At 40.0% G+C, this 288,358-nt stretch overlaps 3 protein-coding genes across 4 annotated transcripts; 2 read left to right on the forward strand and 1 right to left on the reverse strand.

Moving 5' to 3' along the window:
* Positions 1–293: 293 nt before the first annotated feature.
* On the forward strand, positions 294–116,393 carry sos2 (son of sevenless homolog 2 (Drosophila)). 2 transcript variants are annotated; one of them, XM_059958185.1, is made up of 24 exons: positions 294–984; positions 37,054–37,179; positions 41,635–41,766; positions 51,779–51,943; positions 57,618–57,821; positions 60,510–60,653; positions 63,691–63,801; positions 69,834–69,932; positions 80,372–80,499; positions 82,401–83,056; positions 84,551–84,632; positions 85,063–85,185; positions 86,433–86,536; positions 87,144–87,366; positions 88,493–88,612; positions 91,773–91,935; positions 100,289–100,406; positions 100,632–100,804; positions 100,907–101,023; positions 102,584–102,842; positions 103,646–103,699; positions 104,914–104,955; positions 112,064–112,167; positions 114,582–116,393. In XM_059958185.1, exons 1-24 carry the CDS (start codon positions 907–909, stop codon positions 115,062–115,064), a joined length of 4,008 nt encoding a protein of 1,335 aa, XP_059814168.1. In that variant the 5' UTR covers positions 294–906; the 3' UTR covers positions 115,065–116,393. The 2 variants fall into 2 exon arrangements, with proteins under 2 accessions (XP_059814168.1, XP_059814176.1); XM_059958193.1 differs by lacking the exon at positions 103,646–103,699.
* Positions 116,394–121,242: 4,849 nt separating this feature from the next.
* On the forward strand, positions 121,243–137,716 carry vcpkmt (valosin containing protein lysine (K) methyltransferase). Its single transcript, XM_059958200.1, has 5 exons — positions 121,243–121,692; positions 125,282–125,392; positions 131,673–131,745; positions 133,525–133,644; positions 135,511–137,716. The coding sequence occupies exons 1-5, from the start codon at positions 121,448–121,450 to the stop codon at positions 135,619–135,621; spliced, it is 660 nt and encodes a 219-aa protein (XP_059814183.1). The 5' UTR covers positions 121,243–121,447; the 3' UTR covers positions 135,622–137,716.
* A 112,986-nt stretch (positions 137,717–250,702) lies between these two features.
* On the reverse strand, positions 250,703–252,067 carry arf6b (ADP-ribosylation factor 6b). The gene is made up of 2 exons (XM_059958207.1): positions 251,918–252,067; positions 250,703–251,828 (listed from the first exon to the last, which is right to left on the reverse strand). The coding sequence occupies exon 2, from the start codon at positions 251,610–251,612 to the stop codon at positions 251,082–251,084; it is 531 nt and encodes a 176-aa protein (XP_059814190.1). The 5' UTR covers positions 251,613–251,828; positions 251,918–252,067; the 3' UTR covers positions 250,703–251,081.
* Positions 252,068–288,358: the final 36,291 nt, after the last annotated feature.

Consider the following 288,358-nt stretch of genomic DNA (forward strand, 5'->3'; position numbering starts at 1 on the left):
TATTTTATCACCCAACACTTCGAATTGCCTGTAATATTCTGTGACGGCTGGATCTGAGAAAGTAATTGAGTGGATTAACCACTCGGCATTTTTTGGGCTGAAAACATTAGCAAATATACTGTAAGGGATTATTGTTTTAAACATTCGTTGGAAATGCGATATTGGCATTGCAATCACGCTTATAACTCCTGAGCAATAAAATAAATGCGGTAGTGATTGAGTGAAGCGAGGCGGGAGCCCGCTCCTCCACTCTTTCCGCATTTGGCCGGGGTGCGTAAGACGGGGCCGCGCAGAACGCGCGTGCGCGCACGGCCCTCTGCAGTGAACAGAATGCCCCGGGGGCGCGAGTGACGGGTCGTGATTTTATTTGGGTTTTCATGGGGTCGGCAGCTTGTGAGAGAGAATGATGCGGTGCGTGGACAGGACCGGGCCCTGGGATCTCCACTGGCTGCAGCCATAGGAGTCTTTCAGCCCCAGCAGAAGAGTCTTCTGAACAGCACGGGGACCTCTCCGTGAGCTCTTCAATGGGTGATCATGATATGTGCGTAGTTAACATTAATGCTATTGTTTGTCCAACCAAGACTTGGAGTCAACTGGGAGGAGACTAATTCACGGAGCAGAGGAGCGGGGTGAAGTTAGAGCCGTGGCCTGTGGGGAATTACCCGGGGATGTCTGTGAACCGTCGCCACGGCCGACCGATTAATCAACTCTCATTTTCCTGCTGTCCTTCCCGTCTGCGACTACCATGCTAAATCATGCATGAGCTACGAGGACTCGATATGAATGATTATTTCGTGTAAAAAAAAAACAAACCGAAGGGAAGTGTTTCTGTTTTTGTTTTGAGATTCAAGTGTGGTCGCCGTCGTTTGGAACTGAGGCCGATGCTGAGTGTTATGTCCAAAAGCCATGCAGCAGCCTTATGATTTCTTCAGTGAGGAGAACAGTCCGAAATGGCGGGGTCTGTTTGTCCCAGCGTTAGGCAAGGTAATTATATACAATGTACGACTTTACATTTTTAATGTGCAGTGTCGATATTTTAAAAAGGGACCCAAGATAATGGTGGCAAATTGTGGGTTGGAAGTGCAACTTGTTGTACATTGCATGTTCATTCTAGTCGCTGGCCTTAAGTGTATCACGTAATCTAAATTTCCAGCAGGTACACGCGAAATATTTCAATATTGAATTATGTGCACAGATTTTTGACCGCACAAATCAGGTTAACTTTGCATAGTTCTTTATCTTTGTTGCTTGTTCGATTCTTTGCATAATTTCCTTGAAAATGCAAAACTATTTTGTGATTATAGTCTATCTATATCGATAAAATTCTGTCAAAAAATTGAATTGCTCAGTAAACTAGAAGTAAACTATATTTGCCAAGTTGTTGGATTTGACTTGTGGTGTAAGGAAACCTGGTATTTCTAGTTAAAACTATAAATCTGAAGCAATTTAGTAAGCATTATAACAAGTCAATTCTGCTAATCACTGCCATAGTTTCTGGTTTAATTTATTGGATATATTTTGTAAATTGTCATAGGCATGGATAAGTGAACTGTAAAATAGTATTTTCCACAGTAGGAAAGTCCAAAACACTGGGTGTAGAATTAGCATCAGAGGGGAAAGACTTAAGAGACCTGAGGGGCAACATTTTTTATGCAGAGGGTGATGAGGATATGGAACCAGCTGTCAGAGGAAGTGTTTGAGGCAGGTATAACAGGTTCATTTAAGAAGCACTTGGACAAGTACATGGAGGAGCAGGACTTAGGAATATGGGTCAAAAGCAGAAAATTGGGACTAGTTGAGCAGGCACTGTTGTCAACATCGACAGGTTAGATCAAAGGTTATTTACTGTCCTTTCATTCTTTGACATTTACCTATCTTATGGGGTAATTTAGGGGAAACCAATAAAGCCACTTTTGGAATGTGGGAGGAAGTGAGAGTACTGAGGGCAAACAGACATGGTTACAGGGAGAACATGCACCACCCTATGCAGACCACATCTGAGGTGAGCAGACAATGGGTTAAATGGTTTAAATCTGTTCATATGTCTTGTGATCTTATGAAGACTGTGTTGTTATCATTGGGGTAATGAAGTGCGTTAATTCTTTAACAATGAGGATAAAAATGCAGTACTATTTTATCAAAGATATTGTGTTAACAAGTGAAAAGTTAGAAACATACCTGTATGACATATTAAAACTTAAAAAAAAATCACTTTTTGAAAAACACTTTATAATTTCCATTTTAAAGAATACAATACTGCTGAATTACTGAAATGCTCTTCCAGTATATATTGCAGGTTCTGTGAAGTCTTTAAATAAAAAGATTGGAGATTTACTAATGTGCCAAATTGCTGAAAAGATTGATCACACTTTCTTCCTCTCTTCCCCCTCTGAGGGGGTTTATTTGCCTTGTTCAGATTTTCCACTTGTAGTTCAAAGACACATTGCAATGACTTCTGTCTCTGTTTTCTCTGGTAGTCTCAAGCATTCATGCCTTTTCTCTTCCTATTTCTCAGCTATGCACTGTCTGACCCTCAGCCATGATGATCTGAAACTGAATTTGTTTTTGTGTGTTTGCTCAATGTCACCACTCTCATTTTAACTCTTAAAAGTGTTTCCAAATTTTAAACCTGCTTGACTGACATTCTGGGCTATCATGGATTTCCTCCAAATGGTACATTGGGAAAACTGCTTTCCAAAACACTGTTCTCAAACCACTAACCCAATCATTTTCCTTGCAAGAGGTGGTTTTCACTTTAATTCATAATTGATCCAAAGATATGCTTCCGATCACATTTACACTGTTACTACAAAAAACCATTTTGCAACAATGCCTAACCTACTCCTGCCTTAGCGATCCTGTTACTGAAGATTTCAGCAACTCCATTGTGACCTCTTCACATGGCTTTTCAAAGGGATATCTGGCTGATCTTCCATGTTCATGAATCATGCCTGAATAATACCAAGTCCTATTAATTTATTTGGATTAGGCATTGCCATGACTTTAAAATATTGTTATCTAGTCTGAAATTCCCTAATAAGTCACTTATTTTTTTTCTTTACTTCTTTAAGATGATTCCCACACATTGTCTATTTCTCGGAGGTTTTGGTAATCTGCCTCACTGCTTCCTTCCGGTTGGTTGTCAAATTTGGTGGATAATGTTCCTTTGCAGTACCTTTGGGCATTTTACAATAATAAACTGCTTTATCACTACATTATCTGTATTTTGTCAACAGGTGTTTCCCTCTGACATAATTTAAAAGCATTAACTTTAAAAATGCCTTGACATAAGTAACAAGTAGTCATTGTTATTTTTGGTAGCTGATTTTTTTATAGGGTTGTTACTAATTGAGTACTTGATGTGTCAGATGTTAAAAATTTTGGCAGTGATCAATAGCATAATACTATTTCTTGATTGATTTGATAGTGATGACATCAATATAAATAACTGTAGCCATGTTTCATAGTTCAGTGATATTTTCTGTCAAGGAATTAATGTTTGGAATCTATATGTAAATAGTAATGTGTTGAACGGTCATGACTCCTAAACTGGAAGAGATTTATTTTAATAATGGTTCATTATATTCATTTACACTCTTTCAACCACACAAGGAGGCTAAAAAATGGAATGTGATTTGACTCCTTGCAAGCCTTTTGAAATGAACTAGTTAAGTCATCCTATATGTGAAACCTACAACTAAGCTTTATAAGCATGAAATACTATGACAATTTGGCATCAATCAAGGTATTTGATTAGGAGACAAGAATGTCATATGTGGAATTGTCCTTTCTAATACATACCAAAATTAGAGAAGTTGTCTTACAGAATCATGACTTTTCATTTTTTTTGGCACAATTCCTGGATATGCCCTATCTCATTGACATAAGTAGCCTAACAAAACTGGTGGCACAAGGATATTTATTTGGGAGAGAGTGGGCCAGGAAAACCTTAATATTGATGTCAATCTCCATGACGTCATGTGGCATATGGTTGAATATTGGCAAAGAAATTTATTCCAACCTTATGGCATGACTATCGATTTCTCCTTCCGGTGAACAATAATTTTCCCACTTTACCCCCCCATTCCCCCCCCACTCCACACTGTGACCTTTTACATCATCTCACCTGTCTATTACTTCCCCCGGGTCTCCTACCTTTTCCCTTTCTCTTATTGCCTACTCTCCCCTCTGATAAGATTGTTTTTTTCTAGCCTCTTTCCCCTCCCTTCACCTTTTAATTCAGGCATTTTACCCTTTCTCTCTCAGTCCTGAAGAAGGATCTCGCCCAACAGTTTATTCATTTCCAATGATGCTGCCTGACCTGTTGAGTTCCTCCAGCATTTTGTGTGTGTGTTGCTTATTGATTGATTGCTACCTGATGAATTATTTCTGTTCTATATTGAAGTGCACTGGCTGCAACAAAGGTGCAGGAAGAGTTTTAGTGAACAACTTCGGTGGCAAAATGTTTGAGTTTTGTGGAACATAGCTGCCAGACTGGGTGTAGCACAAGTTGTGAGACCAACTCACATTATTGTCATAAAACACAACAGCTCAGATACAAGCCTTCTAGCCCATTTAGTCCATGCCAAACAAATAATATACCCAGTCCCAGTGACCTGCACCTGGATGATAGCCCTCTATTTCCCTCCCATCCATGTACCTACCCAATTTTTTCTTGAATGTTGAAATTGAACTCACGGCTGCCATTTCTGCTGGCAGTTTGTTCCACACTCCCAACATCCACTGAGTGAAGACGTTCCCCTCATGTTCCCTTAACATTTCACCTTTCAACCTTAATCCATGACCTCCAGTGGAAACCCCTCACCCAACCTCAGTGGAAAAAGTCTGCTTGCATTTCCCCTGACTATACCCCTTACAATTTTGTATACCTCTATCAAATCTCCCCTTGTTCTCCAACGCTCTAATGAATGAAGTCCTTGCCTATTCAACCTTCCTCTATAACTTAGGTATTCAAGTCCTGGCAGCATCCTTATTTACATCTTTCCTGTAGGTAGGTGGCCAGAACTGCACATAATACTCCAAATTAGGCTTCACTGATGTTTTACATAATTTCAACATAATATCCCAATTCCTGTACTCAGTACTTTGATTTATGAAGGCCAATGTGTCAAAAGCTCTATTTCCGACCTTATCTACCTGTGACGCCACTTTCAAGGAATTATGGATCGGTATTCTCTCTGTTCTACCGCACTCCTCAGTGCCCTGTTGCTCATCGTGCAAGTCTGGCTTATCCTCCCAAAGTGCAGAAACTCATGTTTGCACACTTTTTCACATTAAACTCCATCTCCTGTTTTTCAGCCCATTTTCCATCTGGTCCAGATCTTGCTACAAGCCAAGTCAGGCACCTTTGCTGTTCACTATGCCCCCATTCTTTGTGTCATCTGCAAATTTGCTGATCCAGTTTACTATATTACCATTCCAATTGTTGATATATATGACAAACAACAACTGATCCAGCACAGATCTCTGACACATTACCAGTTCAGGCGTCCAGTCACAGGGACAACCATCTACTGCTCCTCTCTTGCTAACACCTAATGCAATTTACTACCTCATCCTTAGTGCTAAACAACCTAACTTTCTTGAGCAACCTCCCATGCAGGACCTTGTCAAAGGCTTTGCTAAAATCCATGTAGACAACATCTACTGCCTTGCCTTCATCAATTTTCCTGGTAACTTCCTTAAAGTTATAAGATTGGTTCGACTCAAACTACCACATGCAAAGCAATGTTGCCTTTCCCTAATCAATTCCTATCTATCTGTATATCTGGTCCCTTTGATTAACTTACAATAACTTGACGACTATTGATATTAAGCTCACCATCCTAAAAATTCCCAGCTTATTCTTAGAACTTTTATTCAACAACAGAAGAACATTAGCTATCAGCCAATCCTCTGGAATCTCACCTTCACCTTTTGCTTAGGACATTTTAAATATCTCTGCTAGAACCCCTGCAATTTCTGAATTACCCTCCCACAAGGTCTGAGGAATCACCTTGTCAAGCCCTGGGGATTTATTCATCCTACTTTGCCTCAAGACAGCAAATGCCTCCACCTCTGTAATCTGTGTAGAGTCCATGTCCTCAGTGCTGTTTCAGATCATAAGACCATAAAATGCAGGAGTGGAATAGGCCATTTGGCCCAATGAATCTGCTCCGCCATTTCATCATGACTGATCCATTTTTCCTCTCAGCTGCAATATCCCTTCATATTTCATGACCTTCTCCCCATATCCCTTCATGCTTTGATTATTCAAGAAACTATCAAGCTCTGCCTTAAATATACATGGCCTCCACAGCTGCCTGAAGCAAAGAATTCCACAGATTCTCCACTTTCTGGCTAAAGAAATTCCTCCTCATTTCTGTCCTGAAAAGACACCCCTCTATTCTGAAGCTGTGTCCTCTGGTCTTAGACTCATCCACCACAGGAAACATCCTTTTCAAATCCACTTTATCAAGGCCTTTCACCTTTTGATAGGTTTCATTGAGGTCACCCCTCATTCTGCTGAATTCTAGTCAATACTGGTCCAGAGCCCTCAAATGCTCTTCATATGATAAGCCGTTCAATCCATTTGCCTTGTTTCTATGCAAAAAAAAAACAATTTAAGTTCTCCCATATTTCTTTCAACTTCATGCATCTTCCACAGGATCATTTTTGTCCCTTGCTATCCCTTTGCTCTTAATATATCTGTAGAATCCCTTGGGATTCTCCTTCCTCTTGTCTGCTGGAGCAGCCTTATGCTTTTTTTTAAAGCCCTCTTGATTTCTTCCTTATCAATCCATTTGCTGCAGATACATCTGTCTATCAAAGTATTGATAGTGCCAGTTATATTGAATTTATGGAGCGGAAAAATTGTGTGTGCGTGTGTGTGTGTGCGTGCGTCCATACTCAACCCTGAGGTTCAATTTCTTGCAGCTATTTAAAGGAAAATAAAGAAATATAATAGAGATTGTGTAAAACTGTACATGAGGATGTCAACCAACTTGCAAAAGAAGACAAATTGAGCAATTAAAATACTGAGAACCTGAGCTGTAGAATCCTTGAAAGCAGGTTGTGAAATCAGTTCAGAGTTGAAGTGAGTGAAGCTGTCCAGTCATTCAGCTGGAATTGGGTACCTACGAGATGTGAGCTGTTTGGCCCAATGGGGGAAAAACATCTATAACCATGTATATATTCCTTATAGTATTCCTCACTATAATCAACACTTTCAAGCTTTGCTCTGAGTGTAGAAGAACATTCCAGGAACAGCAGCAAGGGTCCATAACCAACTGTTGAAACTAAACTAGGAGGCTACTTACCTGCAAAATGGTCAAAAAGTATGTGATCACACAATGAACAGAACAGATATTAAGTCCAGCCAATCCATTTGACATACTGACAGAATGGATTTCTTTCCTTGTGGAGGAAGTTCATATGAAGCCATCGATATGCGTTTATTTTGAATTTAATATTCAAATAAGATCTTGGAGTTTAAATCTTTCTTGGAGAGGTAGAAGACTCAGGCTACTGTGTCTGACCTTAAACTATAAAATATGATATGAAACTATGGAACAAATTATTGAACTTTCTTCCTATTTGTTGCTTTATAACCAGAGGTCCACACATAGCCTTTTACACTGCCAATATATTCTAAAATTGGTAGTGAGGACAAGAATGTGGAATTGGTTGAGTAAGATTTTAAAATGTTTTATTTATGTCCTATAAAATGTCTGCAAACCTGATTTGATGATTCTGGACCTAGTTACATTGCACCTTTTGAAAACGAGGGAGCACAAAATTTTATCCATAACTTAGTTACGTGCTAGAATAGGCACTGAACCTTGTTCAAATCTTTGTATTAATGTGCAAGCTAAGATGTATTCATTTATGTAGCATCTTGCTCAATCTATGTTACTTTGAAGTGGTTTCTGATGTGTGAGTTGCGTTATTAAAATATCACAATGTTGAAACTTTCATTATTTGGAGTAGTTTGATTTGTGCTTCAGATTCCAATATCTGCTATTATTTAATTTCTAACGGCGCATGCTGACAGTATGGTCTACGTCACCTATTTTAAAGTTGCTTGTTTCAATCTGTGTTGCTTAAAGTTGGCACTTTTTTTAATTAGAGAAGCTATTCCGGGATTACAAGTGGATGATGAGAATATTTTTTTTTAAATTGTGTCAACTCACAAGACACAATTGAACAAACATTGTCTCCCACTCTTTTTTCTAATTGCTGGGTCTATTAAGTGTATTTAGTTCTAGGAAATAAGTCCTTTTTCTTTTGAGGAAATATTGCTTTGTGCCTTTAACTTACTATTTAGCCTGGGGAACCAAATAAGGTTGTTGTAGGATAGGCATGCCAAATACATTTTATAATATGGTGGAAATCTATTAATGCAAGAGTTCTTATCTATATTATCATAGATTCAAGTTATACAGATGTTTGAACTGTTTTCCATGACTCTAATCTTAAGCACATTGACCTTGATGTGGACATGGCCAGTCAGAGACACTGTTACTGTGATGACGATGCTGAGTACTCTATAGCTAACTGTTTTCTTGGCTAACCTGTTGCAATGCAGCTGTTGCTTAGTGAATGGCCTGTGCATACAGAAGTGGTTCTTCTCTAACTTGGTCCATGCTTGGCCTGTCGGTCTTTATTCATGTGACTTTCCATACTCTCCTGTGAAATAATTTCAGTATTTATGTTCTGCAAATTGCATTGCTCTTTCCTGATTTGGATAAATGTACAGAGTGCATTGTGGCCAAACTTGCTGATGATCCACCAGTAGGTGGTTTTAGAAGGTTCTGAGGAGAACACAAAGACCGTGTAAAGTGAAATGGATGGGTTAGATCAGTAGAGAAGATATTGGTCGATGGAGTATAATGTGCAGAAAATGTGAGATCAATCATTTTGAAAGGATGATGAAACAATTTGCTATGCAAGTGGAGTGAAACTGCAAAATGGTGCATTAGGAAGCCAAGAGGGGTCCAACTGAAAGAAACAAAGAGTTAGCATGCATGCGGAACAAATATTTTGGGCGGCTGGTGATGGGCTTCATTAGAAGGTACAAAATCTTGACAACCAGGATAAACTCTTGTCACCTACAGCTTGCCATCTGCAATGTTGAGAAGCTCATCAACCTGCTTAGTAGGATGACTGCTGTCCTTTGCTGGGTCCTGCCCAACATCCATTCTGGGCTCCTAATGACTGCATGATTACCTATTGAAATGTGAAAAATCAGAACCAAAATGGAGTGAAAGTATTGAGGCCAGGATTGGATCAACTATGAACTTAATCAAAAGCGGAGCAGGCTTAAGGGTAAACTTGTTCAACTTCTATCCCTGTTTCTTGTATTCTTAGTAAAATTTATTTTGTGAACAAATTATTGCTTTGGTTTTTCCTCAAAGACATCACCAATCTGCATGAATGTCATTTGAGGAGAAAAAATGTTGAGTGAGATGAGGAGTTGGCATAACTTGGATTTATTTTACGATCACAAGACATTTCCATAGTGACATCTGTCAATCAGAGTGAAAATGATAAATAACCTGGTATGCAAAATTGCTTTTCAAATGTCAGAACTCTAGAGTGCACTTCCTAATTACGAACCAAGGCTATTGCTTTTGCAAATGACATAGAGCAATATGAAAAATCATGTAACCACTTTTAACTAATGACCACCGAAATAATAATGATAGTATTGTCCGTCATTGGTGTTTTGATTTGTGAATCAATGAAGAAATATGAATAACTATTGCAAATTTGCATCTACCATGTTGATACAATAAAATTGTCAATATATCTGCAATTAAATACTGAAACATAAATAATTTGTCTTAGTTGCCTTAAAATATCAAAATAGAGCTCCCAGGATGAAGTTTTCCTTTTCAGGACATCCTCCTCCCTCAATGAACGGGGTTTCCCTTCCTCTACTAGTCCTGCATTTCTAACATTTCCTGGACATCTGTGCAAACCCCATCTTCCCGCCGCCTTGACAGGGATAGAGTTTCTCTTGTCCTTACCTACCACTCTGTGAGCCTCTGTTTCCACACGTCATTCTCTGCAACCTCAAGGGACCCTACACCAACCAAATCTGTACCTTTCCTTCCCTCTCCCCTTTCTGTAGAAATTGCTCCCTCTGTGATTCCCTTGTCCATTCATCCCTCCATACTAGTCTCCCTCCTGGCACTTGTCCCTGCTAGTGGCAGAATTGCTGCATCTGGCCATTCACCTCCTCCCTCACCTACATTCTGGAACCTAAATGGCTCTTCGTAGGTGAAATGTTACCTCTACTGGAATCTGTTGGGGTTGTATACTGTATCCTCTACCTTGGTGAGACCTGATGATGATTGAGAGACTGCCTTGTCGAGCACATCAGCTCTATTCACAAGAAGTTTATTTTCCCAGTGGCCAACCATTTTAAGATGGCAACACCTCAATCCATCTAAATAACCTCCTATTTGATGGTGTGAACATTGATTTCACCAACTTCTGGTAATGTTTCCCCTACCCCTTCCCCCTTCTTCCATTCCCCACTCAGGTCTCTTACCTCTTCTCCTCTTCTGTGTATACCTCCCTGTTGTGCCCTTCCTCCTTCCCTTTCTCCCATAGTCCACTCTCCTATCCTATTAGAGTCTTCTCTAGCCCTAGATAGGATCTGTGGGCGTTTAGAGAATCATGGTCCGATCAGGGACAGTCAGAATGGCTTTCTGAAGGGCAGATTGTGTCTAAGAAGCCTGATTGAGTTCTTTGAGGAGGTGACCAGGCATATAGATGAGGGCATTGCAGTGGATGTGATCTAAATGGATTTTAGTAAGGCATTTGACAAGGTATAACATGGTAGGATTATTCAGAAAGTCAGAAGGCATGGGATCCTGGGAAGTTTGGCCAGGTGGATTCAGAATTGGCTTGCCTGCAGAAAGCAGAGGGTCGTGATGGAGGGAGTACATTTAGATTGGAGGGTGGTGACTAATGGCGTCCCACAAGGATCAGTTCTGGGACCTCTACTTTTCGTGATTTTAATTAACGAACCAGGATGTGCAGGTAGAAGGGTGGGTTGGCAAGTTTGCAGACGACACCAAGGTTGGTGGTGGTGTGGATAGTGTAGAAGATTGTCGAAGTTTGCAGAAAGACATTGATAGGATGCAGAAGTGGGCTGACAAGTGGCAAATGGAGTTCAACCTGGATAAGTGTGAGGTGGTACACTTTGGAAGGACAAACTCCAAGGCAGAGTACAAAGTAAATGGCAGGATACTTGGGAGTGTGGAGGAGCAGAGGGATCTGGGGGTACATGTCCACAGATCCCTGAAAGTTGCCTCACAGGTAAATAGGGTAGTTAAGAAAGCTTATGGGGTGTTAGCTTTCGTAAGTTGAGGGATAGAATTTAAGAGTCGTGGGGTAATGATGCAGCTCTATAAAACTCTGGTTAGGCCACACTTGGAGTACTGTGTACAGTTTTGGTCGCCTCACTATAGGAAGGATGTGGAAGCATTGGAAAGGGTACAGAGGAGATCTACCAGGATGCTGTCTGGTTTAGAGAGTATGGATTATGATCAGAGATTAAGGGAGCTAGGGCTTTATTCATTGGAGAGAAGCAGGATGAGAGGAGACATGATAGAGGTGTACGAGATATTTAGAGGACAGCCAGGGCACCACTGCTCAATGCAAGAGGACATGGCTTTAAGGTAAGGTGTGGGAAGTTCAAGGGGGATATTAGAGGAAGGTTTTTCACTCAGAGAGTGGTTGGTGCGTGGAGTGCACTGCCTGAGTCAGTGGTGGAGGCAGATGCACTGGTGAAATTTAAGAGACTACTAGACAGGTATATGGAGGAATTTAAGGTGGGGATTATATGGGAGGCAGGGTTTAAGGGTGGGCACAACATTGTGGGCCAAAGGACCTGTGCTGTATTGTTATTTATTCTATGTTTTGTTTACTTTTTCCATCTAACAGTTCCCATCTTGTTTCATTTCCTCCTCCCCCACCCAACTGGCCGTACCTTCTAGTTTGTCCTCTTCCTCTTCCCCCCCCCCCCCCGGCATCATGCTCCTTCCTTTCCAGTTCTGATGAAGGGCCTTGGCCTGAAACATTAACTGTTTTTTCATTTCTATCCATGCTGCCTGACCTGCTGAGTTTCTTCAGCATTTTGTGCTCTTGTTTGCGTTTATGCACCTCCAATGATTTGTACCTTTTTCACTGAGAAATCCAAATAATTATAACCTCACTGAATGCATCCATTGAAGTTCATTGCCTGATGTGAATTGCTGGTTGCATAGTTAATGTAAATTAATTTCTGATAAAATATGTTGTAATGAGTTTTTTATTTTGTGATTTATGGTTTGGGACACTGCTTAACCTTGAATGTCCAGAAGAGAATATTAAAGTAGATTCTCATTCCTTAAAGTTTATTGCTAATGTTTTATGCTATGTCTTCACACTTCTGCATGTCTGAAGGCATTCAGTTTCTGACTGCAGTAGTTTTTCAACACTTATTTTTTATGATTAAAATAAATGTATTTAAAAAAAAATAATGTATATAATTAGAATGGATGGCCTTGGTCAAATAATTTCCAAAACTATCATGCCTTTTGCCCTGTTGGATTCAGATAAATTAGTAAGACAATGTTAATCAACCAACTCTCTCATGATTGTATTTGCTAATATTAGGTTACTTGTTTTCCTTTAACTCTGCTTATTCCATTATTTTCTGTGATCTTGTTAAAGCAGTTTTGCAGTTTCTGATCGTGGAGGTTTAATAGTTAATCTCTTAAAATGATTTAAAATGCATCTTTACCCTTTTGTTGCTCAAAGCAAAGTAAGGACTCTTACATTTTCCAAAGACTTGCTTTTATTTGGCTTCTTTCTCTTAATCCATGTTGGGTTTTTTTCTGCTTGTCTCAAACTTGTTGTTTTCCTCTCTTTAAATTTACTGATTAATAGGTTATTGGATGTGGTGTTCATGAAATGCCCATTTGACACTGTGAATGCAATAAATATCAAGGATCAAGATTCAAGTTTATTTGTCATATGTACATTGAAACATACAGTGAAATGCATTGTTGAGTTAACAACCAGCGCACCGAAGGATCTGCCGGGGGCAGCCCACAAGTGTTGTCACACGTTCCAGCATCAACATAGCATGCCCACAATGCTTGGCAGAATAACACAGAACACCACAAGCAACAAAATGACAACAGCAAAAATAAGTCCTTTTTCTCTGTCCCACCCATGCATATACACAGTCCTTTATCCCCAGAACAAGCCTCCAGCAGACACAGACTCAGTTTGGATTTCCATCAGTTTCATTGCAAATAACATGCACGCCAAAGGAAGGGGTTTAAAAAATGCAATTTGCATTGTTAGCTGGGAGGAAACTCATCAATTACAGTTTAAAATTATTTAGTTTCACTTTCCAGCTATTTTAATCTAATTCTTTTCTTGACCAAGATATCCCATGCTCTCTAATTAAACTTGAAAATGTTTAACTTGTTTGTATCACTGTCCTTCCATTATCCATCCATTTGAAAGAACATTTCAAACAAATTAACATTTGGCTTAATTGCTAAATTCAAGTGGTTGTAGACCTTACTAGCCACTAAATAACAAAGAACTTAATGCTATTTTCAGTGTAATTTTAGCATTTACAAATTAATTGCTTCTAGTTACACAAATTATATTTCACCACAATAGTTCTGTTGTAAGTTTATAATTGATTTCAGTGTGTAAGGTTTGGTCATGAACTTCTGTAATAGAAGATCTATAGCCACTTCGGGGCAGAAAACATCCCAAAAGTGGAATACCATCATAGCCCATTAACCATTGCTGGCAAATCAGCCAATGACTTGCCTTCTATAACTGGAAGTGGCATTTTTGCTTTTAAAAGCAGAAGTACAGAAATTAAACCCACGTATTCAGTTATTCTATTCCATGTTCATAAAAAATTCTTTCTGTTTAGGTGGCATATTTATAGTTTTTTACTAAACATGTGTTTTGTGTTCTTTATTGTGTTTTCATGTACATGAAACAATTGAATGAGGCAATTTTGATCCTTGAATTATTCAGTGAGACCATGAATCTCAGTAGCTTAATGTAATAAAAAAATGTCTATCTCAGATCTGATGCTAAATAATATTAACAAGTAATGTGTTGAACCATTGGCTATTTGTCAGTGTGTTCCAAATTTTTACCATTGTTTATTTGTAGAAATGGCTCTAAACATTCAGTGTATTTTAGTCTCTCTGACTAACAAAATTAGTTTATTCAATCAGCTACCTTATTATCTTAACATCTAATCTTTTAACTTTTATAAGGAAAATGATCTAATTTGAGTATTTTCTCTGTGTGAATACTTGCAATTCAGGGATTAATTTGCATTAACCCATGTTGTACCTCCACCAGGTCAGTCATAGGTGTGGTTCCATAATTATCCAAGGTGGTTTATCTTGAAAATTATAAAGGTGCAGCATGTTTTCCACCCTGTTGTATTCTAGTCCTCCAGATATAAAGGCAAGCATTCCATTTAAATTTATGATAGATTTTCATATGGACCTCCCAAGTCTAGACAAGTATACAAAGTTCCAGTTTTCAAAAACTATTTAAACAAATAGCTGTTTCTCATGTTAAGTCTTTGACTTTGACTGTTAGGTCACCAGCACTGAAGAATCTTAGTCTAATCTAAATCCAAACACAAATTTACTTCATTATTGCTTTAAATTACTTTTTTTCTATGCCAGTTATGTTTGATTTTTCTTCTAAAGGTTATTTCAGTGCATTCTGGAATGCTGCAGTTTTGCATTAGTAAAACAAAAATTAGAGCTATAAAGACGAATATGTCTTTCAAGCACAATAGATCAATAGGAAGTGAAATATTCCTACTCCTCATTCTGTCTTCTTGTCAAGTTCCCATGATACACCATTGCATGCAAACCATGTCCCATGTCCACAGCAGTTGGAAATCCCCATAAGCTAAAATCAAGATGACATTTCCAATTTCAGCCGAGGGTACTGGAGAGAAGACAGGCCTATCTGGGTCAAAAATCATGCATACGTTTGTAAAATTTGTACACTATTATTGAATAGTTCTTTATTGAAACTGAACATTCAGTCTGCTAAATTTCTAATTTTCTCTATTTGCTATCACTTCGCACCTGTTTCTCCTTTTTCTCCCAATTATATTCCTACCAATCCTAGCTGACATGAATACTCTATTTGGTCTGACTCACTGTGCAGTGTTCCAGGGCACTATTACTGTAAAATTTATAATTCTGTAGATGGTGCATTGCTTTTATGATTTGCTCTGTATTGGTTTATCTTTCCCAGTGTGCAACGCTGAGTAATCTGTAAGCATGTTAAGACAGTTTAGACAGCTCTTCATATTGAAGATGTATTTCAGGGTGGAGACTGAATGATGTGTAAAAGAAAACGACAAATAATAGAACTTTTAAGCTAGCCTAATTTTTTTTATGCTAACTTGTAGCTAAAAGCAAGAACTGTATTGCTTTGTTTTGTTCAGTGTTTGCAATTTCCCCATAGCAGCCTTGGCATTTTGCCAGTATAAAGGTAGTGATTGGACAGAAACGAAATGGAAACATTTGTAGTTCTGTGTATAAGCTTCATCTTGTGACCATAGAAAAATATGGTAACAATCTTCAGTGGTGGCCAACCCTATCAATATTTGAGTCAGAAAATGTTTGTACCTGAGTTGCAAGTTTTAAGATCGTTTTTATGTTGCCTTTTTGCTCTTCAGAAAGCAGCAGTTCTGTTCTACAAACATAATGGGATCATTTATGTGAAGGACTGCTGCCAAAAGTGTGTGGAAATCGTGCATCTGCACTTGGCACCAGTGCTTCTAAAACATTTGGAGCAACTTTTTTATGTGACTTATAGAGAGAGTTCTCCACAGTACCAACAATTAAAAATGCAGCCTAGGGCTTAGGCTGCGAGTGTGGAGAGGAAGAAAATACGCATTTCAGACTTGTGTCTTTTCACCAAAACTCAAGAAGCTTGTATACAATTCATGAGACTCAGTGGGAAGGAAAGAACAAAATAAGTGTGTATCAGGAGAAAAATAAAGACTTTCTCACCTTTTGTTCTCAAGGCCTTGTCCTCCCATTAATGTCCAGGTTTAATTCTATAATAAACAACATTCCCGCATTCTGCTTTATGCTAATACTCTTCCAACAGCTTCACCTTTGGCTTCAATGAATCCAGGATTTGTAACTGCTATGACGGCCGTTCTTTATTCAGTCCACTTTAGAGGTTGTAAACTTGAGGGGTCGTGAACTTCAGTCAACATGAGCCTGAGTTTGTCTAAAGTTACCTTTCTTGTTGAAAATGTACTGCAATCATTTGATTTGCAACCATATTGTACAACTTTTGTCACACTCTATCAATCGTCCTTAACCTGGGATACCCAAGCTTGTCAGGGTGCCAAAGATAACAGCAGGCTTGTGAGTCTTCAATTATATTGTTTAGAATTCCGCAGGGTGTTGAGTTGTATAACTGTAACATTGGTTATTCTATGAGGATACATTTTAATGTATTGAATTGACTTTTTGTGATTTAATTCAGCTGTATCTCTTGTGTGTCACAGGCTGGGATAGTTAAAGTGAATTGGTAAAGTTAGCATTTGTATGTAAATTCTATTCCAGGAGGGAATTGAATAATTTAAAAAATGACAAATAATACAATTATAATTGGCCTAGCTTGTTGAATTCCAATGTGTTGCTAAACCCATGGGCAATTCAAATTTCACTGTATTGAGGTAATTTATTGGAAAATTCCTAAAAATAGATACAAGAGTAGATACTTGGCATGCCTCTTTCCCCACATGTAGGAGTTCCAGCAATCTCTGCAAACCTTTAGATAACCCCAAAGAAATGCCTGTAACACAATTCAGTGTTTCTGGGGACGTATATTTTACCAAACAGGAAGAACTGGAGCTTTATTTCAGCAAAAGGGAATTGCAGCTCCATAGCATTGAAGCAGAATAATGTTTAGTTTCCCTTGTGTAGTTGGCAGTGTCAGTTATTAACACAATTAGATCTTTGTTGTTAAATATCTTCCTAAAATAGTACTTCAAATTATCACATTTTGAATGGAATTGGTGGAGTGAAACATCTCAAATAATTCCCTTGAATATGTCTGATCTTAATACATTCAACCTGATTATTTTCTCTCTTTTATTCAGGGTACATTTTTTCCAGGATTGCCTACCTATGTTTCCGAATACTAATGATGAATTGCTGCACTTGGGTAGACCTGAAAATGTTGTTTTGAAAAATAAAAAGGAAGATTAATTTTTATATACTTGTGTGGCTGTGGCTGGACTTGCAGCTGGTTTATTTATATATTAGTAAAGGTTCACCAGGACTAGGCAAGATTCCATGTTTTGGATAAATTTCTTGTTGTGGTTGCTGAAATATCACTTTTTGCATCTTGTTTTTCTTGCAAACTACAGTTGAGAAGTAATTATTTAGCTTTGAAGTGACCTGGGTTTCCTATAGAATGCAGAGTGCATTAGATAAATGAATATTCTGTTTCCATGTGTTTGGTGGAGAGTTCCCCACCACATGACAGGAAGGGAAACTTGTGGGTGAAGAATGATATTCTGTTCGAGAGAGTTGTACATCCTTTAAGAATTTTTTTCGCTATTTCGCAACCGGTGAAGTGTCATTCCTGTAATGATGTAGGAAGTGCCTCTACATTTGGTTTGTGAAAGAAGCTTGTGGCAGCTACTAGATCTGCTAAATCAGTGGTTCTCAGCATGGATCACATGCCCCCCTCCCCCCCCCCCCCAGGGGACATGCTGCATTTCATAGGGCCGCAAATAAATAAACAAGAAACTTGGGGCCCACAGCAGTTTCAGAATGGACCAGGATGAATTTATTGTTTTAATGAAATATTATTAAGATATATAAATAAAAAAAAGGAATCTATGTAATTTAATTGGAACACCAAATGAAATGAATGGGGAAAGTATGCTAGATAATGCAAGTGAGGCAGTAAAACAGCTTAGCGTGTTTGTTGTGTGTGTGTGTGTGTGTGTGTGTGTTGCGGCATGTCATTGGATTTTTCTGCTCTTGCTTGACCACGCATAAATCACCGTCCACACCCAGCAGGATTCCCCACTGAGCCCCCGCTCCACATCCTCCCCCAAGTCACAAGCTGCAGATTGGGCGAGGCTGTCTGCAGCGAAGCCAGTCAGCGAGTATGCAACAGGAGGCTGGTTCTGTTTGCCTTCCACTGGCCTGTGCGTGTTATAGTACTTAGAAAACATGACATGAAGGCTGCAGTTAGCGCAGTGGGGCCATCTACTAGAAACAGCTAAACTGCAGAGAGGTGAGAACATGCGAAGTCTGCCACTGCATCACTATCTACCACTACAACTTCCATTAAATCCCAGATACTTAAAATATTTTTAAAGTAAGTTCAATTCACATTCCTTGGAGAGTACATGTACACACCCCACAGAATTTGCATTCGTAATAGTATTAAAAAGTTTACCTAAAAAAAATTAAATTATTAAAAGAAATGCCTAAAAATCAAGCCCAGTTGTTTATATACAAGAAAAAATCTCCAGATGTTGGAAATCCAAGCAACACACACAAAATGCTGGAGGAACTCAGCAGGCCAGGCAGCATTTATGGAAAAGAGGACAAAAGAAAGTCCCGTTGAAGGGTTTCAGGCCGAAGCATCGACTGTACTCTTTTCCATTGATGCTGCCAGGCCTGCTGAGTTGCGCCAGCATTTTGCTCTTTTTATGTGTGTTATGGAAATATAATGGCTTTTGTAACTGATGGCGCTGCTTTGATGTCTGTCTGTTTATTTATTTGTCTGTCTATTGACCTAACTATCTGCGCACTGAGTTACAGTGCGGAGTTGTCCCTTGCTGCTCTTCGAGCCATGTTCTCCAGCAAGCCTAGATTTAACCATGACCTAATCACGGGACAATTTACAATGACCATTTAACCTGCCCAGTATGTCTTTGGGCTGCGAGAGAAACCAGAGTACCCTGAGGAGATACGTGCATTCCATGGGGAGGATGTACAGACTCCTTACAGATTTGTTTGAACTCCAAACTTTAATACCTTGAGCTATAATAATGTCAAGCTAGTGGTCTGATGGTAGGCAGATGCAGAGGCTTCATTACTCATTTTAGAAACGCTGTGCCCTATGTTTTTTGCAAACGTCGTGTCATCCACTGTCAGCATTTGGTTGCAAACAGTTGGGAGGATGTTTGCATGACACCCTTGCAGCTGTAATATTGGTGGAAAATTTGCGAGGTCAAGTGAAGATTTTGTGCGGCTGCCAATACATACAGAGATCCAATGGTTATCATAAGGTAACCGTTGCTTTGGAATAGTATTGTAGCATTTTTAAGTGATGAGCAGCTTGGAGAGCAAATTGTCGCTGCTGGGTCTGACGTATTTTACCTGTCAGATATATTTGGAAAAATTGAATTTATTAAACAGTTACAAGGGAAAAAAAATCTGCATCTTGTATCATGCAAAGAGGCTATTAACACTTTCCTTGGAAAACTGAAACTTTTCAGCAGCAATATTGGAATTCGTGACTTTTTGTAGTGTTATGAAATCCCGTAACTGGATCACTTACCAACAAAGATAGAGAGGTCTGTTGAAGTCTGATGGTACTATTTTTAAAAGTCTTTATTTATGAAAGGGGCACAAACATAAGATTAATACAAACACTCAAATATACGTAGTCACTACTTAATCTAAAAGCGTGGGTCTAATAATTTAACCATCAATAAGAAACAGCTGGATCGTTTGTCTAGGGGATAATATAGTGTCCGATGGAAATATAAAAGTCACTCAAATTCCTGCAGGCTTCTGGCTCGGGGGGGGGGGGGGGGATCCGCTGAGTTTTCACTTGTTGGAGAGAGAGAGAGAGATTGATGAGAAAAGAAAAACTTGCCCGGGTCTTTATGAAGCAAATCCGTTGAATCAGGGGAGCGGGCTTCCCCGTTGTTAGCTAAAAGCGGTTTTCCGTGATTCCAGCCACAGATTCCAGGCCCGGAATCTAACACACGTGACTTCCTTCAAAATGGCTTCCTGCTACTGCATCGCTAGGGTGTCTTCTGGTGTGTCTGAAGGGGTTGTTCCCCCCAGACCCTCCTTTATACTTCCTCACGGGGTCTCAGGTGTCAATCAGGTTGGGATGATGCAATCTCTCTCTCAACCAGCCCACTTTGCCCGAGGGCTTACACGTGGTCTTCGTGAGACAATGGTCAATGTCGCCTTATTTTGCATCACAGTGGAACACGGTATTCGGCACATCTCTCTCTCTCTCCCATTTCCTGGGTCTACTGACCCCCCCCTCAACGAGTGCTCTTGCGATTCTCACAAAGGAGGGGGCTGCGGACATAACACCTCCCCTCTTAAAGGTTTTTACCAGCGGTAAAAAAAACGGATTCGTACAGAGTCTTACAGGATTTTTGAATCTAACACAATACACAAGCTTTTCTTTTCACAGAGTAATACCGTTATACATTCAAGTCAGTATCTAAACAGTTAACAATTACAGTGTCCCTTTCTTTAAGATCTTAACATCGCGTACCATACTAAAGTCTTGTAGCATCAGGCTTCAATTTAATAACCACCTATTTTTTTTCAGCAACAGAACTGAGGTGTGATCTTAGCTTATGTGCATCTACAAAAGTTTATGCAAATACTAATCGTTTTGGTGTTTTACTTAACTGGCAGGTCTCCAAGGGGCTGTCTTTATTATTCACAGGCTTTGGCGCAATCCCGTACAACCTGCTTTGCTGTTTAAAATGGCATCCCCATTAACCATCGCCTCTTTTCCGGTGAGTGGAATTTGAGTAATTTTGCGTGGTGAACTCCCGCCTGCCTCTTTCATAGGGGTTATTTTATCAACACCGTGCCCCAAACTTAGACCATTTCCACCCAATTCTTTAATTTTACCCAGGTGGCTAGCCCTTTTGTCAGGACCCTTCAGGCTGTTGGTTTTTAATTCGAATGCTTCAAGTAGCATTTCGAATTTGGCCTCTTCACACCCCATCCTGGCATAACAATAGAGTGGGCCCCCCCCCCTCCCCGCTATCTCCTGGCTCACTCTGTGAGCGATCTGCCAGGTTTAAAATTTCTTCATTCGACTTGGGAACTACAGACTTTCTGTTTCCTTCAATAATAATCCTCATCTCCCCATTCTTAAATTCTGCATTAACTTTGAACCCACCTTCGAGTACAAACACCGGGGAACTCACACTTCCCACGGTTACCAAGGTTAACCCTTTTCCCACTGAACCAAGTCTATCTGACCCACAAGGACGGCCGCCCGTTCCACTGGGTCAGATACCTCAGACTTCTTCTGAGCTCCGTTACTAGGTTCAGTACCACGTGCATCCCCATCTTGGACACACTCAAACGGGACATTGGCCTCTTCCAGGCTTTCAATACCCGTACCCTTCTTAAATTCTAAGTTCCCCCGTTTTTCCCGGGTACTCTCTGGGCAACTCCCTTCCAGAGTAAACTCAATCCCGCGGGCTGAAACAATCTCATCTGCCAACCCAGCAGACTTCCTTGAGGTAAGGGCACCCTTTTCGTCTAGGGCTGCCCACATTTCACTATCGGGAACACCTTTAGAAGTTTCAACTTCCTCAAACAGTTCTGCCAAACCAGACAGATCATCTATGTCCAACCCTGGACCTTTTAACCGCTCTATCGGTTCCGCATCTTTATTTTCTGCCTCTAGGACCTTTCTCCTCGCTAAAGGCAGATCTACCTCCACTCCCTTCTCCTCTTTCACTTTACTACTCTTCGTTTTACCACCCTCTAAACCCTTGTGGTACGGGATCGGTAGAAACATCTCGGCCAAATCAAAACTGGCCAGATTTAAACTGCTCTCGTTCTCAGCTGCCTTTCTCGACAGGCTGTGAGTGACCGCACATGTGGGATAGATCTGGGACTACAGGGGCGGGGCCACCGCACTCGCCGGTCGGCATCATGGCTGCCCAAACCTTACCTCCTGCTAAATCGTTATCGAGAAGAACGTCCGCGTCAGTTCTCAGGAACTCGGATGGCCCCCCTATTTCAACGGGTCCAGACACCAGCTCACAATCCATAATGACCTCATGTAAAGCCACCATTTCTATTCTTTTGCTGATCCCCTCTACCTTTACCATGCCCGTTTTTCGACCAAATTCTAGTACCTTACTGCTGATCAACGACAGCTCAGCCCCCGTGTCTCTCCAGATTCGTATGGGAATGGGTGTGTCTCCCTCCCTCACAGCCACGGCTCCGTGTGACAGACAAGTCTCAGACCCTTCTCGTACTCTGTCTACCTGGGGCTCTCTGGTCAATTTACTGATTACCACGGCACACCCGATAGGGACTGCGGCTCTCCCTTTTCCTATCTCTTTCCTCGGCGCAAAGCATCGAGAGGCAACATGCCCTTCCTTCCCACAACTAAAACAGGTCAAGCCCGGAAACCTCTGGCCGTCTTGCCTTCCCCCCCCCCCCCCCCCCCCCCCCAACCTTACTGCTAGCTCCCGGTGGGTCCTCTGCCTCACTCGTTGCACTCGTTGGACTTTCTCGATCGTTCCCACGGTCTCTCTGGGAACTTTTATTCGAGGAAAACTTTGTCTTGTGGGTTAGGGCATATTCATCCGCGAACCTAGCAAATTCTGAAATGGACTTATTCGGCCTCTCATTCAAATACATCCAGATCTCCTCTGGAACGCAACTTTTAAATTCCTCAATCAACATTAACTCCCTGAGATGCCCATAATCCTCGTCCACTCTTTCTGCGGTGTACCAACGGTCCAAGAGCACACCCTTCTCATGGGCCAACTCAGTGTACGTCTGATTCCACCCTTTCCGTAAATTTCTCAACTTTTGTCTATATGCTTCCGGTACTAGCTCGTAACCCCGGAGAATGGCCGCCTTGGTCATATTTCTCTTTCCCTTCCCCCTCCGTGGACAACGCTGCATATGCCCGCTGGGCCTTCCCTCTTAACACATTTTGTAACAACGCCATCCACTGCTCTTTGGGCCACTTCTGATTCCCTGCCACCTTTTCAAAAAGCAAGAGGTAACTATCAACATCCGTCTCCTCAAACGGAGGTATTAACCTCAACTCCCGACTAACATCAAACCGCTCCTCTCGGTCCGACCCCTGACTTCGTTGCTCTAGCTTTAACTTCTCCATCTCCAAGTCACGTCTCCTCTGTCTCTCTGCCTCCTTCTCCTTCTCAGCCCTCTCCTTCTCCCTCTCGGCTGCTTCCAGCTCTTTTAACTTAATTTCATGTTCCCACCTTAATTTTTCCAACTCTAACTGATCTGCCCCACTAGCTGGTACCTTTTCAGGGATATTTTCCAGTACCTCAGCTGTAAACACATTCTTCACAATATAATACTGAGTTATTGCCCTTCGCACCTCCTGCTTTTTCATTGACAACCTCACCTCTGTGAGGTTTAACTCCTTTGCCAATTTTATCAAGTCCGATTTGGAGGCCCCATCGGGCCCCCTCAGAGTCGGGTTTTCTATAAATTCCCTCATGTCCATCTTTGCTGGTTTCCCGTCTGGCTATTCGTGTAACCAGATCCAAGTTTTGGACCTACAAGCCCGATTCACTGGCCCTCCAATTTGGTGTCAAATCCTGAGACGGGAACCCCAACTGTTACGAAATCCCTTAACTGGATCACTTACCAGCAAAGATAGAGAGGTCCATTGAAGTCTGATGGTACTATTTTTAAAAGTCTTTATTTATGAAAGGGGCACAAACGTAAGATTAATACAAACACTCAAATATACGTAGTCACTACTTAATCTATAAGCGCGGGTCTAATAATAATCATCAATAAGAAACAGCTGGATTGTTTGTCTAGGGGATAATATAGTGTCCGATGGAAATATAAAAGTCACTCAAATTCCTGCAGGCTTCTGGCTTTTGTAGGGGGGGGGGGCCGCTGAGTTTTCACTTGTTGGAGAGAGAGAGAGATTGGTGGGAAAAGAAAAACTTGCCCAGGTCTTTATGAAGCAATTCCATTGAATCAGGGGAGCGGGCTTCCCCGTTGTTAGCTAAAAGCGGTTTTCCGTGATTCCAACCACAGATTCCAGGCCCGGAATCTAACGCACGTGGCTTCCTTCAAAATGGCTTCCCGCTACTGCGGGATCACTAAGGTGTCTTCTGGTGCGTCTGAAGGGGTTGTTTCCCCCCCCCCCCCCCCCCAGACTCTCCTTTATACTTCCTCACGGGGTCGCAGGTGTCAATCAGGTTGGGATGATGCAATCTCTCTCTCAACCAGCCCACTTTGCCCGAGGGCTTACACGTGGTCTTCATGAGACAATGGTCAATGTCGCCTTATTTTGCATCATGGTGGATCACGGTATTCGGCACATCTCTCTCTCTCTCTCTCCCCCCCATTTCCTGTGTCTATTCAGCACGTCTCTCTCTCTCTCTCCCATTTCCTGGGTCTACTGACCCCCCCCCCCCCTCAACAAGTGCACTTGCGATTCTCACAAAGGAGGGGGCTGTGGACATAACAGTAGTTTCTGGACATTTTTAAAATACTATTACAAAATGATGATTGTACTGTATACAGTGAATTCATCATTTGAAACCACTGGTACAGAATTTTGGATCAGAGACCTGCTGGAAATGCATATTCTAGATTGGATGTTCGATCCATTTGGGGTGAAAGTGAATGATGTTGACACAATATAAGAATGTCTTATTGAGCTGTGAAATTGTATAACAGCTCAAGCAAAATTCAAACAGAGCAAACAAGATTTCTGGATAATTCATGATACTCAAAATACAGTAAGCTTCCACAGCCCTGGGAGAAAGCAAAGTTTTTAATGGGATTTCCTACCTCTTCTCATTTATCTAATGCACTCTGCATTCTATAGGAAACCCAGGTCACTTCAAAGCTAAATAATTACTTCTCAACTGTAGTTTGCAAGAAAAACAAGATGCAAAAAGTGATATTTCAGCAACCACAACATGAAATTTATCCAAAACATGGAATCTTGCCTAGTCCTGGTGAACCTTTACTAATATATAAATAAACCAGCTGCAAGTCCAGCAACAGCCACACAAGTATATAAAAATTAATCTTCCTTTTTATTTTTCAAAACAACATTTTCAGGTCTACCCAAGTGCAGCAATTCATCATTAGTATTTGGAAACATAGGCAATCCTGGAAAAAATGTACCCTGAATAAAAGAGAGAAAATAATCAGGTTGAATGTTTTAAGATCAGACATATTCAAGGGAATTATTTGAGATGTTTCTCTCTTTACCTCCTGTCAGAAACTCACAACCATCTTGATGTTGTGAAGAGAGGTGATCTTCGATTGCCTTTAACCAAGTTGCAACCAGATATTCAAAAATTCACTAGTTTGTAGCAGTGGCAGGGATCTTATTAAGTGTCCGAAGTAACAATATTAAGTGTTTTTCATTGGTGGTTGGAAGAGTATTATATATTATAATTAAGTACCCTATTCAGAGCTTTGAAAATAGTTTTATTTTAATATACACCTGTAACATTATATTTAACATAATACCTATAACCTGTTAAAACTAATATTAACTGTATATTAGAATAATTGGTACAGTTGACCAGAAAAAGGTTGAGAACCATTATGCTAAGTATACTTGTGGTACTAAAAATCTCTACAAGAAAGCTGTAAATCTGGATTAAGGATGATGTGGACTCCAGAGGTAGTCCTTCACTGCTGAAGTGGCCTCTTTCATTTGGGGTAGTTTCTGCTCTCTCATGTGGGTGTGAAATATACCACAGCTTGGTTAGAATCTTAGAATTGAAGGCAATGATTATCCCTAAGGCAACATAACTTAAAAATAAAGGAAGCATACATTTTGTTGTGGAAATAAGGAGGGTGAGAGGTGCCTTGATACTGGTTTACAGGGTAAGAGGTATAGATCAACTGGAAAGCAGACTCCCTTGTGGGTGAAACTGGCCAATAAGAAGCGTAGATTTAAAGTCCTGATGAAGGGCCTTGGCCCGATGCATTCCATAGATGCTGCCTGACCGGCTGACGTCCTCCAGCATTTTGTGTGTGTGATCATTTTAAGGTGACTGGAGGAACATTTAGGGGACGTGTCAGAGGTAAGGTTTTTTTAACATGAGATTATTGGGTGCATGGAACTCCTTGCCATGGTAGAGCCACGTACATTAGGAGCATTTAAGAAACTCTTAGGCACACAGATGGACAGAAAATCAGAAGGTTGTGTTGGAGAGAAGGGTTAGATTGATCTTGGAGTAGGTTAAAAGCTCAGCACACCTAATGTGCCACAGGGCCTACACTGTGCTGTAATGTTCTGTGTTAATGTGTATCGGCTCTTTCATCCCATTTGATGGTGATTGGATTGGCTTTCTTATTTTCTATACAAATTTTTGACTTGACAGTTAGTGTGAATTGACTTACAATTTATTTAAACACTTGAACCTATTGTTGAGTGGATAAATTTGCCTAACCTTGCAACTATTAGAAGAAAACACTTTCATCAATTATACCTTCTGAATTTGAACAATTCATTCACGTTTGCCTGGTGTACTCAAACCCCTTCTAATTAAAAGGAGTGTTGGATAGGTGTAGGAAGTGATGCTGAAACTGGTGCAGTGATGGGTAGATGCTGTGCAAGCATAGCAGAAAAGCAGAAGTTGTTATGAATCCTAGAGTTGATCTTTAAATACAATGGATTCCAGTTAATTGGGCACATTGGGACCAGTACATTTTGGCCTAATTAAGCAGCTGCTCCAATTAGCCAAAGTTTGATGGAAATAGAAAGGTATAAAAGCGACAAACTACAGTGTAACTGAGTATCAATTTATGTATTTTAATGAAATACGGAACACAATGCAACACTTTCAATACTACTACAGTATTATAAAACTGTATCAGTTCCTAATAGTTATCGGTAAGAATACATCCAAAGTGCACTTGTTTAAATAGATTGTAAATGAGCAAAATCAGCGCAGATGCCTAATGCAGATAATGGACTGCCTTTATATAATGCTATTGACGATTGCATCTCATTTTCATTGCAACGTTCAAGATGATTGTCAATATCTTCAAATTATTCATGGTTCCTAACTTGTTGAAGTAGTGAAATCGTTTCATTTTCACTCTGCCTGTTTCTGGCATCTCCAAGTCTGAATGCTTGAAACCATGGTGATCAAAACAGTTCTGAATTTGTCTTATTGCTTATTTCTCACCAACTATCAGTGACAAAAATAATTAGCTGCTTTTTGAGCACAAACACACAAAACTGAAGGTATTTAAATGCAGTTTGCTTTAAGCATAATGTAGCATCTAAGGGCCACACAAATTTTGAAATAAATAAATACCACTCAGAAGCAAGCCATTCTGTCTATTTGTGGATTGCTTTAATAATCAATTTAAGATTGTTTATTTCAAAGCTATATTTATCCTGTGTGTGTTAGAAAACTTGAGCCAAAGGTCCTGATTAACAAAATGTGTTTATGCAGTTGTTCTCAGTGCTGAATCTCTCATTCCGATGGACTTAATTAAGCTGTTGTCTTTATGATACAAATGTGCTTCAAATTCTACATTTCCTTCAATGTTGATACTTCATCTTCCATTACATAGATTTGAATTGCCCCTAGTGACTTTCTAGTAAAGTGGAGCCATGAGGCAAGTAGGTTTTCAAATTCAGACTCCAAACCACATTTAGTTTTATCCCTTTTGGAAATTTTTGTGTTCATATCCTCTTATCTTCAAGTAATGCTCGTTGATCTGAAATCTATTATATACTTGTTCTGTGAAAATCACTTTCATATTTAGAATCATCACAGTTCCTTGTAGCCTTTCACAGTTTGTGGGTGTTTCTTTAACTTTGTTTAGTTTCTTTACCTTTTCCTTGGAAATAGCTGCTATGATCACTGAGTAATTTGACCTTTTCTAAATATTGCATAAGCTAACATTTAAAAGACAAGAATTTCTGCATATGCAGGAAATCTTGAGTAATGCACACAAAATGTTGGAGGAACTCAGCAAAGCAGGTAGCATCTATGGAGGGGACCTGGATTCTTCACCAGGACTGGAAAGAAAAGAGCAAGATGCCAGAATAAGAAGTTTGGGGATGGAGGAAGGAGTACCGAGGTGATAGTTGAAGCCATGTGCGGGGGTAAAAGATAGATTTCCCAGTGGCCATTCATTTTAATTCCTTTTCCCATTTCCATTGTGACCTATCAGTTCATGGCCACCTCCACGGTCAGGATGAAGAAACTATCAGGTTGGAACAGTATTAAACCTCATATTCTGTCTGGTTAGTCTCCAACCTGATGGCGTAAACATTGATTTCTCTTGAGTAATCTTTTTTCCCATTCCCCATTCTGGCTCCCCACTTGCCCTTCTCTTCTCACCTGCCCATCACCTCCCTCTGGTGCTCCTCCTTCTCTTTCTCCCATGGTTCCCTGTCCCCTTCTATCAGATTCCTTCTTCTTAAGCCCTTTACCCCTTCCAGCAGACACCCCCAGCTTCATACCTCAATCCCCCTTTCCCCCCCCCCCCCCCACCAATCTGCACAACTACCAACTTGTACTCCTTCCCTTTCCCCCACCTGCTTATTCTGGCTTCTTTGCCTAATTCCTTCCAGTACTAATGGAGTGTCTTGGCATGAAATGTTGACTATTTATTCCTCTCCACAGATGCTGCCTAACTTACTCCAACTAGACTAATATGTTCTGTTCTTTTTCACGTTACTACAATTCTTAGCCTACTAAAACAGCCTCTCAGTGACGAATTCAGTTAAAATTTTCTGGCATTCATTGTCTTCTTCCTCATGGATATTTTATTGCCAAAACATGTCATAAGTACAGATAAAACTATTGTGTCAATAATTCTTGCACCCAGATTTCTCCGAATCTGGAATTGTAGCTGGTCCCATTCCTGAGAAATATCCATAAATCAAAAAGAGTCTGTTTTCTGTTGTTACTTTTATCATATTGCTCTACATATTTTGGTTTAATTTTATGTAATTGAATGATCACCCGATCACTAACCATCTTTGCCTTAATGGATCATGTATTGCATCCAATTTTAATTAATAGCATTTATTAACACTAGCTTGAAAAATGCTTCAGAATATGTGGATGAAATTTTGTCAGATTTTTATAGCTCAGGTCATTTGTAATCTGGGGTGCCCCTGTACACTCATTTCTGATTTTTTAAAAATTCTCAGAAGGCTCTAAAATGCTGTCAGTACTTAATTTTTTAAAATATGTTTTAGTCTAAAGTAAGAAACTTTTAGATTAAAAAAAAGACTTTTTAAACTAACGATTTCCTAGGAAGTCTTTATAAAGTTGTGCACTCAGTGATTTCCATTAAGATGGAGAATAGCCTTTCTATCTCCTTTGACCCTGCGTAAATGGTTGTGGCAAGTTTAGCTTAAGTGCCCACTCCCTTCTGAACTCCTAAAGGAGTCCATGATGTGAGTATAACCTGTGACTTGGTGGTGATTACTGAGTGGAACTACTCAATGTTCATGCATGCTAGAGCAAAAATTATAGTTGCTGTCAATTTTACAGGATAATAACAGCAAAAGCTAGCTACCTTTTTGCAACTTCTCTTCGAAATCTAGAAACTGTTCTTGTTTCAACAGTGTTTAGTCTACTTTCATTTAGAGTAGAGGTTCCCAACCTGAGGTCCACATTTTAAAAAAAAGGTTGGAAACCCCTGATTTAAAGTTTGGTAATTTTTGAGATACCACTACCCTTGTAGTTCCTGACATTAAGTTCAGTCTGCTCCTTACTGACCTTTCCCCCCCCCCTCCCCCATGTTTTCCCCCTCAGTACTTTAGCTGTTTAGTTTGTAAAGAACTAATTATATCCCTTTTGCATCATCTGGATCACCTCAGTCAGTTGATGTTAATGGTGAACAAAAATGATGGACCTTTCTTTTGGAACCCACTTTTGTGACTGGCTGCCTTTTGATTCCACTGATCTTACCATTTTTAAAAAAATTGTTATTTTCTGCCCTTGAGTCTAATTTTATAATCTAGCAGTTTCTCTTGGCATGAGTTTTTCTTGAGCACATTTGCACACTTTGACTGTATTTCCTCTATCCCATTTACCTGTTCTCTAGTCAAATTCTCTCTGCTTCATTTGAAACAAATCTGAATTTTTTTCCTAATTCTGTGTTGGCAGGATCTCAAATAGTGTTGCAGCAATCTTGCACTCAATGTCAGCAGGAGTGTGGTACTGTTTGTAGACTTTAGTAAGGGGAAGTTGGGAGAACATACAACAGTTCTCATTGAGAGTTCAGTGGAAAGGCTGGGCAGCTTCAAGTTCTTGGGTGTGGAACATCTCAGAGACTCTATCTTGGATCTGACATATTGCAGAGGGTTGTAGACTCAGCCAGCTCCATGGATATTTCTAAAAGGTGGTGTCTGAAGAAGGTGGCATTAAGGACCCATGCCATCTGGGTCATGCCTTCTTAGTACTACAGTCGGGAGGAGTTACAAGAGCTGGATGACACACACTCTATGTTTTACGAACAGCTTCTTCTTCTCTACCATTAGATTTATGAACGGTCCATGAATTCAACCTTACCATTCCTCCTTTGCACTTATTTATTTATTGTCTTGCACTGTAGTGTTACCACAAAAGCAATATACTTAATGAAATATGTCAATGATAATGAACCTGATTCTGATTATTTTTCCAATTGCAGATGGTAAGTCACTTTGTCAGTACCTTGATTAGACTGTTTTAAGTGAATATCTCATCATTCTGCATTTCTTTAATATCTCTGTCAATATTCTGAAACTGCTAGCCTCAGGATTCCTGGATGTATTTAGTCAATCCCTAATATTTGATTTCATGTAGTGTAAATTTATTTAGAATTTTCCTTTTTATTTTGAAACAGTATGTTGCTGATTTGTCCCAGTCACTCTTGTCTTGGCCCTATTCCAATATTATTTTTGAAGGAACTTAACAAAATTGAATTGTTAGTTTTTAGTTTTAAAATTCTCTTGATGCAGTCTATCTTGTGAAATGAAATGTTAACCTTTTCTCATATTTCTGCACTGTGACCATTTGCAGGTCTTGGCATCCAGTGTGTGCTGCTTCTTAATGATGATATCCATTTTTTAAAAAAAAATGGATACTTCCGGATAAATGGCTTTTAACTCTTCACCATCATCCTGAACTCCATGACTCAGAATTTCCTAATGGTGTACAACTGTCATGTCATCAGTGATGTGTGTATGTGTACATTTGGGAATTGTTTGAGAGAAGAAAATATAGTTTCATAATTTACTCCTTTTACTATGCAGGTGGTTGAGGTGTTTTAAGTTTCCATTCAAAGATGTTGGAAACTTATTTTGGATCTCAAGAGAATTGGGGGGGGGGCGGGTTAAATCAACAGGATCCCGTCCTTTTGATGTGTTTAAAATTCTAGTCTTAATTTTTCCAGTTTATTCAAAACTGGCATAAATTAGGGAAGTTTATATGTGTTATAGTTTTGTACAGGTTCCATGCTGTGTTAATGAATGGCATTTGTTCTGAATTTTTAAAAAAATTAAGATCCAGGGAATTTATTATGTGGTTTAAAAATGAGTAAAGATCTCTTATGAATGAATTTCCCTGATCTTTTGTGCTCTGCCTTTGCTGTTGTGTAAAAGAAACTCTGGATTTCCCATTTATCGTATTCCCATTTACTATTTTACAGTGTAGTTGTATACAATTACCTTGGTTTCTTTGGATTAATGCTGATTATCTATATCAGGATGTGCTTTTCTGAATGTCCACATCACGTTACCAAGGCCATCCAGCTCCTTGTCATTCACCTCAACTACTCTTGCATCTCCAACATTACCTTCTCCAACATTCCAGACTTCCTTTTGCCTAAGTGCTGACTTGTTTAGGTTCCTGTTTGGTGTTATTGCCTCACTTAGAAACACCTCCTCAGCCATGGATGGTTCAGTGTGTTGAGAAGACTATGTTTGGCCCATACCTCTCTACTTTATGTACTTATCCAAAATGCTTCTTAATCTTGTGTCTCAGATACAGATTGAGATACGATTGAGCCACTTCCTCTAGCAGCTCATTTCATGTACTCACCATGCTCTGCATGGGATAAAGTTGCCCCTCGGATCTGTTTTTAGGTCTTTATCCCTCTCGCGCTAAACCAATGCCCCCTAGCATATATCGTGCAGCATCCTCCAAGGAAATCCATCTGCTTTAATGGCATTCACAATGGATTTTGAGCCAGGTGCTTCTCTGGGCTGGAATAAATTATCAACCCTACCATTGCCAGGATGGTTAAAAGCTGCAGGATGTGGCCACTCTAGCCAAGTTGTCAGAAGAGAGGTCTCCTGAGTTTAGCAATAGCTCATTACCACCCACACAATGCCAGTACTGTTTGAGAGCTCATTGCAGAGGCTGCGACAAGAGCTGCTGCCCTTAACTGGATGTAGCATTAAGCCTGATTTATACTTCTACGTTGCATCTACACCATAGGTACTGCGTACCCTACGCTACAGGGTGACGTGCACCTCCCCAAAAAAGTAACTCGTGCATCGCGGTGACGCAGATCACAACAACTGTGATTGGTCTGCTTGGTAGCATCGCATTTCCTCCTACACACTTCCGGTTGCTTCTTCTCCACCATGTCTGTACACCGATGTGAAATAGATGAACCAAATCGCCAAATCCACCTGCTGGCATGCAAAAATATTTGAAAAGCATTTCCTTGTCCATATCTCTCACGAAGAAACTCAACACAGTGGCATAGAAACCCCACCGCCAACTGGCGTTTTGGTGCACACCAACACATGTTCGCTACGGTGTAGAGCGACGCAGAAGTAAAAATCAGGCCTATGGCGTAGGCTACAGTGTAGCTCATTTGCAGAAGTATAAATCAGACTTTATATTGGATGTAACCATCATTAAATGTGAGAAAGGTGACAAAGATGCCCAATTACCTTAAGAAGATGGCTGTTTCATTATATGAAACACACTGACTCACTTCAAGCTGTTGGTGTCTTGTACACTTTTGCAGTGTAATTGTCACATACCAAAAGTGCAGCTGCAATTCATGGTGCACATGACATTGGCAATTTGGCATACAGTTTTATCATGGTTTGAGCACCATTGTTCCACTTTATACTTGATGAGAACTTGAAACTGGTAATTCAACACAGGTGCATAGGATGAAGTCGGTGTTGTCAATGTGACTTGTTAAATAAGTTTTGAATGGAACAAGGCATATACATATCCAACCTTCACTTTTCGTGACTACCAAGTCTTTGGGCAAACTCATGATTTTAATCATTGTCTCTTAAGTTCAGCGTTGCTGCACAAGTGTTGAGGATATTACTGCACACACAACTAACAAATCACATGTTTGATAAGGGTAATTAAAGATATATTAAAAGGATTTCTTCTAGTTATAGATAAAAATACAGTGGTGACTGTTAAATATCTGAACATGCAGATATTGTAGATGTAAAGACAGAAAAATCTACAGATGTTCGAAATCCGAGGCAACACACACAAAGTGCTGGAGGAACTTGGCAGATCAGGCAGCATCGATGGAACAGAGTTAATAGATAATGTTTCAGGCCAAGACCTTTCTTCAGACGTATTGTTCCTTGTTCTGCATTTAAGGGAGAGAAACACACTTGCCCATCAAGCTGAAAGTCAAATGGAGATGTTTTCATTTGCTAATGCTTGATAGTTTTTTTCCACACTGTTTTATCTTTCAAAGATTTCTATTAAAAAAACCAGAAAGGTGCCTTAGATTTATCTTGTGATGTCGTCAAGTGCTGCATGTTGAGGTAATGGGGCTTTGGAATTTGTTTCCTCCCATCCCTGTCCCCCCAATTAAGAAATAAGCATGTGAGATCTGCATGACATTTCTGTTGTCCTGAAATGTCATTTTATGTACAATATAATAGTAGTTTTGGCTGATCATGCTGTGACATTAAATCATGGCATCTGTTAAAGTGGTTCAGAATTCTAGTAAATAAAAGCTAATTATTTTTGTCTTGTTTATTTCTGATATCCATATTTCCATGATTATATTGTACCTGAGTACAGAATTACCATTTTGTGACTCTCTGACACTGTCATATTTTGAAAATAACTGCTTTGAGCTGCCATTTCAGAGCTAATCCAGAATCATTTGGCCCCTATGAAGTATGTATCTGGTTGTTCTAAAAAAGAATTTTGAAGATTTGTTTCTCATCTAGCTGATTCCCCTGCTAAATGTTTGTGTTATTTTGCATATTTTTGGCAATAGTCTTGAATCTTTTCACTCTAGCTAACACAACACAGAAGTTGCTCCATTGGTTTTCCCTTCTGTGAAGATGTTTTGCCGAACATTAATTGTGTAAATTTTTTGTTGGGTTAGAATCTCCATGCACTTTCAGTTGGTTTTTGAAATAGTACTGGGTATCCATAGTCTCTCCACCTGCAGAGCAACAAATAAAAGTTCAAAATTCAAAGAAAATTTATTATCCAACTATGTATGTGTCACCATATTCTATTATGAGATTAATTTTCTTGCAGGGATTCACAGTAGAACAAAGGAATATGGTTTGCTCAATGAAAAACTATACACAAAGACTGACAAGTCAAGCAACAAGTGAACAAAAGAAGGCAGACTGCAATCACTAAATACATACATACACCATGAGTTGCAAAGTCCTTGAAAATGAGTTGACAGGTTGTGGAACCAGTTCCGAATTGAGGTTATACACTCTGGTTTCAGGAGCCTGTTGGTTGAAGGGTACAGGAGCTGGGATTTTACATTGAAGTATTATAAGACATTGATGAGACCTAACTTGGAGTGTTGTCTGCAGTTCCGGTCACCTGTCTACTGGAAAGGTATCAATAAGATTGAAAGAGTATGTAGAAAATTTACAGTAAAGTTGCTGGGGCTTGAGGACCTGAGTTATAGGAAAAGACTGAATAGGTTAGGGCTGTATTTCCTTGAGTGTAAGAGAATGAGGGGAGATTTCATAGAAATATAGAAAATTATGAGGGGTACTAATAGGGTAAATGCAGGCAGGCTTTTTCCACTGAGTGTGGGTAAGACTAGAACTAGAGGTCATGGGTTAAAGGTGATATATTTCGGGGAACCTGAGGAAGAATTTCTGGGTGAGTGTGTGGAATGAACTGCCAACGGAAGTGGTGAATGCAGGTTTGATTTCACCATTCAAGATAAATTAGGATCAGCATGTGGAAGAGAGAAGTATGGAGGGCTGTGGTTTGAGTGTGGGTCAATGGGACTAAGTAGAATAACAGTTCAGCAATGAATAGATGGGCCAAAGGGCCTGTTTCTGCCTGTGGTGCTTCATGACTCTGATTTTGTCTCTTATCGTTGTTCTCAGCTAGTTTCATTAACTCCCTGTCAGCCTCCTCTGCATTACACCGACCCGAGGTTTGTAGCTCTAAGAAATCGTATCAAAAACACCAAACACGTTCTTAATTGCTAAACATAAAACTTGAACGTGTCATCAATATGTAATATCTTGCCTACAGCTGGGAATGAATGACAAACTGATTTGCCAAACACCAGGTTTTGATTTTTTTTTATCAGCAGGTTGTCATTAGTATTTGTACAAAATGCTCAATGAATTAATCACTGTTTTTCAAATTCTAACATATGAAAAGTCATGAACTAAAAGTTGTTCAGAAACATCAAAATTATAGCATTTAAATATAAACTTTGCTGTATAAATACACACTGACAATCAGTGCTTAAAATGACATTTTGGTACTGTTATTTTGTTATTAATTCTCAGTTAAAATTGCTGGCTGAGATGTATATAATATGGCAAGATTAGTTGGAGAGCTAGGTTAGATAACTGTCAGCATTAATTGGCAGCTCTTGTTATTTAAATCCATGTGTCTAAGAAATTATGTGGTGGGTGTGGATTCATGATTTTCCCTTGTTATGAGTTAACAAGTGATAATTTGAAGAGATGTTATTCGTTCTTGTACACTTGGTTAAATCCTCCAAATTGGTTGATTTAAATATTTGCACCTCTAATCTCATGGACATTTCTAAGGTAGTACATTCACATATCTGACTGTGTAGGTGTATAATTATAACTTAATTATGTTTGCTTGTTATTTTCATAATTCAGGCGCTGAAGAGTGATTACATTTCCTGGCTATCCAGGATTAGTTTGTGATAAGAAGTGATGTACTTCTCTTGTCCAGCTACCTGTTAGGGCCAATTAATGAGTTTGATCATTTTTGTGCTTCCGGAAGATTTTAAAAATTGGAGCTTTTATTATTTCCCAGCGTTTGACTGACTTACTGATTCCAGTTTGTGGGCATGCTGAAAACTTGAATTTTATCCCAGTAGCATATTTTTGCCTTCCCCTAAACACCTCTCTCCTACCCCACCTTTTATATAAAAAAAATTAATCACACAGATTTAAATTGAGCAGAGATTTAGTTAGGAAAGATGTTGAGCGATGCAGGTAATTGGGATTTATTTAGACCAGCATCAGGGTTAGTTTGGGTCAGGTGGGACGAAAGGGCTATATGATTCATTAAATCTTGTGGCTTTGTTGTCTTTAGATCTGACGTCGTGTGTTTTAGGAGTCTTGGTTTTAGTAAGGCAGACTAGAGGAAAAGCTAGCTAGATTTTCCTCTGTTTTTATAAGGTTTCTATTTTGAAATTAAGGGTTTTTTTTTGTTTACCAGCCTACCTATAGCAGTTTCCAATGAATACCAGTTTGTTTAGGCCACCCGTGGCATGGATTACTTCCTCCAGTATGTCACTTTCTTTTACTTAAGATTTGCCAAATATAACATGGTTGACAGAGAAATGGATGATTTGCCTTGTGTCAGACTTGTTTGCCTCCCACATCAGCAAGTGGTCTTAATTTGCTAACTAGAAGGGTGGGGGTGGAAACTCTTCCTGTCCTCACGAACAAATGGCTTGAAGGTCCCATGGTAGAGATGAGGATTAAAGTTGTTTTCTCTAAACCTATTATTGGACAAAATATTTAGGATTTATTAATTGAAATGTTTTATAATTTTGTTTCATGGTGCAGGTCCAGAGGCAGGTACATCCAACCCTCTCAGCGAAGGAAGATGCCCTTTATTACATAGAAGAATTGATACTTCAGTTATTAAATATGCTGTGTGTTGCACAACCACGTACTGTTCAAGATGTTGGGGTAAGAGTTAAGTACTAATCATTCAGAGAATAAAAATAAATGATACCTATTAATATGGTTTATGTTCAGCACCATTTAAATTTATCATCAGCATTGATGGTACGTTAGTATAATATGTGCAGTAAATAACAAGGGAACTGTTTTGAGACGAGTGAGAAAACTGATACATGAAACACGTTGAGCTGGGTCTGAAATAGGCCAATAGTTTTCTTATTTACGTCAAGACTTAAATGGCTAAGTTTAAACTTGAGTCTATTGCCATGTAACTGCAAATGTAATATGTAATCCTCTAGTTTCTATATGCTGATAATGACTGCATACCGTTACAATTTGTGAATAGACTAAGGCGATGACAGATAAGACATTGGAGCTGAATTAGGCCATTCAGCCCATTGAGTCTCCTCTACCATTCCATCATGGCTGATTTATTTTCCCTCTCCAGCCTTCTCCCCAAAACTTTTGATGCCCTTTTACTAATCAAGAACTTATCAGCCCCCGCTTTAGGTATACTCAATCACTTGGCCTCCACAACTGCCTGTGGAAATGAATTGCACAGATTCACCACCCTCTGGCTAAAACAATTCTTCCTCATCTCTGTTCAAAATGGACATCCCAGTAGTCTGAGGCTGTGCCCTATGGTCTTAGATTCATCCACTATAGGAAATATCTGCTCCATATCCACCCTATCTAGGTTTTTCAATAGATCCCCCCTCATTCTTCTAAATTCCAATGAGTAGAGGCCCAGGAGCCATCAAACTCTCCTCATAAGTTAACCTTTCCATTCCCAGAATCATTTTTATTAGCCTCCTCTGGATTCTCTCCAACGTCAGGACATCTTTTCTTAGATGAGGGGCCCAGAAATACTCAGTACTCCAAGGTGGTCTGACCAATGCCTTATAGAGCCTCAGCAATATATCCTTGCTTCTATATTTTAGTCCTTTTGAAATGAATGCTGACATTGCATTTGCCTTCCTCACTGACTGGACATGCAAGTTAACCTTTAGGGAATCCTGCACAAGGACTCCCAAATCCCTTTGCACCTCATCCATGCCTTTATTCCTTCTACCAATATGCATGACCATACACATCCCTACACTATATTCCATCTGTAACTTCTTTACCCATTCTCCCAATCTGTCTTAAGTCCGTTTGCAGATTCCCTGCTGCTTCAGCACCATTTGCCTCTCCACCTATCTGCATATCATCTGTAAACTTGGCCACAATGCCATCAATTACATCACACAAATCATTGATATATAAACTGAAAAAAAGCTGTCCCAGCACCGTCCCCTGCTTAACACCACTAGTCACCACCAGCCAACCAGAAAAATCCCCCTTTATTCCTACTCTTTGCCTCCTGCCTGTCAGCCAATCTTTTATCCATTTCTAGTATCTGCAATTGATCATATTTTTGGCTGCCTGTTTGAATTGTCTTATATAAGTAATTCTATGTAACTTGGTCTGCAGAAGTAAGCTTGTACTTATTGATTCTTGTATTGGATTCTCTATATCAGTTTCTGCTCAGCAACTTGGAGACCAAGAGCATGTTCACACCATCAGACTAAACTCTCATTGGACTGTTTGCTCTGAATTGCTTACTCCAATTCCACATTGATATCAGATGTCAATATAGATTTCATTTTGAATTCAGACTAATTTAACATTTTCGAGAACAAGCTCAAATTAACTAATTTGGGAGATTTGAAATTCATTGGTCTAGAAATTCTATTATGGGATGAAACGTATGACCTCTACGAGATTAAACATTTTAAATAGGAAATTAAATAAGGAGCCAGAAACTTGTCCATGTGGATTAGAGATTACAGAGGTTTCCCTGTGGGTCTTTCATTTTTCTGATCTGGTGACACTTTCATTTTGGAGAAATGCAGATTGGCATCCAGGGCATAGCATTTCTGTGGTTTTATCTCACAATAGGGTTTCTCAACCACCACCTGGAAGTCAGCTAATATGATGGGGACGATCTCACATGACTGTCTCAGTCTTGATCACTAGTAATCTGACCCTGAAGGTTTTCAAGGCCCTAAAGTATCAAACTGAAATTTAATCCAGACAAGTGAGACATTTTGGGTTGTCTGATACCGACTGGACGGCAATTTTAGCAATGTTGACAGACAGAGAGACTTGGAGTGCAAGTTTTTGCTCCCTGAAAATAGTGATACAGATGGATAATGCAGTGAAGAAGCTGTGTACTTTGCTTACATGCACAGCCAGGGATATTGAGTACAAGAGCGAGGACATCATGAAAAATTTAAAGGAGACCTGAAGGGTCAATCTTTCACAAAGGTTGCTGGGTATATGTTTTATATATATATGTTACCCGAGGTGTAGAGGCAGGTACAATCACACCACTTATGAAAACAGGAAGTGGACAGTTAGGAAAAGAATAGAGGAATATGGGCCAAATCGGATGAAGATGGATAGACATCTCGGTGGGCATAGATGAATCAGGCTGAAGGACCTGTTTCAGTGTTGTATAACTGACTTTATGGCTATGGAATTTTGCAGTGACACACCCTTTGGGAAAATGCATTGCACATAGCTGAATTAACATGCCTTTCTATTAGCCAAAGAATGTATTGGCTGCTCTATTTTAATGTCTAATTCTTAATGATTCAGCCATACTTCTGTCAATATTCAATTTTTTGATTACCATCGAAGAGTTTTATTTAGCAGAGTTGAACCTATCAGATTTAAAATGCAGAAGACATTTTACATACAAATGTTATTCATTGGAGGGAGGAAATGAAAGTACTTATTTGAGAATACCTTTTGAGAGAAGAAATTCAATCTTGAAGGTGGTTGTGGCATTTCAGAATTAAACAAGAAGTGAACAGGTTAAGAACAGAGTTGAAATTATTTATTTAAAATAGTGACTACAGTTCTAATGTCAAAAGGGATAATTTGGATGTCACAGCTATCTAAAGATGATAAATGTAACATCAGTTATAACGGTGTCAACTAAAACTGAAGAGCATAAAGTGACTGGTGCTTCATTTGATCACTAAAGCATTGTGGCATTTGTATACTGATTTATTCTCTAGCCAATGCTAAGTTAACTGATCATAATTAAGGTAGATACTGCATGATCTTGCTGAAAGTGCTCATCAGGTCAGCCAGAAACATAATCAAAAATAGGATATGAGCCTGGTCTTCATTACAGATGGAAATATAAAAAAAATGACACATTTGTACAGCTCATTTTTGAAAGATGAGGTTCCCCATGGGAGTTAAAGATTTTGCTGTGCTTGGTAGGTTTTGAAATTTGCTACCATCAATTTGTGTATTTATTTTTAACAAATTTTGTTGGCTTGGGAAATGTTAACCAGAATGTTAAGTCAATAACAAAATAAAACTAGCACTTCCACATCTATTTCTATTCTGCATCTACTTTGTCAAAGGAAGTAAATACATTTCAATCCTGTTTATTTGAGTGCTTTTGGCTAAGTAATTATTTGGTTCAAGATTGCATTTGAAGTCACTTTTCTAATAATTCTCCATCACCTTTAACAGAAGCTTTTGGTCAACATAATTAATTTACTCATAAATAGTACCTGAATTTGTTATTGTATTAAATGGGACAGTGTTGAGTGAGAGTTTGATTTTTTTTTTTCTTTGATGAAAGGCATCTTTTGCCAGTGGCTCACAGTGAGGTAGCATCTGTTTTGGAATTCATTTGTGGAAATTACTTTTTTTTTCAGTGTTTGAAAATGGGAAGTTATTTTTTTCCAGGAGTTGAACACTATAAAGATCACTTCTGAGCAGCCTCGCTTCATTTTGAATATTCAGGTGTGATTTCAAGACGTGATTCCCTTTGTTGCTATTTCTACATGAATAGCACATATTTTGATACAATTGCTCGTGCATTGGTCTTTTTGGAGCATCGCAGGGAAATTTGCAGCATGTTGCTCTGGGAACTGGTCAGTCCCTGAATAAATAACATGGTCTTCACAGCTCCAAAACCAACTAGGACATAAACTTTCTAAATTAGTTGTTTAACTTTGTGCTTGATCTTTCCAGGCTGTACATTTGTTCCACTGAGACTTGGCATAAAGAGGAGACAGTGCCCTTCTGCTGTGCTAGAATTTCTTGGCAAGCCAAGCCAAGACATTGTTGTGAAAGTTTGTGACAAAAAACAGAAGCATAGCTGACTGGAGTTTTGATAGTTACTTTAACACATTACTTTCTGTATACTGCAAGCCAAGCATTTATTCCAATGGAATTTGTATTGGAATTCAGTGATGTGCACTAACTTCCAAATGATTCTCAGTTGAATATTCTGGTTAGGGAATATGTGATCTAGTTCTTGACATTGGAAGGTCTTGGAGTTTACTGCAGTAAAAGACATTTTGAAATATGGATGGTGAGTGACGAAACTCAATATTTAATCTGACGTTATATTTAAGATGCATATGTTTATTTATGTCGTTCCTTTAGGAGCGTGTTCAGAAGACTTTCCCACATCCAATTGATAAATGGGCTATCGCTGACGCACAGTCTGCTATTGAGAAACGTAAACGGAGAAATCCTCTTCTTTTACCAGTGGACAAAATACACCCTTTATTAAAGGTGCACAATCTTTTGGTGTTATATTCATTTAATTAGCATTAAATATACCATAAAATCTGATTACACTGCTTAAATGCTTATTTTAATTGTCAAAAAACTGTGGTTGGGAATATTTTATGGACCATGAAGTACTTGGTAATGTGGATATGTGTTTAGTCTTATTAAACATTAATTTTGCAGTCTGACATTCTTCAGCTGCATTAGCTGCTAAATTATTACAAGTGGATTGGTTTTGATTGTGGCAAGTTTCCATGACGTATAAATTCTCTTGATGTTTGGCATTAACATAGTGATCCAAAGAACCTATTTCTGTGCTGCTTGGCTCTTTGGCTCTCTGATAATGTGGCAAAATGAATCTAATGGCATTACTTGGCTTCTCTGTCTGTAGGTTTAATTGAAGCATTTTGTGTTATTTACATTCTGTACTGTCAGGATCAAAGTTCAAAGTAAATTTATTATCAAAGTATATATATGCCACCAAATACAGCCCTGAGATTCATCTTCTTTCAGGTATACTCAATAAATAATAATAATAATAATAATAATAATAATAATAATACCCGTAACAGAATCAACAAAAGACCGCACCAACTTTGGTGTTCAACCAGTGTGAAAAAGACTGCAAATACAAAAGGAAAGTTTTAGTAATAAGTAAATAAATAAGCTATAATTATTGAGAGCATGAGTTGAAGAGCCCTTGAAAGCGAGTCCACTGCTTGTGGGACCATCCCAGTGATGTGGCAAGTGAAGTTATCCCCTTTGTTCGAGACCCTGATGGCTGAGGGATAATAACTGTCTCTGAACCTGGCGGTATGGGTCCTGAGGTTCCTATACCACCTTCATGAAGATAGCAATGAGAAGAGATCATATCCTGGGTGGAGGGGGTCCCTGATGATGGACGCTGCTCTCCTGCAACTGCGTTTCACATAGATGCTGTCTATGGTGGGGAAGACTTTATCTCCTTTTTTTTTGTGTTGCTTTTTCTGTTTAAGGTTATTGGTTTTTCCATACCAGGCTGTGATGCAGCCTGTTAATATACTCTCCACTACACATCTGTAGAAGCTTGCCAAAGTTTGAAATGTCATGCTGAATCTTTGCAAACTCCTAAGGAAGTAGAGGCACTTCTGTGCTTCCTTCTTAATTGCACTTGGGTGCTGGGCCCAGGTCTGATCCTTTAATGAGGACTGGTTCATGGACCTCTGGTTTCCTTCTCCTGAAGTCAATAATCAGCTGACATTGGTGATGCTGACATTGACTGAGAGGCTGTTGTTGTGGCACCACTCAGACAGATTTTCCATCTCCTTCCTAAATGTTGATTTAGCCAACAACAGTGGTGTCATCAGCAAACTTGAATATGGCATTGGAGCTGTGCTTAGCCACACACTCATAAGTGTAAAGCAAGTAGAGCAGGGAATTAAGCACTCAGCCTTGTGGTTCTGATGGAGACTATAGAGGAGATATTGTTGCCAATCTGAACTGTCTGGGGTCTGCAAGTGAGGGGGTCAAGGATCAAATTGCACAGGAAGGTATTAAGGCCAAGGTGTGGGAACTTATTGATTACATTTGAGGGGCTGATAGTATTGAATGCTGATCAGCAATACGAATAAACTTGATTTGCAGATTTGAAATTAATTGCGTACAGTAATACATTACTAATATACATTTAGCAGAGTCTTGCCCTATTTTTTTTTTTAGAAACCAAAGATTGTTTTGTGAGATGGCAGTATTCTGGGGAACTGTAACTGGAAGGGATGCTGAAGCTGTGGTTTGTGTTCTGTGGACGTGATGCTTGTTTGTAATTTTTAATCCTTTCAGATTTATTTGGGTAATCTTTTACACGGGTATGTGTAGTGCCGTTAGCAATTGGCCTTCCTTATCATTTACCTATCTACACACACTCATTGGCTGCTTTGTCCATGATGAAAGCGAGTGGGGGGAAAAACAAAACTGCAGATGTTGGAATCTAAAACAAATTCTGAAAGAACTCAGTCAAGCAGCTTCTGTAAAAAGAGAAACTGGTTAAAAGTTCAGGTCAGTGACCCTTTCTGAGAACTTGGGAGAAGAGTGGTGGGTTTGCAGTTTTCGAAACCGAGCTGGAGAGGACTGGGGTACAAGATAGAAGATGGGCTAAGATGGGTTAGATGTGATCAGAACGTTATTACTGACTCAGGCATTTTAAAGAAAGTGAGTGATAAAGAGATGTAAGCATGGGGGTGGAAACAATAGACTGCAGTTCACCCGAAGTTGAAGAATTCCAAAAGTTGTGAAGTGCCTGGACAAAAGGAAATACGTTGTTCATAAGTGTGAGATTCTGCAGATGCTGGAAATCCAGAGCAACACACAATGGAGGAACTCAGTAAGTCTGGCAGCATCTATAGAAAGGAAGGGGCAAGAATCCAGAACAGAAGAACAATATGTTCTAGTTTGCCTTGGGCCTCACCTGGACAGTGAGGAGACTGCAAGGTAGATGCTCAGGATTGGGAGTGGGTTTGGGAATTGAAGTGGTATGAAACAGGAAGCTGAGGATCTCCCCTACTGATTGAGCGCAAGAGATCTTCAGAGTGATCATCCAATCTGCATTTGGTTTCTCCATTGTACAGGAGACTACATTGTAAATACTGAATGCAGTACACAAGATTAGAAGTGTGAGTGAATCAGTACATCATCCAGATGGTAGGAAGCGAAGAGAATAAATGACAAGTGTTTCATTTCCTCTGGTTGGGTGCTGTGGGATGGGTTGGGAGTTGGGAGTGGAAGAGCAGGACAATAATTAATGAAATAAGCAGCCCCTAGAAAATGAAGAAAGGGAAGGAGAGGGGAAAACGTGTGAGTTGGTTGGATTGTGTTAGTGCTGGCAGAAATCATCAAGGATAATATGGTGAAGGCAGAGGCTGGTGGGGTGGGACTCTAATTTTGTTCTCTCCTGGGGGAGGGATTAAGAGTAGACATGCAGGAAATAGAAGAAATGTGATCAACACCTCCTCACTATAGGAGTTGGAAGCTATGTTTGAGAAAGGAGGACATTTCAACCACGTCAGAGGGGAAGGTATTGGAGTATATGTAACAGAGATGATAGAAAGGGCAGGCACGAGATGGAGGCATATTCACAGCCAGTGTGATGAGTTACAGGGCAATAGAGGCGTGGTGCAGTTAAAATGGAAAGCAACAGATACTGGACTGAGAGTTGTATTTGAGTGCACACAGTATATGAGAAAAATAAAATGGACGATCTTGAATGGAGCTACAGATTGGCAAGTACAGTCGGCCCTCCTTATCCACGGGGGATTGGTTCCGGGACCCCCTGCAGATACCAAAAAACATGGATGCTCAGGTCCCTTATTCAACCTGTCTTAGTGCAATGGTCTTTAGGACCCAGCGGATCCCAGACCTTATTTAACCTGTCTCAGTGCGGTGGACATTAGGATCTGGCAGCGCATCTCTGAATCTGCAGTGTTTCTGTTCATGAAAATAATCAAAATTGAAAATAAAGTGGAAGTAATAAAGTGATCAGAAAGAGGTGAAACGCCATCAGTCATTGAAAAAGTGTTAGGCTACAGTTGGTCAACAATCAGAACAATTTTAATGGACCATGTGAAAGGCCCTACCCTGATGAAAACTAAGCAACGCAGTGGTTTAATTATTGGAAGTACATAAGTTTCTTAAGTGTCTTGTATGCATAGAAAGGTAAAATATATACTATATACTAAGACAAACTTTTGACTAACTGACGCTGAATAATACCCGATGTACCTGTTCCGACTTCAAATCTGACTTAAAGACAGACGCGGAACAGTACTCGTTCATAACCCAGGGACTGCCTGTACTTTTAAATCATCTCTAGATTACTTACAGTACCTAATACATGCTATGTAAATGCTATGTAAATAGTTGTTATACTGTATCGTCCCTCATAACCTCTGCTCCAAATTGTCTCACCTCATTGTGCCACCTGACCTCTGCGATTGGATTTACAGCTTCCTGACCAACAGAAGTCAGCAGGTAAGGATGGGACAGGTCACCTCGGATACTCGAATCACCAACACCGGCGCCCCGCCAGGGGTGTGTTCTCTCTCCACTGCTGTTCTCCCTCTACACCAATGACTGCACCTCCTCCAACCCCTATGTGAAGCTTTTGAAGTTTGCAGATGACATCACTGTCATCGGACTCATCCAGAACAGTGATGAGTCTGCATATCGACAGCGGGTGGACCAACTGGCGTTCTGGTGCAGTCGGAACAATCTGGAGCTGAACACGCTCAAGACAAAGATGATAGTGGATTTCAGGAGACATCCCCCCGTTATGTCCCCCCTCACAGTCCTCAGCAGCCCTGTGTCCACCGTGGAGAACTTCAGGTTCCTGGTAACCACCATCTCTCAGGATCTGAAGTGGGAGCAGAACATCAGCTCCATCCTGAAGAAGGCCCAGCAGCGGATGTACTTCCTGCAGCTCTTGAGGAAATATGGTCTGCCTCAGGAATTGCTGCTGCAGTTCTACACTGCAGTCATTGAGTCTGTCCTGTGCACCTCCATCACTGTGTGGTTTGGAGCCGCCACCAAGCAGGATAGAACCAGACTACAGCGCACAGTGAGGACTGCCGAGCGCATCATTGGAGCCTCCCTGCCCTCTATTGTGGACCTGTTCTCTTCCAGGTTGAAGAAGAGGGCGGAGAACATCATAAAGGACTCCTTCCATCCTGCGCACGGACTGTTTGAACTGCTTCTGTCTGGTAGGCGCTTTAGATCCCTCCAGACTAAGACTAATAGGCACTGGAGAAGTTTTTTCCCTACTGCGGTCACTTTGCTGAACAGTTAACTGCCAGTTAACTGTCGGCTAACTATTACTTGGATTGCACTACTTGTATGTATAATCTATATTTTCATTTATATTTATCATTATTATTGTTATGAGCAGAGAGACAACATCTGCTGGAAGTAAATTCCTTGTATGTGCACAGGGAGATTAAAGTCTGATTCTGATTGTTTAGGGAATAATGACAAGAAAGAATAGACTGTACATGCTCAAAAAAGGAGTTTTGAAGAGAGAACTTCTGGGTTTTCCAGATCCGCGGTTGTTTGAATCTGCACACACAGAACCCACAAATAAGGAGTGCTGACTGTATGACATTGTGGCCATTTCTGAAACTTGGCTAAAGGATGACTTCCATTGGGGGTTGAATGTTCAAGGATATACTATGTGTCAGAAAGATAGGTTAATAGGCAGAGGGGATGGTGTGGCCCTGTGTATAAGAAACAATATGAAATAATTTAAAGGTATGACATAGGATCGAAAGACGTGGAGTCTCTATGGGTTGTGTTAAGAAACATGGGTAAAAGGACCCTAATGGCCGGTATATACAGGCCACTAAATAGCAGCCAGGATGTGGATTACAAATCACAGCAGGAGATAGAAAAGGCATGTCAGATAATCGTTGGGGATTTTAACAAGAAAGTGGATTGGGAAAGCCAGTCCAGTACTGGACCTCGAGAGAGAATTTGTAGAATGTCTAAGGGATGGCTTTTTAGAACAGCTTGTTGTTGAGCCCACTAGCCTGGGTTGGCTGTTGTGCAATGATCCAGAAGTGATAAGAGAACTTAAGGTTAAGGAACTCTTAGGGACCAGTGATCGCAGTAAGATCGAGTTCACTTTGAAATTTGAAAAGGGGAAACTAAATTCCAATGTGTCGGTATTTCAGTGGAATAAAGGAAATTACAATGGCATGAGAGGGGAACTGGCCAAGGTTGACTGGAAAGAGACACTAGCATGAAGCAATGGCTGAAGTTTCTGCAAAAAGAGGGAAGTGCAAGACGGATATAATCTAAATAAGAAATTTTAAAATGGAAGAAGGACATTGCCGTGGCTGACAAGTGAAGTCAGAGCCAAAGTAAAAGCAAAAGAGAGGGCATACAAGGAAGCCAAAGCTAGTGGGAAGATAGAAGATTGGGAAGCTTTTAAAAACTTGCAGAAGGAAACTAAGAAGGTCATTAGGAAGGAAAAGATGAATTATGAGAGGAAGCTGGGGATTAATATTAAAGAAGTTACTAAGAGTTTTTTTAAGTATATCAAGGGTAAGCGAATTGAGGGTAGAGAGAGGACCAATAGAAAGTGATGCTGGGGATATTGTGATGGGAGACGCAAGGATGGCAGAGGAACTGAATACATATTTTGTATCAGTCTTCACAGTGGAAGACATCTGCTATATACCGGACACTCAAGAGAGTCAGGGAAGTGAAGTTTGTGCAGTGAAAACTGCGACTGAGAAGGTGCTCAGGAAGCTTAATAGTCTTGAGGGTGGATAAGTCTCCTGGACCTGATGGAATGCACCCTTGGGTTCTGAAGGAAGTAGCTGGAGAAGATACTATTTAAGAAGTGTGGGAGCCAGCGGGAAGGAAACTAGACCTGTTAGCCTGACATCAGTGGTTGGGAAGTTGTTGGAATCAATTGTTAGGGATGAGATTACAGTGTACCTGGAGGCACATGACAAAATAGGCCAAAGCCAGCATAGTTTCCTGAAAGGAAAATCCTGCCTGACAAACCTACTGCAGTTCTTTGAGGAAATTGCCAGCAGGGTAGACAAAGGGCATGCAGTAAGTGTGGTGTACTTGGATTTTCAGAAGGCCTTTGACAAGGTGCCGCTCATGAGGCTGCTTAGCAAGATAAGATCCCATGGAATTACAGGGAAGTTACTAGCATGGGCAGAGCATTGGCTGGTCGGCAGAAAACAGAGAGTGGGAATAAAGGGAACCTATTCTGGCTGGCTGCCAGTTTCCAGTGGAGTTCCACAGGGACTGTGGCTTTTTATGATGTATGTCAATGATTTGGACTATAGATTTGTGGCTAAATTTTCCAGTGATACAAAGATAGGTGGAGGAGCGGGTAGTGTTGAGGAAACAGAGCCTGCAGAGAGACCTTGATAGTTTAGGGGAATGGGCAAAGAAGAGGCAAATGAAATTCAATGTTGGAAAGTGTATGGTCGTGCACTTTGGTGAAAGAAATAAATAGGCATTATTTAGAGGGAGAGAGAATTCAAAATGCAGAGATGCAAAGGGACTTGGGAGTCTTTGTGCAGGATACCCTAAAGGTTAACCTATAGGTTGAATCAGTGGTGAAGAAGGCCAATGCAATGTTGGCATTCCCTTCTGGAAGTATAGAATATAAGAGCCGGGATGTGATGTTGAGGCTCTATAAGGCACTCATGAGACCACACTTGGAGTATTGTGGGCAATTTTGGGCTCCTTATTTTAGAAGGGATGTACTGACGTTGGAGAGAAGATTCTGGAGAATGATTCCAGGAATGAAAGGGTTACTGTATGAGGAATGTCTGGCAGCTCTTGGGCTGTATTCCCTGGAGTTCAGTAGAATGGGGTGGTGGGGGGGGGGGGGGGGGGAAGATCTCATAGAAACATTCTGAATATTAAAAAGCCTGAACAGATTAGATATGGCAAAGTTATTTCCCATGGTAGAGGAGCTTAGGACAAGCGGGCATGACTTCAGGATTGAAGGACGTCCATTTAGAACAGATGCGGAAAAATTACTTTAATCAGAGGGTGGTAAATCTGTGGAATTTGTTGCCAGGAGTGTCTGTGGAGGTCAGGTCATTGGGTGCATTTATAGCAGAGATAGATATGTTCTTGATTAGCCAGGGCATCAAAGGGTATGGGGAGAAAGCAGGGGAGTGAGGATGACTGGATGAATTGGATCAGCCCATGATTGAATGGCAGAGCAGATTCAATGGGCTGAATGGCCTACTTCTGCTCCTATATCTTATAGTCTAAATAAACTGGGGACAAAGGAATGGTTTCCTTATAGGAGGCAGTTTGCAGGGGTGCCTGGTCAAGGTAGCTGTGGTATCTGTGGGCTTAAAAATGCCAAGCTTTTATAAAGCTGAGCACATCAGCTATAAAAGTGTTAACTATGAAAGTTTCTCTTGAGTTGGAGACAGATCCAGGAAGGGAAGTTTCAGGTGTACCACGGAAATGTGGAAGCAGGTTGGAAATTGGCAGAAAATGTATTTTTAAAAAAAATTCTAGTTCTATATGAATGTAAGATGCAACATCAGTGCAGTTATCAATGCAGTGGAGTTGAGAAAGAGGTCCCAAATAAATTAGGAGGAAGGATTGTTCCTTGTAACTGACAAAAAGACAGTTGTGACTTGTGTAATTATCAGTAAACGTTCCCACTTCTGACCTTATTGGAAGGAAGTCATTGATGGAGCAGCTGAAGATGGCTGGGGCTGAGACACTGCCCTGAGGAACACACACAGTGATGTGTGGTGCTGGGGTGATTAACCTCAACGAGCTCATCCATTTTACCATGAGGTATGATTGCAGCTGTTCAACTGGTTTCCCTGTGATACTCACTGACTTTATCAGGACTCCACGATGCCATACTTGGTCAAATGCTGCCTTGATGTAAAAGCTTGGATGTAATCTTAAGATGAGTGGTAATGGTGAAATCTAGCTAGACATCTTTCAATGAATTGTTGACAGTGTTGTCTGATAGCACTATTAATGATATTCACCATCACTGATCCCTTAAGTGTCGGCATCTTCCATCAGTATGCTGATTTGAAAATTGCATTAAAACAGAATCAGTGTGGATATAATTAAGAAATTGCGATTTCCATTTTTTTCAAGAGCTTGAGATGAGGATTAAATATTCATGTTCTCATTAAAACTATAAGAATTTCTGTTCAAATTTCAAGAATCATTTTAAAACGTATCTGGAAAGGGTGTTGAATTTAAAAAGGCAGTGATTTTGAATACTTGGAAAATTTTGATGTCATGATTATAATTAGAATATAGCGAGCATTTCTGGGCAAACTCATGATATATTTCACACAAATTTTAGCAGGAATGAAATGTTAAGTAGCAGTCAAAGAATTGGGATGTTTTTATAACAAGAGACCAAGGATCAACCTAATTTGGGTTTTAAAGGTAGTTGAAGGGTTTCTGTGGGTATGAAGATCAGTGACAAGCTGAATTTGTTTAATCACTTAACTTTTTAAAAAATTCATAGTTCAAAAATCAACTGATTCTTGAATAGGTACCTGGAGGTAATAAATTTTTCTTTCTTCTCTTTGAGGAGTTGACGGAAGTAAGGGAAAGTTAGTTTAGGAGGGGATTGTAAAACATAAAGAGCAGTATCCATAGTAGTTTTCAGAATGTGAAGATACAAAATGTTTCAGACAAGTTCAAAAGTAGTTTACTCTTTCAGAGACCCATGCAACCGTGTAAATAATTTTGGCAGTTGCTTAGCTTATCTTTCTGTTGATCTGTTAATTTTTTGTTTCAGTGGCTCAAGTAAGACTTATTTTCAACAATTGTTTAAATTGCAGTTTTTCTTCCTCAATTTGGTTGTTTTTTTTTGCCAAAGTCTTGATTTAGTACTGATGTGCTCTCTCTTACCTCTAGCTACTTCGAAATTATGATGAATTGGAATTTGTTCTCTGAGCAGGAACTTCTGCACTCAGTTTACTGCAGTCCTTCCCTTTTTCTGTAAACTCAGATAATGATTTTATGACTGCCATTGACATCGCCATTCTGGCCTTGTTTTTCCTATTACCACTTGCTTTTACTTTTCACTTTCATCCATTTTGTCACTTACACTCTCCAACCTGTCCCGCTTGGTGGCGCAATAATATCAGCACCGGACTCCGGAGCGAAGATTCCCGAGTTCAAATCCAAGTCAGGTTGAGTGTTGAGCTAGCAACTCGGCCTCGTAAAAACAAGAATAGCTTGCTACAGAAACACCGTCAAAAGATGTTGCCCACTGCCGCTGATAACTCCACTGCCGAGTTAACGGCTATTCTTCTTCTTCTTCTCTCCAAACTATTTCTCTTTCCTTCCTTTCCCCCTATCCTTCTTTACATCTTAAAGAGTGTTTTAATTTTTTCTGATTTGAGAGTAATGGCTGTTGACTTGAACCATTCGCTCTTTCTGTCCACAGGTGCTAACCTGACACAACGTATTCCTTCAGTTTCTATCTTCATTATGGTATTTGTTTTGTTTGCAGGATGTGCTGGGTTATAAAGTGGACTATCAGATTTCCCTTTATATAGTGGCTGTGCTGGAGTACATTTCAGCTGACATTCTAAAACTTGCTGGAAACTATGTTGGCAATATTCGACATTATGAAATTTCACAGCAGGACATTAAAGTATCAATGTGTGCAGATAAGGTAAGCATCAGTTCACTGTTTCTGTACTGTAAATTAATATGTAAACTTGTTAATCAGCTACATTATAAACATGAGAAATTGTGCAGGTGCTGGAAATCCAAAGCAATGCACACAGAATTGCTAGAGGAACTCAGCAGGTCAGGCAGCATCAATGAAAAAGAATAAACAGCAGACTATTTCATAGATGCTGCCTGACCTGAGTTCCTTCAGCATTTTGTGTGTTCCTTAATAATCAGCTGTATTGCTGACAAACCATGTATGTAGTTTTATGTGTATTTCTCAATTCATTTTACATTTTTACTGTTACACCTAGTCTATTCAGAAAATAATGTAATATTTTCTTATCAGTATTTAAAACTTCTGAATCCCATTGTGATTGCAGGAGAGTTAATAAATGTATCCATTTTTTTAAATTCAGTGCTTAGAGCATCAGTACATCTAAACTTTAGTGTCCTTGTACTGTGATAGTTAAATAGTAATATTGATTTCTGTTCTTGGTAATGGAGCAATTAAGCTCTTACTACTTTCTCTATAATACAGTTTTTTTTTATAGTACCCTTATAGTAGCACTTCTTCCATTGTTGTACTTTTTTCTCTTGTTGTCAGATTATCTAATGAAGTCAAATTTGCTTTGTATAGTTAATTATGTTGGTGTGGAAATCCAAACCTGTTACCTGCACTTTGCCAAAAATTTTTAGACTGTTCTGAATTTGGACACCTTGGGACAGTGTTTCCCTAGCAATCATACTTGGGAAGAATGGTCTCCCTTCTGTTGAGTGGAGATGAACTGCTGCAAGAAAGTTAGATGACTAATAAATCTCTTTTTAAATGGTTTAATTTAGTTTGGACAATAACTTTTTATTATAAATGTTCTTAATTTTCAGAAGTCTTATTTAACACTTACCTGCTTCTTATCAGATTGCAGCATCAGCAGCACCTTTTATCCACTTTCTGTCTCTACCTCTACCTCCAACCCCACCTTCCATTCCACATGGCTCCATCTGCACCCTTTACTTGCCCCTCATCCGTCTCTACCTATCATCCATCTGCCATTGGCTTTTGACTCTCTCCTTCCTCACCTGCCTCCATCTAATCTTCATTGCCCTTGTCACCTGGGTCCCCCCATTGCCTGCTTACCCCTATCATTCTCCTCTTTATATTGGCTACCTACCCTCTGTGCTCTCAGCCCTGTTAGAGGGCCTCAACTTGAAATATTGGCTAACCTTTGCCTCCCACAGATGCAGCTAGACCAGCTGAGGTTTGCTTTTAAAAGGCCTTTTTTTTTGCTCCAGATTCTAGCATCTGCAGACTCTGCTATCTCTAGGAAGCATACCTTGTATTGTGATCCATTTTGACAGTTGGCTAAATCATGGGAGATTTTCAGATATTGTGCAAGGCCTTGACAGTAGGGATCAGATCTCCTTGGGAGACCATGACAGATCTGAAGAAGGAAAAATTCCTACTTTGGCAAGTAGGTCAACAGTTGGCAGGACTGGCTTACAATTGGCAGGAAATTCAGATGAGAAAGACCTACATGTTGCAAGAGTAAATATTTGGATTTTGATGAATTAGGCAAAGCAGAAGAACTGAGATGTAACTTAGCTGCTGCTTCTATCTGGGAGAAAGGCTGCATCAGCTCATCATTGAAGAGGATTTAAAATAATAGTGGATTTACTTCCAGAGCATTTTATTGCTCCACTCAGTGCATTTCAGAATGAGTGCAGGAGGCTTTCCTCAACCTCCTGAGGGAAGTTTTAGACTTGGACAGCACATTAACACCAGTGGGAATTTGATTTCTCCAATATGTTGGTCTTTTGCAATGCAGCCCTGTGTTCAGCATTTTTAATACTGTGATGAGATCAAATCCCCAAGCAGTAAAGCAAATCAACACCTCCACCCATTAACCCACCCCTTCCAGCACTACTTTATTATTTCTTGTCAGATACCTTAAGTACAGGTGCTCCTGTGGTGCGTAGCATCATTTTATGGACATACAATTAATTTATGTATAGAAAATTTGTTATGTATTTATATTGATTATCTTTTTTTTTATTATTGTGTGTTTTTTTTGTGCTGCATCAGTTCCAGAGTAATAATTACTTCATTCTCCTTTAACTTGTGTACTGGAAATTACATTAGACAATCTTGAATCTTGAGATCTTGGCTATTGAGCAAAACTCCCAACAGCCAAGTACACCACAACCCTATACTTGGCCTGCAGTCAATGCTGTCAGAACTTCTCCATGTGGAGTCTAGTGCTGGAGGACATTTGGATATTTTAAAGATGTGAACTGCTGACTGCTAATTATTGAATTAAATGGAAAACCTTGCAGCTGTAACATAGAAAGCAAACTCATTTGGCTCTTGCTTATCTTTTAGCTTGTGGAAAGGTGAAAGCAACAGATATCATTATACTTGATTCTCAATAGTTTATTAATATCAGAGTAATTATTAATGAGTTATTATGAGGATAGTTTGTTAATATCACAATATTGTCAGTAAAATTTTATCTGAATTGCTTTAATGTAGGGCAAGTCGAATGAGTGAAATTTTCCACAAATATTTTGTACTCCTTGTACCCTACCTCTGCTAAGACTGAGCCTTTTGATGGCATCAATGAAGTTCAAGTTCAAATGCTATTGAGCTATATTCTTGAATACAGCCAAATGATGATAGGACAAGTCTCCCACCACCACCACATTTCTATCCACTTCTTTTTTCATTTGCTAACTAGCTTTTAATTTCATCTGTAATTTGACTTTAAAAAAAATCTTCCCCGTACACTTAGGTATATTTTCTGAATATTTGGGTGCCTTGCATCACAGGTCACTGAAATCCAGGAAGACTCCATACATTATCAGTACACTACAGATGAATGTTGACTGCATTTCCAAAATACAGCTGTTCAGGTTTCCCCTACTATCCGAAGGTAGAGCGTTCCTATGAAATGGTTCGTAAGCCGGAATGTCGTAAAGTGAAAAAGCAATTACCATTTATTTATATGGGAAAAATTTGTGAGCGTTCGCAGACCCAAAAAATATCCTACCAAATCATGCTAAGTAACATATAAAACCTAAAATAACAGTAATATATAGTAAAAGCAGGAATCATCTGATAAATACACAGCCTATATAAAGTAGGAATACTTTTCTGCAATCATTGCAACACTGTCCACCATAGCGAAAATCTCACGCAAGCGCTCTCGGCAGAAGCACTCTGTCCAGTAACCTTTAAGTTATGAAGCTGCCAAATCAAACCAAATAACGCATAAAAATACACAGCCTATATCAAGTAGAAATAATGTACATACAGTGTAGTTTCACTTACAGGAATCGGGAAGACAGTGAGCACACTGATGATGGTGTGTTAGGCTGAGTCGTCGGAGGTTGGGGTGGTGGGAGGTGGAGGAGACTGGGGTGTCATCTCATCGTCGTCTGTTTTCACCAGGGCAGGCAGGTCGCCTTTTTCTATGTCTGCCTGTCTTGATGTTGAAGGTTGAGGTTCATTGTCTGCTGTGGCTGATGTGGAAGGCATGAAAAACGACAGTATGCTTGACTGCTGAGCCTTGCACATTTTTCTGTCGTACAGTTCTTTGTAAGTGCTCAAACCATCCTGCAAATATGCCCTAAACCTACGTATCCTTTCAAAATTAAAGTCATACTTTTCTGCAATCATTGCAGTGAAAATCTCATGCAGTTGCTTCAAGTTTCGTTCCTAGATGACTTCAGTTTTGTCCGTTTGCTACTGCGTTTGGTTTTGATTGTTATTCTTTCCTCTTGCAATTGTATCAGCTCTTCATCTGTCAGTTCTTGGTCACAGGATGCCAAAATCTCTTCAACATCATCTTCGTCAACTTCCACAAACCCAGCCTCCTTAACCAAAGTCACTATTGCCATATTTATTGTTGATGGTTCGAAGCCTTTAAAATCGCTCACTGCTTTGGGACATAGTTTTCTCCAAACGCCATTTCTCCTTGAGACTGTTAGCCTATCGAGAGCATCTCCAATGTTGGCGATTGCCAGTTTTATATTGTACTCTTTCCAGATCTCGCGCAAAGATGCTTCGGAGTTGCTCTGTCTATCAATGGTACTTACAATGAAACGCATCACATTTTGCGTATAGTAAGCCTTAATTGTGGCTATTAGGCCTTGGTCACACGGCTGTAGCAACGATGTTGTATTCGGCGGTAAGAACGCAACACGAATGTTACCGCCATACTCAGTAATGCCAGGTGGATGAGCGGTACTATTATCAACAATCACAAGACACCTTTTATCGAGGTTATCTTCAACAAAAGGAATAACATATCCACTCAGAAAAAAGCACTTGGGTATTCCAGCCACTTGGATGTGAACGGAACACAACGGGAAGTGTTTTCTTATCATCGCCTTTAAGTGCCCTTAGGTTTTCTGAGTGGTACACTAGTAGAGGCTTAAGGACAGCATCACCAGTGGCGTTAATAATAGGCATTAGGTTAAACCTGTCCTTCGATGCCTTGTGCCCCTTAGCCTGCTTTTCTTCTATAGAAATAAATGTCTTGCTCAGCAATTTTTTCCAATAAATTACAGTCTTGTCACAGTTAAACGCTTGCTTATATGAATAACCACCTTTTGTAATTATTTTCTTCAGTTCTGCTGGGAACTTTTCGGCAGCTTCGGTATCAGCCGAAGCACTCTCTCCAGTAAACGTTAAACTATGAAGCTGCCCTCGCCTCAGGAACCGATTAAACCACCCATGACTACCTTTAAATTCCACTTTCGCAACACTTTCATCACCATCATCCAGTGCTACTGTTTCAGCTTATTAAAAAGACTGACTGATTTCTCCTTAAGTATAAAATAACTTAATGGAACACCATGCTTTGTACACTGATCAATCCATTCAAGCAATAAACTTTCTTTTTATCCAATATTGGATGCTGACTAAGAGAGACCACTTTGCTACGAGCAGAACCAATAGTCACATTGGCAGCTTTCAAGATTTTTTCTCTCTGTGTATTAATAGTGTGAATGGTGGATGCAGTGAGGTTCAACGCGTGGACAATGTCCTTACTTCGTTCACCACGATCAAAACGCTTAATTATGTTTAGTTTTATGCTAGGTGTAACACCCATACGAGCTCTTTTAGCCTTTTCCTATGCAGGTACCTTAGAACTCATCTTGCTAACAGATGCATAAAATAAATCGGCATACAGTAGAGCACAGATGCTCACAGGCACGTGTATAAGCAATGGCGGTTAAATGTAGTTCTGGGGGAGGAGCTTGGCTGCTTGGGGCACGCACTGCCTTTTTTTTCATGTGCTGCTTTTTCTCGTAACAGTGAAAACACCTTCTGTTAGAGAGAACAGGTAACTAATGTAGGTTTTTCGTAACAGTGAGGTGTTGAAAAGCGAACGTTTAAAAAACGGGGGACATCTGTATCTGATTTAATGTAGGGTTTATGGTGATGAGTGTCACTGTTATGTCTGCTTCTGTTTGATGTAGTTTTTTTAAAGCATCTTTAATTCTGTTGATATATTAAATTTCTGATGAAACTCCCTGATCTAGAAATAATTTGGAAGAAATTTTTGCTTCTAAATTTTAACTTCTTGTCTTCATTTTAAAATTAAAGATAATGCACTTTTTTCTTTACAGTAAATGTAAAAAAAAAATGTTGACCTCAATTTTCTTTTCAGGTCCTGATGGACATGTTTGACCAGGATGATATTGGTCTATCTTCATTGGGAGATGATGGATCAAGTGTGACCGATGAGCAGAATTACTATGACTTGGTGAAAGCTGAAATTGCAGAGGAAAGGCAGTATCTGCGTGAATTGAATCTTATTATAAAAGTCTTCAGGGAGCCTTTTGCATCCAACAACAAACTGTTTACTGCTCGTGTAAGTTGTTAAATTGCTGATATAATGATTATTATTATTGAAATGTAACTGTGAGCTTTACTTTAATCTTGGAATGTGTTTGAATGTTTCTTTATGAATAAGAATGCTCTGAACTGCTTAATATTTTTGTTGTTTATCTTCATGTGGAAATTTATTTCATGTTATACTTTCCTAATTTGTGCTTCATTATAAATGTAGCAGTATAATTTATTCACTCTGATACTAGCATAAATTTACTCTACTACTTTCTTGACGACCTGGTAAACAGGATAAACCCTAAGGGACTGTAAAGGTTTTGCATCTTTTATTGATGAAGTGTCCAAAATTATTTTAAAGTGATATGGAAGAGTGGGAAATTTGAGGAGAGAGGGAGTCTGTCCACCTAGTTGTGCCAATGTCTCACTGAAAAAAACTGTTAATCAAGTTGCATGTACTCCTTGAAATTTAAAAAAAGACAAACAAAATATACTTGTTTCCTGAGTGATTTTACAATCCATATTAAAACAAAAGATAACTCGGTTTAATTCTAAATTACTGATATGCCAGAAATTTTCTGGAAGTGTACCCTTCAGTTTTGATGACCTCAAGTAGTTTCCTAAAACTTGACCAATTTCTTGATAAAGCATATATATATATATTTTTGTATTATAGTTTGTCTAACATGTCTTTGTATGGGTTTAAGACTACTTTGCCATTTTTTGCTTTGATTTAGAAATACTGTTTTTTTTCAATTGACTTCCCTTTCAAGCTTTTAAGATTTATGAAGGTACTGTATCTGATCTCTGCTCTTCTTGCTTTATTTTACCAATCAGTGTTTACTCTTGCCTTTTCCTCATGTTTCAATTATGTTTTGTGCATTAAACTTACAAATTGCATTAACAAGTTAAATTTGAAAGTTCTTGAGCTCAGCTTTCTCCTTGTTAGAACTCCCCTTTATTTTGTGATGAATTCTATTTAATATCCTTTAGAAATATTAGTGATTATGTCGATCTTTCTTGGTGATGCTTTTATTTTTGCTATGGGATCTAGAAATTTACACATTGTGGTTGTTGAATGTCATGTCTATAATTACTCAGTTTACCCAGTCTTCCTTTCTGTGCAGAGGTGTAACATTGGTATCTCCCTGGTTCTTGGGTGTAACTTCTGTTCAAATGATTTTAGAAATATGCTCATAGTCTCTGCTATTTCCTCTTTGACTTCCTTCAGCATTCTAGGATATAAATCATCAAACTACCATCACTTTTTCCACTGAAATTCCACTAACTTCTGTAGTAATATTTCCTTGTGTACAGCAATTGCTACACTACATCTGCTTGTGTAAACTCTCAGCTCGTTCTTCTCCTTCCTCTGGGTTTGTTTAAAGAATTGCTCCAAATTGTCTCCCTTTATTTATTTATTTATTTATACGTGATTTCCGCACCCCCCCCCCCAGCTGTTCTGATGACTATAGTCTGTTTTCTATTAACAGAATTAAAATGAACACACATTTTCTTCTTGTGCTGAAAATAATAAAACTTATGTGGTATAAAATAATTAAATGTATAGAAAGTATTAAAAGAGGACATGTAATCAATTGACATTAGAAAAATTGAAATTGTAAACCAGGATGAAATGAATTAAATGTGATTGGAGAAATAATTTTGTTAGATATTCTCAACAGAGCAAAGATTTTAATGAATATGTTTTGTTGACATTGGTTGAGGGAAATTGTAAGAGCACCTATCTTGTTAGTACAAGTAGAACTTACTCCGTATCTTCTGCTTACAAAGCTAGCTCTTCTCTCTTGCAAGCTTTGTGTCTGTTTTCATGGCATCTAGATTATTAACTTGTATATTACTAAGAAGTATTTTATTCCAAGCAAAAGTATAATTCGGAATGGTTGCATTTCTCTGAATCTTATATGACCTGTGGTGAAACACCATTCAAGAAATTCTTGTTAAAAGTTAGATACAAAGTATGTGCATGATTAAATTATGGACTGAATAACTTTCTGAAAAGAAATGGCCAAAGCTGGTCAAATTTGAAATTGTTAAATATTCAAATAGTTCTGCACAAGACCATGCCTAGTAGCCAGGATTGTCAGAGACTATTTCAAAATAGATTTATAAAGCAGGGAAAATAGTTAAGGAATCAGTGTTAGGTGAGTTGTTTAAATATTTGACACCTTTCATATTATTTCAATATTTCTGAAATGATTAAGTAGACACATGTTTAAAAAAGCACAAGTATATATCTGCTTTCCCCTGAAAGAATACTGTTTTTGGATTTTACCATCCTTGAGAGAGATTACTTTGAAAATTTACATTGGAATTCAAAAGTAGTTAAGCCAATACCAACAGTAGAATTCTGCAGACTATAAGGCAATATGTTGTGAAATGCATTTCAGTGCCTTTGATTTCCTCCACAAAAGATTTATGATATGTGTTGTGAAAATAGCTTCTGAGTATCAATTATATGCCTTTTCACTGGAAGAAAGAAAAATTGAAGGAGATGCTATTCACAATTGCCATTCAATACTTTCCATTATCTGATTAGAATTATGGCTGAGCTGAGAACTGGGTTGGAAGAATATGATTAATTACTGTGGTATTATCTTACACGCAACCAGTGATATAACCAGTAGAAACCTACCAGACCCAAAGGTTAAATGTGCAAGTGATCTTAAGTTTGTGCATTGTTTCTTAATAGGATGTTGATGTGATCTTCAGTAACATCTTGGATATTCATGAACTGACTGTGAAGCTGTTGGGTTTAATGGAGGATACTGTTGAGATGACGGATGAAAGCAGCCCTCACCCATTAGTTGGAAGCTGCTTTGAAGATCTGGCAGAGGTATAACATGATAAGTGATTTGTATGTGGCCAGATAGTTTTAGACTGTAAGGTCCTCAACCTCAAAGTAAAGCCATTTAGGATTTTTGAAAGTCTTAATTGTTCCCATATGACTTGTATGCTGGTAATCACCCACCATGTTCACAGCTTGTGTGTTTTGCCCTCTCAACATTTCTAAAATTAAAAATCCCTGATCCCATTCTTGGGATTCACCAAGAAGTGACAATATGGTTGCATCAATTCTGCTTCTCCGTTTTTTTTTGTCTTTTGTGAGCCATACTGATAACTTTTCATGGCCTCGTAGTGCATATTGAATAAGTAATTTTCTCTTTGTTGTTTTGTTTGTTTTGATTCAGCAAGTATCTAGTTGATTATTAACTAGTATGTGCTTTATAAGAAAATGTACTTGTTGCATTGCGAATCATTGCAGGAATGAATTAAAATTATGCTCCTCTGTAACTTAAATTGTTTTATAGTGGATCAATAATTTTAAAGCAGAATATTTATAAGATATACATTTTACAGATAACATTTACCTATTGATTTATTTCCATGTGGTAACTTTCAATACATTTGAAATCCTGAACTGAATGGCAATGTCAGATAATGACCATTTCATTAATTATCAAAATCCTGGTGTATATATAGCTTATTAATACTTGCAAAATACAGCCTTTTTTTTGGGGTGTGATTGTTTAAGATGTGGAGGTTTTAACCATGCCATAGTCAGTACTGTAGGGAAATGTAGCTTGAAGTCAAAGGGCCGGAAGTAACAGCTAATCTTTCATTTTAAGTCTTTTGAAAAATTGTGGTAAGTGTTAAAATGTGAATTGTTTCAAGTTTACTTTGTAAGCAAAATGAAGAGAGTAGAGCATTACTTAAATAATAAATTTCGGTATTGGGAAAGAAAGATATTGTAAGTCATAACATATTAACGGTCGACCAGTTGAGCTAAAAAATTGAGCGTGTTCTAGGATATAACATCTGCTGAGCAAATGTACTTCTCCATAATAGGTGACCTGATTAGGAAATAAACTCTACATAACATGTAAATTGAGAACAATTTATAAGATTAATTTGAGACTCTTCTGAGTTAATTTATTGTTGAGCCCTAATATATAGTCAGCCAATATCTGCTTCCTTTTACCCTGAGCTGTCTTTTCAGGATTGTAAACTTTTCTATTATGTGACTCTAATCTGCTTTGACAACAAAACTGAGACTTCTGTTGATTTGTATTTCTTGATTAAGATGCTGGTTCAGTTAAAATGCTGTTAATTAATTTGGGTCAATTTATTAAATTATAAGCCTTCTATCTGTAGAACAAACACAAAGAAAAGAAAAGAATTGAAATTGGATCTTGGGTATAGGTAAATGAAAAAGCACATGGAATATGTATGCTCATCAAAGACTTCTGGTCTGAAGTCAGAATCAATCAGGATCAGGTTTAATATCACTGACGTATGTTGTGAAATTTGTTTTATGGCAGCAGTATGGTGTAATACATAATACAAGGAAACTATGAATTACAATAAAATAAATACAGCGGATTTTAGCTAACTGGGGACACATTGGGACCAGTACAAAAAAAATAGTGAGGAGGTGTTCATAGTTTAACTGTCCATTCAGAAATCTGATGTCAGAGGGGAAGGAGCTGTTCTTAAAATGTAGAGTGTGTGTCTGTCAAGTCCCTTGATGGTACTATTGAGAGGGTACGTCAGAGAGGTGATGAGGGTCCTTCATGATGAAAGCAGCCTTTTGAAGCTGTCCTCGATACTGGGGAGGCTAGTGCCCATGATGGAAATAGCTGAGTGTGTGATTTTTGCAGCTTTTTCTGATCCTGTGCAGTTGTCCCCTCCATACCAGACAGTCATGCAATCAGTTAGAATACTCTCCACGGTGGTGGTTGTCCATTGTGTCCAACAATAACAGGAATCCTGTGTGGGAGAGGTTTTAATATGGAAAAGCTATTGCAGTGGGACTGTTCCACTGTCTTGACCTCAGAAGTCTGGGTTTAGTGCACAAACAAGTGTCACAGACTTGGGTCTTAGTTGCACTGGAAGACCATTCCTGTGCCTTGTCAAGCCCTTCAGTCTCCAAAAAGCGTTTCAGTACTGCCTTCCTGACTATTGGATCTCCCTGGTCCACCGGAGTTGACTTCCCAAGCTTGGACAGACATCTCCCTGTTTCAGCAGAGGTGCTTTCCCTCCGTGGTCATCCCATACAACCCACTGTAGATCTGTAGAAGTATGCTAGTGTTTGTTGGTATACCAAGTTTCCTCAAACTCCTAAAGAAATACAGCTGCTGTCATGCCTTCTTTGTAATTGCATCAATATATTAGGCCCAGGATAGATCCTCAGAGATGTTGATGCTCAGCAACTTGAAACTGCTTACTGCTTTCACTGCTGTTCCCTCAATGAGGACTGGTGACAGTTCTCTCAACTTCCCCTTCCTGAAGTCCACAATCAGTTCCTTGGTCTTACTGACATTGTATGCAAGGTTGTCGTTACAACACCATTCAACCAGCTGATCTACCTCACTCCTGTACACGAATCCTGATGAAGGATCTCAGCCTGAAACATTAACTCTTTATTCCTTTTCATAGATGCTGCCTAACCTTCTGAGTTCCTCCAGCATTTAGTATGTGTTGCTCTGAATTTGCAACATCTGCAGATTCTCTTGTGTTTATGAACCGTACAATCATAATGTTTCTGAGAAATGCCCTATAATTCATTGTATTGTTAGGGTCAAAATGTGGCCGGCAAATGGGTATTTTCTAGAAACATTGGCACTAGTGAATTCCAAGAGCATGGTAATTTTTAACAAACTCTGTGGAAGGATATGACGTTACTAGTTTTTTTTTACTGTTTTGTAGTTGGCTCAGTGAACTTCCATAGGCTTATCAGATCTTGAGGAATTATGACTGTCTTTAGTAACAAAGAGCACGTATACTGCAGTCTCCTTACAACTAAATAGGTAATGAACAAAATCATGTAGTAAGGAAAATGGAAAAAATTAAACTTTTTCTTTTTTGCATAGGAGCAAGTATTTGACCCATATGAAGTGTGTGCACAAGACATTCTTTCACCGCAGTTTCATGAGTACTTCAATAATTTGATGTCCCGGTCACCTGTAGCCTTTTACTTTCAGGTAAGTTTTGTTTTGCTTTTGTTCATCTACAATATACACCTGTTTTCTGTTTTGCAACTACATAATCACTAATTTTGAGAACTGGCTTGAGCTTTGTTCTGACTTGGTTATGTTGTATGTGTAATGAAAACAAATAATGGAAATGTTCATAGGTCAGGCTGCATCAGTGGGCAGAGAAATGGAGTCAATATTTTAGGTCAATGACCTTCCATTAGAACAGTCACTAGAAAGGGTAACAATTAATTCCACTTCTCTCACAACATATGCTACCTGACCTATTAAGTATTTACTCTATATTTGTTTTTTGCTCCAGGTTCCTAGAATCGGCAGTATTTTTGCTAAGGCGCATGTAGATTTTAAAATCCCTTTTGAGAATTGAGTCTATTACACTTCATAATAGTTTGTGCTTCAAGTTCCTGGGCGTCAGGATCTCTGAGGATCTAACCTGGTCCCAACATATCGATATAGTTATCTTCTTCTCTTCGGTTGTCCATCAGAATCCAATGATGACATCCAGTCCTTTAATGGTGAGATCTTTGATGACTATACAGTCCTATCCTGGGACCCACAAGTTCTGTTGCAGGTGGGACATGTGATAGTGGTGGTGGTGGTGTGGCAACCACGGCTGCATTTCTCCTGGCAGTGTTCTGTCTTTTTGTTCTTCCAGAATACGAACTCTGTCCCTGCACGGCTGTTGCCAAGTGTTATGGTCAGCAGCAGCGTCCTCCTGGTCCTTGGGTCTGATCTTGCACTTCCTTAAAGCATTCTTCATCTGATCCTTATAGCACTTCTTCGGCCCTCCAGCTGAGTGTCGACCTTGATGTAGCTGGCCTTATAACACTCTGCAGAGTAGCCGTCATGGGGACATCCTTATCACGTGCCCCAGCCACTGCAACTGACGCTGGGTGATCATGGCCTCAATACTTCTGCAGTTGGTCTTTACAAGTATTTCAGAGTGAGGCACCCGCTCACGCCAAGTAATTCCCGGATGCGCTGAAGGCAGCTTCTGTGGAAGCGCTCCAAGGACTTGATGTGACGGCTGTAGGTTACCCAAGCTTCACAGCCATAAAGGAGGGTGGTGACACAGAACGCTTGGTAAACAGCGATCTTTGTGGAGGGACGAAGGCTCCTGTTCTTAAAGACTCTACACCGAAGTCTCCCAAAGGCAGCTAATGCCTGTTTAATGCAGCTCTGGATGTCGTTGTCAATGCCGCTATCCTCAAAGAGAATGCTCCCCAGATATTTGAAAGATGGCACTACTGACAGCTTTTCATCACCAACAGTGAAGGTAGGGTGGGTGGGACACTGGTACTCCATTGGCAAACCACTTCTGTCTTGGTGGTATTGACGGTCAGCCCCAACCTGCTGTACCCTCTCACCGCCACAGCAAGGACAGTCTGAAGATCCTCTGGAGTATGGGCCACAAGAGCACAGTCATCTGCATACTGCAGCTCCAGGACCCGCTCTCTACGGAGTTTGGTGGTTGTGTGGAGCCTCCTGATTTTAAAAAGGTTGCCATCTAACCTGAAGTCCACTGCCACATCGCTGCTATCCTCAACCTCGTTGTGGAGAAGCTTGGTAACACACAGGAGGAAGACGTTAAAGAGCACTGGCGCTAGCACACACCCCTGCCTCACCCCTGTGCGTACAAGGAAGGGCTCGGACTCATGTCCTCCTATGGTCACCCGAGCAGTCATCCTATCATGGAACTGCCAAAGGATGTTAACAGATTTATTGGGTCAGCCAAACCTGAGGAGAACATCCCATAAGAGCTCTCTTTGCAGAGTGTCGAATGCTTTGAAGAGTTCGACAAAGGCCATAAACAGGTCCTGATGTTGCTCCCGGCACTTTTCCTGAAGCTGCCGGGCTGTGAAGATCATGTCGATCGTACTCCTGTTCTTCCTAAGTCCACATTGCGATTCGGGCAGTATTGACTTGGTGATGTTGCTGATGAGCCTCTGCAACATCACCTTAGCCAGGACCTTTCCAGCAACAGCAAGGAGTGATATGCCCCTACTATTGCTGCAGATGGCCTTGTCACCCTTGTTCTTATAAATGACAACGATGTTTGCATTTCTCCATTGCTGTGGGATGTTCTCGTCAGTCCAGGCCTTGGTGATGTACTGGTAGAGGGTGCGCATACACATGTACCCTCAGCACGGATATTGTCAGTGCCAGGGGACTTATTATTCTTAAGGGAATGGACAGCTGATAGAACCTCCTGGAAGGTTGGTGGTAGACTGAGGTCGTGGTTAGGAGGATGTTCAGACGGTTTGTCCAGGATGGTGGGGTCTGCGTCAGAATCCTGATTAAGCAGGGTGTTAAAATGCTCAGCCCACCTCAGCAGAATGGTATTCTGATTCTCCAGAAGTGTTTGACCATCTGCTGTTTTCAGGGGAGTAACACATCAATTTATTGGGCCGTAGATGGTTTTGACAACATTGTAAAAATTATGCATGTCATTATTATCGGCAAAGGACTGGATTTCACGTGCCTTTTCAGTCCACCACTCATTTTGTGTGGCCTGTATTGCCTTTTGCACTTTCCTCCGCGCTGCCTCCAATGCTGTCTGATGCTGATGGGTGATGCATTATCTACAGTTGCCTGGTGTGCTTTGTGCATGTCCTGAAGCAAGTTGTGGATGGTATCCGAGTTATTGTCAAACCAGTCTTGGAAGGCAAGACAGCAGCTATATTTCATAAGGAGTTTGAAGAGATTTGGCATGTCAACAAATACACTCAAAAACCTCTATAGCTGTATCATGGAGAGCATTCTGACAGGCTACATCACTGTCTGGTATGGAGGGGCCACTGCACAGGACCGAAAGAAGCTGCAGAAGGTTGTAAATCTCGTCTGATCCACCCTGGGCACTAGCCTACAAAGTACCCAGGACATCTTTAGGGAGCGGTGTCTCGGCAAGGCAGCATCCATTATTAAGTACCTCCAGCACCCAGGGCATGCCCTTTTCTCACTGTTACCATCAGGTAGGAGGTACAGAAGCCCAAAGGCACACACTCAGCGATTCAGCGACAGCTTCTTCCCCTCTGCCAACAGATTCCTAAATGGACGTTGAATCTTTGGACACTACCTCACTTTTTTTTCATTACAGTATTTTCTGTTTTTGCACATTTTTAAAAATCTATTCAATATACATAATCGATTTACTTGTTTATTATTATTATTTTATTTATTATTTTTCCTCTGCTAGATTATGTATTACATTGAACTGCTAAGTTAACAAATTTCACGTCACATGCCTGTGATAATAAACCGGATTCTGATTCTGATTTTTAAATAAATTTAGCAGCCTTAAAAACTGCCTCTATAATTTTAAGGTTAAATCCAGGGTCATCTGGTATTAGATATTGAAATGTAATTCACTGTCTATGAATATTTACAGTTAGTAGGAATTCGAAATTAGAGGCTAACTTCTACACATAAATCCCGGTGTTTTAATTAGCAATAAAGTTGATTAGATTAGATGGGTGATTAGAGGCTAACTTCTATACATAAATCCTGGTGTTGTAATTAGCAATAAAGTTGATTAGATTAGATGGGTGATGGAAGTCTGTGTCCATAAGTACTAAATTCTCAGAAGAATGTCCTAGTAAACTGAGAAGGTCTTAATTTAACTTAATATGAATATCTTACTGAGTTGAGCAAAACAAAATGATAAACTCAGGCTATTGAAATGATGCATTACTGAAGGTCATCAAAGAATTAAGAGGAGAGTTATTTACTAAAAATAAAAGGATGCTGAATATTTGAGATGATTTTTGAATTTAGGAGTAGGAGGAATATCCATGGTATTTATTAAATAAATAGTTTTACAATGGGAGGATAAACTAAGGCATGAAACTGAGACCAACAATTAAATTATAAGCTGCTTTTGCATTATGGTGAAATGAGATGAACCTAACAGCACACTTGAATGCACTATTCAATATGTTAATGGACTTAGTTTTTATAAGTAGTTTTGAACCTGGTGATCAGATGTAGTTTCTTGGCATAGAAAGTTTTGGGAAAGAAAGATTCAATGGACTTAATTTTTTATGAGTTCATATATGCCATCGATTCTAAAAGCTGCAAGTCATCAATTTTAAGGAAACTGCTCACTTAGTTATGTTGATCCAGTTGAAAAGAGACAGACTTACATATCGCAAGCTTTGTAAAAATTGGTCAAAGTCAAACAAACATGACTGTGTGCATCAAGTGTGAGGGCACAGTATGGTGCATTAAGAAGGTAACTATTCATTTTTTGTATTTAATTGCCAAGCAATACATTTTTGTTTGCAATATAAACTGAAGAACACAATTTTAAATGGGTACAGAAACAGAGAAAGTTAACAATATACTGTATTGATTGATTAGTTGAAATTGGCAGGAGTGGCTGGGAAAGAAGCTAAGAGTATACAATCTTTGACTTTTATAAATACACTGGTAGGGTTCAAGAGCAAGAAAGTCATGATAAACCTTTTATAAAATACGTTTACCAGAACAGGAACATTGTGTCCATGTCAGGATGCAATAGTTTAGAATGGGTGTGAGAGGCTTATGCAGAAGATGTGCTGAAGATATGTAATATATTGCCTCCAGAGAAGAGAGACTTCAGTTGTGTGGATATTCACCATTGTTGCAGTGCAAAGTCTGGAGATTGTTCTTGGTTGCTAAGGAAATGTCTGATAGAGCAATTTATATTCAGGAAGGGTAATATCAGAAATTCTTACCATTTGAGGATTGGTTAAGAATAAATGTAATTGGAAAAAGACCTTAAGTGACATGAAGAAAAACTTACATTCAGTAAGTATTTGGGATCTGGAATGAACTGCTGCGCTGGATAGTGAGTAGATTTAGTTGTAGCATCCAAAAGGAAACTGGATAAGTATTCTGAAGGAAAACAATTATTAGACTATGCAGAGACAACAGGGAAACAGGACTAGTTAACTTATATTCAGAGTTAATGCTGTGACCTTCTGTGCTACGCGGCCTTCATGATCCCACATGTGCAGTTTCCACTATGCTCTGTAGTCCTATTTGAATTTCTATTCACAGTGGCCAGACTAGACATTAAATTATTTCTACAGAATTTGAAAAAATCCATGTTTCACAATCTAATATTACACAGCTTGACCTTGTACAGCAATGATGTTGGATATCTTGTAACTAGTTGTGGTTCTTTCTGGAATCTGAGTCTGAATTGTTAATTGAACAGCAATCCCTCTTCACTGCTCCAACAATGATCAATACTCGTGATAATTTGTGTCCTGACTTCTGATCTTTGTAGTTGATTTTTTTATTCATAAAAAGATTATTTCCCAGAAGCTTAGATAATCTGAAAAAAAAATCCTTCCTATCAACAAAACCCATCCCCACCTAAAAGCAAAAACAAGAAAATCTGCAAATGCTGGAATCTTCCTAAAAGTAGTCTGGTTACATTGCAGCATGGGCAAAATAACCCTTAAGACCTTTTTTTTGCTTCTGAAGTAAATACTGAATTACCTTTATACTGCAAAGCACTTCTAACTTTCTTTTTAAAAAATCTCCTGCTGTGATCTTGCAGTTAGGAGTGCACACTTTTGCAGCTTTTATTTGTTGGTGATGACCAGAGATCAATATAGTTGCATTTTTAAAGTTGGTTGCTTTAGACTTGCAAGCAAAAGTAATCTATTGATTTCCTGTCCCTTTATAGAAGGTTGACATTATAAATGATGTATTGACTTCATATTTTGCTCCACTTATCTTGCTTTTTTCTTCATGATGATTGACCCTTTTGCAGTGAGATTATCTAAATAACTTTCCATTTTAATAAGCAGCTAAAGGGCATAAAGGTAAAAGGAAGATCTTTAAAATTTAATTGCACTCATTGTAGGTGTATCAGAATCTGCTATCAATCATTACGAAATGATAATTATGGTTCAATTCATAGGTTTAGGCTTATAATGAGGCTTCAAGGTTCTTTATGATGTTTGCAATCTAATCAAGTAATTCATAGAGCAAGCCATTGCTAATAAATTATAAATCTTGCTTTCTAGTCTATTGCTGAAGGATTTAAAGAAGCTGTTCAATATGTACTTCCACAACTACTCTTAGTCCCAATTTATCATTGCTTGCATTACTTCGATCTGTTGCAGGTAAGATGTTTCTGTTGTTAAACTGTGATGAATTACTGCAAAATTGATTCTCTCTTTACTCTCCTTACTCTAATCCTCTCTTTACTAAATTGATCAAGTGGAAAGTAATTTCCTGCCATGTACTGTGATGCATACTTGTAATGTGAAGTTTTGCATTTTCATGAATATTCATTATTTGTGCTTGCTTGAGTTAAAATTACCTCCAAAACTCATTAAGCTGTGCTGCCATCTTGTGACAGGCTACTGAGTTCCTGATGTAACTTGGTTTTTTAAAAATAAAATTTGATAAATTTGGCTGCACAGAACTGATGCACCATCAATAACTCACTCTGTGACGTAAAGGCGAGATATTGGCTTTTATTGACTGGAAGAAGGAACAAGCAGTGAGTGACCACCATACTACATCCTGGAGGCTGAGATGCCGGGCTCAGGCCTCAATCGCCTTTATACAGGCGTCTGTGGGAGGAGCCACAGGAGTAGTCAGCAGGGGGCATGTCCAGACAGGTATATGTAGTTCACCACAAGAACTATACATACCTGACGTCCTTCAGCAGAAGAACTGTAACTCATCATCTGTAATCACTTGGAATAGCATGTCTATGTCCTATGCCATTACTGTCAGACATGGGGAACTAACTCTGCTTCAGGCAGGTGTGTGTAAGAGTATCCCGGGAGCCGCATTAGGTGCAATTAAAAAGGAGGTAACAAGGTGAAACCACAATGCGTGAAAACCAGCAGCAGAAAGAACACAAGAAGAAAATATAATGTGTAACTATTAGCACTTTCACCTTGCAGTATGATTCCTAGTAATGGTTTTAATCTCTCCTCTTTTTCCCTCCTCCCCTTCTTCCTTTCCCTGTATTTTAAAGTTTTTATCTCTGACGTTGCCCTCTTTTGGTAATAACCTATTGAGCTGAAGCATTCACTCATTCTCTTGCTGCAAATTTTGAGCTGCTGAGTATTTATAGAGCAGTTTACTGTTTTTCTGTTCTAATTTTATTTCAAATTTTCAGCATCTGCCATTTTTCCCCACTTTCCTAACAGGAAAGGAGTCATTGTTGATACATTTTACTGCGTTATAACATTCTTATTGTCAGGCTGTGACGACTGTCCCTGGGATGCAAACTTAGATTTTCCCACATAAACCCACAAAGGGGGCCATTTATTTCATATTGTTGACACCAAAATTGAAAGCATGGAAAACCAAGTCAAGTCAACTTTTATTGTCATTTCGACCATAACTGCTGATATAGTGCATAGTAAAAATGAGACTGTTTTTCAGGACCATGGTTTACATGACACAGTACAAAAAACTAGACAGAACTACGTAATAAAACACAGAGAAAGCTACACCAGACTACAGACCTACACTGGACTGCATAAGGTGCACAAAAACAGTGTTGGCATTACAATAAATAATAAACAGGACAATAGGGCAAGGTGTCAGTCCAGGCTTCGGGTATTGAGGAGTCTTGATAGCTTGGGGGAAGAAACTGTTATGTAGACTGGTCGTAAGAGCCCGAATGCTTCGGAGCCTTTTCCTAGACGGCAGGAGGGAGAAGACATTGTATGAGGGGTGCATGGGGTCCTTCATAATGCTGTTTCCTTTGCGGATGCAGTGTGTAGTGTGAATGTCTGTGATGGCAGGAAGAGAGACCCTGATGATCTTCATGCAAAAGTGTTCAAGGATGATACGAAATGTGGGTAAGAGAGAGGCAATCTGTTCTGTGGATGGATTTTACCTTTGGTCTTGCAGGAAGGACTGTGTGGGAGCCGAAACAAAGAATAGCATATGTGAAACTTTTTAAGGAAAAATCAGGCAAGCAAATAGTAGTATACCTTATTAGTTTTCTGTGTGTATGAATGATTGGCCAGTGACTTTAGGGAAAACACAAAATATATATCAATGCCTATGTTACAGTTCAGAGTAAATTTATTATCAAGGAACATGTATACAAATACAACCTTGATGTTCTTTTTCTTGCTGGCATACACAGATCCAAGTGGGACAATAGAATCAATGAAAGATCACACCCAACAAGACAGACCAATGTGCAAAATAAACAACAAACTGTAGAAATACAAAAGAGAATAAATAATAATAATGATAAATAAGCAATAAATTTTGAGAACACGAGGAGAAGAGTCCTTGAGAGTGAATCCATAGGTTGTGGAACAGTTCAGTGACAGGGCAAGTGAAGTTATCTCCTCTGGTTGAGGGGTAATAACTGTTCCTGAACCTCGTAGTTTGGGTCCTGAGGCTCCTGTATGGCAGCAACAAGAAGAGGTCTTTGAAGCTCAAGCAGTTCTTTCCTATTTTCCTAATCGGTGGTAGGCAGATGCAAATCTTCATTGTAAAGCTAAATAAAAAAGCTGCTTTGTTGCAGCTTCTGTGTCTGAACTCTACACAATACCATGTATTTAGACTTGATGGGGGCTTTTTAAGTTGGAGCAGTAAACCTTTGCCCTCTTGTCTCCTCCCTATTCTTTCTCCACACTGTTTATTCTATTTATCTGTTTCCATCTTTGCAAAACTTGAGTTAAGGAGGACTGACCACGTCTGCTTCAGTGGAATGTTGAGGGATTTGTATGCAGTAGAATATTAGCAGGACAGTCCAAGATTCACTAAGCATTCCTGATAGAGGTTACTCAGATGATTCTGATTCTGAAATGCTAACATCACCATGTCAGGAGTAGAATTCCAGTAATCAATGGAATGCACCAATGTGGGGAAACATTAATCTTTGTAATAAATGATGGATTAAGGTTTGATACAAAATTGTTCATCATTATCCATCCCACTTCTGGAAATGGATGTTACTGCTTTTCCAACAGGTGCTCTTGTGACATTGGCTTTTCAGTGCTCTGCATTCTTAGACTCACACAATGCTTAGGAAGATAGAATGTACTGCTGGATGGTAAATTGGAGTTAAAGCTGAGAGTGCCAGGGAAAGGAGAAGAGCTCCAAGAAAACCAGCATTCAACCATCAGGGGAGGAGGAAGTGGAGGGGTGGGCAGGCGAGTCTAAGTGCTTGACTTTACTGGCAGAGCAAGGACTAAAATATGTATTTATTAATGTAGATGGTTGCCAGATCATTATTTATGGAAGCTCAGATCTCTGCACTTTTCGTTTGCCTCTGACTTGTAGTATTTCTAGAAATAATCAGATCGAAATCACACTCAATTTGTATTCCTTATTGTGTTAGAAATTGGGTGCTTTTTTTGGCATCCTTCTACTGGGACAAAAAAAAAACACACTAGTTTAATTTACCTCCAGGAAAAATCTATTTTCTTCTGACTCTATCCGGCAGAGTTTACCTTGATGGCTTGGCTATTGAAAGAGTAATAGCTAATAAGATGTGTGGCTTTTGATGATGGAACCTCAGTAGATACAAAATACAACTCTTGACCAGTTTGCCTTTATTGTAAAAGTCCAGGAGAAAATTAGGTGCACACAGCATATCTGGTCTGCATTTAGTTCTTAAATCCCTCTGCTATACAAGTTTCTCTCAGTTTTATTTTACAATTCTTAGGCCATGAGTGTTTGCTGCCTGATTTGTGTTATACTTTTTAATTGGTATTGTTTTGTAAGGCAACTTACAAATGCAAGAAACTTTGTCAACCACAGATATATTATGGTTGGAGGGAGGATGTTATAGGAGGGGTTGCTGCTTGGCTACATCTCTGTTGTATTGATGTGAGGTTTCCAGTTTGTTTGGAGTGGTGGATTTTCTTCAGATGTAGTTTAATCTTGCAGCATACTAAAGTATGATTCGTATTGCAGTCTGCACCGTGGTATGAGTGGGTAATTAGAACAGAGTTGATGAAAGAGCATCTGGTGATGATCATGTCTAGTTGGTGCCAGTGTTTAGACTATGGATGTTGCCATGAGACCTTGTACTGTGACTTCATCTGAAAGTAGGAGTTAATTACACGCAGGCGATGATAGGAGCAGAACTCCAGGAGATGTTGTCCATTGTCATTTATTTTGCCAATTCCAAAGTGGCCAAGACAAGATGGCCAGGAATCGTTATTGGCTCCCATTCTGGCATTGAGGTCACCAAGGAGAACGAGGTGCTCATCACTGGGAATATTCCTGACAACAGCTTCTAATTTATCGTAGAACATGTCTTTTGCCTCAGAGGTGGAATAGAAGGTTGGGGCATACACACTGACGAGAGATACTGGGCCTTTACTGGTGTATAGGCGGAGAGTAATAAGTCATTCTGATCCACTTTTGGTGGCTCCGCCATTTGCAACGAGGAGTTCCTAATGGCAGAATTCACTCCATGCTCGCGGGGCTCGTCTTGGTTCTTTCCCTGCCAGAAAAATGTGTATTCTCTTTCCTTCAGTGTACCTGAATCCGCCAAACGTGTTTCTTGTAGGGCAGCTGTATCTACCTTGAGCCTTTGTAGCTCATTGTTAATGACCGCTGTTTTTTGTGCATCTTGGATATCCTTGAGGTTTTGGTCAAGTCCAGTCATTGTGCGAATGTTCCAACATCCCAACTTGAGGGGTGTTGTCTTATTCGATTTATTTTCTTTCTTGTCTGGTGCAGTAGTTACAGTCAGCTCTTTGTGAAATAATCCATTATCCCCAGTGCACCCAATGAGGAAGACTGACTGTGGCAGGACAGCACCTTATTGGCTGGGGGCTGCCAAGTGAAACGCAGTGATCTCTCCCACCGTTGTAAGCAACCTCTGGCGCCAGGCTCTACACCGGTCAAGCATTATGACTTATAGCCAGTAACTGCTGCTTCCCGTGTTTGTCCAACGCTATAAAGCGAAGCTGGAGTGACCTCTCCAGGGCGCAAGCCAGGGCAGAGTTGATATAGAGATCCATCTGTTGCCCATGAAGTGGGGCCCCCCCCATGCTGATGACAGGTCCAAAGGAACAATGAAAGTCGATGCAGTTTGGTGCCAGCAACATCGCAGGAGTTGCCGTGCCGAGGCTGGGTACGGCAGTCAGCCGTCTTCGGAACTCCAACTCCAGATTTTTCCTCGGGATTTACTCCCGAAGCTTTTCCCATGAGTGGATATAGCTGCAAGGCAGCAGAGGTTTGAAATCGGAGTTTTGTGGTGACAAAGATATAGATTTCAGCAGTACATGGGTTGGAGCAGGGCTCAAGTTGGATAATGTAAAGAAGCATGGCACCCAACTCTGTTCATTGAAGCTCAGTCGTAAATTCTTTTTACTTCGGTTCAGAGGGAGAGATTGTAATGATGTCAGTGGTGAGGTTACAAAGGATCCATAGAGTCATAGAACACAACAACACAGTAACACCCTTCAGCCCATCTAGTCTGCCAAACTATTAATCTGCCCTCATCAACCCGCACCTGGACTATAGCTCCATTCCCCCCTCATCCATGTAGCTAGCTAAATTTCTCATAAATGTTGAAATCAAACACAAAACCATCACTTCTCTGGCGTCTCATTCCATACTCTCGCCGTCTTCTGAGTGAAGAAGTTCCTTTTAAACAGTTTACTTTGCACCGTTACTCATGACTTCTAGTTCTAGTCTCACCCAACTTCAGTGGAAAAAGCCTGCTTGCATTTACCCTATCTATACTCCTCATAATTTTGCACACCTATGTCAAATCTGTCAGTCTTGTATGCTCCAGGGAATAACGTCCGAACCTACTTACCTTTCCCTGTAATTCAGGTCGTCAAGTCCTGGCAACATCCTTGTAAGTTTTCCCTGCACTCTTTAAATTTTATTGATATCTTTCCAGTAGGTATGTGACCAGAACTACACACAACACTCATCGTCTTGAACAACTTCAGCGTAATGTCCCGACTCCTGTACTCTTTGCTTTGATTTATGAAGGCCAATGTGCCAAAAACTTCCTATGACCCTATCTACATTTTGACACTACTTTCATGGAATTATGAATCTGTATTTCCAGATTCCTCTGTTCTGCCACATTTCTCAGTGGCTGACCCGTCACCTTGCAAGTCCTACCCTGGTTTGTCCTTCCAAAGTGTAACACCTTGTGCTTATCTGTGTGAAATTCCAGCTGGTCCAGGTCCCACTACAAGCTTTGGCCTTCCTCTCTATTTACTACGCTCCCTTGGTGTCATCCACAAATTTGCTGATCCAGTTTACCACATTATCAAAGTTCAAAGTACATTTATTATCACAGTCTACATAAATGATACAACCTTGAAATTCCTAACAGGCAGCCATGAAACAAAGAAACCTCAAAGGACCCAAATTTTAAAAAAAGGACAGTCGAACACCCAATGTGCAGAAAGGGGAAAGAAAAACACATCATTCAAACAGTAGTAGCAAGCAAATAGTGTTCTGAATTTGAGTCTGCAAAGAGAGTACCCTAGTTCAGCGCAGGGCAGCAATCTGAATCGGTCTGTCCCTTGCCTTTGGCCTGACTCCATGACCTTTTCAATCTGGCCTGGTGCCTAAATCATCGTACAAACATTGGGTTCAACTGCCTTTATGCCCTGGGGCCAGGATCCCACCACCTGGATTCGCCTGTAGCTGCCCTTTTTGATTTGGCCCAGCACTTAAATCTCCGTCTAAACATAGAATTCAGTTGCTGCAATCTGCTCTGGTGCCTGGTATTATCATTCAGATCATTGATATAGCTGACAAACATCAATGGACCCAGCACCAACCCCTGTGGCTTCTCCCATGAAGCCAAAGTCCAATACAACGTAATGCCTCACCCTGATTGCCAAGCGACTGAATATTCACTAACTTCCAATGTGGGATCTTACAGATGTCCCACCCTGCAAAAACTCATTTCAGGGAGGTAGCACCCCCGCTCTCCGCAACCCCATATCCCCCCCCCCTGCCCCAGTCAACCTTCAAGGGTGTATGTAATACAGTCGGCCCTCCTTATCTGTGGATTCCGCATGCGCGAATTCAACCAATCGCGAAAACCCGGAAGTGCTCTTCCAGCACTTGTTTGAGCATGTGCAGACTTTTTTTCTTGTCGTTATTCTCTAAACAGTGCAGTATAACAACCATTTTACACAGCATTTACATTGTATTAGGTGTTATAAGTAATCTAGAGATGATTTAAAGTATACGGGAGGATGTGCGTGGGTTATCGTGCATCGGGATTAAAAAAATCAGAAGTTCTCTTACTAAGTAAGTCGGAACAGGTACATCCGGTATTATTCAGCGTCAGTTAGTCAAACGTTTGTCTTAGTATATAGTATATAGTTTACCTTTCTATGCATATAAAACACTTAAGAACGTATGTGCTGTCCATTCGTGCCGAGTTTGATGTGGAGGATCAAAAACCCAATAATTAAACCACTGCGTTGCTTAGTAATAATTGTAGCTTTCATCGGGGCAGAACCTTTCTCCCCTTTATCCTTTTAAATTGTTCAGATCGTTGACTGACGTAGCCTAACGCTTTTCCAGTGACCGATGGCGTTTCACATCTTTCGATTGCTTTATTATTTCCACTTTATTTTCAATCGTGATGGTGATTATTTTCGTGAACAGAAACACTGCTGATTCAGAGCTCTGGCGCCGGGTCCTAATGTCCACCGCACTGAGACTGGTTAAATAAAGTCTGGGGTTCCGCTGGGTCCTAAGGTCCACCAGATTAAGACAGGTTGAATAAGGGACTTGAGCATCTGTGAATTTTGGTATCTGCGAGGGGCCCCAGAACCAATCCCTCACAGATAAGGAGGGCCGACTGTACTTTGTTTAGTGATTTTGTCTAATCTGTAAACCAAGTTGGGTATATGCAGAAAATGTGACATTAAAATATGACTATTTTATCATGGAGTCATTTTTTATTCTATTACATCTTTAAGCAAGTCTACAGGGAGTTTGGTTTCATCACATAGGACATCAATAGAAGCTCCTTAGCAGCTAGCCAGCTAGTTTCAATAACATTAGCTATGCTAATGAACGAATGACAACTGTTAAACTCACCTCAACATGTTGTCACAGCACATGGCACCAGTAGCAATCCCGAGATCACAACTGTGTAGGTCCTGTCCTTTAACTTAGCACCCAACCCTTTGAACTCTCAATGCAGGACCTCATCACCATTCCAGCCCATGTCATTGGTACCAACATGGGCCACGTCCGCTAGCTGCTCACCTTTCCACAAGATAACTTTGGACTTGATCTGAGATGTCCCTGATCCTGGCATTGGGAGTGGGGCAGCATACTATTCAGGAATCTCATTCCTTTGCCTAGAACCCCCTGTTTGTTCCCTTAACCATTGAATCTCCTATCATTACATGTCGCCTCTTCTCTCCCTTTCCATTCTGAGCCGCAGATTGTTCTGGCTTTTTGCTGCTATGCTATTCTCTTCCCCCCCCCCCACCCCCCAAACATTATCCAAAGCAATATACCTGTCATTGAGGGGGATGGCCACAGGGGTACTCTGCACCGGCTGCCTATCCCCTTTCCCCCTCCTGACAGTCACCCGGTTATCTGTGTCCTGCACCTTGGGTGTAACTGCCTTCCTATATGTCCTTGTTGATCACTCCCCAGCCTCCTGAACGATCTGGAGTTCATCCAGTTACTGCTCCAAGACCTTATTTATCATGGTTGGTTAGAAACTGCAGCTTGTGCACTTCTTGCAGGTGTAGTTGTCAGGAACTCTGTATCGAGGATCCGGTTGTGATCTTCCAAGTATGAATTGGAGATTTTTCCCCCCTGGATGGACAAGAAGGAAATGTGATTGGGAGCTGGACATGTTTTGGCTGGTGTTCCAATCAGACCTGGTCCCATCTGTGGTTGAGAAAATGGAAGCCATAAGGTCATGTGAGATGGAGAGGTCAAGGGAATGGTTATGGAATACGGTTTGGCAAGTTTGTGCGAGAGAAAGAAAATAAAGGGAAGTTTGTGAGGAGAGAAAGCAGAACGAATTTGAGAAGGTTGATACTAGTGAAGATGAAAAATCATAAGATATAGATGACAGAAAGCTCTGAGAAAATTATTATATTTTGATGTGCCCTGAAGAATGGGAACTTTTATTGAAGGGTAAGTTGGATAGACAAGATGAGGAGCGTAAAGGAGACTCAAGTGCCAAAGGATTATTGGAATAGGCAGCGTTTATCTTGGTATTTCAGACCACATTGCTCAGTGGTGGTCTGGATTCCACTATAATAGGCTCATGTTAACAATGAAAAGCACCTGTGTTAACACCTACATTAACAGGGTGAGATAGAATACTTTGATTAAGAGGGTCATAAAGTAAAAATTGTACTGGTCATTCATTCTAATAATTTTTGTGTTTTGCTTCCATATTTACTTGTCAGTTTTGAAATTAATTTATAACATGTGCTTTAATTTTGCTTCCCATTCCGGTATCCCATGGCATCCTGAACTGTCACGGTGAGGCCACATTCAGGTTGGAGGAACAACACCTTGTATTCCATCTGGGTAGCCTCCAACTTAATGGCATGAGCATTGATTTCTCTAACTTCTGGTAATGCCCCACCCCCACTCCACTGTTCTCTCACTTTATCTCCTTGCCTGCCCATTGCCTCCCTCTGGTATTCCTCTCCCTTTTTCTTTCTTCCATGGCCTTCTGTCCTCTCTTATCAAACTTCTCCTTCTCCACCCCTGTATCTCTTCCACTAATCAACTTCCCAGCTGTTTACTTCATCCCTCCCCATCCCGGTTTCACCTACCACCTTGTTCTCTCCTCCCCCACCTTCTAAATCTACTCCCCATCTTTTTTTTCAACAGTCCTGCTGAAGGGTCTTGCCTGAAACGTCAGTTGTGCTTTTTTTCATAGATGCTGCCTGGCTTGCTGAGTTTTTCTGGCAATTTCTGTGTTGCTTTCAGTTTTATGCTCTTCTGATTTTGATAAAGAGTTATTATAATTAAGGTCCTCCAAATCAAAGTAGAATTGCACGCATGAGTAAATGTACACACGGGTGTAATTGAAATCTTAGTTGCAGCAGTATCACAAGCAAACAGTTCATTAAAAACATGATTACAAATTGTACACAATTTTAACAGGAAGCAGGAACGCACAATTAAAGAATGCTGTCCCTTTTGTTGTAAAGTGATCATAGTATTGCTAAACTGTAGTGGTGATTAGTGCGAATTGCTTATGGAAATTCCTGTGCAGCGTAGATTAAGGTATAAAATACATTTAAAAAAACAGGAACTGTTATACTAGGGCTGTTCAATATTTGTGAATATCCATTCTGTCCAGTTCTTTCAGCATCTGAACGAATGTGTTTACAAGTGAAGCTGAGACTAGGTTTCACTGACATTATAATGGATTTTCAAGTCTTTTCCTGTCATCCTTTCATACGAATTTATAGTCATCCAAAAGACTTGCCCTTTTTATAGTGAAACAGGTAAAAGTTATGGTATCACTATGTTCCGGTTATGTTCAATTGCCTTAAGAGGAGTATTTCCTTGTTGGTTTTCACCTGAGCTTACTCTTGTGCTAATTGTATATTTTTCTTTAAAATTATAAAAATTACAGCAACTCCAAGAGAAAAGTAAAGATGGAGAAGACAGGGAGTGTTTGAAACAAGCCATTACTACGTTGTTGAATCTCCAATGCAGTATGGAACGTATCTGCAATAAACATCTACCTAAACGCAGGGCGGGGTAAGTAAAAATGTTTTAAAGTTTTCCTTTGTATTGCCATAGGTAGTTGATACCTTTCTTTTACCTTTTGTCAGACTGACCAGAAATCCAAAATAATTTGTTGGCTGGGTAAATACATCTTTATTGTGTGTGCGTGTGTGCGTGTGCGCGTGCGTGTGTAATGGTTGTAAATCACCTGGGAGAATAGCTAAATACTATTGGATGTTGGGTCTGACTAGCTGCTCTCTTGAAATATTTTATCACTCATTATTTGGGGGCAAGGTGAGAAAAGATAATCTACTTTCATGCACTATTTTAAACATTACTATTTGCCTCAGTGTCTTAGAGTATCTTTCTAGCAAATTGAATTGAAATCAGCATGACATTGAATAACAGTTCTTGCACCATAGCTACTAATTAGTTTTTATCTTGTCGGGAAATACCAGTTTTTTGAGTGGAGTACTGAAAAGTAATGGATTGAGGTGAGAGAGGCCTAGTAAGCAAACAGACCGAACACTATTGCAATTAGGATGCTTCTGAGGGCTAAGTGTTCTCTGGCTATTACAGTCAGCCCTCCTTATCCGCAGATTCCGCATGCGCAGATTCAACCAACTGCGAATTGGGAAAACCCGGAAGTTCTTTCTCCAGCACTCGTTGTTTGAGCATGTACAGACTATTTTTTCTTGTCATTATTCCCTAAATAATACAGTATAACAACTATTTACATAGTATTTACATTGTATTGGGTATTATAAGTAATCTAGAGATGATTTTAAAGTGCAAGCAGTCCCCGGGTTATGAACGAGTTCCGTTCCTGAGTCCGTCTTTAAGCCGGATTTGAAGTCGGAACAGGTACATCTGGTATTATTTAGTGTCAGTTAGTCAAACGTTTGTCTTAGTATATAGTATATATTTTACCTTTCTATACATATAAGACACTTAAACATATGTATTTCAGTAATTAAACCACTGCATTGCTTAGTAATAATTGTAGCTTTCATCAGGGCAGGGCCTTTCACATGCTCCATTAAAATTGTTCCAATGGTTGACCGACTGTTGTCTAACGTTTTTCCAATGACCGATGGCATTTCACCTCTTTCTGATCACTTTATTACTTCCACTTTATTTTCAATCGTGATTGTCATTATTTTCATGAACATAAACACTGCAGATTCAGAACTGCACCGCTGGGTTCTAATGTCCACCGCACTGAAACAGGTTAAATAAGGTCCAGGTTCCGCTGGGTCCTAAAGACCACCGCATTGAGACAGGTTAAATAAGGGACATGAGCATCCGCATTTTTTGGTATCTGTGGGGGGAGGGGGGTCTCGGAACCAATCCCCCGCGGATAAGGAGGGCCGACTGTACTTCTACCCAGTTTTAATTATAAAAATTAAAAGGAAGGAATTCTTCTTCAGTGCTCTGATCTGAATGTAGCAAATGTAGTTAGATTTGAGAACCAGCAGTTCTATAAAGTCCGGTTAATTGAGTTTCTGATTATTTAAAGATGCTTGGTACAGGATGCATTCTTAAGTGTGGATTGATAATCACAAGTTGTAAGTAAATCAGTAACTTTGCCAAGATCAAGGAATGATTTATTCTCTTTGAAATAATTTGGTGCTGGAGGGTAAGATTGGTGTAGAATACAATGTGTTTTACTTTGTTTTGGACCATATCTGCTGCTGAGAATGCTTGATAGTTATGTAACCAAGAGACCAGATTCAAGTTAGTGCATACACCTGCAAGTTGAAAGGAAGTTTTGTTGACTGATTTCTTGTAATTTTTAAGCAGCTTATGTAAATTCTCCCACTTTTTTTTTGTGTAAGTAACATTAAACATAAAAAGCATTGTGCCTAACTAAGCATATTATCTTTGTGGTCAAATTGTTGTACACCAAAATCTAATTTTTTTTTGTTTCACAGAGAACGTTTACCTCGCCTCTACAACCATCAGATGAGAAGTAAGCATCTTGCTATCAAGAAAATGAATGAAATTCAAAAGAATATTGATGGATGGGAGGGGAAGGATATCGGACAGTGCTGTAATGAATTTATAATGGAAGGAACACTAACACGAATTGGGGCAAAGCATGAGCGACATATTTTCCTTTTTGATGGCTTAATGATCAGTTGCAAAATCAATCATGGGCAGTCCAGACTACCTGGCTGTAGCAATGTTGAGTACAGACTCAAGGAAAAATTTCTGATGCGAAAAGTGCAAATTATTGATAAAGACGACACTTTTGAATACAAGCATGCATTTGAAATTCTTTCCAAGGATGAGAACAGTATAATATTTGCTGCCAAATCTGCTGAAGACAAAAACAATTGGATGGCAGCTTTGATTTCACTTCAATACCGGAGTACCCTGGAACGCATGTTAGATACAGTTCTTCTGTGCGAGGAGAAGGAACAGCCACTCAGACTGCCAAGTCCAGAAGTTTATAACTTTGCGGAAGAAGATTCTGAAGAGAATATAGTGTTTGAAGAAAACGTCCAAACTAAATCCGGAATACCAGTCATAAAGGGAGGAACGGTATTAAAATTGATTGAGAGACTGACATACCACATGTATGCAGGTAAATGTAGTGGGGTTGATCGTGTTGATGGATTAATGGGATTTTCCATTTTTAAAAAATCCTGGTTAATTAATCCACAGGTGTACCATTCATTTTAGTTCCTGTTCCATATGTAGTCTAACTTGGTGTTCTAACCTTGGGAATTGTACAACAAACTAAATGAACATGAGTTAGAGAAGAATTATGTCTGAGTTCATTATGGGTTGGTGGAAGTAAAGCTGAGTAGTGACGATGGTACGTTGTATCCTGCCTGTGAAATGTATTTCCAGTGAAGCCAGAGATGAGATACAACCTGCTGCTCTTTCATTTGAAGGCATTTTGCATTACTCACCTGGGACGAATTTCTGGGCAAACGTGTGTTCAGTTCCTAAATAAGACATTATAGTTCTCTGATGAGGGAAACCAAACTGGAAATGTTTTTTTCTGTAATAAACTTAGCCATGTGAGTTTTACTTGGGTAATCCTCTTTATCTAAGTTAATGAATATTTTAATCTCTAAGGTGAGTTTTTTTAATATGTTAAATACATCTTGATTCTTGAAAGCATCATTTAAAATATTTTTCAAGTTATGTAAAACTGAAATGGAATCTGCACATCTGTCAAAATAATAGAAGTTTTTTTTCTGTTATAATCTGGAGCAGGTAACAGTATGGTGGGCAAAAGGAGGTATAAGTCAGGAAGTGCAAATAATTCAGGAAAAACACAGGGGGTGGGGAGGAAACTGGGCTAGAGTTTGTGGTCACTGGTAAAAAGACAGTATTTGCCATTGATCCTTCCAGAAAACTTCCATAAGGATCGCTCAGTGTCAATGGCAGGAGCTACTCCTATACGGATGCATGTTATTGTAATGCATGCTTACATTCCTGTTCATCAGCTTTAGCTACATCATCACTCCCTCAATCCCAGTTTGACCCCCTGCTTTTTCTTGCTCAAGTACAAAATGGTCGCCTTGTGTCCTGTAGGATGACAATGTGTGTCAGTGGTCAGCTCTGTGCTGAATGTTACCTGGTGTGGCTCAGGAGCTCCCCTCTGGGAGTTGTAAAATTCATAATATCTTTATCGATAATTAGGTGTAGCTTTGGGTAAATTGAAGTTTTGACTTCAGATGCTGTTTGTAAGTATGCACTGGTTCTTGGAAGAGCACTCCATCTTGGACTGTTGTACTTGTTGATTTTGCAAAATTTTATTAGTGACATGTATTTTGTTCATTTAACTGTCTGAATATGGATTATTATGCTCTCACCTGCAAGGAGCTGACACTCTGCATGCCACCCCCCCCCCCCCACCCCAAACAAAATGGATGTTTACATCCTTGTGTGGAAAGACACTTAAGTTAGGCTTTTAGATCGTTTTGGTACACTTGTATTCTGCTTTCACCAGTTTCTACACTGCAACACCAGGTTCTCTGAAAGTGGCATCTGATTGTAATGAGTCACTATTTTGTTCTGAAACTGAACATTAGAATACTGGTAATTTGATTTTTTTTTCTTACAGATCCTAATTTTGTGCGCACTTTTCTGACGACATATCGTTCATTCTGCAAGCCACAAGAGTTACTGAGCTTGTTAATAGAAAGGTAAACAAGCAAAAGTTTTAACTAAATTCTATAAAAGCATACTTGGAGTATAGGACACTCCAGCACAGAAACAGGCCATTTGGCCCATTTGATCTGTACCGAACTAGTACCGATCTAGTCAGTAATCTGCCTACTCCCATCAACCCGCACCTGGACCGTAGCCCTCCATACTCCTCCCATCCATGTACCTATCCAAACTTATCTTAAATGTTGGAATTGACTCCATATCCATCACTTGCATTGGCAGCTCGTTCCAAACTCTCACAGCCCACTGAATGAAGACGATCCCCCTCGTGTCTTCCTTAAACATTTCACTTTTTATCCTTAACCCATGACCTCTAGTTGTAGTCTCACCCAATCAACTCATTCTGTGTTTTTTTTTTGTATTATATATTTTCTGTTGAACTGTGGAATCTTGACTTTTATACAGGTTTGAAATACCTGACCCAGAGCCCACTGAGGCGGATAGGCTCGCCAGGGAAAAGGGTGAGCAGCCAGTCAGTGCAGAGTTGAAACGGTTTCGTAAGGAGTATATCCAGCCAGTGCAACTCAGGTGTGTTTACACTTTCAAAACAAATTTTTTCAAGTTGACACCATTGTTAGCTGCCCAGTTAGGGTGTTGACTATTGTCGTAACCAATCAAACTTTATTCTGCTAATGTAGTTTGCTACAGACTTTGTTTAAGTTGGCACTTGTAAGGTTAAGGTGAGATATGATTGTTTGTAGCATATGTAAATTTTACCTAAAATTTTCCTGCGACGTTCAAAAGAAAAATTCGTAAAAATTTTATTCCTTGGCAAGCAGTTAGTTGAACCTGGCTGGGAAAATGGGCAGTGTTATTTCAGGTTTTGTACTTGCACGTTTAGCTTTAACAAATAACGTGTTTAATCTCTCACAGTTCTCTAATTTTCATTTAAATCAAAGTCTTTATTGCAGAGAAATGTTCCAGATAAAGTGTACAACGAGCAAGCATTGAAGTGGGGAGAAAAGCCTTTTTTCCCCGTGGAAATATACGAGAGCAAATTGTAAATTGAAAAGCATTTTCAAAATTATTCAGGAGTAATATTTTTAATTCCTCTAAGAGGACCACAGCCTTGTCATAGGGTTTGGAGGCTTGCGAGCCTCAATGACCTGGAGAGCTATGTTGGCTGGAGTCGGGGCCCTGTGCTTTGACTCTTGGTAGGGTCACTCATGCCAGACAGGTCAAAGGGTAGAGGCCAGACTAAGAGTGGTCCACCGGTCCTGCAGGTTTGGGAGTTCAGCTCAGGGCTGCAACCCTGAATGGTCAGAATAGAATTGTTACAGAAACAGCAGTGAAGAATCCTTCTTTCCAGACAGTGATGGAGGACCTTCATTGCTGCCCTAAATGCCAGCAGAGTAACGGGCAGTAAGTAATATTTTAATTACACAATTTTGGTCGTCTGCAGTGATCCCAGTGCATTTTTTCAGAATTCTCTTTATTTTATAATTTACAAGACTTTTAAGGAAAAATATGGTTTTCTAATCTGCAATGAAATTTTATTTATTATTTGTAAATACTTGTGCTCACACAACTTTGACTTTAAAGTATGAAGCAAGTGAATTTTGGAACAGCTACTCCAAAGGGGTGAATCAAGAGGATTCAGCCACTTTAAAAACTGCCCAGAGGTCAATTTTCACTATAAATCTCATTCCCTACGGTTCGCTCAAATTTGATTTGCACTATTGCTGTTGATATGAAACCTGAAAGTTGTAATTGATAAAATTAGACCACAATAAAATGTTCTTGTGCTTTAGTTTTATAAATTCTTTTCTTTTTAGGGTGCTGAATGTTTTTCGACATTGGGTAGAACATCATTTCTATGACTTTGAGAGAGACAACATGCTTCTTAATAGGTTAGAAGCATTTATTTCAAGTGTGCGAGGTATGTAATTTTGCAGAAAATCCAAGTTTGTCAGCTCAGAAGTTGATTACTATTTGCTCAAGTTACAGATTGCACATTTTGAACATTCAATTGAAAATAAGAAATATTGAAACATCCATTTCCTCAAGTTGTGCCAGCTTATCTTTGTTTATCCTGCTAATGTCATTATTTTTAACTTTAGTAATGCAGTTCTTTCATTGTATGCTTCTTCACAAAGTACATGTTTCTGGCTGTTTTATGTGTAGTTATGCCTTCGTTCAAAAATCAAGTCCAGCTGTGGAGTTACAAATTTAGTATTGACTCTATTATTGTGAGAAACTTAATTTGACTCTCATGAGTCAATTCTCTCATGACTCAATTCTATTCATGACTCTCATGAATAAGGTGTTGAATAAGACATTAGCCTGAGATTACAGAAAATGTTGTCTGGATTCCCCCGTTGCTGGTCTGACTTACCAGGACAAGAAACTACATCCTTGACAATTTAAGAATTAATGAATGTTTAAACTTTGTAGATAGTGTTTTAACCATGGCTACGTTGTATAACAGTGAAATTATTTGAAAAGTTCTATGACCTGAGAGTAACACAGCCAATTTATCTTTGTAGGAAAAGCCATGAAGAAGTGGGTAGAATCAATTACAAAAATTATTAATCGCAAGAGACAAACTCAAGTAAATGGGATCAGCCATGCTATCACCTTTGAGAACCCACCGCCTCAAATTGAATGGCATATCAGTCGACCTGGACAGATCGAGATGTTCGATCTCATGACACTTCATCCAATTGAAATAGCACGGCAGCTCACACTCTTAGAATCTGACCTTTACAGGTAAAATTTAGCAAGTTAGTTAGTTAGTTTATTTAGCAAGTGGACTCGGACGTAAGGTTTAACACTTCTCAGCTTTTAAGTTGTTGCAATTAGAAATCCAAAATATGAATACTTCTAATCTGTATCCAAAATCATTTAAAATAATTTGCTCTACAATAATAAATGAGCACATTTTGTTAAAGCTGTATAAAATGTAGTCTACAAGTTACTTTTTTTTTTGGAGATTTTTGAATATGCAGTAAAATTGAGGTGGGGGTGGCCTTCGTGTGATGAGGGGTGACTTCTGCTTTATAACACATCATATGTCTGTGCACTTTGCCAGTCTATGCCTAATCATGTATCTTTTCAGTTCGATCATTAAACTATATTGTTTTTACCAAGACACATAATTACAAATTTTCAAGCTGTGTATCTTCCACCACAATTAACATCAAGATACACAAAATGTAAATGTTTGAATTATAAATACTTCAGTTGAGCACAAAAAGCAGTACTTATTAAAAATATATAGCAGTGGTTGCACTCATCGTGCCAGTCATGGTGCAGCCCCACGTCCCACATCCAGGTGCTGGAACACTGCTTGTTCCAACCTCACGGGCAGCCTCTCCACACTGAGCCAGGGCGATAATTGTTGCTGGTGGAGCATCAGTGGGGATTAGGCCTTCATAGCAGCTTCCTTGGGACCATATCCCCATATGATATCAGAGAGTATAACAGTGAAGGTGGAAGGGATTTGTGCATGTTCAGAATGGGACGCAGGTGAATTTTAATGAATCGGCAGTCAGCAGAGTACCAGTGCAGGTCCACTTACAGTCGAGTAAGTGAGTTGCAACATTTACTGTACACATGTATAATTTGAATTATGAAAATGAGCTAAAATATTAAATAAAAGTTTTTATTCCATGCTGCATTTACAAACATGTTGTAACGATTGCATTTTAGTCGCACATGTTAAGAGCTATTAATAAACATAAGTGCTAATATACAAATTTATTAAGACTATTAATTCTCAAAATGCCAGTGATATAAATCTTAGGAGTTTGGTGTGAACTGTTGAACTCCCTTCAATTCTTTGTTCTTGGGGTATTTGTGGTTTTTTTAAAAAAAAAATCTTGTCACTTTATAGGGCTGTTCAGCCATCTGAACTTGTAGGAAGTGTCTGGACAAAGGAAAACAAAGAGGTGAATTCTCCTAATTTATTGAAAATGATTCGTCACACAACAAATCTTACACTGTGGTTTGAAAAGTAAGTTCTCGTGATATGATTTTGATTAAATATGTAAGTGATGTGGTTGAAAATCTAGGTGCTTTGCCAATGTTAAACACATTCTGGTGGGCTGCAAGACCAGCCTCACTCAAGGCTGATACACCTGGCGACACAATCGGGTGCTACGGTGTCTTGCAGCAAGTGCTGGAAAGTCGGCAGACGAGCATCTACACTCTCCCTCACCTTTAACAGCATAAATGCCGTTAACAGCATTTGTCTGGGAAGGTGTATGTCAAGCCAGACTCTCCACATCAAGACCAGACACCGGGCAGCTAGGCGGGGCACGTCATTGGAAGATGGTGGCAGACTTTGGCCAGAGGTTCTGCTTCCCAACTGAAATTGCGGAAACCAACCTCAGACCAGAACTTGTGCTGTGGTCAGCCTCGCTCCATCTCGTTTACGTCATCGAGCTTCCAGTGCCCTGGGAGGATGCAGTGGAGGAGGACTACGAGCACAAGAAGCTGAGGTACGCTGCGCTTGCAGCCGATGTGCAGCAACATGGCTGGGTGCGACCGGTCGAAGCAGGCTGCAGAGGATTTGTAGCCACATCAACATCAAGGCTACTCCAGGAAAGAGGGCGCCCACTTGATCACCCAGAGGATGCCACCACTCACTTGGCTACCCCGCAGAGTCCAGGCAGCATGTCTCCGGAGTGCAAATGAAGGATATTAACACCCAGTCCTACAGAACATACCTGCAAGTTTAGTCATAGTTGTGGATAGTGAGGAAGATTGTCAAAGGATACAGCAAGATATAAGAGCAATTAGAAGTTTAGGTGGAGAAATGGGGGTGGATTTTAATCTGGATAAGTGTGGTGATGCATTTTGGGAGGTCAAATGCAGGACGAAAATGCAGTAAGTAGTAGCATTACTAGGAGCATTGTTGTAGAGAGGGCTGTGGGGTGCAATTCCACGAGAATGGCAAAACAAGTGGATGTGCTTACAACATCTTAGGAAGCTTATTGTAGAGCTGTATAAAACTTCAGTTGTCCTCATTTGGAGTATTTCTTGCCACACTACAGGAAGAGGGTCAAGACTTCTAGTGGGTGCTGAAAAGTTACACCAGGTTGTTGCCTAGAATGGAATGTATTCGTTATAAGAAGAGGTTAAACATAATTGGGTGGATTTTTCCAGAGTGTCAAAAGCTGAGAGGTGATCTGAAAAAAAGCACATAAAATTATGAGGGGTATAGAGAGGGTATACCAGAGGACATACCTTTGAAGAAACGGGAAAAATTTAAAGGAGACAAGTGAAGCAAAAGTTTTTTTTGAAAACAGGGTGTTATATGCCTGGGCACGAGTTACTGCAGATGCTAGACATCATGAGCAACACACACAAAATACTGGAGTAACTTGGCAGGACAGGCAGCATCTAAGGAGAGGAATAAACAGTCAATGTTTCAGACTGAGACTTTTCATCAGGACTTTAAAAGAAGTTGGCAGGAGTCAGAGTAAGAAGGCTTGGGGAGGGAAAGGTATGCAAGCTGTCAGGTGATAGGTGGGGGGGGTGGTGAATGGTTGGGGGATGGGAGATGAGGTAAGAATCTAGGAGGTGCCCGGGAGATGTTGCCAGGGGATGTGGTTAAAGCAGATATGACAGCACCGTTTAAGTGCATTTAGACAGATGCATGTACAGGTTATTTCCTCCCCCCACAAATATTTCAGAGGGGTTCTCAGAATAAAGATCCTCACCACTCAGGCCATGTTCTTTTCTCACTGCTGCCACCAGGGAGAAGGTACAGGTGCTTTTGGATTCACGCGACCAGGTTCAAGAAGTTACTGCCCCCCAACCCTCAGGCTCTTGAATAAAAGGGGATAACTACCCTCATTCTACTTCTGCTGTTCCCACAATCCATGGTCTCACTTTAAGGACTGTTTATCTTGTTATTTCATGCTCTTGTTACTTGTTGCTATTTATATCTGCAGACTTGCACAGTTTGTTGTTCATTGATCCTGTTTATAATCACAGTTCTATAAATTTGCTAAATATGCCTTCAGAAAAGGTCTCAGGGTTGTATGTGGTGACATGTATGTACTCTGATAATAAATTTCCCCGATGGTTTATCTCTTAATGGTAATGTCCCCACAGTTGTGTGGTCTGTAGGGAGAGGAATTTCGATTATACAGAAGGCAGAAGAAAGGGTCATCATTTTAAAAACCAGAAAGGAGAGTAGAAACCATTTCCTTTTTGGTTTCTGAAGTAAATACCATAGTTTGCTGGTTGGCAGCAGGTGCCTTTTTGTCTTGTCAGTTTCCAAAGCAAATCTCTTTGCACCTGCCAAGGTAACAACAACAGTCGCTGGTTTATGGCCAGGTCTAATCAAGAGATTACCATGTCAGTTAAAAGAGCAGATTTATTATGTGGCCAACAAATGGGTCAGCTGTTTGATTGGTGTGATGTGTACATTTTCAGTTGAGACACAAGTAACTGCAGATGTAATTAAAAAGAAAAACAGGCTAAATTTGTTATTTTGAAATTTTGTATATATTTATTCCCCCACGTCACACATTGTGTTGTGAACAATCTGGTTCATTTCTACACTGTGCCAGTTTAATGGAAGTTGAAGGACATCAATTTGAAGGGATAGTGGCTGAGAAATGAACAAATAACATTGGCTAACAGGAGAGAAGCTGGCAATGGTAGTAAGGTTGTGGAAATGGATGGTAACACACACACACACACACACACACACACACACACACTGTTTTAATGAATATCTTCAAAGTATTATTTATTAACACTGATTTTTTTAAGTGTGCTGGCATCGTACAAATAATTTACCTAGAGTTAACATTGATAATTGATTAATCCTAATTTTACTAAACTAAGATTGAATTGAATACAGAATTAAAATGCTAGATTAGTAAGTATTAAATTTAGAAGAATTGGCTCTTGTGAATGCGAGAATTTTATGTAAAGTGCTTCAGCCAGTGGCTTAATTAGGCTCTTCTGTTTACTTTCATCATAGCATTTGACTTTCTATATTGTGAACATTGTTTGGTGTTGCAAGTGCAGTACCATCAGTGAAGAGAAATAAGGATGAAGCATTTTTGCAGGTCATCTTAAATTTTAAAAGGTTTCCTAATACGTAACAGTTCAGATTCTCCTTGTGACTTGATATTTTCTATTTATTCCCTCAGATGTATAGTGGAGGCAGAAAATTTTGAGGAAAGAGTGGCTGTTTTAAGTCGAGTTATAGAGATCCTGCAAGTTTTCCAAGAGCTCAACAACTTTAATGGAGTGTTGGAGATTGTCAGTACAGTTAACTCTGTGCCAGTTTATAGGCTGGATCATACTTTTGAGGTAAGTAATGCATATTGTTGGCCTTGGCTAGTTTTGTAACTCTTGTTGCTCATTAGTTGGTATAGATCGAACCCTGTACTCCAGTGTTGACAGGCAGTCAAAGTGACTGAATTTAGAATCATAGAAATCTTGCACCGCAATACAGACCCTTCAGCCTACAAAGCTATACCGAACATGTCCGTAACTTAGAAATTACCTAGGGTTACCCATAGCTCTCTATTTTTCTAAGCTCCATGTACCTGTCCAGGAGTCCCTTAAAACACCCTATCATATCCACCTCCACCACTGTCGCCGGCAGCCCATTCCACACACTCATCACTCTCTGCATGTTTAAAAAAGAAACTTACCCCAGACATCTCCTCTGTACCTATTTCCAAGCATCTTAAAACTGTACCCTCTTGTGCTAGCCATTTCAGCTCTGGGAAAAAGCCTCTGACTATCCACACTGAATTTATGTTCAACCAGCTCAGTTGATGCAGATTTCCGAATAGAGCTAAATCTATTTACTCATGTAGGTGCCAGTATGTTTGGGATTATTCACATGGTTGTCTCAAAATGTAGTCATCAGTGGAGCTCAGACTTGTTGTGATACCCTAGATTTAAGTTGAAGACTGGTTCTTGTATCCTGTACCACATAAGATCCACTGCAAAATCCATGACTCCAATCATATTTGTATGGTTGCAAGGCAGAAATGTAAATAGATGGCAAATTCCTATATTTGTTGCATAATTTATATTGTTCTTTAAATCTTCCATTACTTGTCTCTCTTTAATTGCTTTAAATGTTAATTCCCCACTGCATTGGAAATTGGGTGGGAATTGGAGTGAAGGGATTCAAAATAGGATGGATTGCAAAATAGCAAAAATAGCGTGCAGTCAGAATGTCAAGAAGGGCAGGCGGATGATAGGACAAAATTGCAGCCAGCCGGGTGAGTATCAGTACATTAGGGATGCAGAATCAAAAAGAGTAACAAACATAGTACTCAGTGTTATATTTCAATGTACAGAGTATAAGAAATAAGGTGGATAATCTAGTTGCACTATTACAAATTGTCAGGTATGATGATGTGGCCATCACTGTATCATGGCTGAAGGATGGTCTTGGTTGGGAGTTGAATGTCAAAGTTTACACGTGGTATCGGAGGGATAGAAAGGTAGGCAGTGGGGATAGCATGGCTCTGGTGGTCAAGAATGGTATCAAATCAGTAGAAAGATGTGAGATAGGATCAGCAGATGTTCAATCCTTGTGGGTTGAGTTAAGAAACTGCAAGGGTAAAAGGACCCTGATGGCAGTTATATACAGGCCTCCCAACAGTGGCTGGGATGTGGACCACAGATTACAATGGCAAATAGAAAAAGCATGTTAAAAATGCAATGCTAGGATAGTCATGGGAGATTTTAACATGCAGTTCAATTGGGAAGATCAGGTTGGTAATGAATCTCAAGAGACTGAATGCCTGTGAGATGGCTTTTTCGAGCAGTTTGTCGTTTAGCCTATTAAGGGATCAGCTATACTAGTTGGGGTGTTAGGTAATGAACCAGAGGCGATTAGGGAGCTTAAGGTAAAATAACACTTGGGTAAACAGTGATTGCAATATGATTGAGTTCAACTTCAAATTTGATAAAGAGAAAGTAAAGTCTGGCGTAGCAGTTTTTCAGTGGAGTAAAGGAAATTACAGTGGTATGAGAGAGGAGTTGGCCAAAGTAAATTGGATGGAAATGCTGGCAGGGATGGTAACAGAACAGCAATGGCATGAGTTTCTAGGATAAATGAGGAAGGTGCAGGATAGATGTATTCCAAAAACAAAGAAATCTTCAAATGGCAAAATAATACAACCATGACTGACAGGGGAAGTTAAAGCAAAAGAGAGGGCATACAACAAAGCAAAAATTAGGAAGATTGAGGATTGGGAAGCTTTTTAAAACCTACAGAGAGCAACAAAAAGAATCATTAGGAAGGAAAAGATTAAATGTGAAAACAAGCTAGCAAACATTATCAAAGTGAATAATAAAAGCTTTTTCAAGTACGTTAAAAAAATCAAAGATGAGTGCAGGTATAGAATGGCTAGAAAGTTAGGCTGGAGAAATAATAACGGGACAAGGAGATGGCAGATGAACTAAATGAGTATTTTGCACCAGTTTTCATGGTGGAAGACACTAGCGGTGTGCCAGATGTTGAAGGGTGTGAAGGAAGAGAAGTGGATGCAGTTACTATTACAAGGGAGAAGGTGCTCTGAAAGCTGAAAGACCCAAGGGTACATAAGTCACCTGGACCAGATGAACTGAACCCTAGGGTTCTGAAAGAGGTAGCGGTAGAGATTGTGGAAGCATTAGTTTTGATCTTTCAAAACTCATTGGACTCTGGCAAGGTGCCAGAGGACTGGACAATTGCAAATGTCACTCTACTCTTTAAGAAAGGAGGAAGGCAGCAGAAAGGAAATTATAGACCATTTAGCCTGAACTCAGTAGTTGGAAAGATGTTAGTCAATTATTACGGAAGAAGTGATGGAGTACTTGGTAACACACGATATGATAGGACAAAGTCAGCATGGTTTCCCTAGGGGAAAATCTTGCCTGATGAATCTGTTAGAATTCTTTGAGGAGATTACATGTAAGATAGATAAAGGGTATGCAGTGGATGTTGTATATTTGGACTTTCAGAAAGCCTTTGACAAGGTGCCACACATGAGGCTGCTTACCAGGTTAAGAGCCCATGATAATACAAGAAAGTTACTAACATGGTTGGAGCATTGACTGATTGGTAGGAGGCAGTACATTGGAATGAAAAGATCCTTTAAGGTTGGCTGCCAGTGACTAGTGGTGTTCTGCAGAGGTTGGTGTTGGGGCGGCTTCTTTTTATGCTGCATATCAATGATTTAGATGATGGAATAGTTGGCTTTGCTGCCAAGTTTGCAGATGATACGAAGATTGGAGGAGGGGCAGATAGTGTTGAGGAAAGAGGTAGGCTGCAGAAGGACATTAGGAGAATGAGCAAGGAAGTGGCAAATGAAATACAACGTTGGAAAATGCATGGTCATGCACTTTGGTAGTAGAAATAAATATGCAGACTATTTTCTAAACCAGGAGAAAATCCAATAATCTGAGATGCAAAGGCACTTGGAAGTTCTTGTGTAGAATGCCCTAAAGGTTAACTTGCAGGCTGAGTCGGTGGTGAGGAGGGCAAATGCAAAGTTGGCATTCATTTCAATGATCGAGAATATAAGAACAGGGATATGATATTGGTGAGGCCTCACCTTGAGTATTGTGAACAGTTTTGGGCTCCTCATCCAAGAAAAGATGTGCTGGTATTGGAAAGGGTTCAGAGGAGGTTCACAAGGATGATTCCAGGAATGAAAGGGTTATCATATGAGGAATGTTTGATGGTTCTGGGTCTGTACTTGATGGAATTCAGAAGGATGAGGGGAGATCTCTTTGAAACCTTTCAAATGTTGAAAGGCCTAGATAGAGTAGATATGAAAAGGATATTTCCCATGGGTGGGGGAGTCTAGGACAAGGGGGCATAGCCTCAGGATAGAGGGGCATCCATTTAAAGCAGAGATGCACAGAAATTTTTGTAGCCAGAGGGTGGTGAATTTGTGGAATTTGTTACCTTAGGTGGCTGTAGAGGCTAGGTCGTTGGGTGTATTAAAGGCAGAGATTGATAAGACCATGATGGGACACAGCATCTAAGGTTATGGGGAGAAGGCCAAGGAGTGGGGCTGAGGAGGGGATCAGCCATGATTGAATGGTGGAGCAGACTCAATGGGCCAAATGGCCTAATTCTGCTCCTATGCCTCATGGTCTTGTGGTCTTCCATTCCTGTTGCGGATTGGGTGGAGCAAGAACTGCAATGCAGTAGTAAAATTACATTTTTTTTTACTGCGTCATGTCAGTAAAAGTACACGGTGAGCAACTTATAGTGTGGGAGTGATGAACTGAGCCCACCAAGGCACCCACACTGCAAGTTACCCAGCACGTACCATTACAAACATGATTTAGTAAAAGTGTTTAATTTTACGACTCAGTTGTAGTTCTTGCTCCTTGCGTATGTAACAATTCCCACATTTACATGAATCCCTTGGCTTCCCAGGGTGAATCTACACAAACTAGAGGAACAGAATCTCATACTCCAGCAGTATCACCTGACTCATGAGCTGTTTGTCCCACTCCCAGCAGGAGGAGGCTGCGTCGTACACGACAGGACACACCAGACTTGAAAACAGTTACTTTTCCAAAGCAGTCAGGCTGACCAACACCTTCGCCCACTAACCCACCCCACAACACCCTCCACCACCACTGCTTTATTATTTCCTGTCAGGTTCACCTTGTGTGTAGATGCTCCTGTGCCTAGCCTCACTTTATGTACATTATATCAATCTATGTACAGTATTTAAGCTAGGAGCCATGTATTTTCTGTCTGTATGTATTGTATGTTGTGTTGTGTGTCTCTATTGTGGGTTACAGTAATTTTTTACGTTGGTTAGGGGCATGGTAGAAGCAACTGAGTATTGGTGCTTTGTCCTCATTGCTTTAGTTAGAGCCAGGAACTGATATTTTTTGCCCAATCTAGGATTTTTGTTCTGCCACAAGTAAGAAGATATTTTAAAGTCAATAGTATCAAAAAAAGCTTTAGGAATAAAAATTGGTAATGCTTGAAATTAGAATTTAGGTAGTATCATCATCTTAATAGCATTAACTCTACCAACCAATGACAAAGATAGTGGAGGCCACCTAATAGCAAGTTGCTTAATTTGATCAATTAAAGGTAAAAAGTTAACCTTAAATAAATCTTTATGTTTTTTAGTAATTTTAATACCTAGGTAAGTAAAATAATCTGTAACAATTTTATATGGTAAATGTTTATAAATTGGAACTTGCATATTTAATGGAAATAGTTCACTCTTGTTAAAATACAATTTATAACCAGAAAAATTACTAAATTGAGCAAGCAAAGACGAAATAGCAGGGATAGATCTTTCAGGGTCAGATATATATATATAATAACAAATCATCAGCATATAATGATACTTTATACGTCCTCTCCCCACGGGTAATACCCAGAATATTAGGTGATTCATGAATAGCTATAGCCAACGGTTCTAAAGCGATGTCAAATAGTAAAGGACTTAAAGGGCAACCTTGCCTTGTACCACAAAATAGCTGAAAAAAAGGGGATCTTTGATTATTGGTAAAAACCGAAGCTAAAGGTTTATGGTATATTAATTTAATCCATGATATAAATTTTGAACTAAAATTAAATTGTTGCATTGTAGTAAATAAATATGGCCATTCAACTCTATCAAATGCTTTTTCAGCATCTAAAGAAATAACATATTCTGGTATTTTAGATGAAGAAGTATAAATAATATTAATTAATTTTCTAATGTTAAAAGATGAATAGCAATTTTTAATAAATCCAGTCTGATCTTCAGAAATAATTCGAGGTAATATATTTTCTAATCTAATAGCCAAAATTTTACTGAAAATCTTAAAATCCGTATTTAACAAGGATATAGGCCGATAGGATGCACATTCAGTAGGGTCTTTATCTTTTTTAAGAATTAAAGAAATAGAAGCTTCATAAAAAGATTGTGGTAATTTACCTATACTTAATGCACCTTTAAAAATTTTACAAAGCCAAGGAGAAGGTATAGAAGAAAAAGATTTTAAAAATTCTACGGGAAAACCATCTGGACCAGAAGCTTTACCAGAATTTATTGAAAAAATAGCCTTTTCTATTTCAGACTCCGTAATAGGTGTATCTAAAATTACGTTATCCTCAACAGTTACTTTTGGAATATTCAATTTCCTTAAAAATTCATTTATTATAGAAGAGTCCTTAGTGAATTCTGAATATTTACAGAAGCCTAAGAAGGAGGGCGGCTTGGCTTTACCAAACTTAAGATTTTACTATTGGGCAGTTAATATACGGTATTTAATATTCTGGACACAAGAATTGACTATAGCTACTTGCCCACAATGGGTAAATTTGGAATGTAAATCTGTGCAAGATTTTTCACTGATTTCAATCTTAGGATCTTCACTTCCTTTCTCTTTATTCAAATTGAATAAACAGATAACTAATCCTATAGTCAGATATACATTACGAACTTGGTTTCAATTTCGTAAATTTTTTGGTTTGAATAAATTTATTTTATCATGTCCTATAATATCTAATTATTCTTTTCGGCCTTCATCTATGGATCAAGCTTTTCTTTTATGGAAAACAAAAGGTATAACATGTTTTTGTGATCTGTTTCTGGATGATAACATTATGTCCTTTGAACAGCTATCTAATAAATATAATTTACCTGAAACCCATTTTTTTTTAGATATTTGCAAGTTAGAAATTTTTTGTATAATGAGTTAGTCTTTTTTGAAAGAATGTCCATTGGACATTACAGAAAGAATTTTAGCCCTTAATCCTTATCAAAAGGGTTTAGTAGCCATCATTTATAAGATGATCATGAATTTATAGTCAGATGTATCAGAAAAAATTAAGAAGGAATGGCAAGAAGAGTTGCATTGTCCTATATCTACTGAGCAATGGGAAAAAATTTTATTATTGGTAAATTCGTCCTCTATTTGTGCTAAACATGCCCTAATACAATTTAAGGTTGTACATAGAGCTCATATGTCTAAGGATAAACTGGCTCGATTTTATTCTCATCTTAACTCAACCTGCGATAGATGTCATTCTGATGTTGCTTCAGTGACTCATATGTTCTGGTCTTGTCCTTGTTTACAAAATTATTGGAAAGATATTTTCAGTATTATTTCAAGAGTTTTAAATATTAATTTCCAACCGCATCCTCTTACTGCAATTTTCGGTTTACCAATGACGGATAATAACCGTTTATCCGCTTCATCTCAATGAATGATTGCATTTGTTACATTAATGGCTAGAAGATCTATTTTATTGAATTGGAAAGAAATAAATCCTCTAACTGTGTTTCAGTGGTTTTCTCAAACTATTTCTTGTTTGAGTTTAGAAAAAATTAGAAGTGTGGTTTTTAATCCTTCAGTTAAATTTGAAGAAACTTGGAGACCTTTTATTCAACATTTTCACATGAGTTGAATTGTCTTTTCCTAAACCTTACTTATATTATCCTTAATTATTTGGATGGAGGTTCGGAATTATTGGCACTACTGTATATGTACTTAATATTATTCAATGGCCCATGTTGGTTAGTGTTTTTTTTTGTTTTTTTTTCTCTTTTTTTGGGGTTTTTCTTTTTTTTCTCTTTTTACTTCTTTGTTCATCAATGTTCTGAGTTTGAGAGGTTATATATTTTTATTATTATATATCTGAATGTCTATTTAAACTATTATGTACTCTCAAACACTTTGTATTCATGTTTCATTTATGTTTGTTTAAAACTAATAAAAAGATTTAAAAAGGAAGGAACTGATATTTTTTTTGTTTTCTGTTAACTTTGTTAGTATTTTTGATTCTGATATTGCTCATTTACAATCTTTGCTTATTTCACCAATTCCACTAGTTTTCTAATTTTGCTATATTAGATTGTTCATGTTTGCTGCTTTCGTAATAAAGGATCAAATATACTTTCAACTTGGAATTCAGTTATTTGGAAATGTGACATAAAGCGTTAATTCCCTCAATCAGTCTCAACGGTTTTGATTTGTTTTTCAAGTAACTGCTACAATTGTGTTTTTTTAAATTTTTGCTTTCTTTATCTTATGTCTTTTGTGTGCTGCATCAGATCCAAAGTAACAATTATTTTGTTCTCCTTTACACTACAGTACTGGAAATAACATTAAACAATCTTGAATTGAATTCCTGAATCTGCAGCCCTTTGTCACCTCCCAATCTCTATCACAATTTCAACTCTTCCATCCTCCGTATGCCTATCACTTGATCCTGCCTGGATCTACCTATCACTTGACAGAACTTCCTCCATCCCCTCCTTTCGACTCTGTATACTGGCTATCTCCACTCTACCTTTCAGTCTTTCAACCTTGGCTGTCCATTTCCCTCCACTGCTGCTGCCTGGCCCTCCTGAGTTCCTCCAGAACATTGTTTATTGCTTCAATTCTCATTTAATTGTTTAATTCTTCTGTGGATTGAGATGGTGGTTTTGTGCTTTTTGCTTATCCTTGAATCTTCCTTCCAATTAACCCTTTCAGCAGGAATAAAAATCTTACTTATTTTCATCTTCCTATTTGGTAGTTGACTCATGGATGAAAGCATTAGTTGCAGAATTCGTGGTATTTTCAAATTAGTGATGAATATCATTTATTATACAATATTGATTTCCAGGAATTATTTTCGGTCTAGGAGCATGAAATTTGTATTTATTTAAACATTTTTTAAAAATACGTTTCTATGCAGGCATTACCTGAAAGAAAGAAAAAGGTTTTGGAAGAAGCAGTGGACCTAAGTCAAGATCATTTCAAAAAGTACCTAACCAAGCTTAAGTCAATAAACCCACCTTGTGTGCCTTTCTTTGGTAGGCAATTTAACTATTTCTCTCTGTTTCCTTAATTTGATTCAACAATGAATTGTACATCGACTTAGTTTCTCCTGTGTACTTAAATCCATTCAGTTTGTCATGTTAGTTTTTAACCTTAGCCTGTCCTCTCATTTATTTTAAATCCTTAGTTCTTTGATATTTATTAAGCATCTTGTAGTTTTGTTTTAAGTTAAATTTTTTAAAAACCATTTCCATTCAAAGGTATTTATTTGACAAACATTCTGAAGACTGAAGTAGGGAACCCAGATTTCCTCAAAAGATGTGGAAAGGAATTAATAAATTTTAGCAAACGAAGGAAAGTGGCAGAAATCACAGGAGAAATCCAACAGTATCAAAATCAGCCCTACTGCCTACAAGTGGAAATGGATATAAAGGTAGCTCATTGATAACTTTTTCCAAAATTTAAATTTCTATACCCATTGAAAGTTACTTTGGTCACCAAAAATTACCTAATGTCCATCTGTTTCAATGTATAGAAATTTTTTGAAAATCTGAATCCAATGGGAAATATGAATGAAAAGGAGTTTACAGACTATTTGTTCAACAAATCCTTGGAAATTGAACCACGTAATTGTAAACAACCACCACGATTTGTAAGTAATTCTGAAGTTCCATTTAACTTGTATATTTGAGAAGTGAAGTAATTTAAAGTCAGTTTCTGAACAGAATTTTGGAATTTGTGATAAGCAGGAATACAAAGGCTTACCAGTGCTCAAATGTAATAAATAATAAAGGTGATAATAGAAACCATTAGAGGATGTGAAGGGCAGATGGAACTAGACAAAGGACATTTTTTGGTGACTCGGTGATAGTGGATGGATGGAAGCATAAGGGGAGAGGGAGGCAGAAAAAACTGGATGGTGAAGGGGCTTATGGGAAAGGGTAAAAATATGAGGATTGGAGATGATTAGAAAGATGGGGGGGTGGGTGAAAAAGGTACTTGAAATTAGAAAATTCAATGATTTCAGCATTGAAAGAGGTTCTATTTGGCTTAGGTGAAATACGAGATATATATTGGGCCTACCCCTAGCAGTGGAGAGGGTCAACTACAGAGTATGGGAAGTAGGAAGGGGAGCTGAGATAGCATGCAGCTGGGAAATCGGGATGGCCATTTGCAGAAAGAGTGGAAGTGCTTTGGAAATTGGTTGCCTAGTCAGTGCTTGGTCTCAGCGATGTAGATGGTGATGGCCTCATCAGAAGCACTCAATGAAGTTGAAGGAAGTGCACTTTAATCTTTGACTCACTTGGAAGGGCTGCTTAAATTGCTGGATTATCAGCCTCTAAACACAGAAGGCAAACAATCTGTCTATCCTCCACCATCTCCATTGACAGGGTGAGGCACCGTGACAACTGAAAGAACAACACCTGGAGTTCAGCCAGGGTAGTCTATGATCCAATGGTTTGAACATTGAAATTTAGAATTTCAAGTAATCTTTACCTGAAGTGTTCTCTTTCTAAAAATCCTCCTTCCCCAAACATCCAGTCATCCATTTTCATTGCGCTCTCCCATTTAGTTACATCTCTCTTTTGCCTCTATCTTAATAGATCGCATTATTGTCTTCCTTATCAGGTTAAAGTGCTTGGTAGTATTTGTGTCCCTGCTTATCAACCTTACTTCACCTGGCTCTCTATATGCCCTTTTTCCCCATTATTTTTTTTCTTTGCTGCCTTTCCTCAACTTCCTTCCTCTCTCTTTACTTGGCTTCATCTTCCTGTCAGCTTTCATCCTGATCTTGTGACAGCAATGGACTGGGGGATTTGATCATCCTCATGCGGACTTGTGCAAAACTGCCCAAACTAGTTTCTGACAAATCCATGACCTTCTCAAATATTGTCCTTAAATATTGAATTTTGAGGTTAAAGTGATGGTGGCAGAATAATTGAAATGCTGAAATGATGAGCAGTAACATTAACCAGATAGCCTGAACGATATCAGATTTTAACATTAGAAAACACACTCTAAATAAGCACTATTTTATACAGTGAGGATGCAGATTGAAATAACCCTGAATTGTTGTCCAGTGAATTGCATTACATCTTTTCAAGTCATATTGAAATTATTTATTAGATTAATCAGTTACATATTATTATTAAATAAGAATTCAAGTTATTTTTGAGCTGTGATAATAAATAGTCTTGTCTTTTCTCTTCAGCCAAGAAAATCTTCATATTCCTTAAAATCTCCAGGAATAAGACCTAATACTACAAGACATACCTCTACCTCTGGAACCTTAAGGAATCCTATGCCATTAGAACGTGAACCACGCAAGATCAGTTTCAGCAGAATTCCTGAAACTGATAATGAGTCAATAATATCTGTTCCAAACTCTCCAAATACTCCATCAACCCCACCTGTGTCTGCTTCTTCTGATCTCAGTGTCTTTGGTGATGTGGAATTGCCCAGCTCTGGCAGTGAGTGTAATTCTCTATGGAATAATATCCCTGAAATTAAAATTGTTAATATGTGTATACTATTCCTAGGCATTGGTTTTCAAAGTGCATTGTCAACTTGTTTTCTTTTCAAGATTACTGGAATCCTCATGTTTCTTTATGTTAAGCTCCCAGTGGTCAAATCGGTATACCACTGAGTGTTTTAGTGGTAATCTTTAAATTCAGGAGATCATCCAAGGTTAATCAGCAATAAAGCTTCCTGAGTTTGTTCATAATGGTTGAAAGCATAGTCAACATCTTAGAGCTGGAAGAGGAAATTAATTGGGGTGTGCCTCTATGCATACTTAATTGAAGGTAGTTTCAGAATCAGGTATGAAGGTGTTCATAGTTACACTAATTTATTCACAAATGTTTATATTTATGCAAGAGCAATCATAATTTTAATGGAGGATCAGTATGGCTAGAAATTCTTTCCTGGATAGGAGTGCTAAACTTTCTCTATAGTTGCTTCACTACTCCGTACAGTATCTAAAACCGATTTCCATTGAATTCAGTGAAATAAATTTCATCAGCAGAGGATAGCATTCTAATGTAACTATATGCTACATTTAGTGCCTCCGATCAAGAGTAAATTTGTAGGTAGTGGCACCTTGCTAACTGCACATTGAATAGAATTGGTGCTTTGAGTTGTAAACAAGGTCTAATCTTGCATTTTCTAATGTTAATAAATGTTTATACAGATGCATGTTACTGCTGATAAAGACACAATTTGTGACAAATTTGATGGCTGTTTTGCTTACTTGTCACTCCTGTACCTTCTGCAGGCAGTTCAAGTTCAATTTGCTCTACAGTCTTTGTTCCTGTTCACATCTCTGGTGGTATGTCTTTTCATGCTGCGTTTTTCCAGTATTGTGGCTTCCTTATTTAGTTGGCTGGTCTCTTCATAGATAACTTGCATGGGTACTACTAATTTGATGCTTGTGCCTGTCTTTCTTTTCTTTGTGGATTGTCTAAAGAATCTGCTTAACAATGTTTATCTGTTCTTGCTTAGGGTCTATAACATTAATTCATTTTGTTTAGGTCATTCTGATTCTATGATCAAAATTGTAGTTAAATACCACTAAAGTGATTTAGTCCTTAGTTACAATTTTGTTCAAATTCCTAACTACTTTTAAATAGTTTCTATTAATGCATTATCAAAGCAAATTGAATCTTATTGCAGAACATGTATTTCATCAAATCTTGTGTAACCACAAAATACTTCACTAGGTATTAAATCTAATTAAGATGGTTATTGCACATGACATGTGAAATATGTGGAGTGTGCTGTAGGTATAAATAATGTGAGATGGTTTCATGTGTTAAGTGAATCATATTGATTTGCTCAAGTATCATTCGAGATATTGAAAGTGATCTTGTGCAATACTAACGAACATTGTAACTGGTGGAGCACAAATTACAGTTACATCAAGCTTTGCAAATTGATTTCAATCATTTTATTAAGTTCTTAACAATTAATCATTCTTGATTTAAGCATTTCTGATTTCCTTACAAATATTTTTGCAAGAATTATCAAAATAATGAAAAACTTTTACCAAAGATTTTAATTCTAAAATTATAATTTTAGTTACTATTTTCAGCATTATTAAATGGGCAAGTCTTTAATTTTCCTCAGTCTGATAATTAATGAATTAAGAATGAAATTCATTTTCTGTCCAAGCTATGGATGGTGATGTAATATTTCAGACTTGGATCACGTGGGTCCATTACAGCCTTTATGCTGTGTGCTTTTATTATTGTAGGAAGTTGTCCACAATTTTAAAATTTCTTTCTGGTTCGAAAAAACACTTGGCATTCAACATGTTAAATGTGATGTAATTTGCATGTGGAATATACTGGGATATATTTATTGGAGAGTTTTGTTGATTAGAGAAGAAAGAATCCTTAGTTTAACATGTTCGTGTGATATAAATCATTTGTGTTTTGAAATGCATCCAAGGGTTGGTTTGTGCAATTCTCACATCATTGGTTTGTTGTAGTATCTTAATTATGAGGTAATTTTTCTAAACAATTTCTCATTTTTCCTTTATAGGTAGCAACAGTATTTTTGCACCTGTCCTGTTGCCACCATCAAGTAAGTTGAGCCCATTTTCTTCATTTTGAGACAAAAGCAGAAAATACTGAAAATCTTTTTTTTGACCTTCTCCCTCTATTTGCATATCCTCGGAGGAGATTGGTTGCCATTATTAAATCTTCAGTGTACTTTCTCATCTGGCACTAGTCTCTGTTGTCCATTATTTTTTTTAGTCTTCACCGTAACATGGACATTCCTTATTTTCTCCCACCCTTCACTTCAACTTAAATCAGGTCTACTTTCTAAATATTCTGTTCTGATGAAAGGATATCAATATGAAATGTTAACGTTTTCTCTTTGTGCTGTTTTACCCACAGAGATTTTCCAGCATTTTCTATTTTTATTTCAGAAACAGTATCAGGTTTTTTTTTTGCTTTCTTATTGCCTTTCAGTTATTTCAATTTTAGTTAACTTATTGAAAGCTAACAAATAGTAACAGTTGAGTTACCTAAGTGTCATCGTGTATTTCTTTATCATTAAGATTGAAGTTATTTCTGCTGTTTTACGTTTCCTTACCCATTAAACACATTCTGCCTCTGAACTTTCTCTCTTTCCTCAGAAACTTATTTTGTTCATTCAAATCAAGCTGCCATTCCTTGTTAGCCCCTTCTCACTAAATTGCTGACAACCTAAGTTTCATTGTCTGGCTTCAATGCCCGCTGGCATTGCAAATGGGTTCATTCACCATGAGCAAACACAAGGAAATCTGCAGATGCTGGAAATTCAAACAACACAAACAAAATGCTGGTGGAACACAGCAGGCCAGGCAGCATCTATAGGAAGAAGCGCTGTCGACGTTTCGGGCCAAGACCCTTTGTGTGTCATTCACCATGATTGTTTTCCCCTTTTCAAAATAACTGCTGTCAGTCTCTTTTTAAAAACAAATAATTAAATCTCTTCTTACAAACTGTCTTTCCTTCTTTTCCCCCTCGTTTTAATTGTATCCCCGTCTAAATCTGTGGCTACCTTTCCACAACCTTGTGCTTATCTTTCCAATAAGTTTATATTCCTACCACAGAAATAAAATAGGCTATCCAATCCAACGTCACAAATAAATTGTTAACTGTAATGGAAACAAGAGAAAACCTGCTGATGCTGGAAATCAAAGAAATACAAACAAAGTTCTGGAGAAACACAGCAGGTCGGGCAGCATCTATTGAAAAAGAGTGAACAGTCAACGATTTGGGCTCAGACCCTAACGTCGACTATGTGCTCCTTTCAATAGATGCCTAGCCTGCTGAGTTCCTCCGACATTTTGTGTGTGTTAAACTGTAATACATCAGCAGTCTTCAATGATTTTTAGAGCTCTTGTTACAATTGAACAAACAATCATCCTCCATCTTTTTACAAAATGTGATTTTTTTTTTTCCCCCCCCATTTGAATTCACACTACATATCCAACTGTGGCCAAGTTATTTGCAGCATTTTTTTCCTTGCAATCCATGCACCGTTAACTTCAGAGTATCCAAAGAAGTTTCCTTGATGCTATCCTTGTGCTCTTCCTCATATTGAAAGTATAAAATGCAGGCATAAAGATTAGCTTCCATATGTTTATTGATAATACCTTGTAGTGGTTACTTGAAAGCAAACCAAAACGCTAAGAGAGTGAATATGGGAGTTGACGCTGTATGACATGCTTTCAAGTATGAGTTTCAAGTTGAAAAAGTACATCAATCCTTTATTATGAAACCAGCAAAGGCAAATGATCTTGTATAGCAATTTTTTTTTAAAGTAACAAAGCTAAATTAGCAGTATAGCAGAAAAAGTTCAAATTAGCGTAAATAAGTGAAATAACGTAATGTGGTCAACAAAAAAAATCATCGCCGGCACACTATCTCTCCACTAAACTAAAACCAACTATGACAAACCATAGATATGTTGCTATACTTCTACCATGCCGCAATCCACGTGACAAGTTACCCACAATTATCACACAGCACAAAATACAATACAGGCAGACAGTTAATAGCTACATGGCTCCTATATCCCAGCACATAATTATTACACTGTAATAATTACAACTGCAAACTACAAAAAAAAGACTTAAAATTTTCAAGGGTAAACATATTAACATTTATGTAAATATCCTCTTCAAGTGGAGCTATGTAACTCATCGAGAGCAGAGGTTACTAGCACTCAGCCCATTACTATCACTCTGTTAAGTCGAAGTCCTGAGCTACTAGAGCTGTAGCACCTGTGCCTCCTGTAGAAGACAGATCTTATTTGTAGGCCTGTCCAGACAACCGGTCTTATGGCTGATTTACACTTCTGCATAGTAGCCTATGCTGCAGCCTTCGTAAGCGGCCTGCACCGTTGTGAGCATTTATACCTGTACGTTGGTGTGTCTGCATCGCTCTGCAATTCACCGCCAAAAGGCTAGTTTCTATGCCACTGTGTAGAGCTTCTTCGTGTACTTCAAACACTGGCGACTGAGTGCATCATATTGGAGTTGGAGCTAATAAGTGTTGAACAAGGGTTACTTTTATTAAAATTACTGCAAGGCAGAACAGGGAGGAGACATCGGAGGAGATGGTGTGTACGACCATTGAACGGACTGAGGCAGAAGGAGGGTGAATTTTCAATGCTTGTCCAGCCACTGAGAGACATGGACGAGGAAATGCATTTCAAATATTTTCAGATGTCGGCAGGTAGATTTGACGATTTGGTTCATCGTATCCAACCATTTATTTCACAGCAGTGTACACACAGTATGCTTATAGACAGGGGGAAATGCGATGCTACCAAGCAGACCAATCACAGTTGTTGCGGTCTGTGTCGTTGCGATGGGCAGTTACATTTTTGGAGAGATGCGCATCAGGCTCTGGTGTAGGGTACAGCATAGGTTATGCGGTTACGCTGTACCTATGGCGTTCATTTGACACAGAACTGTAAATCAGCCTTTAGCCTTGATGCGCATCTGCCACATAAATCCTTTGTCTGAAAAGACTTGAATGACTTTTCCCATGATACATGAATTGTGTGACACTGAGTTGTCAACTATAAGCAACAGATGGTTTGGTGTTAGTGCTTCCAAGTAATTGGGATCGGTAGATGCCTTAGTATTTGGACAACTATAGATGATGGTCTTCGCAAAGGACTGTGTGGAAACCCTCCTTGTCAAAATTCTGTATCTTCATAGTGGAATTACAGACCTTTCGCATAGAACTGATTAATCTCTCCCATGTTCTTCCATGGTGTGAACCAACCGGGGTGGGTGGTGTTTTTAAAAAATCCACTTCTTCTCTGAAGAAGATCTTCACTGATCTGTGAATGGTTCCACTTCAGTGGCTACTCCCAACTCATGCTCAGCTCCAACTAAGTTTGTTGCATTATCAGAGTGCAGTTCATGAACCTGTCCTAGTTTTGCAATAAAGTGACAAAGTGCATTAACAAAAGGAGTCTGTCCAAAGCATATGCCACTTCAATGTGAACAGCAATAAAATCAGTAAAAGTAATTGTATGGTTGTATCTTTCTTGCTGTTTACAGACCACCATTCTCCATTATTCCCTAAGCATTTAGGGCAATTTCTTTGTTATAGTCGACATATTAGCAGGCATGTCCAGCTCAAGCATGTACAACACTTCTTCCATGGCATTGCAACAGCCTCTAAGAAAAAGACTGGTCTTGGAGATCTTTCACATCTTCAGTTTTAATAGGTAGCCAAGATGGAGCCTTTTGCATGTAGCTGGATGCAATTTTCTGTTCATTTTCAAAAATATTTCTGTAGTAAAGCCTTAGCCTTTACATATCCTTAGGGTTGACATGCTGGCAACTTCTGACAAGTTCTCTAGGGCGACCCCTAGTGTACGGTTCAGGGAAGTAAAGGTGATCACTATGGCAGTCAGTCTAGCCTTCAACACTATTTTCAAGCCCTCATGAATGCATGATACTACAAGGATCTCCATCAAAGATTTGAATCTCTCTTTTAGGCAAAGATAAAATGGGTTGTTGTGCCAAATAAGGTTGTTATTTAATTTTGCTTCCTCATAATATCAGCAATACTATTTTGGCCGCTGTTGTCTGAAACGAGAGGGTTTCCATGCTTTAAGTGAATGTCCCCATGAGCCCTTTGAGCTGTTGGATATGACATAGATTCAAAGTACCTCGTTGCTGCAGGCTGAGTGGAAACACCCTGAACTATCTCCTAAGGAATCATGTTCATGTTTTGCAGACACTTGAGCAAATGAGTCAACGTGGACCTTGAGTGTTTTTTTTCCTCTGTTCCTGTACAATATAGGAACTCACACCACAGCACTGTCCTGATGGAACACTTATAGCACTTACCATACTTGAAGCCCTTGGCACGTTAGCTTTGGCCACCTGTGTGGCAATTTCTTCCTGCAACTTAACCTGCTTCTTCCTTTTCCATAGCTGTTTATCTTGCTTTTCCAGTCCCCATGTTTTACCTTCAATAATCGTTGACATGCGATTAATGCAGCTAAATCAGCTTCCACTCTAATGCAAGCAGAGGAGGTATTAGATACAGAAGATGCTGTCCCTGCAGCAGAACTTCAAGTGCTGACATTTGACACGCTGTCATTAGGGTTTACATCATCTTGTGGATTCTTTGCTATATGCGTTGTCAAAACATGCCTTGGAATTTGAGAAGCATCATCTGATGGAAGGTGGGACACATTCCTGTTGCTGTCTGTAAGGAGTTTGTATGTTCTCCCTATGACCAATTGGGTTTCCTCTGGGTGCTCTGGTTTCCTCCCACAGTCAAAAGACTTACCATTGTAGGTTAATTGCTCAATGAAAATTGTCTTGTGGTTAGGCTAGAATTAAATTGGGGGGTTGCTGGGTGGCATGGGCCTATTCTGTGCTATATCTCAATAAATAATTTTAAAAATTAACGCTGTAGCAGCAATACCTTCAATGTAACGTGTTTAGGTCAACCATTCTTTCACAACCTCTATGAATGTACTGCTAAAGCTATCAATGTTTGAAAAACATTTGTTCTGTTTTCCCTGTTTGTCCTTGGGAAGTAATGAGATGAGCATGTGTTGCTGTTTAGCAACAGCTTCACAGAGATTAATCAAGTCCTCAAGAACAGATTGCTTTTGTAAGGCAGTTTCCTTATTTTTCATAACATCCTTAATGGTATTAAACCTTTAATTTTGATCAAATTTGTTTTATACTTATTTTAAAGACTTTCAGTTCTACCTGCTAAAGCTTTCGAAGAAAATTTAATTTATTTTTTGCAAGCCCTGGCTTCAGTTCCAAGCTTTGATTCTGTCTTACTGCACAACTCGCACTTAACTTTTTGTTCATCCACAGCACATTTGCAAAATACACCGGCAATAGTCATTCAGGAAAAGTAGACAACGATCTGCGCATCCACAGCACTTAAACCAGACCAAGCAAACAGCGTTAAATTCAAATGTCGACAACCAAAAGAATATTTCAGAACTTCAATAATACAAAGTGACAAACTCTCAGACAAACACCATGCAATTGAGCAACGGTTCAGAATGGACAGTCAGCACCGACACTTCAAAACTGTGTTCAAATCACAAATACACAGCATGAATCAACAAAAGTATGAATCACAGATAATCCTATAACAAGCTGCTCCAGTTTCAGCAACAGGTCCAAGACAATCCTTTGCTGTAGGCTGGTGTTTATTTGGTATAAATTTTTTTGTTGACAAAAACGTTGCAGTTACTTGAAAACAAACCAGAACCTCTGAGATGCTGACTACGAGAGTTAACACTTTATGATGCGTTTCCAAATAACTGAGTTCCAAGTCAAAAAAAGTACATTCAATCCTTTATTATGAAATCAGCAAAAACAAATGTGTTTGTATAGTGATAATAAAAACTAACGAAACTAAATTAGTGATACAGTGGAATAAGAGTAATTAAAGGTTCAGAGATTCATTTATTATCAAAGTTCAGTATGTATGCAGAATACAACTGAGATTTGTTTTCTCCAGATAGCTGAAAGATAGCATTCAAATTGGTGCAATTAAGCGTAACTAAGCAAATTAATGAAACAAGTGGTGTCCAAAAAAAAAAAATCAACCCGGCTTACTCCCTCTCCACTAAACTAAAACCAACTAACATAGATGATGCATGAATATGAAACTATGCTCATTTGTTTCTACCACACCCCAATTCATGTGACAGAATACCCACAATAAATGTGCTACACAAAATACAATACAGACAGATAATAGATACATAGCTCCTTCATACCTGATCTACTGATTAAGGCTGAACTTTTTCTTCCACTCCATGTGGTCTTCCATTTTAGCCATAAGGTAGTCACCCATGCTGTTGCCCAACTTCATTGAAATGTTCACCCAAGCCTTTATCACTTCAGATTGTATTTCAGATTTTGAAATTCTTCATATTGTGTTTTAAAACTCAGCCTTCCGCTCGCACCAAACTAGTCATGAATATTCCTGATGTCGCCATTTGTGGGGGGGGGGGGGTGAAAAACACACTTTTTAGTTTGCTATTGTGACAGTGCCTTCAGTTGCCTAGCTCTCTGCTTCAGTATTCCCACATATAAACACTCAGATGATGAGCTGGGTTTCTCAGTAAATTATTTCTTGTTATAAACACTTTAGTTTCTGTTTCTTCTAGTTACTGCTTCAGTAATAATTTTTGGTGTGATCTTCTGTAAAGCACCTTGTGGTAATTTTTCCCAAGTTGAGGACGCCACAGTGCCACAAAAGTAAGCCCTGCTGCCTCACTGCTCCAGGACCCATTTTCCATCTTGGCTTTGGTTACCTTCTGTGTTGCGTTGTTACATTCTGAACTCTATGACTGCATGAGTTTTGTCTCCTACTGCAAAGACTTGCTAGTAGGCTAATTAGTGTAAATTTTCCCTTTTTATATGTAGACAGTAGTAACAAAATTGGGGTGTGTGAGAGTGGAAAAGAGGGGAAATAAATTGAGGGGCTACAAGAAAATGGGTGAGAGGGCATGGGACTAACGGGATTGCTCTGAGAGCTAGCATGGATTTGATCAGCCAAATGGCACTGTAGTAAGCAAGTTTTTAATAAAAGGGGCTTTATAAATACAAGTTACTATTAGGTTATGCTGGGCATAAATGATGCATTTTTAAAAAGTGATTTCCCTTTTAATATTTACTTTCTAGAATCTCACTCCATTTCAAGTCTTCATAGGCCAAGTGAAGATTTACCGGCACCACCACCTGTTCCTCAACGAAGGAAACCTGATGTAGATGTGGCAAATAGTAAGGTAAAGGAAATGTGTGGTACAATCTGAGTTTGTATTTCACTATTCAACAAGCCTTCTGTCCTCCCTTTCTACCAGATCTCCCTAGATTTCCGTAATCATTCACATTTCATTCATAGTGCCCCTTTGTGGCATCCATCATGTGCCCAGATATTCCCTCTTCACAAAATTGTGGCTGTATGTGGCATCATGCTTGGCAGGACACTGGGCAGAGTGGTGGACTTGTGGAGGGATTCCATAGATCATGGATGCAAGAAATGAATTTTACAGCCTGTCAAATGACCGGGCTGTTAAACCTAGATGCAATTGAAATGGGATAAATCTGTTTGAGTTGTCTCCAGTGCTGATCCCAGATGGGTTATTCCTCATGATTCATTTTAGGAGTAGGGAGAGAAACTAATTTAAAATACTGAGGAGTAGAAAAGATTCAAAGGGATGTGAAATATTTTATATTAGGCAGAGAATAGTAAATGTTTTAAATATATAATCGGTGCCTGTCTCAGTTGTGAAAACAGAGTCATGCAGGACTTTAAAAAGAAATGGATGTAATTTGGAGGGCTGTGAGGAAAGAGTGGTTCATAGGACTGAAGAGATCGCTCTGGTCTCAAACATGATGAGCTGAATGTCATCTTCTGTTGTGTAACAATAATTCACACAGCTTCATCCTTCTGGAAACAAGGCCATTTGATCTGCCATGTCCAGCTGGACTTGTGGACATCTGTCCATCTTAATCACATCTTTTTGCATTTGGCCAATAGCCTTATAAGCCCTAGGCAATTCAAGTATATTTCTAGACACTTCTTAAATGCAGTAAGCCAATCTGCTTCCACCACTCAGGGATTGTATTCCAGGTTCCCCGCCCCATTCCAATCTCATTCTGGCTTTCCTCTGACCCCTTCTCTTCTCCTCACCTACCCATCACCTGTAGCTAGCACTCCTCTTTCCCTTTCTCCCATTATCCACTCTCCTCTCCTATCAGATTCCTCTTTCTTCAGTCCTTTACCTCTTCCACCGATCACCCGTCACCTGTACTCACTACTTCCTCTCCTTCCACCGTGTTTTGGCTTCTTCCCCTTTCTTTCCGGTCCCGATAAAGGGTCTCTGCCTGAAATGTTTGCAGATTTTTCCTCTTCTCTCCCTGACCTGCTGAGTTCCTTCAGCATTTTGTTTGTTTATCTGGATTCCCAGCATCTGTAGAATCTCTTGTGTTTATTGTATTCCAGGTACTTGCCATTCAATGGGTGGAAAAATCCATCGTCTAAAATGGACGATGGATCATCTGAAATCTCTCTACCCTTACCCTAAATTATCTGCTCTCATTTTAATTACCTCTGACATGGGGAAAATATTCCTGAGGTCTTCCTTTTGTATATACTCATCATAATCTTGTATACCTTAGTTATCTCGGCTATTTCCCATCTTAATCTCCTCTGCTCAGGGGAGAAAAGACCCCAGACCCTCCAATCTCACTTAGAACTGAAGTGCTCCATCTCAGGCGAAATCCTGGTGAATCTTTTCTGCTCTTGGTATTTGGTGCCAAGTGACCCTTGTAGTCACTCCACTAACAGAGTCCAATCATCTCAAGTGTATGTGGGCTAGAAATTGAGAGCACCTAAATAATAAAGTTTAGGGATACCAAGACTTGGATAAAGATTTCAGCAGTAGGTATAGTGTGAGTGGCTATGGTTGTCCTTCAGGTTTTCCCACTGATTTGTTTCCTTAACACCACCATTCTACAGCCATATGTTATACACCATTCTACAGCCATATGTTATACACCATTCTACAGCCATATGTTATACACCATTCTATAGCCATATGTTATACACCATTCTATAGCCATATGTTATACACCATTCTATAGCCATATGTTATACACCATTCTACAGCCATATGTTATAGAACATTATATACAACTTCCCTACCATGATGTGAATGTGCTTCCTAAACCTCTCCAGAATATTCTGCAATATTTCAAAGCCTTAACCAGTCCTTCGCTCATGTTTCATGTAAAGGTAGTTTTGGGATGTTGTAATAGAAGTACAATGTCTAAGCAAGTGGTTTACATTTTGCATGTATTCAGGCTGGTTAAGTTTTTGATGTTGAAAGAAACAAAATAAGTTAATTTGCAAATCGGGCTGTTAAATAAAATATATTTGTATTCGTTTTTTTTAAAAATGCTTGACTCTTTTCAGCAGAATTTTTTTATTGATTTCTGCTTAGATCAAAATATAGTTCTGTATGATTTGCAAAAGAACTTATGATTAATTATGGTAATTGAATGAAGTGGATGACTAAGGAATTAAAAACTTACCATTGGAGTCCTTGTTGTCCCATGCTAATTTCTATCATTTCAATATAAATTTTAATATTTCACTGTTAAAATGCTGATATGAATTCCATTTCTTTATTTACAGCTAGGTTCAAGTATTCCAGATAGTCCTCCTGCTATTCCACCACGGCTGCCTCGGATTCCTGTGTTATGCGGTCCTTCTGATGGGTCACCGCATAGTCCGCCGCCGCCACCTCCAAGGGATCCACTGCCTGATACACCCCCACCCATACCAACAAGACCTCCAGAGATCTTTATGAATGATCCATTTAATCTTCAGCCACCACCAAAGGGCCGCCTTCATCGGGATCAAGATTGGTACAGAGAATCTAGCTCTAACCTCAATTCCCCTAGTACTCCTCCTCCAACACCCTCTCCTAGGGTCATCCGACGTTGTTCTAACCACAGTAACCCTATTTATCCTTCTGCTCCACCTGTACCTCCCAGACAGAACTCTAGTCCACAGCTGCCAAAACTTCCACCAAAGACTTACAAACGAGAATTATCACATCCTCCTTTGCACAGAGGTGGACTGCCATTGCTGGAAAATGCAGAAATTCCTCACTGACACTAAATTTCCTTACCAGCACTGTGGGAAATTAGGCAACTGTATTAAGGCACTGAGGCAAGAAAATGTTTTGCTGTTTTTAAGCTTTTTTTGTCTTCTAATTGTTAGCCACACAGTCAAGGAGACTGTAATTAAGAACCTAATATTGGAGCAAAACTGAATCATCTTGTTTCTTTCAGACCACAGCACAGATTACTGTTGTGATCTTCTCTCAGGTGATCAGTAAAATTTTCTTTCCTCAGACTTGCAGTGCCAACATTATTACCTTGAAGTGTAACAAAAGTTTGCATTTGCACTGTACAATTGAATTAAATTATTTGAACTAATCATTGCACTGAGCCAACGAGATAAATCCTTGAGACTTATTTGAGCTCTAGTGGCCTTGTTAAGTGATGGAATTTTACAGACATCAGGAAGGTTATAATGCTGATCATTTGTGACCTATTTAGTTGTTAATACAAGCTATACAGGTATTTTACCAATGCAGTGAATATTTGGTGCAGATTACCTAGAAACTGAGTTTATAAAAATTGGCAACTCTTTTTCAAATTGTTGATTTTGTATCATGTATTCTATTGGTTGGCTGCTCCAAAAATTAGAGACAAAAATATAACACTAATTTGGAACTCTTGAATGGGAAAAGTTGTCTAACCTCCACTAGAATGTAGGATACTGTAGCCAGTTTGTGAAAAATAAGCAGTAATAACTAATGATAAGAATTTCTTTCACTAATTATTAGAAGCATACATGTTTTTCAGATGTGCCTTTTGATTTCATTTGCAGATGAGTAACTTCAATTATCAAGTCATCTAAGTACTCAAAAGTGAGAACAAAAATAAGATAGTTGAATGTATGGTTTTGTTTTCATGCTATGTATACAGATAATGACAGCTATTTTATTTAGACTGAAGTGAATTATGTGAACAGTCTACTACCTGTCTGTAAAATTAGAATCTTAACTGCTGTGGATCAACAACAACAACAAAAAAATCCTTCTGATGCAAATCTCAGTGCTAAACTGGCTCTGCTGTAGCATTTTGTAAATCTTCTTCAATGAATTTCTTTCAGTATTGTATTTCAACCAGCATACACTTCAAAGCTTTACTAAGGAAAAAAAATATAGTAGCTATGACTTAAATTTGCCTACTTGCCATTATACAGGTGGTTTATGAAAAGGTGAAGGAATTTGTTGTTTACTGGTTGTGTTGTAGCTGCTTTATTGAAGTGGCAGTGATGATGGTCTTTTCATGTAATGTTATGTGGCCTTTCAACTGTACTTTGTATCTGTGTTCTTAATAAGATCAATAAATTACCCAGTCTTAATTTTTACTTAAACATTCACAATTGCATTGTCACCTTTGACAAGATAAATTAGAACGTGAAACCATTTAAAATATTTTGACATGTTAAAATATATCTTCCTCGATTACTTCTACTTATTTATGTGTGATGTAGCTGTTTTCTTGCTTCAATGAGGACAAGGTTTGAAGAAAGTTTTGTTCCACTGAAGTTAAATAGCAGTGCTGGTACTCATCTTGCCTACATCTGCAAAAGGTATAGCAAGATGTTGGCGCATGGCCTAGTGGGCAAGGCATCAGACTAGTAACCTGAAGGTCACTGGTTTGAGCCTCAGCTGGTTTGAGGCAGTGTGTTTGTGTCCTTGAGCAAGGCACTTAACAACACATTGCTCTGCGATGTCACAGGTGCCAAGCTGCATGGGTCCTAGTGCCCTTGGACAACATTGGTGGCGTGGAGAGGGGAAGGCCTGCAGCTTGGGCAACTGCCGGTCTCCCATACAACCCTGCCCAGGCCTGCGCCCTGGAAAACTCCAGGCGCAGATCCATGGTCTCTCGAGACCAACGGATGCCACCACCATAGCAAGAAGTTTCCAGAATTCCAACAAACATTTTGTTGTTTGCTTTTTAATCTTGAGTCTAAGTAAATAACATTTAATTCACGAAATTTATTCATGAAATAGCTCATGAACCAGTTCATGAAAGGTAAGTGTGGCTGGCAAGACTGGCATTTATTGTCATTACTACTAACCCTAAACCAAAGTAGGCCATTTCAGTTGAGAAGAATATCAGGCATTGAAATGAAGAAGACAATTATCCTTCAAGACATTTGGTGAATCAGGTGGTTTATTAAAACACTCTAATGGTTTCATGGTCACAGTTTTAATTCCAAATTTATATATTCTGATGCCCTATCTACCAGCATGATTTTTGAACTTTTATCTCTAAAGTGATAGTTCATTGCTCTGGATTACTAGTCCAACTAAATCAGCATACTAGTGATTTTACATTTTTACATGATGAGACAATATATTGCAATTATCCTTTGTAGATGGAAGAGCAGTGATTTTTATATTTAATATGGATTTTTCTCCTGGATTAAGACCTAAATAGGAGTAATAAGGTATCAAGAAAGGGAATTCTGGAATACAGGTTAAAAAGGGAATTCTCTGTCTGCTAAAGTGGGCTTGGGACTCTTGAATATCTTTTCAATATTTTAATCTAACGATGTGGGTCTTATTTTCTATTGCACATAATAAGTAAAAAATTTTTTTAAAAATTCAGCAGTGTAAAACCGCATCTATTGCTGTGATTTGTTTCTTTCAGCAGAATCCATGTAAATCAGTCCAGGTCCAAGTCCAATCAGCATATTGTAAAAATCATTTCCCAGGCTCGGAAGCTGTTAAGGCAATGGGTAGAACAACACATGTAGCACCTTTTTTGATTGCACGGGAGAATTATTCAAAACTTATTGTTGGGCTCAGAATTTCAAAGTGTTGGTTTTAAAGAGTATATCGGAGGAGAGAGAAATGGACATACAAAAAGGTTCAGTGCCAGTGCTTGGGTGTATTCATCTGACTATGCAATCGTTGATGGTATTTCAATGAGAAATGGTGATGGCCAGGAGGCAAAATTGTAGGAGTATAGATACGAATATGGGAGAGGATGGTGGGATTTTGAGTTTCCACACCTGAGGGTCAAAACTAAGGAGGCATTTAGAAATAAGGCAATATATTTTAACCTTGACTTGCCAGACAGAGAGCTGTGAAGGCTGTTACTGAATAAATTTGGTACAGAGATCAATAGGCATTTACTGCTTCCATTTCCTGTGTTATTTCTTCCACAACACAAAAGACAATCCATTCCTTTAACAAAACAATTATTTCTCTACCTGAAATTCTGTATTTCTAAAATTGTTGTGGCTGTGCAATAAATATGATGTGCAGGAAGTATGATGTCTTCTACAGCTATAATTAACAAGGTTTTATTTTCAAAACAGCCATTATGACATGTCTTTGCTGGAGTGTCAGATTTGTTCATATTTATAAGCTTCAGTCAAGCATCCTTTTGACTTTTTTTGAATATTGAACAAAGTTTGGGATGTTCAAGCATATCTTAAGAATTTCAGGATGTAATTATCACCAAGATTCTCATTGCAGTATTGGTCTATATTACTGGGTACAGCACGTGTCTATTGGAGCTTAACTGAATGAAAATGTGACAGTGAGCTTCCCTGTATGATTTTGGGGATTTTCTCTCGGCTGTGATGGAAATTTGTTCTGAGAGCTCTCGTGGTTTTCATGCAATAACACATTGGAAAGCTGCACATATCCAGCAATACACACTGAAAATGAGAGTATTTCAAACAATGTTGCAGGAAGAGATAAATAGGGGGGAAAGGCAAGAACGTTTCTAAAGCTTTCTTGAAGTGCAACACAGCCAAATTAACCTTTGGGTCAATTTTGGATAACAAGAAATAGAAGCAAGGAGATGAGGTACGCCATCGGAGCACGGATGCAGCACTTGGTACTGGGAAGCAGAGAATGATGGTTGTGAGTTGCTTTTGTGTGATTGGAACCGTGCGACATGGGGATCAGTATGTTTATTGAGATACACTGGCAATCTGTGCGTGAGTATTGGAAGTATGATTACTAAGTTCATAGATAATGAAAACTAAATAGTGAGAAGGGTAACATTCTGCTATGGAGCCATATTGATGAGTTCGTAAGATGGGCAGAGAAATGTCAAATGCAATTTAATTCTGAAAGATGTGAAGTCATGCACTTTTGAAGAAATAATGATGCATGATGAATAATAAGACCCAAAAACATGTACAAGCATCCCTGTGGCAACAACACGTGTAGATATGATGATTAAGAACATATGGTACATAGGATATGAGCTTAATTAGTCAATGAAGAGCACCTAAGAGGAAAGGCAGCCAGTTACAACCATTAGGCCACACACATTGTGCACATCTCTGGTCACTTCTCTGGAAAGATATGATTACATTGGAGAAGGTGCAGTGAAGATTTACTGGGATGTTGCCTGAGATGAAGCAGTTGGTTTATAGGGAGTGAGTAGGGTTATTTTAATTTCTTTGGATCAGAAAGGAAACCTGCCCTGAGGAATACAAAATTAAGTGTGACATAGATGGTGAGAGACTTCCCTCAATAGCTGGAGACTTTCTCCATGAGAAGAGGTGCTGAGAATCAGAGGACACATGTTTAGGGTAAGTGGTAGGACATTTGGAGGGAACATCATTTTATTTCCACCATTGTTTAAATTCAGATTTACTCACAATCTGAGGGGAAATTTCACAGATTTGAAGTATTTGGATGAGCACTTCAAACACCAGAATCAGGTTTAATATCACCAGCATATGTCATGAAATTTGATAACTTGGCAGCAGCAGTACAAAGATAATATAGAAAAAAGTAAATCAAGTATATGTATATTAAATAGTTAAATTAAAAGTAGTGCAAAAACAAACAATAAAAATGAGGCAATACGAGTGAATCTGCAGATGCTGGAAAGGGTTTTGGCCCGAAACGTCGTCACTACCTCCTCCCGTAGATGCTGTCTGGCCTGCTGAGTTCTGCCAGCATTTTGTGTTTTTATTTATTTCCAGCATCTGCAGATTCACTCGTGTTGCCAATAAAAATGAGGTAGTGTTTATGTGTTCAATGCCTATTTAGGAATTGGATGGAATAAGAATGAAAAGAAACTGTTCCTGAATCACTGAGTGTGTGCCTTCAGGCTTCTGTACCTCCTTCCTGATTTTAACAATGAGAAGAGGGCATGGGGATCCTCAATGATGCATGCTGCCTTGCTGAAGCAGAGTCCTTGAAGATGTCTTAGATACTATGGAGGCCAGTACTGATGATGGAGCTAATTTTACAACTGTCTGAAGCTTTCCATGCTTCCCATAGTATATCTGTTTTAGGTGACAAACCAAAACTCAAACTCCTAATGAAATACAGCTGCTGTCTTGCTGCCTTTATAGCTACAGTGATACGTTGGGAGGAGGTTAGATGTCAGGAACCTGAAATCGCCCACACTCTCCACTGCTGGTGCCTTTATTACGATTGGTTCGTGTCACCCTTGTTCTACTCTTTCTGAATTCCATAGTCAGCTCTTTGGTCTCGCTGACATTGAGTGCAAGGTTGTTGCTGCAACACCACTGACACACCATCAATAACTCTCGGAGACGTGAGGTAAGATACAGGCTTTTATTGGCTGGAAGAAAGAACAAGCAGCAAATGACCACCACACTACATCCTGCAGACTGAGGCTGGGCTCAGGCCTCTGTCGCCTTTATACGGGGGTCTGTGGGAGGAGCCACAGGAGCAGTCAGCAGGGGGCATGTCCAGACAGATATATGTAGTTCACCACAACTGCTCAATCAGCTGGTACATCTCACTCCTGTACACCCTTTCGTTTCCATCTGAGATTCTACCTACAATGGTTGTATCATTAGGAAATTTATAGATGGCGTTTGAGCTATGCCTAGCCACCCAGTAGAGCAGTGGGCTAAGTACACATCCATGCGGTACCATGGTAATGCAGGCTGTGTCCCATGCTCTCATATGGGATTAATATACAGTAGGAAAGTATTTAATAGTCGGCGTGCATGCAATAGGCTATTAAAACAGAGAAGTAGCATTCGCAGTGAAACCTTGAGGCGTTGCATACAGAAATACATAGCAATCAGTGCATGCTGTTTCCACATTGGCTTCTTGGCCAGCTCAGAACTGACAGAGAAGTGGTAACAAGTCATTCCCATTCCCAATGGCGTGCCCAACCCCATCCTCTGGCATTGGGTATACTGTTGCCAGGTGACGATCCCTAAACGGGGTTTGATTGACAACAGTTGCCGAGCAACGGAGGAAACAAAGTCCCACCCAGCGGCCTGAACTGGCCAATGAGCAGGGTGCTCTGTTATGGGGCTAGTAACTGCGGATCTTTCTATGGTAGCGGCTGGCCCGCCGAGTTCCTGCAGCGTTTTGTCGTGTGGTAGAAGCGAGCCCCCTCTGCCTCGCCCTCTGCCCCTGCCCCCGGTCTGAGCGGGGTGGTCCGGCCGCGGCGATGGCGGACGCCGAGCGCGACTACTTCCTGCGGGCGGTGCAGAGGCGCGACGGCTCCCCGCTCCGGATTAAACAGCACTGTGCCGGCGACGTGGGCTGCGTGGTGTGGGACGCGGCGCTAGTGCTGGCCAAGTATCTGGAGACGAGTTCCTTCTACCGAGGCAGCGCTCATGTCTTTAGCGGGAAGAGTGTGGTGGAACTGGGCTCTGGGACTGGAGTCGTGGGCCTGATGGCCTCCACCTTGGGGTAATGTTCACCTCCTGTTAATTTCATGGATGAGAATTGGAGGCAAAGACTCCAATATAAACGTTGCGTCAGGATTGGTGTTTCTATTACGATTTGCCCCCATTCTTGATACTTTAGTTGGAATGGGCCAGACTCGTTAGATTTGTGGAGGGCAGAAGGTACGAGGCCAAATAGAGAAACACCGAAAAATGTAACAATAAAAAAACAAGAATTTACAGCCCTAGTTAACATAAAGATGGGAGGAAACAACCTTATTAAGGCATGCAGCTTACAGAATAGTCATCGACTTATTGCAGATAGATGCAGCAGTCCTCGAAGCACAATACTGTCCTGGACAAACAGCCTGTTTGGTTAGTACCGCATCTAGTATCCTAAGAGTTTAAAGTTCAAGTTGACTACATATATGCAACCAAACAATGTTTCTGTGGACCACGCTACACCCACGAGACATCTATCATACACAGCACATAAAGTATTACCACAAATAAATTAATAACAATATAATTCAAAATGCATGTGACGTGCGCAGCACAGGTAAACAGTACACTGAACAGCTCACTGTCTTAGTGATGAGACCTCAGTAGTGGCAGGGAGTTGATTAGACACAGCCTGGGGAAGAAGCTGTTGCCCAGACTGGTAGTCCTAGATCTGATGGTCCTGTACCTCCCTCCTGATGGTAGTGGGTCAAAGAGACTGGTAGGGATCCTCAATGAAGCTTCAGGCCATTTGTGTAGAATGCTCTTGGCAGATGTCGCAAATAGGTAAGAGGGGGATCCCTATGATCCTCACAGGGTTTTTACTCACTGTAGGGTCTTGCAGTACCACACAATAATGCAGCCATACAGGACACTCAATGGTGCTCCTCTAGAAAGTTGTTAGAATGGGGGCAAGGAGCCATGCACGCCTCAATCTCTCAGAAAGTGTAGGTGCTGCTGTGCCTTTTTGACTGATGAGAAGGTGGTGTGGGTCCAGGTTTGATCGGCCATTATGTGAACACCAAGGTACTTCCTGTGTTCTTTACTCACGGTAGAGCCTCTGATGTGCAATGGAGAGAGGTCAACGTGCACCTTCCTGAAGTCCACAATCACCACCTTTGTCGTGTGCACATTCGGACTTGGGTTGTTGTTCTCACACTGTTTTACAAGCCTCTCTACCTCCTCACTCTATGCTGACTCATCATTGTTGCTGATGAGTCCAACCACTTGTATCCATCAGTGGTTTGAACTGGATCTGGCAGTGTAGTTGTGAGTCAACACTGTGAACAGCAGCAGGGTGAGCATGCACTGAGGGAACTTGCGATGTTACTGCCAACTCAGATCAACTGAGCTCTTTCCATCAAGGTCCAAGATACAGAGAGGGGAGCCTCATGAGCCTCATTCACCAGCCCCTGAGGGATGATTGTGTTAAGCGCTGAAGTTGATGAGCAACATCCTGGTGTATGAGGCAGCTTTTTCTAGGTGGGACAGGTTGGAGTGGAGGGCTGAGTTTATTCCATTCTCAATGCCTTTTCTAAAAGCTCTTATCAGAACTCTGATCTCTACCACCAAAAAGGACAATAGTTTGAAAACATACCACCTACTATGTCACAAGTTTTCCTACTTGGAAATACAGTACATTACTGATTCTTCTTCGTTCCTGCGTTTATAAATCTTGGAACCAACCGCAGAGTGGGAGTACCTTCTCCAGCCAGTTTTTGTACAGATCCCAAGTTTTAAACAAGGCCTCTGGAACTCCCCTTGTACCACCTCCTGCATTTCAGAGCTTTTTAAACTACATTTCAAATTTGTAAATTGGTTTACTGAGGTACAGTGAAAACCTTGCATACAGACCAATTCATTGCAAAAGTGCATTGTGGTAGTAAAAGATAAAACAATAATGCTGAATAAAGTGTTACAGTATAGAGAAAGTACAGTGCAGGTAGAGGTAAGAAGCAGGGCCACAATCAGGTAGTACTTGATCTATCTTGCTTTGATATAAAGCTGATATACAGTGGATTCCAGTTATTTAGGACACATTGGGACCAATACATTTTGTCCCAATTAAGTGGCTATCCCTTTTGCTGAAATGTCAAGGAAAAGAAAGACATGCTACTGTTTAAATAAATATAATGTGTATAAGACGATGAGAGACAATGATTGTGTAAATAGTTAGAGACTTTTTCCCAGGGCTGAAATGGCTAGCATGAGAGGGCACAGTTTTAAGGTGCTTGAAAGTAGGTACAGAGGAGATGTCAGGGGTAAGTTTTTTTACGCAGAGTGCTGTGTGTGGAATGGGCTGCCGGCGATGGTGGTGGAGGTGGATACGATAGGGTCTTTTAAGAGACTCCTGGATAGGTATATGGAGCTTAGAAAAGTAGAGGGCTATGTGTGACCCTGGGTAATTTCTAAAGTAAGTACATGTTCAGCACAGCATTGTGGGCCGAAGGGCCTGTATTGTGTATTGTGCTGTAGGTTTTTTTGTTGTTTCTTATAACAAATTATGTATCCAACTGAAATACACATCAAATTAGAACATCACCAGTACTAATGGTGGTTGTCCATCATATCCGACTATGACAGGAAACCTGATCGGGAGAAATTTTTAAAGTGCACTGGTTCAGTTACACACTCGGACGTCTGGGTTCAGTGGTCAGAGTTGTCACAACTGGGGTTTTATTTGTTTGCCATGGATGGCCATGACTACTTCTGTGCCTCGTCATGCCCTTTGCTCTGCGTCCACAGAGTGTTACAGAGCTGCCTTCCTGGCCGTTGGATCTCACTGTTGATCTCATCTGCTGATCATTGTCTGCTGGAACTGACTTCACATGCTCTGACAGGCTTGTCCCTATCTCGCTAAGATATGAGACCCACTGGCAATCCTCCCCTGGTTTAGCCTGCCCGTTGAAGTGGTGTCATGCAGTGTAGCTGCTTGGAGCCACAAGTGAGAGCTGAGTATTAGGTGGGGCACCAAAGGTAAAATGCATAATGGTTGTTGAGACCTTCAAATTCTTTGTAGTCCCTAATTTCTTGAAGTAGTGGAATTCTTTCACTTTCACTCCTGGCTGTTTCTGGCATCTAAGGCTTGGAACCACACTGAGCAAAACAGATCTGAATTGTCTTGCTGCTTATTTCTTGGCAACTATCAGTGACAAAAATCTCTGCTTTTTGAACACAAACGCACAAAACTGACACTATTTAAAAACTGTTTGCTGAAAGCATGGTGTAGTGTCTTAATGGCCACAGAAAGCTCAGGACTGACACTAATTAGAAACTGTTTGGCTACACTCTCCTGTCTCAATTAAATGGCATAGTGTTTCAAAAAAACAAAGGGATTTCTGGTTATTTTCTCCAATAGTTTTTGTTCTTTAAGAGTTGTCCAAAGAAGCGTTTGCCCTGATTAACCGATAGCCCAATTAAGCGGAATCTACTTTCTATCCAAATGGTTAAAACCAAGAGAAAGCGATGAGCTTTAGCTGTTTGTTTTGGTTAATGCATTTTGTAGTTGTGGCAGAATTTATGGAATCTGTTTATTAATTTGTGGTGCTGTAAAGTTTAAAACAAGATCTCTTGAACTTTGTTAATCATAAGCTCATGTTGTTTCTATTTTTCAGGGCAAATGTCATACTCACAGATCTTGAAGAGTTGCAGGATTTGCTCAATATAAACATAAAGGATAACAAGCACTTGGTCACTGGTTCTATCGAAGCCAAGGTACTTAAATGGTTTGTACAATTTATACAAATTTCTGACTATTTAACATCATTTCCACATTGCTTTTATCACTGCTTCACTGGAAGCCATTTCACTTGATCCAAAACTCTTTATGGGTTGATATATCATCTACTTATCAGAAGATTTACCTATCTTCAGAACTGGGGAGCAAGTTATGCATAAAACTGTCGCAGTAATTAGCCTCAAGACATTTGTTATTTCTAAGTTGTATAGAAATTCTCCCTCTAGACAACTTTTATTAATTCTCCTCAATGCAGAAATGAATTACCTGCTTCTCCCATGTCATCCTTTTTTACCAAATTCTGTTGTTGTGGTACAGCCAGCAGATTTGAATAATCTTACCATTCTAAAAAGATTTAGAAGGATATAACATTAATAGTCTCAAGTATTTATTGATATAGTGCAGAGTAGGCCATTTCAGTCCTTAAAGCAACCCCTGACAATCCTGATTTAACTCTGAACTAATCAGAGGACAGTTAGCAAACCAGGTACATCTTTGGCCGGTGGGAGGAAAACCCATGCATTCCGCGAGGAAGACGTACAGACTCATTAATAGGCAGTGCAGGAATTGAACTCTGGAACACTTCGATCTGTGATAGTGTTGAGCTAATCAGTACACTGAAGCAGAGGATGCAAGTTCAGGAGGTGGACTGGGGAAAATTTTGGTGTGAAGCATGACTGAAAGCTGGTTCTTATCTTTGCTGCTTTGATTTCTCCCTCTGTTTAGCAGCCATGTCGGATTAGAAGGTTTGCAGCAATTTTTCATTCACCTTCCCAGAGATGCGATCACTACTAAGTCAGCTGCTTCGTTCACCTTTGCTAAGGCAGCCTGAGCTTCACGCTACCCGAGCACTCTCAGTGTAGCCTCTACAGGAGCTTTCTGCCTGTCAATAAGAGGCTTTTCCATCAGCACATGCTGCCTCCCATTCTTGCCCCTTCAGCACTGGCCTGGGCTTGTGCTGCAGCTCTGTTAATTGTGGTTTTGCTGGAGAACCGTGAAGACACGATTGATGTGCCACATTCTGACTTGACTTCCAGGGCTCGACAATCAATGTTGCTGGGATCGGAGGCTCACATTGTATCATAAGGTGTTCAGATGCATCTCCAGTCTGTGGGTGAGGCCTTTGAAGACAATTTATCTCTTCACTCTTCAGCCTTTGTGGTGCATTGTACACAAAGCTGGGCAGGAAGTTTACACCTCAAGAATCACCTGAGCTGGAAGCTTTCTTCAGAAAGCTTTATTTTTACACAAAATGGCTGTGTTTGTCATAAGAGGTTGGAGGTTAATTTTAATTTGTATGGTATCTTTGGCTTTTCAACTTTACCAAAGAATATAAAAACTAACGTTTTTGAAGTTTGGTGATTGTTACTCAGGCAGCAAGTTGTATCCATCAGGATTTCACAAATTCATTAAAGGTAGTTGGGCCAAAGTAAGGACACCTTTCTCTTTAATAATGTTTGGAATCTTTTCACATTGAAATTGCTAGGGTGGGACTCTAATTTAAACTTCCATTCAAATACACTTTTTTGCCTGATGTGAGCCAAGTGGATCCCTCAAGTGTTTGATTCTATTGTATAATTAAACCAGAAATGCTTTCCATGGATTTTTTGTGTTGTTTATTTTAATGCTGTACAAGTGATGATTGTGACAAGAAAGAGCAAGCTATCAAAGCTTTACCTATAAAATTAAATAGTTGTTTAAATGAAAACTGTTAGAATGAACCTATTCCTTCATCAGCTTCGCAGTTATGCTGTCACCTTTAGATTACAGTGTATTAGGTATGTGAAAGGGGCAATATTGCTAGCTCTGGCACTCTTGACTTGAGTTCCTCTGTTCAGATCCAAATCTGGATGTGAACAGTCCATATGGCTGTCCATTTCCTCCAGAGGTGCTGCTTGAACTGTTGGGTTCCTCCAGCGTGTTTCAACTCAATCGCTGATCAGTTGAGTTCTTACCTCCTTGTGTTTTCCCCATTGAATTTAACCCTGTGACTGATGTTTCTATTTGCTGGAGTGACATGATGATTGAAACATACAGGATTCTCAGGTTCTGACAGGATAAAAACCAAGAAGTAGGCAGATGGGTGACGGTCCAGAGAGGCGGGGGAGCAGGCAGAGAGAGCAGAGCACCCCTGCGGCCATTCCCATTAACAATAAGTATACCGTACTGGATACTGTTGATGGGGATGACCTACCAGGAATGAGTTGTAGTGGTCCTGCCTCTGGCACAGAGGTTGAACCCTCAACTAGAAAGGGGAGGAGGGAAGAGAAGAGAGCGATAGTTTTAGGGGACTCTATAGTTAGGGGGGCAGATAGGAGATTTTGTGGGGCAGATCGGGAGTCTCGGATGGTATGTTGCCTCCCTGATGCCAGGGTCCGGGACATCTCAGATCGGGTGCAGGCTATTCTTGAGAGTGAGGGCATGAACCCAGATGTAGTGGTCCATGTAGGGACCAATGATGTAGGTAAGGTGAGTGAGGGGGTCCTGCTTAGAGAGTTCAGGGAGTTAGGAGTGAAGCTGAAAGGCAGGACCTCCAGGGTGACAATCTCGGGATTGCTACCTGTGCCACGTGCGAGTGAGGCGAAGAATAGAATGATTATGCACATTAATACGAGGCTGAGAGCATGGTGCAGGAAGGAAGGGTTCAGGTTTTTGGATAATTGGTCTTTGTTCCAGGGACATTGGGATCTGTTTCGAAGGGATGGTCTACATCTGAACCGGAGGGGTACTAACATTCTTGCAGGAGTATTTGCCAGTGCTGCTCGGGGGGGTTTAAACTAGATGTGCAGGGGGCAGGGATCCAGATCCAGAGGGTTGGTCAGAAGGTGCATGGGGTTAAATGTGTACAAGGTTTGGGTGATCTTGAGAAGGTCATCAAAATTCAGGGTGCAATTTGCCCGATGGAAGTTCAAGGAGCTGGGTTAGGTACAGTAGACAGTGTTTTAAGCAAAGAGAGGAGGAATGGGCTAAGAATTCTATACTTGAATGCGTGTAGTGTCAGAAATAAGACAGATGAGCTTGAAGCTCAGATGAAAATGGGGAACTACGATATTGTTGGGATAACGGAGACATGGCTGCAAGGGGATCAGGCCTGGGAATTGAGTGTACCAGGGTATACGTGCTATCGTAGAGACAGAAATATGGGAAGAGGGGGTGGGGTGGCCCTGTTGGTGAGGAATGAGATTCAGTCCTTAGCAAGAGGTGACTTGGGAACAGGGGAAGTAGAGTCTGTGTGGATTGAGCTGAGGAACAGTAAGGGTAAAAAGACCCTAATGGGTGTTGTGTACAGGCCCCCAAACAGTAGCATGGATATTGGGTACAAGTTGATTAGGGAGTTAACATTGGCATGTGCTATAGGTAATGCAGTCGTTATGGGAGATTTCAACATGCAGGTGGACTGGGAGAATCAGGTAGGTGCTGGACCCCAGGATAGGGAGTTTGTGGAGTGTCTAAGGGATGTATTTTTGGAACAGCTTGTGCTTGAGCCAACCAGGAACGAGGCTATTTTGGACTTGGTGATGTGTAATGAACAGGAATTGATAAGTGATCTTGAAGGAGCCATTAGGAAGTAGTGATCATAACAGGATAAGTTTTTATCTACAATTTGAGAGGGATAGGGGCAGATCAGAGGTGTCAGTGTTGCAATTAAATAAAGGAGACTACGGAGCCATGAGGGATGAGCTGGCCAAAGTTAAATGGGCGGATGCCCTGGCAGGAAAGACAGTGGATCAGCAGTGGCAGATATTCTTGGGCATAATACAAAAGATGCAAATGCAGTTCATTCCAATGAGAAGGAAGGATTCAAAGAGGGGGAAGGGGCCACAGTGGTTGACAAAGGAAGTCAGAGATTGTATAGCATTAAAGAAAAAGAAGTATGACAGGGCTAAGATGAGTGGGAATACAGATGATTGGGAAAGTTTTAAGGAACAGCAGATCTTAACTAAAAAAAGCAATACGGAGAGAAAAAATCAGGTATGAGCTCAGTCTAGCCAGGAATATAAAAGGGAATAGCAAAAGCTTTCTTAGCTATGTGAAGAGAAAGAAGATAGTTAAGAACAATGTTGGCCCCTTGAAGAATGAATTGGGAGAAATTGTTATGGGAAACAGGGAAATAGCAACAGAATTTAATGCATACTTTAGATCTGTCTTCACCAGGGAGGACACAAGCAATCTCCCAGATGTATGGATGGGCCAGGGTCATAAGATATCAGAGGAATTGAGACAGATTGACATTAGGAAAGAAACTGTAATCAGTAGACTGGTAGGACTGAAGGCTAATAAATCCCCGGGTCCAGATGGTCTGCATCCGAGGGTTCTAAAAGAGGTGGCTCAGGAAATTGCGGATGCATTGGTAATCATTTTCCAATGTTCCTTAGATTCAGGATCAGTTCCTGAAGATTGGAGAGTGGCTAATGTTGTCCCACTTTTCAAGAAGGGAGGGAAGGAGAAAACGGAGAACTATCGCCCTGTTAGCCTAACGTCAGTCGTGGGGAAGATGCTTGAGTCCATTATTAAGGACGAAATAGTGGCACATCTAGATGGCAGAAATAGGATTAGGCCGAGCCAGCATGGATTTACCAAGGGCAAATCATGCTTGACTAATCTGTTGGAGTTTTTTGAGGGTGTAACAAGGATGTTAGATGAGGGTAAGCCAGTAGATGTTGTATACCTAGATTTTCAGAAGGCATTCGATAAGGTGCCACATAGGAGATTGGTGAGTAAAATCAGAGCTCATGGCATTGGGGGCAGGGTTTCAACATGGATAGAAAACTGGTTGGCAGATAGAAAGCAAAGGGTAGCAGTGAATGGGTGTTTCTCAGACTGGCTGGAGGTGACTAGTGGGGTACCTCAGGGCTCTGTATTGGGACCACAGCTCTTTACGATTTATGTCAATGATTTAGATGAGGGCATTGAAAACTATATCAGCAAGTTTGCTGACGATACTAAACTGGGTGGCAGTGTGACATGCGAAGAGGACGTTAGGGGAATACAGGGAGACTTGGATAGGCTGAGTGAGTGGGCAGATACTTGGCAGATGTCATTCAATGTGAATAAATGTGAAGTTATCCACTTTGGAAGCAGGAACAAGAGGGCAGAGTATTGTCTGAACGGTGTCGAGTTAGGTAAGGGAGAAATGCAAAGAGACCAAGGAGTCCTAGTTCACCAGTCAATGAAGGTGAATGAGCAAGTGCAACAGGCAGTGAAGAGGGCAAATGGAATGTTGGCCTTTGTTACAAGGGGAATTGAATACAAGAGCAAGGATGTTCTTTTGCATTTGTACAGGGCCCTGGTGAGACCACACCTGGAATATTGTGTACAGTTTTGGTCTCCAGGTTTAAGGAAGGACATTCTGGCAATTGAGGAAGTGCAGCGTAGATTCACTAGGTTGATTCCTGGGATGGCAGGGCCGTCTTACGCAGAGAGATTGGAGAGATTGGGCTTGTACACGCTGGAATTGAGGAGATTGAGAGGGGATCTGATTGAAACGTTTAAGATAATTAAAGGATTTGATAGGATTGAGGCAGGAAATATGTTCCAGATGTTGGGAGAGTCCAGTACCAGAGGGCATGGATTGAGAATAAGAGGTCAGTTATTTAAAACAGAGTTGAGGAAGAGCTTCTTCTCCCAGAGAGTTGTGGAGGTGTGGAATGCACTGCCTCAGAAGACGGTGGAGGCCAATTCTCTGGATGCTTTCAAGAAGGAGCTGGATAGATATCTGATGGATAGGGGAATCAAGGGATATGGGGACAAGGCAGGGACTGGGTATTGATAGTGAATGATCAGCCATGATCTCAGAATGGCGGTGCAGACTCGAGGGGCCGAATGGTCTACTAATGCATCTATTGTCTATTGTCTATTGATATAAGGAGGATGTTTCCTCTTGTGAGATGATCCAGAACTAGGGGGTCGCCCATTTAAGACAAAACCTTTTCTGAGGGTGATTTGTCTTTGAAACTATCTTCCACAAAGGACAATGGAAAGAGTTTATGAATGCTTTTAAGGCAAAGATAGATAGGTACTTAATAACCAAAGGGGTAAATTGTTATTGCAGATTATTGTGAAGTTGAGAGTAAAGTCAGATCAGCAGTGACTTGATTGCAGAGAAGGCTTGAGGGGGTCAAGTGGTTATTCCAGCTTTGAATTATCAAAATAGAGAGTGATTTTTTGAGGTAGCTTGGAGGCATCAGAGGTGTTCTAGATATCAGGGCTCAGAGATGCTTTTCTCACTCAAGTGCCAAATTAATGTTGCTGTATTTTGTGCTTTTCAGGGGCGAAACTGTGAAAGACCTCCCATCTGAACCAGATTATATCCTTGTGGCTGATTGTATTTATTATGAACAGGTCTGTACAAATAGTTTTCTTGAACTAATGTCCAAATGGAATGCGTCTTGGTTTTAGTTACAATAAAAATATTTTTAGAGAAAACAAGTTGCACTGTTCTTATCAAGGCCAAATGATGACACAAATATTGTACCTGTCAGATATTTAATTAACTGCTTTATGTGGTGTAAATATAACGTTGATCGCTGCATACTGTTTTGATCCCCTTAAATCTGGAGCTAGTAAAAATGAGATTCACCGGGCTAATTCTTGGGATGATGGGTTATCTTACCAAGAGAAAGTAAAGAGTTTGGGTCTGTATTCCTTGGCTTTTTGAAGAATGGGGTGTGGCTTTATTCAGACAAGTAAAATCCTAAGGAAGCTTGTTAGAGTAAAAGTTAGAATGTGTTCACTAGTAGGAGAGTCTCAAACAAGAGGCATAACTTCAAGATAATAGATGGAAAATTTAAAACTGAGGAATGTAGAAATTTCTTATTGCAGAGGGTAGTGTGTTCTCTTTGCTGGCAGGTGTGAAAGCTGAATCAATGGAAGGATTTAAAGTGGAGATAGATAAATATTTGATAGATCAGGAGATGGAGGGGCATGAGAAAAGGCTCGGAAGATAAGCACAGGTTGGCTATGATCATATTAAATGTTGGAGCAGGCTTGAAGGACCTGATGGCCAACTCCTATTTTTGGGTGGTGGGAAATCTTAAAATATAATTCACAACCTTTTATGAAATTTAGTTTTATTTATGTCTTTTTAATGAGTCCTTTGCATTTTTCTGTTTATTTGAAGAAAAAAGGCTACTGATGCGTTGAAGATTGAAGTTACTCACCAATTGTTAGTGGGTTGTCCAAAAAAGAACAATAAAGTTCAAGTCTCCCTTCCACAATCATTCTTTGTATTTGTAAAATTCACAATTTTATATTGTTTGTGTAAAGTTACCTTGTTTAGAGATGTCTGAACATCATTTATTGCTTCCTTCATAAATCAGTCTTCAATTCGACTTAAGAATGTCCTCAAAAATAAATGTGGATGGATTACTCAGACTGCATCTTTAAATAACAAAATTAAGTTTCAGTGGGTCAGACAATTTATTGGAATAAAAAGATGGAATTAATTATTCTTTGTCAGAACTGGGTGGTTTCAGAGGTTCATTTTGGAATTATACTTTGAATTTAATACAGGAATTGAAGGTTATTTGAGGTTGGATGGTACTTGTAAAATTAGAGTTGGCTCATTAGTCAAAACACTTGATGACATCAATGAAGTCTATCAACTTTTATATTACTAAACTTACAACAACATTTTAAGTGTTTTTTCTGTTTGTGTTTTTATATTACTAAAGATTCTTAAAAGGATTTTCATTAGTTGAAATTTAACTGCACAGTGGAAGCAAGGGATACAAAATAGTGGTTGGAGTAGAAAATCATTTATGGTCTTATACAGTTTTTGTTTCTAACCTTTCCTGCTAATTTAAAGAACTTGATGGTTATAAACCTATAAATAGGTTATAAACGTGTTAGAACAATGCAATGGGTAGATTACAAGGTAGTTGCATTGAAGTTCTAACTAAAATAGGAATTTTGATTCTGTAGCAAGTTGTGCATTGTTTCCATACATGTTATAGTTTCTAGGCATTATGTTTTAAAGTATTTAAATTAATATTTTTATCCTTAGTTAATGCTTTGTTTTTAAAAAATTGCATTCGCTATTTTTTGCAGTAGCTTTCCAATTATAAAGTTGGTTTTATATAAGCTGACATTGTGGTATCTAACCATGTAATTGTCTTGTAGTCTTTAGAGCCATTGCTGAAGACTATCAAGGATATTTCAGGAAACAAGACTGCTATCATTTTATGTTATGAAGAGAGGACAATGGGTAACAACCCTGAAATAGAGAGCCAATTTTTTGAGGTATGTTTTGCTATGGAATTGCCCTATTTATTTCTTAATATTGCTTGAACAGATTGAGATGCTGACAACCTCAGACTTCTTGTAAAGAAACATGGTATTTTTAAAATGCCATTATTTTAATAAGGTGTTTTAATAAAATGGGCTGAAAAATGGCAGGTGGAATTTAATGCAGACAAGTGCGACGTTTTGCACTTCAGTAGGACTGACCAGGGTACACAATGAACAACTGGGCACTGAAGAGTGTGGTAGAACAAAGGGATCTGGGAATAAAGGTCCATAATTCGTTGAAAGTGGCATCATAGGAGGATACGGTTGTAAAGAAATCAATTGGCATGTTGGCCATTATGAATCAAAGGTACTGAGTACAAGAGAGGGGACATTATGTTGAACTTGTAGAAGGTCTTGGTGAGGCCTAATTTGGAGTAGTGTGCAGTTTTGGTCATCTACCTACAGGAAAGGTGTAAACAAGGTTAAAAGAGTACAGAGAAAATTTACAAGGATGTTGCTGGGTCTGGAGGACTTGAGTTACAAGGAAAGATTGAATAGATTAGGACTGCATTCATTAGAGCGTAGAAAAACTGATAGAGGTATTCATAATTATGAGGGGTATAGATAGGGTAAATGCAAGCAGGCTCCTCTGAGGTTGGGTGGGACTACAACCAGAGGTTATTGGTTAAGGGTAAAAGGTGAGAAATTTAAGAGGAACATGAGGGGGAATAAAGAGGTTGGAATGAGCTACCAGTACAAGTGGTGCATGCGAGCTCGATTTCAATGCTTAAGGTAAGTTTGGATAGGTTCATGGATCGTGTGAAAACGGAGGGTTATGGTCCTGGTGCAGTTCAGTGGGAGTAGGCAGTTTAAACGGTTTTGACATGGACTAGATTGGCCAAGGGGCCTGTTTCTGTGTTGTACTTCTTTATGACTCTTACGGTATTTCACTCCTTACTGTCTGATTATTGTCCAAACCAGTGTGTGATAAGGTGAAGCTGTATTTATGTGAAATAAATTATGCATGTATTCATTCCAAAATGAGTTTATTTAAATTACTGAGGAACTTAAGAGCAACAAATAATCATGTAGCCATGGTTAACTGTTTGCTAGTAAAAATGCAATGTAGCTTACTTAAATTTCTTCTTCTCTGATCCCGCATGGCTAAAATTCGGTACCAGACTTCACTCCATGCTTTAGTTAATTGAATTGAATTTGCAAATTAACATTTTGTGTAACCTTTATAATGATAATTTGAAATTTGTAAGAAGGTACAATATGAGTTCACTGGAAGAAAAGGCATAGACATGGAAAAATTGGTTTATTCTTGCTTTTTAGCTAAGAATATTCAGTTTTATCTAGGTAAAGATTTTCAAGAAAATAAAACTTAGCACATTATTTTCATAAGGCACCTTGGTTATAAAGAATGGGCTAAAATGAAATCTTAACAGTGGGATTAAATTGTAAAGTTCACTGGCAGGTTATTGTTGAAGTGTAGATTGAAGATACAAGGGGATGTAGTAATTAAAATGCAAATACTAAGAGGTAGGGAACAAGAAAACTACTTTTGGTTGATAACTTGTAGAGAAAATGGAAATATTGAAAGCTGAATAATATCAGCTTTGTAGGAGGTAATTGGATTATTTTCCATTGTAATTTGTTGATTTTTCTTAGTGGCTGGATCTGATGGCTTGATTTTAGACGTAGACTGTTGTGTGATCTGCTGCCAAGTTGCTGTTAGTGGTACTTGGGTCACTAAGATGTGCAGAAAGCTAGGTGGCCTTGTTGCTGAGATTTGGCTGAAAATGTCAAATGAAATTTGTGTTTGAATTGTGCAATGTTAACTTCCAGCATCCCTTGTTGTTTTTTTTTGATCAGCTCTTGCAGATTGATTTTGAAATAGAAGAGATTCCACTGGACCAGCAAGATGAGGAATATAGAAGTGAAGACATTCATGTTTTACATATAAAACGAAAAAGCCACCATTAGGGAATGTTTGCACTGAAATCAAAATTACCACTTTGTTTTTATTCTTTGGCGCAGCTGTAGCCAAAATAAGAAGATGGAATCCTGGTGTAATAAGGGAAAACTCTTCAGATGTTATTATTATCAACTCCACAAGCATATGTTAAAAACATGTGTTTTATAGCCCAGGAGAGTGGCATTCAACTCTGTGTACATTTTGTATGCTTTTTTGTTTTATCAAATGTCATTGCTTTGTTTGTATTTTTCCCCTGAAGTACTAGTTCTTGGCAAGAGTCAGACTTGAATGATTTTGTCATAAATTTAATTTTGTTTTGAGTATTTAGTTACTGTGTACAATCGCTATATATAAAAGCCTGTACAGGAGGGGAAGTTGCAGTTATTACTTATGGTTTGTGAACTGCTTGAGTTATGTTACCCTCTGCTGAGTCCAAATGTGAATATTATGGAATGTTACATTTGATCACTTGTCCCTCTGATGACCATTGCTTTCATTTGAAGTTATATTCAGTGTTTTTTAAAATATAGTAGGAGCAGCAATTGAATGGGAACTAGCTTTACTGTCCATATAAATGTTAAATGTCCATAGTATATACAGTAGTGTTAGAAATTTGAGCATGATTAATTTCTATCATTTGAAATTACTTTGCTACACCTACTTTTACAAATCTAGCCTCTGCTTATTTTGCAGTGTGCACTCACTCAAAGTACTAAATGCAATAATCAACAAAGAAAGAAAATCAGATATTTCTGGTACATATTCAAACAGATCGGATTTTATGAAAGGGAGTTAATTTTCTATAGGCTATGCTTGGGTTAAACATAATTATTTTCCTAAAAGGACTGTAGAGGTTGAAAGGAATTTCAAATATGCACATTAAATATATTTGACATATTTATTTGCAGGATACTGGCAACTTGATATCAGATAAGGATTCAAAATATTGGTGGCCAAATGTAGAGTTCAAGAACTTATTTGTGTAGAGGGACTCTAATTAATTCTGACTTGGCAATCCTCCATGTTTTTTCTATCCCCATACAACATAGGAGACACTTTGTCCCAGTGAATCTTTGCTGTCTCTCAGAGCATTCCCATCTATCCCAACCCCGCACTTCTTTACTCTGTAATATATTCTTTCTTACCCACCTGCCAATTCCAACCACCCCCCAATCCTCCTGCTAATCATCAACACTAGGGGCAATCTCCAGTTGCAAATTTACATACCAGAATGTCTTTGACATTTAGAGGAAACACGTGCAGCCTCAGTGCAGACTGCATGTGGTGAGTTCCAGATGTTGGGACTGAATCCAGGGAGCAGCTAGTTGGACTGTAAAGCTGGTTCTATACATTTAATACTGCCTTTTGCCTGGATTTTTAAATAGATCCCCATTGCAACAGTGCATTTTTGTTCCGTGACCTAACTCCAAATATTGCCAATTCTTAAAGGAATATGGAGGGATACAGTTGTTGTCATTGGTCAGGTGATCTTGTCAGGGAGTTGAATCACTGTGGATAGGTGAAGATGGGATGGCCAGATTTTTTTATTTATCTATCTTATCTACCCATCTATTTAGAGATACTGTGCAGTAACAGGCCTTTCTGGCCTAATGAGTCTGTGCCACCCAATCATACCCAACTGACCTACTAACCTGTACTTTGGAATGTTGGAGGAAAGCAAAGCACCCAGAGGAAACCCACAGTAAGTGCCTTAATTGATTGTGAATGGGAATTTGGATCAGATTACAATGGAGGCTGAAAGGTGGGTTACTTGTATTTTCAGATGCAATTAATTTAAATATACCATTAACTTAAAATCAATATTTTTAACTGTGGGTGGTGATAAAGCAGGTGTTCTCAATCTTTTTATTAAGCCATAAACCAATACCATTAAGAAACCCTATACTAAAGCCCAAAAAAAATGCTAAGAATTAATGGTTGCTCCTAGCAGAAGGTCATTGCTAAGTTGAGCACATTAAAGTAATGCAAGTTTCAAGGTCCTGACTGTATTGTCTTGTTAACGCTGTCGGGTAGTGGTCTTTGAATTACTGTAATAAAAATGTGAATATACATCTCCATGTTTATTATAAATTATCAACCGGTTGTAAAGTGTGTGGACTGCGATTCAATATTGTATATAACAGTTCCTCAGTGAATAAATCTGGCCACAGTGGTGTGGCCAACAAGATTAGCTACCTATTAGATCATGCTTCTCAAGTAATATTTGTGCTTTATGAGTATTAGACAATAATCATCTTCATCAAGAGCATCTAACCATAACATTCAATGCTGAATATCCTTAATATTCAATGGCAGTACCACCATCAATGATATAGGGATTACCAGAAACTCAACTCAAATGGATAACTAAACTGCTGGGCATCCTCCGGTGTGTTATTTGCCACTGTTTTGATTTTCCTCCCATCTAATATCTACAAGGCACAAATCAAAAGCAAGAGGAAATATTCAGCTTGCCCGGATGAATGCAACTGTAGCAACACTGAAGATAAAACTGAGGATAAAACCAAACCCCTTGATTGGCATTCATTTCCCCCACTATCACTATACAATAATGAACTACTACTGCAGCAGCATCTCCCAAACCCACAACTCTATTGTCAGAGAGGGCAAGGTCAGCAGGAGCCTAGTGTCATCCCCACAACTAACAGAACTGATTGTACAACACCCTGACTTGGAAGAGCAGTGCTGCTCCTATAGCCCAGAGCACTCTTAGCAATAGCATTATGGAACTACTTTCACCAAGATTGCTGGAGTTCACCACCACCTTCAAAGGCAGTAAACATTGGCCTTGACAACAATGCACATGTTCTCGAAACTAAATTACAGTGATGATGTTTTCTTGTTCTCTGTGAAGGTGTGGGTGGCATCAAGGTTGTGAGTACCAACTAGCCAAGATTTGATAGAAATTTAATGATGAAAAATTCTGGAGACTGGACGTCACCTTGATTTGCAAGTAATGTAATCTCTGAGCATTAGATTCATTGGACTTGAGCAAGATGCCTAGATTGGTAATTCAATTTGGCGAGGAACTGCTAAACTGTCAAAAATATCCTGTCTAGATAATGTACAGATAGATTTTGGGAAGTTTGCAGAACAGGGTTGTCATTAGTGGGTGGGTGGGTGGGGGGGAGGACTTTAACTTACCAAGTATTGATTGGAAATTAATAAAAGAGGCTTTAATAGGGTAGGATTTCTTCAGTGCCTATAAGATGGTTCTTGAAACAATATGTAGAAAGTCCTACGAGAGGAGAAGACATACTGAACCTGGTTTGGGAAATGAGCCAGGCCAGGTGACAGACCTGATCGTGGGTGAACATTTTAGGAATAGTGAACACAACTCATTATGTTTCAAAGTAGTTGTGAATAAGTATAAAATTAGATCTTGCAGGAAGATACTAAATTGGGGAAGGGCAAATTACAACATGAGAAGATGGGAACTAGGGGCAGTGATTGGAGCAGCTGCTGTCAGACCAGTCCACATCTGACATGTGGGAGTTGTTTTAAAATCAGAGTTAAGTTTGCATGTTTAAGTAAGGAGTGAGGATGAGAATAATAACAGAATCTTGGATGACCCAAGAGGTATGAAATATTAGGAAGAGAAAGGAAATATACGTTAGGTTTAAAAAGCTGGGTCCTTGTGGAATTGTAAAGGTATTCATAGGTGATTAGGAAGACTAAAATTTGTAATTATTGAGGAGAAGGAATTGGAGGATAGTGAAAACAGAATGGTTGGTATTTTAAGATTAAGGAGAAGGTAGTACTGGGTCCTCCAAAGAGCATCAACTCTCCAGGGCCTGATGGCATGTATCCCAGCATATTTAAAAAGAGGCTGTGAGGAGATCACTTAAGTTTTGGCAAGGAGCTTTGTGTCCTCACTAGCAACAGGCGAGGTCCTAGAGGACTGGAGCATAGCAAATTTGTACTTTTGTTCAACAGAGGAAATGGGGAGAATCCAAGTTATTACTGGCCAGGGAGCCTTAAGTCAATAGTAGGGATGCTGTTGGAAAGAATACTGAGGAAATGGATTTAAGTGAATTTAGCAAGGCATAGCCTGCTTCGGGACAGTCAGCATGGCTTTGTGCAGGGTGGGTCATGTCTTATAAACTTGGTTGTGTTTTTGAGGAGATGACTATGGCGCTTGATGAAGGTAAGACAATGGATAATATCTGCTTTAGTAAGCCTCTTGAAAAAGGCTGCTCTTTCTAGCTTGAGTCAGAAAGAAAAGATGCATGGGATCCAGGGTAAATTGCAAATCTGGATTTGAAACTGGTTTACCATGGAAGACCCTAAGTAGGAATGGAGGGTTGTTACATGGTTTGGAGATCCATGGCCAGTGGTGTTCTGCAAGGTTTACTACTGGGACCTTGTGATATGATTTTGATGAAAATGTAGATGGGCGGATTTGCGGGTTTGAAGATGACACTAATATTGTTGGAGTTGTGGACAATGTAAAGGGCTTTCAAAACATATAATGAGATATAGATCAGTTACAGATGAAGTTCAGTCTGGGCAAGTATGAGGTGTTGCACTTTGGGAGTTCAATTGGAAGGAGAAGGTATACAGTTAATGGTAGACCCCTTAATAGCATTGGAGTACAGAGGGATCTTGCAATCAGGCTCCATAGTTCACTGAAAGTGGCTACACAAATGGATAAGGTAGTAAAGAAGGTGTATGGCATTCTTGCCTCCATGGATAATAAGAGTAAGGTTGAGAGTGAGTAAGGAAGTCATGGTGTAGCCATATAAAACTTTGGTCAGACCACTGCACGTGCATTGTGTGCAATTCAGGGCGCCTCATTATCGGAAAGATAAGGAGACCGGAGAGAGTGCAGAAATGGTTGACCTGGATGCTGATTGGATTTGAGCTATAAGGGAAGGATGGACAAATTTGAGTTGTTCTCCCTAGAGCAACTGAAGTTGAGGGGAGACATGATAGAGGTCTTCAAAATTATGAGATGCATAAATACAGTAAACAGTCAGAGTTTTGTCCCCAGGGTAGAAATATCAAACACCAGAAGATATATTTTAAAGATTGTGGGGAGGGGGAGATTAAAGGCAAGGTGTGGGGCAAATTTTTAATGCTTAAGGTGATAGGTACCTGAAATACAGTAGGTTACCAGGTTACCAGAGGAATCAGATAGATTATGAGACTTCAAGCAGGCACGTGAATTTGGATGATACGCAGGAGGAAGACAATTAATATAAATTAGCATCAAGATCAGCACAATATTGTGGGCCAAATGGTGTGTCTAGTTCTGTACTTTTTTATGTTCTTTGTCAAGGTGAGGCCACTTCTTGTCCACTAAATAGTAATACCATGAAACTACTCCAAGGGAACTGGAATTTTACCACAATCCAAGCAAATATTTATCCTACTATCAACCTGAAGATTTAAGTTAATGTATACAATTATTATTTGTTGACTTTAGGAGCATACTGGTGTGCTGTGTTTTTTATTATAAAAGTGACTTTAGAAGTACTTGATTGGCTGTGGATATGAAAGGATCTGTATCAATGCATAAGGCTTTAATATCTTTAAAATATTTAAAAATCCTTGATTAAATGGAGTAAAAATAAATAATTAGACTGTTTGTTAAGAGTCAGATCAGTAAAAAGTCATTTTATTTTCTCATATGTTTTTCGGTCAGGCAATCTAAATATTTAGGAACCGTTTATAGTAAAAAACAATTCCATCTTCTGACCTTGGTTTAAAGTAGGGGATCCACATAAAAATACAAATGGACTGCTGCTAATCTGATTCTAACCTGTAATGTAGAAAAGGTATCAGAGAAGCTGCTGATAACTTGTTTTAGGAGCTAGTTTGAAGGGCAAAGCAGATAAGTCATTCTGGTTGAAACAGATGGAGGTATTGTTGAGCTCTGGATAGGAATGCCCGTGTTAATGTCACTATACAGTTGTGTTTACTGTCATCCTTTTTGAACTGCAGGTGGAGAGGCAATACTTTAAAACCAGAATTGTATTTATTCCTTCAATGGAGATCCATTTCTAACATCTGTACATTAACTCCAAAGTCAAGTAGATCGTCTCTTGCTAATATATTCATAAATAGAATCTAGTTACAAATTGAAATATAGGTATATTTTAAATTTGGTTTAACCTTAATAAATCTATATAAATGGGAGCACACTGTTTTATTTCATGTCCTTGTTAAGATGAATAATTATTTAATGCCGATTATTTTTGTAAATTAGTTTGAAGGTGGAGGAGAGGCAAGTTGAACAAAACAAATTTTCATCAACTTAGATTTGACTCATGAAAGGTTAATGTCATACAAAAAATTATTGGAGAGATATCAGTACTATGGATCTATGTCTGGATGTTCCTCTCATTTTGTTACTGAAAGCTAAAGCTTCATCAGTAGCAGCTCCACTTTCCAAAGTAGCTTCCCATATTAACCCAGGAGATGCCACACCCTGAGCTATTATCCTTTTCCTTCCCATCGAGCAGAGACCAAACACTCCTTCCGGGTGAAGCATTGATTAACTTTTTCCACTTTGATGACTGTCCTCCAGAAATCCCGGATCAGCCTGACTGTCACTTGAATTTGCAATCCACTACCTTTCCAAGAACCCTATACAAGTACAGCCATCTAATCTGACCTTGGAACTCAGCATTGAATTCAGTAATTTACCAAAAAAAATACCTTTTGCAGTTTTATTTGTATCTAAGCAGAGTTTACAGGAATTTTTTTTAGCACACTTTAGTTAATATTAACAACAACTTGAATATTCTGTATTGCACAGTTCCACCATATTTTCCCCTTCCTGGTCTTCAATCATTTACTACATTCCAGACATGTGATTTGCATTTAATAAACCTTTGCCAACATTTGAATGTTGTAGTTTCTCTTGGTCTCCACCTTTGATCTCCACAATCTGAAATGTTCTTGCTGTGCAAAGTAGTTCCAGGATCTGCTGTTTCTAATTCTGTTGTAAATCTGAAATAAATCCAATAATTTTTTTTTTAAATGCTGGGAACACCCAGTAGATTAGGCAGTTTCTGTGAAAAGAGAACTCATTTCAACTACAAAGTCTTCTCAGCCTGAAACATTAAACCTGTTTCTCTTTTCATAGCTGCCACAGGTACGGTACATGTCCTGCTGAATGTTTCTAACACTTTCTGTTTTAGTTTCTGATTTGCAGCATCTGTAGTGTTTAGATTTTCATTTAGTATTGTGCTGTGTGAATGGAAGAAGGAGAACGCTGAACTACCGACCAAGAGAAATGACATTTCTGATTTGCTAGTTCTAAAGCACACAAAATGCTGGAGGAACTCCGGAGCATCGATGGAAATTAATAAGAGGTCAATGTTGCAGGCTGAAACTCTCCATCAGGTCACTTTAATTTCAAAGAGTTCCACTTTTCTAGCTATTTTGCACATAGAACTGTACTGGTTGAAAAGCCTTGCAATATGGAATTGCAGGTGGATGGGAACCAGAGTACCAGGACAGTGGAGAGGTTGTGAAGACAGATGTTAAGACCTCAGACAATGTCAGGAATGAAAAGGTCGAGCATGGTGCGACTAGTGTCCTGAACAGCATATACTTCAAGATGTTTCGTAGGATAAGCAGATGAGCTCAGGGCATGGATCAACACATGGAATTATGATATTGTAGCCATTGGTGAGACTTGGCTGCAGAACTGGTAGCTCAGTGTTCCAGGGTTCTGTTGTTTTAGATGTGATAGAGTGGGAAGGATTGAAGGGATAACCACATTAATATGGCTGTATTACAGGCCATTCAACAGTCCAAGGGGTTTAGAAGAACAAATTTTCAGAGAGATTGCAGACTGTTGCAAAAAACATTAGGTTGTTATAGTAGATGATTTTGAATTTCCACGTATTGACTGGGACTCACATTCGGTAAAAGGACTGGATGGGATAGAGTTTGTCAAATGTGTTGAAGAAAGTTTCCTTCATCAGTACGTAGAAGACCCGAGGAAAGAGTGTGGGATACTTGAGCTGCTATTCGGGAATGAGGCAGGTCAGGTGACAGAAGTTTGTGTGGAGGAACACTTTGCATCTATTGATCAGAATTCCATTAGTTTCAAAGTAAGTATGGAAAAAGATAGGTCTGCTGTGCAGATTGAGATTCTAAATTGGAGGAATGGCAATTTTGATGGCATCAGAAGGGATCTGGAAAGTGTGGATTGGACAGACAGTTTTCTGGCAAAAGTGGGAGGCCTTCAAAAGTGAAATTTTGAGAGTACAAAGCTTATATGAGCCTGTCAGAATAAAAGGGAAAGATAACAGGTTTAGGGAACCTTGGTTTTCAAGCAATATTGAGGCCCTGGTTAAGGACAAAAAAAGGTGCATAGCAGGTATAGGCAAGTAGGAACAAATGAGGTTTTTTGAGTATAAGAAATGCAAGAGAACACTTAAGAAAGAATTTAGGAGGGCTAAAAGAATGCATGAATTTGCATTAGCAATTGAGGTGAAGGAGAATCCTAAGACATTCACTGGTATGTTAAGGGCAAAATGATTGCAAGAGACAAAATTGGTCCTTTGGTAGATCAGAATAGGAATCAATGTGTGGAGCCAAAAGAATTAGGGGAGATCCTAAGTAATTGTTTTGCATTTGTATTTACTCAGAGATGGCCACTGAGTCTATAGAAGTGAGGTCATAGACCCTATACAGATTACAGAGGAGCAGGGTTTGCTATTTTGAGACAAATTAGGGTGGATAAATCCCCTGGGCCAGACAAGGTGTTCCCTCAGACCCTGTGGGAGGCAAGTGCAGAAATTGCCAGGGCCCCAGCAGAAATTTTTAAATCATCCTTAGTGACAGGTGAGGGACCAGAGGGTTGGAGGATAGCTGTTTAAAAAAGGCTCTAAAAATAAACCAGGAAATTATGGGCCGGTGAACCTGACATCAGTCGTGGGAAAGTTATTGGAAGGTATTCTAAGGGACCGGATATATGGATAGACATGGACTCATGGAGGATAGTCAGCGCAGCTTCGTGCATGGTGGATCGTGTCTAACCAATCTTATAGAATTTTTCGAGGAAGTTACTGGGAAAGTTGATAAAGCAGTGGATGTTGTCCACATGGACCTTAGCAAGGCATTTGGCGAGGAACCGCATGGTCAAAATGGTTCAGTCACTCAGCATTCAAAATGAGGTAGTAAATTGGTTTAAACATTGGCTTTTTAGGAGAAGCCAAAGAGGGGTGTTAGATGGTTGCCTCTCTGACTGGAGGTCTATGACTAGTGGAGTGCCACAGGGATCGGTGCTGGGTCCATTGTTGTTTGTCATCTATTTCAATGATCTGGATGATAATGTGGTTAACTGGATCAGCAAGTTTGCAGATGTCACCAAGAATAGGGGTGCAGTGGACAGTGAAGAAGATTATCATGGCTTGCAGTGAAATCTGGACCAGCTGGAGAAATGGCAGATGGAATTTAAGGCAGATGAGTGCCAGGTGTTGCAGTTTGATGGGATCAAATAGGGTAAGTCTTACACAGTGAATGGCCACACTGAGGAGTGTGGTGGAACAAAGGGATCTGGGAATACAGGTCCATAATTTGTTGAAAATGGCATCACAGGTGGATAGTGTGGTCGAGAAAGCTTTTGGCACATTGGCCTTCATAAATCAAAGTATTGAGCACAGTAGATGGGATGTTGTGTTGAAGTTGTATAAGACATCGGTGAGGCCTAATTTGGAGTATTGTGTGCAGTTTTGGTCACCTACCTACACAAAAGATGTAAATAAGTTTGAAAGAGTACAGAGAAAATTTTCAAGGATGTTGCCTGGTCTGGAGGACTTAAGTTATGTGGAAAGATTGAATAGGTTAGGATTTTATTTCTTGGAACATAGAAGATTGAGAGGAGATTTTATGGAGGGATACAAAATTATGAGGGATATAAATAAGGTAACTGCAAGCAGGCTTTTTCCCACTGAGGTTGGGTAGGACTACAACCAGAAGGCATGGGTTAAGGGTGAAGGGTGAAAAGTTTAAGGGGAACATGAGGGGAAACTTCTTCATTTAGAGGGTCATGAGAGGGTGGAATTGGCTGCCAGTATAAGTGGTGTATGCAAGCTCAATTTCAACGTTTGAGAAGTTCAGATAGGTACATGGATGGTAGGGGTATGGAGGTCAATGGTCTCGGTGCATGTCGATAGGACTAGGCAGTTTAAATGGTTTCGGCATGGACTAGATCAGCTGAAGACCCGTTTCTGTGCTGTACTTTTCCATAACTCTATGGCTCTATAAATAAACCAGGAACATGCCGTTGTGAGCAATGTAATATGATCCAGGTCAGTTAACTGGATTCTGGGAAGCTGCAGATACAGATTCTTCCTGTAGGTGGCAAACTACTAGAGTCTCAAGGTGCTGAAGATGATTGCTCACAAAGTTTTGTTGAAATGCTTTACTTCTACATTTTGCTACCCAAATCGACTTTGTAATATTGTGTGCTAAGTTCTTATGTACTTTTTTGCAAAATACAACCATAAATTAATGCTCTTTTTTATTTGTTGTGTAAAGAAACCACACTTGCATTTCAGTAATTCTTTAACCATTAATATCAGTACACATAATGTGCTAAAGAAGCTGAGCAGGTCAGGCAGCATCTATAGATGGGAATTAATAGCCAATGTTTTGTGATGAGACCCTTCGTAAGGACATTGCTAACAATACTGCCAAATTTACATAGTAAATGAAAGTATACGAGGATTTTTCTCAATTGTTGCATCACTTTCCTAGGTAATTGCTAACATCACTGTTGATAACTAATCCAAAAACTAATAACTTTACCAGGTGCATATAATTTACAAAAAAATTAAAGCCTCTTATAAATTTTAGTGTTCTAACTTATGAACTATTTCTATGGTACAGAGAAAAGGAGTTGCTTTATCATTGTGATTTAGGAAAATGTGCAGTTGCAACACCATAGAAGTCAATGCTTCTAAGCTGCAAACTTGTTACTGAGATCTTGGGATCTGGAATTTTAATCCATTTGTGACATTCTTTAAATTTCTCAATGGATACATTTCAGCTCAGCTCTGTGCGCTGAATGAGGAGATTAAGAAATGCAGATGAAGTAGCAGCAGATGTGGCTGTGAATTTGTGTCGTCAAACCTGGTTGAAAGAGTAGAAATAATTTTCATGGATTCTCGCTCATGGATGTTGTTCAGTGAGCCATGCTGAGTGTAATACACACAATGTTGAAGCAGCTGCCTGCTGGCTCTCTTAATCAGCCTTGCATATGGTGCATTTTGACTACTTGAATGAGTTGCTGGGGTTGCCTGAGGATCATTTCCCCTGTGTGACTGACCTCTGGGGTTATTATAGAAGAAATTATTGAAGATACAAGTAGGAAATATGAGCTTACATGATCCCTTAAGTCTAAACTTCATGTCCAGATAATTGCCATTCATTTTTATTGATTAAACATTTATCTTGTCTGTTTTCATATTAAACTATGTCAGAGGGAAGATGGATCTTAATTTCTGAAAATTTAAACTTTCAATTTAAAATTTAAATTAAAGTTTAATCTTTAAACTTTCATAATTATTAAGTCATTTTTATTAAATTATCATCTTAAACACCATAGAACACCAGGGTCATAAGATATCAGAGGAATTGAGACAGATTGACATTAGGAAAGAAACTGTGATGAGTAGACTGGTAGGACTGAAGGCTAATAAATCCCCGGGTCCAGATGGTCTGCATCCGAGGATTCTAAAAGAGGTGGCTCAGGAAATTGCGGATGCATTGGTAATCATTTTCCAATGTTCCTTAGATTCAGGATCAGTTCCTGAAGATTGGAGAGTGGCTAATGTTATCCCACTTTTCAAGAAGGGAAGGAAGGAGAAAACGGAGAACTATCGCCCTGTTAGCCTAACGTCGGTCGTGGGGAAGATGCTTGAGTCCATTATTAAGGACGAAATAGTGGCACATCTTGATGGCAGTAATAGGATTAGGCCGAGCCAGCATGGATTTACCAAGGGCAAATCATGCTTGACTAATCTGTTGGAGTTTTTTGAGGGTGTAACAAGGATGTTAGACGAGGGTAAGCCAGTGGATGTTGTGTACCTAGATTTTCAGAAGGCATTCGATAAGGTGCCACATAGGAGATTAGTGAGTAAAATCAGAGCTCATGGCATTGGGGGCAGGGTTTCAACATGTTTAGAAAACTGGTTGGCAGATAGAAAGCAAAGGGTAGCAGTGAATGGGTGTTTCTCGGACTGGCTGGAGGTGACTAGTGGGGTACCACAGGGCTCTGTATTGGGACCACAGCTCTTTACGATTTATGTCAATGATTTAGATGAGGGCATTGAAAACTATATCAGTAAGTTTGCTGACGATACTAAACTGGGTGGCATGCGAAGAGGACGTTAGGAGAATACAGGGAGACTTGGATAGGCTGGGTGAGTGGGCAGATACTTGGCAGATGTCATTCAATGTGAATAAATGTGAAGTTATCCACTTTGGAAGCAGGAACAAGAGGGCAGAGTATTGTCTGAACGGTGTAGAGTTAGGTAAGGGAGAAATGCAAAGAGACCTAAGAGTCCTAGTTCATCAGTCAATGAAGGTGAATGAGCAAGTGCAACAGGCAGTGAAGAGGGCAAATGGAATGTTGGCCTTTATTACAAGGGGAATTGAGTACAAGAGCAAGGATGTCCTTTTGCATTTGTGCAGGGCCCTGGTGAGACCACACCTGGAATATTGTGTACAGTTTTGGTCTCCAGGTTTAAGGAAGGACATTCTGGCAATTGAGGAAGTGCAGCGTAGATTCACTAGGTTGATTCCTGGGATGGCAGGGCTGTCTTACGCAGAGAGATTGGAGAGATTGGGCTTGTACACACTGGAATTGAGGAGATTGAGAGGGGATCTGATTGAAACGTTTAAGATAATTAAAGGATTTGATAGGATTGAGGCAGGAAATATGTTCCAGATGTTGGGAGAGTCCAGTACCAGAGGGCATGGATTGAGAATAAGAGGTCAGTTATTTAAAACAGAGTTGAGGAAGAGCTTCTTCTCCCAGAGAGTTGTGGAGGTGTGGAATGCACTGCCTCGGAAGACGGTGGAGGCCAATTCTCTGGATGCTTTCAAGAAGGAGCTAGATAGATATCTGATGGATAGGGGAATCAAGGGATATGGGGACAAGGCAGGGACTGGGTATTGATAGTGAATGATCAGCCATGATCTCAGAATGGCGGTGCAGACTCGAGGGGCCAAATGGTCTACTTCTGCACCTATTGTCTATATTGTCTATTGTCTATAAACTTTCTCCTTTGTTGACTTATAATAGTTTGCTTTAATATATTTGAGTGCTGAAAACAGGAATATTCAGTACTTTTGATGGCTTTGACAGCTGGTTAATTGTCAAAATAGTTTTGAGCTGTTTTGTGAGCAGGACCAGTTCTGTGCCCACAGAGCCCATATTGACAATTGGTAGAAAACAGAACAGGTTTTCAGAAAGCAAGGCAATGCCACACAGGAGTACAATTTACAAGGGTAAATCAAAGGAAATAGCATTCTACTTCATAAAAATATCCATTTCTCTTGATTGAACTGCTGTACCTGCGGTAACCACTGTTGAGGATGGAACCTTTAAGTATGTAGTAGTAACAAAGTTGCAGTTTTCCCTGTTTGACAAAAACCTTCCAGTGAAAGATACAGTAGATGTAAATTTGTCCCTTCCGTCCTTTCAGTAATTCCTATTTTAACTGCACTTTTTCAGTTGCATTGTATCTAATCATGAAGGTTCTATAAGTACTTTGTATTTTCTGCTTGTGATCGATTGCCCCGCACACCAATTAATTCTTTAGTGATCACTTGTTGCTTCGTCGAATATGAAACATTCTCCTTCAGCTTTGTTGAAGAATTGACTACTTTAAACTGCTTGTAACTGTGTCAGCGGTATTGCTGTATGTGATTACTGACTGGAAATTCATCTGTAAGTAAAGAGCTGGTGTGAAGTTAATAGAAATATAAAATCATTTTATCAGTTTCAGTGATTTATTGAGAATTTTTAACTTTTATGTTTGATATTGAAAAAATGCATAACAGAACAGCTTATAACCATCAAGCGTCCTCCCAGCATATTTAACCACCTTTCTACAGAGCTCTATCTATTTTGCTATGCAGAAATATAACCTGAAAGTTCATAAATACCAAAACATATTAAAATACTGTACATAACATTTTGTCACCTCCAGTATATTGTTGTCGTTAGATATTTCTAACTCTGACAAGATTTTGAACTAGATAGCTTAATTTTCACTTTTAATTCAACGTACAACTAATTATTTATTTCCTATCTGACATAAAGAACATAGAACAATACAACACAGTACAGATCCCATGACTTTCTCGATGAGCCTAGCATGGGGAATCCTTGTCAAACGCCTTAGTAAAATCCACACACACCAGATTACCCTTATCAATTAGTAAAATCCCACACACACCTCATCCACCAGATTACCCTTATCAATGAGTAAAATCCCACACACACCTCATCCACCAGATTACCCTTATCAATTAGTAAAATCCCACACACACCTCATCCACCAGATTACCCTTATCAATTAGTAAAATCCCACACACACCTCATCCACCAGATTACCCTTATCAATTAGTAAAATCCCACACACACCTCATCCACCAGATTACCTTTATCAATTTGTTTTGTCATCTCCTTGAAAAACTCAGTTAGGCTTGTGAGTGTGATGTCTTGTAACTCCAGAAACTAATCGAAAGATAAATACAGGAGCTGGGATACTTATCTACTAAGACTTTTTCCTCATTTTTAGTTAGGCACTCACATATGATATAGTGGTGTGCTATTCATGTACTTCTTACATATAACCCATAATGAATTACAGAAACAAAGAATGCTGAATCAAGCTATATATTTAAAATATTACTCAAATATTAAATACACAGCAACCCCCCTGCTTAGCTATTGGCTTTGAAACAATCTCATGTTCTGGGTCCTCTGCTGTGGTGCTTGTAGCAGTTTATGCTGGGACAACAGGAAGCGGTTCTGCCAGCTCTGGACAACTTTCTTCTCTACATTTAACTCCGTTCTCCTCAACTGATGGATGTGTCATCTCCAGATGACATCAATTGAAATCTCTACTGTCTAGGAGAGTGGTCCAGTTCTATCCCTAACCTTTCTAAGTATCCACCTGATCATCTCTGTAGTCCCTCACCAGGAATGCTTGTCCAGGAGTGAAACATCAAACCTCCTTGTTTGAGGAGCCCTCAATTTGACTCGGCTGCTTGTCCTGCATAAACCTTCTAAGATTGGGTTTGAGGAGATCCAAGGAACAACCCAGGAACACCATAGCTGGTAAGTTGTTGGTTGTGGAATGTGCTAAATTGTAATATTTGAAGAGGAAATTGGCAAGCTTATGATTCAGTATCAGTGCAGTGTGTTCTGACATCACTCACAGCGTGTTCTTTTGATTCTAGACAAATTTTTATGCTAAGCTATTTGTAGCTGGGTGGTAAATTGCAGATGTAATAAGTCTTGTCCATTAATTTTCAGGACTGACTGAAATTGTTTCAGAACGAACTGTGGTCTATTGTCATTGATTAAGTGTTCTGGAACACCAGTCCTTGAGAAGAGATTCATCAACACTGTGTGAGCTTGTAGTGGAGTTATTGGAAACACTTCTGGCCACTTTGTACTGCAACCACTACTACAAAGAAATTTGTGCCCATGAATGGACCAGCAATGTTCACATGAATCCTCTGCCAGGGCAATGCAGGCTATTCCCAGAGACAGAGATTTTTGTTGTTTCCCTTTGGATCATTTCTGCTGTAATAGGGAGATTTTTGGTTTGCATTAGGAAGAATATGTCAAGAGGAGTGTCTCTTTTGTAAATTTTTCCTTTTCCAAGGGTAAATGGGACAATCCCTCAGCATATCTGTGATTAGTCATCCTCTTGAATTTGATCATGTAATTGTGTCCTCCAAAAATCAGAGCCCGTCTCTGCATTTGAGCTGCTGCTGTTAGTGGAACACTTTCTGTGGATTAAAAATGGACACCAATGGTTTATGATCAGTAACGAGGGTAAACCCTCTCCCGTACAGGTACTGGTTGAAAAGTTTACTCCCCAAGCCAGACACAAGGCATCTCTCTCTATCTGTGCGTAGCTTTTCTCTGCAGTGGTAAGAGAACATGATACAAAGCCTATGGGGCATTTACTTACATCACTCATAACATGTGAGGTGACTGCACCTATACAATAAGGCGAGGTGTCACAGGCAACTCACTGGACGATGTGGATCATAATGTGTGAGTATAGTGTCTGACATCACCATTTCCTATACCTTTTGAAAAGCCACCTCATACTGTTATGTCCATTGCCATTTCTTCCCAATCCGTAGTAATAATGGAGCACAGTGGCCAGGTTTGGCAGGAAACTATTATAGTAATTGACAAATCCTAAAGAGGACCATAACTGTGACACATCCTTCAGCCTTGAGGAGTCCACCTCTGGTGGAGATTTCTCTGCACAATGTGTAATGCTTGTGTGTCAATGGTGTGAAAGAATTCACATTTTTTCAAATCTTTTTAACACTGTCTTGAGATTTTGGAGATGCTCCTTGTCATCCTCAAAAGTAAAAATGATGTCATCCGAGTAACACTAAGTAATCGGGCAGCCTTGCAGCACCTGGCCCATGGCTTTCTGTCAGAGTGCAGGTACAGATGCTCTCCAAAAATAAGCCTATAATAGTAATAAAGTCCTTTGTGAGTGTTTGTGGTGAGAAACACTTTGGACTCTTCTTCCATGCCCATTCATAGGTAGGTTCAGCTAACTCCATTTTGCTGAACTGTTTCCCTCCAGAAAGATTTGCAATGATGTCCTCTATCCTGGGCAGAGTGTGTTGATCTACCTTCAGTACTGGGTTGATGGTGGCCTGAAAATCACCACAGATCCTGACAGGTGCATCTTCCTTGGCTACTGGGACCACTTGCATTGTCCATGGGCTCAACTCAATCTTGGAAAGAATTCCTTCAGCCTCCACGCAATTTATCTCACTGGCTAGTTTATCATGCATTGTATAAGGAACCCGGGGGCTTTGCAAAACCTAGGTGTAGTATTTTCATTTAACACTATTTTACCCTTGATATGTTTGGTTTTTCCAATGCCATTCTTGAACACTACTGAGGCATCACCCTGCACCTTGCTTAGTTTGCTTCCGATTGACTCGAATGCATGGGATGTTGATGCAAATGGTGGATGTATCCCTAACCAAATAGCAGCTGTCTCAGTCAATCACGGCCTCACACTGCTGACCATCCTGTTTTTACCACAAACAAGCACAATGTGGCCTGTTGGTTGTTGTATTTCACTGTTATAAATGTCACTCAAACAGGAGTTACTTTTCTCCAGTTTAAGTTCTTACTTGGATATCTGCAGGTTTCAGTTTAGTATCTCTGAAATGCCGTTCAAACTTATTTTCTGGAATAACTGAAGCAATTGATCCAGTGTCCAATTCCATTTTAATTAATTCACCATTTACTTCTGGTGTCAGTCATATTGCTTGGCTATTGTTAGTTTTCACAATGTAAATCTTAAGGCTACTCAGTCCTGCATCACTCTAATCATTATCAGTTTCTCATAAACAACATGCAGATTAGTGCCCTTTTTGAAACTGCAGCTCGGTATCTTTTTCACTTCCCTGTGCAGTCCATTTATTTTTGTCTACCCAACAAACTTTTTGTATGTGTCCCACTTTGTTGCATTTTCTGCAAGTTTCACCTTTAAACCTGCATTGGTCTGGTGTATGTGAGTCCCTGCCTCAATGGTAACACAATTTGTTCAGCCAGGCTTGTTTCTGTTTAGACATTGCAATTTTGTTCACAGTCACACTTTCATTCTTGACTGCAACTCATTTGCATTTCTGGCTGCTCTTTCCATTGATACATCTATTTCAGCTGCTCTTTTAAATGTAAGATGTACAAAAATGCTGGATGAACTCAGCAGGTCAGGCAACATCCATTGAAAGAAGCAGTCAACGTTTTGGGTCGAGACCCTTCATCAGGACTGAAGAAGGAGGGTGCAGGGGCCCCATAAAGAAGGTGGGGGGAGGGTGGAAAACCAATCAGAGGAAAGATCGAGTGGGGGAGGGGCAGCAGGGAGGGGATAGGCAGGAGGGGTGAAGAAGGAATCTAAGGGGAAAGCACTATGGGTAATAGAAAAAGGCAAAGTTATGAGAGGTGATAGGCAGCTAGAAGAGGAGACAGAGTGAAGGTGGGATGGGGGAAGGGAGAGGGAGGGAATTACCAGAAGTTGGAGAATTCGATGTTCATACCAAGGGGCTGGAGACTACTCAGATGGTATTCATACCAAGGGGCTGGAGACAGTAATATTATTTTTTATTATTATTATTATTATTATTTTATTTTCCCTCCCTCTCCCTTCCCCCATCCCACCACTCTGTCTCCTCTTCTAGCTGCCTATCACCTCTCATGACTCTGCCTTCTTCTACTACCCATAGTGCTTTCCCCTCAGATTCCTTCTTCACCTCTCCTGCCTATCTCCTCCCTGCTTCCCCTTCCCCACCCCGTGATCTTTCCTCTGATTGGTTTTCCACCCTGCCAACACCTTCTTTATGGGGCCCCTGCCCCCTCCTTCTTTAGTCCTGATGAAGGGTCTCAACCCGAAATGTTGACTGCTTCTTTCAACAGATGCTGCCCGACCTGCTGAGTTCATCCAGCTTTTTTGTACATCTTGTTTTGACCACAGCATCTGCAGTGTACTTTGTGTTTTCTTTTAAATGTAAGTTGTGCTTCAGTTAGGAGCCATTTCTTAAAAGCTTTCTTGTAAAATTCCGTAAGCTAAACGATCTCTTAGTGCACCGTTACACCCATTACTGAACTGACAATGTTCCGACAATCTCTTTAATTCAGCCACGTACGCTGAAATAGATTCTCCTTCTTTTGATTCTGCTTATGAAACCTAATGCATTCTGCAGGTTTCAGTTCATAATGTTCCTGTATTACTTTCATGATATCAACAAACCTCATTTCAGCTGGTTTGGTTGGAGCAATTAAACTTCTAAGCAAACTGTATGCCTTTAAATCCAATGCACTCCGCAAAACTGATACTCACTTCTCATTAACTATTTCATTTGCTTCAAAATACTTCTCACTTTGCTCAGTATACATCATCCAGTTATCTCTTGTGCAATCAAATCTGTCTTTCTGAAGTAGACAGCCATTTCTGCTTTTTAAAACATTATTTATTATTACTCACTGTTTATGAACCCATGGTTGTACTCATTTGTTAATTTTGTCCATTTTCTGCCTTTTTAAAAATTCGAATATCTATCTCCTCTTCCAAAGAAAAACAGGAAGGTAGTCATCTTGGGTTCATTTTAATACTTCCTCGTTCCCCCGCTAAGTTTTGTAACTCAAAAAACTAATCAAAAGAAAAACACAGGGGCCAGGTTACTTGTGTACTTAGTTTTTTTCCCCTTTATTTTAGAGCAGTGATCAGTTTTGATGTGGTCGCATAATGACATATACCATTCACATACTTCTTACATATAACCCATAATGAATTATGTAAACAAACAAGAATGCTTAATCAAATTATATATTTACAATATTACGTACTTAAATGTTACTGAAACATTGAACACACTACAGTGAGGCATAACCTGCCCTTAACAAAGCCATATTGACTATCCCTAATAAGACTTTGTTTTTCCAAATGCTCATAAATCCTGTCCCTATACATCCTCTCCAATAGTGTGCCTAACACTGACATAAAACTGCTCTATATTCCCAGAATTATCCCTGTTAGGTTTCTTGATCAACCAAACTGCATTTGCCATCCTCCAATCTTCTGGTACTACTCTTGGTGCCAGGAGACCCTAATGATCATCGTCAATGCCCCCAGCAGTTCATTCCCTTGCTTCCCATACTAACCTGGGCTGTATATCATCCAACCCCCAGTGACTGATCCATCCTAATGACTGCCAGAAGCAGTACTTCTAACTTACTTTAGCAGAAAATAGCATGTTTGCAGTTATTATAAAAGCTGCAGAAAGATCAAATTGCTGGGCGTGGTAAAATAATTAAATCTGTAATAATTGGAACATTAATTCAGTACGTTATATCTATTGGACAGTTGTGGCCCATGAATGTGTAGGATCATGGACAAGCAGATGGGTTATTCAATTTGGCATCACAATTGACAGCCATCATGGGAGGAAGGGCCTGTTCCTGTTCTACCATTCAATGTCCTATGCATGGAATGAAGAACACTTTCTAAAATGAATGAGTTATAGGGGGTGGGGAGAATGAATAATTAAGTAAGAAAGTGAAGATTTCTAAATAAATAATCTCCAATGAAAATCTAAAAGTACTGGAATTGCTGGATTCTCAGCAGGTTGCGCAGTGTTTTGTGTCACACGTCTTTCAGCAGAACTATTGAAAATGGGTTGGGTTTAAGTTATTTTTGCAGTGGATTATGCTAGCAAAAGTTAAAGTTTGATGACTAATATCGTTCCTCATTCATCATCATGTAACTTTTATTTAGACTTTTATGCAACTTCCTCATTTGAGCAATGAGAAAAAGTTTTGAAATGTTTCTGTCTCCTTAAGCCTCATTAACCTTCAGCTATTACAAGCTTAGAGACCTTCGTTTTGTGCCCTCTGTGTGCATAGAGCATTTGGTGTTCAAGGAATATGTCAGTAGTGCTTAATGTCTAATACGACAGCACAATTTAAACTAGATATCATTCAACTTGACTCATCTGCATTCCCTCAATATCTTTAAAACATAAACCAAGAAATATTTAAACAAAGTTAGATACCAGTCATTAAACTGTTTAATTTCACAAACAGCAAGCCAAAATACAGACAAAACAAATTGTATTGACTTCAGTTCTGTCCTTGAAAACAAGGAAATAATGAGAGCAAATTCCTTGTCATATACCTTCTGTATTTTTTTTTTCATTTCTTCTGTACTCTTCATTCCAGTGAATAACTGATTGCAAAAAAAAATGCATGTGTTTTAACTCTGGATTGAACCTGACTGACCATACGTTTTAAAACTATTATTTTAATTTTATTTGCTTCTTTTTAATTCTGCCCTTTGATTTTTGAATGCTAAATAAATTCAGCACTTGCCAACCCTTTTGATGGCTGTGAGGTGTGAGATGTTTTATGGACACTGATTAAAAGAAAAACGCTGGGAGGAACCCAGTGAGTCAGGCGGAAGCACTTCCAGAGGGAAATGGACAGGCTATGTTTCGGGGTGAGACCCTTCATAAGGACTGGAAAGAAGGAAGGGTGATAGCCAGGATAAAAAGATGGGGTGGGGGCATGAAAGATGCCAAGCAGGATCTGGTAGATGCTGGTTGGATTCAAATGTAGGATGCTGGAGTTTGGTGATAGGTTGTTAAGGGGGAATGAAGGTAAGAGCTTGGAGGTGATAGGTGGAAGTGACAAAGGACTTTGTGCCAAAGTATGTGGATGATATGAAGATGAGTGGAGGGGTAGGTAGTCTTGAGGAAGCAGTGAGTCTGCTGTAAGACTTAGGCAAACAGATTAGGAGAATGGGCAAAGATAGTGTAGGGATGTGTATGCTCATGAACACTGGTTATATGAATAAGGCGTAAACTTTTCAAAATGGAAGAAAATTAAGAAACTGGAAATGCAAAGGGGCTTGGGAATCCTTGTGCACGACCCCATAAAGGTTAACTTGCAGGTTGAGTCAGTGGTAAGGAAGGCAAACGCAATGTTAGCATTCATTTGGAGAGGACTAGAATATGAAAGCAAGGATGTAATGCTGAGGCTTTAGAAGGTGTTACTCAGCTCACACTGAGACTATTGTGAGCAGCTTTGCACCCCATGTCTAAGAAAAGATGTGCTGGCATTGAAGAGGGTCCAAAGGATGTTTATGGGAATGATTCCAGGAATGAAAGGGGATGAGGCATGAGGAGCATTTGATGGCTCCGTGTACATACTCGCTGGAGTTTAGAAGAATGTGGGGAGACCTCATTAAAACCTATTGAATATTGAAAGCCTAGATAGAGTGTATGTGGAGAGGATGTTTCCTATAGTGGAGGAATCTAGGAGCAGAGGACCCAGCTTCAGAATAGAGGGATGTCCCTTTAGAACAGAGATGAGGAGGTATTTCTTTAGTCTGAGGATAGTGATTCTGGGGAATTCATTGCTACAGACAGCTGTGGAGGCCAAATCATTGGGTATATTTAAAGTTGATTTTGATATGTTCTTGATTAGTAAGGGTGTCAAAGGTTACAGAGAGAAGGCTAGAAAATAAGGTTGAGAGGGATAAAAAAAAATCAGCCATGATTGAATGGCAGAACAGACACAATGGGCCAAAAGGCCTAACTCTACTCCTTTGACATATAGTCTTATGGCTGAACAAGATGGAATCTGATAGGAGAGGACAGTGGATTATGGAATCAATGGAAGAAGATGAGGATAACTGGAAGGAGAAATATGTCCTGCCCTGTCCCACCTGGAAAATGGGATCTCATAGGGATCTCATACTGCTGTTTATAGAATTCAGTTTGGTGTTTATCACCACCATATCCCAGAAAATGGTGGGGAAACAGTCCTTGCTGGGTTTCAACACCACCATCTGCAACTGGATCTTAGACTTCCTAACAGTAAGGCCACAGTCAGTCCTTGTGAGCAGCAACGTCTCTAGTCGCACTGAGCACTGGCACTACCCAGGGCTGTGTGCTCCCCCACTGATATTGACACTGCCGAGGCGTGACTGTGTCACAGGATCCAGCTCAAACCGTGTCAGCAAGTTTGCAGATGACACAACAGTGGTTAGCCTCGTCAACACCGATAATGAGTCGGAGTGCAGAGAGGAAGTGGAGTGGCTGGAGGAAGAACCTAAGCCTGAACGTGGAGATGAAAAAGGAAATCATTGTTGACTTCAGGAAGGTGCAGACAACCCATCCCCCTCTGCGAAGACATGGCTCCTTTTTAGAAAGAATTAAGTTTCCGGGAGTTCACATCATGGATGACTTCACTCAATCCCTCAGTATCACTTCCCTGTGTAAGAAGACAGCAGTGTCTCCACTTCCTGGGGAGATTTGGGCAAGCGACACTGACAAGTTGCATCTCCATCTGGTATGGGAGCAGCCGAGCATTGGACCGGAAGTCCCTACAAAGGACCGTGAGAAGAGCTGAGAGGATCAGAGGGTCTCCCTACATCCGTCAGGGACACTTATCAGGATTTTTTATATTATTAAGGATCCCACCCATTCATCCAGCATCCTCTTTGACTTTCTGCCATCAGGCAGGTGACTCCGATGCATAAAAACAAGAACGATCAGGATGGGATGCAGCTTCTTCCCTCAGGCCGTTAGGTTTCTGAACTTCCGGCCACATTGCATTCAAAGTGTCACCTGATCATTTGTATTGTGCCCCACAGTATTTAATTTATGCACTTTGTTTATCTATGCGTAATTCATTTGTAGATATAATTCTTAATTTTCTAAGTTACTGTGTGTTATATGTGTGTTACTTTGCTTTAAACCCTGGTCGAAAGAAACTTTGTCTTGTTCGATGGTATAAATGTATATAGTTAAATGACAATGAACTCGTCTCGACTTGACAGGGATCCTACCACTGCTTTCCGCAGGGATCGCTCTCTCCCTGACTCCCTTGTCCGTTTGTCCCTCCCCTCAAATCTCCCTCCAGGCACTTACCCCTGCAAGCATGGTGAGTGCCACACCTGCCAATACACCTCTTCCTTCACCTCCATTCAGGGCCCCAAACAGTCTTCCCAGCTCAGGCAACACTTCACCTGTGAATCTGCTGGGCTCGTCTGCTATGTCCAGTGCTCCCAATGCGGCTTCCTCTACACTTGTGAGACCTGTCCTAAATTGGGTGTTTGCTTTGTCAAACACCTCCAAATCATCCGCCACAAGCAGGATTTCCCATTGGCCAAACATTTTAATCCCGATCCCCAATCTCATTCTGACCTGTTGACCCTGCCTCCTCCTGTGCCATGATGAGGCCACGTCAGGGTGGAGGAGCAATACCTGTACCCTCCAACCTGATGGCATGAATATCAATATTTCCTTCTAGTAAGCAATTACCCCCTTACCCCCAACCCCCATCCTCTATTCTACACTCTGACCTTTTACTTCTCACCTGCCTATCTCCTCCCCATGGGTCCCCTCCTCCTTCCCTTTCTCCTATGGTCCACTCTCCTCTCCTATCAGATTCCTTCTTCTCCAGCCCTTGACCTTTCCTACTCACCTGGCCTCACCTATCACCTTCCAGCTAGCCTCTTTACACACCCTCCATCTTTTTTATTCTGACATCTGCCCCCTTCCTTCTCAGTCCTGAAGGAAAGTCTCAGCCTGAAACGTTGACTGTTTATTCATTTTTATAGATGCTGCCTGACCTGCTGAATTCCTCCAGCACTTTTTGGGTGTTGCGTTGACTTGACTATGTGGGTGATAGGCAATTCGAGAGGGAAGGGATGGGAAAAAGATGGGGTGATGGGGTCCCCTCTCCCTCCCTCATCTTAATTGACCACCCATTCTCCTTCACCATTCCCCCCTTACCTTATCTCCTTACTCGCCCATCACCTCCCTATGGTGCCCCTCACCCTCCCCTTCCATGGCCATCTGTCCTCTCCTCTCAGATACCCCTCCTCCAGCCCTTTATTTCTTTCACCAATCGACTTGCCAGCTCTTCACCGCACCCCCCCGTCTCCCGATTTCACCTATCACCCACTACCTGAAATGTCCTCCTTCCCTCCCCCACCTTCTTACTCTGACTTCTCATCTTCTTTCTCCAGTTTTGACGAGGCATCTCAGTTTGGAACATCGACTGTTTACTCTTTTCCACAGATGCTGCCTGGCCTTCTGAGCTCCTCCAGCATTTTGTGTGTGATGCCTTGGATTTCCAGCATCTGCAAGTTGTCTCTCATGGGTGATGAGGGACAAGGAGGAAGCAGGGGGCAGGAGGGAGTAAGAAACTGATGTTCATACTGTCTGGTTGGGGACTAGCAAGATGTAATATGAGGCTTGCTTCCTCTAATCGGCATCTAGCCTCAAATTAATGGAGTAGCAGTAATGGAGGCCGTGGAAGGATGTGCTCAGTACTGTACCTCCTGTACATAATAAAGTGGCGCCTGAGTGTACGTTCGTGGTCTTCTACTGCTATAGGTTTTCCACTTTAAGCTTTGACGTCTTGTGCATTCAGAGACGCTCCTCTGCACACACTGTTATATTGTGTGGTTATTTGAGTCAGCTGGAACCAGTCTGGCCATTCTCCTCTGACCTCTCTCATTAATGAGGTGTTTTTGCCCACAGAACTACCACTCACTGGATTTTTTCTTGTTTTTCAGACCATTCTCTAGAGACTATTGTGCATGAAAATCCCAGGATTAGCACTTTCTGAGACACTTAAACAACCCCTTCTGGCATCAACAGTCATTCCACCAGATAAATCACTTAGATCACATTTCTTCCCCATTCAGATGTTTGGTCTGAGCAACAACTGAGTCTCTTGACCATGTCTGTATGCTTTTATACAACGAGTTGCAGCCACATGATTGACTGATTTAGCATTTGCATTAATGAGTCTATATCAGTGTGAGAAAGGCAAGGGAAATTCAAACGGCTGGCCAAAGGATATGGAGCTGGTATGATGGGTAGATCGAGTGGAAGTGTTTTTCAAAGCAATACTACAGTTATATCAGTTTAAATAGATTCAGAACCATGACTTTTATCTTATTCACATCTAAAAGATTTCTCTAGCCTTTTTTTTAAAAGTAGCTGAAAGGTTTGACAATGGCCATCCACAGCACCTGACTGCATGCCATTTCCAGACTCCTTAGCATTTCCACGCTGAGCTCTGCACCTTTTGCCTTCTCGACTGTCGGGGTGGGGCCCAACACCAACTGGAGCCGTGGTTCCCAACCTGGAGTCCATGGAGCCCCCAGTTAATGAAAGGGGTCCATGGCATACGAGGAGTAATTGATAAATTTGTGGCCTAGGGTAGAAGGAGTCAATTTTAGAAAATCTAACACATTTATTTTTCCTACATTTACAGACTTAGTCCAGCGGTCATGGAGCATACGGATCCCTTCTTTGTAGAAGTCGGTGTCTTGGACCTCCAGAAGTGGTCCACAGCGGGGTGATTGATAAGTTTGTGGCCTAAGGTAGAAGTAGATGAGTTATTAACTTCAAACTTTCTGCACTTTCACTCAAATGGACGTGCATGTAACGAGAGCTGTATAACTCATCTCCTACCTTAGACCACAAACTTATCAATCACCCCTGCTGTGGACCACCTGGAGGTCCAAGACACTCTCGTTACATGCACGTGCAGTTCAACTCTTTGAGTGAAAATGCAGAAAGTTTGAAGTTCATAACTCATTTACTTCTACCTCAGGCCACAAACTTATCAATCACCCTGCTGTGGACCACTTCTGGAGGTCCAAGACACCGACTTCTACAAAGAAGGGATCCGTAGGCTCCATGACTGCTGGACTAAGTGTGTAAATGTAGGAGGGGACTATGTTGAAAAATAAATGTGCTAGGTTTTCTAAAATTGACTCCTTCTATCTTAGGCCACAAGCTTATCAATCACCCCTCGTAAAAAGAGTTGGGATCCCCTGACCTAGACAAATAACCCCTCAGAATCTGCCAAGAAAATCTGCAATGTAATGGTGTGGATATTGAATTTTCCATTTTCAGGAACCCTTACCTCATGTACTTTTATTCCCCCCCCCACTCCACCCTTCTTCTTTCTCCATGTAACTCCAATCCTCCCATTTCTGTTGTCTTTCCCATGCCCCTCCCCTTCCTGATTCCATCCATCTACCCATACTTTACCCACTAGATACCCTCCCTGCCCCCATGTAGTTCCATTTACCACTCACCTCTTCCTTAATCGTTCCCATTATCACATTTCTTTCAAATCAGATTGCCTTTGTGTTTCTGTGTATCAACCTCCTGGCTGTCTCCACCTTCATCTCATTGATCTGCCTCTTCCCCTCTCCTACCTGGCTCCCACTGCTTGTCATCGTTTACCCTCCTTCAAACACCAACTGCCTCTGTATCATCAGCTCCCCCTCTCCACTTTATACTGTGATCCCTTCACTCCTAGTCCGCTCACACTCCTGATGCAGGGTTTTGACCATAGCTGTTGACAATTTCTTCCCTCACAGATCCTTGAATTCCTCCAGCAGGTTGTTGCTCCAGATTCCACTATCTGTAGTCTGTGTCCCTGTGAACTAACTCTTGTTTTAAACCGTAATTTATCTTGAATCACTCAGTTGTAAAAAAAAGCTGGTGTTTGTATCTTACAGAAATCTCTCAAATAATGTTAACATTTTACATAACATAATAAATAAATTAAGGAAAGCTAATAAAAATGTTGGAAGAAGTGGGTTAAAGTGATTATGTTAATTTTAGGCTATTTAGTGTAAGGGTCATTAACCGAAGTGGATGGATTGGAGCCATGATGATGCGGCCATTATAGAGTCTTGGTTGAGAGAGGACAGGACTGAGATTTAATTGTCCAGCAGTTTAGTGCTTTAGAAAATGGAGGGAATAAAAGAAAGGATCTAGTGTTGCTCTATTTATTGGGGACAAAATCACAGGGAAGAAGGTACAAAAAGCTTAGGTCCCACACCCCAGGTTCAGGACTAGTTCAACCATATGGCTTCTTAACCGGCATGGATAACTTCACCCACCTCATCACTGAGTCAATTTCACTGACTCTACAACTCATGTTCTCAGTAATATCTATCTCGTTGCTTGTTTTTTTTTTGTATTTCCATAGTTTGTCTTATTTTGCACATTTTGTCGGTCTTTGTAGTTTTTCATTAATTCTGTTTTATTTCTTTGTTCTATCGGGAATGCTTGCAAGAAAATGGATCTCAGGAGAATGCAGAGTTATGGTAACACGTCTGTACTTTAATAATAAATCTACTTTGAATTTTGAACAGCTGGAGGTCTCCTTTGCTGAGTCTATATGGGTAGAATTTAAAAAATAAGAAAGATGCTATCACTGAGATGGGATTATACTTCACGCTGTCTGAGGCCTCCATCTGTCAGAGTTGACCATGGATATTGTGTCTTAGATGTCTGGATACACAAGCTGGGCAGTAGAGTATGGGGAGCAAACTGTTGCCATGTAGCAAGTTCCCCCTCTCCATGCATCTGATAAACCCAATGAAATGGCAGAGACCGATACAGTTTGGCACCAACAGCGTCACAGAAGTTGCCAGTCAGCATTGAACTCAATGTAGGACTACCTTAGGGACTCCAGCTCCAGATTTTTCCCTCAGGGTTTATTCCCGAAGCCTCCCCAGTGACAGAGTATAGCCGCGTGCCAGTGGAGGTTTGAGATCAGAGATTTCCTTCTCCTAGATGAGCTGCCAGCCACAGCTGACAAGCCACTTCTGTCAAAGCAACTGGTTTTAAGATGCCAGTAACCTGTCTTTGCTCCTTCTCCTGTCAGTAGAAACAGTTCCACCAGGCTTAGTAGCTCAGCCACATGTGAAGGCCGGGAGCTGGATTTGGTTGTCAGAGGCTATTTGAGGCGCACACCATTGGGTGCATTTAATAGGTAGTGGGAGCTTGTCCCCATTACCATCCCCAACTATAACAACCTTCAGGAGCACTGCAAACCCTCTAATAGTCACTTGGACATTGAAGAACAAATATAAAGGCAGATGAGGGAAATGTGTGCAAATAACAGAGTTCTTGCAGTGGCTGACTTCAACTTCCTTAACATAGATAAGGACCTTCTCAATTCATTGGGATTTAGATGGGGCAGAATTTGCTAACTGCATCCGGGAGAGTTTCTTCAATCAATATGTGGATAGTCCAAGTACAGGAAATGCATACGGACCTGGTATTGCAAAATGTGCTTGGCCAAGTGACTGAGCTTTCAGTGGCAGACTAATTAGAAATCACAATTTCCTTAGCTTTTAAGATAGCTATGAATAAGAATAAGAAAGGACCTTGCAGGAGAGTTTTAAATTGGGACAGGAGTCAGGGAGAGTTGATTGAGACAGCTGTTTGTGGGCAAGTTTACATCCGACATGAGAAGAGTGCTTATACAGCAACTAAACAGAGTACAGGACAGGTATGTTCCAGTACAAAGGAAGGACATGGAAGGACATGCGAACCTTGGATGTCGAGAGAGGTGGTGGATTTATTAAAAAAAAGTAAAATGAAGCATATGTAAAGTTTAAGAGGCTAATATTGTGAGGCCCTTGAGGAAAATAACAAAAAAAAACCTAGAAAATAACTTAAGAAAGGAATTAGGAGAACCAAGAACAGTCACGAGAAGTCCTGGACAAGGCAGATTAAAGAGAATATATACATACAGTAACAGCAAGAGGATAACCAGGAAGAGGGCAGGGCTATTCAAAGGAGGGAACATGTGCTTGAAGGCAGAGGATGTGGGTGAAATCCTTAATGAACACTTTGGATCAGTATTTACAAAGGGGTAGGGCGTAGAAGAAAATGAGATTGGTGTAGAATGTGCTAATATGCTAGTGCATTTTGAGATAAAGAAAGAGGTTATATTATGTCTTTTGAAGAACACAAGTCTCCAGAACTTGTTGGCGATATACCCCCTGTTATTGAGAGAGGCTAGAGATGGAATTGTTGGGGCCTTGACAATGATTTTCAGGTCCTCTCTAGCCACATGTGATGCCCTGGTGGTCTGGTGAGTTGCTAATGTTTAAATGTTCAAGAAGAACTATCCCAGTTTGGATAGTTCTGGAAACTATATAGCTCTCAGTCTCAAAAATCAGTGGTAGGGAAGCTACTTGGGAGGATTCCTTATGATAGGATTCATGAGCCTAATTAGGACTCATGGAAAACCATGGCCTAATTAGGGACAGCCAGCATACCTTTGTGTAGGGCAAGTCACGTCTTACCACATTGATTGAGTTTTCAAGGAGGTGACAAAAGTAGAGTTGTGAATGTTGTCCACATGAATTTCAGTAAGTCATTTGACATGGTCCCTTAAGGTAGGCTTATCAAGAGATTGAGGTTAATGGGATCAATGGTGACTTGACTATTTAAATTCTGAATTGGCTCACTCATAGAAGACAGGGGGTAGTGGAACTTTTCCGCCTGGAGTCCATGGTTAGAGGTGCTCCACAGGGATCTGTACTGGGACATCTGTTGATATATCTGTGTGTGTAAGTAATTTGGATGGAAATAGAAATAGGTGGGTTACTAAATTCACACATGATACAATGATTGGTGGCATTGTGGATAGTGGAGAAAATTACTAATGATACAGCAGTGTTTTGATCAATAGCAGATAGGTGGCGAAATGGCAGATGTTGTTCAGTTCGGTTGAGTGTGAGCTGTAAAGGGGCAGTACACTGTAAATGACAAGAGCCTTGGCAGTGTTGATGGACAGAGGGATCTTTGAATCCAAGTCCAGAGCTTCCTGATAGTGGCTGCACAGGTAAAGAAAGCACTTGGCATGCTTGCATTTGGGCACTGAGTTGGAGTCAGAAAGTTCTGTTGCAGCTTTGTAAATCTCTTGCTAGGTTGCATCAGGAGTATTGCATTCAATTTTGGTCACATCATTAAAGAAAGAATGTGGAGGTGTGTCAGCATGGAGAAAAGGTTTGGAATAGAGGGCGTGGGCTAGACGGAGAGGTTGGACAGGCTAGGGAAAGGATTCCTAACCCTTTTTATGCTGTGGACCAATACCATTAGGCAAGGGGTCCATGGACCCTAGGTTGGGAACCCCTGGGCTAGGGTTACTTTCCCTGGAGCAGCTAAGGGGAGACCTGCTAGTAATTTATAAAATTATGAGAGGTATATATAGTATAGATAACTGGAATCTTTTTCCCAGGGCAGAAATGTCTAATGCTAGTGGGCAAGCACATAAAGAGAGTGGGTGGATGCTGAGAATGGGCTGCCTGATTTGATGGTGGAGGCAAACAAGACAGAGGCTTTCAAAAGACTCGTTGTTAGAAACACGAATATGCAGAGAAGGTGGTGTTATGGGCATTATATCAGCAAAAGGAATTAGTTTAATTAGTTTGGCACAACATCGTGGGATGAAGAGCCTGTTCCTGTGCTATGCTCTTCAATGTTTATTCTAAGTACTTCAGAATTTCCCTAATTTATTGTGTAATGTAAATTCAATTAATTTAAACATAGATGTATGATTTATGCAGGTCAAGATTTCTTTTACATAGAAATGGAAACACCTTTTAGCAATTATTGTATTTCTCATATCTAGACTTGATGTGAGTTGCATCCTGATAGGTTATATGTATGATCATAAACTGCAAAAACAAAATACTGCAATCACTGGAAATGAGCGGCAGGTCAGGTAGCATCTGTGGAGAGAAGAATTTAGTTTTTGGGTTGATCCTTCTCTTTTCACTCATGCTGTCTGACCTGCTCAGTATTCCTACAGTTTTCAGTTTCCACTTTTTTAAATAGCCTATTTCTGCACAAACTTTATTCTGAGAAAGGTTATTGACCTGAAACATTAACTCTGTAGATGCTGCCTTGCTACGTATTTTCAGATTTAAACATCTGCACTTTAATGCTTTTCCCACCACGGTGCTGTACCATTTTGATTCATATTACAAGGTGCCGCCACTACATGTCTAAAAGAAGCCAAAATGTTATTGTTCCATGCCACTTAAGGCATTGAACAAGGAGTACTCCAAAGTTATCTTAGAACTAATTTTCAAATCAAAATGACAGGTATGTAATATGTAAACCTATACTGCTCAGCACTTCCCAGAATGTGGCGAATCTTCCACGTTGGACGATTCCAGATCAGCTATCGAGCCAGTTTTAACCAGTAACTAAAATTTAGCACAGTTTATGAAAAATAGATTTCAGCATTTTTGCAATATTGTAATACCATAAGATTATTAAGATGTGATAATGTGGTGATGCAAGGCCAATAAAGAAGCACTTCATATGGCTGAAATGAGAGCTTTTTAGGGTTCTATAAGGGAGTAAAAGTCAGTGGATATATTGAATTTACAGCTGTGTTCAACATAATCTAATGAATCATTTATGGTATTAAAATTTTGTGACAGTTTTCAATCACATCATTAAAATGTTCCCACAACCTATGGACTCAGCTTCTTATGTTCTCAATATTTATTGCTTCTTGCTTGTTTGTTTACCAATCTATCTTTATTTATTTATCCTTTCATTTATTTCTTTCTCCACTCAAGCTGGTAAAGCCTGGGGTATGGGCATAGCCAGGCACATTAATTTCTCAGCTGCTAGAAGCTTTTGGACTTTTCTAGTGGTCCTTAGTTTTGTGGCTTTCTGAAGATTCACAAAGATATTACAGTGTAGCCCTAATTGTTTAATCCTATTGTGTAGTGACTTTGGGATGACACCAGTTGTAGATATTATTATTGGGACAAAGGGTGTGGGGAGAAGGCAGGGGAGTTGGGATGACTGGAAGAATTGGATCAGCCATAATTGAATGGTGGAGCAGACTTGATGGGCCGAACAGCCTACTCCTTTTCCTGTATCTTATGGTCTTAATTTCCTCTTTTAATTCAGCAGATTTCTGGAGTTTTTCCACTTATTGGTTCCAGTATGTTTTGTGTGTTTGGAATGGCTGTATCTATTAAATAATCTGATCTTGCCTGTTTATCCTGTATTATTATATCTGAACAGTGATTATGGATTGCCTTATCTGTAGCAATGGATCATCTTAATATAATTTTTGGGATTCTAACTCTAAATCTGGATCAGGCTTGTATTTATAGTAAGGTACTGTGTCTTTTATGAGTTTGTATTTTAAAGCAAGATTTTGGTGAATGATGTTTACCACTTGATTGTGTCTGTGTAAGTATTCAGATTGAGTGAAACTGTTGCAGGATCCTGTAATGTGTTGGATTGTTTCTGATTTCTCTTGGTATTTTCTACATTTATCATCTTGAACTTGTTGGTCTTTCATTATGTAGTTTTGATAATTCTTTGTGTTAACCACCGGGATCTGTACTGCCGCAAGGAACCCATCTGTTTCTGGGAAGAGGTCTCCAACTCTTCTTCTTCTCCTCCTCCTCCTCCTCCTTCTCCTCCTCATCCACCCCCTCCTTCCCCTTCCTCCCACCTTCCCGTCCTCCTCCTCCCACCTCCTCCTCATCTTCCTCCTCCCACCTCCCCCTCCTCATCCTCCCACCTCCCCCTCCTCATCCTCCCCCTCTGCACAAGCTGATGCAGTCTTTCATTTACTCTGATATTGTTGTTATTCTATGGATTGAGTATGCCCGCAATGAATTTCAGAGTTGTATATAGTGACATATATGTACTTTGATAATAAATTTACTATGGACTTAGTATTTTTGAAATGCAATTAAGTTAAGACTATCATCAGATAAAGTAAATCAAAAAATAGGTGTTTGTATAGCTGTTGAAAAATGTGAAGTCTTCTCTGTGTAGGAGCTGCCAAGAACAACCAAAATGTTATGGTGCATAACTACGTGCATGAGATGATGCAGGCTGAAGCACTAAAAATAAGAATAATGTGTCGAGTTCAGCAGATAATTTTGATAGATCTAAAATAGATTCAGACAACATGACATTTCCTAGTTGGACTACTAAACCATAAAGGCAAATTTAGAGAAAATGATCAAAAGGAAAATAACTAACCCAATGTTTTGGAAGAAGAATTGATTTTAAAAAGAAGTAAAATGTCACCCTCCTTGCTGTAATTCAACCTGATCTTATTCTTTCTGCTTGTTTTCCTTTTTACCTTCTCACTCCCTGTTACCACCTCAATAGCCTTCACAATTGTTAGCTTGGAGAAGTTAGTAGCTTTCTGAGCCTGGAGTCATAGGTTATCTGGCACAGTAATAATATGCCCTTGTTGTTTTAATTCCTGACTCTGGGTCATAAAAGTGCTTGGGTTCAAACTCTGCCATGAATTTCAGAACTAAACAAACACTTCATTGAACATCTCTTGCTGCACAAGATCATTGCAGGTGTCATATTTGAATGAGTTATTAATCTTTGGCACCAATCTACTCTGAAGAATGCAGTAGATCTTGTCACAGTCCTAAAATAAAGAGATTTTTTTTCTTATAACCTCACCAACGTCACCTGAAGCTGAATGGTTATGTGAAGTCTGATTTGGTATGCTAGAATGTATTCATACGGTATTCTTTGATCACGTAATCTGCAGTTCATTGGTTGCATGCACATGTTGCACTTTGCTTGACACGGATATCTAAACTTTAAAGTTTGTGGGGGTGTTCTATGTTAAAAATGTTGCAATGATCACTGTGGCTCAAACCTGGGAGTGGGGAAAACTGCTTCCAAATAAAAGTGATTCATCAACAGCAATTATGCTTTAAGTTCACTAGGTACCCATACTTGATTGCATTCCAGTTCAATGATATCAATGCCATAAACACAATTTTGCAGCAATGGATAAAATAAGCAAATGTTTTCCTAAAGACATTTATAGAATCTTTACTAAAGCTCTGTAGTTTCTGTTCACACACTGCTTTTCCTACTTCCTTGATCTTGTCTATTCTGATATCCGCGTCCTGTTCCAGCATAAAAATGTCCAAGAATTTATGCATGAGATAAACTTGGGGGAAGTCTCCTCCATGCCCAGCTTAGCTGATTGGAATTTTGTACAATAACCTGGCCAGCTGCAATGGCCTGCATTGACTCACACATTTCTCACCAATATAGAGACAGAGCAGATGCACTCTCCCACTTTGAACAGCCATTCATGAACACTTCCTGTACATCAGTCCTCAGGGGAAATCAGGGGTGCATTCTAAAATCTCAACTTTCACTTGAGGATGGGGCAAGGATGCAGGCCGGTCGGGAGGAACATCAGGCAGTAAATAGTCCTAACTGGCAGCAAGATTTAGGAGGTACAGATTTGCCTAAAGTACGTCCGTAGAGTCATTAATTTATTGAGATACAGTGCGGAGTAGGCCCTTCAAGCTGCACGGCCCAGCAAACCCCCAGTATAATCACTGGACAATTTACAATGACCAATTAGCTTACCAACTGGTAGGTCCTTGGACTGTGTGGGAGGAAACCAGAGCAGCTGAGGAGAAACCCACATGGTCACGAGGAGAACGTGCAAACTCCTTTCAGGCAGCGGTGTGAATTGTACCCGGGTCATCCGCACTGTAAAGTGTTGCGCTAACTACTAGGTTTCTCGTGAATTAGTCAGTATCCTACTCCTTACGAATGCGAGCAGCAGCTAGCTGGCAGTAATACAAAATAAGGAGCAGTCTACACCACTAGGCCGTGGCACAGGCAAAGACTGGAATGGTACAAACATAAAAGAAAGTAATTTTTTCCTAAATAAAACACAAAATCTATAAATGTTCAGCAAGTCCAACAGCATCCGTGAGGAGAGAAACAGAGTTTCAAGTTGCGAAGCTTTAAATAGAACAGACTTGAACTTTCTATTGGGGGAGGGCTTGCTTTTTGCACATCAAAAATAAGAGAAAGATTTGTACTTTAGTGCCCCTGCTGTTGTGGAGCCTGGTCTGCACATTTTTCCAGTTTTCCGTGGCTATGCAGAAGAAAAGTCAAAAAATCAGAATGTGAGAAGAGATCGTGGTCTTGCTGCTTGAGGGGTAATTTTAACTCGTTCTCAGCAGATGAGCTTTTGTGGTGTGTGTGTCATTGGTAAGACCTGCATTTGCTGCAGATTTTATATCCTTAATGATCAAACATCTGCAATCCAACTGGAGACGGTGTATGCTCAGCACCACAAACAAAATGCTAGACAGGCACTGGATCAGGTGACAATTGCCATTCCAGGTGCAGGTCCTTGAATTCAGGTCCAACTTTAAGCAGTGCTGCTGGGTTTGGGAGTTCTTGCATTTAAACTCAATGAAATTAAAAGAACCAGATGTTTATAATTATCTAGGTTTAAAGTTGGTCCTTGGGTAATTAATAGTGTAGTGATCAAATCACAAGACATTTCCAAACTTTTTATAGCAATGTTTCAATGTGTTTTTCATTACACATATTTTTTATTTGTTAGTCTTTGAGGAATTTTGTTTGGATTTGCTTTATTCTGTTTTCATTTTACATCTTTTCTCTTCTGTGATTTCACATCTTTATTATTGTCCTCCAGTATTAATTAGTTTTTAAATTTTAGGAATTTTACCAGATAGCATAACCAGTGATGGTGATATTTGATGGGCTGTCCTTTAAACAACTTGCTTATTTCTGCAGAAGTTGCTGAAATCATGTTTTACAGTTCTCTCAATATAAGATATCCTTGCACTCCAAAGCTTTTAAAATTCAATGCCATACCTTACTTTTGTTTGTGCTTATGCAAGTCAAGTGAAAAAAAATGTAATTGCATTATTTTGTTCTCCATTTAAACAAGAAAGAAATGCACATGTATTTGCTTTATATTTTCCAATGTGTGGGTGCAGTCCAAGGTGTAAATGGGTATATTAATTGATATTAGTTAGTAGGGCTCATTTAATTTTAGCTTCGGAGAGGATAATTGCATGAATTTAGTAATATCTTCAGTAGTTTAAGGGAAAAAATAATCAGAAACAGGTTTAATATCACTGGTGTATAAAATTAAATTAAATAAGTAGTGGAAAAAGAAAGGAGAACGAAATACAGAGGCAGTGTTCATGGTTCATTGTCCTTTCAGAAATCTGATGGCAGAGGGAAAGAGCCCATTCCTGAAACATGGAGTGTGTGCCTTCAGGCTTCTGTACTTCCTCCTCTATGGTAGCAATGAGAAGGCATGTTCTGGGTGAGGGGGGTCCTTAACGATCGATGCTGCCTTTTTGAAGCTTCACCCTTTGAAAGCATTTTGGATACTGAGGAGGTTAGTGCCCATGAATGAGCTGGCAGAGTTTACAAATTTCTGCTGCTATTTTTGATCCTGTGCAGTGGCCCCTCCATATCAGGCCATGATAAAACCAGTTAGAATGGTCTCCACAGTATATCTGTAGAAAATTGCGAGTCCCTTTTGTGCATACCAACTCTCCTCAAGCTCCTAATGAAATATAACTGCTGGTGTGCCTGCTTTGTAATTGCATCAGTGTATTGGGCCCAGGATAGATCTTCAGAGATGTTGACACCCATGAACTTGAAACTGCTCACCCTTTCCACTTCTAATCACTTAATGAGGATTGGTATGTGTTGCCTCCATTTCACCTTCCTGAAGTCCACAGTCAATTCCTAGGTCTTACTAACGATGAGTGCGAGTTGCTGCGACACCACTCAACAAGCTGATTGATCTTACTCCTGTGTGCCACCTCTTCAGCATCTGGAACTCTGCCAACTGTAGTTGTGTCATTGACAAATTTAGAGACGGCCTTTGAGCTGGGCCTGGCCACACAGAGAGGGTCAAACAGTGGGCTAAGCACACATCCCGGTGGTGCACCAGTGTTAATAGTTAGCGAGGAGGAGGTCTTATTTCTGATCTGCACAGACTGTGGTCTCCTGGTGAGGAAGTCAGTGCTTTAGTTGCAGAGGGAGGTACAGAAGCCCAGGTTTTGAAGCTTGCTAAATAGAACTGAGGATGTGATTGTAATCAACAAACTTCAGCCCGATGTAGGTATTGCTATTGTCCAGCTGAGTGGAGCGTCAGCGAGGTTGCACCTACTGTAGACCTACTATGGTGATAGGTAAATCGCAGTGGGCCTGGGTCCAGGTCCTTGCTTAGCCAGGAGTTGATCCCGGCAACGACCAACCTCTCAAAGCACTTCATCACAGTAGATGTGAGTGTCACTGGATGACAGTCATTGAGGCAGCTCACCCCGCTCTTCTTGGGCACAGGTATGACTGTCAGCTTTTTGAAGCACGTGGGAACTTCCATCCGCAGCAATGAGAAATTGAATACGTCCTTGAACAGTTCTGCCAGCTGGTTGGCACAGGCTTTCAGGGCACTGCCAGGTCGAGCGTCAAGTCCTGTGATGGTACACCCTCTTGAAAGATGTTCTGATGTCGGCCTCCACAACAGGGATCACAGCATCACCAGATGCTGCAGGGATTCGCACAGGTGTAGTTTTATTCTCCCTTTGAAAGCATACATAAAATCCATAACAATATCTCTAGCACATCTGAATTGTGGTTACTAGATGGAAATAGAGTGACAATAAGACCACTTCCAAATCTACCCTAAACTTTGGAATTGTGAGAACATGTGGTTATTGCCCCTACCCATGAGGGGTTAAATGAAATGCCCATAGGAATATTAATCTTTACCGGCCATTCAGAAATAACTTTTAAGTAAGTAATAGCTTGATTCTGACTAACGGCTAAAATCTGCTAAGCTCATCACTGATCCAAGTTTAGATTTCTATTTTTAACTGTTTTAAAGCCAGGAGTTGAGGCTATTGCTCTCCAATATTAATGACTTGTGATTATTTGCAGTAGAGAAAGGAGCAATAGTTGAGAATCTGCTCGAGGTGTTTAACTACACCTTGGAGGAATAATGGAAAACTACTTCGTATTTAATTTATGTTCTTATGAGCACATGCCCCTAACACTAAGAGTAAAAACTGAAGCATCCACTGTGGAGTGAGAGATATTAGATTTTGTTTTTGAAACAGGAATCCTTTGACATTTGGTCATATTTATTTAGAGATACAGTGCAGAACAGACCCTACCGAATCAATGAGTTACACTGCCCAGCAACCCGCCAATTTAACCCTAGTCTAATCACAGGACAATTTACAGTGACCAATTAACCTACCAGTACATCTTTGGACTGTGGGAAGAAACCAGAGCATTTGGAGGAAACCCATGCACTCACAGGAAGGACGTACAACCTTCTTACAGATGGCTTTGGAATTGGTCTTCAAACGCCAGTGCCCCAATCTTTAATAGCGTTGTGCTAACCATCATGCTATCGTGGCATCCAGTGTGAATCATAATCTGCATGATTACTGATTTTGAAATACAGATTCAAATAAATTTTAAAATACTTAACTTTTTATTTATGTACAGCTTTGACGTGAGAATGACATGCAAATAGCAGAGGAGACATGATATCCCTACATCTATGGCAGATACTATTTTGAACCTTGGGTCAAGAATTTGTATGTTAGTATTGGGGAAGACAGCTGCTGATGTCTATAATTGTAGCCACAACAAAGATGTAGTTTTCTGCGAAGCATTTAAAAACACTGCTTCAATTGTTAAATTCACTGTTCTAAGCTTTTAGTAAATAATTGTCAGGATGCATGCTTCTTTGGTAATGCTGTAAATGCTCAGCGGGTTAGGTGGCACCTGTGGATTGAGAAACAGAATTAATGTTTAATGTTATGTTTTGCAACTTTGAAATATGGAACTAATTCAAAGGAAGACCTGGGAGTTTGAAATGTGGGTCTACCTTCAGGTTTTCTTGAAGAAATGTGCACACGCATCACATGCTATTGTGATGACATATGCAATTCACATATTTATACATACAACCCATAATGAATTATTGAAATAAGCAAGATTGCTTAATAAAACAAGTGAGATCATTGGTTGTGGGCACATTATGGGGCAAGTGAGTGTAATTATCCCCTTTTATTCAGAAGCCTGATGGTTGAGGAGTTGTAACAATCTTGAACCTGGTGGTGTGAGTCCTGAGGCTCTTGTATCTTCTCCCTGATGGCAGCAGGTGCATAATAAAGTGTAACAGCTACTGAGCAAGTGCAGTGCAGGTAGACAATAAGGTGCAAGATCACAATGAGGTAGACAGTGAGTTCAAGATTCCATCTTATTGTAGTAGAGAAAAACCATGGATTCCAGTTAATCTGACCATCAGTTAATTGGGGCAGCCACTTTTTTGGGACAACTTTTAAAGAACAAATACTAATTGAGGAAATAGCCGCATTCCCTTTGTTTATTTGGGGCACTATGCAACTTAATTGGGGCAGGAGCCTTGCTGAACAGGTTCTAACTAGCAACAGTCACTGTGTGGTCGTTAGATGCTACACCATGCTTATTGCAAACAGCTTTTAAATAGCATCAGTTGTGCATCTTTGAGCTAAAAAAAAAAGCAGTGATTTTTTGTTACTAATAGTTGGCGAGAAATAAGCAGTAAGACAATTCTAAACAGTTTTGCTCAGTACTGTTTCAATCATTCAGGCTTGGAGATGCCCAGAAACAGGTGGGAATGAAAATGAAACTATTTTACTACTTCAACAAGTTAAGTACTACAAGGAATTCAAAGGTATCTATAAATAATGCTGCAATTAAAATGAAGATTTGGAAGATGCAACCCTCAATAACATTATATAAAAGCGGTCCATTATCTACGGTAAGTGTCTGCGCTAATTTTGTTTATTGTGTACACTGGATGAATTCCTCCATTGATAACTATTATGAACTAATACACAGTTTTCCAGTACTGTAGTACCATTGGTAGTGTTCTAATTTGTTCTGTATTTCATCTAATTACATAATTTGTTACTCAGTTTGTCTTTTCTACACCTTTTTAACTATTCCCATGAAACTTTGGCTAATTGGAACAGCCACTTAATTGGGCCAAGATATATTGCTCCCAATGTGTCCCAATTAACTGAAATCCAATATATTCAATAGTCTTATAACAGTGGGGTGGAAACTGTCTTTGTGCCTGGTTGATGTGGGGTGAGTAGGATCTTTGATTATGCTGGCTACTTTTCTGAGGCACCAAGAAGTGAAAACAGAGTCCATAGAGGGGAGGCTGTTTCCTGTGATGTGTTGAGCTGTGTCATATCCAGAGAGGATGCTTTCTATGGTGCATTGATAAAATAAGAGTTGACAGGGACATGCCAAATTTCTTTAGCGTCCTAAGAAAGTATAGACGTTGGTGAACTTCCTTGGCCATAGCGCCATAATCAAAGTGAACGAGGGTAAACTTTAATTAAGGTTTGTCATTTTCAAATTTTAGAATCATATTCCTTTGCGGAAAACACTGTCGTAAGCTAAACTTAGCTGAACTATGGTTAAAATTTGCATAATTATTACTGGAAGTTCAATTATTAACTTAAGCCTCTTATATTTTAAATATTTAAATTATAACAGCCACCATCACACCTCCCAACATAGTGCAGTTCTTTCTGCTTTGATTAACTGTGTGAAAACTATTTTGGACTTGGAGAGTCTCCTCGAGGAAGTATGACAATTGTGTATGATGGTCCTATAGAACGGCTACAAGGTGAAGAAAATCAATTGGGCCCTTTAAAGGGTTGACGGTAAAACCAGGAAAGCTAACAATGAGTATGCACCACCACACCTCCCAACATACCTTGAACAAGGTTGAACAAGTTAGGTCTTTACTCCTTGGAGCGTAGAAGGTTGAGGGGGACTTGATAGGGGTATTTAAAATTATGAGGGGAATAGATAGGGTTGATGTGGATAGGTTTTTTCCATTGAGAGTAGGGGAGATTCAAACAAGAGGACATGAGTTGAGAGTTAAGGGGCAAAAGTTTAGGGGTAACACAGTGGGGGGGAACTTCTTTACTCAGAGAGTGGTAGCTGTGTGGAACGAGCAGGTTCAGTATTGTCATTTAAGAAAAAATTGGATAAGTATATGGACAGGAAAGGAATGGAGTGCAGGTTGGTGGGACTAGGTGAGAGTAAGCGTTCAGCACGGACTAGAAGGGCCGAGATGGCCTGTTTCAATGCTGTAATTGTAATATGGTTATACCTACCTGTCTTCCCTCTATTTCCACAGTTTCTGGAAGGATTGCCAGGATCCTGAAGAAAACCATCCACGAACCTATGAGAAAGCTCAAATGACAGCTCATGGGGGTCAAAGCTGACCTGGGCCTCAGGACAGCTGGCAGCGACAGGATTCAGCCAGACAGAAACCCGCATGAAGGAGCACAGGAGGTGTATCCGTTTGGGTTACCCGGAGAAATCAGCGGTAGCAGAACATTGCATTTGCAGTGGACATAGGATTGACTTTGGTGGCATAAAACTATTGTGCCACGCCAGTGGCTTTTGGGACCGCCAAGTAAAGGAAGCCATTTAAATACAACTAGAGGGAAAGAATTTTAACAAAGATGAAGGTCTCACTCTAAGTAAGAACTGGAATTCAATGTAAACAAGGTGGGGCAGTGGAAACCTGATTGGATGAGGATTAACCAATTAGGAGGGACTGATGACAGAGATATACATACCACTGCCTCGGCCTAGGCACACCTAGGCATCACCCCTGATGAAGATGCCAGAGTTTGTCATTACAATGGCGGTTAAAATTGATACCTGTACCCAAGGACTGCTTATTCGTGAATACTTTCCCTTTAATTTTGAATCTTTCTGCAGACCAGATGAACAAGTTTTGTCTGGCATCATTAAAGTTCTTTCTGGTCTATATGTCATTTGAAGCCCAGCTGAATGTTTCACTTGTGGGAGTCGATTCAGTGTGCCTGGCACAATAAACAAACCCATGAGTGGTGAGAGATGATTCTTTTTTCCTTCTGTGTACTAGGATGGAAATTAATTGTGAGGATTGGGGTGGAGAAGTGTAACTTTCCCTTAATGGCAATCATCTATTAGAAGCTCTGAAGGAACAGAAACTGCTGTGTTGAAACCTTGCTGAGAATAGGCACTAGACTCCATGACAAATTTGATTTCCTCCTTAAATGGAATAGGTGGCCGTCGAGAGATGCCTTACAGTAGGTGTGTAATATCCCATTTGTTGCATTATTGATGCGTTTTTAAAAAGTGGTATAAAATTAATGTTCCATGTCAATGACCTTTCATCAGAACTGTGAGAATGTCAAAATGGGGAAATCCACTTCGATTGCAGGTGACTTTCACAATTATGGCCATAACCTAATGAACACTATCCCATTCTGTGCAATGCACATGAAATGCTAAAGGAACTCAGGAAGTCAGCTGGTATCTATGCAGTAGAGTTGACTTTTCCAGCCAAAACTCTTCAGAACAGCAAAGGAAGGGGGGAGTGGGAAGGGGCCAGAATAAGAAGGCGGGATTGAGGGTAAGAGTACAATCTGGCAGGTGATAGGTGAAGCCAGGTGAGGGGAAGGTAGATAGGTGGGGGAGGGATGTGAAATAAGAAGCTGGAAGAGATAAAGGACTGAAGAAAAAGGAATCTGATAGGAGAGGATCGTGCACCATGTAAGAAAGGGAAGGGGGAGGGAAACCAAAGGAGGATGATGGACAGGTGAAGAGAGTAGGAGTGAGAGGGAAATTAGAATTGAGGAATGGAAAAAGAGAGAGGGGGAAGGAGAGAGATTACTGGAAATTAAATAAGTCCATGTTTATGCCATCAGGTAGGAGGCTACTAGAGGAGGATATGAGGTATTTCTCCTCCATCCTGAGTATGGCCTTTTCGTGGCAGTAGTGGAGGCCATTGATAGATGTGTCAGTATGGGAATGAGAAGTCAAATTGAAATGGGTGGGCACCAAGAGTGGTGGATGGAGTGAAGGTGCTCAATGAAGCAGTCCTCCGATCTATGTCGGGTCTCCAGTGCAGAGGATACAGAGGCTTGTGGGTTGGTAGGTAAGACAAAGGGAACCCTATACAATTCTGTTTTCTATTGCTGTGTTGGAAGTTTAGCTATGGAGATTGAAAAGGTTGTTATGGCCAGGGTAGGTATTGGGGATAAACTCCCACTATGTATTAAATGGTCTAAATGGCGTGCATTTCAAGTTGCCTCTGACAACCAAGCCAAGCTCCTTGCCTTCACGTTTCTACTGACAGGAGAAGGGGCAAAGGTGGGTTACTGGTGCCTTAAAATTAGTCACTTCAGGCAGATAGGGCTCATCAGCCATGGTTGGCAGCTCATTCAGGAGAAGGGAAACTCTCATCTCAAACCTCTGCTGCGTTGTGGCCATACCCACCCATGGGGAAGACTTCAGCAATATACCCTGAGGAAACGTCAGGAGCTGGAGTCCCTAAAGCAGTCCTATGCTGAGTTCAGCGTTGACTGGCAACTACTGCGACACAGCTAATGCCAATCTTTATTGGTCTCAACTGTTCCTTTGGATTCATCAGCTGTGTGGAGAGGGGGGAGCCTACTGCATGGGCAACAGCTTGCTCCCTATACTGTACTGCCCTCGCTTGCATATCAAGCAGACATCTAGGAAGGAACATCCATTGTCAACCTCGACCAGTGGAGGGCCTAGAATATGACTGCACCAGCAAAATTTGTAGATTACTTAAGGAAAACCACCATTTTTGGCAAAGTATCAGGGTGTATTATAAAAACTTGATTATATTCTTTTGAAGTTAAAATGGACGACTGAGATAAAGTGATACAATGGAGTACATAGACAGAAGCTATTTCTTCTGATTGGGGAATCCACAACAATTGTATTTGATCTTAAAATGACATCTAAGTTAATCAGGGAAGGCATTTACTCACAATGAGCTTGAGGATACTGGGGCAATTGCATTTTCCAAAGCTGAACTGGAGTGAGCTACATATCTTTGTTCAAGGGGCCAATAATGATGGATTGGAGGATTATTGAAGAAAGTTAGGTGATTTGACTTCACCTTGGCTGAACAAGTGACTGCAGATGCTGGAATCTGGAGCAATAAGCAAAAACAAGTTGCTGGGGGAATTCAGTAGGTTAGGCAGCATCTTTGGAGGTTCAGGGATAGTTGAAATTTCAGGTTGAGATCCTGTTTCAGGACTCAACCCAGTCCTGATGATTAAGATCCAGATCACAATTGGTTTGCATGAGGCTACGTATCAGCCAGGTTCTAAGGAGTGAAAGGACAACTCCTGATGAATTCTCTCAGCCAGCAGCTGTGAGGGAAGGCGGGAGGGACCTACACAGGTAGGTGAGGGATAGTGACATCTGCTTTTCTTCATTCCTGATGATGTGGTCATCACTGCAAATGACAGAATTTATTGTCATTTTCTGATTCTCCTCAAGAACATGAAGTTGTGCCCCATCCTTGAACTAATCCAGTCCTTCTGGTGAAAACACTCCCACAATAGCATTGGGTAGAGAGTGCTTGGTTCTGGTCCCAGCTGTTAGGAAAGTCAATAAATTTCCTCGCCAGGAGGAGAACCTGTAGTTGGTAGTGTTTGTATGTACGTTACTCTGGGTGCTGGAGATCATAGGTTTAGTTGGTGCTGTCAGAAGAGCCAAGATGAATCAGTAACACAAGCATCTGGAGGCAGCCACACGGAGAGTTGATGTTTTGGATCCTGACCATCAGAACTGGGTTGAGTCCCGATGCAGGGTCTCAACCCAAACGATTAACTATCCCTTTACTTCCACAGATGCTGCCTGAACTCCTAAGCTCCTCCAGCAGCTTGGATTGTTTTTCGCTCCAGATTACATCAGCTACAGTCTCTTGTGCAGCCAAGGTGAATAACTTCATTACTTAACGAGACAGACAAAGTTCTTTGGTCCATCAGGTTCATACCATTTCTTGATAGGGCATTGCTATCAGATTTGTTCTCCTTGTTTATTCCCATGCAACACATTCATGTTTAAACTGGTGGTTGGGTTACCAAAAAGCAGCCTGCTTTGTTGATAGTGTTGAGGTTTTTGAGTATGGTTGGCTGTGCTTGACCAGACCAGTGGAGAGTACTTCATTGCACTGTGCCCAGCAGCTTGTTCTCTTTTTGCTCTGTATTTTCAGCATTAGCAGTCTCTTGTGCAACCAAGGAGAAACTTATGTGGCAGATCCAGTTGAGTTTATGGTCAGGGACTTCTTGGTGGAGGGACCTGTTGGAAGTAATCCCATTGAATGTTTAGGGCGGGTGAGTAAGTTCTTCAAGACTACATGTTCATTGTCTGGCACTTGTCAGCTCTAATCTGAATGGACCACAATGGTCCATGAAACACCTCATGAGTGGAGAGCCAGTCGTGTGACAGAGTGTAGACAACAACATCAAGGGTACGTCATATGCAGGTAAGTGAGTGGAAATCTAGAATCTTTTGAGTGAACTTCTTGCCAGGAATAATTGTGCACAATGAACAATCTGCTGGAAAGACTCAGCAGGTCACCCAGCATCTGTGAAAGAAAAGGAATTGTTGATGTTTTGGGGTTGAAACCCTGATCCTGATGCAGGGGTTTGGCCTGGAACATTGACTATTAATTTCCGCCCATGGATGATGCCTGACCCACCGAGTTGCTCCCGCAGATTGTTCATTGCTCCAGATTCCAGCATCTGCAGCCTCTTGAGTCTCCATGGCTGCGTACAAACTTGGACAGTATGTCGGGGTCAAGATTTTTTAATGCACCACATTAAAAATATGTAGTAAAATAATAGATCATTTTTTGCGAACTTTTACCACAGCAGAGACTGCACACCAGATCCTCAGGTGATTTGGCCACCTTGTCCTTTGTGTCTAACATCTGTGCAGAGTCTGAAGAAGAGGAAAAATTAGGGAGTTAAGAGACCCCAGAATCTTGCAATGTGTTTTTTTTCCCCCTAGAATCCTAGACCCATGAAAATGACTTTGTCTCCTCCAATGAGACACTTCCTCTCATGAATGGACAAAAAACCTGGCTCTCTGACATCAAGCAGGCTCTGGATGTTAATACTATACCTCCTTCACAATAACACCCATTGCTCGGTTGATGCTAAACTGGGAGTTTAGCCAAGTAGTCTCAACTCGTGCTAAGATTCAGCAGCCTGTAAATGGACACTTAGTGTGCCTGAGTCACCTCAGTAGATATTCTGCTGCCTTCCACTCTTCGGAGGTATATGTACTGAGAAACTTACAGACGTGTGCTATATGTCCCAAAGAAGTTGTAGGAAGATATAAGGGCACTTTGGTGGCCAAGCTAGCTCAGAAATGCTAAAATAATTGATTACTAATTCTGGAGTTTAAACTACAGCAATAAAAAATGAGATAAAATTGTGTAAGATCTGGAAAGCCTGAATTCTTAAAATAAATTTACAGTTTGTCAGCTGCTACTTTTTTTAATCAGCTCCAAGGAATGATAGGTGGTTGTGTACTGAATTTCAGTGAATGAACTGAGGCAGATGGAAGGGATATCATTTCACTTTTTGGATTTAGCGTGAGTGTGTAAGGACAGCGACAGGCCAGGATCAAAGTACACAAATGAGGAAGCCCTAATGTTACAACCCTGAGCTGTGAGTGAGTCAAAGTGGATTGAAAGCAGTAATTAGAAAGTAAATCAAAGCAAAGCATTCAAAAAGTAATAATGTTCAGAACAAATAGGTTCCCACAAAGTAAAAGATGAGGCTCCTAAATTTTTAGCTCTCTGTTTGTTAAGGAGCATATGATATAGAATAGGATAAGGCAAAAAAGAAAACATTATCAAATTGCAAGAGCAAGATATTGTTGAAAGGCTAGGTGAGTGTAAAAAATATAGTGGCAAAAGCAGAGGAAACATGGAAAGAAAAGAAAATCAAGGAAAGCCAAAGGATATTGCAAGACAAAAAGAACATGTGAAGGGCAAGACAGTTATTAAGAGTGGAGCCAATTAAAGAACAAAAAGTGTAACCTGTCTGTGGAGACAGAATAAAATATGGGTTATAATTTTTCACAAGTGGTTAACCGTAGTCAGTAAAATGTGTATTTAAAAGTTGTGAGGGGCACAGATAGAGTGAGTCCGCAGGAAACCGTGGTGGCATGGTGGTGTGGCAGTCAGTGCAAGCGTTTTAGAGTGCCAGCCGCAGGGTTCGATCCTCGCTGCTGTCTGTGAGGAGTTTGTACACTCTTCCCATCTCCAGGTGCTCCGGATTCCTCCCACATTCCAAAATGAACGGTTGGGGTTCTAGGCTCAGAGGTCTGGTGACATTTTCAGGCTGCCCATCACAATCCTTACTAATTCGATTGACACAAATGACACATTTCACTGTATGTGACAAATAAAGCTAATACAAATCTTTTTTAGACCATAACAACATAAGTCACAGGAGCTGAATCAGTCCATTCGACCCATTGTGTCTGCCATTTTGTCTGGCTCATTGTTTCTCTCAACCCCATTCTTCCGATAACCTTTGATGCCCTGACAAATCAGGTGTTCCTCCTATATTAATCCTTTCCTACCCAGGGTTGTATGTGGTGACATGTATGTACTCTGATAATAAATTTTACTTTGAACTTTGAGAATAATTCTTGTGAACACGTTTGGACCCTCTCCAATGCCAGCACATCTTTTCTTAGATAAGGGGCCCAAAACTGTTCACAATACTCCAAGGGCAGTCTGACCAAAGCCTTATAAAATCTTACAAAGGTTCAGCATTGCATCCTTGCTCTTATGTTCTAGTCTTCAAATGAATGCTAACATTGCATTTGCCTTCCTTACCACCAACTCAATCTGCAGGTTAATCTTCAGGGAATCCTGCACAAGGACTCCCAAATCCCTTTGCATCTCTGATTTTTCAATGTTTTTCTCATTTAAAAAATAATCTATTCCTCTATTCCTCCTGCCGAAGTGCATGACCATGCACTTCCCTTTTACTATACTTCACCTGCCACCTCTTTACCCATTCTCCCAATATACAGCCTTCTGTGGACTCCCTGCTTCCTCCGCATTACTTGCCCCTCCAACTATCCGCATATCATCCACAAATTTGGCCACAAAGCCATCAATTCCATCATCCAAATCATTGACATGTCATGTAAAAAGAATCAAGTCGAGGAATCGAGGACTAGTGAGCATTTGTCTAGGTGAGAGGGAAGAGGTTTAATAGAAATTGAGGACAACTTTTTCACCTGGAGATTGATCAGTGTGGAATGAGAGCCAGAGGAAGTGATTAAGGCAGGTACATTAATAATATTTTAAAGGCACTTGGACGAGTATGTGAAGAGGAAAGGTTTAGAGCAGAGGTTCTCAACCTCAGGTCCATGGACCCCTTGGTTAATGGTACTGGTCCGTGGCATAAAAAAGGTTGGAAACCTCAGGTTTAAAGGGGTATGAACTAAATGAGGGCAATGTAATGTATGAATCTATTTCTTTTAGAGCAATGAGCTCACCTTAGCAGTATGTATTGATCTGTTGTCTGCACATGCACATTGCTTACTCCCTCCCTGTCTCGGTGCAATGTGAGTAAACAGCTAAAGCCATCTCCCACATGTGTGCTTTTATTGAATTGATCTGTAGTTGTGCACAGACACAACAAATTGGCAATGAGTACAAAACTGAATGTCAGAGAATATCACCAACAGCACCGACAGTTATGGGATGAACCAGTGAGAATTAAACAGCGTGTGAAGGCCGTCACAGATGCCAACTAACATGTAAGTACAGTGCATAGTAACAGTGAAAGAAGAGTTGAATTTAAAATGAAAATAATGTGGCAATGGCTTCATTTGTGAAAGTTGACAAATTTGATATCGCTAATAAAGGCTTGGAGTCATATATCAAGAGGGCTAAACTGTATTGTAAAGCAAACAACATGAAGGAGCAAAAGAAAGTCCCTACACTTCTTAACTTGATGGGTGTAAGGACGTACAGTCTCTTATGCACACTAGTAATCCATGAAAAGCCAGCAGGCAAGACATTCAATGAAATTGTTACAATTTTACAAAATCACTCGAGCCTTTAACTAATGGTAATAACTGAGAGATTCAGATTTTACAAAAAGATCCAGTCAAAAGATGAAAACCTTTCTGAATACATTATAGAACTGTGCAAACTTTCCCAGTACTGTGACTTTAGAGATGGGCTTTCTGATTAAGGAACAGGCTTGTATGTGGTGTGCATAGGCAAAGCACTCAAAAGAGGGTACTGGCAGAAAGAGACCTAACCTTAGAATGGGCATTGACCATTGCATTAAAGACTGCAGCAAATGATGCAGAAAAGGAGGTTAGAATGTGAAATGCACAAAATGTCCCTGAATGAAGCAAAAAGCCAAAAATGTTATCGATGTGGCAGATACTCTTATGATGCAAATGACTGTTGGTTCAGATAAAAAGTCTGCAGAAAATGTAACAGATGAGATCACATAAAGAGAACGTTCAATGGAGACAAAACGCACAACTAAAGAGAAAAAACACAGTGAAAAGTTTCACACACAAAACTAAACAAATGCATAAAGTGATCGAATGTGAAACAGACAACAGAGAGTCTGACAAAGGTGAGCTGTCTTGCACAGAATTACATAGTATCGCTGAGGCAGATGACAAAATCATCTGGATCACAGTAGGTGTGTCTGGTGTAAAACTGAAAATGGAACTGGACACAGGGTCAGCTTTGTCCATCACTTCATAGAACATAGAACAGTACAGCACAGTATAGGCCCTTTGGCCCACAATGTTGTGCTGACCCTTAAACTCTGCCTCCCATATAACCCCCACCTTAAATTCCTCCGTATACCTGTCTAGTAGTCTCTTAAACTTCACTAGTGTATCTGCCTCCACCACTGCCTCAGGCAGTGCATTCCACGCACCAACCAGGCGTTCAAGCTGCACCAGCCAGCAATTCCCCGATTTTAATTCTAGCCTAATCACAGGACAACTTACACTGATCAATTAACCTACTAACTGAACTGTTGAAAGAAAGCAGAGCACCCAGAGGAAACCCACCCGGTCACGGGGAGAACATACAAACTCCTTACAGGCGGCGGCAGGAATTGAACCCAGGTCGCTAGTACAGTAAAGCATTGTGGTAACCACCACACTACACTGCCACCCCAAGTGGTATATCAACATTGATTCCACAAAATGTTTTTCAGCTGCAGGAGCATTCATCACATTTTAAATGGGGCTATTGAATGCTGTCAAATGCCTACAATAAAATGGTATTGTATGCATACTTGTTATGGAAAACTTCAACACAGATCTAACTACACGCTGTTACTTTAGGATTCCAATCATATCCAACTAAGTGAAACGAATGAGAAATAGTATTTCTACTACAACTTTTCACGTTGTTTTCATTTTGTTGTTTTATTAAGTTGCTTCCATGGAAGTTAAGCATCTGTGTCATGTTACTTTAAGTTATATAAACTAAAAATTTCATATGACTTTATCACATTGGCCGCCTATTCCAGACAGGACCAACCTATACAGCCAGCATGGGGTGAAAATCTTAAACTCAATGACAAGGACAGCAAGAAGAGAGAAGAATCAGGGGAGCATAAATGTCATGGCAATCTTTAAAAACCTGGAAGTTCTGGAAGAAATTGACAAGGTAGAAGCCATGTGAATCTTTCCTTGCCAGTAGTGATCTAGAACCAGATCTTGTCAGATAAGGAGGAATTTATTTTTCAAGAACTTGATGAATCATTGGTGTTCTTGACCCCGGAGAAATGTGTGCTGAATATATTGAAGGCCAAGAAAGAGATAATTAGTGTCAAAGGTTAAAGGGGATTAAACAATAGAGAAAAGACTAAAGGCGAGTCAGTCATCTATCTATTCAGGCTGGAGAGGCCGTTTGACTTGCTCCCTATGTTATATTGTTATCAACCAGAGGGTGCAGCCTGGCTTGAAGAGCAGTTGGTATGTTGAATATCCCAGCCATACAAGAGGGTACCTTTGATAGTTTGAAAGTGATTGTCACTTCTCATAGGTGGAGCAAATGCACAACCCAGTGTCAGTACACCCCCACACCACAGATGCAATTTGACCTCCAGCAGGTTGTGTGTTGCTCTAGATTCTATTGTCTGCAGTATCTTATGTCTTCAATATACATCAATCACATAAATGGACTGGTGCTTGTTTTGTACGTTGCTAAATATATTTTAATAGCTTAGTTGCCATGCCATTAACGCCTCTGACTCAGTAATAACCTGGGAGTTGGAAGTGACTCAGAACTTGGTTTAGATTTTTAAAACAAAGGGTAGTTTTGATGATGTTTTCTATGGAGTTCAGATTAATTGCTGTGAAGTTCCTCAAGAATGCAAACTGTATCAGTGACAGATAATGATCAAAACTCACTACACCTCCCCCCCCCCCACCGCCCCACCCCTCCAAAATTAGAGGGTAATGTTACTGCATAACACTTCATCTGTCGGCTTGGCTGAGAGCTGCCGAACTCAGCTGACTCAGAAATGCAAGACTGAGTCACCGGCAGCCTACGAATGGAAAAGAACTGTTCTCATCTGAGTGTGCAGCCCCAGTGATAATCTGCAACGTGCTGCTGCCGCTGTAGATTAAAGGCTGCAGTAACTGAGCATCCATCATGTAGTGTTCAGCCAGTGATGCGATAAAATTTGCTTGAGGAGTCATAGGGATTGTGTTCTGTGGGATTAATGTTTTAATTTTTAAGGATGCTACGGCTGTTAATATAGAAGGAGGCATCAACTGCTCAGTTTGTGCGTTGCTCTTTCAGGAAGCACGCAGGCTGCCTCTTGCTTTGCCAGCTGCCATTTTTACAATTCTTGGTTAGAAGATGTGGTGAAATTATACTTCCTCAGACAGGAAAACATTTATTCAGAAACCCTTCAAATTTCCTCTTCAAGTTTTCATAATTTTTAGTTGCCTCTAAAATTTCATTTTAAATATTGATGCTTCAGTTATTTTCATAATAATTAACATCTTAATGTCGATTACTTTTGTCCATACCAACACAAATATGCTTAAGGTAGCAAATCTTGATAAATCTCCGTGAGGGGTAAGTATAGATTGCTACTTGCTTTCCTTGTAGTCAACAGTGCCAGTGTCTCCTCCTTTGACCACTTTTTATATAATGACAGTGAAGACAATTCTGTGGCAAGTTCATTGATTGTAATTTCAGTTTGGAGTTCTTATAAAGAGAAAGACACATGTTCCCCACAGAAACAATTATGTAAAATACAACCATATAGCAGTGGTCAGAAAACCACAAGGAGTTGGATTTTAATTGAGAGAGTTCAAGGCATATAGTTTTAAATGCATAAACTTATACACTGAAACAACCTAATATATCCATACCCACCAAAGTGCCTTTCTGAGCCAGCACTATTTGCCTACATTTGGCCCATATCCTTCTAAACTTTTCTTATCAATAAACTTTTTCAAATGTAAAATTACAAGGTTATAAAGACCTGTTTGATTCTTATCCCTGTGGTTTAACGCATTTAGTTCAAAACTCTTAGATATGAGCAATAATTTACATCCTATACAATGTTATTTTGTAAAGGTGTTAATACTTGGTGGTATTTTGTTAATAGTCTCTGAACCAGACCATCCTAGCATCAAGCCTGAAGTGGGGATATTTGCTGATTGCATGATATTTAATACCATTCGCAAATCCTCAACAAATGAACTGGTCTATATCAGGCTGCAATCATTTAGGCAGATAAATGCATCTAACAGTCCCAGGCAATGACCATCTCCAACAAGAGAGAGTCAAACTATTTTCCTTTACTATTCAGTGACATTGATTCTCATAATTATCAAAATCAAGTAGGTCACCATTGACCAGAAACTCAACTGTAACAGCTACATAATTACTATGTCTACAAGGACAGTTCAGAGGACACTGTCTTGTCCTCTTAACACCCAAAGGCCTTCTACAATCTGCAAGAAATATCAGACAAATGATGGAAATGCTCTCCACTTGCCTGGATGAATGCAGCTCCAACAACACTCAAGAAGTTTGAGACCATCTGGGACCAAACAGACTTTCCTGTTCAATTTAGACTTCCACACACAAAGAATAACCTTACTTCAACAATTTTGCTGAATGCTGTGCATTTATTAACAATCTACTTTAGATGGCTTAACCAAGTCAATAGTGTGCTATTTGTTTCATGATTTAATTATCTTCCATCTGTAACCTCATTTAATGCCTTAGGAAGTCCATGCATACCATCCATAGGTATCCCCATCAGAGATCCCGTCCAGTGACCCAAAATATACTTCCAGCTGAAGTAGTGACTAACTTGCACTTCTTCCAATCTGTAGTCAATGGTCATAATATGGTCTACCTAACATTGAAGAAACCAAATACAAATTGGGTGACCTCTTTGAAGAGTGACTTTACGTAGTGGTTAGTCTGACACTATTAATGCTCAGGCATTGGAATTTGGGGGTCAAATCCAACATCACCTATATGAAGTGTGTACAACCTTCCCCTGAACATGTGCATTTCTTCTGGGTGCTCTAGTTTCCTCCCACAGTCCAAAGACGTAGTGGTTAGTAGCTTAATTGGTCATTGTAAATTGTTCTGTGATAAGGCTAGGGTTAAATTGGTGGGCTGTTGGCAGCAGGGCTTGATAAATAAATAAAAGTATCCTGTCACCTGCTGGTTTAATTCTTCATCCACTCTGACCTATGTGTTTGTAGCCTCCTGTACTATTATAATGAAGCTCAATGTAAGATGGAAGAACAGCCAGATGAGCACCCTGCAGCCCGCTAGACAATTCTACAAATTAAGATTTATCACTTTATTGATATCACCATTGACCAGTCTGTCATCTTGGCTCAGTATCTTTGCCATCATAATTATCGCCTGGCTGTGCATTTCACATCTTTTATCTTCCTTTCTTTGTATTTTTTTCTTCTGTACTGTACAACTTCTCTTATTAACCTCGTAATCTGAACACTTCTACAGTTTACCCACAGAGCTACTCTGGACTCACCTTGTCAGGGAGATTCTTTTATTTCTGTCCATCACCCGTCCTCTTGCTGTTTAAACTAACTTTGTTTTCTCATTTTCTCACTTCTTATGAGAAATATTCAACTTGAAATGTTAATTCCATTTCTCTTTCCAGAGATGTTGCCAGAAGTATAATAGTCATAAACAGTCCAGTGTCTACTACTTCAACTACTGACACAAAACATGGTTTGGGCTTGTTAAATATACATTATCTTTTACAAATTCAAATTAGTCCCTTACACCTCTGTACTAGATTATAGCTAGTTAGTTCTGCGAAAAGGGTCTGTGCCAGTAGAAGTGAAACTAATTGTTGTCATTAATTTTTAAACAGCCATTTTTGTTAGTTTTCCCACAGTCAATTTTATAACAGTCTGCTTTGTGCTATTTGATACTGATTTCTGATTAGTCTATCTCTTAAAAGTCATCTTATTGAGAAACCCGTTGATCTCTTAAAATTAGTGCATAACTGCAAAGGGCTCTTGTGCTAAAAAGATGTGTTTTCATCTCTTGTGCATTTATAGGATTGTAGTATTGAAACGGGCTATTTAACCCTTACAGTTTGTTTCAGGGTTTATACCCCATTTCAGTGTCCTCCACCCTTTCTTATCCTCATCTATCAGCATGACCCTCTATTCATTTTTCTCTCATGCATGTCCTCCCCTAATAATGTGTCTTTATTATTCACTTAAGCACTCCTACTTACAGAGAGTTCCAAGTTGTCATTGATCTTTGAACAGAGTTTCTTCTGCATTCATGTTAGATGCCCTGTTCATTATTTTTGTTTGATGATATTAGTTAGGATGTTCCCATTAATGGAAATATTCACCATCACTCTGTGTAAACTTTTAATAATTTTAGACTTCCAGTAGATCATCCATCAGACTACTTGTGAAAAAAAATGAGATCCAGTCTAGTAATCCTTTCTTGATGAATAGATCTTTATTTCAGGTATACTTATACATTCTCTCTTCACGTCCTCCAATCTATCTTTTGATGTTCACTGCTGGTACAGAGGCAGAACCTGGGATGATTAATGTGTTTTTATAAATCCACTGAAAAACTTTAAGTCCTGATTTGGTGTAAGCTTGCAATAAATTTGCAGGTAAATTTGTTTTGGTATATGAATTTGTTAGCAAAGTATTTACTTGTCTTCTGGAAAGATTTGTTTGTATATTGGACATTCCATGTAAGTTATTTTGCATATGAATATAGACAGGAACTTTAAAATTCTACAGAACTCTTTCAACCAAGAGATTTTCTCATCACAGTCTTGAGAAGCTATTGCAATTATTGTTGGATGGAAGAAGGAAATAGAGTTTTATTGAAAATCCCTGCAGAAAATGTTTTTAGATTAAATCTGAAGAACCATGGCTGTTCTAGTGTTTTTCTGCTCAACTTTGAAAGATCTCTTCTGGAATGGCTGTTGACTTCATTACTTTTGTTGTGGGAATTCATCCATCTTCATTGAGAGACAACATTACTTCATTCTTTTTGGTTTGGAAAATAATTCCATTTGTGAACTCAGTTAATTTTACAAGCATATTATTTGGATTTTTTTTACCTCACAAGTGTGAGGTTACACATTTTTGGATATCAGGATCAAGGATCAACTTTATCTGCCATGTACTGTACATTTACACGTTAGGACATTGTTGTGATGTGTTGGGATGACATGCAACAGAAAAAACATTCAAATTCAGCAAGTATACAAAATAAAATAAATTTATAAGTACAGATATGGAATAAAAGGTGCATAAATACCAGCATGTATTTACAATGTAAAGCATTATAAAAAAGTGTTTACAATGCGATGCAGTGACTGAGGTAATAGATGGGGGGGGGGGGGGGAAGGCTAACTAGAGTAGATGATCAGATTAACTGATTGGGGAAAAAAACTTTTAAGATAATGAAGCTCTAAAGCACTTTCCAGAAGAGAACATTTGGAAAAGGCAGGTTGTTGGGTGGGTAATGTCCGCAATTATTTTTCCTACTTGCTTTTTTGACCTGGACACATACAAGTCCTACAGTGATGGTAGACAGCAGCCAATGTCCCAACAGTTCACTGTAGTTATCGCATATTGTGGGAGGATGCTGTGAGGATGACGTGAGGATGCTCTCTGTGATGGCAGGGTAGAGTTGCATCAATATGTTCCGGGGAAGGTGAAATTTTACCAACTGCTTCGGAGGCCCGGTCAGGGGAGGGAGCACAGCTCTTCGACGCGGTTATTCGCAGGTCAGCGAAGCTTGTATAAAAGCAGAGCTTCACGGGCATCCAGACATTCCAGAGGCCCAAGCAGTGGAGGGAGCAGAGCACTGCGAATTAAATAAAAGTACAGAAGGGACAAGTGGGGCAGCCAATGGTGGCAGTAGGCTGAGCACCTGAGGCCAAAGAAACAGGTAAGAAGGGAGTGTTCTTCCTTCGATTGTTGCTGATTTGATCCTGGTTGCCCATTGTACGGTGCAGACAGGAATGCAGACAATGCTCTTCCTGTAGGATGTGGGACTTCATGGAACCTGATGCTCTTTCTGATGACTACACTTGGGGGAAGTGCAGCCAACTCCAGCTCCTGAAAGACCTCATTAAGGAGCTGGAGTTGGATGAACTTAGGATCATCCGGGAGGCAGAACAATTGATAGGTATGACTTTTGAGCAGGCGCAGAATTTGGGGAGTAGAGAGAGGTAAAGGGAGAAGGAAGGCAAGGCAGAGGCAGCCAGACCAATAGCAGTGTGGTCGGCTCTGAGCCTCAGAGGGGTAGGGTGAAGTCAGGCAGAGAAATAGTCATAGGGGACTCGATAGTCAGGGTGGCAGCAAAAGAGATGCCAGGATAGTGTGTGGCATCTGGGTGCTGGAGTCCAGGATGTCCATGAGCAATTGCAGAATATTGTTGAAGGGGAGGGTGAGCAGCCGGAGGTTGTGGTACATGTTGGTACCAATGACATAGGCAGGAGAGGGGTAGAGGTCCTTCGCAGTAAGTTTAGGGAGTTAGGAAGGAGGCTGAAGAGCAGGGCCGCCGAGGTAGTAATCTCTGGATTACTCCCGGTGCCACGAGCTATTAAAGGTCAGAACAGGAAGATAGCGCAGATGAATGAGTAGCTGAGGAGATGGTGCAGGGGGCAGGGTTTCAAGTTCTTGGATCACTGGAACTTTTCTGGGGAAGGGGTGACCAGTACAAATGGGAGAGGCTGCATCTGAACTGGAGGGGAACCAATATCCTGGGAGGGAGGTTTGCTAATGCTATTGGGGAGGGTTTAAACTAGATTTGCAGGGGGTGGGTCTCAAAGTGAAGAGGCAGAGGATGGGGAGGTTGGAGCACAAGTAGATTTAGCTTGTGGGGAGTTTGTGAGGAAGGATGGGCAGATGACAGAGCAAAGATGCACTCAGCCTGATGGTTTGAGATGTGTCTATTCTAACAAAAGCAGTATCATAAACAAGGTAGATGAACTTAAGAGTGTGGCCATTACAGAGATTTTGATGCTTCAGGGTCAGGAATGGCTGCTGAGTGTGCCGGGCTTTAGATGTTTCAAAAAGTACTGGAAGAGAGGCAAAAGAGGTGGGGGTGAGGCATTGCTAATCAGGGATATTATCATGGCTTCAGAAAATGGGGAATTCATGGAGAGATTATCTACGGAGTCATTGTGGGGTGAAAGTCAGAAACAAGAAGGGCAATAACACTACTGGGTGTTTTTTATAGACCTCCCAATAGTACAGAGATATCCAGGAGCTGATAAGGAGGCAGATTCTGGAATGGTGCAATAATAATAGGGTTGTTGTGATGGTTGATTTTAACTTCCCTCATATTGACTGGCATCTCCTTAGAGCAAGAGGTTTGGATAGGCTGGAGTTTGTTCAGGATGCAACATGCAGAGAAGCCAACTGGAGGAGAGGCTGTACATGATTTGGTATTGGGAAATGAACCTGGTCAGGTGTCAGATCTCTCAGTGAGAGAACATTTTGGAGATAGTGATCACAACTCTGTCTCCTTTACCATAGCACTGGAGAGGGATCGGAGCAGACAATTTGGGAAAACATTTAATTGGAGTGGGGGAAATATGATGTTATCAGGCAGGAACTTGGGAGCATAAATTGAGTGCAGATGTTCTAAGGGAAATCCATGGCAGAGATGTGGCAAATGTTCAGCAAACATTTTCATGAAGTTCTGCATAGGTATGTCCCATTGAGGCAGGGAAAGGATGGTAGGGTAAAAGAACCATGGTGTACAAAGGATATAGAAAATCTAGTTAAGAAGAAAAGAAAAGCTTACAAAAGGTTCAAGAAACTAGGTACTGTTAGAGCTCTAGAAAATTACAAGGGTGCCAAGGAGGAGCTCAAGAATGAAATTTGGAGAGCTGGAAGGCCTCGGTGAGCAGGATTGAGGAAAACCCCAAGGCATTCTACAAATATGTGAAGAGCAAGAGAATGAGCCATGTGAGAGTAGGACTAATCAAGAGCAATATTGGAAACGTGTGCATGGAGCCAGAGGTACTTAATGGATACTTTGCTTTGGTACTTACCAGTGAAAAGGACTTTGGCAATTGTGTGGAATTTTCTTACAGTGGACTAAAATGCTTGGGCATATTGACATTATGGAAGAGGATGTGCTGGAGCTTTTGGAAAGCATTAAGTTAGGTAAGTCACCGGGACCAGATGAGATATACTCCAGGCTACAGTGGGAAGCGAGGGAGAAGATTGCTGAGCCTCTTGCAATGATCTTTGCAATAGGGATGGGAGAAGTACCAAAGGACTGGAAGGTTGCAAATGCTGTTTCCTTATTCAAGAAAGGGAGTAGAGATAACCCAGGCAATTATAAAGGCAGGATTTATGGCCATTTGGAGAGACATAATCCGATTAGAGATAGTCTACATGGCTTTGTCAAAGGTGGGTCTTGCCTTACGAGCCTGGTTAAATTTCTTGAGGATGTATCGAAACACATTGATGAAGGTAGAGCAGTGGATGTGTTATATATGGATTTCAGTAAGGCACTTGATAAGGTTCTCCATGCAAGGCTCATTCAGAAAGTAAGGGGGCATGGGATCCAAGGAGACCTTGATTTGTGGAGCCAGAACTGGCTTGCCCACAGAAGGCAAAGGGTGGTTGTAGATGGTTCATATGCTGCATGGAGGCCAGTGACCAGTGGTGTCACCAAGGATAGGTTTTGGGACCTCTTCTGTTTGTGATTTTTATAAATGACCTGGGGGAGGAGGTAGAAGGGTGGGTGCTGATGACACAAAAGTTGGGGGTGTTGTGGATAGTCTGGAGGATTGTCAGAGGTTACAGTGGAACATTGATAGGATGCAGAACTGGGCTGTGAAGTGGCAGGTGAAGTTCAACCCAGACAAGTCTGAAGTGATTCATTTCAGTAGGTCAAATTTGAAGACAGATGATAGTATTAATGGTAAGACTCTTGGCAGTGTGGAGAATCAGTGAGATCTTGGGGTCCATGTCCACAGGACACTCAAAGCTGCTGTGCAGGTTGGCAGTTTTGTTAAGGGATATGGTGTGTTGGCCTTCATCAACCATGGGATTGAGTTCAAGAGCCCTGAGGTAATGTTACAGCTATATAGGACTATTACAGCTATATAGGACCTTAGCTGGACTCCACTTGGAGTACTGTGGATACTATAGAGAGATTTACAAGGATGTTGCCTGGATTGGAGAGCACGCCTTATGAGAATAGGTTGAGTGGAGGATGAGAGGTGACTTGATAGAGGTGGATAAGATGATGAGAGGCATTGATTGTGTGGATAGTCAGAGGCCTTTTCCTAGGGCTGAAATGGCTAACGCAAGGTGGCATAGTTTTAAGGTGCCTGGAAATAGGTACAAGGGGGAGGTTAGATTTTCACACAGAGTGGTGGGTGCGTGGAATGCACTGCCAGCGATGGTGGTAGAGGCAGATAAAATATGGTCTTTTAAGAGACTCAGATAGGTACATGGAGCTTAGAAAAATAGAGGGCTATGTGCTAGGGTAATTCTAGGCAGTTTCTAGAGTAGGTTACATGGTCGGCACAATATTGTGGGCCGAAGGGCCTGTAATGTGCTGTAGATTTCTATGTCCTAAGAAACACATCCTCTGACAAACCTTTTTGTTAATGGAGAGATGTGATTCTCCAACATGAGGTCCTGCAAAATAATGATCTCCGGGTACCTGCGGGTTGAAACAATGCTAACTGTAGAGTTGTTAATAACGAGTGGGTGGAGAGGAGACACATTTTTCACAAAGTCTCGATGGTTTCGAGGGAGCTCAGCTCCAAGTTGCTGTGATTGCACCAGGACTCTAGCTTGTTTACTTCCCGGTGTTACTTTGACTCGTCACCTCTGATAAAAATGGTGCTGTGCATAAACGGCATCAGCTTATCTAATAGATTACTGGAGATTCGGTCATTGGTGTATGGAGAAAGTAGGAGAGGGGAGGGAGGGATACCCCTCCGTTGCCCCAGTGCTGACAGAGCAGGATGTGGAGATGTGCTCGCCTAGTCTCATGTACTGCTTCTTGTCAAAGAGGAAGTTTGTGATCCACTTGCAGATATGACCTGGTGGGATACTAACAGTAAATGGCAGGCACCTTAGGCGTATTAATGTACAGAGGAACCTTGGGATGTAAGTTTATAGCTCCCTGAAAGTGCTGGATAGGACAATGAAGGAGGCATTTGGCATGTTTGCTTTCATTGGCTTTGTGTGCAGGAGTTGCACTGACATGTTACGAATCGTTGGCCAGGCTGCACCTGGAGTATTGTATACAGTTCCAGCTTCTATTCTACCGGATACATATGAAGAGGGCAGAATAAATTCATCGGATGTTGCCTGGAATGGAGGACTGTATTTGTCAGGAGAGATTGGACAGGCTGGAGTTATTCTCACTCGAATATAGGAGTCTGAGGGAAGACCTTAGAGACTGATAAATTATGAGGGGGAGAGAGGGAAAACTCCATTCCTAGGGTGGAGGAAGTCTAAAGCTAGAGGACACAGTTTAGGGTAAAATGGAGAAAATAAAAAGAGATCTAAGGGGCACAAATGATGGGACAAGAGGATGATACAACTCACAGCATTTAAAAGGCATTTGAGCAGCTGGTTTGATAAGGAGCAGAGAGAGAAAAGTGCCTAATGTTGTCAGATAGGATAAACATCAGAGTTGGCACAGATGAGTGGGGCTGCAGGTCCCATTTTCTATGCTGTACTACTCTGACTGTAATTGCTGTTAGAATGATATAGTTATACCAGATCCAGAGGCTGAGGCTGCTCCTTGCTATTGTAAAATATCAAAATCGATTAGTCTTGGACCAGTACTAAGCAATTTGGTCGCGTTCTTGTGGACATGCCAACTTAGGAAAGATTAACTCTGTTGCTCACGCTTCATAATTGAATGTTTCTGCATTCAGTTGCGCTCTCTGTCTGAATTACAGAATTTCACTATGTGTGGCTGCACTTATGGGGCCGCTGTATGCTGGGGCGGGTTTGAAGCCACGTGCTTCTGATTCAGAACATGAGTTAATGTGCAACTCCAGAAACTGAATCTAGGTTGATGTTTCAATGCGACATTCTCAGAGATGGTTTCTGGATGAGACATCAGTTTGGGTTTCATTCGCATGGTCCAGATTCATTTTTCAACAGAAGAAAAAGATGATCTGACCTTCTTCATGTTGCACTTATAAAAAAACTAAAACTCCACTAAATGAAATCTAGTTGCAATGCTTTTTCGATGACAATAAAGACCACTTTCAGAAGTGTTTGAAAACTTGTGAGACAACTAAAACCCAAGAGAAACACATTTTTCCATTCAATGTCCTGGAAATAATCTAGGTACAACAAGGTGCTGAACAGTCTGATCCAGGAGCCTTTCTTTTCCAGTCAGATTTCCAGTTGACTAGTTACTGTTGAAGCCAATCCTGCAAGTTTCATTCCTGTCAAGTTAGCATTGCAACAGCATGTTAATCACATTATAGGACAGCAACATGAATGTGTTTGAGAAATGTTGACTGCCATTCAGCCAGAGCTAAAATGATTTCAGGCAGGATTGGAACTAAAATAGAACAATGTAAAATCTGCAAAAGAATTGCTGCAATCATTGGGTCAACATAATTTTGACCAAGGTTATGATGATTTCTGTCTCCTGGACTTATGTTATTTCTGGATTCCTTTCAGAGTGATAAGGAACATTTTTATTCCTTTGTACAATCAACTGCAGCAATTTAAATGGCATGTAAGTAAACCCAGGCTTTCTGCACCTTGCTCCTTTTATTCACTTTTTAACCTTTGCCTTGTTGAAAGAGTGATGAAACTTCATAACAATTCAGTTATTGGTGGTTGTGTGAAAGATTATTTAAAATAGTGTGGACCTTATTTTTTAAAAAACTTCAAGAATCGCAGTGAACTCACATTTATTGCAGTGGTCGATAAACTACATACCTAGAGGTGTTAATTGAGTCATATAAATTTTTAGGTGCTTTTATTTAGTTAATGGTACTTTGAACAAATATTCAGAAAGGATATTTGGCCTTTGTGGACAGAGCCAGTTTGCAGACATTACAGATAAATCAGATGAAACAAAAATTCATATTTAGAGAGAAAACACAAGGAATGTGTTTCCTTTTAAAAGTGCTGGAAACCCAGCAGGCCTGGTAGCCTCTGTGTCGGAAAAATGAGTTAATGTTTCAAATCAAAAACTTTTAGTTAGAACTGGAACACAGCGGTACAGCTTTATGAAATGGAGCGAGAGTTGGGGTGTCTGTGGGGGAGGAGGAAAAGCAAAAAGGACGATTTGTGATAGAATGAAAAACAAAAGAGATTAAGTGGAACAAGAAAATTCATTTTACTTACTGAAAAACCAACTGCTCTTCACAGCAGTTATTGCCTCAGCACAGCTGTTAAACTCGTAAAGTCAAAGCAGTATTACCTTTTAAATAAACATGCAAGAATTATTCAAGAAATCTAATATCCCCTTCTTAGTTTCCCTATAAGTGCAGCTTACGCCCAGTACTGCAACTTCTCTCTTCCCCTTGAGGATGATATAATTATACATATTTAAATTACATGAGTGAAAAAACCATGTGCATACAACAGTTAAAGGAAGTAAGTGGTGTGTATGTATCTGATAAAGGATGTGGTGAATCTTTACATGTTCTTGTAATTGAGGCCTTGGATGACAGACTACTGGTTACATACAGAATTTACGACATTCGTCCTAAGTGCAAAGTTATTGCTCATTTCCAGGTTCAGATGTCTGTGGTGTGGAAATCCATTTCCTACAGCACAAACTTGCATCAGTAAAGGCAAATAAGCCTCAGATTTTAGAGATTGGACTCTCAATTGTCAGTAAAGTGAAGGGGTGAACTGTTAACTGTAAAATCAGGTGGAACTTACCAATAATCTGCCCGCTGATTTTCAATTGGTTCAGCCAGAATGACTTTGCTTTTGACCTCATTACAGCCTTGCTGCATAAATGAACAGAAAGCTTGTGGTGTAGTAGACCATCTCTGACAGCAAGGCCATGTCGAATTGTTTGTACGATAAATGAGCTCTGGGAAAGCTGAATGGTACTGGGGAAAATCCATCCCCTGCCGTGAATCATATTTAACATACAAGCCCGGAACCGGGCTGAATCATATTTGATAAATGTGCATTTGTGTGCCGTCCTTAGAGAACTGAGTTCTGTTCCGCTCCATGATGGAATCCACTACTTTTAAACACAATTTCATCTTGGAAAGTGTTTTGTTTGAATAACATGTTATTTATTTTGTCTGTATCTGATGATAGATTTAATATTTTTAAATGTTAATGTTTCAAAGTTCCCTTGTGTTTGAACATTATTAGTGTGTACAGTCCCCACTATCTGATAACTGGTGCAACTGAACATAGAACAGTACAGCACAGGAACAGGCTATTCAGCCCACAATGTTGTGCTGAACCAGCTAACAAGCAAATCAAAAACACCCAAACACTAATCTCTCCTACCTAGACCAAGTCCATATCCCGGTATCTTCCTTACATCTATGTGCCTATCCAAATGTCTCTTAAGAGCCTTTAATGTACTTGTCTCTACCACCATACCAGGCATCCATCACCCTCCGAGTAAAAAACTTACCCCTCACATCCCCTTTGAGTCTAGTCCCTCTCACCCTCAATACAAGCGCCCCAGTATTTGAGATTTCAATCCTGGGAAACATATTCTCTGTTCACTCTATCGATGCCTCTCATAATCTTGTAAACCTCTATCAGATCTTCCCTCAGCTTCCAGTGCTTCAGAGAAGACCCACGTTTATTAGTCTCCCATGATAACACATGCCCTCTAAACCAGGCAGCATCCTGGTCAACCTCTCCAAAGCCTCAACATGTTTCCTGTAGTGGGGCAACCAGAACTGTATGCAATTCTCCGGATGTGGCTTAACCAGAGTTTTATAAAGTTGCAACCTAACCCTGTGACTTTTGAACTTAGTGCCTCAACTAATGAAAGCAAGCTTTCCATAAGCTTTCTCAACCATCTTTTTGACCTGTGTGGCCACTTTCAAGGAGCTATGAACTTGGACCCCAAGATCTCTCTGCTCAGCAACACTGTTAAGGACCTTACTCTTAACAGTGTACTATCTCCTTGTATTTGCCCTACCGAAGTGCAAAACCTCACATTTATCTGGGTTAATCTCCATCTGCCATTTCTCAGCCCATATCTACAAATGGTCTATATTGTATTGTATTCTTTGCCAGTCTCCTACACTATCCACAACTCCACCAATTTTGATATCAACCGCAAATTTACTAACTCACCCATATTTTCATCCATGTCATTTACAAACTCTGTATATACATCACAAACAGCAGAGGTCCCTCCCGGCACAGATTCCTGTGGAACTCCACCAATTGCAGACCTCCAGCTCGAATAAGTCCCTCCAACCACCACTCTCTGTCTTTAATATGCAAGTCAGTTCTGAATCCAAACAGCTAATTCACTGCAGACATCATGCCTCTTAATCTTCTAAATTAGCTTCCCATGAGGGACTTTGTCAAATGCCTTACCAAAATCCATGTTGGCAACATCCATTGTCCTCCCCTTATCAATCCCTCTTGTCACTTTGTTAAAAAAACTCAATCGAGTTAGTAAGGCTAACTTGAACCTGGAACCTGCTATGTACAAAGACAAGCTGGCTCAATCTAGTTGGGCCATGGGTTTCCAAATGCTCACAGACCCTATCCCTAAGAATTTTCTCCAGCAATTTCTCTTCAACTGATGTGAGACTCACTGGTCTATAGTTCCTAGGAAGTTCCCTTCTTGAGATACAATATTAGCCACCCACCAGTCCTCCGGGACCTTGCCTGTGGCTAGAGAGGACATGAAGATACTAGTCAAGGGCCAGAAAATATTAGCAGAACAACTGGTCAGGCATCAACATCTTGTCATGCTGTCTTATGATCCATGGGATACCCACATAACATCTAATTCCCAAAGAGAAAATTTACAGACTCTTCCAGCCTTCAGCACCACAAAAATCCCGAGTTCATCATAATGGAATCAGTGATGCATATCCCTAACCTGCCGTTCATTTTTCCTTTTAAGCCAGGCTTGACACATTGATTGCTACAGTGTCAGAGAGCCAGTGCACTGATTTGTGACTTTCCATCTCTGATTGACGCTTTCCAGTAATTGAATATCACCATTGTGTAGAGTTCCAATATCAGGATGTCTAAGCTCATTAACTTCCCAAATAAATACAGTGCTCAGGCTTGAATTTGTGGCAGAGCTCGAACAAAGGAACACTTTGTCCTCAGTTGAAGCACACCAGTCCTTGCAGGGTGAAAGGTGGTTCAGTCAGATTGGCTTTGGCCCTCTGATCAATCAGTTAATCCTTTATTCCCTTTTCATGACATTGGTATGTCACAGAGTCATTTTATAGTCAATAAACGACTTATTTAAGTCAATTAGAGTGCTGTGTGACCCTATTAAGCCTGTCAGGGCCTGTCCTTGCTGGGAGGAGCAGCAACCTTGTTTAAAGAAAGATATTTCCTGCCAGTTTGTGATTTGAGTTTACCTCCCCAAAACATTCCTCCATCATCTCAAAGTTCAGCCATTTTATTATTATTTCACCTGCCTGTCCATGGGTGGGTGTCATGTTTGCAATCTCCTTCCTGTTTCAGCCGGGTGCTGTTCTGTTGGTAGTGTGAGATTTTCGTCAAGGTATGGTGAACCAATCCTTAACACTTAGAAATAATGAAGAGCCCCAGAATCAGAGATGCTGAATAAAACTACTTAAGCATTTAGCCCACTCTCCGAAGAGTTCTCCCTGTGAACACGTGGAGTAGCTACTTGCTCCACAGTATGATGGACTTTCCCAGTGCAAATGAGAGATGCTGTGCTTTGGGTCAGTATGCACTACTACTCTCCCATCACTGATCCAACAAGCGTCTCTGCAAAACACAGCCACTTCTGATTTGAATTATTTTATAGAATCAACTCCTGAGAACCCACCATTCTATTACCAAAAATAGGACATTGTTCCTGCTTAACTTAAAAATAACACATTGATTGGAAAATAATTTTAAATATATTGAATGGAAAAATGACTTTTTTGTCATTTATGTCATTGAAATGTTATGTTTAACATAACACCTCAATCATTTAGTTCTTTCTAAAATGAGATCCAGAATTCTGCCTTTTTAAAATAATAATTACTTTGTTAATCTCTGATTTTAATGACTGTAGCCCGAGATTCTTCTAACTTTTGCATTTGAACATACACTTTCTAAGAGATATGCAAAGGGAGGATTGAGATAAAAAGATTATTAGAGGAGATCTGTGTTGTGTAACTAATTTTAGATTGCTACTGATGGAAATTAATTGTTGGGTAGGAAATCTAAACTATGAAATGAGTGTTTTTATATATGTGTATAATACTGCATAAGATTATTTATATTTTGAAGTATCATCTAATCTATATTTTTGTCAAATTTTTACTGATGAAATACCTTGCAAGAAATGTTTCTTTGGCTATGTACAGTAAATGTTTGCAGTGTCATGGCCATTGGCTGTCCCTAGTTTCTAATATTCAGTTCCATCGTCAACAGAAACGTTTCTATTGGTGATGACCAAAGTTACAGTTCTTCAAATTATTTATAGGACTGCACTATGCTTTATAATGATGCAAAAAGTCTCGACTGTACAAAGCAGAGTGGAAATAAGTTCAGATAAAACTAATGGTTTATAACTTGCAAAAATTTGTTAAGGTTCAGGATTAAATGATCGGCAATTTTTAACATTCAAGAGCTTTTGTTCAAAAATGTCTTTGCCCTGAAATTAATTAATACTATTAGTCTTTATTTTTGTTCCTAAATCTTTGGTTATACTGTGTTTATATATCTTTTTCTTCATAAAATGTGCAGATTTGGAGTGTCCCTGTACTTGTAGATCACCACTTCATACCCAAAATTCCTCAGACTTCATTCACTTAAAATATTTCCCCACAAGCCTGATCTCCACGCACCTGAATGTGCTCAGCTTTCTTACGTTTGTGTGCTGTGCTGTAGCTCTAACATAGGCACATGTTCAATACTTCCATATAACAAATCAAATGCATAATGCAGCAAGGGGGAGGTCCAGAGAGAACACGTTACATATGGACCTTATGTTATTCTGATCATCTGCAGACCAATTTATGTGTGTGTTTTAAGTTGGGGAGCATTGTCAAAGATTTACATTAAACTTTCTAAAGCCATGCTAAGAAAGCACAAGACATTTATGAAAACTTAATTCCAGCTAAGATTTTTATAACATGTCTTGAGAAATAGTAAACAGACTCCTCCCTACCAGTCCAGCTCGCCTGGCTATAGTTCAAGAAAATCCGTGCATCACTTGCTCTGACTAAACTAGTTTTCCTGATGCATTCCATATGTCCATAAGTCTCACACACAAAATGCTGGTGGAACGCAGCAGGCTAGGCAGCATCTGTAGGGAGAAGCGTTGTCGACGTTTCAGGCCGAGACCCTTCGTCAGGACTAATTGAAAGGAAAGATAGTAAGAGATTTGAAAGTAGTGGGGGGGGGGGGGGGGAATGCAAAATGATGGGAGAAAACTGGAGGGGGGCAGGGTGAAGCTGAGAGCCAGTAAGGTGATTGGCGAAAGTGATACAGAGCTGGAGAAGGGAAAGGATCATGGGACGGGAGGCCTCGGAAGAAAGAAAGGTGGGGTGGGGGAGGGGAGGGGAACACCAGAGGGAGATGGAGAACAGGCAGAGTGATGGGCAAAGAGAAAGAAAAAAAAGGGAGGGGGGGAGAAAAAAACAAAAAAATACTAAGAAGGGGAGGAGGGGCATTAACAGAAGTTAGAGAAGTCAATGTTCATGCCATCAGGTTGGAGGCTACCCAACCGGTATATAAAGTGTTGTTCCTCCAACCTGAGTGTGGCTTCATCTTGACAGTAGAGGACACCATGGATAGACATATCAGAATGGGAATGGGACATGGAATTAAAATATGTGGCCACTGGGAGTTCCTGCTTTCTCTGGTAGACAGAGTGTAAGTGTTCAGCGAAACGGTCTCCCAGTCTGCGTTGGGTCTCACCAATATATAAAAGGCCACACCGGGAGTACCAGACGCAGTATACCACACCAGCCGACTCACAGGTGACGTGTCACCTCACCTGGAAGGACTGTCTGGGGCCCTGAATGGTGGTGAGGGAGGAAGTGTAAGGGCAGGTGTAGCACTTGTTCTGCTTGCAAGGATAAGTGCCAGAAGGGAGATCAGTGGGAAGGGATGGGGGGGGGATGAATGGACAAGGGAGTCATGTAGGGAGCGATCCCTGCGGAAAGCAGAAAGGGGGGGAGGGAAAGATGTGCTTGGTAGTGGGATCCCGTTGGAGGTGGCAGAAGTTTCAGAGAATTATACGTTGGATCCGGAGGCTGGTGGGGTGGTAGGCAAGGACAAGGGGAACCCTATCCCGAGTGGGGTGGTGGGTGGATGGGGTGTGGGCAGATGTGCGGGAAGTGGGAGAGATGTGTTTGAGAATGGAAAGGATCATGGGACGGAGGCCTAGGGAGAAAGAAAGGGGAGGGGGGCACCAGAGGGAGATGGAGAACAAGCAGAGTGATGGGCAGAGAGAGAAAGAGTTGATGGTGGAAGAAGGGAAGCCCCTATGTTTAAAAAAGGAAGACATCTTCTTCGTCCTGGAATGAAAAGCCTCATCCTGAGAGCAGATGCGGTGGGGACGAAAGGATTGTGAGAAGGGGATAGCATTTTTTCAAGAGACAGGGTGGGAAGAGGAATAGTCCAGAAATTAAGTTTGTACATTTTTTAAAAAATTCTCAAAAAAGTACTTATTTTAAAAACTTTAACTTCAAAATGCATGCAAAGAAATGGAGTGAAATTGATCTGGGCCAGCAACACAAAATGCACAAGGGTAGGACGTCATCTCCCTGCCTGATGTCTATAAGATCATAAGGAAGAAGAGAATATCATAGGCAATGGCTGGCAGCGAAGTTCCCCCTTCAATACTCCAATTCATTGTACCGCAGCATTTAGGCAATCTAATTAAAGACATGTTAAAAATAATTAAGTTCCTTTCTTTTCAGGATGTTCTTCCAGCACAAAAACAGAGAAGGCAGAACTAAAGTTAATGTTGCAATGGGACTGGATAAGGAGTAATGGGTGAGGTTGCAGAGGAGGTGGCAGGCAGCAGGGATTTCTGTGGAGATTATCCCCCTTATGCAATGACTTAGCTTTCCAACATTTCCATAGCCTTCTGCCAAAGGCTTGATAGAAGAATGATGAAATCTTTGCAGAGGTCAAACATTTCTTGCGACTTGTAATGAAATCCGTCCCAGATGTGCTAAAAGACTTAGTTGAGAGATCTGAAGGTCTCTAAATGGAAGTAACTTGAACAATTCTCATTTCATTTTTATTTTACAAGGTAATGGAAAACAGTAATCAAATTTCATATTAATGGCTAGGAAGTATCTTGCATAATAAATAGAGGGAAAAAATCACACTGATGCTGAACAGTATATTGCTCTAATTTGGAACATAATGTATGTTATTAAATTATGCTAAATGATGTCATGATATACATCAAAACTGGGACTGATCAAATCTGGCAGTGCTTGCAACAAAGGATGGAAAGTGTGCAAAATATTCCATTCAGAAGCTTTATCGTCTGTGGTACTGACAAGCATGAAAATTGTCAAAATTGACTTTGTTCCATGATTAACTGGTAAAAAAAATTCAACTTCTCTCCTGCCCCTTACATTTCCCAATTGAGAAGAAACATGTCATCCAAAATAACTTATCTGGAAGGTTTCCAGAAATCCCTGGAAAACCAGTTTAAACTGTGTTCCTTTTTTTTTGGTTGGGAGCCTTTAGCTCATCCTTTTAAGGTACAGATGGTGAATAGGTGAACATCTGTAGAAATTCATCCAGCATCTGCCCTCGCACCACTATCCACAATTTTGGCAACTTTCTTCCTTGTCCAGGCGTTCTTTGTATTCTTTCATAGGCTGGAAAGTTGTGTTTGGTGGTAGTATCCCATTAAGGTGCTATTCCTGCTCAAATCTTTCCTTACTCCCCCCCACCCCCCCAGTCTTCCCTTTCCGCAAAGATCATGCTCTGCATGATTCCCTTGTCAACTTGGCGTTTAATTGCCTAGTCCTAGTTGTCCTTAAGAAGATGGCGAACTGCCTTCTTGAACTGCTGTGGTCCTTGAGGTTTGGGTAAACCCACAATGCTCTTAACTAAAGGTTGAGAAGCAGTGGAGTTAAGTTGCATCGAAAATGGGTCTCACTTCCCAGGGCCCGAAATGTCGACTGCGCTTCTCCCTGTAGATGCTGCCTGGCCTGCTGTGTTCCACCAGCATTTTGTGCGTGTTGTTGTTTGAATTTCCAGCATCTGCAGATTTCCTCGTGTTAGCTTCTTTAAATATTAGGTTCAAAATAATTGTAGGCTAGAGATGCACTCACTGCTGGTTAAGCTGAAATTATTGAAAAAATCATTGAGCTTGTTTTAAGAGTGAAGAAAATTACGAGGCCAAATTAGGTCTGGTTTGGTGCCAGAATCAGCAAAGTTTTGGGTGGCTCCCCATTCAATTGTCCACTTGGTTGAAATATGGTATTTAAGCCAACCTAATTAAAGACATGTTAAATATAAAGTGTTAATATTTAAAAATACATGGGTGGAAGCTTCAGATAAAGTGTTTGATCTCTCCTACTTTAAGTCTACTAGATTCCTGGCCAGAAATGATCATAAATTCATTATATTTTCTTCCTAAAATCGGAGTTTACCTTTCCCCTATTTTCACTTTCATATGGCTGCCTGCATGGATGGGACACAGTCCGATCACAAACTGCCGGACAGACTCAGTATTTAGTAGCAAGGAGAAAAGGTGAGTGAGATTTATTCCTTGTAGTTCCCTCGTAGTATTCCCTCCCTTTCAACAGGGGAATGCTGTATCATCAATAAACGCTGATGCTGATCATGTTACTGCTTTATGAATACCCACGTGTGAAGACAGTAGAAAAAACACTTCCAATAAGTTTTTTTTTCTCCCTAAGGTGCTTAGATCTCTGCTTTGTATTTACAAGCACATCAGTTCAGTTTGCTGATAATGGCCTTCGGCTGTATTACTTCAGAAAACATAAAATGATCTAAGAACTGACAAAAATCTCCCACTGAGTTGAGACTTAGGAATTCACACACATAAAATTCTAGTAGAAAAATAACTATGCATCTTAGAAACAGTAATTGTTTTATAACTAGATACCAAGACGAAATTGCTAAACTGAACATACCTCACACAAAAAAATTGTTTGAAACCAAAAAAGATGAAAACAAAAAAAAAGAGGGAAATGCTCAACAGATCAGGCAGGTTTTGTGGAGACTATTAAAGAGTGAATGGTTCAGATTAATGACCCTTTGTCAGAAATTCTATTGGTCATTTACTTGGAATGTTAGCTCTGCTTCTCTTTCTGCAGGTGTCATTTGACCTGCTGAGGTTTTCCAGCATTTTGTAATCTTATTTTAGATTTTGGGAATCGTGTAGATAAAACGCAAGGATTAGTGAAATTTCCAAAAAATAGCTTTCTTTTTCATCATCTTTGTTGCTAATGAACATGAGGTATGTGTATGGCTTTCCACAGCAGACAAACTGTATTTGGTTAACAGGGAGTAATCTTAATAAATATGGTTGATCAAAAATAATATATATAAATGAAAATGATATATGAAATATCATGAAGTTTCAAAATTTCATAAATTGAAGCATAATTGAAATTACAACGACACTTCACAATGCAGTATTTCCCAGCCAAGTGGAATAAATTCCTGGAGACTTTTGCCTCCCAAATTTGTAAGCAGTGAAGGAAATCTATGAAGCTGCATAGCTTTGGTCGTGGGGAAAAGCAGGCTGGTGCTCTACAACGGAACTTGAATATGCTCCTCTTTCCATCAGTCCTCGAAAAACATGCAAAATTTTGGTAGGCACTAACAATATGGGTGTAACCTTTGGGGTGGATATGGGAAACAATGAGTGGTTTGGAGGAGTTTGGGCCTCATCAGCTCACTTACCACTGGTTTTGTGGGCAGTCCTTGAACCCCAAAAATGATGCACTTATTACTCTTGATTGCCTCCTGGGCTAAAACAGCAGAGTCTATCTCTGTGGCCTCTGATTCTGTTAATCAAACTAACAGCAATAAAATAGTGATAGTGTACGCTTAATTCCCAAATGACAAATTATAAACAATGATAATTGAAATTATGGTTTGTCCATTTAGCATCAAAGTGCAACCTAATATAATACAAGGAATTAGGACAACACTATCCTAAACTGGAAAATAAAAACAATTCATTCACTTTTAACCACCAATATCTTAAGTGAACTGCATTTGAACTGTTTGTTAAACATAGCTACTGCTAGAGCTTTGGTTTATGCACAACATGGTAAACAGTCTACTTGCCCTAACACCTTCCTTACATAGTCAGAACCAGACCACCAGGGACAGAGTCTGTGTGCATACTGAAGTCTCCAAATAACTTTTCCCGGTAGTTAACAGAAAGAAATTTCTGCACATACAGTGCAGGACAGAGAGACTTCAGATGAATGGAGACTTGAGAGGAGTGGTGATGACGAAGAGCTTGTTGTCATTATAAACATGTTTTCGAATTGCTATGAGGATGTGAAATGCTGGCATTGTATGTAGACCTCCAAAGCAATGCACTACAGAAAACAGTTGAACTTTATGCACACTATACTCCAGACAGGAAAATGAGTGGACTGAATAGTCCGAACAACAAGTAAAAGATATTTTTCTTTAATTCTAAATTCTGCATTAACTTGCATTTTTCTTAGTAGCACAGAGAATTTTGGAACAGACAATTCCAGACTATTATTTCTTGTTCTTACACTTACATTCATGTTTCCAGAGGAAGGGTGTAAATTTTGTATTCTGATGAGGTAGTCTACATTGAAAGTAAAAAGCAGATGGAACTAAATTAACTCATTAAAACTTCTGCTGAAAGGAAGCCTCTTTTTTGCAACTTTGCACAGATGCAGTATATTTTAAGAGGCAGGCAGCTGTTTGGTAAAGCTGACAGAAATGGTATTATGTGAGGCAGTCCTGGAACTGACTATATCAGGTTAGGTGCATCATTTAGAGATTTCAGTGTGTTCAATAGCCCCAGTAGTAAATTCCAATGAAGTGGCAATTGAGAACATTTAACAAAATTCAGTCATACAAGACCTATATTGACACAGTCCTACAGAAATGCCTCGATGCTTAATTAAATTTAAAAAATTACAAATAGAATGTCATTCCTGAAAAAGTTTTAAAAACTGGTAGACATACTTAAGATTGGTGTGAACTATATGTCACATGAGCCTTGATTTTGTGATTCAACGTCTTTAGTATTTACTAACTAACCTGAGCTGTCTCATTGAAATATTGGTTTCAAATATTTAAGGGCCGGAGGAATCTTAGATGAATTAATCTCTGATCTAGTCTGTGCAATAAAAGGAAAATAAATACACATATTAATAGGCTGTGGACAGTTAAGGGATGTGGACTTTGATAGCAGGGCTAGCATTTATTATTCATCCTTAATTGACCTTGAGATGGTGAAGCCACCTTAAATCTTTGTTGGCCTGATTAAGGTACTCCGACATTATTAGGTAGGGAATCCCATGACCTAGCTCCAGTGATGATAAAGGAAATGTAAGTATATTTCATTGTCAGGATAGAGTACTTGTGTAACAGGGGCGAACTAACAGATCGTCACATACCTAAGGCTTTGCTGCATCCCTTCTTGGTAGAGCTCGTTGCTCTTTGGAGAAGTTGTTGCAGAAGCCTAGGGAGGTAATTACAGTACATTTTGTAGAAGATGTGAACAGCTGAGGTGGTGATGGCAACTGCACTGAACCTTTGAGTGTTGAGACCTGAAATCATCCAGGGAGCTTCTGATTTCCATGCTTTAGGGGATTCGGGGAATCGGCAAATGAATCTGAAAAACAGTCTTTGATCTCTGCTTGCAATCATAGTATTTTGTGGTTGGTCATTCAGAGTTTCCAGTAAATACTGATACTGATCCTTAGAATGCTGTTAGTGGGGGATTCTGTCTGGAGCAGTAATATCGAGAGAAAGTTGTTCAACACCAAGACTGTGGTGAGGAAGGCAAATGCAATGTTAGCATTCATTCCAAGAGGACTAGAATATAAGGCAAGGAGCCTGAAGATTCACACTTAACATTCTGCCATCAGATTTCTCAGACAATGCATGAACCCATCAACACTACCTCAGTATTTTGCTCTCGTTTTGAACTGTTTGTTTATATTTCTTATTGTACTGTACTGCTGCCGTGAAACAACAAATTTCACGAGCCATGAAGTAATGTTGCCGCTCTATAAATTCCTGGTTAGACAGCACTTGGAATGATGTGACAATTCCTGGCCACCTAACAGGAAGGATGTGGAAGCATTAGGATGTGCTGAGGAGATTTACCAGGATGCTGTCTGGATTGGACAGCATGTCTAATGAGGATCGGTTGAAGTTTTTCTCTTTGAAGACGTGGAGGATGAGAGGTGACTTGATAATGGTGTACGAGATGCTAAGAGGAATAGATAATAAACCTGATTCTGACATTGCAGAGCAATGGATGGAAGCAGTGTTAGCAGACCATAATGTCAATTAGCATACAGTAATGGCTTATGTTATTTTTATGGAGATCAAAACTCCAATTCACATCTTTTACATACTAAATAATCATGCAATTATGAAAAGGGGGTTTAGAGAGCTCTTTATGCATCAGTGGCTGGATAGCCACTTCTGTTTGTAGCTGTGATTCTCCAGTAATTGAAATTTCTCAGCAATAGTGGCAAGTGAGGCCATGAATGAGACAGGATAGCTGATTCTTGCTCGGTGAAACTCTGCCTTTGTCAGGAGCAGTACATGAGTGATCTAGTAGACAGATGGAGATTAGGTTGTTGGCCTGCTGTGTGCTCACTATAATCCACACCTATGATGGCAGCGATCTGAGATAACCCTGAACTGTATAGATGCCATATTGCTGATGCTTGTGACATCAGCCATCAGCTGCTGCATTACACTTGTAAATACAAGTATCTGAACAGACTTGACCACAACCTCTATATTAGAAAGGGTTGTTCCAAGCTGCGAACAAAAGCCACATGCCAAAATAATGCTGGATTTCTCCATACTTCTATTCACTGAGTGCCAGCTTTCAGAATCATGATGTATTTCGTATCTCTTAGATTGAGGTTTCCTTCCAAAATTCTCTACAGCAAATCTCTCATGCAACCAGGTCCTATCCTCCCTCCCCGTCCTGTGCTGCTTGAGCCATGATCGAATTGTCTCTGCTTGAAATGCATTGTAATATTTGGAATCAGAGTCCAAAAAAAAAGCCAAATCCACTGTGATTCGATGTTGTAAAACAATTAAACATGGAAACTTCTGGGAGGGGGTGGGGTGAATACTTTTTATAGGCACTGTAAGCTGTGCTGTTGTATGGGGGGGGGGGTGAATACTTTTTATAGGCACTGTAAGCTGTGCTTTTGTACGGGGGGGGAGGTGAATACATTTTATAGGCACTGTAAGCTGTGCTATTGTACAGGGGGGTGAATACATTTTATGGGCACTGTAAGTTGTGCTGTTGTACGGGGGGGATGGTGAATACTTTTTATAGGCACTGTAAGCTGTGCTGTTGTACGGGGGGGGTGAATACTTTTTATAGGCACTGTAAGCTGTGCTGTTGTACGGGGGGGTGAATACATTTTATAGGCACTGTAAGCTGTGCTGTTGTACGGGGGGGGGGTGAATACTTTTTATAGGCACTGCAAGCTGTGCTGTTATACGGGGGGGGGTGAATACTTTTTATAGGCTCTGTAAGCTGTGCTGTTGTACGGGGGGGGTGAATACTTTTTATAGGCACTGTAAGCTGTGCTGTTGTATGGGGGGGTGAATACTTTTTATAGGCACTGTAAGTTGTGCTGTTGTACGGGGGGGATGGTGAATACTTTTTATAGGCACTGTAAGCTGTGCTGTTGTACGGGGGGAGGTGAATACATTTTATGGGCGCTGTAAGCTGTGCTGTTGTACAGGGGGGTGAATACATTTTATGGGCGCTGTAAGCTGTGCTGTTGTACAGGGGGGTGAATACATTTTATGGGCGCTGTAAGCTGTGCTGTTGTACGGGGGGAGGTGAATACATTTTATGGGCGCTGTAAGCTGTGCTGTTGTACGGGGGGGTGAATACTTTTTATAGGCACTGTAAGCTGTGCTGTTGTACGGGGGGGTGAATACATTTTATAGGCACTGTAAGCTGTGCTGTTGTACGGGGGGGTGAATACTTTTTATAGGCACTGTAAGCTGTGCTGTTGTACGGGGGGGTGAATACTTTTTATAGGCACTGTAAGCTGTGCTGTTGTACGGGGGGGGGAATACTTTTTATAGGCACTGTAAGCTGTGCTGTTGTACGGGGGGGGAATACATTTTATAGGCACTGTAAGCTGTGCTGTTGTACGGGGGGGTGAATACTTTTTATAGGCACTGTAAGCTGTGCTGTTGTACGGGGGGTGGTGAATACTTTTTATAGGCACTGTAAGCTGTGCTGTTGTACGGGGGGGGGAATACTTTTTATAGGCACTGTAAGCTGTGCTGTTGTACGGGGGGGGGGAATACATTTTATAGGCACTGTAAGCTGTGCTGTTGTACGGGGGGGTGAATACTTTTTATAGGCACTGTAAGCTGTGCTGTTGTACGGGGGGTGATGAATACTTTTTATAGGCACTGTAAGCTGTGCTGTTGTACGGGGGGGGTGAATACTTTTTATAGGCACTGTAAGCTGTGCTGTTGTACGGGGGGGTGAATACTTTTTATAGGCACTGTAAGTTGTGCTGTTGTAGGCCTTCACCATTCACAACATTGACAAAGTGGAGAGTGGTTAACATGACAACAACTCATCATCGTGGCTATCCCTCAAGGTCGAGGATGATGGTCTTCGTTCCGTCGATCTATCACAGAGCAAAGACCCCCGTGCGTGTATTTGTTTAAAATGTACTTGATGTTGCACCCCAAGAAGCACACGATACTTCACAAATCAACCAACTGATTACAATGGGATGGAAACTACGACGATCGGAGCTGATGGATTTGTTGCAGCCTTCATCCGCCTTCACAGCCGTTGAGTTCAAAGTAACTTCGTCAGTCTGTTCCACCGCTGAGATCTTGGTTGGATTGCTATTTGTCAGGGATCTCACCCTCGACCTTACCGCCATGGGTGACCCTACCAGGAGCATAACTCCAGACGGCATCGCTCTTGGGATCCCAAGGCCACACAAGCTTCTCCACCACGCCAAGGTGACAATCCACAGAGAAGGACAACAATTATCCACTTTGGCAATGTTGTAAGTGACCAACGCATGCAAGGAGTGTGCACGCTTTCCCCATGAATGTGTGGATTTCCTGTGCGTGCTATGGGTTCCTCGCACAGTCCAAAATCATACCAGATAGTAGGCTAACTGGTCAATATAAGTTGCCCTATGATTAGGCTAGTGTTAACTATGTGTTTAATACTACAGGTGGCTTGCTGGGGTGGCCTGTTGGGCTTGTTCCTGCTGTATCTCTAAATAAATAAATCATTTAAGTTGCAGAGCCCTGGCCACTATAAAGCTCTGGCTGGCTAAAACCAAACATTCTGATATAGCGTTTGAGTCCTGATGAGGGGTTTCAGTCCAAAGTATCAAATGCTTATTTCACTCCATAGATGCTGACCAACCTGCTGAGTTCCTCCAGCATTCTGTATGCTGCTCAAGATGTTATCTGCAGAATCTCGCGTCTCGCTATAGGGTTTACAGCTTTGTAAGCTGATCTGAAAACAATTCTGCTAGAAAACAGTTTCCCGATATTAAATCCAAATAAAAAATTATTATATTTTATTTAATACAGTTGAAAGTCGTCATGGCAATAAAGTACGATGTGACCATTCACTTGCACAATTAGTCAACTTTTGGACAACAGCTGGAAAAAGGCAAGGCATATTATGTTAGAAAGTTATGACTAAATAAGCAGGTCATTTTGTGTCATATAGAAACATTTATTGATACAGAATGATAAAAATACATGAACTGTTAATATAATTTGTCAAAATATCAAGGGATAATGTGATTGAATAGATTATTATTTGGATTAACTTATAACTTGTCAACTACCTTTGCTAACAAGCATGACCATAGTTCTGTACCATGACAAAACCGGTTTTAAACAACTTGTTCTTAGAACAAGTAATTTAAACACTAGTACAGAATTCAGTACATTAGCATCTGCTTCCCTTTCACTCTAATTTATTATATTCAACACTTTAATTCAATTTTATGTGCAGAGTTACTGGTTATGGTGCCACTGCATGGACATTATCCTAATTTTTCTTCCTGTCAGTCTACTTAGTATCAAATGGAATAGGAAGTAAATCTTTAAGAGTCTGCATTTCACTTTGAGATGGTGCACATACATTTGCCTGTTGTCTGTGTTTCAACAGGTAAGACTGTAAGACCATAAGATATAGGAGCAGAATTAGGCCATTTGGCCCATCAAGTCTGCTCCTCCATTTCATCATGGCTGATCCACTTTTCTTCTCAGTCCCAATATCCTGGCTTCTCCCCGTATCCCTTCTTGCCCTGAGCAGTCAAGAATCTATCAACATCTGCCTTAAATTTACATGAAGACTTGGCCTCCACAGCTGTCTGTGGCAAAGAATTCCACAGATTCACCACTCTAGCTAAAGAAATTGCCCCACATCTCTGCCCTAAAAGGATGCCCCTCTATTTTGAGGCTGTGTCCTCTGGTCTTAGGATCTCCAACCATAGGAAACATCCTCTCCACATCCACTCTATCAAGGCCTTTTTCCATTCAATTGGTCTCAATGAGGTCACCCCTCATTCTTCTCAATTCTCGTGAATACAAGCTCAGGGCCATCAAATGCTCTTCATATGACAAGTTGTTCAATCCTGGAATCATTTTTGTGAATCTCCTTTGAACTCTCTGCAGTTTCAGTACATCCTGTCTAAGATGAGGGGCCCAATACAGCTCTCAATACTCCAAGTGAGACCTCACCAGTATTTTATAAAATCTTAAAATTACATCCTTGATTTTATATTCTAGTCCTCTTGAAATGAATGATAACATTGCATTTGCCTTCCTTATCACAGACTTAAGTTAACCTTTAGTGGATCCTGCACAAAAGTCCCTTTGCACCTCAGTTTTTTTTTGTATTTTCTCTTACAGTCAACCCTTTCATTTCTTCTACCAAAATGCATGACCATACACTTTACGACACTGTATTCCATCTGCCATTTCTTTGGCCATTCTTCTAATCTAAGTCCTTCTGTAGCCTCTCTACTTCCTCAATACAACCTGCCCCTCCTGCTATCTTCATATCGCCTGCAAACTTTACAACAAAGCCATCAATTCCATCATCCAAATCATTGACATGTAACGTAAAAAGAAATGGTCCCAACACAGACCCCTGTGGAACAATGCCAGTCACTGGCAATCAGCCATTGCTTTGCCTTCTGCCAATCAGCCACTGCTTTATCCATGCTAGAACCTTCCCTGTAATACCATGGGCTAGTAGCTTGTTAAGCAACCTCATGTATGGCGCCTTGACAAAGGCCTTGTGAAAATCCAAGCACACATCTACCAATTCTCCTTTGTCCATCCAGCTTGTTATTTCTTCAAAGAATTTCAACAGATTTGCCAGGTAAGATTTTCCCTTACGGAAACCATGCTGTCTATGGCCTATTTTATCATGTCCCTCCAAGTGCCCTGAGACCTCATCCTTCATAATCAACTCCAACATCTTCCCAGTCACTGAGGTCAGGCTAACTGGCCTATAGTTTCCTTTCTTCTGCCTCTCTCACTTGAAGAGTGAAACGATATTTGCAATTTTCCAGTCTTCCAAAACCATTCTAGAACCTAGTGATTGTTGAAAGACCATTAATAAAGCCTCCACAATCTCTTTAGCCACGTCTTTCAGAACACTGAGATGTACACTATCTGGTCCAGGTGACTTACCTACCTTCAGACCTTTCAGCTTCCCAAGAACCTTTGCTCTAGTTATGGTAACTTCACACACTTCATACCCCCTGACACCCGGAATTTCTGTCATACTGCTAGTGTCTTCCAGAGTGAAGACTGATGCAAAATATTTATCCAGTTCATTCCCCATGACCACCTCTCCAGCATCGCTTTCAAGTGGTCCGATATCCACTCTTGCCTCTCTTACACTTTATGTATCTGAAGAAACTTTTGGTATCCTCTTTAATATTATGGGCTAGTTAACTTTTGCATTCCATTGTTACCTTCTTAATAACTTTTTTGGTTGCCTTCTGTTGGTTTTTAAAAGTTTCCCAATCCTCTCACTTCCCACTAATTTTTGCTCTATTAGATGCCCTCTCTATGGCTTTTATGTTGGCTTTGACTTCTCTTGTTAGCCATGGTTCTGTCATCTTTCCTTTAGAATACTTCTTCCACTTTTGGATGTATACGTCCTGTCCCTTCCAAATTGCTTCTGGAAATTCCAGCCATTGCTGCTCTTCTGTCCTTTTCCAATCAATTCTGGTCAACTCTTCCTTCATACCTCTGTAATTCCCTTTACTCCACTGTAATACTGATACAGCTGACTTTAGCTTCTCCATCTCAAAGTTCAGGGTGAATTTAATCATGTTATATTCATTTACCCCTAAGGGCTCTTTTACCTTAAACTCTCTACTCAATTCTGGTTCTTGCACAACACCCAATCCAGAATAACTGATCCTCTAGTGGGCTCAACCACGAGCTACTCTAAACAGCCATCGTATAGGCATTCTAGGAATTTCCCCTCTTGGGAATCCAGCACCAACCTGGTTTTCCCCAGTCTACCTACATATTGAAGGCTCCTGACTATTGTAACATTGCCCTTTTGACATGCATTTTCTGTCTCAAATAATCCACAAATAATCAAATGCATCTTTATTTTATGGCTTTGTGTGTTAAGGTTTAGACCACTGCACTGGAATTATGTTTGTAGTTTATTGTTTAGCTACCAAAACTCTTGGAGGTGACCAGGTTGGAGCCATAAGGCTCGAAGATTGCCAACAGGCCAAAAATATGGATTATGGACCAATAAGATTTTTAGTAGCATCATTAGTTTTGCCTATCTTTTAATATTTATACTCAAATTTGTAATTTTTAAAGGAGAGCTTAGGGATCTTTTTTTAAAATTGTATATGAAACAAGTTAATTCTATGCATTGAAACATTTATAAGATAATCCTTTATGGAAAGAAGACACGCTGGGCCAGAGATGTCATTTGCTTACATGAAATTGATGCTGGGAAGTCGGCCTGAATCTGGACCTTGATATTATTTCTGCCATTTGTTACTATTATTTGTGCTGCTTCAGGTGATTTTTTTTTAGCATAAACACCTTGTTAATGAGGGAGGTCAGAAGGGAATACCCAGGCTGGTTCAAGCTGACAGAAATATAGCAGTAACTTAAATAATCACGTGTAACAGAAGGGCATTGCTGAATGCACAACATGACGAACCTTAAAGTGGATGGGCTTAAGCTTCAGAAAACCATAAACATACTCAGTGAGCATTTTATTAGGGTCAGCAGGTACCTAATAAAGTGGCCACTGAGCGTAAATTGGTGGCAGGAAAATTTGAGGGGGGGGGAAGGAAGAGGGAGGGAGGAAAGGAGGAAGTTTATAGACACATAAAACAGAATACGTTACAGGGAAATAATTGGAGGAATAGGATGACGGAAATGTTCTGAGAACCGGCAGAGAATTGATGGGTTGAATGGCCTCCTATATCATAAGGAAAATTACTAAATGAACAGTGGAATGTTTAACTGTTTGGCCCAAGCACAGAAGGTCAGTGGGCTACGTTCCAACTGGGATGTGTCTGGTGAAATTCCATATGTATGATTCCTAGCATCAGAGGAACAAGTTAAAATAATGATTATAAGAAGGCTAGCAGACAAACTAAAAATCCAGCTACTATACAAACAAACATGAAAAATTATGTTAAGATCTTTTCCAAAGTAGCAAAGAAATTCCACATTCAGATCTAGGAATATTTTAGTAACAATATTCAAAAGGATTTAATTTCAGTTTTAGGCTACATGAATTATAGGGAAAAATAGATACCTTATGGAGGGGCCTTCAGGAGGGAGGGGCAAACCTGAAGCAATATGACACAATATAGCAAACAGATGAAACCATTAAACAAGTACCCTTTACCTCAGCCCGACTCTAAGCTCTAAGAATAAGCCATTTATGTTGTAAATTGAAAGAAAAACAGCAAATGCTGGCAATAATCCACATGTATTCTAAGGAGTTCTGGCCAGAAACCTGATTGTATGTGGTCTGCAAATGCTGATTGACTTGCTGTGTTTCTCCAGCATTTTCTATTCATGCCCTTTGGCAAGCATCTACTCAGTCTGACAATATTTTCCAAGTCTGTTCATTACTTACTCACTCCATTCACTGTCCCCTGGGTACAGAATAACAACTATTGACGAAACAGCATTACTTTTCATCTGCCTGCTTCCTTTTGCCTGGCTTTTTAAAAAAAATATATAGTTCAGCATTTTGTTTTAAACTCAGTCACAGGATGTGAGCATCACACATTTCTAACTGCCTTTCAAAATATGTCAGAAAATATTCTTGAACTGCAACAGTCCTAATGGCAGAGGGCTCCTCGTTTGCTGTTAGGTGGGAGATTCCTGAATTCTGAGGCAATAAACTAACTAATGAATGAAATAGCTGGGATGATGTTTAACTTGGAGTTGGCGATATTTCCACAGCCTCTTATCCTTGCTCTCCTGGGAATATCAGTCAATGGTTTGTGAAAATCCTTGATGAATTTTCGCAGTGCATCTCAAGGTGGGAGGCAAAGCAGCTGCATTAGACTAGTGGTGGAGGGAGTGGCAGTGAAATGAACTCCTTTGCCTTGGCTTGAGCAGAGTTCATTCAGGCAACCGTTCCATTATCCGTTTGACTTGCAGGGAGTTACCCATTGCGAAGTACCAGCCTCCCTCACATACAATATTTATGAAGGAGATCTTGCTAAATTTCTGGTGAATGATAACCCCCCCCCCCCACCCTCTGAGGGAAATTCAGATAAGTTAATAGCATTAAGTGTCAAGGAGAATTGGCTATATAAATAATCAGCTGTCCTCACAAAGGCTAACATGAACATTTTGAATATATACCTTTACCTAGAAACTGTCAAACTGAATGGAGATTTTCTTCAACCTCTGTAGAAGGGCTTAACAGCAATGTTCCTGTGTAGTTAGTCATTGAACAATACAGCAGGGATACAGGACTCTCAGCCCAAGTCTATGCATCTGGTCCCAATACCCCACTTTTGGCCTATATCTCTCTAACCCCCACCCTTGCATTTACCTATCCAAATGCTTCCTGGATGACAGTATTACACCTGCCTCAACCTCTCTTAGTAGCTTGTTCCATGTATTTACCATCCTGTGTGTGAAAAAGTTACCCCTCAAATCCTTTTAAATCTTTCCCCACTCATCCTAGATCTATGGCTCCTAGCTTTGGACTCTCCTGCCCTAGACAACTAACTTACCAAGGCCCATCATGATTTAATTAACCTCTACAAGTTCAGCTCTCACTGTCCCAGGATATAGCTGAGCTAACCTTTTCCTATAACTCAGGCCTAGTCCTGGCCACATCCTGGTAAGTGTAACCTCACCAACAACTTATAAAATTGCAACAATGGCCCAGCTCCTATACTCAATCCCCTGAGTGATGAAGTCCAGCATACTAAGGGTCCTTTTCCACCCTGTCTACCTGTGGTGTCGTTTTCATTGAACTATACACTTGTTCCATTACACTCCCTTGTGGTTCACCATTTATAATATTAATCCTGCAGTCTTCTGCCTCTCCAAGATACTTCACCCTACATTTATCTGTATTGATCAACCGACTTTCCTAACTGATCAATATCCTCCTTTAATCTTCAATAAGCCTCACGACCAACAGCACCATCTAATTCTGTTGTCACCTGCAAGCTTACTAATCAAGCCTTGTGCGTTAACATCTAAAGCATTTACATATTTAATGAATAATAAGGGTCTTAATGCAGACCCCAGCAGTACACCACAAGTCTCCAGCCTCCATTCCAAAAACAACCTTCAATCACCCCTGTCGGCTTCCTACTTTTCAACCAACTTTGAACCACCTAACCAACTCTCACTGGATTTCATGGGACCCAATTGTTGTTATTATTATTATTATTTTTTTTAAGACCAGTCTACCTTGCAGGACCTCATTTGTTCCCAGTTTATGTGAAAATTCTTCCATATGTATATCAGTGAAACTTCTCTAAACCCAAACAAGCGGCTTCTCCTGAGTTGGAGCAGGACATGCCTGTAGGTTTCTGCTTCATTTGCTAGTATCTGAAAGATCAGGCATGATTTCATTGAATGGTAGATTAGCATTAAGAGGTCTACACTTTCTCTTAATATGTCTGTTCATAAAAATCATCATTAACTCAAGTCTGAATGTTGTTTGGGTTCTTCTATAGAGGCATAAACAGTTTAATAAACTGGTAAATTAATAATGTAACCAATAACTCTGCACTGAACAGTGCTGGGATGGGAATTATTGAGTTGAAACCACCATAACCAACCAACTCAGTGCAAGGCATGTCTATAACCCGTACAGCCTCCCCACTGATAACAACAGAATAAAGTTGCTTGATATTAAACTCAGTCAAATCATGTAGCATTGTCAAAAGCTGCCTGTGTGGTCTCTTCTATGGAAATGAATACTTTTGCTTATATTTGGACCAGGCCTGTAAAGGGCTCCTGGCAGAACCTAAAATGAGCAACAGTGGACAGGTTTCGCCTGACTGCACTGTCAGTAGCATTCCTGTGAATTCCTCTTCCTCTAATCCTTTCGCCCATCATTCAGCTGGATGAAATTGCACTCAGTAGGTGCCACCTTGCATTTGTCTATATTCAGAGCTCACAACCACACAAATTGCTGCCTATGTCACTGGGTGTAGCAGTACCTGATAGGGTCACATGCAATGAGCAGTTTGAGAACCATTGCTCTGAATCGTCTGAATGCTTTCGTGGCTCGTATCCCATTTTCCACTCTGTGTAATTGGAGAATGACCAACCTCTAATCAAATTCTAGTTTGTGAGCAGATACAATACCAGTTTTAAAATGCTTTGGTTCGTATCTGTAATGTCCTGCAGCTATGCAGTCCTCCTATCTCTGGACTTCAATTCTAATCTCTTGAGTTTCCCTCATTACTGCTGATGGCTATGTATCCAATTGCTAATCATTGGAACTCCCAAATCAAACTCCAACCAATCATTGCCTTGTGGCTTAATAACCAATATGAAACATAATTTGATACTGAGCACTTAGTGACTACACAAGGGGAACTATGTGATTGCAAATATATAACTGCACAATGAATATTACATTATCTAATGCTTACATGAAGATCCAATCACACTCCTATATACACAACAGCATCTAATAACAATGTATTTTAGAAGAGTTTTACTTTAAAACAGAAAGACATCTGCAACTCAATGTTTCACATTAATCAAAATTCTACTCTCACAGTTTGTTATGTTGCTTTCCCTGCATCCACAGTAAAACACTTCTTGAAAGCTACTATTGTCTTAAAAAAAATATCCAGGCTCAAGGTTTGTAATAGGATGAGTGCTGTTCAACCCAGGAACCATGACATTACTGAAAAGAATAAAGAAAACTTGGTTCAAAACTTGTTAATTTGAACTAACACATAATTGGGATTTAATGAACTTTAGATTCGGTTCTCTCTTAGAGAGCACTTGCAGGACAGCCCCAAAACAATTCCAAATATCTCATCTGGAAAATCATAAAGTAGGACTGACCTTCCTTTACAAATTCCTCACTGACTTAAGGCAACAGATTGCATTCATACATATTATCAGTAAAAATATCTTAACCAATATAATTATAAAAAAATGACTGCACCATCATAAAATAGACTAATATTAGAACTACCTGGGTAACTCTAAGTTCTCCCTGTTGAGCCATAAGTCAAATACAAGTGTTGCAATTCTTTTCAATAAAGATCTGTATTACATGTTCCTAGCTCCTATAAAGAGTTCAATTATTTGAAATATTTGTCAGAAGCTCCTTACTCAATAGATTGTTATTCACCCGTGCCACTTAGTAAGTCACTACAGATTTGATCGTAGTAGGTGACATACCATATCATTAATTGTCAGTTACAGCTGTGCAAGCCTATCACTGTACAAACATTGTCAAAGGTGCTCCACGGATACTTTAATCCAGCCATAGTAAATGACCTACAAAACTGGCAATGTGATATAGTTTTCAGCTATGTGACAGAAATCTTTTGTTGAAAATACATAATGCATTCAGAAGTAACTGAAAACAAGAATGAACCTCCTTGTTTCAGCTGCAATTTTCACTGTAAAAGGAGGGGCGTGTGTCCTTTCTGGAGCAGCCCCCTCATATTTGGTCCACACCGGGCACTCAGCACTCACCTGTAGCTCCAAGTAGTCACTTGCGTGCCACACCTGGTATATTACTTCCATGAAGGAGGCTAAAGCAGGTGAGGGTCGCCGTCAGCCTCATACCCTGGGGAGGCAGAGACACGCCTGACTAGCATATGAAGTCAGCTCCAGTGGGCAGATGAGATCTACAGTGAGATCCAGTGGGTAAGAAGACAGTATTGTAACACTGTGGAGAGCAAAGGGCATGCTGAGGCAACAGAAGACATTGTGGTCATCCACTACAACCAAGGAAGGTTCCCGTTTGTAACGCTTGTTAGTCCCACTGGACCAGGACTTCTGAAGTCGAGAGAGTGGAACTGCCCCATTGCAATGGCTTTCCCACTTTAAAAACCCTCCCACACAGGTTTCCTGTCATCATCAGGCACGGACAATCACCACCAACAACCAGTACGTGGTCATCGAAGAATGCAAGTCTATTTGCAAAGCTTGGAACAAAATTGTTCACAGCTGCTTTTCCTATTTCTAGATTCTTGATGAACTCGGGGTGAGGCAGGGCACGGCGAGGTGGGGGGCAGGTGGTGTGGAGGGGAAGGGAGAGGCAAAAGCGAATGATGATCATTAGTGAGTGGATAACAATGTGTCCAAGAAGAAGCTTTTTTTTTACTGAAAGTATTTTTTCCTTTGAAACCCGTCTGTTTAGTTTTTAAAGGCTGATATGGTTAACAATGAAGTGACAAACTGAGTGAATGTCTCTTGCTTTGGTAGATAGGAAGTCTCTACCTCTGATGCAGTTTGTTCATCTCAAATCAAGTCCTCGTAAAATATCTTTAGTTTAAGGCTAATCATCAGCATCTATCCTTTAAAACTATTTGATGTAAGAAGTATAAAAATATCCTACATTGGTACTATGGAGAATTTTTAAGGGTTGATTAAAGTGGAGTCATTTTCTTGGAATGATCTTTCCTCCACTCCAGAGTATAATTTCTGAATGGAAGTGCCCAGTACTGGTGTTGGCTGGCTGAAATGGAAATGTTCCATTATGAAGTAAAATGAACTGCAGTTAAAACTAATTACTCAAAGATCAGCCTGAAAAGGGCCACGTTTAGAAGCAGGAATGGATTAAGAAAATAAATCCTGCAACAACACATATTAAACTGGGAAACAGAAGAAATTGTGGGAGGTCAGTTGTTTTCCTTGATGAATATCTTCTTTCTGGCATTGATGGTTTCCTGGGATTGATTACCAAGACCATGAAAAAGTATAGAAAGAGCTGGGCTCTGCAGAGAAACACAGAATAGAAACACATGAAGCCAAACAGTATTTGCCAACCTTGAACCTAATAATTGCACTAATTTTCATTAGAATTTTATATTCCATTATTTCAATCAAATAAAGAGAGGAACAGAAATAGATGACTATCTTCAAAGCACCTGCATCAAGAGGGATGAAGTTTGCTCAGTTAGAAGGATTGGAAATTATCCTCTGTTCCAAGTCAAACAAGGTTGCTGCTGAAATACAGTGGCTGGTCACCCTTCTGTCACTGATATTGGGGTTTCTTCCCTGATGCTATAAGTAAAACAAGCTACAGTCCTTGAGTTACAAATCATAGATATCTGTGAAAATAGCAAATGTTATGATATTCTTGGTTTACAAGATAGAATTGTCTTTCTCCAGAAAATGACAACTTTAGACAGTGAAGGTTATCAAAAATTAAGGGGGATATTGATCATCTAAGTTGATTGAGGAATGGCAATTGGAGTCTAATTCAGATAAGTGAGAGGTGTTGTATTTTGAAAAATCAAATCTTGGTAGATCTTTCACTTCAGAAGAGGGACTTGGAGTTAAATATATGGCTCCCTGAACGTGGAGTCACAGGTAGACAGCGTAGTGAAGGCAGCATTTAGCATGTTGACCTCCATCAATCAGGGCACTGCATGTAAAGGTTCAGAGGTCATGCTGTGGTGAGGCCATACTTGGAGTATTGAAATGGTCACCTGGCTATTGGAAACAGACAGAGTCAAAAAAACACTCTGGCACAGAAACAGTCCCTTCAGCCCACCTAGGTGTGTCAAACCATTACGCTGCTCAATTCCATTGACTCATAACTGATCATAGCCTCCATACCCCACCGAGCAATGTACTTATCCAAATTTCTCTTAAATGTTGAAATCGAACCCATGTCCAGAACTTCAGCTGGCAGCTCATCCCATTCTCAACACACCCAGAAGTTCCTTTCATATTCCCCCTAAAGGATGTTATTAAGCTGGAAGAGATTTAGCCGGGATTTGAGTGACTGGTTTATAGGGAAAGGTTGGACAGCCATGGACTTTATTCATTGGAGTTTAAGAGACTGTGGTGATCTTATAGAGTATAAAATATAGAATGAATGCTCCCGGTCTTTTTCTGAGGGTTGGCAGAATCATGAGCTGGAAGGTATAGGTTTAATATCAGAGGGAATAATTCAATAGGAATGTGACGGGCAAGCTTAAAAAACTACACAAAAGATGATTTGTACATGGAATAAGCTACAGAGGAAGTGGTTGAGATAGGTATAATAACTTTTAGAACACAGGTACAAGGATTGGAAAGGTTTGAAAAAATTGGACCTACATTTAAGACCACAAGATATCGGAGCATAATTAGACCATTCAGCCCATTGGGTCTGCTGTCCCATTCCATCATGCCCGATTTATTAGTCAGTTCAGCCCCATTCTCCTCCTCCTTTCCATAACCTTTCACAACCTGACTAATCAAGAACCTATCAATCACCGCTTTAAATATACTCAATGACTTGGCCTCCACAGTCACCTGTGGCAATGAATTTCACAGATTCACTACCCTCTGGCTATAGAAAGTTCTCATTTCTATTTTAAATATAATCTAAGGCTATGCCCTTTTGTTCTAGACTCTGCTATAGGAAGCATTCTCCTTAAATCCACTCCATCCAGAACTTTCATTTTTCAATAGGTTTCATTGAATGCCCCTTATTATTTTAAGCACAAGCAGGAGCAGGCCTTCATACATATGTTCTGCATACATTAACCCTTTCAATCCTGGGACAATTCTTGTTAACCTCCTCTGGACCCTCTCCAATGCCAATACACCCTTTCTTAGATATATTCACAATACACTACATGGTCTAGCCAACGGCTTATACAAGGCCTCAGCATTATATCCTTGTTCTTATATTCTAGTCCTCTTGAAATGAGTTTGAACATTGTATTTGCCTTCCTTACCACCAACTCAACCAGCAAGTTAATCTTTAGGGAATCCTGCACAAGGATTCCCAAGTCCCTTTGCATCTCTGAGTTTTCAATTTTCCCCAGTTTCAAAAATATTCTATGACTTTATTCGTTCTGCCAAAGTAAATGGCCAAACAGTTTCCTACACTACTTTCCACTTGCCACTTCTTTGCCCATTCTCCCAATCCAAGTCCTTCCACAGACTCCCTGCTTCCTCAACACTACCTGCTCCTCTACCTACCATTCATCTGCAAACTTCGCCATAAAGCCATCAATTCTGTCATCCAAATCATTCACATAAAATGTGAAAAGAGATAGTTCCTACACAGACTACTGTGGAACAATAGTCAATGCCAGCCAATCAGAAAAGGCCCAGTCTTTGTCTCCTACCAGTCAGCAAATCTTCAATCTATGCTGGTATCTTTCCTGTAATACCATGAGCTCTTATCTTGTTAAGCAGTCTTACGTTCAGCACATTGTCAAAGGTCTTCTGAAAATCCAAGCAAGCATCCTTTGTCTTCCTTGCCTGTTATTTCCTCAAAGAATTCCAACAGATTTTGTCAGGCAAGATTTCCTATTCAGGGAACCATTCTGACTTTGGCCTACCTCTTCACGCACTTCCAAGTACCCTGAAATCTCATCCTTAATAAATAACTGGCTTATAATTTCCTTTCTTCTGCCTCCCTTCCTTTCAGAAAAAGTGAAGTAACACTTGCAATTTCCCAGTCCTCCAGGGCCATTCCAGAATCTAGCGATTCTTCAAAGATTATAAATGTCTCCACAGCTACCTCTTTCAGAACCCTCGATGTAGTCTATCTTGTCTACCTTCAAGAGTTTCAGCTTCCCAAGCACCAGATTCTCCATAATAATAACACTCACTTCTGACCCAATACTCTTGCATTCTTGGCATTCTGCTAGTATACTCCACAATGAAGACCGACACAAAATACTCAAGTTCCTCCACCATTTTTTGTTCTCCTATTACTACTTCTCCAGCAGTCTGATAACCACTCTCACCTCTCTTTCACCTTAGATACTTGAGAAAAACATGTGGTATCCTCTTCTACTATTGGCCAGCTTCCTTCATATTACACATTCTCTCTCCTTATGGCCGTTTTTAGTTGCTTTGTTGATTTTCTAAAAGCTTCCCAGCCCTCTAACTTCCCACTAATTTTTGCTATATTGCTCTCGTCTGTCTTTGACTTATCTTATCAGCTATGGTTCTTTAGAATATTTCATCTTTGGCATGTATTATCCTGTGGCTTTGAATTGTCCTCAGAAACTCCAGTCATTGTTGTTCTGCTGTTACCCTGCTAGAGTCCTCTTCCAATCAACTTTGCCCAGCTCCTCTCTCATCCCTTAGTAATTCCCTTTACTCCACTGTAATACTGATTCATTTGACTTTATTTTCCCCCTCTCAAACTACAGGGTGAATTCTATCATTATCATCACTTCCCAAGGTTTCCTTCACCTTAAGTTCCTATTCAAATCTGTTCTGTTACGGAACAACCAATCCAGAATTGCCTTTTCCCTCATGGGCTCAAGCACAAGCTGCTCTAAAAAGCCATCTCATAGGTATTCTACAAATTCCCTCTTGGGATCCAGCACCAGATGATTTTCCAATCTGCATGCACATTGAAATCCCCTATGGCTATTGTAACATTGCCTTTTTACATTTCTTTTCTATCTCTCATTGTAATTTGTATCCCATATCCTGGCTACTGTTTGGTGGACTGTTTATAATTTCCATCAGGGTCTTCTCATCCTTGCAGTTTCTTGTACAGTTGACTTATACACCATCCCATCTTCAGCACAAACATTCCAGTTCCCACTCCCTGCCAAAACAGCTTAAAGGCTCCCCAACATAGGAGCAGAATTAGGCCATTCAGCCTGCCCTGCCATCACTCATAGCTGACTGGGGCAACATGGTAGCATTGTGTTTACCACAACATTTTACAGTATTAGTGACCCAGGTTAAATTCCTGCTGCTGTCTGCAAGGAGTTTGTACGTTTAACTGTGTGGGTTTCCTTCGGGTGCTCCAGTATCCTCCCAGAGTGCAGAGATGCATTAGTTGGTAGGGAATTGTAAATTGTCCCATGATTAGGCTGAGGTTAATTTGGAGGTTGCTGGGTTACACGAAGGGACAGAAGGGCCTCTTTTGCACTGTCAATAAATAAAAATAAAATTCTTTTCACTCTCAGCACCATTCTCCCTGCCTACCCCCTTCACATCATTACTAATCATGAGCCCATCAACCTACACTTTAAATATACCCAATCACTAGGCCCCCACAGCTGTCTGTGGCAATGAATTCCACAGATTCACTTCCCTCTGGTTAAAGAAACACCTCCTCCTGTCTGTTTTAAAGAGATGCCCTTCTAATCAGAATCTGTGCACTCTGGTCCTAATCTCTCTCACTCTTGGAAACATCCTCTGCATGCTCACTCCAACTAGGCCTTTCAATATTCATTGGGTTTCAATGAGATACTCCTTCATTCTTCTAAACTCCAGTGAGTATAGGCCCAGAGACAAACATTCCTCATATATCAAACCTTATCATTCCCAGGACCATTATTGTGAACCTCCTCTGGACCCTCTCCAATACCAGTACATCCTTTCTTAGATATGGGGCTCAAAACCACTCACAATATTCCAAATGTGATCTGATCAATGTCTTGTAAAGTGTCAGCAGTAAAGTCTTGCTTTTTTTATTTGCTCGCCATTTATAAAATAGTCTACACCATTTTTTTTCTCTACCAAAATGCTAACCATATACTCCGCTACACTGTATTCTGTCTACCCATTTGCCCATTCTCCTAATCTATACAAATCCTTCTGCAGACTCTCTTCTTCCTCAGCACTACCTGCCCTTCCACCTGAAAACTTGGCCACAAAACTATCAATTCCACCATCCAGATCATTAATGTTTGGGAGCTGGTGGGTGCACACATTCACACATGATGCATTTAAGCAATTTTTTGTGAACAGGTTTATATACAGCTTTCTGTGAGAACAATGAGATTCTTTTTTACCTCCTCTTGAAATAGTTATCAAACTTCTGGAATTTAACTACTTGCAATGGTTGGTGGGGTGATTTTCATGAGGTTAACATAACTTCTATTAAGCTTGTGGCTTGCTGTTTGCATCCTCCACCTTAAATACATCCCTGGCATAAGCACTATTTATACTGACTTTGCAGGACCTCAAAGCTGATGGGCATTAGTCATAAGTGAAAACTACATGCTTAGCACAATTCTCTTCCAAATGCGTCATTTTTCTAATCACAGTGAGAAGCAGCACAAAAGGACTGAGCAAAGTATCTGCACAGCTTGTCTGTGTTAATCAACTATTTTGCCAAGGAAATAAGCAAAAAAAAACATTTGTCACCCGAGATCCTTAAGGGCAAAATTTAGTCATTAGGACTTAAAGAGGAAAATATTACAATATAAAAAATCTGCATCATTCACAAACAAGCATTCCTAGTATGCCAGTGCTGAGAAATTAACTTGTGTGAGCTGTCACTCGCATCTTGGTGTCTGTAGATGTTAAGTATAGGGGAGCATTGTGTGAGCATAGAAACCCCAGGCTGTTACTCCAACAGAGGGAGTTCTGGTTTGTAGCAGGAACTTCAAAACAAGATGTTAAGCAATCCATTTTGGAAACTGGCCGATGGCTGATATCTTTTCTTCAATCAATCTAACTGAAAGCCAAGGAGTTCTGTTGTCACCTTGCTTAATATTTCATACATGCCCTGGATTTCAAACACACTTCTTTAGCTGTAGAAGAAACACCTTAAAGACTGCATACTGAAGTCCAAAGCAGTTTGCTTCAAAAAATTGTTTTTTTAGGCAACTTTCTTGGTCAATAATAAAATAGTTTGGTTTAACAAACTTGTTAGAAAAATTATGCAGGTGTAATAGGAGACTTCCTGGATCAATTTAGATCAGCTCATCTACACTCACTATAGAGGGAAGTTGGTGGGGGTTATTTTTCAGGCACAAGCTCTAACCCACTTTTCCACACTTACCAGAACGATTTGCTTTGTTTTGCAAATAGTCTGAGCATTCTAGCTGTGTCACAACTATTCTTTCTGACACGTTTCTCTGCACCCCAATTCTCCAGCCACCCACCTATACTGGGGTAATTTACCATCCAATCTGCACACCTTTCAAATGTGGAAGGAGACTAGAATTTCTGAGGGAAACCCACAAGGAGACAGTGCAGACCCCATACAGACAGTATTGAAGTTAGCTTGAAGCCGAGGCAGCTGCAGCAGCACCGGCTCCCACCTAATGGCACATTGGGAATATTTTTTCCACCGTACCAAGAGTGGAAATTCAATCCTGAAATGGTTCCTCGTGGCTATGCTGCTATTTTACACCAATCGCAATAGTCCTCTCCTTCCCCACCCCCAACAACTTACGGGAATACTGCAAGCAAGTGCTAGTTAAAATTGTTTGGCCTTAACTTCTTAAAGCAAGATGCTCAGGGGAAACTAACATTAAAAATCATCTCAGCAATAGAAAGATAGAGTAAAGGAGAACTAAAAATTTGTGATAAACAGCTTGTTCTGTGTCTCTCAACCCAATATCACACCAGAATTAAAAATCAAAATTACATTGCAAATTTACAAAGTACAGCTTTGAAAGTATGAGCTCAACACACCTCCACTACTGTCAGACAAATGAAGAGAAAGACTTGTAGTTACAGAAGTCCTAAAAGGGACTTGAAAGATTATGTAGTGAATGACTACATAATTTATTTTACTATTTTGTATGAGAAACATACTGAACATGGGTGAAAATTTCTCCCTTCCTCAAAATAATGAGAATGTACTTCCACAAAGCAGCTTGTATTTTTATCACAAATTTTTAGTTCTCCTTTACTCTATCTTTCTATTGCTGAGATGATTTTTAATGTTAGTTTCCCCTGAGTTTCCCTTGTATTTTTGTGCAAACAATGAGCACAGTTAGTGCTCCTCCTGGGCCATGTCATCAGCAAGTGACACATCTATTTTTGTGTTTATTCCTGATTACACAGTTTAAAAACATTTTACCATTAATGGCACTTGGATAAAATGCACACTTATGAGAAATTTATTAAAAAGCTGTATAGTAAGCAGAATTAGAAAATAAATCAGTTGTTTATGGTATTGATAACCAATTGTGCAAGTACTTTGTACTTTGCAACAGTATGTGCAAGAAATAATTGTTAATACCAATGAAATTTTCCAAGTGGAAGCAAAACAATCCTCCTTTTGCCATACTAAATCCTCATAGTAGGTATAGCTAGTAGTTCAACTTCCTCAAATGGGGATAATGTTGCAATTTCCAATCATTAAAGTTTAATGATTATACATCTTATACAAGGTGTTTAAGTTATTCCTGATACATAAACAGCTATATTTTGATAGTCTACAAGTAATCATGCAGAATCAATTACATATCCAATCCACAGGGATACCACTATTGTCAAACACAAGGAGCTTGTATTTATAAGCAGTCATAGAAACATTTACATGCATGACTGAAAACAATATACAAAGAAAATTGCTATTACAAATAAAAAGCCTTCCAAACAGTGCTATTAGGCCATGTCAAGAAACCATATCGAAACCCATGATTAGCACAATTACATATCAAATCTTTAAATTTAAATTAATTGATGTTCGAAAGAGAGATTGAGCTTGTTCTTTTTTTTAAAATTAACTCACACGCAATATTTAACTGACCTGCTACTATGCTAAATTGGATTTACATAAACCCTATTTCTTTTGCTAGCTTTACAAGTTCAAACTTAAGCCATTTAATTGAACATCTGGATAATTAAATGTGAGGTCAGCAGCACAGCACTTAAGATCAGAACTTATAATTGCACAGGTTACCATATTGTTACCATATTGGATTATTTTGTATCTTGGCAACCAAACTTAAGTCTAAACATACCAACCTGTTCAAATCAGCCATACGTAGGGCTTTTAAATCCACCAATTAGCTCTACCGTTAAAACTGACTTTAAAGATTTACGGTTTTATTTATACACAGTGATGATCTGCAAGTATCAAGTTTCCAGCTGGTATAGTTTATTTAGAATCCAGCATGCACTTGGCCAGCTTTCTAGCTATTCCAGTTTCTGCCCCACTACCACTCTACTGATGCTTCCAAGCTGAACAGCTCTCAAATGTCAGTTAACATTTGATATGATTATTAAGCCTCTACATTTCCCCAAACATATAATCAGGCAGACAATAACATTAAACAGTTTGGTACTTCCTGGAAAGATGTAACCAACCCAAGGTCAGCAAGTCCTGGGAATTGGAGGTCCTTGCAAGCAGGAGGGATGAGGGCCAGTGACACCACCTCCCCCTCCAAAGGTCAGTGCGTCCTGAGGTCGGAGGTCCACGTGAGTCTGGAGTTCACATGAGCCATGATCAACGAGTCCTGGGGTTGAAACCGAAGGTAGCAGCCCAAAAGCTGAAGGTCGAAGTTGGTGAGCCCAGAAGTCGAGGCCTGTTGGGTGAGGCCCGGAAGTTGGAGGTTCCACGTCTGGGCCAGGGACTGCAGGGGTTCAGGCCCAGACATAGCCTCTCCTGTGGGGGACAGGGGGAGGGGGAGAGAGAGAGAGAGAGAGAGTGTGTGTGTGTGTGGGGGTGTGTGGGGGCGGGGGGGCTGCCCCTGCACATCCCTAAGTTGTGCTGGCTGTTAATGCAAATAGTACAATTCACTGCATTTTTTATGTACGTGTAATAAATAAATCAAACTGCCAGAATTCCCCAAATGTTTGGCTTCAATATCTAAAAAGCTGCAATGTTACATGTCCAGACAATTTATATACAAATATATCCACATTGAAAGAAGGCAATTTAAACAGGTTTCAGAAAACAATTCAATAGATTAAAGAGTGCTGATGTAATGATCTTATGAATTTCAAGACCCTTTGTGCAACCTTTAATCTGGGAACAGTTGTGGTTAACAATGCAACATGTCAGTGCACCTTGGAGATTCAAGTCTACTATTTACAGACAGGCATCTGTACACACCTCCACCAAGGACAGAGGTGCTTATAGAAATTTTACTGCCCTGCTGTGTGATAGATCAGAAAAGAAACATTTCTCCTTTTGAAACGCGTCATTAAGATAAAGAATACCTGAATTCAGTTCAAACTTCAGCCAAATGGAATTGTGGTCATAACAAAATTCCAACCCGGATCTCAGTACCTTCCTCTGCACAGAATTCTGATTACAAAATACTAATCTATACTATTACACTAAGTTGGTAAATACTCCATCTGGTTTTCAAAATGACTGGTTTAAGACGGCACTATTGAAGGTGTGCAACAGCTTACTGATAGTTCAAAAGCAAAGTAATTTGATTAAAACTTTACCAAGAACATTTTTTTTTGCAGTGAATTGTGGGGAACTTTCATTGCAAACAATAAAGAGACAAGCAAAGGCAACAGCAATCGATGTATGTGCAATCGGGTTGGAGGCTACCCAAACGGAATATCTGTTGCTCGTCCAGTCTGAGTCTGGACTCAGTGTGGCGGTAGAAATTACCATGGACTGACACGTTGGATGGAATAGGTAGTGGAGTTGAAATGGGCAGCCACTAGGAAATCCTGCTTTTTCTCACAGATGGGGCACAGGCACTCAGCAAAGCAGTCTCCCGATCTACGTTGGGTGTCTGATATACAGGTGGCCACACCGGAAAGACAAGACACAATAGATGACCCCAACAGACTCACAGGTGGAGTGTCACCTCATCTAGGAGGACTGTTTGGGCCCATGAATTGTTGTGAGGTAGGAGGTGTCGGGGCAGGTCTGGCCTTCGTTCTGCTTGCAAGGATAAGTGCCAGGAGGGAGGTCAGCAGGGAGCGACAAGCAGGAGAAGGGAGTCACTCAGAGAGCGATTCCTGCAGAAAGAGGGCAGAGGGAAAGTTGTGTACATTGATGGGGGGGATCCCATTGGAGATGGCAGAAGTTATGGATGGTTATGTGTTGGACGCCAAGGCTGGTGGGGTGGTAGGTGAGGACAAGAGGAACCCTAGCCCTGGTGGGGTGGCAGATGGATGGAGTGAGGGCAAACATGCATGAAATGGAAGAGATGTGGCTGAGGGCAGTGTTGATGGTGGAGGGAGGGAAGTGCTTTTTTGAAGGTGGCGGCCAGCTCATTAGCTCTGGAATGAAAAGCCTCATCCTGAGAGCAGAAGTGGTGGAGACGGAGGTATTGAGAGGAGATGGAATTTTTACAAGTGACAAGGTGGGAAGAGGTTTGTCCAGGTAGCTGTGAGAATCAGTGGGTTTATAGAAGATCAGTAAACAAACTGTCTCCAGAGGTGGAGAGAGATCAAGAAAGGGGAGGGACGAGCCAGAAATGGACCAGGTAAATTTGAGAGCAGGATGTTAGTTGGAGGCAAAATCTGAGTTCTGCATGGGTGCAGGAAGTAGCGCCAATGTAGCGTTGGAAAAGTTAGGGAGTGATACTGGTGTAGTTTTGGAATGGACTGTTCCACTTACCCGAATAAAAGGCAGGTATAGTGGGGACCCACGCATGTGTCCATGGCTACACTTTTTGTTTGAAGGAAATGGAAGGAGCCAAAGGAGAAATTATTGAGGGCGAGGACCAGTTCTGCCAAACGAAGGATAGCAATGGAGGGGGAGGGGACTAGTCGCCTCTGGTGTCCAGAAAGAAACAAAGAGCTTTGAGGCATTCCCGATGGGAGAATGGAAGTGTATAGGGACTGGACATCCATGGTGAAAATGAGATCATCTGGGCCAGGGAACTTGAAGTAATTGAAAAGATCAAGAGTACATGAAGTGTCATGGATGTCAATAGGAAGGGACTAAACCAGGGGAGTAAAAGAGTTGAGGTATGCAGATATAAGTTCAGTGGGGTAGGAACAAGCAGAAGCAATGGTTCTACCTGGTCGAGAGGGTTTGTGGATCTTGGGTAAGTCGTTGAAATGGGAGGTGTGGGGTGAGAGAACTATGAGGTTGGTGACAATAGCCTGCTGCTCCTTAGTGGGGTCCTGTCCGAGGGACAAGTAAGAGGTGGTGGCTGAGAGTTCCTACTTGACCTGAGGTCAGTCCACCAGACTACTATATCACCTCCCTGGTTTGATTAGTACAGAGGGTGGAAAACAGTGTTTTTGCAAGGAGTGAGGTTCAAAATGGAGAGAGGAGTGCTAAAGTCGAGGCAGTTGATGTCTCGTCATCAGTAAGCAATGAAATGATTCCAAGCTGGCAGAAGATCAGAGTGGGCTGTCAAGGAGAAGGAGGTCATAGGAGAAGATAGGAGAAGGGGTCATCAGTGCAGACTGGCTAAAGAGTAGGCTTAGAGACGGAGGAAGAGCTCAGTGTCAGTGTCATGGTGGGCATGGAACTCAGATGTGGGTGCAAGGAAGCTGTGATCTTACATATAATTGTTTTGCATTTAAATCAGTATTTCTAAAACATGCAACACATTTCATTAGAGTAATCAGAACAAATAATGACAATTGTTCTGTAATCCAATTTGTAATGCATTGCATGAAACCTACACAGTAGAGCTACTAGGACTTGATGTTTCAATCCCAATGATAAAGTCGGCACCCTTGATGTTGGCAGTGGCTTGGAGTGGTGATGAAGAGGGTAGCTACGTCATCGGGGTCATCATGTGGGCACCCTCCTTCTTTGATGTTTCGTTGATAAGCCCACGACGTCTCCAGAGGGCTCAACGGTGCGACCTGGCATCCCAGATACACCCCCCTCAGTTCCGTACTTATCAGTCAAGCTTATTGCTTTCAATTTCCACTAACATAAAGATGCTTGAATAAAGAGTGCACATTCATTCTTTTATTTTTAAAAGGGATCAAATCTGCTAGATGACATTGTAGGATGTTGATTCTCCAGGACATATTGCGTCATAATTCTGCTGTACTTTGCTGAAGTTTGAAATACAAACAAGGACATACCTTCCTTTTGGCAGGAGAGGGTGCAAACAGAGGCAGAAGGTAGAAATTAGCAACAAAAACATGATAATTCAAACAGAATATAAGAACATAGAATAAGATGACAGACTGTTCAACTTATCATATTTTCAAATTAAATTCCATGTACTTCAGTAAGCATGGAGATGCAACATGACTTGTTTTTTTTCCCCAAGCTCCAGTATTGAAAGCCAGCAATGTTAATCACAGAATACTTGTATCAATGAACATTTTAAACAGAATCCTGTAATTCACTTTTCCAAGTGCAAATCTGGCTCAGTATACATATTCAATAAGGCCAAAAGAAAAGCAATCAATCTGCTAAATTACAGAAACTTATTTTCATGGGTTCTGTACAAATCTGTTTTTTTTGATGCAGCCAAAGAAAATGAAGAAAAGATTTTCACTGAATTATACATAGTGGAAAAACTTGACATATCCAATCACATGGTCTATTCTAAAAGATATCACCTTTCACAAACAGGCTAGGAACAAGTTTCTTTTTCCCCTTGAAAGTTGTCTAATGATTACTAGCTTAACTGTGCCTGCAGAACAAGTTAGTTGCAAGGTCACCTCCAACTCCTGAACTACATTAATTGAAGCCTGTTCCTGAGGAAGACCAAACTCCAGAGAATGAAAACAATCTAATTTTGTGGAAATTGAGTGCATGATTCTGACAAAATATTTTCAGTTTCAATCACTTTAGAGAACTCGACATTTGGAATACTGATTTATTAATTTAAAAAGTTGGATATATATAAAAAAAGGTCCTAGGTAGACCAATTCAAACTGAATCTAAAAGATATTAAAGTTTGAAAATATTAGAGTTTGCTATTATCATTTCACATGTATAATGATGAGGTTAGATGCATCTGCAAGGTATTAAGTTGCATTTAAATACACAAGGTGATAGAATATTGGTTGTTGGATGGAACATTAATACCATATGAAAATGCTATCTCCTCGTCATTACATGAGGGATTCAAGATCTTTTGTTCATGAATACAATGAAAAATTTGTTCATGGGTACAAATCACAAAATTTGTAAATGGTTTGTGTCATTAAACCATAGGCCAGATGTTTAAAACATTTCTACACTGCCAACCTTAACAGCAATTTTCTCTTTGATACTTTGAGATGATTAATGGCTACAGGTACTTCCTTGATCTTCAGGTGTTTACAGATAAATATTTTCATGTTACTCTTAAGAGTTTGTTATTCCTTTCCGCACCTTGTGGTGCATCAGGCAACAATCTTACCACTTCTTTAGCCATGTTGCTAGCTCAACGCTCAGCCCAGCAAGGAGCAAGCCGGATTCAAACCTGGCACCACTCGCCTGGAAGTCCAGTGCAATGCCACTAGACCACAAACTGGTTAATTTAGAATTTTATTACTGGATTAATAACTGAAGGATGCAAGTGAAAATTAAAAAGTATGAGTGCTCTTTGAAAAGACTGGTAACAGAGGCCCCAGCCATTCAGAACAGGTGACAGATCAATCACAACATACAGCCCCCCACCACCATAATAAATATAGTAATCACATCCCAAAACTTAAGTTTCCTCATCGGAATCACATTGAATGGTCCCCATATCTGATAATATAATGCAAAAATATACAACACAAATGTACAATATTAAGGGGTACCTGTTAAATAGAAAAGCTGTGAAATGTACAAAAGAAAGAATGCTGTATGCTCATGAACTTCTGATAATTTCCTCTACTGGTTTGGTTGCTAACCTCAAAAGACATTTGTCCTAAATAATTTAATCAAGCAAGAATTGGTAGAGTATATTAAAAGTAATCACTACCCAGCTGGGTAAAGATTTGTAATTGGGTAATAAAATCCGAAGTAGAATATTATTAATACCATCTCTGCAGTGTAAACAGATATGGTGGCAGCATTGCCTCAAGGTGTATCATTTAAAACATTTGATCATGCCACTTACTGCCCCACCCCTAAGTGGGATCCAAGATCTATGGATTGCTTGTTACAAATGTGAAATCAATTATGTTCATAATACAAATTACTTTTTAAAAATCAATATGCAACTCCACAAGATAAAGAGAGAGAAAAAAAACAATCACTGAATAGCATCTCCCACATGATGAATCAACCCTATTGTTCTCAGGCTGTGCAATGCTAAGATGTAGCTAGTTAATAATTCAGTATATACTAGACACTTACTTGAAAACCAAAACTAATTTACACTGTGGCAGTTAATTCATGGAAATAGCTGTGCTTATTACAGGAATAGCTTTGCTTGATATTCTGCAGAATGTAGTTTGTACAAATTTGGAAGTTTATTTAAAAATTCAACCGTTCAATGGAACAGTTCATGCAGAATGTCAGTCAATATTGACACAATTTTCCCACCACTTCAAAAGTAAAATCCACAGTTTAGGAAAAGTGTCAACTTTGAGAATTACTGATAAACCAAAGAACCAAAAGCAATTGAAAACCAAAAACTTGCAGTAGTGAATTACAGACAGACAGACATACTTTATTGATCCTGAGGGAAATTGGGTAACAATTAAGAATTGTTGCGGACACTTGAAGGATGTAAAGAAAAATAGACTTTAGGTTAACTCTGTAGAGAAGTGAGAAAACAAATTAGTTTTAGGTTGCAGACATGAATGATGAGGAAGTTTCTTCCCCCAGGCTATTAAGCTTCTGAACTCCCAGCCAGATCATATTCAAAGTGTCACTGGTTAATCTGTTCCGTACCTTCCAATATCTAAAATTAATGCACTTTAGTTTGTTACTAATGTAGATTTTATCCGTACTTCATAAGCTATCGCATATTATGGGTACTACTGTGCTTTACACCCTAGCTCAAACAAATGTTGTCTCATTTCTACATATGTTATATGGCTATATATGTTATACAAATGACAATAAACTTTACGTGATATTTAGCAGGATGAAATCCAGGTTGCCAAGGTGATCCCATGGTTAATGGAGCTGAAAAGTAGACTGAAAAGGACAATTAATGAAAGAGAAAGCAAACAAATTGCTACATTAAAGCTGAGAAATACAGATTAGAGCCATTGCTAAAATCAGAAACTAAATGGTGCATCCTGGAAATGCCCTGCAAATGTAAAACCACAAGTCCAAGGAGCAGAATTAGACCATTCAGCCAGCAAGTCTGCTCTGCCATTCCATTATGGCTGATTTATTATCCCTCATTCTCCTGCCTTCTCCCTGCAATCTTTGACATCCTCATTAATCAAGAACCCCCATTCAACCTCTGCCTAAAAAATACCCAATGACTTTGCTTGCATAGCTGTGGAATTCCACAGATCCACCACCCTCTGGCTAAAGCAGCTTTTTCTTCACTTCTGTTCTAAATAGATGTTCCTTAATACTGACGCTGTGCCCTCTGGTCCTAGACTCCCCCTGTATTGAAAATATCCTCTCCACATCCACTGTATTCAGACTTTCTATTCAATAGGTTTAATGAGATTGGCCACATTCTTCTAGACTCCAGAGAGTGCAGGCCCCAGAGTTTAATACTCATGTTAACCTTTTCATTAGTGGGATCATTCTCATGAACCTCCTCTGTGCCTTCTCCAATGCCAGCACATCTTTTCTTAGATAAGAGGCCAAAAAGTGCTCACAGTATTCCGTGCAGTCTGACCAATAACTTATAAAGCCTCAGCATTATATCCTTGTTTTTGTATTCCAGTCCTCTTGAAATGAATGCTAACATTGCATTTGCCTTCCTTACCAATGGCTCAACCTACAAGTTAATCTTTAGGGAATCAGCACGAGGAATCCAAGTCCCTTTGCACCTTCGATTTTTGAATTTTTTTCCCCCCATTTAGAAAATAGTCCACTCCTTTATTCTTTCTGCCTAAGTGCCTGACTATACACTTTCCTACATTATATTCCGTCACACTTTTCCCATTCCCCAAACTGTCTGTCCTGCAGACAACCTGACCACAAACCCATCAATTCTTTCATCCAAATCACTGACACATAAGATGAAACCAAGCGGTCCCAAACACCGATCCATGCAGCATACCACTTGTCACTAGCAGCCAACCAGAAAAGACTCCACTTTATTCCCACTCGCTGGCTCCGGCCAGTCAGCCAATCTTCTATCCATTTCCTTTCCCATAATACCTTGGGCTTTTTGTTAAGCAGCCTCATGTGCGACACCTTGTTAAATGTCTTCTGAAAATCCAAATTAACATCCACTAATTCCTTTGTCTACCCTGCCTGTTATTTCTTCAAAGAATTCCACAGGTTTGTTAGGCAAAACTTTCCCCTTAGAAAACCATACTGACTTTGGCCAATTTTATCATGTGCCTCAAGTACCCTCAAAATCTCATCCTTAGTAAGACTCCACTGTTCTTCCAACCACTGAAGTCAGGCTAACTTACCTATAATCTCCTTCCTTCTGACTCCCTCCATCCCTTCTTAGAGTAGAGTGGCGTTTAACATTTTCCAGTCTTCTGGAGCCATTCCAAAATCTAGTGATTCTTGAAAGATCATTACTAATGCCTTCACAATCTTTTCAGCTACGCCTTCCAGAACCCTGGTTTATATTCCATGTGGTCCAGGTGTATCTTCAGACCTTTCAGCTTCCCATGCACCTTCTCCTTAATAACAGTAATGACACTCACTTCTGTTCCCCTCCCCCCCCCCAACACACTCACATTTTTGTTATTCTGCTAGTGTCTTCTTCAGTGAAGACTGATGCAAGATACTTCTCCAGTGTCACTTTTCAGTGGTGTGATATCCATTCTCATTTCTTTTACTCCTCATATATCTGAAAAGCTTTTGTATTTTCTTTTATATTAGCTAGCTACCTTCTGAAGGTAGATATAGGCAGTGTTTAGAGAAAATAGTGAGTTAATATCATAAATGGATAAACTTGCAGCAGAATACCAGTGTTAGACAGGTTGGGAGAAGGACAAACGCCATGGCTTGGGCTGCCGTACATTTCCTCCAGCTCTGCACTTCACAGCTTTATGTTCCTTTTCTTGTGTTCCCCCTTAACCCATTAACATATCAGCCAGATCCTTTCTTCTACAGCTCATCACTACGGCACTACCCCAATAATATTGCCTTTGTCCAGTGGAACATGTTCAATGGGACCAAGTTTTCTTCTAATTAAAATGTTTGAATCTAAATTTATAATTATCCTGCCTTTCTTCTAAATACCATTGACCTTATCTCTAGGATTCCCAGCCAAGGAAAACATCCTCGCCATATTTATCTTCGTGGTCTCTAAGAATCTTCAATACTTCCATCAGGCAATCTCTTTCTTTTGAATCCAAGGAAGTCTTAGCATTTTGAAACTCTCATATAACACAAAGCAGTCTGGTAATCAGAGCTAACATTTCAGGTTTCAAACTCTTCTGCGACTGAAAATAAGATGCTCCCTGTTGAACATTTACAACATTTTCTGCTTTTATTTCAGATTTCCGGCATCTATGTAACAGATTTTAAGTAGTCTGGTGAATTATTGCTGTACCTGCTCTGAAGCCATCTGATGTTCAGGTGAAGAGACCACAACAGTCTACAGTACTTCAGCTAAGGTGTCACCAAAGCCTCAGGTAATTGCTTTTCTTGGTGCCAAGTTAGCTCTGAAGTGAGAAGTGCATTTGGACTCCCACTTTTCTTTGAATCCCTCAGCATTTAAAACTCAACATTTCCTACTACTACCAAAGATGATAGTCTTCCATTTTTCTATATTGTACTTCAGCTGCTCTGCTGTCAATTCACTTAGATTGTATATCTCTTTGAAATCCCTTTCCTTACATAGCACCACTCACAAAACTACATGGTTTTGTACCGACAGCAAACTTGGGAGTATTACACCTGGTCCACTCTTCTAAATCATTGATCTGGAGTAAAAATATTTAGGGTTCAAGTGCTAATCCATGCGGTTCACCAAGACTGGGTCTGTCAACTGAGGAAAGACCCATTGATCCCTACTCATTGCTTCAATTAACCTTTTACCCATTTTCAGTCTGCACATACAGTACATATTACCCACATTTCCACACACTCAACTTCATTCAACAACTTCCTGCATGGAAATTTAGTGAAGGCTTTTCAAAAATTCCAAATACATCCCACACATTGGTGTTAGTAGAAAAGATAATGGAAAGCCAGATAAATGTAATAAATCTTGTTTGCCTTTTTAGCTATCGTACTTATGCACAAGACTACCACTTCCCATTGTAATTTAAAACATGCTACACTGCAAAAGTTGAGCTTTTTGCTTCAAAAACCAGGACCAGAAAGGATTAAGTACTAAAATTCTCAAATCCCCATGAAATTAATGGAAATATTAAAGTAAATGAAGGGTACCATTCTTAAAGTAAAAAAAAGTAGAGCATCAATACTGAAGTCACTAGCGTTTCTAATTCAAATTCTTTCAGTATCAATATTTTCTCTTAATCTTCATTTAAAAATTGTGATGATGTTGCTCTATTTTCTGAGTGCTGGAAGACACTAATAACACAAATCTTGGCTTTGCATTTCAATAAGAGGTACCCATTAAGTGCCACTTAGCTGTTCATAGATCACTCCATATTCTAAAGCAGTTTTAAAATTCATCAAGTTTTTTTAAAAAAAATCAAGATATGGTCAAGAATCTAATGGAGAGGAAAAACATGACAATTGTGTATCTACAATTACTCAACGTTTTTACAAATGGATTTTGGCGCAGATGAAGTCCAGAAACAATGTAGTTCAAACTCCCAAAATGTACAAATCAACTATTCATTTAGCAATTCTGTCAAGTGTGAGATACTTAAGTAGTCAATTTACAGAAACAATTGTTGCAATATAATTCCCATCCAATGTACATGACTTTGGAACAATTGGTACATTGTTGATTTCAAGCAACATGCTTGCTCATTCAAATAGCAGCAGTTCAGTGTATGAATGAGTTTGATGCCAATTACAAGGGTCAGGTTCTTGAAAGATTACTCACAATATTGGGAGTCATGAAATGTTTCAAATTGTAAAAACTTGCAAGATGAAGTTACATCAGCAATAATTAGAAACACTAGATCCTTCAACAATAGCATTTAAACACTCATTTGTACAGTGCTGTCAGACATCTGGAAAGCAGAGGTTAACCCAAGGATGAAATGCCAGAAAGAGAAACCTGATACATTCTACATATTCATGGAATTACAATCAATTATCTCAAGTCCTGCAGGAGCTTCCTAATGACAAAAATGCTGGTGCATTTAACACCATGTGTAGCTTGCAAGAGATGCAGTAGGGTTCACTTGGAAAACTAGCACCATCACTACAGTCGAGGCAATTAAGTAACTTCTTGAAGGTCGGGTAGAGGCCACAGAACAAGATAGCCACTTAGAAGGCTCAATCAATACCAAAGTTGAGAATCCAAGAACACAGTGAAACTCTTTTCTCATTGGTTTCAAGAGGAGGAAACCGGAGGTCCATGAGCTAGATCTTATTAGGGCATCAAAGGTAGAGAAGGTCAGAAACTTTAATTTCTTCAGTATCATTTTAGAAGAGCCTGGGCCCAGTATGCAAGTGCAATTACAAAACAAAAAGCACAGCATCACCTCTACTTTTTTTTAAAGAAGGTTGCGAAGATTCGGCATGATATCTAATACTTTGACAAACTTCTACAGATGTGTGTTAGAGAGTATATTGACTGGCTGCATCACAGCCTGGTATGGAAACTGCATCAAAAAGGCAGGTAAACTTTGTCTACCCCATGAACTGCGGAGGATCTTTCTGGGGCCAATTTGCAAGTGTTGAAATTTGCTTGTTACTGGAAATAAAGGAGTTTTGATTAAATGACGAAGGAGAAACACAGAGTACTAATTAAATAGTTTCTTTGTTACTAGCTGTCTGAATACTGTAGGTGAGATGACCTTTTAATAACCAAATTGTTCTAGTTCCAGTACTGGACAAACATTGCAGTATGTTAAATTGTAACAAAAACCTCCCACCAACCTGTAGAACTGCCAAGAATTTAGGGAACAAATTCAGACTTCAAAGTCAAGTATACATTAATCTGAACCAGCTAATATAGTTAAAAAATTACATCAATATTTTTTTTAGGCAGATCATATTGTAAACAGTGCAAAGATGAAAAAAAACGTCCATCAGATGGAGGAGGCGACCTGGTTTGAATTCAAGCCAGGGTTCAAAGGAGCATCATCAGTTTCGTTCCACCTAATCTCCCTGCAACCTACTTAATCCAAGGTCAATAAGGATATCGTCTGGAAAAATTTGCAAGAGATGGCATGAATTCACTTTTCATCATGGAAAAAAGTTAAATGGGAAGAAATTATATGGAAGACAAAATAATTGCAAAGCCAGCAATAAAATCACGAGAAGGAAGAATTCTAGTGCAGCTTTTGTACATGTATTATTAAGGTAGAAACAAGTGATAGCTTACTAGATGCACGCTTCTGATGTTGCTTACAATTCGAGAACTACAATTCAGCAGGAGCAATCGAGAGAGGTTTGAAAGAACACCTGAACTGGAATATAGAGCAAGTTAGCTGATTCTGGTATCTATCCCCATAAATGAAACAAACATTTGATTAAACAGCATTTTAGTGAAAAGACTTTAGCTAAAACACAGCACGACCATAATGCAACGGTTAGCGCGACGCTGTTACTGCTTGGGGTGTTCCGTGAACCATGCGAGTTTCCTCCAGGTACTTTCGGTTCCCTCCCACAGTCCAAAGTCACACCAGTTAGTAGGTTAGTTGGTCATTGCAAATTGTTCTGTGACGAGACTACTGTTAAATAGGTGGTTTGTCGGGTGGCGCAATTCGTTGGGCTGGAATGGCCTGTTCCAAGCATTATCTCTAAATAATAAATACATTGCCTGTAAAGACGAGTTCAGGGTTATTGCCTCTTTGGCTTTGCCTTTAAATAAGAGCTTGCACAGTCACATTACTTCCAAAACTGAACCTTAAACAGAAAACACATTTTCTAATTTGTAGTTCCACATAGACATATTTTGAGAATGATGACAGAAGCCTTTGTAACAATGCTCATGTAATCATGGAATAAGAACGCAGCTATGGCTCCATTGATAGTTTCTGAAACACAAGAAAACTCACGCAAGAAAAATAAAGGCTGACAATGATAGCTTTGCCTTGTAGAAAAATGCAAAATAGATGCCACACTTCAGAGAAATCTTCAGTATCCTAGCTAATATTACACTCACATATCACTAAAATTACCTGCTTATTAACACATTGTGGTTCACAGGAGCTTGCTGACTGCTACACGTCCTACAGCAGATAATTTAAAAGTACATCTCTAAAGGGTTGAGGAGCATCCTAAAAAAGATAAGACAGGTGCAACTTAAATGCAAATCTCTCCTTTCTCCATTCAAGCTTTACAGTACTTCAGTCTCGTGAGCAGTGCAAGGCAGAAACACTGAAAGCTATGATAGGGCACATTGCAGGGGATGAGTTTACAGCATCACTTTTGAAGACACTGACCTGGAGTTACACTCTGATTACGATTCTTTGCGGGAATGGGACTTGCTCTCAAGGTTTCATAACCAGCCATTGCTGTTCAGCATGTCAAAGGCTCGGCCTAAAAGTCCAGCTCAACTTTGAAGGCTTAGGATCTCCAGGCTCTGCAGGCGGGCAGATCGAGGGTCAGTGTCACGGCAGCAGACCTGTGTGTCATCAAGGGAGTCTGAGGCTATGTGCCCAGAGACCCGAGATCTTTGAGAACTTCTGACACAAAGCTCCAGAAGAGCACAAGCAGCAGCTCCAGAAGAGTAAATCAGTTTATTATGTCTCCCCATTCACTGTGAAAATGGAGACACCTCTTTCTCCCTCATTAGGGAGGGAGAGAGAGAGAGAGAGCCTGTGGTATGTCGAATACCAGCTGAAACACCAAGTCTTTGGGTTAACTGCAAGTCTGTCTTTGCTGTTGCTTTGCTTATGCTTGAGTGCTTGGTGGCGGGTGGTGATGCTTTTTTGCCGTGGGGGGAGGGGTTTTAACATTTAACTGTCATTCATTCTTTGGGGCACTCCTCTGCTTTTGTGGATGGTTGTGAAGAAAAAGCACTTCAGGATATATATTGCATACATTTCTCTGGCATTAAATGTACCCATGAAACTTATAGACTGGACATAAAAGAGATTGTAAACACTAGAACTATGTCAAGTAGCTTCTACAGAGGCAAAAAAAAAGTTGACTTTTGGAGTCAAGACCTAGCATCAGATTGTTTTCTTCTGCTCAGGAGCTTTAACAAGCTACACATTTTAACAGATTTAAATTCACTATGATGAAACAAACACATAAAACATTACCCAATAACTTTGGAGCACCACAGATCACTGCTCTTCAAATAAAATTATAACCCTTGAACTTTGACAGGTGCTTACAATACATGCATAAGGAGGAAAATTGCTAAGGAAACATTTGTAACAGAAGTTTCTGAATCCTTCTCAGTGACATTAACTGATGCCAAATAAGTTCACTGCAGGATTTCACAAGATTTGAATCCTATTCATGCTATCAACTGCTACATTGGGTAGATGGCCATGGGTGCAAACTACGTTTAACTACATAAATAAATTGTAATATATCTATATACACACACATATAACATAAAATTGGTCTCACTGTTTTAAGTAGGTTAACATTATGTATTGCTATACAGTTAAGACTGTCATAATAGTTAAGATATTTACACAGAATATTCAATTCTGCAGTATTTTTCTGATTCATTCTGGGTTACTTTGCCTTATTCAATATCATACAAGCTGCAAACAACATGAACCAGAGGTGTATTTTCAGAGATTCAAACTCCAACTAATTGTTTAATGTGGATATATACATATTCATTTGAAAAACAGAAGTGTTTGCAACAAAAATAATTGCAGTCAAGCCATTCTTAGAATACTCAAGATAATTTTATAATTCAAAATTTTTTTAATGAAATGCTGGAAAACAAAAAAAAAATCAAAGATCTCTGGACTACAACATTAGGTCTTTCTAATTACATATACCAATGCTGGTTTACCTGTTGAGTATTTCCAAAGTTTTGTTTTTATTTCACATTATCAATTTTATCTTCTGTCCTTATCTACATTTGTCTGATGTCTGTTTCCTTAAGGGTTCCTAGCAATTCCATAGAGGACTCCTAAATTTACCTTTTAACTTTTACTAGTGCACCATACAATTGCCATTAATCCAAAAATGTTTTCTATAAAATGGGTTTCTATCCCACTGCAAAGCTATCTTTATAGGCTTGTGTTCAACTTCCACTTTGAAAGAATGGAACACATCAACTAAGAATTTGAAATAATGGGAATGATTTTAAACAACAAAATTTTAAATCATAAGATGCTATCCAAAGTTTATTACTGATTTTGCTATGAACAAGGGGAAATTCATTTGCAATTAGAATTAGAGAGGTACTTTCACAACACACAGGCCATCTGACTGGTGAAAATACATGTTCACACCAAAATTTTTCAAGACAAAAATTACATTCATTGCTAAGTAACTTGAAAGTGCAGTGTTTCCTCTAATAAATTAAATCAAAGTTAGTTATTTCAAAATCAAACCATCTACAAAATATACTTTGAGAACTGTAAAAATTCATGGCTATTATAATTAAGTTTATAACATAGCATGTTCAGATCAGCATGGTCCAGGCACATCTCTGGATGCACATTTCAAACTTAGAATGCATCAAATATTGTGTGTGTGTGTCTCTCTCTCTCGCTAATGTAATGGTCACAAAACTGGATGAAAAGAGGTCCTCAACTTGTTCAAATCCCACATCTAAAAGTGAATCAACAGATGATCTACTCTAGCATACGCAAAAACAAATGAAAACAGTTGAATACAGGTCTAAAAAAAAAATCACTTAACCTACAGGAAACAAAATTTGCAACCACCCACTCAATCTGACATGTTTGATTTTTGGATGACTGTCAATTATGTTAGAATGAATAGAAAGAAAGAAATGATATCTCACGTTGTTCACAATCTATAAGAACAGAGTAAATTCCAATTAGATTGGGAAATCATCAGAAAATTTAAATACAATTCAAGTTCCCTCTACAGACACAAGTTTATATAGAACAATAAATATTGGTACATTGAACTTCAGGCAGATTATAAGTAAATAGAAGAAAACTACAGATGCTAGGCATCCAACAAAAAAATTGCTGGCATAAATGTGGGAAAGAAAGTTAATGTTTCCAGGGAACCCTTCATCAGACTTTAGACAGAGAAATAAATTAGGCGAAACAGCAGGAAAATGTGGGCGAATCCAAAGGAGTCTCCCTCATAAAATGAAGACATATAGCAGTGGGATAATTATTATGATAGTGCAGTTCTGGATTAGAGGCATGTTCAGCAGGACAGAAAGAAAAAAAAGATGCCAAGCTCGTATGTACACAGGAAGAGCATGTTATCTAAAATTAGATAAACGGATTAGAAGTATCATCCTTATTCAAGTGTATAAATCAGAGGCTTGATGAATTTCTTGTGATCAAAGTAACTTAGACAAATCACATAAAGTTTCAAATTTACTAACTGAAGTGCACCAGACAATTTTCATTCAACATAAATTCAAATATACCGAGCTAAATTCAAATAATGACTTGAACCAGAAAATGATAAAGGCAAGTAGATATTTGACTCCCAAATTAGTTTTGAACAGAATAAAAAAATTGAACTCAACTAAATCTGCAGACATTTAGCTGAACTAACCAATCTTTCTTCCTCCCACCCCCAATAACTACTTTTGATATTTGAGCAGTAGATTGATTATTTATTTTCAGTACAACTGGGATTGAAAATTGATTTCAAATTAAGGATATTCCATGCTGAAAAGAAGTCAGAAAAATCTTGCCCAAATACCTGCAGGTTAAGTCACATAACATTATAAATAATAAACAATCAGATGGGGTAGACTGTAGGAAACTTTACCCCTATACCTGAGGTAGATGAAACTAAAGGACGTGGGTTTGGAGGGGCAGGAGAAAAGGCATTGAGAGGATATGACAAGACCATCTTTATCTACAGAGTACACTGCATCAAACAGCAGTTGACACAAGGCTGCTGACAGCAATTAGATAGCAAGATGTGCATTTGAATCGCTTAGATACAGAAGGAGCATATGCTGGGCCTAGCAGTTAATATGAAAAAGTGGTTAGTGTGGATAAGTTGAATCCAATGATATTTCTCAAAGCTCTACCATTCTTTGACACCCCCAAAACTAAAATATTCAAACAGTACTATACTGCCATAAGCTTAACTGCAATTTAATGCCAGAGACTACCCTAAATCACTTAAAGTTCAAAACCAATGTTCAGCGAGTGTATAGATCTCATTTGTCAGTCACCTTCAATACATCATATATTAACACAGAGTGTTAACAGATTTAAAGCCATAATATTAAAAGTGGAATGCAAAACTGAAAATGATACATTTACTACAAGCTATGAATTCTGACCAATGGCACTTCAGGACCAGAAATTAATGACTAGGAACTCTTTCTTCAAATAAATAACCTTCAAAATCAGCTTTAATGTCTTCACATTTGTATTCAATATGCTACTAATTTACATCAGCTATAAAAGTGGCCTTGCCTCTCCCAAGACCTCTTTTCAGTTCTGCGGAAAGCCACAGGCACAGGAAGTTGCAAGTGACAGCACTCATTGCTACACGCATACAAGTACATTAAACTGTTACTGCTTTAGATTAAAGTGAAAAAGGTTGCCCCTGCTAATCCTCAGTGGAAAAGAAGTACCATTTCCTCCCACAAATACTGAAGGTAAAAAGTTGGCCTGCAAGAACACCGATCTTGAATGACATTTAAGAATTGGTTTTTCTCTTTAGCTGATATTTAACAGACTGAATGGATGCAGAATGAACAATCTTGCTCCAGAATGATTGTATTATTTCAGACATTCTAGCTTTCACCAAACTTTAAAATGACATAATTCAATTTGGAGATTTTTAAAATAATTATAAGTGGCAAAAATACAAAGTTTCATCTGCATTAGCATTTGCTCCCCTATTAGAAAATAATTCTAATCACATATGCAACATTCAACTGATTTCCCATCACTAAAATAACTAATTAATTTTGGGAGGAAGTATTTAACTAATTTTGTAAACAAAGTGCATTAATTGAAAGGCAGAATGAAAACTTATTAATCTGGCGCCCCCCATAATTACTTTGCATTTTTTCCATCTTCTACTGGTCTGCAACATTTTCCTTATGGCTGCACTTTTGTGTTGAGAGGTATTATAAAATAGTCTAAAGCTCAGCAGTCAGAAAATGCAAGTAAGCTATTTGTTAAGGATACACCCTACCCAGAATACAAACATTTCACTGGGAACTTTCAAATTCAAGTTGACAAATGTCAGGGCTCTATAAATTGCTTAAAAATTTAAAAAAAGACAAATTATACAGTGACTAGTTTGTTCAAATAAATTTTCATATTTACTAATCGAAATATAGTCCAGACATTTTTCCATTAATATAAAATCGGCGATCTACAGCAAGCTATTAAAAAGGAAGTCTAACCAGCTTTAAGTATTGGAAAACTCGAATCGAATCATAATACAGAAAGAGGAAGTTATTCAAATCATGGCAAACGTTTTAAAGAAAAACCTTTCAAAATGCTTAATATTGCGTTGTCGCTCTCAAGGTTAGAAAATTTCATATGCGCTGAATTAAAGCAAAGCCAACAAATGCAAAAAAAGCAAACAATGATTAGTAAAAGGGCAACGATCACTTCTCTCAGTATATATTCTTCCGAGAAGCAATTATTTGCCATAAGTTTTGTTTTTATATACTCATTTAGATTTGTAATTGGACGTTAGCCACGTAAGGCCTTCAAATAGTCCATCTCCTGAAGTTGCACAGGACGGCTGCACGTACCAATTTCTATCCCGGATACGAGTTAAACCTAATTTCTCTTGAATTTCATGTGGCTTCATAGCATCGGCCAAATCTTGCTTATTTGCAAATATCAGGATGATAGCATCTCTCATCTCCCGGTCGTTGATGATGCGTAAGAGCTCTTGCCTGGCCTCATCTATCCGATCTCTGTCGGCACAGTCTACCACAAATATTAATCCCTGGGTCCCAGTGTAGTAGTGCCGCCACAGAGGCCGGATTTTATCCTGGCCACCCACGTCCCAGACATTGAATTTTACGTTCTTATAAGTCACTGTCTCCACGTTGAAGCCCACGGTGGGAATGGTGGTGACTGACTGGCCCAGTTTTAGTTTGTACAGGATCGTGGTCTTACCGGCTGCGTCAAGTCCAAGCATCAATATACGCATCTCCTTGTTCCCAAATATCTTCGACAGTACCTTTCCCATCTTCTAGAAAGTACATAAGAGACTAGGGCAGCGAGAGGCGCGTGGCGGACGTCTGGGCTGGAGGAAAGAGAGCGAAGGCCTGAAATCCTGCCGCCTGCTCTTGACTCGGCGACTGAGTGCTGCAGCTGTCAGTGAATGTGTGAACCCCGCCCGCGCTGTAACTACAGCACCGGCACCGCACTTTCGGACGAGCTCATTGATTCGGACTCCCTTGCTCTGTAACGGGTCACAAGAAGACAGTTTACACTTGATGCAAAGTCCTCTTAACTCTCGAGATTTTTTTAAAAACGCTGTGCTCTTGTTACCTGAGTGGTCTGGGGCTGGAGCCGGTCCAGTCTGGTCCGGTCTGCTCCGGGCACCGCTCCGCTCCTGTCCGGTCTCGGCACAGCACCGGAAAAGGCGCGGAACGAGTAGCCACTTCCCGTGCCCACCGCGCATGCGCCCAGGCGAAACTCGCTACTTCGCATGTAGCCACGCGACGCGCTGACACGTCACAAAGCGAGCGGCGTCCGTGGGGTGTGATTGACAGGCGGGGGGCGGGGCGAGGAGCGCAGCGCTCCGCTCTTGAGCAAGTGGGTGGAAACGCTGATGTAAATTTGCAGAATAGTTTCCACATACACCACTTGACCAGGGTGTGCGTGCAACAATTACCCACTTTGGGGTTTTAGTTATAAACCGACTCGTTCTGAAACACGTCGGTGTAAAACTAAAACTCAAAAGCGAGGGATTTGAGGCGAAAATTGATGATCTCAGTTGAAAAATATTCTGTTGTATTCCACTTACATTACTGATGCTGGAAGAATTTGAAAAGCTAGAAGTTCGCAATAAACGGCCAACAGGTGCCAGAGGTCTCTGTGCATCACTTTAAATATATTTAGTAGCATCCAATGTTTCGTAGTGATTAACTTGATTGACCGCTTTGCAGATCTTGAGGTCAAACTATTCTCGTGACCGGTTTTCAATTTGCCGGAAACAGTTGTTTCTCGTTAAATTAGAACACATCCATAGTAAGATGACCTCATAGGCAACTGATCCGGCATTACTCAATGCACTATAGTCTCAGAGGCCGTGCGTGAAAATGGTAAGAGACTAAAGTCGTGGCCCTTTTGATTTAAGACCCGTGTACTTTGCTCCATTCCTGAAATATGCACACTTCCATGAACAATGACTGAAGCCCAAGAAAACAATATTCTAAAGGCCTTCTTACTGTCTTTCCTTTCAGTTAGTCCTGACGAAGGGTCTCTGTTCAAACGTCGACAGTGCTTCTCCTCATAGATGCTGCCTGGCCTGCTGTGTTCCATCAACATTTTGTGTGTGTTATTCCAAAGGCCTGTCTATTATAACATATTAAAAGTACAGCACAATAATAAGCCCTCAATGTGTAGACTGCAATGTGTATTTAATTTGCACATCTGTCTGCACATGGCCCATATCCCTCCATTCTGTTGGTTCTTGTAACTGTGTAGATCTGCATTGTTATCGTCTCTACCTCTACCATTCCAGAAACCTACTGTGTATCTCTCTCTCTCTCACACACACACACACACACACACATATCTGGGGGTTAATAATTGGGCAGAAAAAAACTTACCTCACAAATCTCCTTTAAATATTTTCTACCTCACCTCAAAGCTATGCGCGTTAGTATTTGACATTGCCACTCTAGGAAAATGGCCCAACCACCCTATCTACGCCTTTCATAATTTAATACACTTCTTTCAGGTTCATTTGCCACTTCCTTGCCCTCTGATCATCCAGATAAAAGCATCTAATAACCCTGTGTTTGTTAATAATACATACACACATGACTTGGGTGCAAATTCACAAGGCTTCATCAGTAAATTTGCTGATGACATGAAACTAGGAGAAGCAAAGAGGTTATCACTGATTACAGGGGGTCTTGATTAGTTTGAGAAATGGGCCGAGCAGTAGCAAATGGATTTCAATACAGGTAAATTTGAAGTGATACATTTTGAAAAGTTTGATCAGGCACCTTGGAGTGTAATGGAACAGAGGGACAGGAGTACAGGAGCATAAGTTGTTGAAAGCAGTTTCTTCGGTAGATCGGCTGGTGAAAAAGGCATTTCACATGCTGACCTTCATCAGTTAGGTCACTCAGTACAGGAGTTGGGACATTCTGTCACAGTTGTATAAATCATTAATGAGGCTGCATATGGGAGTACTGCTGTGCAGTTTTGTCACCCTGTTAGAGGAAAATGTGCTTAAACTGGAAAGGGTGCAGAAAAGATTGACAAGGATGTTACCAGGGCTAAAGGATCTGAGTTACAGAGAGAGGTTAGGCAGTCTAGGTCTTTTTCCCCTGGAACGTAGAAGAATGAGGGGTGACATTATAGAAATGTTTAAAATTATGAGACGCCTAGGTGGACAGTCAGTCAGTTCTCCAGGATGGGGAGAGCAAAATTATGGGACATGGTTCGAGCGCGAGAGGGGAGAGATTTAAAAGAGATCTGAGGGACAACCTTTTACACAAAGGGTGGTGGGTATTTGGAACAGGCTGCCAGAAAAAATGGTCGAGGCAAGTTCAATAATAACAGCTTGGATAGGTACATGGAGGTGCAGAGTTTAGAGCAAGAGTTCCCAACCCGGGGTCCATGAATCCCTAGCTTATTGGTATTGGTCCATGGCATAAAAAAGGCTGGGAAGCCCTGGTTTAGAAGGATATGTCCAAACACAGGAGGCTGAAATTAGCTGGGTGGCCACCAAGGACAACATGTACTCACTGGGCCAAAGGGCCTGGATCTCTAATGTATTGCTCTATGACTCTATGTCCTGTCACTCAACATCAGCAAAACAAAATAGCTGATTATAGACCACAGGGGGAAGAAATTGGGATCCTTATGACAGTGCTTATTAGGGGATGGGAGGAAGAGAGGATCAATAACTTTGAAGTTCCTGGGTATTATCATATCAGAGGATCTATCCTGGGACCAGCACCATTTCACCAATGACCAGTCCCATTTCAAAAAAAAAACAGAGCATCACCTCTACTCTCCTAGAAGTTTGTGCAGATTTGGCATTTGGCAAGGGAGAAAGGGAAAGGGGTGATGGTAACTTGGCAAATATTTGGGGGACAGGGCGGAGTTCTCAACTAAAGGCATTTCAGATACACTTATGAAGAACACAGCAAAACAGAGCAGCTAGAGTGAAGGTGGAGAGAACAATGGTCCAGGGATTAAGGAACTGTAAGTATAAAAGCTGTGGGGACTGTGTTGGCTTTATGGCAGTTACTTAGTTTATAATATTTTCACTTTAGTAAGTCGTTTGTTAGCATTCTAGTTAAAGTTAGGATTGTTTAAAGTAAATTCGTTGTCTGTGATATATCGCGGCATGCGATGACGTCACATCCGGTTTCGCCGCGTCCTGTGGGAAAATACTGGTTTGGAGAAACGGGAAGGAGGGGGCCACACAAGTGCGAGTCCAGCGCAAGAATGGTTGTCTTTCTACGCACTAGGAACACAGTGAGAGCAACGCCGTAAGTCATGAGGTAATCGATATGTTGAATTAAAATGTTAACGCCGATCCTGTTAAAAGTAACGACGGTCGATAAGGTTTATGTTTTCGTTAGTTAAAGAGTTGTGGATAGTTTGTGTTGAAGTGTATTTAAACCAGTCAATGCGTAGGTAGATTCTGACTGTATGCTGCACTTTAATGTAATGTAGTTGTTGTAGTTTTACTTTTGCAAGTATTTACGATGTAAATGTAATATCAAGAAGGAAACAAATGCTGTACAAATCTTGTATTGTTTTATCAACAGCTTTCACCATACGTTAATGTGGAAGAGTGAACAGTAAATGGTTAATCTTACTGCGACCCTGCCTTCATTAACAACGGTTTACCTCGGTGTTTAGTTCAGCATTATCTCACACGCCGAGCGAGAACACTACAGTGAAAAGGCGGCATTATCAGGTGTTTCAAGTGCTGCAATGACAACTCGATCCAACATCAAGTTGTTGCCATCCAGTGACATGGGCAGAAGGACATCATCAAGTAAGGCCGCCCACGCAAGAGCTAAAGCAGAATCCGGCAAGGTGCGAGTGCGCTACACCAAACGAGAAGCCAAATTGAAAATGGAAGCTGCGGCCAAAGAAGCCGAAACCCAGATGAGAAAGGCTGCCAGAGAAGCCGGAAACCAGAAGGAAGTGGCTGCCAGAGAAGCCGAAAACCAGATGAGAAAGGCTGCCAGAGAAGCCGGAAACCAGAAGGAAGTGGCTGCCAGAGAAGCCGAAAACCAGATGAGAAAGGCTGCCAGAGAAGCCGAAAAGCAGTTGGAAAGGGCCAGGATAGTGGCAGAGTTAGGTGCTGACGCTGGAACGAGAAGAAGAAGCTGCCAGGGTGGAAGCAGAGTTCATAGAAGATGCTGAAGAAATGCAAGATCTGGTTGACATAAAATCTACTTCAGAAAAGACCAGATTGGAACGCACAAGCGACAATGTCCAATCTCAAATAGACTGGAAGATTCGTTCTTCCTCTCCATACTTATACGATAATGCCCCATTTCATGAGGAGTCTCAGAGAGGCCCGATTGCATCACATCCGTCCGAGGAAGACAATTTACCGGTGCAACTCCGCGATGAATTCAAGAATGAAAGGGCTGATGACAAATACTTCTCGACACCAAACTTACCAGATTTGGGGAGAAGAGAGGCAAAGGCTGAATTCAGAACAGCAAAGTCCATAACAGAGGTACGCCCTCGGTCATATACCCACCGACATATTCCCCCAGGCCGCATGCCCCTTGCAATTGAACCCCGGCACAGTATTTAGCACGACGAGATCTCGTCACTTCAGGACTATACCAGTTTGACGATAAACCTGAAAATTACCGTGCATGGTACTCCACATTCACCAACGCTATCGACGGAATCCAGCTCAGAGCAACCCAAGAGTTGGATCTTATGGCGAAATGGCTGGGAAAAGAATTGGAAAGGGGGTTTCTTCTTTTTTCTTTCTTACTGTGTATGTAATCAAAAGGGCTTCTTTGTCTTGTTAACTAGCAGGAATGCTTCTTTGTTGCGAGAGAGTGCTGGAAGCTTGTTTGGGTTAAAATTTACTGATAACGAGAATTGTATTCCTTTGTAAACCAAATGGGGACTAATGTTCTTTCTTCTAAGTCTGTAAGCTTTTGTTGACGGGCTTTTGGGCAGATCGGTGCGAGGGGGTGAGAGAGAGAGGACGCAATGCTGTAAGCTGGGCGAGGAACGGACCCCAAGCGGGGGTCCAAGGCCAGGAGGTACTCTGAGGAGGGGGGATGAAGCTAGATGTGCTTGGTTGACCACTCGGAGGGTCCTCAGCTGCGAGTCGAGGAGTTCGGAGGGGATCGAATGGTGGCCAGAAGACTTCAGTAATTGAGCTCCAATGGTTGTGCACAAAGTGGTTTGGACTTTGATAAGTTTGGCGCCTTTTCTTTATTTTTTCTCTTCATATATATACTGTATCATTATTAATCACTTAGTTATAGTAACCTTTATAAATTGTACTCATTTAATCGCTTATGGTGTACTGTCTGTTTTTGGGCGAGGCGGGGACATCACACAGCATCCACACCAGCTGATTACCCAGTTTGGCGGGGCCGAAGGCTGCTCCCCCTAGACGAGAATGAGCTGAGCCAGCCTGAGGCGACCCAGGGGGTTACAGAATCATGCGAACAGGTGAGACGCATACGTTCAGTGTACATCAACAAACCCGAGCTAGCCTTAAGCAAAGCATGGGAGAGACTTCGGGAGGGCTATGCAGCCCCCGAAATTATTGAAGCGGCACTATACCGACGTCTGGAAAATTTTCCTAAGGTGTCAGCCAAGGACCACATTAAGTTAGGGAGCTCGGAGTTTACTCATGGAGATTCAAGGCGCCAAAGAAGACGGCTACTCAACTGGTCGAGTATACCTAGATACTCCATCCGGGATTAGACAAATCGTGGACAAACTTCCATTTGGGCTGCAGGACAGGTGGGTGTCTGTTGCCTCAAAGTACAAAGAAGACCACAATGGTTGATTTCCTCCCTTCGAGTATTTCACTAGGATTGTGTGCAAGGAGGCGAAGAAGCGAAACGACTCTAGCCTCATGGGTCCAGGAAGCAGTACAGTTTACACCAAGCCAGATAAATCCTCTTCAAATAATTTCAACATTGATAAACCCGTCTCAGTGCTTAAGACTGAAGTCTTTACTACTAACCACGACCCTAGCAAGAATTGTTCATTGCATAACAAACCCCACCCCCTCAGAAAATGCAGAACGTTGAGAGAAAAACCCCTTGAAGAGAGGATAGCCCTTCTCAAGGAGAAAAGAATATGTTTTAAATGCTGTTCCTCGACCTCTCACTTTGCTAGAGAGTGTACGATCACCATGAAGTGTCCAGAATGTAATAGCACTAATCACATTACACTATTACACTAGTGCTATTAGTTGAATTAAAATGTTAACGCCAATCCTGTTAAAAGTAACGACGGTCGATAAGGTTTATGTTTTTGTTAGTTAAAGAGTTGCGGATAGTTTGTGTTGAAGTGTATTTAAAGCAGCCAATGGCGTAGGTAGATTCTGACTGTATGCTGCACTATAATATAATGTAGTTGTTGTAGTTTTACTCTTGCAAGTATTTACAATGTAAATGTAATATCAAGAAGGATACAAATGCTGTACAAATCTTGTATTGTTTTATCAACAGTTTTCACCATACGTTAATGTGGAAGAGTGAACAGTAAACGGTTAATCTTACTGCAACTCTGTCTTCATTGACAACGGTTTACCTCGGTGTTTAGTTCAGCGTTATCTCACATGCCAAGCGAGAACACTACAGTGACCTCTTCACTTTCCTGATCTGTCTCCACTGCAAACACCACAAAGGTCCATTTCAAACCTACAGATGTCCATAGCTAACTCAACAACTCTTCATCCCATTCAGCCTCTTTTAATTACTGCTCTCTATTCTCCCATGTTCTTCGTTTCCATTGTAATTGCTACAATCTTCCCGAGTCATTTTTCCCTTCCACATAGTTAACACACTACATCTCAACTATTTCCCAAACTTCTCTTCCTGGACGGAGCAAAGATAGAGGTCCCTTGGTCCTCACTCTCCATCCCACTAGCCACTGCATTCAATGGATCATCCTTCACAATTTTCATGGTTTTAAATAAGATTCCACCACCAGACTTCAGTATCACAGTCTGTGACTCCTTTCTCTACTCTGTAGATTGGTAGGTGAGTGGGTCACCATACATTTCTCTTAGTTCAAGGTAAAAAGTATGTATAAATTACACAACCTTGAGATTCGTTTGCTTACAGGTAGCCACAAAGCAAGAAACCCGGAAGAACATAATTTAAAAAGACCAACACCCAAAGCACAGCATGTGTGAGTAATGGAATCTGTGATGGGGATGTCGGTTACAGAGAAAACTAATGGGGGGATGAGATTAAACACGAGGAAATCTGCAGTTGCTGGAAATTCAAACAACAACACACACAAAATGCTGGTGGAACGCAGCAGGCTAGGCAGCATCTATAGGGAGAAGCACTGTCGACGTTTCGGGCCAAGACAGTCCTGACGAAGGGACTCGGCATGAAACGTCGACAGCACTTCTCCCTATCAATGGGCTTGAATAGCCTCCTATGTGTAGAACATGTACTATTGTGGAAATCGTGCAGATTAGATGACGGCCTCCTGTTGCCTGCCACATTAATTCTCCATCCTGCTCCTACTGTCTGACGTGGCCAGCTGCCCTGCTTTAACATGGCCCAGTATTAGCCTGAAGAACAGCACTTTGCCTCATGTCTGGACACATTGCAGCCTTCCAGAAGAAATGTTGAATTTCGCACTTCTAGATAACTCAGTTTCTCTGTATCAGAACATGCCAGATTGTCCATCCGAGATTTCTTCTCTCTCTTCTAGCACAGCCTAACCCACATAGTTTACAATTCCTACTTCCCTTAGTCTGTGATTTCAATCTCTTTTCGAAGCGTTAAAGAGCAAAGCACCATATTCTCTCTCTCTTACTTCCCCCCCCCCCCCCCATTAATCATTAACCAACTAACTTTATTTAGATTTTATCCCAAGGCAACTCTGGGCTCAAACTATCTTAGATTTTCTCTTTGCCTTTTGGTATTCACGTTTTCTCTTCTTCCCAGTTCTGACATCTACCCATATGTTGCTTAATCTGACAAGTACTTTATCTATTTTCAGTTTTTACTTAAGATTTCCAAAAGTTGTTTTTTTTTATTTTGAAGGAGGAAGTATACTTGGGAATGGGATTATACCCAAGATATCAGAAATGCCAGAGATTTACCAATTGATTACAATGGCTAGTGAAATGGGTCAAGAATATAATTGTGTTTCCGGGAGAATGGAGACAGAAAAATTGGGAGAATAATGTTGAATTTTTGCTGCCTTCAGTTTTACTTCAAGTGGTGTTCAACATGGAGAAGTGATGCATTATTTTAGGGACAGTGGTAGTTTGCAATCTGTATTTTTCCCCTCAATACTTTACACTAAAGCTAAGAGGCACAGTGTCCCTGAATCAATTGGCTGCCATGATCATACCTTATCTGCCAAACAGCACAGTGCTATCAGCTTTGATGGTTCAGGTTTGCCAGTGGGGTAGGACGTATCCAGTCTGGAGGAGTCTAAGACACTGACAGGCATGCTTCTTTGAGTATCACTACATCAAGCTGTTTCTTTTTCAACATTATTATCTATATTTTTCACGAAAGAGAACTTTGCAGGATCCATCTTGGCTTGGTGGTTGTTCATCGTGTCAGTTTTCTATGTTCAGATTACAGCTTCCTGCATCACTTTCTCCCCTATTTTGTTTTAGCAGTTTGATACAATTCGGTGGTTTTACTGAGCTGTTTCACAATGAAGCTACGAGACAACTGCGCTGATGTGGGACCGGAGTCAAGCATAAGCCAGACCAGATGACAGCTGGTATCCTTCCCTAAAATATGTTCGGGGAGGAAATGTGTGTAAGTTATGCTGATATCACAGATGTGATATACACGCATCATTGGACACTTATTTTGCCAAGAAAAGTACACAGTCTGTGCACTCCAGATATTTTTAAAGGACCTAGATTTTCTTTAAGTATTTCTGTGATAGCAGCAGAACGTTATTCCAAAAGTCCCTGGTAATGGAGGAACCCGAGGAATGCACCTATGTTTTTGTCACATTTACAGTCCCTTGAAGAGCAATCCCAACAAACAAAATTTCACTTAAATGGAAATAAATGTAAATTAATTAAAAACATAATTTCAAATATGCTTCTGTAGATAACTTCCATCAGATTTTATATATAAACTGATTTATTGCAGTAGCATTTAGTAGGTCTTATTTTCTGAGCCAAGTTTGGGAGTCTGCAGGCTGGGGAGCAGCAAAGTGTTGAGGAGGCTTAGCATGCAGCAGTTGCACATTCTTGTGATAGGTGCAGAACAGGTCACACATACGAACTGTGGGCACGCTTAGAGGTTGCTAAATGTTTCCAGTTTGAAATTAAAGAGAATTTTTTTCACCCAGAGAATGGTCAGAATGTGGAACTTGGAATATTTGAAGTGAATAACTTGGCTGCATTTGAACAATTCAAACAGATTCAGCGTGAGTACATTTGTAGTATAGGATTAGGATCAGATGAAGAAAGATGGGAGGGGGAGTCATATAGGCACTGACATGTTGGAATTAATAACTTCTTTGATTTGTGTTCATTGTGCTGCAATTGTCAGACTATATATAATGTTTTTGTGGATCTTAGCTAGGCATTCCTGGGACAGGGAAGAAGAAAACCAGCCACTGTGTCTGCAATGTTATTGGGATATTCATCAACCTGTCTTACTACGTGACGAGCACAGGTTTGGGCTGGCTTTGATGCATCAACAGAATAAGACTATCTACATACATATGTCAAGTCTATTTAGTGTGGTACCATAAACGGAGCAACCACCACAAGCAGACTGAACCGGGATGGAAGTGTGCCACACCCAGGTACTATAGTATCATTCTTTCCTTTGACTTATTAATTTCCAATTCTTTTCTTCAATTCTCATATCAATAAAACAGCAATGTTTCAAACCCACATGACGGAAAATCCTCTCTTATCTATTTCTCAGTACGGTTAGGCAATGTTGTTATTTTCAGTCAGATGATACGACAACATGAACATCACATCAGAATAGTACTTCTTCACATGCACAACTCAGAAACTGTGCCTACAGGTAGCCACCAAAAGTTGTAAAAATATTAATTAGCACTATATCTGCAATCATTTGATTTTGTTTTAATAATGAAGAGCCATTTTCACTAACGGTTGATTTTATAATATACCATGATATATTTGTTTTACTCATGTTGCTTTTGTAAGAATGCTAAATAAAGCATTATACAAACTGAGGATTAAATTAATATTCTGTTCAAAATGCAGGTACATATATTCATTCTTTATGTACAGATCCATTTCAAATGCATGGAAGAAATATTATTTATCTTACAGTTCATTCTTTCTATGCTTTATTAATGTCTATATCATTGAGAGAGTATTTTCTCCTGGGCTTCATGTGTATCGTGTTTGTCCTGTCAAGCACTTGATTGCTTCTCTATCACCAAAGTGGCAATGAGGCATGCAGAGATGTGCAGATTTTACAGCCGAATCTGCATTTAGAGGAGAGTTTCTTTCTTGCCTCTAGTAACTTAGGCCTCACTTTGAAACCTCCTTCTGTCTCATTCAATTCATTGAGGGTTTCTTTCACGACATCATGTAATACATAATTTCTACCAAATGTTCTGAAGTCAATTTCTACATCACACTATTCTACCTTGCCAGTGAGCTGTAATAACATCATCTCTTAACTTTTTCCATAACTCTCTGTATGGCTTTGACTTTTGGAAGAAATTAATTTTGCCTCTTTCTAGATGATCACGTATAGTACCTGCTGAACTAGGTTCCAGCTTTTAAAATATACATTTAGGTAACAAACTTTACCTTCTGAGTTTTTATATATTGGATTCTTACATCCTCTTTAGACAAAAATACTCTAGCCTGCAACAAGACACTGATGTTGACTTAAGTTTCATTGCTACTTTATTCAATACCCTTGGATTTATGAAATTGCATCAAATGCCACCTACACAAGACCCATCATAATCACTTACAAATTTACTATCACAGTTATGCTTTTTGATAAAAAGACTGGTGAGTAAATATTTGCAAAGAAGGAGTGTAAATATGATTGGTGATGGGAAGAAACTTAATCTTTATAATGTAAACGTGATTCTATTTGTACATTTTATGTAGTTAGGAACATGTAAAACCAGAAATGTCAGGGTTGAATCAATTGATGGCACATGTTCAGTCTGCCGTGTTAGTAAGGATCAATCAGAATCAGGTTTAATATCACTGGTATATGTCATAAATTTTTTTGTAATGTGGCAGCAGTTCATTGCAAAACATAATTTAACAACTGTAAATTACATTATATGTATATATTTTTAAAACTTATGTTACGATCCAGCAACAATGAATATATAATTGAGACAGGTTTTCTATAACAAATAAAACATTTATTAAACACTGCTAAAAAAACCCCAGAAGTAAACAAACGACTAATTTAACCAGAAGTTGGCTGCTATACGGCAGCTGGAACTGTTCTTAAAGCGAGAAATGCAAACTCAGTTCTTTAAAGTAGTATTGCAAAAGTCCAAATGGTTCACACAGTCACTTAGGAGAGATTTTCCTTTAAGTAATAAATTCTCCTACGTGACCTTGCTGCTGATCCCAGGTGAAGTATGCCTTGCCCAAAGGATTTACGATGAAGGAAGTAAAACGGCTTAAAGGCACTGACCTTTCCTTGGTGAACAACTCACTGCCCCAGTCCTTTCTGCTCTTACAGCAGGGACTAACGTGGGTGCAGGTTACTAATTCCTTCCGAACGAGAATCGAATAAGGTCGAACCTGTCTACAGCTGACAACACAAACTTCCCTTGATCCTTCGGCTTCCTGAACTTCGATAAATCTTCAATCTCCGACTGGCCTTTCACTGGCAGCGACTTTCAGAACTGCCGGCACAACAATTCTTACAGTAGAAAGAAAAACTCTACTTTTAAAATGAAACTGCGTCATAAAATCAAATACGCAGCAGAACGGAGTCACTGATGAATTAAACCACGAACTGACCTGCGTCACAGGAAGGGGTTTTCCTTTTATACCTGTTGAAACAGGCCATCACATGACCTCTCACTGGCGGGAAAATTACGTCACTCCACCATCACAAGACCATCATGCCCAGCAGAGCCTCAATTACATCATGGTCATGTGACAATCACAAGATACCCACGGGGAATGTAACACTTAAGTAAGTAGTGCAAAAAGAGAAAAAAAATGAGGTGGTGTCCATGGGTTCAATGTCCATTCACACATCTGATGGCAGAGGGGAAAAAGTTGTTCATTGAGTGTGAGCCTTCGGGCTCCTGTACCTCCTCCCTGATGGTAGCAATGAGAAGAGGGCACATCCTGACTGATGGATGCCACTTTTTTGAAGTATTGCTCAAGATTCATGTTTTGAAGAAAAGGGAAATGACACCAGCAAAGAATGTTTGAAACTATTGAAACTATACTAATGCAGTCTTAAAACGAACTAGAAGTTTAGCTATGAAGACTGGATCAAAAATTGTGAAACATGCAAGCTTAAGTTGATGAATCAAACAATAAAGGACAAATAGTGATTGAAATCTCACCAAAAAAACACAATATGAAATGTAATTGAAAATTGTTAAAAACTACGGATGCTGAAAATCTGAAAAACAAAACAGAAAATACTCAAAACAATCAGACTGCGTGTGTGGTACCATTTCAAGTCCAAGACCTTTCATCAGAACAAAGGTTCTTCAGACAGAAAGATCCAGTCTAAATACAATGTCATTTCTGGGATCTTTATTGTTAAATTCATAACTTTAGAGACAGTATCCGTGGTTATCTGCAGTTGGTTCAGAGGAAAGAAAACAAGAAAGTAACAGTACCAATGGCACAGCGCACACAGCCAACTGAAATCAGCACCACTTGTGAGATTCATGAACAAGATCCTCTGACAGCCAAACATGTGCCAGTGATCATACAGGCCAGGACAATTACACTCTTTGTGTGCTGGTGGTTGCTGAGTAATTCATACATCAAACTGGCTTTACCTAAAGCAGAAGTGTGAGCGGTGACTAACAATTCAGCAAGAAACAGCTCGAAGCAAAAGAGACCTGACGGCAACAAGACAGGACTGCTGAAGTCACACTTTCCTCTGAACTTCAGTACTGCAAAAGCCATCCAAATGCTTAAACGCAAGGGATTCTCCAGAAAGGGATGGGTGTGCTTGGGTGACACTGGTACATTCAGGTGTCATATTAAACAGAAGGAGCCGTAACAATGCAGATTATTACTCTGGCCACACATGACCGAACAATAAACTCACAGCGCTAGAGGAACTCAGCGGGTCAGAAGGCATCGATAGTAGAAATACCTGTTTGCATGACACTGGTGCAATCTGGTACACAATAGAAGTGCCATATTAAACACAGAAGGTGCCATAACAATGCAGGTTATTGTTTTGTCCACATTTGTCAGATCTTTCAACTTTATTTGAGTTTCTAGCCTTGCCTTGGGTGCTTTTGAACTCTCCCTCTGGTCTGCTGGTCACGTCGGCCTCTACACTCGAGTCCCAGCAGACGGGAAGATTAGGCCCCCGTGCACTCTCACCCTGCAGAAACCTACAAAATACAACTCACGCACAGTGGAGGCAATCAACATAGCCCACCAATTAACTTGGTCATTTCTTGGAAGTGGGCAAGAATGTTTTGTGGAAAAGGAGATGGATGAATTGTTTCTGAACACACTCAACCATTCTGGAACAGCTTCTTCCCCTCAGCTAACAGATTTCTGAACGGATACTGAACCCATGAACACCACTTCACAACATCTTTGCACTACTTATTTAAATTTCAATTGTGTGTGTACATGTGTGCTCACAGTTTTTTAAAATTATACATTGCAAAATACTGCTGCTGCAAATTTCATGATGTACGCCGATGGTATTAAACCTGATTCTGATAATTGGGTACCATTACCTATACTGTAACCACTTCAATACTCCCTTCCCTAGGTAACAAATATGACAATATTCTCCTGCTCTTTAAGCTGCCAGGACGATTGCCTGAGGCCCTGGCATCCTCACTGGTGTACATGAAAAATCATGGGCCGTTCATCTAGCTAGTGGCAATGTTTTAGACCCCCTTCACTTTTCTGCATCGATTCAACACACTTAGTTAAAACCTACCAAGAAACTAACAGTTTACTGATGAAGCTCACACCTTATCATAACCACCATCTAGTCAGCTTGATGGACTATATTACCTCAGGTGAGGATAGCTTGCAGTAGGGAGGGGCAGGCACATATTAATCATATAATTTGGACACAGATGCACGTACCCTTGAGAATATAACTCACTAATTTTTGGGGAATGGAGTTAAGCTACAATGTTTCACTATATCTGTATCCCTGCATACAGAATTTAATACATTCCAAAATGCTGTAAAATACTCTGCAAGAACAGAATACCTGTCCATATAAATGCCGCTATTACTTATTGTCTTATTTTGTGTCATTAAGTGATTGGCACTACTAAAGATGATGCGTTATGAGATTTAGTAACTTTAAATATGTGTTGTAAAATTATGAAAAATGAAAAATTGAAGTTACGAATTCTTGACAGAACAACTTCAAAAGAAAATCCTTTGCAATTGCGATTTTTACAGTTGATCTTCAGGAGGCATGGTATCTATTGTCCTATGTAAGTCATTGCAAATTGCTTATGTCGCTTAAGAGTGTACATCTGCCATAGCTTTCTGTCTCTGTTCTAATGAATTTTGTAGAGTATGGCGCCACCAGGTGGTGGAACATAGAACTCAAGCAAGCTGGTCCAGATTTGTTTGTTAAATAAGATACTAACTTTCACACATTTTAGAAGTTGGCAAGAAAAATAGGGCAGACTTTCTCTTTGGCAAAATTCTGTCCTTAAGAAATTATCATAATTATCACCTCTTGTTACATCGTTGTCACACAAGACACAGAAGCAGAATGAGGCCCATCCAGCCTGTCAAATCTACTCTATTATTCCTTCATGGCTGATTTATTTTCCCTTGCAGCCCCATTCTCCTGTCTTCTCCCAGTAACCTTTGATGCTCTTACTAATCAACAACCTATCAATCTCTGTTTGAAATATAACCAGTGGCTTGGCTTCCACAGCAGAATGTGGCAATGAATTCCACAGATTCTCCACTCCCTGCTGAAGAAATTCCTCCTCATCTCAAAGTTCAAAGTAAAATTTATAATCAGAGTACATACACATCACCACATACAACCTTGAGATTCTTTTTCTGCGGGCATACTTAGCAAATCTATGGAACAGTAACAGTAAACATCAGGAACTGTTAACTGTAAACAAACTGTGCAAATGCAGATATAAATAAATAGCAAGAAATAACAATATAACAGAGTGCTTAAAAGAGTCTTCATCTCTGTTTTAAAGGGTTGCGTTTGTCCTATCTAGGTCTTTCAATATCCAGTAGCTTTCAATGAGATCCCCACTCATTCTTCTAAACTCCAATGAGTATAGGACCGGAGCCATCAATCACAACTCATACATTAACCCTTTCATTCCTGGGATAATTCTCATAAAATTCCTCTGGACCCTCTCCAATGCCAGTATATTCTTTCTAAGATAAAAAGGCCCAAAACTGCTCATAATACTCCACAAACAATAGAAAATCTGCAGATGCTGGAGATTCAAGCAACACACACAAAATGCTGGAGCAGCTGAGCAGGCCAGGCAGCATCGATGAAAAAGAGTACAGTCGACGATCTGGACCAAGACTCTTCGGCAGGATCGCTCTGACTCCATACATGCTCCGACAAGTGCCTCATAAAGCCTTAACATTACATCTTTGCTTTTATATTCTAGTTCTCTCAAAATGATTGCAAACATTGCTTTTGCTTTCCTTACCTGGAAGCTAATCTTTAGAGAATCCTGCAGTAGGACTTCCAGATTTTTGAATTTGCTCCCCATTTAGAAAATAGTCTATGCCTTTATTCCTTCTTTCAAATTGGATGAATCATCAACGTTAATTATCCAGGTTTTGTAAATTTAAAAGAGAGTCCAACGACTGACCAAACTTTTCTCACTGCCTGCTTCTGGAAGCCACTGCCACTCCACAAACAACAGTGCCGAATCTGTATGGCCGTCTGCAGAAGGTGATGGGTTGGGCATGATGTGCAGCACTACGGCTGACAGCTTTTGGAACTGTTTCTAGTAAGCTGTCTTGAACATTTCAAGGTAGTTTGTAAATCTTGAGCTTTTTAACGGTGATATGATAGGGCAGAAAATTAACAGGTCAAAGAGATGTCTGCTCGATGTGTTGTTCTCTGCCAGCCTGAAGTTCAAGTCAAATTACGCACCAGGCATTGGTTCATACTAAGCAGAGCAGTCACTCTCCACTGCACTCCACCCCTGCCCCCATCCGACTGCAGCTTGTTGGATGAAAAGGACGGTAAATTTGCTAGTACTTACCCTGACTGGCTGACGTGCTATGTTTGGAAAGATGTGGCAGGCTGCTGGAAGAATATGTGGGCATATTCCATAGTAAGGACGTGGGGAGGTTTTACTGAAGCCCAGAAAAAGCTTTAAATCTCTGGCTACTTTTTGTACAATGTCCCGCCAGAGGAATTCTCCTGAGCATCATTTGTTCCTGTACTTCAAGTAACATGAAAAGAAGGGTTTGCAGGACTAAGGGTGGAAGCAATTGAGTACGGTAGCAAGTCGGCGATATTCAAACCAAGGGAGAAGTCCCAATAAAGGAATTACAACTCAAAGCAGCAAATCTATACTTCTCCCCACAAATGCTACCTGATCTGGTGAATGTAATCATCTTCTTTTTCTCTACAGGACAAGAGATGCCCCCCAAGAGGACCACAACCTTGTTGTAGGGTCTGGAGGCTTGCAGGCCTCAATGGCCTGGAGAGTCATGTTGGCTGATGTCGGGGCCTTTGTGCTTTGACTTTTGGTATGGTCACCAATGTCAAACAGGTCAAAGGGTAGAGGTCAGACTAGTTCACTAGTCCTCCAGGTTCGGGTTTTCAGCATAGGATTAACAACCTCGACTGGTAAAACAAAACGGTTATGAAACGGCAATGAAGAATCCTTCTACATCTGTGAGCGACACTATTCCTGAGCCTCCACCTGGGATTTGCATGACCGATAGTAGTGAAAATCGAGAGCAAGCTACTGGCATGACGAAGGAAGCCCTGAACGCTGCCAAGACCAAGACCAACGTTGGGTTTTGGAATGTACGAACCATGTACAACACTGGCAAGCTAGCACAAATAACTGCAGAAATGCATTGTCACGACAGGGTGTCAGCAAAAGCAGATGGACAGGGTCTGGCAGACTAAAGGCAGCAACTGGTGAAACAGCCTTATAATCAGGAAGGGAAGACGGTCAGCATCATGACGCTGTAGCTGAAGAAAGGCAATGAGAAGTGCTCGCTGGAGTGCAAACCATTCAACAGTGAGCGGGCTGATGAGAGTCAGGCTGAAAGGGAAGCAAGTGAACATGACTGTGATCCAGCGCAACGTCTAGCAATGGTGACATTGAAGAAACGGATGTTTTCTATGAACAGCTGTAATCAGAGATAGAATTAACACCATGCCGTGACATATCATGATGGGAGATCTAAACACCAAAGTGGGAAGTAACAACTCACACTTCACTAGGAGCACGGGCATTCATGGATACGGAACGATGAATAACTGGTGAAAGACTGGTGGAATTCTGCGCCATGAACAATCTGGTCATAGGAGGGACTCTCTTTCCACACCGTGAAATCCACAAACTGACATGGTGCACATCAGATAGAATTGATAAAAACCAGATTGACCATTTAATGATCAATAGTATGTACAGACGATCCTCGTGGGACGTGAAGAGCGGATACAGGAAGTGATCACCATCCTGTTGGAGCAGTGATGAAACTCAAGCTGAGAAGCACTAGGACCAGAGAACATGTACTAGGACATTTTGATGTTGAAAAGCCCAGTGTGAGTTCTGCCTTCACTATTCAGCTTAGGAACAGATTCCAGGCCTTGCAAGACCTTGACAAGGACTTGGCAATAGACAGGATTAACACAATATGGAAACTGACTGCCACATTCTTCAAGGAGAGCAGCGAAGCTTGTCTAGGATACAGAGCGGAAAGGAAGAACAAAGAATGGATACAGCAGGAAGTATGGACAGCCTTGGAAGAAAGATGTTAAATTAAGAAGAAAGTGTTGGAAGCAAAGTCAACATGAATTAAGGCGAAACTAACTAGCATACACTAACAAGAAAGCAAAGAGACATAAGATGGGATAAGAGAGTCTCTGTGGAAGACTCGCAGTGAAGGTTGAAGCAGGTGATCAGGGAAATAAATACAAGCTTTCAGGCCAGATCCAGCGGTCCCGTGAGAGATAAGGACGGTCTGCTTTCGACAACTGAGAAAGATCAGGAAGCATGATGGACAGAGTATTTCAGAGAATTCCTGAATAGACCACCACCAGCTGAAGAACCTGACATACAAGAGGGAGCAGAGGACCTCAACATCAACACAGATCCTACTCAACAGTTCTGAATATTAAATTGCAACCGCATCCTATTACTGCAATTTTCGGTTTACCAATGGTGGATAATAGTTGCTTATCCCCCTCAGCCCAGCGGATGATTGCTTTTGTTACATTAATGGCTAGAAGATCTATCCTATTGAACTGGAAAGAAATTAATCCTCCAACTATATTTCAGTGGTTTTCTCAAACCATTTCTTATTTGAAAAAATTTGAAGTGTTTTTTTTGACCCTTCAGTTAAATTTGAAGAAACTTGGAGACCATTTATTCAACATTTTCATATGAGCTAAACTGACTTTTCCTAAACCTTACTCTTATCACCCGTAATTATTTGGATGGAGGTGCGAAGTTATTTACGCTACTGTGTATATTTGATATAATGCAATGGCCCATGTTGGTTAGTTTTTTTGGGGGGGGGGGTTTCGTATTTTCTCCGTTTTTTGTAACCACTATGAGTTCGGGAGGTTATTATATATGGATTATCATCTATTTGTATTTATACCTTAACCTATTAATTATGTACTCTCAAGCTCTTTCTACTCAATGTTTCATTTATGTTTGTTTAAAATCAATAAAAATATTTAAAAAGAAACACAGATCCACCCAAGAAAGAAGATTGTTGCTGCGATTAATTCATTACAGAACAGCAAGTCTTCAGGACATGACAATTTGAACACCGAACTGTTCACAGCTGAACCAGAAGTTGCAGCAGCCATCCTGCAACCGCTGTTTCCTATAATCTGGGAATGGGACAAGTAACCAAGAACCGGACAAAGGGAGTTATTGTTAGGATCCCCAAGAAGGGAACTCTAAGTGATTGCAACAACTGGTGTAGTATCACACTTCTGTCAGTGTCCAGCAGAATTCACGTCAAAGACATCCAATGGATTACGGATGCTGTCGATTGCTTGAGGAAAGAGCAAGCTGGCTTCAGGAGGAACAGAGGCTGTGTCAACCAGATCTTCACTCAGCGTAACATCACAGAACAGTAAACAAAGTGGCAGAGACAACTGTATGTGAATTTCGTGGACTTGGAAAGGCTTTTGATAGCATCCACAGGGAAAGCTCTGGCGAACTCTCAGATTCCACAATTGTCCAGCTTATTCCGTTTCCATGCTAACTTCACCTGCACAGTTGGGGACTGCAATTTGATCTTTGAAGTCTAAGCAAGAGTCAGGCAAGGCTGTGTGTTGTTGGCGATATTATTTAACCTGGTGATTGACTGGGTTATGACGCAAACAACAGATTGTGAAGGATTAGAATCCCCTCACTGATGCTGGTGCACGATGCTTCATGGATTGAATCGATCCCATTTAACATCGTGCCAGTACAACACTGCATATTTGAGGTTGCAACTGTCCTTTTCACTAGACTGTGGAATGGTCGCTCTTTCTAATTCTGTTATGGACAGAGAGATTTTCAGTTGATAATCTGGCAACAGATTCAGGCAGATTTTCTCCTTATCACTGCCAGTCTCAGTTTGGAAATGGTTGCCTTTAAGAACACAGTCAGCTTATTTGGTCAAAGTGCTACCAAGCCACAACTTGGAGATATGCAGAAACATTGAGACTGATGCATTTTCAGTTACTCAGAAGATTAAGAGATGGGATATTTCTGCTGAGGCATGGCACTGAGGTAAAAGATCGGCTGTGAGCAGTGGATGAAAAACCCTCTCCAATTTCTAACACTTATGTTCTTCCAAAATCACATGTTGTGACCTTCCTAATTTTAGTATCTCAAAAGGAGAAATATGGAGGGTTCATCAACTGAGATAAGTTAGCAGACAGTAATCAGCAGATTTCCTTGCTCTGTTGTTAAACCTAAAATTATGTGTATTCACATGGGTTAAAACAGGGGTGGGCAAACTTTTTGACTTGTGGGCCACAAGGGTTCTAAAATTTGACAGGGGGGCCGGACCAGGAGCAGATGGATGGAGTGTTTTGGTAATACACCTCATAAGAGAAAATAAAATATCATGGGATATGTAGAAAACATGTGCTTTAATTTCAATTGAAAATGAACAAATGCATTACAACAAAATATCTGTCTTTGAAGTCCCATGGTATTTAGCTATTTATTGAAATGACTTTTAAAACACTGAAAATTAAATGAATAAAATACAGCTTTTTTTAATAGTAACAGTTATTATTTTAAAGCACTGAAAATTCTGTTATCCTTCAAGATATTATCATCATCACTCTCCTCCTGCCTGTCTTTATTTCAAAAACGGTAGGAGATGCAGGTCTACTTGTCCTGCTCCTTCTTATTCAATTGTCCCCTGTGCCAAAACTCAACAACGACCCGCACAATGACAGAACAGTGAGAGCGCGCCAGTATGCGGAGCGCGTTATTTGATCTGGAGTGCATTTTTTATTTTGAGAATGTACGTGCACCTGCGCACTACTCATGTCCATCACTTAACAGAAATGACATGTAACATGTAAGGCTTATTGAACAAAATATTTTCAAATGCATTTTTTACCTAACACAACGAAGAAACTTATTTTTAATTTCAGTGGGAACAGTGTTGTTGGTCTCCCTTTTTAGCCAGCGCATCAAAGTCTGGATTTAGTTTTGTTGTGGCGATTCTCAGGATGGATCTGAGGTGTTGGTCAGTTAACTTGGATCTGTGGCTGGCTTTGTTGATGTTCATGACGCTGAACGCCTGTTCACACAAATAGGTCGAGCCGAACAAAGAGTAAAGCGCAAATGTGGAGTAATACGCTGCACCTCAACAAAGGTCAATGTGTAGCGGTGTGCTACATGCAGTGCTAAAATTACGACACGGAGTCGGTAACTGCAGTCGAAGAAAAAAACTTTATTCGAAATCCCCAGCCTCACTTTTAAGCCTCCCTCAACCTGCCCCCCTGCGCAGAGGCTCCAAAGCTCTATGCTCGCAAATCCCCGCAGGCTATCTCTCTTAGCCGGAACGCTGGCTAATTGTGAGCCGGTTCGGATGTGCCAGGAAATGGGTCGCCACAAATGTATATAGAGTGCGTCATCTATTGGGAAAACGCCAGAATTGCGGGGAAAAAACGTTAACCAGGTTTATTAATATAATTTCATCAAGTTCTGCGGGCCGGATTAAAAAGCTTAACGGGCCGCATATGGCCCGCGGGCCGTAGTTTGCCCATGCCTGGGTTAAAATCAATGCTGTAGCCTCCCAGAGCCACCGCTACCAGGCTCTGTAACACTGCCACTTTAAGTTGTCATTGGGGAAAGTTGTGATGGAGGAATCTAGGCTGAAAGACGTAATCCTGTGAGAATGACTGTGTCAGACATTTGCTTTTGAGTCTGTGAGACAGCTCAGCCAGTACTGGTGTAAGTCCTTATTTATTTTTGAGGTTTACTAACTCCAATAAAGCTAATCCTTTAACTAGGCTGGCTAAGCTTTTGCTGATTCCCAAAACAGGCCCTAGGTTGGTGCAAGGTAGCTGGTCTGTTTCTATTTTTATATGGTTCTGCCGCAGGAGTTAAGCAAAATACAACAGCTTGTGAGGTCATTTTAAATAACCATCTGAGCCAACCATGTTGTTTTTGATTCCATATTACAAACAGTCCAAGGCACATATATACAGTGGCATGCAAAAATCTGGGCACCCCGGGTCAATTTATTGTAGAAACCATCTTCTTTTCATCTTCAGCTTTTTTACAGATGGTGTGATGTTTGCTTCCAGTATTTAATTGAATTTATTCTTCCCTGTACCAGTGAAATGTTCCTCATGCCACTGGCTGCAACACAAGCCCAAAGCATGATCGATCCACCCCCATGCTTAACAGTTGGAGAGGTGTTCTTTTTATGTAATTCTGCACCCTTTTTTCTCCAAACATATAGCCAAAAAGTTCTATTTTAACTTCATCAATCCACAGTACTTGTTTCCAAAATGTATCAGCCTTGCTTACATGTTCCTTTGCAAACTTCTGATGCTGAATTTTGTGGTGAGGACGCAGGAAAGGTTTTCTTCTGATGACTCTTCCATGAAGGTCATATTTGTGCAGGTGTCGCTGCACAGTAGAACAGTGCACCACCACTCCAGAGTCTGCTAAATCTTTTGCAGTCAGACAGAGGTTTTGATTTGCCTTTCTAGCAAACCTATGAGCAGTTCTCTTGGAAAGTTCTCTTGGTCTTCCAGATCTCAACTTGACCTCCAGCATTCCTGTTAACTGCCATTTCTTAATTACATTACGAACTGAGGAAACGGCTACCTGAAAATGCTTTGCTATCTTCTTTTAGCCTTCTCCTGCTTTGTGGGCATCATTTATTTTAATTTTCAGAGTACTAGGCAGCTGCTTAGAGGAGCCCATTTCTGCTGATTGTTGGGACAAGGTTTGAGGAGTCAGTGTATTTATAAAGCTTTGAAATTTGCATCATCTGGCCTTTCCTAATGATTACTGTGAACAAGCCATAGCTGTAACAACCTAATTAAGGTCTGAGAGCTTGGTAAAAGTTATCCGAGAGCTCAAATCTCTTGGGGTGCCCAAACCTTTGCATGGTGCTCCTTTCTTTTTCTCCCCCCACTCTAAAATGGTAGAAAACAAAAATAATACACTAATCTTGCTTAAAATGTTGAAAAGAAAGTTTCATCTTTAACTTTTAGAGATCAGTTCATCTTCTACTCACTTAACTATTCACAATAACAGAAATTTTGACCAGGGGTGCCCAAACTTCTGCATGCCACTGTAGGGTATCTCAAGCCACATTTTTAAACTCATAAGGCAGCCTTTTTAAGGAGAGCATGAACTGGGAAAATAATCATTTGCTAATCCTTATTTGTATAAAAAATTACTTATAGTTTCCTGATGGTTAAGTATCCTGTCCTGATTTCCTTAAATCAGCATATTTTAGTTAATGCATATACAAACTTCAAAAGATTCAAATACATTGTCTGACATTCACAGCATTTCTAGGACAAAAGACATCCTCAGCTAATTTAAATTTAAACCTGTAACATCACACAAAAAGTTATCTTGGTGGGAAAAAGCAGTTGAATATTTTTCATTTTATAGTACTTTATTGATGGCACAAATCTTAGCTTAAATTAATCCAAATATAAAATTGACAATTTAAAAAAAATTACACTGAGGTGATATAGGGATGATGGCGAAAAAAGGTGCTTATTTGTAAATGTTGCTCTTCCATTTTCCTTTTTTTTTGCAGATTTTGTTTTTAATGGAGTACATTTGTAGAACACTCAATTTGATTTGTTCCAAGCAATTAGCATTAGTAGGAAAACAGTAAATAGTTTAGCTTTAAAATCTGAAGTAGTATCTTCCCAATGAATGCATCATAACACTTAAAAAATCCTTAAAATAAATATTTTAATTGATAGAAATATTTTAGAAATGAGCCCCAAAATGCTGCTCAAAATAATTATCCTCAGAATCTATTTGAATATTATCATCAAAGAAACTTATTACCATTCAAAACACTTAATGTGATGTCATCGTTTAAACAATCATTTTAAGGAAAAATATACAATGCAGCAGATTGGTAACAATACCAGCTCATACAGCATGTGAGAATACTAAAAATACAAGCAAAATATTTTTGTAATTCAGTTTGTAAATTATTCAAACCACAAAAGTTATAAAATAATATTTTGGTGAAACATCAGAGTGTATAACAGCTAGATCAGCAACAAGGAAGAAGTAGAAAAACCAGTAATGAAATTCACACAAGCTTTTCTCTACACAAAGAAATATTATGTTCTACTGCTTCCGATATTAAAATAGAACAGCTTTCTAGTGCTTGTTCACTTGAAGCAAATATGAAACAAATTTAGGAGAGCAGCAGAGGAAGCCTCAATGAAGGGAGGCTCTGGATGAAGACAGCAAGTCCATAGCTTGACCGACCATGGCTGGGTCTCCTGGGTGTGGGTGTCTGATGCTGAAAGACCCAAAACACCCTAAGACCCTGGGTTACATCACCAATGATGTGTTGAGAGCATCGAGATGTATTCTTCAAATTTGCATGAATGCCACTAGGTGGTGCTGTGACTGTCTCTCGGACTTTGTTGTACCCAATGTTTGATCATTCACCACCCAATCATGATCAATAACTTCTGTAGAATGTAAGATTTCACTTTCCATAATTGCACTAAAATCTATGCAGTTAAGAATCTAAGAGCCCTGCATCTAGATTTAATGGAAACGAAACTTCAAATTATTTTTGAATACTCAAATCTTAACACATTAACAAATCCTATACATTAATATCACTGGTTCCTCAAAGTCAAGTTTATTGTCACATACACAGGAACAATGAAAAGTTTATTTGCAGTAGCATCACAGACACATAGCATCATGTATGCAGCATCCAGAGGAAAATATAAATGAAATGCAAATTTTTACACGATTTTTGCAAGAAAGAACACAATTGGAACAAAAAAAATCCATCTTAGTGCGGTGATCATAGTGTCACTGTGTTCCTAAACTGTAGTGATTACAGCTTTGCCAGTTGGTTCAAGAACCAAATGTTTGAAAGAAATATAGACTCAATTTCAGTACCGCTGTTCTGCTACATTTAAATGAGTCAGCTGGCTACATTTTGGAATCTATTTTCAAATGTTTCTGTTCTCCAAACTTACGGAGACACTGCAGCAACAAAATTCTATGGTTGACTCCAACAAACCCTGCTGTAAATGCCCCCAACAAGCCACAAATTAAATGGACAACTTTTAAAAAGCACTGTTGTAGTGTTTGTCGTTGCTGCTTACACCTGATATTTTGGGCATGGTTCCTAATTTGTTACAACTGGACACCAGCAAGTCCATTTCCTCACTGTGACCCCCAAGAGTCTGAGGACAGAAGAAAAAAAGTAAAACCTTGCCCAAAGAGGCAGCTGGTACAGGGTTTTGAGTTGGATGATCAGCCATGATCATACTGAATGGAGGTGCAGGCTCGAAGGGCCGAATGGCCTACACCTGCACCTATTTTCTATGTTTCTATGTAGGCGACGGAAGTGAGGGTCCAAAGATCTACTGGAAGCCACACTCTTATTGCATTTTGTCCAAGCATCCATCTATCTAGAAGCTGACATTTTTCAAAGCAGTAGTATCAGAGATATTCCAGAATTTGAGTCAAGTACCTTCCCCTTTATCGATCAAGGTCGCGATTGGCTTGCCTCAATTTCTTAGACTCTGATTCATTCCAGGTCCAGGACTTTTAAAACAAATCACCTACAGTTCTCTGAGTGAGCATCAACCAGCGCTGCTAAGTAGATTTTTCCACATCGCGGGGCTTTTTGTAGACTTCAGTTCAAAATAAATTTATTATCAAAGTCCCTAATGTCACCATATTCAACGAGTGATAACCTCTGGCCTCCACATACCAACACTTGATCTCTCATCACCTCTGCTTGCTGAATACATGAACCACATGGAGCCACCCGAAGTCCCTCAGGGTCGTCAAAATACCCCAGAGAAGTTTGTGCAGCTTGCTTATCCTGAAGTAATGACCCAGACCTATTTTGTTTCAACAGCTGATGAACAGATGTCTCTCAGGGGACCAGGGCCATGCCTGCTGACCACCTCATTCCAGGTTGGGTTCTTGGTCACAGCGGGAAATGCTGCGATAATTGCAGTTGCAGCATCACAAGAAACAATGAAGGATTTCATCAGGTTCCCTAGGCTAGGATTCAGGTGTGAGATTACAACATGGAACACCCAACATCCTGCTGCAGATACATTCCCTCCCCATTGATGAAGGCAGAGGCTTTAGTGAGGTCATAAAGGGTCACCTAGGCCGGTTGGTGCTGCTTTTTACATTTACCTAGGAGTTCTGTAGGGAAGGCCACCTGCAAGGATAGAATCCACACCGATTCAGGGAGGGGAGAAACTTTTTGCCTGTATAGAGGATACAGTTGAAAGGGACCTTTGTGATGACTTTGCCAGAGTCATATATGTCTCTTTTCTCAAAGGCAACCTTTATGACAGCATCTCTGTCCAACATTGGCAAAACACCTACTCGTCAGGGACAAGTCATTCACATATTTCACTGTTCAAGCACACCTTTTCACTTGTAAATCAGTACATTGTTTCCTATTGTTTCTAAGCAGTTATTCTACATTAATTCATAGTAAATGTAGCTCAGACAGATACCTGTTCTAATATAGGCAACTATCAAAGTTCAAAGTAAATTTATTATCAAAGTATGTATATGTCACCATATACAACCCTGAGATTCATTTTCTTACAGGCATCGGGCATTCATGTAAATACACGGAACACATCAGAATCAATGAAAGACCACCTCCGACAGGATGGAAACACAGTCAGCGTGCAAAATCAATAAACTGCAAATACAAAAAAAAAAGAACATGAGATGAAGAGAACTGTGGGAACATTTCAGTGATAGGATGAGTGAAGTTATTCAAGTGGTTCAAGAGCCTGATAGTTGAGGGGTAACTGTTCCTCAACATGATCACGTGAGTCCTGAGGTTCTTGTACCATCTTTCTAATGACAACACTGAGAAGAGAGCCTGGCCTGGATGGTGGGGTCTGTGATGATGGATGCTGCTTTCCTGCAACAGCGCTTCATGTAGATGTGCTCAGTGGTGACGAGGGCTTTACTCGTGATGGACTGGGCCATATCCATTACTTTTTGTAGGCTTTTCTGTTCAAGGGCATTGCTGTTTCCATACCAGGCCATGATGCAACAAATCAATACACTCTCCACCACATGTCTATAGGAGTTTGTCAAAGTTTTAGATAACATGTCAAATCCTCGTAAACTTCTAAGAAAGTAGAGGCGCTGCTGTGCTTTCTTCATAATGGCACTTTCATAGTGGATCCAAGACCGATCCTCAGAAATGATAACACCAACAAATTTAAAGTTGCTGGCCCACTCCATCTCCCATCCTCCAATGAGAGCTGGCTCATGGACTTCTGGTCAATAATCCATTTCTTGATCTTGCTGGCATCAAATGAGAGGGGGTTATTGAGGTACTACTCAACCAGATTTTCAGTCTCCCTCCTACATGCAGATCTGTCACCACCTTTGATTTGGCCAATGACAGTGGTGCATCAGCAAAGTTAAATATAGCTTTGGAGATGTGCTTAGCCTCACAGTTGTAACTATAAAGCAAACAGAGCAGAGGGCTAAACACACAGACTTGCAGTGCACCTGTGGGTTGTGAAGGAGATGTTTTTGCCAATCTGAACTGACTGGAGTCTGTAAATGAGGAAACCAAGGATCCAATTGCACAAGGAGATATTGAGGCCAAGGTCTTGAAGCTTATTGATTAGTTTTGAGGGGATGATAGTTTTGAATGCTGAGCTGTAGTCAGTGAAGAGCATCTTCACTGTCCAGATGTTACAGAGTTGAGAGAAGAGCCGATACAATAGCATCTGCTGTTGGCCTGGTGTGATAGGTAGGCAAAATGGAGCGGATCCCAATCACTTCTCAAGCAGGACTCTGATTCCCAGTGTAAGAAAGCTCATTTGAGTTCTATTGGAAACCTGTTTACCCAAGACAAATTAGCAAGCAGATTGTCACCTCGATAGCCATTAACTTTGAGATAATTCTGCTTGTTACCTTCTGGTCTTATGTAGTGAATCAGCAACTTAACAGAGCAGTCAATAAACTGTAAATCATAAACAGAAGTTTGCATATCACAAGTGCCTGTGTGGAGCTGCCAATGTAAACACATGAAATGTCAAGATGAGTGAAATTATATATTGCTTACTTTTGAAACTGCTTTAATTTTTTTTCTTTCTTTCTGTTGATTCTTGACTCGTGAACAGTGCTCTGGTTTGTTGGATTAGCTATCTTCATTATTGCAGTATGCTGACCTTGTCCTATATCACTCAGCATATTAGTGATGTTAGCATATTAACCCAGCTTTACTTAGGATTGCCTATGGTGCAACAGGTCATCAGGTAGTGGACTCTTTTATCTCACCTTCCTCCCCCCGCAGGATGCAAAAAGCACAAGTACCATGACAAGGGAAATGGACACGATATTACCTGATAATAGTTATACCGCTGAAGAAAAAGCCCTTTGACCCAACTCTTCGATACATCTTATTTGAATGTATAACAGCTTGGTGTAGCATCTGCTCTGCCCATGACCACAAGAAATAGCAGGTAGCTGTGGACACAGCTCTGCGAATCACTGGGTGCAACTCCCTGCTCAACAGTGTGGGAGCACCTTCACCAGAGGGACTGCACAGGTTCAGCAGGTGGTTCACCATTATTTTTTCAAGGGCAATTACAAACTGCATTTCCAGAAAAGTTGGGATATTTTCCAAAATGCAATAAAAACAAAAACCTGTGATACGTTAATTCACGTGAACCTTTATTCAACTGACAGAAGTACAAAGAAAAGATTTTCAGAAGTTTTACTGACCAACTTAATTGTATTTTGTAAATATACACAAATTTAGAATTTGATGGCTGCAACACACTCAACAAAAGTTGGGACAGAGTTAAAATAAGATTGAAAAGTACACAGAATATTCAAGTAACACCGGTTTGGAAGACTCCACATTAAGCAGGCTAATTGGTAGCAGGTGAGGTATCATGACTGGGTATAAAAGTAGCGTCCATCAAAGGCTCAGTCTTTACAAGCAAGGATGGGTCGTGGCTCACCCCTTTGTGCCAAAATTCATGAGAAAATTGTTAGTCAGTTCGAAAGGAACATTTCCCAATGCAAGATTGCAGAGAATTTAGGTCTTTCAACATCTACAGTACATAATATTGTGAAAAGATTCAGAGAATTCAGAGACATCTCTGTGTAAAGGGCAAGGTCGGAAACCACTGTTGAATGTGCGTGATCTTCGAGCCCTCAGGCGGCACTGCTCAAGAAACCGTCATGCTACTGTGACAATTATAGCCACCTGGGCTCGGGAGTACTTCGGAAAACCATTGTCACTTAACACAATCTGTCGCTGCATCCAGAAATGCAACTTGAAACTGTATTATGCAAGGAGGAAGCTGTACATCAACTCTATGCAGAAACGCTGGCGAGTTCTCTGGGCCTGAGCTCATCTCAGATGGACCAAAAGACTGTGCAACCATGTGCTGTGGTCAGATGGGTCCACATTTCAGCTAGTTTTCTGAAAAAACGGGCATCGAGTTCTCCGTGCCAAAGATGAAAACGACCATCCTGATTGTTATCAGTGAAAGGTGCAAAAGCCAGCATCTGTGATGGTATGGGGGTGCATCAGTGCCCACGGCATGGGTGAATTGCATGTATGTGAAGGGACCATTGACTCTGAGGCGTATATAAGGATTTTAGAGAGACATACATTGCCATCAAGGCGATGTCTCTTCCCAGGACGTCCATCCTTATTTCAGCAGGACAATGCCAGACCACATTCTGCACGGGCTACAACAGTGTGGCTTTGTAGACACAGAGTGTGTATGCTTGACTGGCCTGCTGCCAGTCCAGATCTATCTCCTATTGAAAATGTATGGCGCATCATGAAGAGGAGAATCAGAAAATAGAGACCACAGACTGTTGAGCAGCTGAAGTCTTATATCAAGCAAGAATGGACAAAATTTCCAATTGCAAATCTACTACAATTAGTATCCTCAGTTCCAAAACGATTAAAAAGTGTTATTAAAAGGAAAGGTGATGTAACACGATGGTAAACATGCCTCTGTCCCAACTTTTGTTGAGTGTGTTGCAGCCATCAAATTCTAAATTTGTGTATATTTACAAAATACAATTAAGTTGGTCAGTAAAACTATTGAAAATCTTTTCTTTGTACTTTTGTCAGTTAAATAAAGGATCACATTAATTAATATATCGCGGATTTTTGTTTTTCTTGCATTTTGGAAAATATCCCAACTTTTCTGGAAATGGGGTTTGTATATTTGAGCAATAAACACTGGCCTTGCTGATGGCGACTGCATTCTGTAAATTAATAAGATAAATTTACCTCATGTTGGTCCAATAATAAACCAATCTCAATCTATGCCTTCCTGAGTCAGTCCCATTTTTCTGTATTTGGTCCATGTCTTTCTAAACCTTTCCTATCGATCTATCTGTCTGAATGTCTTTTAAACATTGTGATTGTACCCACATCTACCACTTCCTTTGGCAGCATGTTTCATGCGCCCAGCATCCTCTGAATGAAAATCTTGCCTCTCTGCTCCTCTGTAAAGCTTTCACTTCTCACCTTAAACTCCAGTTCAACTCCATCCTCCAGTTTTTAAGTCTTCCCTACCCTAGGGAAAAGTGTTAGCATCCACCTTATCTATGGCCCTCATGATTTTATAAACCTCTGAGCTTCCTTCACTCCAGGGAAAACAGTCCCAGTTTCATTGTATGTTCTGATGTACACATGACAAATCTTAGTTTCTTCAGTCTCGCTGCATAATTTAAGCACCCCAGTCCTGGCAATATCCTTATGAATCTTTTCTGCACCCTCTGGCCTATTGAGTACGGTGACCGAAAATGAACAAAATACTCCGTGAAGTCTTTCCAACTCCTTTTCTAGCTGTAGGATGATGTCCCTACTCTTGCACTCAATGCCTGTCCAATGAACATAAGCATAAGGTATGTTAAAGATCATTCTGAAGTTATGGCATTATGTATAATGTAATAGAATGAACTAAATGAGAACCAGTCTCCAGAAAATAAAACCTGACTTCCAACTGATACCTTGTAGCTAGTATACCAATCCTTAAGTGTGAGGTATTCTGTGTCCCATTGAGACATAGGGAAAGTCAATGGACGAATGTTTCTGCTATAGGCACATTGCTGAAGGTGTATCTCTGCTATTCAAGGCACAGTTTAGGACAGAGATGCTTTGTTACTTAAACTTTTGATTAGTTGCATAATCATGGAGCCATCCTTCCACACTGTAACAACAGGGGTATATCTTAGTTGTCTGGAGTTTATACTGAGGATTTTCAAACAGACACCAGCATTAAATTGTCAAAGAGATTCTGCTAGATCAGGAATGCACAAAATATTCCAAGTGATAAGACACAAGAAATTCTGCAGAAGCTGGAAATCCAAAGCAACACACACAAAATGCTGGAGGAAATGCTATCAGGCAGCATCTATAGAATTGAACAAATAGTCGAATTTTCGGGCTGGGACCTTTTATCAGGATCTTATGCCATTGTACATATAATATGGTGCCATATTTACAACAGGTGCTGCATGTACCTTACGATATTCCAAAGATTAAAGTTAAATTAATTTAGAGATACAGCATGGTAACAAGCTCACGCCACCCAGCAAGCATATTAACCCTTTGGAATGCGGGAAGGAACCGCAGCATCTGGAAGAAAACACACACAATCACAGGAGGAACATGCAAACTCCTTACAGACAGCCAGGAAAAATGAATCCAGGTCGCTGGTGTTGTAACAGTATTACGCTAACCACTATGCTAACCTACTACTTATAGCAATTGAAACGGTAGTTAATCATTTCATGATACTGTATCTTTGTGGTGAGGAAGTATAAAACGTTGCGACAGGGAAGTGAGAATCTCTTGGACTCACTCTCCCTCACCCAAATATTTGCTGTGTGAATAAAGACTTTTATTTTTATATCCCACAGTTACACCTTCTTCACTGCTCAGTTTTACTTAGTCACAATGCCTTAAGCCTCTTCACCTGTATTGCCATCTTCAGGGAATTACTGCATGTATTGTATTCTCTGTTCTACAACCTTTCATGGGGCTTTGTAGTTAGTACGCAAGTTCTATCCTGGTTTAACTTTCCACAAAGCATCATCACTTTGCACTTCTCTATATTAAATTACATCTGTCATTCCCTTGTCCACTGTCCCAGTTGATCTAGATCCTGTTGTAATTTGTATGACAACCAGCGGACCCAGATTTGACCCCTGTTGCATACCACTGGTCACAGACCTCCAATGTGAATAATCAACCTTCACTATACCACTCTCTGACTCCTTCCACTAAGCCCATTTCATATCCAATTAGCTAGCTCACCCTGGATTCCATGTGATTCATCTTCTGGATCAGTCTACCTTGCAAGATCTTGAAAAAGTCTTCATGCAAACAACACATATTGTCAATGTTTTCTCACCTCTTCAAAACACTCAATTAAATTTACGAGACTCGATTTTGCATGCAGAGAGCCAAGCTGACCAGTCCTTGCCTTTCCAAATGCAGATAAATCCTGCCTCTCAGGTTTGCCATCCTGTAGTTCCCTGGCTTGTTCTTACAGCCCTTTTCCAACCTTCTTCTGGTACCTCACCTGTGACTAAGAAAAAGAAAAAGTCTCTGCCAGGTCCCCCTGTGATTTCTTTGCTTATTTCTCACAATGTCCTGGGGATTTACTCACCTTTATTCAAGACTGTCAACACCTCCTCCTTCGTCATAATGATATGACTAAGGACATCATGATCATCTCTGAATTCCCTACTTTCCATGACTTTCCTCATATTTAGACCACCCATCTCCCATGCCTCCACACATACCTGAACACGCAGATGCTTAAAGAAACCTGTCTATTTATTGTGTTATGGATTCAGCAACAATAAATATATAAGTGAGGCAGGGTTTTTTTAATAATAAATAAAACATTTATTAAACACTGAAAAACAAACCCCGAAAAGTAAACAAACAACTAACGTAACCGGAAATCAGCTGCTGTGCGGCAGCTTAAACAGTTCTTAAAGGAATAAGGCGATGTTGCAAAAATAGTTCTTCAAAGTAGTACTGCAAAAGTTCAAAATGCTTACAGTCCATTAAAGGAGAGACCTTTTAGACGATTTAAATTCTCTTTCACGTCGTGTTGTTGCGGTTCCCAGTCGAACTATACTTTTCTCGGAGAAGTTACGAAGATGAAAATGAAACGGCTTACAGGCGCTGACCTTTCCTTTCCACAACTGTACCCAACCCTTTGTGATATTATTTGCAGGGGTTAACACAAGCACAGACAACAAATTCCTTCCGAACGAGGATCAAACAAGGTCGAACCTGTTTCACCATCGAAATCAACTTTCCTCGATCTTTTAGCTCCCGAAATCCAATCTTCACTCTCCACTGATTTTTAACTGGCAGTATTATAACGAAACTGCCAGCAATGACCTTTTAAACTTTAGGCATTAAATAAAATTCCACCTTTCAACCAAACTGTGTCATAATATTGGACCACGCAGTGGCATGAACTCAAAATGGCAAATCCAGCCATGAACTGCCCCTCCTCACAGGGAGGGGTCCTCCTTTTATACCCTGTAAAAAAAAACTGTCACATGACCTCTACTGGCAGGAAAATGACGTCACTCCACCATCCACTACCTTAGGTCCAGCATATCTTCAACACCACTGTCACGTGACAAGTACAAGATACCCATGGGTACGTAACAGTTGCTTTGCCCATCTGTCTGTCCATCTAGTCACTTTCAAACAATATGTTACAAACAGTACAGAAAGAATCCTAAAATCCTCAGGCAGCACACTTCCATGCTAAGTAAAAATATTTTGGTAATCTCAATTGGGCTGTCTTGGGAAAAAAAACTGTTGTGTTTCACAGCCTGCCTGTAACTCTCACAGTCTAATCAACTATCACTACCTGCTTGATTTGAATTGTTAGCAGGAACTGTTTCTGAAAGGTTCAAAGTAAATTTATTATCAAAGTCCATATTTATCGCCATACAACCCTATGGGCATACTCAGTAAATCCAATAACCATAACAGAATCAATGAAAGTCTGCAGCAATAGGTCAGGCAACCAGAGTGCAAAAGTCAACAAGCTGTGCAAATACAAAAAGAAATGAAATACTAATAATAAATAAATAAACAGTAAACGTCCAGCACATGAGATGAAGCGTCCTTGAAAGTGAGTCAGTAGGTTGTGGGTACATTTCAATAATGGGGCAAGTGAAGTTGAGTGAAGTTATCCCCTCTGGTTCAGGAGCCCGATGGTTTAGGGGTAATAACTGTTCCTGAACCTTGTGGTGTGAGTTCTGAGACTCCTGTACCTTCCTCCTGATGGTAGCAGAGAGAAGAGAGCACGAACAGGGTGGTGAGGGTCATTGATGATGGACACTTACACTTTGTGTAAGTGTGCTCAGTGGTGGGGAGGGCTTTCCCTGTGATGGACTGGGTCATATCCACTACTTTTTGCAAGATTTTCTGTTTCAACAACATTGTTGTTTCCATACCAGGCTGAGATGGAGCCAGTCTCTACTCTCCATAACATATCTGCAGAAGTTAGTCAAAGTTATAGATGTCATGCCAAATCTTTGCAAATTCCTAAGGAAGTAGAGGTGCTGTTGTGCTTTATCCATAATTGTACGTATGTCCTGGGCCCAGGACAGGTCCTCGTAAATGATAACACAGAGGAATTTAAAGTTGCTGACCCTCTCCACCTCTGATCCCCCAATGAGGACTAGCTTATGGACCTCCTGAAGTCAATAATCAGTTCCTTGGTCTTGCTGACATTGAGTAAGAGGTGATTATTGCAGATCCAGCCAGTCAGATTTTCAGTCTCCCTCCATGAGCAGGTGACCTTGCCTAATGGCCATGCATATTAAAGTTTATTAATTCATGCATGATATACTTGCAACGTCTGATATATTCAGCTGCTACATGTTAGTCACTGCATCTTTTGCATTTTTTTGCCTCTAACCAATGAATAAATATAAATGGAAATATATAGAATAAAAATATTGCGGATGATTTCTGCTACCTGAAGCCCACACCATTTCCTATGTCGCAGAATTAACCAGAGAAGCTGTTCCTTCCCATGATCTCTGTCCAGATATACGAAAAAATCTTGGAGAAACCAGAATTGTTAGCCACAGAGATTCCTCCCTCTCCCCCCCACCCCTTCTGCACTGCAGAGGCTAGGACATTCCAGATAGAAGCACTGGTTGAAGAATCAGCTTCATCAGCAAGCAGTAGATTAAAAGTTTGTTTAGTTCAACAATTGGTATGTACCCCTGCCAAACCATTCCCCTTCTGACCCAAACTACAGATACAGCAAAAACTCCTAGCTGCTCAGCAGACAATACTTTCTGCAACATCTGGTGGAATGGTGTCAATCATCCAGACACTATACCTGGAAACCTGAAATAAGTACAGGAAACACTGGTCATAATCCACAGGTCAAACAGCATCCACAAAGCACAGGTCATTAACCCTATTTCTCTCTCTCTACAGATGCTGCTTAACCTGCTGAGTGTTTTCAGCGTTCTCTGTGTCTATCCAGCAACTTGTGTTTTGCAACAGCAGGGATCCTTGAGGGTCAGTGTGGTCGTCTATGTGTGGAACCACTGGATGGGTGAGGTGTCAAGTGAATACATATCTATATTTACATAGAAACATAGAAAATAGGTGCAAGAGTAGGCCATTCAGCCCTTCGAGCCTGCACTGCCATTCAGTATGATCATGGCTGATCATCCAACTCAGAACCCTGTACCTGCTTTCTCTCCATACCCCCTGATCCCTTTAGCCACAAGGGCCATATCTAACTTCCTCTTAAATATAGCCAATGAACCAGCCTCAACTGTTTCCTGTGGCAGAGAATTCCACAGATTCACCACTCTCTGTGTGAAGAGGTTTTTCCTCATCTCAGTTCTAAAAGGCTTCCCCTTTATCCTTAAACTGTGACCCCTCATTCTGGACTTCCCCAGCATTGGAAACAATCTTCCTGCATCTAGCCTGTCCAATCCCTTTAGAATTTTATACGTTTCAGTAATATCCCCACTCAGTCTTCTAAATTCCAGTGAGTATAAGCCTAGTCGATCCAGTCTTTCTTCATATGAAAGTCCTGCAATCCCAAGAATCAATCTGGTGAACCTTCTCTGTACTCCCTTTATGGCAAGAATGTCTTTCCTCAGATTAGGGGACCAAAACTGCACACAATATTTTAGGTGCGGTCTCACCAAGGTATTGTACAACTGCAGTAGAACCTCCCTGCTCCTGTACTCAAATCCTTTTGCTATGAATGCCAACATACCATTTGCCTTTTTCACCGCCTGCTGTACCTGCATACCCACCTTCAATGACTGGTGTACAATGACACCCAGGTCTCGTTGCATCTCCCTTTTTCCTAATCGGCCAGATAATAATCTGTTTTCCTGTTCTTGCAACCAAAGTGGATAACCTCACATTTATCCACA

This window comes from Hypanus sabinus, chromosome 2 (assembly GCF_030144855.1).
Source record: "Hypanus sabinus isolate sHypSab1 chromosome 2, sHypSab1.hap1, whole genome shotgun sequence".
In the NCBI taxonomy this organism is placed as follows: domain Eukaryota; kingdom Metazoa; phylum Chordata; class Chondrichthyes; order Myliobatiformes; family Dasyatidae; genus Hypanus; species Hypanus sabinus.

Coding starts and splice junctions, on each gene's coding strand:
- sos2 (XM_059958185.1), top strand. CDS start 907: ATGCAGCAGCCTTATGATTTCTTCAGTGAGGAGAACAGTCCGAAATGG. Junction 91,936..100,288: donor GGCTGGATCATACTTTTGAG/GTAAGTAATGCA, acceptor GTTTCTATGCAG/GCATTACCTGAAAGAAAGAA. Junction 112,168..114,581: donor TAGATGTGGCAAATAGTAAG/GTAAAGGAAATG, acceptor CTTTATTTACAG/CTAGGTTCAAGTATTCCAGA.
- vcpkmt (XM_059958200.1), top strand. CDS start 121,448: ATGGCGGACGCCGAGCGCGACTACTTCCTGCGGGCGGTGCAGAGGCGC. Junction 125,393..131,672: donor GAAGCCAAGGTACTTAAATG/GTTTGTACAATT, acceptor TGTGCTTTTCAG/GGGCGAAACTGTGAAAGACC. Junction 133,645..135,510: donor TAGAGAGCCAATTTTTTGAG/GTATGTTTTGCT, acceptor TTTTTTGATCAG/CTCTTGCAGATTGATTTTGA.
- arf6b (XM_059958207.1), bottom strand. CDS start 251,612: ATGGGAAAGGTACTGTCGAAGATATTTGGGAACAAGGAGATGCGTATA.